Here is a 288,358-nt window from a genome sequence, read left to right as displayed (position 1 = left end):
ATACTTTTTACCAAAAAAAAAAAAAACTTATGTATTTAGGGCGGTTATCAAAAGGTATGCACCGACAAAAGTATGGATAGGATTAAAGTTAAAAAAAATTGTGGGCATATTGATAGATAAGGCTTTTTTATCACACTAGCCTGCGAAAAACATTATTTAGCTATATTCGGTAATATATTTGGTTCGAGCACTCCAGCCACTACATATGGTGCCATAGGGTATTTTTACAACTTTCGGGCTGTTTTCTCAAGAAGTATGGACTTGCCCCTGAAAAAACTTTTACTGCCGTAATTGAGGCAGCGACTGCAAATTGCTTCAACAAAAATCAAAGTGATTCGAGAGCAGGTCTTAAAGTGAATTTATCCAAAATTTTGTGTGGGAGGTACCCGAAGGAGTAGACAAATATAGTCCATATTCGAACCTGATGAAGCTTATACCGTTACATGGGGGGGGGGGGGGGGGTGCAGTGAATGCAAGTTGCTACAACAAAAATCAAAGCGGTTCGTGAACAGGTCCTAAACTGAACATTTCCGAAATTTTTTGTGGGAGGTACCCGAAGGAATTGACCGATTGAGTCCATATTGGAACCTCATCTAAGTCTGGTAGAAATTTCACGATGTGCAAAGTATGGACCAAATCGGTTACTTCCATCAAGAGTTATCGTGCGCACAAATTTTCCGAACATTTGTGGAGGAGGTACCGGAAGGAGTGGACCGATATAACCCATCTTCGAACTTAAACTAAGTTTGCGAAATATTGCGAAAGACAAATTTTGGACCAAATCGGTTAATTCGTTCGAGAGTTATCCTGCGCACCAGCCAGACAGACGGACATTACTAAATCGACTCCAAATTGTCTAAAACACATTTCGTCCAAACATACTTGGGGTCTAAAACCATTATTTCGATGAGGCACATTTTGCCCGTATGAAAGTGTATATGGCGAAAACCAAAAATGTTTTACAATCGATGAATCCGAGTTTCACCCATTCAGAATTCGCGAACTGTTAACATATTCTATATAGCATGATTGAAAAGAAGTGTTGAAGTGTTTTAGGAGGAATCCCATAAGGTCGACCATTAAAATTAATTTACGTGGAAGCTGTGTTGGCATCAATGTAGAAAAATAGGTAAAAATGGGTTGCAGCCAACAAGTTTTTTATGCTCCCTTCCGATTTCTGGCTTAACCTTACATTTTATAGACATATGCCGAAAGAAAGACTCAAAGAATACTTCATGGGTAATATGATACTGGTGTATCATTTTTCGATATATCCACTGCACCCACCTAAAATTGATGCTGACATTTTGAAGCCGGAATTTCGGGGTTTTTTGAATTGTTTTAATAATTCGGACGCGCAACAAGATAATATTCAAAACTCATAATAGGATTATAGAACTCGTGATTTTACGTCGTTTAATGCATATCTCATGAGTGTGCTCCTTACAGCATCCTAGTAATTGGAGTCCAAAGGCCAATATTTGATGCGTGCGATTTTTTTTTAAGAAACCTATTTTTTGCGTTTAAAATTTACAAGTGTCATTCAATTTCCTTTGTTCCCCGCGTGCATTTAGTTATTTTACGCGACGGATCTAATGAGCCCATCCTCGATCGAATCCATCCACTAAAACCGCGGATATAGGTACCCTGAAAATAGGAAAATCAGCAAAAATTTATTTTGACAAATCCGCGTACTAAACCGCGATTTTCTTTACAATTTTTTACGTAAATAGAATTCTTTATACGCGATTATAATATTTGCGAAAAAGCGAGTCATAAATTACAGATATTCGCGAGTAATATGGGTTTTTTACCAAAAATAGAATGTGGAGGCACATCCGCGGTTCTTGAAGAATCTGTTTGAAATTTGTGTATATAGACGTATTTTTGATGGGTGCTACTGAAACCGGATGCGCATCCAAATCGTATGCAATTTGCGCGATTTTTACCCACTTTAAGGTTTTTATCATTGTGCGATGCAACTGGCTGCACACTTTGACCGCTGAGTGAAACATCGAAATATGCATAGATATTGAAAGAGATTGATTCGCTGTATCTAAAAACGGATGCGCATCAACTGATTTTAACTAATTCGCGAATAATAGGCTTTTTAATTTCCACATTTTTTGAATGATTGTAATTTCAATATTACTCTTTATTTCCTATCCTTATAAGTTATCACAGTAAGCAAATAAACTATATTTCTTGATGAAGTTTTAGCAGTACACATTAATTACTGTATGGGATTTTAGCGAAATAGCTTGAGAACTCCCAAATATTTTTTCTAATTTTTCGAATCAAACCAAAAAATATATTTGCAACAATATTTTCCAACAATAAGTTTTTCTCTTTTGTTGTTGCTATAACATGCAATTTATGTATATAAATTTGGTATTATATTTTTCTACGCATTGTCTAGATTCCGCATATATTTTTTAATTTATTTTTTAAGAGTTTGTACGGACTCTGGGACAGGATAATTTGGATTTTCTTCAAATTCTTTGTATTAGATGTTGATTTTCCGCGAAAATAATAATAAAGTTAATAACTATTTAAACATCTACGAATATATATGGAATGCTGTTAACGATTTATACATACATTTTCTCATAACAACAAATAAGATATTTTTAAACATTTTTTCTCTATATGAGAATAAAAATCGCTATAACTTTTGCGAGCATCGTCAAATTTTGTGTACGAGATCAGATTTGAAATCAGATTTTTTTTCTTAGCCTCTAAGCCAAAAATTGTAGATGTGCTCGCAAAAAATTTTTTTAATTTTTTTCAAATGGAATTGCAATGGATTTTTGTTTTTCGCCATATATCCTCGTTAGCATAAATGCTGAGGGTATAATGAAAGTTTCGAAATATTAACTCCATCATCACCAGCGCATTTGGTATTGACTTAAAGCTCAGACGGTATATTATCCTCATCAGGTTCATCTTTTGGAATGTATTCAACAGAAGCGGAGATATTCGCCTGGGCAATGAAATTCCCCAAATTGGAAATTAGGATACCTAGGATACCACATTTTTCTGTATCTCTGGTTTTTGATAAAGCTTGCAAAAAATCGATGGATCTATCGATAATAACTATTATTTTTTTGAAAATTCAATATCGATCCATAGTTTTATGTCTATCGGTATTATCGGTTTAAAAACCCCTAACCTAAACTTCATTGAAATAAATAGAAATTTCGCGGTTATGTGGATGTGAGAAAGTGAAACGGCGCACATAGGTAGATATTAAGTAATTAGCCGGCCAAAAGTCCAAAATTCTAAATACTAGCTAGGCACAAAATTTTGAATTCTAGGTATAGTAAACACTTCCGCGAATTACCCCCCACCTTTTTTTTAAAAAAACTATACGTCACCGATTCCGTGCAGTTAGACACAATTTGATTGTTGACTTGATATGTATTTCTATTTGGGCGCCCAAATTATATCAAATTTTGCAATACGCATATATTTTTATTTTAAGTTGTGTAGTGAAGTGAAAGTGATAGTGATTCCTATAGCTCAAGTAAGCTTCTATTAAATAAATAATAGTTTTATCTTTAATTTTTAACTTTCGTTATATTTTTCGGTAGTTGAACATACCGTCTTTTTCACAGAAAAAAATTTAATTTTTTTTAATTTCAAAAGCAATTTTGTTATGGGTCAGGATTCGTCCGGGTCATATTTTTTTGTTTATTGAATACGTTACACATTCAGTTTTTCTATAAAGAAAACAATAGCCGCCGAATCCCGCCTATTTCTTAAATACAGCAGATCAGATTATTTTGTTAAAAAAATTAAAAAAACCATTTATATATGGTATATTTTTGAGTTCTTTTGTCCCACTTCAAATTATTTGTGGTAAAGAAAACAATAAAGTGTTGTGGCAAAACCCATCACCATCATCACCACGATTTTGCCGTCCCATCAGATTTCGGTATGTGAAAGAAACTACAGATGTAACAAAGGAGGAAATAAGTTATGTGCAAAATGAAATTAAGAACCTCACTCCTACAAAAGTAAATATTGATGGAAAGAATTTGATTTTAAAAATGACCATGGTTGATGGCAAAGTTTGCAATGCTGTAACCAACACGACCTCAACTAGCCGATGCTATATATGTGGCGCCACTTCCAAAGATTTCAATAATTTAAGCAAACGAGATAAGTCAAGATGCTCTTGAGTTTGGAATTTCGGTATTGCACGCAAACATACGTATTTTTGAAAGCATTCTGCATTTGGCATATAAATTGCCCGTGAAGAAATATGGAAAGAAAAGGACCCAGGAAGAGAAAACATTAGAAGAAGAAAGGAAAAAAGAAATCCAAGACAGATTCCGCTTAGAAACTGGGCTGTTGGTGGACATGCCTAAAGCCAATTTTGGTAATACCAATGATGGAAATACGAGTAGGAGATTTTTTGAAAACACAGAATTAGCGGCGGACATAACAGGCATTAACCACGAATTAATACATAGATTTAAAATCTTATTAGAGGCGATTTGTGGACACAAAATAAATACAACAAAATTCGAAGAATTTGCCTTCAACACCGCGCAAATGTATGTGGAATTATACGACTGGAATCCCATCACTCCAACTTAGCATAAATTACTATTACATGGGGCGACCATCATAAATAATGCACTGCTGCCAATCGGTCAATTGTCGGAGGAGGCTGCAGAAGCTCGAAATAAACATTTTCGGTCATACAGACAGAATTTTTCAAGAAAATTTTCAAGGGAAGAATGCAACCGTGATATTTATCAAAGATTGCTTCTTACTTCAGATCCACTCATAAGTAGTGAAAGATCGTTAAAGAAAACTTCACACAAGATGTTTTCCAGTGAAGTTATAGAACTATTAGAACCTGCCGAACTCCACACACAATCATGCACTGAGCACGAAGAAGTTCAGATAGAAAAATCTTTTAATAAGACAATTTAATTTATTTATAATTTTTATTTATTTATGATTTATGAAAATAAAATGTGTTTTTATTATAAAATATATGTTTTTCTTATTTATTTTGTTAAATAAATACATATTAAGCCATTAACGTCCAAAAATATTTTTGGCCGCCTAAATATTTCAAATCGACCACTGTGCGGCGTTTCCACTAGATTAACCTAGGTTAACCTTCCTTATGAGGATTTATTTGACGTTTGCACTATGGAATTGACATTTGAAACTCAGTGGGTTTGTCAAATCCGGTTAAGTGCAAACGTAAAATAAGTCCATATTCACACGTACAATTTTTTTGGAAAAGTAAACTGAATTTGTTTTATTTTTATTAAATAACTACTTGTACAAAATGTTAACAGAAGCATAGACATTTCCACCATTTTCATTTCCAAATTAATGGTGATAACAAATTAACCGTAATATCGATATCAATTGGTTTTTTGAAATGAAATATCGAAAATATCTAATGTTGGGAATGTCGATAGTTTGCCAGCTCTAGTATTTCACCACTTTTGGTAGCTAAATCGAGGTCACTTAAAAGCTTAGAATGACCTTTGTTGGTTTACTTCGGCTTTTAGGTCAGAAACTAAACGGTTTTGTATTTTACTTGTTTTTATTTTTCCAATATTTCGGACGTGAATTTCCAACTAAATTAGTTGTGACCAAGTGGTGATGTGTACCGATAGTCGGTAAAGAGGTATGGTATGTCCTTAAATCTTAAAAAATATAAAAATCTGTCACTATTAAGGACTCAACATATCTGCACTGAATACTATGTTGGTTCGTATAAATTAGAAAATATTTTGTCTTTCGTTTATCTTGGTGTAATCTTGGATAATAAACTAGGATTTTATCTTCATATTGAATCGTGTGTTAATAAAGCCAAGTCATTATTGGAATTTTTTAAGCGATGCTCCAAACAATTTCAGGATCCTTACGTGACCAATCGTCTATTCGTTAGCTTGGTTCGTCCGGTCTTAGGATATGGCTGTATTATATGGACTCCTTCATACAAGTATCAATCAGATAAAATTGAATCTGTTCAAATTCAATTCCCTTTGTTTGCTCTTCGTGGCTTACATTGGATACATCTGTACCGCTCCCCCTTATGAAAGTCGTCTTATGTTAATTGACCTGCCCACACTTGAGAGAAGACGAACTGACTAGTGGATTAATCGATTCTCCATTCTTATTAGGCGAAATAAATGCATGATGTGCACTGAAAGAAAATGATACGTAATATGTATGAAATCCTACATTGTATCAATGAAATTTTCTATTGATTTTGAGCCAACGTAGAGCTCCATTGAATAAAAGAAAAAAAATTCATTGAGTTTCATTGAAGTAAAATTAACGAAATCGTTCATTAATGCAATGAAACTCCTTCATTGATGCAATGAAATTTTTTCGTTAATGCAATTTAAATTGTTCATTAATGCAATGAAACATCTTCATTGATGCAATGAAACTTCTTCATTGATGCAATGAAACTTTTCCGTTAATGCAATGAAACTTTTTCATTAATGCAATGAAACTCCTTCATTGATGCAAAGAAACTTTTTCATTAATGCAATGAAGTACTTTCATTGTTGTAATGACACTCCTTTATTTATGCAATGAAGCCTTACGTTGGTTCAAAATCAATGACAAATTTCATTGATATAACGCAACGATGGGGCCAATAGCAGGTTTTCGAGGCAAAAAGTCAATTTTTGAAGTGAACAATTTGAAAAAAATAATAACGGATTTCGATTGCCAACTCTCTGAATCACTAAAAATAAAAAAATAAATCAATCTGGTAACATCACATAGCGACATACTGATCTGGCAATGGTGACATATTTTCTTATGCATCATTTTCCGATATTCATTATAAATAAGTAGTGAAAGCATTTTAGGCGCCAAAAAGAACATTTCAACATTTTTATATTTTTTAAACATGGAAAGCTCTTCAATGGGTATGTAAAATAAGATAGTGTTAACAAATAATAAAAATGTTATGTGTGGTAAATGTATTTTTGAGTTAAGATGTTATATCTTTTTTGGAGTATTTTGCTTTGTTATCCATGTGTTCTCTGGAGTATAACTTTTGAGATCTAGGATATTATATATGTGTGGTGAAAGGTATTAATGTGTACTATCATTTTGTGAAAAAATTAGCTGCGCCCAGTTGCGCATTCATAAAAATCTGATTTTAGATGTCGTACTACTTAAAAATATGGACATTTTTATACCCTACACCACTATGTGGGGAGGGTATTATATGTTGGTTTTGGCCGAAAAGTTTGTAACGCATCGAAATAATGGTCGTAGACCCATACTTATATATACCAAAATGAATGTCTCGACGAGCTGAGTCGATCTGGCTATGTGTGTCCGTCCGTCAGTCCGTCCGTCCGTCCGTCTGTCCATATAAACCTTGTAATCACGCTACAGGTCGCAATTTTGATCGGATCGTCACGAAATTTTGGATGTTGATGCGGGTCCCGGAGGGGAAGAAGCCTATTGATTTTGGTGATGGTCGGATAATATTTAGGGGTCGGAAAGGGCAAAAAACTTAGGCGGATAAAAAGACAACGTTTTTTTCCAAAGCCAATATCTCAGCTTCTATGTGGTGTATGCCAAAAGCAAAACCTGACAACGAAAGCAGAAAATATCACCTTTCTAATGTCTAATGTAGGTGTTCATAGACGATCAAACAACGCAGATATCACAATAGTAGCAAATAAAACCCCAATTTTAATTTTTGCGATTTTAATTATATTGAATAATATCACAGCTTTGGTTGAAAATTTTCCAAAAGCAAAGCCTGACTATGATAGTAGAAGATCTTGTCTTTACAATGATGTAAACTAGGTCGGCTTATGTAACCAAATAACGGAGATATCGCAATAGTCGGTAACACATTCCATTTTTCTATTTTTTTGGAAATCACGCTACAGGTCGCAATTTTGATCAGATCGTCACGAAATTTTGGGGGTCAATGGAGGTCCCACAGAGGAAGAAGCCTACTGATTTTAATGATGGTCGGATAATATTCAGGGGTCGGAATGGGCAAAAACTTATTTGGAGAAAAGGTCTACGTTTTATTTCAAAGCCAATATATCCGTTTCTTTAAGAGGTATATCAAAAGCAAAACCTGGCAAAGAAAGAAGAAAATATCACCTTTGAATTTTGATCGGATCGTCACGAATTTTTTGGGAGTGGATGCGGGTCCCACAGAGGAAGAAGCCTATTTAGTTTGGTGATGGTCGGATAATATTCAGGAGTCGGAATAAGCTACTGGTTGGAGTATTCCAAAAGGAATACCCGTGAGTGGAAGAAGAAAAGATCTCGTTTATATTGATGCAACGTATGTTGCAAACCGAGCAAACCGAGATATTGCAAAATTCAGTAATAAACCCAATTTTTCCATTTCTTGTAATCACGCTACAAGTTGGAATTTTGATCGGATAGTGACGAAATTTTGGGGATAGATGGGGGCCCCACAGAGGAAGAAGCCTATTGATTTTGGTGATAGTCGGATAATATTTCTTTGTGAATATATCGGCTTCTAGTAGGGGTATTTCAACGGCAAAGCCTTTGCAAAAGCCGGCTAATGTTAATGGAAGAAGAAAATATTACCTTTACATTGGTGAAAAGCAGGTTGGCGAAGGAGGTCAAACAAGAGAGATGCCACAATAGTCGGTAATGCATCCGATTCTTCAATTTTTTGCAATCAAGCTACAGGTCGTAATTTTGATCGGATGGTCACGAAATTTTGGTTGCTTATGGGGGTCCCAGAGAGAAAGAGGCATATTATTTTTGGTGGTAGTCGGATTATATTCCCTAAAAGAAATGTTTACCAGTGAAAAGTTTATGCACAGGGGTAGTGGTGTAGGGTATCACATGGTCGGCCCCATCCCGACTATAGCCTTTGCTCACTTGTTATGTTTTGGCTGGAGAATAATCGGAAACCCTTTAATGTTATTAATTGGATTTCGGAAAAATTTAATAGAAGTATATAATAATAATATATAATTTCCAAGATATCGCAGACAAACTTTGGCTTTTGTGGCGGAATCTTAGCCGATTTTTACTAAATTTGGAACCTTGTTTTATTAACTTATAACAAACCACAGACAAAACCATGAAATTTGAACATATGTATATAGGGGAGCTATTTCTATATCTGAACCGATTTCAATATAACTTGAAAAACTTATTTGTAGTCCGAATTCCGTAACATTTTCCAAATTTTATTGTAATTTGATGGAATTTGCATGCATATATAGGAGCTATATCCAATTCTGAACCGATTTCAATATTTGCCAAAAATGTTTCTAGACCAAAATCCGTCACACATTTCAAATTTCAACAAGATTGGACCAAATACCTAAAATCGGGCGAAAATATATATGGGAGCAATATCAAAATCTCAACTGATTTCAATATAACTTGGCCAACTTATTTGTAATCCTAATTCCGTGGTATTTCCCAAATCGCATAAAAATTGGGCAGAATTTGCGTGTTTGGTCCATCAATTGCTTGAAATCGGACGAACATATATACGTGAGCTATATGTATATACGAACCGATATGAACCAAATTTGGCATATTAGTTTCTAAGCCCATTATAAACATCTGTACAAAATTTGGAAGGTCTAGCTTGCCCCAGTGATTTGTTGCCTCGAAAACCTGCCATTGGCCCCATCGTGCAACGTAGGATTTTAATTCATGTTATGAAGTCATTTCATACTCACGTAATGAACAAAAATGAAGTCAATGCTAAATTTGTTTATTTCATTTTATTGTAATTAGTTTTGACCATTAATACAACAAGTCATATTTAATACCTCAGGTATTAAGCACATTAGTGATAGTATTGGGCGTTGTCATCTGTAAGTAAAATTGAAACCGCTGAGTCATCCCCTGTGTACGTTCACGATGTCAGTATACAGCATTTTTTCTTAAGGGAGTAGTGCTTCATTGGCCACGGACAGTCTCCGTAATTCCACTGATCATTGAATTTTCTTTTTTTATCTCCATTGCAATTATAAATGAAAATTAAACAAGTAAGAAAAGTCTATAGTCGGACGGAGCCGACCATGGGATACCCTATACCACTATCCCTGGACAATCGCTCTCCACGGAACTTCTTTTCAATGATTGTGAAAACTTAATTATCAAATATCAGAGATGTAATGTATAATACTTATGACTAGAGTTGGGCAATCTCATTCAATTAAATGATCCGGATCACTATTTCGTTCAATAGACACCGCTAATTTCACAAGTTGGTTTTTATGATGTTACTCATTCGTTTTTGAACGAGGACAGTGATCCGGATCGTTCAATTGAACGAGATTGCCCAACTCTACTTATGACCAAAACCAAAAAGTTATCTAACATGACAAAGACATTTTTGTAGCAGGAAAGGAAAATTTAGTTCACACAAACTAAAATGTAATGAAACCCACTTATTTAGTACTACTACTTCCGTTGTTTAACCGCTACAATATTGAAATTTTTACCAATTTCACACAAAAGTTTTAGTCCATTTAACCCGCTAAGTATTATCTGATCTTCACTTTGGTTTGTAAGCTTCTTTTTCATCATAAACTCAAACTTTGTTTAAAATGTTGCGGGTTATTATTTTGACCAAAGAGCCGCTACAAAATTGGTTAACATTTGGTTTTTTGTCCATTTCATTCCCTGAACATTTCACGATCATCAGCAAAAACTAATCATTTCTATTCTGGCCCGCACCCAATCTCCTTAAAAAATTTGTTACAATCGGTCCATAATTGCGGCCTTAAGCTTGTTTACAATTTTTAATGGACGGACACATCGCTAAATCGCTTTATCTCGTCGAGATATGAATTTTGGCATACCAAATAAGGGGTCTGGGACGAATATTTCGTGGTGTTACATAAACTTTTGGAGAGACAATATGTAGCATGGGATAAAAATGTGGTTCTCTACACAGAACCCATTATATATTAGGCAGTAGGCCCGTTATCTAGCAAACACTTTATTGTAATTTACATCAGAGGAAAGGTCAGTAGTTTTTTCCCATATGTAGGCTACTTTGCGAAATATATATGTCCTCAAGGAATTAAAATATCGACAAAAAATGAAATTTTTATATTTTTCATACAAAAGTTATGGTCCATTTCACCCGCTAAAGAATATCAGATCATCATTCAAAATTATAGGCATCTTTTCGACCTATACTCTTACCCGGTGCAAAATTTCGTGACTATTGATGTATAATTGCGACTTCTAGCGAATTTATTATTACACTACAAACAAATAACGGAATATATTAGGCTGTAACTCTGTTATCTGATCATACACACCAACATAATTGGCATCAATTGAAAGGTCAAGCGTTCCACTTTCAAGTATATCTCACTTGTCCGGAATGTCACTTCCAGGAATTAAGATATAAGCTGTATATTAAACATTTTCACAATTTTCACACAAAAGTTTTGGTCCATTTAACCCTCTAAATATTATCCGATCGCCCTCTCAAATTGCAAGCTTCTCCTTTGTGATATACTCTTACCTTATTTAAAATTACGCGTTGATCGGACTATTATTGATACCTACAGAGCCGCTAGAAAATTGGATAAATATTATGTTTTTGGTCCATTTCACCCGCTAAATATTTCAAGATCATCACCAAAAAGAATAGGGATCTATTCTGATCTGAACCCGACCTCCATACAAAATTTCGTGACGATCGGTGCGTAAATGCGGCCTGGAGCGTGTTTACAATTTATAATGGACAGACGGACGGACGGACGGACACACATCTCAAAATCGCTTTATCTCGTCGAGATATGAAGATTGATATACCACATTGGGGGTCTCCGATGAATATAACGCGATGTTACATGAATTTTTACCAAAACAAACTTATAATACCCTTTTCCACGTTGTGGTATAGAGTATAAAAAGTAAATAAACAAACACATAAAAACTACAAAAAATAATTTAACCAATATTTGAATTTTCATTTCACATTATTAAATACTTCATACTTACTTTCAGCGAAGTTAATTATTTTTTTAAGCGTTGTGATCTGTAAGCAAAATTGAAAACCATAAAACAATTTTTAGAAATTTATCTGGTTTTCTTTCTAAACATTAACTTACCTTTAACTTTAACAACAATACAATCTTTAGATTTTCTATTGAATGCTTCCATTACAAGAAAAATATAAATGAGAATTCACTTAAAAGAACAACTGAACACATAAAAAATAATGTTTACATTTTCTTTTCATGTTAAACACATCATAGTTTTTAAAGTTGAAAACACCACACACAACCACAAATGGAATTCAATGAACGACTATACAAACAATAACAAAGAACTGAAAAGAGCATTCTTTTTAATGTGGATGAATATTTATGTATACCAACGCCAATCGGTGACAGCAGCGAATTTTTGTACAGTTGATGACGTTTCTGTTAGTTTTGGCAAATATTCATGCATACATATTTTTGTATGTGATTCTATACATATGTATGTAGCCAATATATAAATGTGTTCTTTTTATGATTGTAAAAAATTTAATTTGCTTAATAATGTTTAATACTATTACTATCTGCCGGCTGATTTAATATGTAGCCGGTCATTCCATCATTCTACTAACCCTCCATAGTCCGGTCTATTGGGTGTACGCGTTCCCTACGATACAGAGAGGTGGCCCCCGCGGTCGGGTGGGGCGGGTGTGGGTGGCGTGGGACCGAACGAAAAAAAAATGAAATCTGTATTTGCATTGCAATATCAGTATCAATTTTGCGAAAAAACAACGAGACTAAAATACGGTGCCAAGTTTGCACCATTTCTACATTTAAGAAAATATTTTAATTAGGATTTCTTGGAATCCTTGCAATTTACAAGCAGCGGACTCTTTAAAAAAAATACAAGTATTTAGTGTACATTTATAAAATTTTTTTTCTATTGCCAGGTTTTTGAAATTGGCCACTGTGCACATCCTTAAATTTCTTCGAAATTACAGAAAGGTCTATATCGGAAGGGCTGTTCGAGGATCGATTAAACATTTTTACCGGATGTACTCCTTGTGGTCCTGTTTAAAGCGTTTCGTGTGCAAGTCCATGCTTCCGGACATAATGATCCAAAAGCTCTTAAAATCCTGCGGTGACCAACTGAAATGCCTGGTCATCACGATAATCGAAGGGAGTGATTACATTGATCCAAAATATGCACATTTTAATATTTCGCTCACACTTAATGATCCAAAAGCTCTTAAAATCCTGCGGTGACCAACTGAAATGCCTGGTCATCACGATAATCGAAGGGAGTGATTACATTGATCCAAAATATGCACATTTTAATATTTCGCTCACACTTAATATCTACTTCTTCCGGCACATTACACAAAAAATTCCAAAAATTTTCACAAAATTGTATATATTATGTAATATATAGGGTGTTTTTTTAAGCCCGATAGAACTTGAAATTGTAAGAAATAACACAAAAAATTAAATTTTGATGAAACTTTTTATATATATAGGATAATTTTTTATACATAGGATAATTGGACATATGTAGAATAATTTTTGAAATTTTTACAGTTGGTAGTCCTCGCGGCTCATATAACGGCAGTATAATTTTTGCGAAGGTAAGTCCATCCTGAAATAAGTACCGTAAAGGTACGGACGCCAACTAAAAAGTATCTTTAAGGGGTGCTCGATTTGGTCCAGTCTTTGCACATCGTAATTATTCTTCCAAACTTACACCAATTGGTTGGCCCGTTCAAGGGATATCGTGCATACCATTTTAAAAATCGGTCAAGGGTTATCATACCCAGAATTTTTCCGAACATTTTTGAATTCTTGAGGGGGAGGTACCTGAAGGAGTAGACTGATATGGCTTATCTTCGAACTTAAACTAAGTTTGGACAAACTATTACGAAAGCCAAATTTTGGACCGAATCGGCAGATCCGTTCAAAAGTTATCTTGCGCTCCAACCATTACACACGGGGGTTTTTCGTAACTTTCAGGCTATTTTCTCAGGAAGTATGGACTTGCCCTTGATGAAACTTGTACTGACGTATAGAGGACAGTGAGTAGAAGTTACTACAATAAAAATCAAAGCGATTCGTGAACAGGTCCTAAGCTGAACTTTTCCGAAATGTTGTGTAGGAAGTACCCGAAGGAATGCACCGATTGAGTCCATATTGGAACCTCATCTAAGTCTGATAGAAATTTCACGATGTGCTAAGTATGGACCAAATCGGTTACTTCCTTCAAGAGTTATCGTGCGCACAATTTTTCCGAACTTTTGTGGGGGAGGTACCGGAAGGAGTGGACCGATGTTGCTCATCTTCGAACTTAAACTAAGTTTGGGCAAAATATTACGAAAGCCAAAATTTGGACTGAATCGGTTCATCCGTTCGAGAGTTATCGTGCGCTCCAGCCAGCACGACAGACAGACAGACGGACATTGTTAAATCGTCTCCAAATTGTCTGAAACACATTTCGTCCAAACATACCATTATTTCGATGAGGCACATTTTCATCGTACCAAAGTGTATACGAGCCCTAACCACTATTAATTTGTACACAGAGCATATTTCAACAATGTGTTATTAAAGTATGTATATTAGGGCGACCCGTAAAAAACAAAATACTTTTATTTTGGAGCTCCTACCACCTAAATTTGTTTCGATTTGATCCAAAAACCTTATATGTGAAATTTTACGGGAATTGGTTAACGTTAACACGTATCTACCGAGCGAACTTTGTTTCCATAGTAATTTGTATGGGGTCAAAGGTGCATTTTCACGAAAATTCTCTAAAGGCCGTAATTATGGTCTAATCGATGAAAAAACTTTAGCAGTTCATTATTGTGGCTAAAAAATGATCTCTAGAAAAATTTATGACGATCGGTTAACGATAACCCGTGCTCTCTGGCCGCTCTTTATTTTTCATAGAACTTAGTATTGGGACCAAAAACGAAATCGCTCTACAGGCCACAATTATTTTCCAATCGATGGAAAAAAGTTTACCAGTTCATTATTGTGGCTGAAAAATGAATCCTACAAAAATTTATGAACATCTATTCTTTTTAGACATATATTTGATGTTAATTAAGTTTCATGTTAAACAGTGAAAAAATATCTGATGTACGAATTAATAGTGGTTAGGGCTCGTATACCCTCTTTAGCCTAAAGGCTGAGGGTATAAAAATGTGTTCAGCCATGTGAAAGGTAAAACCTACAGGGCTATTTCAAAGTCTCTACCCAACATTAAAATTTTTAGTGGAAAAGTGTTGTAACTCCAGATAACCTCAAAAGACAAATAACCGGTAGTTCCTTCAAACAATGTAGTTATAAGACCCTCAAAATACTGAAAATCGGGAGGTACCGTTAATGGGAGCAATACCAATACATGGACGTTTTGTTAAAAATGAAACTAAAATCCTCAAAAATCGAAAATCGGGAGGTACCATTATATGGTGGCTATACCAAAACGTGCACCTATATTGACGATTTTTGGTGGAGAAGTTTCGATGTCACAGAAAACGTCAATGTCAAATTACAGCTAGTTCGGTTAAAAATTATAACTAAGATCCTCAAAATAACGCAAATCGGAAGGTACCATTATATGGGAGTTATACCAAAACGTGGACCGATATAGCCCATCATCGAAACTACCTGTAAACAAAAGACCCATCTTCCCAAGATTTCAGCGTCCTATCTCCATTTTTTGTAGATGCTAGGGTGATTACCACAGACGTACGGACGGAAGGACATAGGGTCGCAAATGATTATTTCAATGCGTTACAAACGGAAAAAAATTGATATACCCTCCATACTATGGTGGAGGGTATAAAAACATAATTGTTGCAAGTTTTTAATCATTTATTTTCACTTTTGTCATTGTTTCAGTATTTTTGTTTTTCTCTAACACATAAAAATAAACAAAAACATCATAAAACAGTTTGTTGTTATGATGTCTTGGAAATTTATGCTGATCAAGAATATATACATAAACATACATATTTTATAAAGGATATCCGACGAAAGTTTCGATGTTCTACAAAGGGAATGGCATATATACATAATTCTACCATCCATCTCAAGGTCAACTGTCAGTGCGTTTTGTAATATAATCTATAATTTGTAATATAATTCTATTATAGAGTGTAATTATGAAGTTTAGCCAATGGGGAATACTCCGGACTTAAGCAATCATATGATTGAATCTTCAACCATAATTAAACAAACAAAAAACACAAAAAGCACGCGGAAAGGGAATTTTTAAAAAATTCCAACAACACACTCACAGGTAACAGTGTTGATAATTTTCTATTTACAGATATCGATGATTTCTTAGTTGAACCTTGCTGTCAGCTTGCAAATACTTTTTTTTTTTGGAAAAGCCGAAAAGTAGGCATCATTCTCATTAACATAAGAATACTCGATGCTTAAAGAGTTCAGGTTTTTACTAGAAAAATCACCATTTCAAAAACTGAAAAGCCTATTGCCGGGATGAAATCATGATATTGTTGGGCTAAATAATTTTTGCAGGTTGTCAGGGCGGTTTGTAAACATTACTCTCTAAAATATGGGGGAATACTCCAGACTTAAGCAATCATATGATTGAATTTTCAACCCTAACAAAACAAAAATTATTCATAATTATTATTTTATGTCATCTAAGCTAAGGTTTTGAGCTATGTGGATAATTTTTTGAATGAAAAGTTTCTACCACCTATGATGACAAAATATACAATTTCATCAGAATCGGCTTAAAAATTGGGGGTACCCTTATACCTATGTCGACTGTGTTTAGTAGAAAAGTTCTCTAGTAACTCAAAGTACAACCTGCAAATGATCAAGAAAATCGATTCAGAATTGTAACGCGTAAATATCAAATAATGTTGAATTTTATATACTTAAGTACGTTGAGAAAAAAGTATACTCCACAGAAGTTCAACACTTTTGCGCTTTAGTCTAATTTATTGGCAAAAAGTCTGCATTTATACGAAACGTAAACAATTGCTAAGATAAATAGTCCAAACGTTTCAATATTTTTCTAGACAAGTTCATACGTCCAAAAAAGCTACAAAATTCTGAAACCCCCCTAAATACATCAAGGGTATTTCTCCGAAATTCATTTATCTCCTTAAAAGTCAAGTGACATTTATATCCATTTAAGAATTTATTAAGACTTTATTTTTAAGAAAAGCTGACAATAAATATTTACCTTGTGCCGTCTGTTTAATATTTAACGGTAATAAATATATTTGAACGTGTCAATATGAAATAACAACCACACCTCTCAAAAAAAAAAAACATACACAGAAATATACATATGAACATAGCCGAAAATCCATAAAAATTGTTATTGCTTGTGTCAGAAAACTGATAACACCACAATAAAGGGATATGAAAGCCAATTGTATAGAATTTGATATAAATGATGAAAATGTTAAAGGGAAAAACACATTTCAACAAAATTGTAAAAGTATTTCCTTTTATTCCATGTGTATAAGTAAGCCTGCAGCTTAACCCCGCCAAAGACTTCAACGGTCGTATTTTCAATTCAATCATCTGATTGACAGCCCACATGGGAGCAAATGTCTAGGGAAAGAGTGATTGCTTTTATTTTCGTTTACACATAAATAAATGAAACATTGAGGAACGTACGAACGTTGCTTCCTCTTGATTGTTTATACGCATTTTTTAAAAATATTTACAGATTTTATTCTCTTTCTTGCTATTGTTGAACACCACTTCGACCTATTTGTGCATCCATAAATTCACCTGTATACGGACTATCCAAATATATTGTAAACATATTAAAACACTTAACAAATGACTCAAAAGAAAAATTGGCAAACGAGGACGAAATTTTATTAACTCTCGACGTAATATCTTTATTCCCCAGCGTCCCAATAAATTTAGAGTTAAATACTCTAAATGACAAATGGAATATTATTAAAGACGACACAAAAATACCGGGAGAGTTATTCATGGAAATCTTGAAATTATGCATTAAGGACTCCAGATATTTCGTTTTGATGACAAGGTGTACGAGCAAAGAAAATGACTTCCTATGAGATCGCCAGCGTCACCGATAATTGCAGATATAGTAATGGAGGAGATATTGGACACAACGATGGAAAAATTGACAACGAAACCAAACTTACCCACCAAGTACGTAGATGACATTTTCTGTATCGCAAAGAAAGTTGAGATCGAAGCTACTTTGAAAACATTAAACTCATTCGACAAATATTTACAGTACATTTATGAACTAGAGGATGATAATAAACTTTCATATTTAGACGCTGTGATAATTCGACCAGGCAACGCTATAACATTAGATTGGTATCAAAAACCAACTGCATCTGGGCGATTGATTAACTTTCATTCTAAACACCCTAGACGTATTAAAATAAACACTGTCACAAACTTTATTAATAGAGTTTTAAATATAAGTGATGAACAATTTCATGACGCAAATGAGATAAAAATACAACAAATATTGTCAAAAATGAGTTTTGAAAGAAGACGATTTATGACTTAATAAAACACGCAAAAATTAAAAACAAAAAAAAAGGAAAGGGAAAAGAAAAAATCATATAAGTCCGTAACGTACATACCTGGATTTTCTGAGAGGCTCTGTAACTCAAATATTTATAACAAAGACAACTACCAACTAGCTTTAAGGACAAACAACAATATCAACAGTATGTTTAGCAAAATAAAAACTAAGACTAAATAGGAAGATAGGTGCAATTTAGTATATAAAATAACTTGTAATGGAGACGACACCAACATATGCCAGAAGGTATACGTTGGTAGTGCCAATGTTGGGGTCAAAGTGCATTCTTCTTGGGAAACTGGCCCAAAATTAAAAAAAAACCATAGGGATGTTATAAGTATTGAGTTTATTTATTTTCGTTGTATCAGAGGCTGAGGGTATATCTCCGTCGGCACAGCTGACTGATACTTTCTAGCTTGTTTTAATAATATGTAGCGAAAAATCCCCGATTGTTCATTATAAAATACGGAAAATAATTCCTTACGTTTCCAGTAATGACGACGTATATATGTATGTATGTTCTATATCTCTGGCATGCTACCATGTACATCAACTTATGTACGTATGTCGCAATCATATAAAAGAAATTCCTTTGAAAATAGTGCCCAGGTGTAGTGGAGTAGGGTAAGTAGGTAGGGTAGGGTCCGCCCTTTTCGACTAAAACCATCTCTTACTTGTTATACACTACACCACTATGTGGGGAGGCACCGACATAACCAGAGGGGGCCCCAGAATATGGATTTTATCATTGATCACATGGGTTGCGGACCGACAAGGAATACCTTCAGAAAAAATTTCAAAGATCCTCGAACAGACCTTAAACTGCATTAAACAACTATTTTGAAGTTTTGTGAGGGATGTACCCAGTATGGTCTATTTTCGAGTTAAAACTTAGTTTGGACAAAATATTACTAAATCTAACGTTTGGACAAAATCTGTTGCTCCGTTCAATAAAAATCCAACATACCGCTTTAGCAAAATCTTGAAATTTGGGGGGAAAATACCAGAAGAAGTAGAATGAAAATCACCATCTTCGAACTTTATATTAGGCTCGCAGAAATATTGCGACAAACAAAGTTTGGACCAACGCAGTATCCGGTTCAAAAGTTGTCGTCCGCACCAGCCATTACACATTATGGCCGTAGGTATTCTTTACAGCTTTGGACTTGCCCCTGAAAAAATTTGTACTGTAGTAATAGCGGCCCCGAGAACACTTGTTGCAAAAAAGCAAAGCGTTTTATTTATTAATTTATTTATTTCATATTTTTATTTTACTTATAACTACGTTATTAGCATAAAGAAAGTGACTACTGAGGTCTAAAGCATATACAATTATCCAGAGAGGTCTTAAACTGCACTTCTCTGAAAACTTTTTGAAATACTCTGTGGATGGTTACCGAAAGAGTGGTCCATCTTCGAAGTTGATCAAAATTTGTACAAAATATCACGAAGGCCAAATTTTGGCCCAAATCGGTTGATCTGTTCGAGAATTATCGTGTCCCCAGACAGCCACCCAACGGACGAACATAGCTAAGTCGACTCCAAGTTTTCTGAAACAGATTTCTTCCAAAAACACTTTGGCCCTTAAACCATTATTTCGATGAGGCACATTTTGACTAAAGCTGAGAGTATAACAAATGTAGATTGGGACAAATATGTTTATGAATTTTTGCTAAACGAATGTAAACATGTATAGACCTTGGATTGGGCGCCAGAATTTCGTTTTAAAAGAATTCAAGAATGTTTGCCAGAGTTTTCCTAGTTCCTGATCAATTTATGAGAAGATCCACGATAGGAAACCAGAATTATAATAAGAGAAGTCCGACGATTGGACGCCAAAATTAGTCTATTGACAGATGCAATATTGGGCGACAGAATTTGTCATTTACATACCAGCGATTGGTTAGGTTTGCGCAGAAAACATTTGTCCATAACCCAAAAAATAATAGATTACCACCTTCCCTGACCGCCCAACAGAAACCCCAGGAGGACCAATTGATATAAATTTAACTCTCTGGCTCCTTCAAGACTGAGTGAAATTCCCGAACTTCGCACATCAAACTTAAGAGGCAGGTTGAATGTTGTGTTAACTGTGATTCCTATGAGAAGTCCTGCCCATTGCCGTATCAGAAAAGAAAAAATCTCTGGAAAAACTTTAGTGAGTAAGATCCCAATGAAATGATGGCACGAGTTCATTGTTGTAGGACTATCTGCAGAACTGTGTCCGCTTTGATTTTTCCTCAACAAACTCAGTAAGTTGTCAGGTATCGAAGTTAATCTAGCTGGCAATCTCAGCGTCCCTTCTCTCACTTCGAGAATCGAAATCGGTGAGGGGTTAATTATTGTGACATCAGATCTATGACAAGTGAGTGGAAGGACAAGCACATTGAGCACTGCAGGCTATGTGATTATGTGGAAGAGACTGAAACAAGCGAGCATCTCCTCTGTCTGTGTTCTAGATTTGCAGTCAAAAAACACAGACTGTTTGGAGTGCATGAGATAATATCGTTCTTTTATGTTTCGGGTAATTCTAGAATCAACAAGATCAATTAACAGCGCTTTTTTCCGTCTCCTCCTAAATCTTTACTATCCTTCTTTCATCCCTTCCTCCTCCTTTTTATCTCTTTTCAGGATAAGCACAATGATTTTCAACAATCAACGGCAGCCGCTCATCACATAACCAAACCTACCATCTCACGGTGGTCGAAAGCACTGATCTAGAAGCGCGAAATTAATAACTTGCAAACGAATTGAGATTCCGATTTTCGGTATTTTAAGGATTTAAGCCATAATTTCGTAGCAAATTAGTTGTAATTTGGTACTTAGGGTTCCTAGTGGTCATAAAATATTTCCACCAACAATTATGGACATAGGTGCACGTTTTGATATAGCCCCCATGTAACCGTACCTCCCAATGGAAGGTATTTTGAATATCATGCCCACTTTTTTAAACCAACTTGGCTGTCATTTTGCATTCCTTGTTCTCACTGCGTATAAAATCTTCTTACAAAATATTTTTAATACGGATTTATGTTTCGATGGTACCCCCAATTCGTTGAATTTTTACTTGCTATCCCATATTTAATAAAATATTTAGCTATAATATGGTATTATAGTTTCTCCGGGGGTAAAACTCCTCCTTGCAAACATTTCTCAAGATAGGTCCATATTTTGATTTAGCTCCAATACAAATGCAGCGTTAAATTTGTATGAATTTCATGCAAAATCCCTTAAATTAAAAGTGCAGTCATCAAAAGATTTGCAAATATTTGCAGCCCTAATGTGGTTATTCGGTAACTAGAGAGTCCAATTTCATTCCCCAAAAAATAATCGAACCCAAGTTCGGCCAAGTTTACAAGATGCACTCCATGGAACAAGCGCATAAAAACAATAAAAAATTTAATTTTTTGAAAATTTATGGCTATATAAGTAAGTACCTCCAGACCCCAAACTAATTTTTATAATTTAAATCATACCCTCTGCTATTAATTAAAAATAAATCTTGTCCAGTTTCATTACGAATTTATTTAACATTCAAACAATTTTTTAAAATCGTGTGCAACAAAAACTCTTTTGTTTGATAGTGAATAACTGAGTGAATATTTACAACAACAAAAATGAAAAAACAAAATCTTTGTCTGCAAAGTGTCTGTAATCGATACAGTGGAAAATATTTCGCAATTTTATAGTTCGATTTTTGACTTTCGCGCCGCTAGATCATTGGTTTCGACCAGTGCGCATCGGTTAGGATGTTATAATACACATATCTGATTAGCGCCGATATGCAACACCAACTTTCGATAAATTTTTCTCTCAAACACACTACTATGCGATTTTATGGCGACCGGTTAACGTTGACAATTGCCACCTGAGCGATCTTTGTTTGAATACTAGTTTGTATGGGACCAAAGGTGAATAAAGGCCGTAAATACAATACATTATTGTGGCTAAAATGCAGGCAACAAAACAACAAAAAATTCTCAATGGAATAAAAACAATATTACTTTTTCATTCGTCAAATTAAAGTGCGTCATTAATTTAATATTATTGTCGTCAGAAGAACCATTCATTGACATGTGCTTCATATGCCTGTTTGCATAAAATAGATATGAACAATGCATATTTTCAACTATGTACTCGTATGTATATCCAAATTCCAAGAAATGGTAGATACCTTTCAGCGTACAGTATTTGTGTCCTATACATTTATGTATGTATATATGTATGCATGTATGTATGTATGTATATGTAGCTTCGCAACCCTACTAAAATTAAATATACACGAACGAACTTTTATTACATTAAATTTTAATATTATATAGCAGAAATGAAGTCATCCCAACCACTTCAGTTGGTAGCTTAGGATGTTACTTTACCCCATAAAGACATATTGGCAATTACGTAGGAATTTAAAATACATTGTCGACCAAAACTAAAGCACCTTCTCAGCACATTTTTTTAAAACGATATTTTTTAAAAAATCAAGATTGTATTTTTTATATTTTTATTTTTATATATTTATATTTTTATTATTTAAAAAAAAAAAACACAAAAAAACACTAACTTAAGAAATTCTGAATTTATTACAAAAAGCTAAAATTCAAAAAAAACATTGTAAGTCGCAAGTATACTCTCCGGTTCATCTGAATAGAACCAACCAGTTTTTATTGAAAATTATATTTTTGTGGAAATGTGGAGTATATAGTAGCCGATATTTTCGATATCTGACATGTTTCACACATGCGTTATATCGGTACTTTTTACTTGCTTTATGAAAAATTTCAAAATATTAGCATGATTTAATGGGTCATCAGGAAAGAACCACCCTAAGTGTTGATTGCCAACAAATATTGGGCAAACAATTTGTACTAGGTCTTGGAATATGATGAAAATCGATGCATGGAGCTTCATAAAATATTCTTATGAAAAAATCGGAGAAGCAATTTATAAAGTCTAAAATGTATACTGAACTGTGTTCGAAATTTTCAACACCACAAAAAATTTCAAAGAAGTCACATTTTATAGGTTTATAAGTCCGAAACAGATGAAATATAGTAATCTTCGTAAGAATATTTTTTGGAGCTCAAAGCATCAATTTTCATCATATTCCAAGATCCAAATACAATTTTTGCCCAATGTTTGTTGGCAATCAACACTCACGGCCCTTATTTATAATTATAAGTAGTTTTTTTTGTAAAAGTTTACTACTACCGACAAAGAATTTGTGTAAATTCTTAGGATTGTTCTATTCTGATGAAGCATTCCATCTAATATTTTGATATATTTTCATAAAGCTAGTAAAAAGTACAGTTATAACGCATATGTGAAACATGTTAGGTATTGAAAATATCGGCTACTATATACACTACATTTCCACAAAAATGTAATTTACAATCCCGTTCCTATCGATAGATATAACGGTACATATTTGTAGGCAAATATTGGTTGGTTCTATTCAGAAGAACCGGAGTGTAAGTGGACAAACTAAAGCAAACAAAAAATCTAGTGAAATCAATATTCCGTTGCGTATACTTTATTCTGGAAGTCACATGTACGTCCTGTAGGCATCTTAACTCAAATCCTCACTATACTGAAAATCGTGAGGTATCATTATACATATGTATATGGGGGTTATACCCAAACGTGGACCAAGGTCCACAATTTTTGGTGGAAAAGTTTTGTCACACTAGCAACCCTAAGTACCAAATGACAGCTAATTTAGTAGGAAAATATGGCTTAAATCATCAAAATACCAAAGATCGGGAGGTACCGCTATAAGGGGGCTATACAAAAATCTTACCCTTCATTGTTCACATTCATCCAGAAATGGTGCTACAGCATCTTCTGGTCAAATACAAAGCAGCTTAGATTTAAAAATTAGCAAAAGAACGATTTACGAAGAGCAGTAGAGGTCGGCTTATTTTGTCAATGACCAGCAAAAAACCCATTTATATAAACAAAAAATGAAAACGCCTGACTTGAACTCGCCAAGATCCATCTTAACTGAAGTGTCTGAAAATGGAGTACTCTGATATTTTTTGATGAATCTAATTTTAATTTAAAGGATTCCGATGGCATAAGGCGCAGATCAAATGGCCAACGTTTAAATCCTAAAAATTTTAAAGGCACTGTAAAACATGAAGGCTGAACATAATGGTCTGGGATTTCTCGGGTCAAGGGATTGGACCAATTCATAAAATTTATGAAATTATGGATCTTTTTAAGTATCGTATCGTCTATAATAGTATACAATTTAATATGCATACAGATGTGCGTGTGTCGTCCAGAATAAAGGATACCCAACGACATATTGATTTTAATATATATATATTTTTGTTCCTCCAATTGGGAGTGCTTTAGTTTTGTCCTCTATTTGCGACTTAAAATGTTTTTTGAATTTTAACTTTTATTATTAAATTCAGAATTGTGTTTGTGTTTTTCAATAATAAAGATATGAATAAATAAAAAGAAAAATTTAAATAAAACAAAGAATTTTCGTTTTATTTTAATTATTTATTTCCGACATTTCGGCCGTCTCCGACGGTCATCATCAGGGATCTTTTGAAAAACAAACATAAAACATTGATTACATAAATGTTTTAACAAAAATACTTAACAATATCATACTTTTGGTATTATTTAACAAATATCAACTGTCAATCCTGCATCACTGCTGTTGTTAAACTAAAGTTTTTCTTAGTTTTTTGATGTTTCTGTACGACATTCCGATATATTTGCGCACAGTGTTCTGTATCGGTTTTGTAAATTATTCTTTTTTCTGTTGGCACATTTATTATGTGCAACATTTCCATCATATATCGGCGTTTGTAGTAATTTTCTTGAGTGAGTATTTTAACATCTTTAGATTCGGGGTATGACCAGTCGTAGAACAATGAGCAGCAAGAGCTGTTTTTTGTTCCAGTGGTTTGTGTTTGGCTTTTTAATCTGATTCTTGTGCACTAACCCTGGTTTTTAACCTAGTTTTTGTGGTGCCAACATACACTTTTTCGCATATGTTGGACTTATCCCCATTACACGCTATTTGATAGACTACATTTGACTTATCGTCGTTAGATATTTTTGTTTTTGTACGGCTGAAAAACTTGTAGTTTGTATTGGTAGTCTTTAGAGCGCTTTGGTATTGATCTTTATTGTACAAGTTACTGCCAGTAAACACTGTGCGCAAATATATATCGGAATGTCGTACAGGAAAAACCAAAAAACTAAGAAAAACTTCCGTTTAACAATAGCAGTGATGCAGGATTGACAGTTGATATTTGTTAAATAATACCAAAAGTATGATATTGTTAAGTATTTTTGTTAAAACATTTATGTAATCAATGTTTTATGTTTGTTTTTCAAAAGATCCCTGATGATGACCGTCGGAGACGGCCGAAATATCGGAAATAAATAATTAAAATAAAACGAAAATTCTTTGTTTTTTTTTTTAAACAAGACCTACAGCCGAACTAAATCACAAAAAAGAAAGAGGAAAATCAAAGGTCAGAATAAAAAGAAAAATAAAAAAATGTATTGCCTTGTTTTTTTTAAATCATTTTGAAAATAAGTACTAATGGGGTGCTTTAGTTTTGGCCGACACTGTAAATTGAAGCGCATGTTTGGGGTATTATAATGCCGGAACTGTTGTTTTTCAACATTAACATAAAGCACATTTCGATAAAATGAACCCTCAGCAAACCAAAATCGGAACAAACATCCGAATTCGGACTGAATTCGATCCGAAAGTCGGAAGAAACATCCGAGTTCTGACAGAATGTCATATGGCATGGTTGATGTGTTCTCTGACCGAAATTCGGATGAAAGTCGGAAGTTTTTGCAGACTTTCGGACAGAATTCGGAAGTAAAATCTTAGGAAATTCGGAAGTTTTGGACGTCTGATGAACTATCGTATAAATTTCTGATTTATTTACCAACATTCGAACAGAATTTGTTTTTTATTAAAAAATGTTAAAACTGCACAATTAATTCATGAAAAATTAAAATCCTTGCATTTAAATGTTTGTTCATCTACTCTAAACATATTAAAGGGTTTAATGTCATCTTAGGCTGCTAAATGTTCGTGCACAACTTCGTAGAAAAAACCAACAGTGATAACAACAAATTCATCAACAGTATCTGTGAAATATGTAAAACAATTGTTATTAATATATAAAATTATTAAGACGCTTAACTTTGGCAATATATATAAAACATATGACTTTCCACGGGTGTTGAAGTTTGACGAAGAAAATCTTTACTTTCATTAACTTCATAAAAATAAACAAATATGTATACAACAGTTCACTATTAATGATCTTTAAACACTATCGTGCATCAACACGCATAACAAAAATAAACCTGGGTCTCCGACAACTGAGTGTCAAGGTTGCCGGCGTCTTAGCGTTCTAAGCCACCATCAACTTGTCAAAACATTAGTAGACAATAATTGATGATCAAATCAAAAATAAAAAATCTTCTGATATAGAAGAGCAAGTACTAATGATGTAGGAATAAAACTTACCATAGTATTTGTGAACATTGAAAAATGAGATTACCAAGCAGGACTATAGGAAAAGTTTGGTGTTTCAATTAACTGACATAATTTCGCATATACATTTATCTAATTAAGTGCGATATATATACTAGTTTCCAAGCTTTGCCTTCGTCTGCCACAAAAACAACGGAACAAAGTTCGGACCGAAGTCGGTCAGACGTGTCGGAAAAAACTTCCGACTTTGAGCAGACGCGTCGGACGTCCGACGTTGTGTTTGCTGGGTAATTTAGCACGATTCACGGAGGGATTTTTTAAAATAATTATTTGCGCGGAAATTGTGCCCCACTGTGTTTGTAAATTTACTTCGTGGAAATCATGGATAGTGTACTGTTTTTTTTTTGCACCCTAATATGCAACAGATGCTGCTAATATGCAACAAATGCCGAATAGAATTTCACAAAGTGTATAACGAATAAAAGGACTTAATTCCCTGTTTTGGAAATTGGATGCGCATCATGTAATTTCCACTATTACGCGGTTTCTATGCGTTTCAAGTGTTGCAGTGTTTACATTAACTTTATTTTAATTTTATGCTACAATTGGAAGTCCTTGTGTTTTAATACAATGATAATGATTTTCGAGTATTTTATGGACAGACTAGGGTGTACTCTTCTTTTTAAATACCATAATGAGAAATAATAAGAAATTCGCAAAAAATAGGAGTAAATGGTGTGAACAAAATGCTTGAGGCGTGAAGTGGAAGGTGAAATGTGTCTCAGAATATACCCGAATATAATTTTTTTCCTAATATTTTCTTTGCATTTTTGCCACGACCTTCACGCCATAGGCTTCCTTTATAGTCCGGTCAAAATAGACATTGAAATAGCAAAAATTCCCACAAAGCTGAATTTTGGTGAAGAGCTAGAGTTTGCCATTAGAAGCAACGTCCTAAAAGTCCCCATCGATCCCATGTGTGCAAAAAAAATTATTCGGGGTCAAAGGTCAAATTTTAAGGGTTTTTTGGTTTTCGGATTTATTTTTTGATAACGGTTGATCTAATCAAAAAGTGACTAAAGTAAATATTGTAGACAGAAAAATTATCTACAAGTTTGGCCTTTATAATTTTTTTCCTAGAAGGAACCATTCGATTCCAACAAAATCGGAGCTTGTTTAGTAGAGTTATTCAATGTTAGAGTCATTTTATGCAAAAATAGCCCATTTAACCCACATGTGTAATCGAAAGCCCAAAGGGAACGACCCCAACGAAAACTCTCCGATTTTTTTTTTCAAGTTTTGTCCGAAGGTAAGGTTTGTTGCGCTGATTACGGAAATGTATAATTTTCAACGGTTGCGGATCCGGTTCGCCGGTTATTCGACCCGAAAGGCCAAATTTAAAAACCGGGTTAGACCCGGATCTACTGAACCGATTCCTGCAGTGGATATCGTCTGAAAGCTTACGGAAGTATCTACCACATAGTGTCGTTGGTTTAACCGGTTCGCCTCATAATGTACTTACGCGGCTAATTTTTTATTTGACCTTTAGATCGCGATATCTCGCAAATGGTAAGTATTGTTTAAGTACCATAAAGACCACTCTTGTAGACAATTATTGAATCTACAACTTTTACTTTAGTCGGCTTTTGCTAAGTCTTACCGTTTTTGAGAAAAATTAAAAAAAGTGAATAATGCCTCCAAAAATGACCTTTGACCACGAATAACTTGTTTTGCACACATGGGATCGATGGGGACTTTTAGGACATTGCTTCTAATGGCTAACCCTAGCTCTCCACCAAAATTCAGCTTTGTGGGAATTTTTGCTATTTCCCCCTTATACGCATGTCTATTTTGACCGGACTATTAACTTTTCAAAATGTATGGATGCCTCAGCCTTTAGGCTAAAGGGAGTATAACGGTACTTCTTAATGTTTCGGTATTTTGAATATTTTAGCTAAACTTATCAACCAAATTGGTTGAATTTTGAGATGCGGGGTTTTCACTTTACAAAAAACTTTTCTGATAAAAATGATGGACATAGGTCCTCGTTTTGATATAGACCCCATATTACGGTACCTCAAGATTTTCGAAATTTTGAAGATTTTACATATGTTTCACGCCCAAATACGCCGAAATTTTGCATTGAGGGTTCCCAATGGACAAAAAAACTTTTCTGATATAAATTATGTACATAGGTCCACGTTTTGATATAGCTCCAATAGAACAGTATCGCCCGATTTTCGGTATTTTCAAGGTTTTAGCCACATTAAACAACCAATGTAGCTGATATTTGGTATTTAGTCTTCGCCAGGTCTTGCAAAATATTTTTACAGAGAATTGTTGGTATTGGTTCACGTTTTGATATAACGCCGTGAAACGGTACCGCCCAATTTTCGGGTTTTTAAGGTTCTAGCCACATTATTCACCCAAAATTACAGAAATTTGGTGTTCAGTCTTCATATATTTTTGCGAGTTTATTGAATTCATCAAAATTTTGTCTTCAAATAAGAGAATTTTCCTTTTTGAAGCATTGTTGCGTTTTTTTATTGGGATAGCGTTTGCAATTTTTTTTTTTTTTTGACGGTGTATTCTTTTTCGGGGACAAGTCCATATTTTTTGAGATAATTGCAATGGAGCTCCAAAAAATCTGCCGGCACTAACTAAACTTGGTTGTGCCTAACATAACACTCGCGTACATACTTGGATTACGCCCAAATATGGAACGTACATCGTACCACTCCTTAGGGTACCTCCCACAAAAAATTTGGAACATGTAAAGTTTAAGGTTTTTTTATACCCTAAGCATTTATGCTAACGAGGGTATATACACTTCCTACGGCCAAAATGTGCCTCATCGAAATAATGGTTTTATACTCCAAGTATGTTTGGACGAAATGTGTTTCAGACAATTTGGAGTCGATTTAGCAATGACCGTCCGCACGATAACTCTCGAACGGATGAACCGATTTGGTCTAAAAGTTGGCTATCGCAATATTTTGTCCAAACTTAGTTTAAGTTCGAAGATGGGTTATATCGGTCCACTCCTTCCGGTACCTCCCCCACAAAAGTTCGAAAATGTTCCGAAAATTTGTGCGCACGATAACTCTTGAAGTAATCGACTTGGTCCATACTTTGCACATAGTGAAATTTCTACCAAACTTAGATGAGGTTCCAATATGGACTCCATCGGTCCATCGGTCGGGTACCTCCCACATAAAATTTCGGATAAGTTCACTTTAAGACCTGTTCTCGAATCACTTTGAGTTTTGTTGAAGCAACTTCCATTCACTGACCCACTTACGATGGTATAATTTTTTCAGGGGCAAGTAAATACTTTCTGAGGAAATAGCCCAAAAGTGGTCAACGAATTTGGTCCAAAATTTGGCTCACAGTTTCAATTCACATAGGCTGAGGGTACATCTCTGTCGGCAAAGCCGACTGATAGTTTTTTTACTTGTTTTTACATACTTTTTATAAGCGTAAGCGCTATTATTTCCAAAAATATATCCTTTAGACATTTCAGGAGTATTTTGGCATCATCGGAAAGGGTACAATTCAGTTAACGGCAATGACTTATAACAGCTTATTATATCAAGCCCCGATTTTTCTAGATTTTTTTTTTTTAAATATTAAAAGTAAAACTGTCATATACTCCGCGCGCATCGGTCAATGTTTGTTAAAAAATTGAAATGGCGATTTTTTCTTTATCTGTGTACCAAACATCATTGATGTAGCATCAAACAAATTTAGATAACTCCTACTTGGTATGATGATTTAGATATGTCATGTTAAAATGTGGACTATAAGGTCATAGTTTATTAAATCCGTCTAGTCTACTTAAATAACTTGTATACCCTATCATAGTGTAAACAACTCGTACAGTAGAATCTCTTTTATCCGGTTATATCGATTTTGAATTTGGACCTCTATTAACCGTGTTTTACTTCTGTTACACAACATAATTTTTTATAGTATATTTTTTAATAATTTAAAAAATAGGACGCAGGGTATAACCATCATCTCCGAAATTTAACAAAAACTATAGTATTTTTCCACCAAGGACCATCCCTGTACATCATCTGAAAATTACATGGAAATCGGTTTAGAAGTTTTGAACATATAACACACTTAAAAAAGTGGGCGTGGCCGGGTCTTATAGCCACAAATAAGTCCCTCGGGCGTGGTCGGGTCTTAAGGTCCCAAAATGAGTACCTAGGGTCGGAGAATCGAAGGGTCGATGTTCGGAGCAGGGTGGTTCGTTGCAGAGTGCTTCGATATGTAAAAGTTCGGAGCGGGGTGGATGGGAGGGTGTGGTTCGGTGGGTGGAAATTCCAAGCGGGGTGGATCGGAGGGTGGAAGTTTGGAGCGGGGTGGTTCGGAACGGGGTGGTTCAGAGGGTAATTGTTCGGAAGAATTAATTCAATCACTCGTTTCATTTTTGCTAAAATAGGGTTTTATTAAATCAGACATAGTGGAGGTACCAAACCCCTCCGAAATGCGACACAATGTATAGCCTATCTGAACCACGGGTCCTCTCTGTACATTCTCTGAAATTTTCAGGAAAATCGGTTCAGTAGTTTTGGGTATGTAACGTATTAAAAAAGTGGGCGTGATAAAATAGGTTTTTATAAAAATAGGACATAGAGGAGTTACCCCGCCCTCTCCGAAATTAAAAAAATATCTGTAGCCTATTTTCACCATAGATAGATCATTTTTAAATAAATAGGGTATAGGGGAAGTACCCCGCCCCTTCCGAAATTTAACAAAATTTTTAGCCTATTTTAACCGGGGACCATCCCTATACATTCCCTGGCAATTTCCGAAAAATAGGTTCAGTAGTTTTTGTAGAAATTACAAAAATTTAAAAAAGTGGGTTTGGTTAAAAACCCCCGCCCCTTCTGAAATTCAACAAAATTTGTAGCCTATTTTAACCGGGGCCCATCCCTGTGTATTCCCTGGCAATTTCAGGAAAATCGGTACAGTACTTTTTGTAGAAATGACAAAAATATAAAATTGAAAAAAGTGGGTGTGGTCAAAATTTCCTTGCATAGAAACCCAAGTTGGGTTATGGCGCACATTTTACAGAAAAAAATATCGAAATCCGTAGAGCCGTTCTCAACTGATGCCATTACCAACCAACGACATTTGATTTTTATTTTTATAGATATAGCATTTTAAAGAAATGCTGTATTGGGGAAGTACCCCGCCCCTACCGAAATTCAACAAAATTTGTAGCCTATTTTAACCGGGGGCCATCCCTGTACATTCCCTGGCAATTTCAAAAAAATGGCTTCAGTAGTTTTTGTAGAAATGACAAAAATTTTAAATTGAAAAATGGGCTTAAAAGTGGGCGTGGTCAAAATTTCGTTGCATAAAACCCCAAGTCGGGTTATGGGGTTACGGTTACGGTATAGGGGAAGTACACCGCCCCTTCTGAAATTCAACAAAATTTGTAGCCTATTTTAACCGGGCCCATCCCTTTGCATTCCCCGGCAGTTTCAGGAAAATCGGTACAGTAGTTTTTGTAGAAATGACAAAAATTGAAAATTGAAAAAAGTGGTCGCAAAGTGAGTTTGGTCAAAATTTCTTTGCACAAAAACTCAAGTCGGGTTATGGCGCACATTTTACAGAATATATAAAGTACGCGTCATTTTACTATTTTTTTAATGTATTAGTCCCATTTGACAGCAGAATCGGTTGTAACTTCGTATTTTGCATTTCCAGAGGCTAAAAAACCTTAAAAAAAAGGTTATATAGGTCCACGTTTTGATATAGCCCCCATAGGACGATATCTGCCGATTTTCGGTATTTTGAAGGTTTTGGCCTTATTATCACACCGAGATGGCTGAAATTTGGTATTTGGTCTTCGTTTGGGGTATAAAACTTTCCTCCAGAAATTCGTAGGTATAGGTCCGCGCCATCATATAGCCCCCATAGAACAGTACCTTCCGATTTTCGGTATTCTGAAGGTTGTGGCCACATTAATCCACTGAAATGACTGAAATTTGTGGTGGAGGGTATGAAAAGTTCGGCCCGACCGAACTTAACGCTTTAACTACTTGTTATTTATATAGATATAGCATTTTTAAAGAAATAGTGTATAGGGGAAGTACCCCGCTCCTTCTGAAGTTCAACAAAATTTGTAGCCTATTCTAACCGGGGCCCATCTCTGTGCATTCCCTGGAAGTTTCAGGAAAATCGGTACAGTCGTTTTTGTAGAAATGACAAAAATTTAAAATTGAAAAAAGTTGGCGTAAAAGTGGGTGTGGTCAAAATTTCTTTGCATAAAAACCCAAGTCGGGTTATGGCGCACATTTTACAGAAAGAATTATCGAAATCGGTCCAGCCGTTCTCAACTGATGCCATTACCAGCGAACGACATTTGATTTTTATTTATATAGATATTTAGAAATTGATCCGAAGTAAGATATTAAATGGTCTATAGTGGGTGCAAAACTAAGGAAGTACTGTAAAGAATTTTTAGTGACTTCAACATCGAAATATAAATTTTTAAGTGTTAATATTACCAGGGTATTTCTGAACCGGACCGACAAAAATGTCGAATAGGATTAATTTTCAAAAGTGTTTGGGAGGATGTACTTGAAGAAACTGATCGACGTAGTCCATTTTGGAAGAGAATCTTATTTTGGGAGTCATTTCTTTTCGATATATATCGCGTCCACTAGTCATTTCATTTGGATTAATATTACAAATATTAAAAAAATAAATAAGTAATTATTACGAAGGTCAAATGTTAAACCAAATCGGTTGATCAGTTCGAGAGTTATAGTGCACTGCAACCACTACATATGGTGCCATAGGGGCTGTTTTCTCAAGAAGTATGGATTTGCCCCTGGAAAAACTTTTACGGTCATAATGAGGCAGCGAATGAAAGTTGCTACAATAAAAATCAAAGAGATTCGAGAGCAGGTCTTAAAGTGAACTTATAAGAAATTTTGTGTGGGAAGTACCTGAAGGAATGGACAAATATATACTATATTTGAACCTGATCTATATCAGGTAGATACATTAGGATGTGTAAAGTATGGACCAAATCGGGCACTCCCTTCAAGAGTTATCGTGCGCACAATTTTTCCGAACATTTTTTAACTTTTGTACCTGAAGGTACCTGAAGGACTAGGCAGATAGGGCTTATCTTCGAACTGAAACAAAGTTTGAAAAAATTATTAGGAAGGCCAAATTTTGGACCGAATCGGCAGATCCGTTAGGGAGTTATCTTGCGCTCCAACTACTACACATGGTGCCATAAGGGATTTTTGCGTCTTTCAAGCTATTTTCGCAGGAAATATGGACTTCCCCGAGATCAAAATTGCACCGTCGTATGGGGCGCAGTATATCGAAGTTGCTCTGTTTTCTCAAGAAGTATGGATTTGCCCCTGGAAAAACTTTTACGGTCATAATGAGGCAGCGAATGAAAGTTTCTACAATAAAAATCAAAGTGATTCGAGGACAGGTCCTAAACTGAACTTATCCGAAATTTTGTGTGGGAGGTACCCAAAGCAGTGGTCCGATTAAGTTCATGTTGGAACCTCATCTAAGTCTGGTAGACATTTCACGATGTACAAAGTATGGGTGAAGTCGGTTACTCCCTTCAAAAGTTATCGTACGTACAAGTTTTCCGAACAATTTCAACTTTTGTGGGGGAGGTACCGGAACTTATCTTCGAACTTAAACTAAGTTTGGACAAAGTATTACGAAAGCCAAATTTTTGGACCGAATCGGTTAAACCAGCCAGACTGACAGACCGACGGACGGACATGGCTAAATCAACTCCAAATTGCCTGAAACGGATTTCGTCCAAACATACTTGGGGTCACATTTTGTCTGTATTTTGTATATACCCTCTTTAGCATAATTGCTGAAGGTATAAAAATGTATTATCTAAATTAGAATACTAATAGATTTATTCGAAATTGCAAAAGATTTCATCTATTGACAATATAAAAACGGCTACGTGACCAAAATCATTTTCGTGGATAATTATGTATTAGGGAGTTTTCAGATTTTATGGAACTTGGCGAAAAAGATATATATTTGGATTATAACTCAAGAGTATAGTCCATTTTGGAAGTGCATCCTATTTTGGAGTCATTTATTCATTTCAGTTGGCAACCGTATAATTTAAAGCTTTTGGACAACTATGTCAGGAAGCAGGGACTTTACCACGAAAATTATAATAACGCAGTAAACGGGACCACAAGGTAGAGCTGGTAAACTATCGATATTCCTAACATTAGATATTTTCGATATTTCCTTTTAAAAAAATCGATAACTATCGTTAATTTGTCATCACCATTAATTGAAAAATAAAAATGGCGGAAATGTTTACGCTTTTGTTGACATTTTGCACACGTACTTCATAGAAAAATAAAGGAGAAAAAGACAATTGCTTTTATTTAAAAAAACGACACACAAATACAGTTTATTTATCCGAAAAATTTGTACGTATATCGGGACGGACTTACTTTCTTACATCGACAAACCACAAAGCCGCGTTATTTCTATTTATTTCAATAGATTTTAGGATAGGAGTTTTTAATCTGATAATATCGATAGACAAAACTAACGACAGATTTAATTTTTAAACAATAATCGATAATATCGATAGTGCCATGGATTTTTTGCCAGCTCTATCACAAGGAGAAGCAAGCGGTCTTTGAGCAGAATGTTGAATTTTAGAGGGTGAGGTACCCTAAGGAGAAGACCTATGTCGAATAGTTAAAAGTTAAACTAAATTTGGGCAACATATTAGGAGATAAAAGTTTGGACCAAATCGACTAATTTTAAAGGGCAAAATTTGTTTTACCATTTCTACCAAACACAAGAAGAAAGTGTTACATGTTATTACAAATGGCAATGAAAACTCTCTTTTCGCTGAACATAGATAATAATAAATGAATTTTTGGTACATGTGGTTTTGTGGGGTAAATTACTAACATTTTTCGTGGAAATATGACCTTTTCATTCATTTAACATTCTATAACGAAACAAGTAAGTAGAGCCTTTATACTATACTCGTATATAGGTTTGCCATATTTTCAACATTTTATGTTTTCATAAAAATATACAATATTTGCGAACTTCTGTTGTTCCGGTGAAAGTTACACCAATTAAAAAAATATTTTATTTCAATTATTTTTCATACTCAAGGTCAAAATGAAAATATTGATTCTAACTCAGTTTTTTTTCCAAAAATGCTTATGCCTAGCTTCACAGAACATTTGTCCCGTAAGCGGAAATGATAATAAACTTCTTAGCCTTCCGATCCACTACCTTTATTTCCTATTATCGCTCTCATTGGGCACTTCTTTACTTATCCCTTCGCTTCTCCAATTCGGAGTATCTGTTTTGGCATATTTATTGTCACTTGGTTTTTCGCATGATTGTCTTTACTCTTTTTGTAAACCGTCAATAGACTCCTTTCGTCTTTCGTAGTAACTTAATACGTTTACCTATGCAGATAGATATCGGTGTATATGTATAACATTGTTAACTTAAATTTTCGAATCTTATTTATATTCAAGTTTCGCAGTCTGCTAAAAGTTAGTCAAAAGTTAGAAAAGAATTAATTTTTGCTGTTGTCTCTTTGTGAAACGCGTCAATTAAACTTTAACCTTATGTTTCTTCAGATGCCAACATGGCATATTATTCCTTTGAACTGCTACGAACGCTGTTGCCAAGAAATAAAACCTTGACACGCACAATTTTCCATTGTTTTTTCGAAAACAAAAAATATTAAAATCATAGAAACGGAAATTTATCTCAGACATAGTGAAGCCTTGTCACTTACATTTAAAAAGTCACTAATATTCACAAAATAGCACTGTACAACACAAAAAATAATTACAAGATAATTCGACCAGATTATGAAAGAGGACCGAAAGTTTACGTCGCGAGTAACCTAAATAGGCGTCTCTAGTTCCGTCCATTTCTACAGGTTTTGAAATATTTGACATCAGATTCCTTGGAATCCTTGCATTTAAGGTATAAAGTGTCTTTGGCAATATTACTGACAGTATCTTTTTATGAATCAAATTATCCCTCATGCGAGTCACTAAAGGGGTCTTTTTGGCCCGTTTTTTCAAATACGTTTAAAAACTCCTTTAAAATGTGATCGTATCAGATCAAAATATTCTACAAAATTATTTGTCAAAAATTTAACTGCCTTCAAGGGGAGGTTTAATTCAAGCTTCTTGGAATAATTATATTCAGCGATAAACGTTGAAAGAAAAATCACTACCATTTCCCCGTAAGTATCTGTCGGTTTTGTCGACATAGAGATACTCTCAGCCTGGGTCAATTGAAACCCGCATCTACTGACAATCTCGAATCGAATACCGGCTACACAATAAGTTCTTCAATAACTATGTATTAGGCGGTTTTCAGATTTTGAGGCCTTTTTTGGACGTATTAACTTGTCGATAAAGGTTGATCTTATTTTGGAAGTACTTTCTTTTCGATGATTTTTTGCACTTTTGAGGGGAAGTTACCGGAAGTTGTGGACAGATATTGCGAATCTTCGAACTTAAACTAAGTTTAGACAAAATATTACGACGGCTAACTTTTGGACCCAATCGGCTGGTCCATACAGAGTTATCGTTCATCTCAGCTTTCGGTCTTTTTTCTCAGGAAATATGATCTAAGTCTCGTAAAAATATTGCATTGCAAAATATGGACCAAATCGGTTACTGCCTTCTAGAGTTATCGTGTGCACCATCTTACCAAAAAGTTTGAAACTTTTGTGGTCCCCAAAGGAGGGGACCGATATGACCCATCTTCGAACTTAAACTAAGCTCAGACAAAATATTATGAAGGTCAAAGTTTGGATCCAATCGGTTAATCCGTTCAGCCAGCCAGATAGACAGACTCACAGACGAACGGACATGGCTAAATCGACTCCAAATTGTCTGATACTGATTTCATCCAAACATACATTTTGGCCGTATGAATGTGTATATATGTACATTCGTTAGTCTTAAGACTGAGTTTATAAAAACAATGGTTATGAGCCATAACAGACCTTGACATACACAAGACTTATTGGTTGTCGCCAAATTAAGTAACCGTAGATCGATCATGTTGTGAAAGTCCGAAGGTGCTCATCCGGTGTGTTTGACGTCTGATCGATCCAAGAAACTCATAATGATGCGGACAAACTTGAAGAGGTCATAGCGCAAAATGTATGATGATTTACCCAATAGCTACAAAGCGGCACACTTTGTTCTGATAATGTAAAAGGAAAATGGGGGAAAATAGACCACTCCCTATAAAATGACGCAAAATTTGTGTTTGGTTTCTAAAATCGCAGTTTAAAAATTCAGGATACCAACTGTATCAAAAAGAGATCCTCGTTGATACCTGAGCGCCTCTATGTAGTATAGACATAGTTGTCAAGTCCTTGGTTATGGCAATGTGGACCTCCATTCACCATTAATTTAAATTAAACTAAAAAAAAAATAAATATATAAAACCCCGAGAAGACCACAACGCAACACACACAGTAAATGATTCTAAAAAAACGCGACCCCGTCTACGGTTGACAGGATGGCAATTTCGGGAGGGGACGAACAAAAAGTACCCTGTATAGAAGTTGTCAACGAACAAACCAGACAATATCTAGCACTTGTGGAGCAGACGGTGGCTCTGAGTCTTAACCGGGGTAGTGATTCCGGAAGGACTGACCATCGACCAAAGCCGAACTGTCATCCCGTAGAAGAACGCTAGTGAGGATGGAACCATAGCCAAAACTTTGGCAAAAGACATTCCCACCGCTTCAACTACCTCTGCAAATCGGTATGCTTAAGATAAGAGGGCGTATCGTAGTTCGATACACTTCTTTAGGAAGAACATTGGCAGGGAACCCTCATCCATCTCGATAGGAGAGTGCAAAGTATTCAGGATTATTCACAAGGTGATGAACAAGTTAAAAAAAAACTTAATTTCACTTGCCCAAGAAAAATCCTTAACTATAAAGTTTTCTTCCATCTCGATGATCGAAGAGGCAAAATCGAGATCAGTGTCAAGATCGCCATGTTGACTTGCCCCAACGACCTATAAACGATTCACCTCTTTGGAACACAGCATCTAATACAAATGGCTGGCAAACTATCGATAGTACAACAATCGTTTTGATTGTTTTCGTAAAAAAAGCTTACAGTGTCCACCAAACATGTTTTTTTGGGATACTTGACGAGAATTATCCCGGTGCGCCTAACTTTTAATTGCCGGAGAGCTTTTTCAAGAAATCGCGATCAAATTTCACATTTTTAGGGGTTTTAGCTTTGCTTGGGAACCGCAAGTCCTATGGAAATGGGACTAAAGAAAATGTTGTAGCAGTAAAAATTCTCTACAACATTTTCCTCAGTCCCATTTCCATAGGACTTGGCGTTTCCAAGTAAAATCCTGAAAACCATAAAAAGGGGAACTTTGACCGCGATCTATTTAAAAAGCTCTCCGGCAATTTTTACGATATCTATTCCAAAATTTGTAAAAACTCTCCAAAGGCATGGGTAAGATCTTCAAAAAACTATTAAAATTTGACTGCTCCTGTGTATGGAGGTTACTCCAATGGGAGAATATATGGGGACAATATTTCGTAAAAATACTTTTAATTCCTTCAAAATGGACGATTTACAATTTAAGCAACTTTAGTTGCAATATATAGCTAAAATGTTAAAAAACCCCCAAATTTGACATTAACTAACGAAAAAATTGACCTATATTGAAAATTTTACCCACGAACTTTTATGTATTCATTTGCACACGATCCAATCTCTGACAAACTTTTGCCAATTCGAGCCAACAAGTCTGCTTCCCCTTGATCTGAAGTGGCTACAGCGAGAAGGGACTACCGCACTATAAAATATGGAAAAGATTATCTGTCTCCTTAACACCTACGCCCTTCAACATCTTTCTTAAAATTCTGCTATGTCATCCCTCTTATTTATTTCAGCACTCTTTTAGGATAACCACAATGGTCCACAAAGTCTGCGAGTGTAGTATCTTACGAAATGTGTATTCAAGTTGACTTAAACTTCGCATATCGTAACATTTCTTGCAAATGTACGCCAAACTCCCAGTGGGTCTATATCGAAAACATCTTCACGTATGTACCTCCCTCAAAAACTTCAACATTTCGCTGTTAAGGGCTGTCTAAAAATTCCTGACAATAGGTCAATAGCTCTAAATCATGCGGTGACCAACTAAAATGGCTGGTATGGATAAATTTGTTCACACAACTTTCTCGAAGGGACAAGGGCCGATTCATGTTGGCTCAGTGATATGGGACCTACTTTTTACTTTAAAATATATATTCCTGATCAGGGTAAAATTCTGAGTCGATCTATGCATGTCCGCCCGTCTGTTGTAATCACTCAAGCATCCACAAAAATGGAAATAGGAAGCTGATTTTGGGAAGATACGTATTTTGTTTGCAGGAAGGTCAAGTTCGATGATGGGCTATATCGGACCATGTTTTGGTGTAACCCCATATAACAGTACCGCCCGATTTCAGGTATTTAAACGTTTTTAGTCACATTTGTAGACCAAATTAGCTATAATTGAATACTTAGGGTTCCTAAAAAAAATTTATTCCAAAAATTATGGACATAGGTCCACGTTTTGGTATAGCTCCCATATAACGGTACCTCCCGATTTTCGGTATTTTGAGGATTTTAGCTACAATTTTTACCTGAATTAGATATAGTTTGGGTGTTAAGGTTCCTTACGTCACGAAACTTCTCGACTAAAACTCGTCAACATAGGTCCATGTTTTGGTATAGCCCCCGTATAACCTCTATATTTTTGGTATTTTGAGGATTTTAGCTACCGAACTAGCTGCAATGTGACATTTGAGGTTCTCAATGGTCACAAAACTTCACCACCAAAAATCATCAACATAGGTCCATGTTTTGGTATAGCCCTATAAAACGGTACTTCCCGATTTTCGGTATATTAAGCATTTTAATTAAAAATTTTAGCGGAACCAGCTGAATTTGACATTAGATGTTCCCAGTGGTTCTGAAACATCTCCACCAAAAATCGTCAATATAGGTCCCTGTTTTACAATTGTCCCCATAAAACGGTATCGCCTATTTTCGGTATTTTGAAAAAATACCGATGTTCGGTATTTTGATGATTTTAGCTACAATTTGTGACCGAATTAGCTAAAATTTTACATTTGAAGTTCTCAAAGGTCCCGAAACTTCTCCACCAAAAATCATCCACGTAAATTCATGTTTTTGTATAGCCCCCATAAAACGGTACCCCCGATCTTCGGTGTTTTTAAGATTTTAGCTACAATTTGTGACCGAATTAGCTGTAATATGACATTTGAGATTCCCGCAGTCAGGAAACTTATCCCATATGACGGTACCTTCCGATTTTTGGTATTTTGAGGCTTTTAGCTACATTGTTTGACGGAACTATCCGAGATTTGACATTTGAGATTCTGAGTGGTAACAAAACGTTTTTATTAACAATTTCCAATATAGTTCCACTTTTTGGTATAGGCCCCATCTAAGAGTACCTCCCGATTTTCGGCGTTTTGAGACTTTAAGCTGTATTTTTTGATCGAATTTGCTGTAATTTAACATTTGAATTTCCTATTGGTCTCAACATTTATCCACCAAAAGTTGTCAATATAGGTCCATGTGTTGGTATAGGCCCCATACATATGACTACCGGAAATTTGATGTTTAAAGTTGTCTGCAGTTACGAAACATTCCAACCAAAAATTGTAAACATTGGTTAATATTTTGATATAGCCCTCATATAACGGTTGGGGAGAAAATGCCTTGCGATTGGTGTTTTATCATTTTGTTAATTTTTTCGTTATATACACTCCACGTCAGTAGAATAGAACACCTAAATTTTTGTTAATGTTAGCTTATTTACCCCAAAACGAATGAATCTGCGTTTTTAATCTTATGGGGATTTAAAGTCAATGATGTTCCGTATCAAACACAGAAAAAGATAAATTTCTAGTTCTTCGCGAAATGATTTTCTGATCATTTTTCCGATAGTACTATGAAAAATAGGCATTTATTTTTGGTCATCAGGATAGAACTTTCATTTTATTTTCCCGAATTTTTGAGATATTAACGCCGAATTTCCTTTCAGTCGATAAAGCAAGGCTTTCTAACCATTTTTTATCAAAGAAAGCCTATAAATAATTCCGCGAACACCGAAATAACAGCGTTAAGGGGTTTAAATTGACAGATATTTGAAACATCTCGGAATACAATAAGAGTAGCGCAGTTATGTCATATTTCTTCACAATAAGAAATAATATGACATAGACAACCTCGACGGATACAATCGAGTGCTTCGGATGCTGATAAGATGGAACATTTTCAAAAAAATTATGAAAAACGTCAAAATTTCTTATAAAACCCATGGTGTTTTGTTCAATAAAATGGTTTTTCCGCGAACAAGTCTGCCGTTTAAAGGTTTGGAAATATGCTCCACATTTAGGAAAAATAATATGATATTAAAACAAACGCTATTTTAATACACTGAGGGAAATTTTAGCATATTTTCAAATTGAACACACCCTTTAGACTTTTAATTTTATATGTGTTCTTATTTCGGTGTCCGCGACTGTTCTCAACAGTGTTATGCTCCAATATAAATGGATCAGGTTATGCTCTCCATACCGGATTTTACGAATTAGTGGTTTTTTTTACCTGAACTTGCAAATGTAAAAGCCCCGTTTTCGCTGAAAAACACAGTCATAGAAATTGAGGTTTTAGGTTTCGTATGTTATTTTAAAAAGTACTAAAATTTCTCTCAGTGTATTAAAAAAACGGTTGTTTTCGTATCAGATTATCTTCCTCCAAATCTGGAGCATATTTCCAAACCGTTGAACGGCAGACTTGTTCGCGGAAAACCCGTTTTATTGAACAAGACATCAGGGTTTTTACAAGAAATTTTGACGTTTTTCATAATTATTTTGAAAATGTTCCTTCTTATCAGCATCCGAAGCACTCGAATGTATCCGTCGAGGTTGTCTGTGTCATATTCTATCTTATTGTGAAGAAATATTACATAGCTGCGCGACTCTTATTGATATTCCGAGATGTTTCTATTATCTGTCAATTTAAACCCCTTAACGCTGTTATTTCGGTGTTCGCGGAATTATTTATAGGCTTTCTTTGATAAAAAATGGTTAGAAAGCCTTGCTTAATCGACTGACATTAGATGTTCCCAGTGGTTCTGAAACTTCTCCACCAAAAATCGTCAATATAGGTCCCTGTTTTACAATTGTCCCCATAAAACGGTATCGCCTATTTTCGGTATTTTGAAAAAATACCGATGTTCGGTATTTTGATGATTTTAGCTACAATTTGTGACCGAATTAGCTAAAATTTTACATTTGAAGTTCTCAGTGGTTCTCCACCAAAAATCATCCACGTAAATTCATGTTTTGGTATAGCCCCCTATAAAACGGTACCCCCCGATCTTCGGTGTTTTTAAGATTTAAGCTACAATTTGTGACCGAATTAGCTGTAATATGACATTTGATATTTCCGCAGTCAGGAAACTTATCCCATATAACGGTACCTTCCGATTTTTGGTATTTTGAGGCTTTTAGCTACATTGTTTGACGGAACTATCCGAGATTTGACATTTGAGATTCTGTGTGGTAACAAAACGTTTTTATTAACCATTTCTAATATAGTTCCACTTTTTGGTATAGGCCCCATCTAAATCGGGAGGTACTCGATTTTCGGCATTTTGAGACTTTTAGCTGTATTTTTTGATCGAATTTGCTGTAATTTAACATTTGAATTTCCTATTGGTCACAACATTTCTCCACCAAAAGTTGTCAATATATGTAGGTCCATGTGTTGGTATAGGCCCTATACATATGACTACCGGAAATTTGATATTTAAAGTTGTCTGCAGTTACGAAACATTCCAACCAGAAATTTTAAACATTGGTTAATATTTTGATATAGCCCTCATATAACGGTTGGGGAGAAAATGCCTTGCGATTGGTGTTTTATCATTTTGTTAGTTTTTTCGTTATATATGTATTTTTTCACACTCTCCTTTTCAAATTATAATGCAATATTTATAGCAAAATATACACACAAATATGTCATATTAATGATAATGTTATCTGAACTAAATTTTGATGAATTTGTTCTCATAGATAAAATCACGTTCCAGTAAATGACAAAAAACTGAAGTTTAAATATTCCTTAAACATATTGTTGATACTTTATCATTGCCAAAGAAGAATTAGGGGGCAATTGCTATGTCATTTGCTTATGTGTACGTACAACAGCACAGTGTACTGGAGGGATAATAAATTACGCTCATAGTACAGCTAACAACAATAATAACTTAACATAAACATACATAAAATCATTCTTAAAAAGGTAAAATACTTTTCATTCCCGTCCATTGACATGTTCATGAAGATTGTCTTCCACTTAAAGGAATTTCTACACTTACAAAATGCTTTAAATGTACTGTTTAAATACAAAAACAAACAATAAGAACATATACACACACAATTAATTTTCTAACATCCTTGCTTCCTTTGTATTGAGTGTGAAATCCTTTTTATTGTAACAGATGTCTTCTTATGCTTTGTTTTGATAATGACCGGTCTCATGTTGTCTTGTTGGAGTAAAAATCGTATACTAAGAGAGTATTTATGTGTGAGATTTCTCTTCGGTGCTCCTGTTATCAAGTAATTTAGTAGGTCATGTGGTTTTAACGTTTTCGCAGTGTGGTTCGAAATTTAGTCACTTTGCTGGGCCAATTATATGACTTTGTAAGGGGTATCTGCTCTTCATATTCTTTATTCACAATTTGGCTTTTCATGTCTGCACTTTCATACCTTGGATTGAAAATGTGATATGTAGACATCGGATTTTTGCATGTTTTTTATTTCTCATCTGATTGGACTCAAATTTTGGATCTAGGCGTTTTAAGGGTCAATTTTTCGATATTTGGGGTCATATCAAAAACATGCAAAAAATATGCAAAAAATATGCAAAATATATGCAAAAAATATGCAAAAAATATGCCAAAAAATATGCAAAATATGCAAAAAATATGCAAAATATGCAAAAAATATGCAAAATATGCAAAAAATATGCAAAATATGCAAAAAATATGCAGAATATGCAAAAAATATGCAATATATGCAAACAGTTTTTGGCCGAAAATCGTCGTAAAAGTCGTAAAATTGTCAATTAATGTTAGAAAAATCGTCAAAAATCTTCAAAGTGTTCCAAATTAAGATAGTTGGCCGCTTAACGTCGATTTTTTAGCAGATTATTGTGTTATCGAGACCTCTTACGACAGTGTGGTGTAGGGTATAAAAGAATGGTATTGTAATACAATTTTTTTTATTATTAAACTATGCAAAAATATAAAATTTGATAAAATATCAAACGTTCTATGTAAAATTTAATATTTTCTTTGTTATAATTTGTAGCGTTGGGCTGGTTGTTGTTCAAATTGAACAAATCGATGTCGGATTTTTTAAGGCGGCAACCGCATCAATTTTTTAGTATGGTCAGATTTTAAGACTGTCAAAGTTTGAGCACAATTGGAATATGTTAACATGTGCCACTGGGGCCTCGACATTATGAAAATCTCAATTTTTTGGCTATTTAGCGATTTCGGCGACCCATTTCTCTGGAAAGGTTAAAGCTTTTTGTCCATATTAAGCATTACATTAAAGGTCATTCTGTTCTTAGCATTTCTTGCTGAACAACAAAATATAAGTATATATAATAAATCTAATACTAAATAGGTATTACAGAATTCGAGATAATAAAGCCAATGTCCCGAAAAACGTGACTAGGTACACCTTTGTGTGAAAATGGAGACAATTAAAAAAACATTATCGTCATTTTTGGAATGAAAACAAATGTCTTTTACATTTTGTTCTAAATTAAATTTATTCGAGAGTCAGACATCATGTGGTTTTGGAGTTATCTGGGTACTGCTGACTACTTGAAGAACGCTCTGCTATATAGTTCGCAACTTTCAAGTTGTTTACCATCCTTTGCGCCTCCTGGAAATTCGGAGTGAATGTTTAATCTCTTGAACAACAAGAATTATGCCAGAGCAGTTGCTCTTTTGGAAGTTTGGATCGAATATTTCTGAAGAAATTTTAATCTTTGCTTTGTTAAGATTTTTGTCGCCTTTTGACTCTTTACGGCGTTTTGCACCTTTGGATTAAACAGTGCCAGGTCAGCAAGTTCCGGACTAAGATACCACAAATTATTAATTATGTTGTTATTTCCTTTTTCGGAAATTTGTGTGTCAATGTTTTCATATTTCAATACATTTTCAATGAGGTCTTGTTTTGATGCTAAACATATCGTAGAATCTGAAGAACCATCTGTCCCGAATACAATCAAGCGTGGCTTCAAGAAAATCGTAACTATGCAGCTGTCATTGGTGCTGGGCCCCTGTAAGGTGTATATGAACGTTACTAGTATCATTTTGGCAACAGTAGAAGCTATCGGAGAGGATCCCTACAAATATAAGATCTCTAGAAGCTTTATCCGTGAACAGCGGAGAATAAACCGTGAAAAATAAACGCAACAACTTCAAGGAACGAGGCTATTTGTGTACACTGGCATGGAAAACTATTACCAGATATTCTCAAAACAGGGAAGAAAAAACGGATTGCTGTTCTGGTATCACATGGGGGTAAAGAACAACTCCTAGGTGTTCCTGAAACTGACAGTAGCTCATGGGTGAAACAAGAACTAGCAGTGTACAAATGCCTAGAAAAATGGGGTCTCACCAGCTCGAGCAGATATTAGGTCGAGAGCTTCTGTACCACTGTACAAACTTATTAGAAAAATTGTTGAGAGGCATTTTTGACTGCAAGTTTGGAAGCACATCCGGACATCAACCAAACATATTCAAGCGACTTCTATAAGAATAGTCTGCGATTGCCAAATCCAAGTTCGAAATAGGCGAGAGTGTTTTAAAACTACTGCCCAACCCACTTCCCAAGAACAAGAGGCCGTAGAAGCACCTTGCGTTTAAATCGTTCGAGACTGGACGCCCCCAGAATGTTTTTTCTATTTTATTTATTTGGTATCCCACACGACAACAAATGAGTGTTATAAGTGACAGTTTGGGTTATTGATTTTACAAAACGTATAATGAACATGTTAATGTTTATATAGATATAATATAGGATATATTGGGTAAACATTATCAATAAATTAAAAAGAAATAGCGACAATAGATTGAGTTTAATACAAAAAATAGTGAAAACGATATTCAGAAATATTTTTAGGTCCACAACAAGACTTAAACCGCATTAAAGATTTACCTAATACGAAACATTCACAAACAAATATCAGATAAATGAAATAACAAAATGAAAAATCATATGTGGTACCTTAGTCCTGAATTTATTGGTCTGGCATTGTTTGATCCGATTGTGCAAAACATTGTAAAGATCCAAAAGACGACAAAAATCTTAACAAAACAAAGATAGAAATTTCTCCAGAAATAATCGATCCAAACTTACAAAAATCAAATGCCGAAATTCCTAGAAAAAGGTTTACCAGGCATACATACAAGTGAGACTTAATTGTTGTTCAAGAGATTAAACTTTAACCCTGAATTTCTTGAAAAAATAATTCAACTTGACCACAGAACATCAATTACCAGGAGGGGTAAAGGATGGTATATAACTTGAAAATTGTGTGCGACATAGCAAGGAGTCGAGTTCATCACCAAGTTGTCATCTGTACACAGATGGCTCCAAAACTACATAATGTCAGTCCCTTAATGCCCGTAATTTCAAGACGTAGCTATCTATGAGTTCACAGATATCTCCCGTGTAAGCAACATTTTATAATTTCAACGCATAGGTAACGTTACCGAGTCAAAAACGGCGGTGTTACTTACACCAAGGATTTTACTGGTTAATCGTTGCCAATGTGTTAAAAGTTGTAAAACACTTCTATGTGGCAATGATTTTGCGAATGAATGAATGAAAATCATGAATGAAAATCACCAATATTACCACATGATTTCAAAATGTACACGCCTGGGTAAATGGCATGTAGAAATTACCAAACGCGTAGGTAAAGATAACTAATAGGTAGCTACCTACCCGTTTACCCAGCCGTTGAAATTACGGGCATAAGTAAATTAAAATATGTATGAACAAAATGTAAGCGTTTGTCATTGAAGCCATACAATGAATGTATTCCACGGCCGATATGTCTGATGAGCCTCTACAAAAGGCGAAACATGTCACATAATGGTGGTTGTGGGGGTTCGAATCTTCAGCTTTCCTTTTTCACTTGCAAACATCATGGGTCATTAAGCTCGAATCCAACGAGAAATGAATAGAAAAAATAGACCTTCGCCCTAATAGGCAACATTTTCAAATAAAGTAAAATATACATATTCGTTTTCATTCACAAAAATTTGATAATATAGGAAAAAAAAGTTTTTTTTTTTTTTAATAGACTCCATTTTTGCCCTAAGGCCTTTTTCGGGACATTGGGTTTATTATCTCGAATTCAGTAACACTTACGTAATTTTTTGTTCAGCAAGAAATGTTAAGAACAGAATAACTTTTAGTTAAATGCGTAATACGGACAAGTAGCTTTAACCGTTCTACATATATGGGCCGTCGAAGTCGCCAAATAGCAAAAAAATAGATTTTCATAACTTCGAGGCCCCAGTACCACGTTTTAACATATTCGAATTGTGCTCAAACGTTGGCAATCTTAAAATCTAACGATACTAAAAGGTTTAGGCGGCTCCCCGGCTAAAAAATCCGAGATCGATTTGGTTCTTTGAGTTACAACCAGTCCAATGCTACAAATTAAATTAAGACGCTACAAAAAAGAAAATATTGAATTTTACATAAAACGTTTGATTTTTTATCATATTTTATATTTTTCCATAGTTTAATAATAAAAAAATGGTATTACGATATCATATTTGTATACTCTACACCACACTGTCGCAAATGGTCTCAATAACATAATAATCTGCTGAAAAAATCGACGTTATACGGTCAATAGTCTTAGTTTGGAACACTGTTATGTATTTTTTGATGGTTTTTCCAACTTTAAACGACAATTTAACGACTTTTATAACGATTTTCGGCCAAAATCTGTTTGCATATTTTGCATATTTTTTGCATATTCTGCATATTTTTTGCATATTTTGCATATTTTTTGCATATTTTGCATATTTTTTGCATATTTTGCATATTTTTTGCATATTTTGCATATTTTTGGCATATTTTGCATATTTTTTGCATATTTTGTGCATATGCAAAATATGCAAATATGCAAAATAAATACGAAATATGACCCTGCCATTGAATTTAGATTTCTTTGAAACGAATTTTGGTCCAATCAGAATCTTCGTATCTTTAATATTAAAAAATATGCAAATATGCAAAATCCGATGTCTAGTGATATGTATGTAGATTTATAAGTAAACAGACCATCCGACTTCATAACCTCTGACCACCGCACAATGTTTTAGAATTGATTTTTCCTGGTCAAAATTATGTAACTTTTGAACGGATAGAGATATTTTCATAATGTTCGACAGCTTTAAGCTTTCCTTCAAATTTAATTTAATGAAAATGGCTACAGTGTTTCCCGAGGAATTAAGATTGGAAATCAAACTTTAGTTTTTTTATTTTATTTTTGTGGTGGTAATTAAACCATTTTTATGAAAAAAATACAAAACTAAAAAAATCTAATAAATTTTTTTTATAGAATATATTTTTGGTTTTTTACGTTTTAAGTTTAATTTTTTTATTTTCTTAAAGATTAAAAATATTGTTGAACACTGAAATAGAGCACGGTCAGCGAATTCAAAACCAGGTGCCTTTTGAATTTTGCTAAAATATAGTACTCTACGAAGAATACAACACCTAAAATACCACGCCCACACATTCCCATATTTTGACCCAATTATTTGATTTCCTTGTCCCATAAAAAAATGTAGGCTTTAGTCTCGTTTAGGGCACCTCTCGGATCGGGCTGAAATTCTTTCCATAGATTTCCAGGGGGAAGTCCATACTTCCCGAGATATGAGCATTTCTACATTGATGCCAACACAGCTTCAACGAATATTAATATTAATGGTCAATATTATGGGATCCCTTCTAAAACACTTCATTTTAAAGAATTTCACTCATATTGTATAGAATATGTTAACAGTTCGCGACAGGAACGTAGGCAGGGGGGCCCTAAGAAATATTTAAAATTTTTTTGTTTAAATACTGTTTTTGAGAAAAACTTCCAGTAAAATCTGAATTACTTCTTTATCTCATGTAATTTTATTATCAAATAATAAAGGGTCGAGAAATTCTATAATGAATATAAAGGTCTTGAGGCCTTTGCTTCTAGAAGGTCCCCAACCAAAGGTGTGATATCCGTCATTATTATTAAAATCGCAAAAATGAGAAGTTGGGTTTTATTAGCGACTATTGCGATAACTTCGTTGTTAGACCACCTACGACAACCTACGTTACATTGTTGTAAAGGTGATATTTTATATAGCGTGATTTCCAAAAAAATGGAAAAATAGGATGTATTATCGAATATTGCGATATGTCCGCTATTTGGTCACCTACGCCGACCTAGTTTGCATCATTGTAAAGGTGGAATCTTCTAATTTCATAGTCATGCTTTGCTTTTGGAAAGTCCCCAGCTAAAGCTGTGATAGTCGTCATTATAACTAAAATCGCAAACATGAAAATTTGGGGTTTATTTGCGACTATTGTGATATCTTCGTTGTTTGATCACCTACAGGAACCTACTTTACATCGTTAGAAAGGTGATATTTTCTGCTTTCATTGTCAGGTTTTGCTTTTGGTATACCCCTTATAGAAGCTGAGATATTAGCTTTGGAAAAAACGTTGACTTTTTATCCAAATAAGTTTTTTGCCCATTCCGACCCCTAAATATTGTTCGACGATCACCAAAATCAATAGGCTTCTTCCTCTTTGAGATCCCCATTAACTCTCAAAATTTCGTGACGATCCGATCAAAATTGCGGCCTGTAGCGTGATTTCCAAAAAAATGGAAAAATGGGATGAATTACCTACTATTGCGATATCTCCGCTATTTGGTCACCTACGCCGACCTAGTTTGCATCATTGTAAAGGTGGAATCTTCTACTTTCATAGTCAGGCTTTGCTTTTGGAAAGTCCCCAGCCAAAGCTGTGATATTCGTCATTATGACTAAAATCGCAAATATGAAAATTCGGGGTTTATTAGCGACTATTGTGATATTTTCGTTGTTTGATCACCTACAAGAACCTACATTACATCATTAGAAAGGTGATATTTTTACTTTCATTGTCAGGTTTTGCTTTTGGTATACCCCATATAGAAGCTGAGATACTCGCTTTGGAAAAAAACGTTGTCTTTTTATCCACATAAGTTTTTTGCCCATTCCGACCCCTAAATATTATCCGACCATCACCAAAATCAATAGGCTTCTTCCCCTCTGGGACCCCCATCAATACCCAAAATTTCGTGACGATCCGATCAAAATTTCGGCCTGTAGCGTGATTACAAGGTTTAGATGGACAGACGGACGGACGGACGGACTGATGGACGGACACACATAGTCAGATCGACTCAGCTCGTCGAGACATTCATTATACCCTATACCACAATGTGGAAAAGGGTATTATAAGTTTGTTTTGGTAAAAATTCATGTAACACCGCGAAATATTCGTCGGAGACCCCCAATGTGGTATACCAATCTTCATATCTCGACGAGATAAAGCGATTTTGAGATGTGTGTCCGTCCGTCAGTCCGTCCCTCCGTCCGTCCGTCCGTCCGTCTGTTCATTATAAATTGTAAACACGCTCCAGGCCGATCGTCACGAAATTTTGTATGGAGGTCGGGTTCAGATCAGAATAGATCCCTATTCTTATTGGTGATGATCGTGAAATATTTAGCGGGTGAAATGGACCAAAAACATAATATTTATCCAATTTTCTAGCGGCTCTGTAGGTCTCAATAATAGTCCGATCAACGCGTAATTTTAAATAAGGTAAGAGTATATCACAAAGGAGAAGCTTGCAATTTGTGATGGCGATCGGATAATATTTAGAATGTTAAATGGACCAAAACTTTTGTGTGAAAATTGTGAAAATTTTTAATATACAGCTTATATCTTAATTCCTGGAAGTGACATTCCGGACAAGTGAGATATACTTGAAAGTGGAACGCTTGACCTTTCAATTGATGCCAATTATGTTGGTGTGCATGATCAGATAACAGAGTTACAGCCTAATATATTCCGTTATTTGTTTGTAGTGTAATAATAAACTCGCTAGAAGTCGCAATTATACATCAATAGTCACGAAATTTTGCACCGGGTAAGAGTATAGGTCGAAAAAGATGCCTACAATTTTGAATGATGATCTGATATTCTTTAGCGGGTGAAATGGACCATTACTTTCGTATGAAAAATATAAAATTTTATTTATGGTCGATATTTTAATTCCTTGAGGACATATATATTTCGCAAAGTAGCCTACATATGGAAAAAAAAAACTACTGACCTTTCCTCTGATGTAAATTGCAATAAAGTGTTTGCTAGATAACGGGCCTACTGCCTAATATATAATGGGTTCCTTGTAGAGAACCACATTTTTATCCCATACTACATATTGTCTCTCCAAAAGTTTGTGTAACACCACGAAATATTTGTCCTAGACCTCTTATTTGGTAGGCCAAAATTCATATCTCGACGAGATAAAGCGATTTAGCGATGTGTGTCCGTCCATTAAAAATTGTAAACAAGCTTAAGGCCGCAATTATGGACCGATTTTAACGATTTTTTTAAGGAGGTTTGGTTTGGGCCAGAATAGAAATGATTAGTTTTGCTGATGATCGTGAAATGTTCAGGGAATGAAATGGACCAAAAACAAAATTTTAACCAATTTTGCAGCGGCTCTATAGGTCAAAATAATAACCCGCAAAATTTTAAACAAAGTATGAGTTTATGATGAAGAAGAAGCGTACAAACCAACGTGAAGATCAGATAATACTTAGCGGGTTAAATGGACTGAAACATTTTTTTGAAATTGGTAAAAACTTCAATAACGTAGCGGTTAAACAACGGAAGTAGTAGTACTACATAAGTGGGTTTCATTACATTTTAGTTTGTGTGAACTAAATTTTCCTTTCCTGCTACAAAAATGTCTTTGTCATGCTAGATAACTTTTTGGTTTTGGTCATAAGTATTATACAATTCATCTCTTATATTTGATAATTAAATTTTCACAATCATTGAAAAGAAGTTCTGTGGAGAGCGATTGTCCAGGGATAGTGGTATAGGGTATCCCATGGTCGGCTCCGTCCGACTATAGAATTTTCTTACTTGTTTTGATATATATAAGTATGGGTCTACGACCATTATTTCGATGCGTTACAAACTTGTTGGCCAAAACCAACTTATAATACCCTCCCCACATAGTGGTGTAGGGTATAATGACGAGTTTATTATTGTGCGGATTGGAAGTGCATGAAATGACATGTTTACTGGACAAAATGTACGATATATTAAGTGTTTTCCGTGGAGTATATCTCTAAAACCAATTAGAAAATTGTTTTACTACCTTAATTTTATTATTATTTATTTAATGGAGAAAAATTTATTGTTGTGCGTCATAAAGTGCTAATATCTGCTATTAGTAGCATACCCACCATTTCCTACCATTAACAAAGTTGTAGCTGAAAACAACCGTAAACGAAATTAATGCTCAAACATTGGTTAAATGGTATTAAAATCTGCTGTAATTTCGGCCTTTAGGCTAACGATAAAAATTTACCTCATCGAAATAATGACCTTTGACTTCCATATCTTTCGACAAAAGCCGCTTCAAATAATTTGGCGTCGATTTAGATCAGTTCGTTCTTCTGTCTGGCTCGAGCGCATAGAACTCTCGAACGGATAAATCGAACTTTAAGTCATATTGGTCCATTCCTTTTTCCCACAAGACTACAAAATATTTCGCTAAAATAACTCTCAAAGGTCCAAATCGATTTCTTCGAGACATAGATTAGGTTCGAATATGGATTATATCGGTTCAATATCCGATTTCACCGAAACTTTGAACATCCTAGAATTACTTTCGGAGGTACATATGTATATCAAGTACCAAGAGGGTCTATTTGCGACAACATCTTCGAATACCTCCCTCACAAAATTTCAAAATAAGTACAATTTATGGATTGGACATTTTGACCAATGCTACTGCTTGCGGTCTTGGTTACAGCGATATTATATTTTTCGTGGTAAGTCCATGCTTCCTGACATAACGGTTCAAAAGCTCTAAATATTAACATGACCAACTAAAATAACGGTTTAACACCATAACTACCAAAATGGACAATTCTTTCAGGTGTTTTCTCCACAAAAGTGCAAAACGTTTGCATTCTAATCGAAGTCAAACTTATGAGCTCGCAACGCCCACAATCTTGAAGTTTTATACCCAAATGTTTTGATATTTTTGTCGTAAAGTTTACACGTCCAAAAAAGCCACGAAATTCTGAAACTCCCTCATTACACAATTTATACACCCAGAGAAAAAATGACAACATCCGTGTATGAAATGACCACATCCGTGTATGAAAGTGTATCAACCACGTTTGGTGTCAAAATGAGCACGCCGTTGTCATTTTGACACCGAGATTTTGGCAACGGTTTCAACAACAGACGTGCATGAAATGAGCACATATAAATACATATTTGATTTGACAAAACAATTCGAATTACATATCTTCAATAATAATATTAATTATATCATATCTTTGCCCGTCACTTAATTTCTTATTAGCACTACTACATTCAAGCGCTAGTTTCTCCTTCGAGGTATGTGTTAACAATTCCTTTAGGTCCTATATTAAATAAAAAACTACATTAACTATGCTTACACAAATATTACTCTTACTTTACCTCTGACAGAATTCCTTTGGCATTTGAGCAGTTCGAACCTGAGGTGTCGGGAGTACCGGGAGTACCAGGAGTACTTGCAGGTGTCTCGTTGCGTTTTCACCATTCACCTATTTTAGATGGAACTGACATAGTTTCAATCCCGAGCTATTGTTATTACAATATTAATACTAAGTTCAACACTGTAATACAAATAATACGTACCTCTCGTTTTTTCCAAGCAAAGAGCTTTTCTCCGAATTCAACACGCAGTCCCAATGGTGGCACTGCTTCCTTTAAATCAAAAAAGAAAATTCTTTGTTAATTACACTGATTAACTGAAAACTTAATTTTTATTTACTTACCTTTTAAGTGTTCAAAAAGCGACTCCATATTTATTCCTTTTAAGAACTCCCTTAACATATAGTCGTCCTCATTGTATTCCGCATCTTGACTGCTGCAATGGCTTGTATCGCGAACCACAACAATATTGTCATCGATTTTTAGCAACTCACCAATGATATTTTGAGGCTCTTGCGAATTAATTTCTTGAATATTATTCATTTTCAATAAATTTTTTGCACAATGCGTCCTTTCTCTTTCAATAACACCAAAAAATGGTAAATATGCAGCCGATTGCACACGATTAAAAAAATGACAACGGTGGTGCATGATTCATACACGGTCGTTGCTAAAATGACAACGACCGTGTATGATTCATGCACGTCGGTGTACAAAGTAACAACGGTGGTGCATGATTTATGCAGGTGGTGGTGCATAATTCATACACGTCCGGTGTAAAATTGACAACGACCGTGTATGAATCATGCACCACCGTTGTCATTTTTTACTCGTGTGTAATCGGCTGCAATTACCAATATTAAAAACGCAACGTTGTCATTTTGAGAACATCGGTGGACAAATTAAGCTCGGCCGTTGTTGGTACCGAAAGTTGACCACGTCTCGGTGTCAATTTGGGCACGTTCGTGTACAATTCACCAACAGCCGTTGTTGATAAAAATAACAACGGGTCGTTGTGAAAATGACAACATACGTGCTTGATTTCGCAACGGGGTTTTTCCTTCAGTGTAGGACAAAGATTTTGGTTATGAAGCCCGTATTCGATCTGTCTATAGATAAAAGTCTCACCTTACACAGGCTGTCGGCAAATCCGACCGATACTTTTTTACTTGTTTTCGAGAAAACAAAAGTTATGAATTTTCATAAGGTTGCCTCCGCTGTGCCGACAGAAGTCATAGTCCTTGGAAAGTTTTAAATGTCATCGAGTTCATAAACATCTAATCGTACAATTCAGATAGAAATAAGGCGGAACAACAACCATTGGGATATCAGTAGAGCGATTCTCTAACTCAATTTTTGAGTTACCGACAATCGTCGGTAAAATTAAAATACTTAATACTTATTTCGGTAATTACCAATTTCTTCGGTAAATTAGCGACGAATAAAAAACAGTCGTAAAGTTATACCGATAGTAAGACTGTTGTCAATTTTTATTGAACTTTTCATATATAATTTTGCGTTTAAATTTTACCGATTTTTGTCGGTAACTCAAAAAATGTGTTAGGCAATCGCACTACTGATGGAGTTTTTCGACTTAACCTATTTTGTCAGGACTTAGCTAAAATTTTGTCGAGACAGAATGTGGATTTCGTAGTCTCAAACAGTACTGCGAGTAGAATTCAGAGCCTATGAGTCGTAGTTGGTATCGCCCGACTCCTGATAAAAATTGTTTTCTCTTTTTATACCCTACACCACTATGTGGGGAGGGTATTATAAGTTGGTTTTGGCCAAAAAGTTTGTAGCGCATCGAAATAATGGTCGTAGACCCATACTTATATATACCAAAATGAATGTCTCGACGAGCTGAGTCGATCTGGATATGTGTGTCCGTCCGTCAGTCTGTCCGTCCGTCTGTCCGTCTGTCCATCTAAACCTTGTAATCACGCTACAGGTCGCAATTTTGATCGGATCGTCCCGAAATTTTAGATGTTGATGGGGGTCCCGGAGGGGAAGAAGCCTATTGATTTTGGTGATGGTCGGATAATATTTAGGGGTCGGAAAGGGCAAAAAACTTAGGTGGATAAAAATACAACGTTTTTTCCTAAGCGAATATCTCAGCTTCTATACGGGGTATACCAAAAGCAAAACCTGACAATAAAAGTAGAAAATATCACCTTTCTAATGATGTAAATTAGGTTCTCGTAGGTGATCAAACAACGAAGATATTACAATAGTCGCAAATAAAACCCAAATTGTCATTTTTGTGATTTTAATTATAATGACGAATATCACATCTTTGGGGACTTTCCAAAAGCAAAGCCTGGATATGAAAGTAGAAGATCCCATCTTTACAATGATGTAAACTCTGTCGGCGCAGGTGACCAAATAACGGAGATATCGCAATAGTCGGTAATACATCCCATTTTTCCACTTTTTTGGAAACCACGCTACAGGTCGCAATTTTGATCGGATCGTCACGAAATTTTGAGGGTTAATGAGGGTCACACAGATGAAGAAGCCTATTGATTTTGGTGATGGTCGGATAATATTTAGGGGTCGTAATGGGCAAAAAACTTATTTGGAGAAAAATACAACGTTTTTTCCTAAGCGAATATCTCAGCTTCGATATGGGGTATACCAAAAGCAGAACCTGGCCATGAAAGTAGAAAATATCGCCTTTCTAATGATGTAAAGTAGGTTCTCGTAGGTGATCAAACAACGAATATATCGCAATAGCCGCTAATAGAACCCAACTTTTTATTTTTGCGATTTTAATAATAATGACGAATATCACAGCTTCGGTTGGAGATCTTCCAATAACAAAGTCTGATTATAAAAGTAGAAAATCCCATCTTTACAGTGATGCAAAGTAGGTTGGCGTCGGTGGCCACATAACGGAGATATCACAATAGTCGGTAATACATCCCATTTATCATTTTTTTTGGAAATCACGCTACAGGTCGCAATATTGATCGGATCGTCACGAAATTTTGGGGGCTAATGGGGATCCTACAGAGAAAAAGCCTATTGATTTTGGTGATGGTCGGATAATATTCAGGGGTCGGAATGGGCAAAAAACTTATTTGGAGAAAGAGTCAACGTTTTATTTCAAAGCGAATATCTCCGCTTCTAAAATGGGTATATCAAAAGCAAAACCTGCTAATGAAAGTAGAAAATATCACCTTTGCAACGATGTTACGTAGGTTGTCGTAGGTCAAACAACAAAGATATCGCAAAAGTCGCTAATAGAACACAACTTTTCTTTTTTGCGATTTTAATAATAATGACGAATATCACAGCTTTGGTTCGGGACCTGCCAAAAGCAAATTCTGACAATGAAAGTAAAAAATCCCATCATTACAATGATGTAAATAACGGAGATATCGCAATAGTCGGTAATACATCCCATTTTTCCACTTTTTTGGAAATCACGCTACATGTCGCAATTATAATTGGGTCGTTATTCAGGGGTCGGAATGTGAAAAAAAATATTTGGAAAAAAGACCAACGTTTTATTTCAAAGTTAATATCTCCCTTCTGAGGTATATCGAAAGCAAAACCTGGCAAGGAAAGTAGAAAATATCACCTTTACAACGATGTGAGGTTTTCATAGGTGGTCAAACAACAGAGATATCGCAATAGTCGGTAATGCATCCCTTTTTCCATTTTTGTGCAATCACACTACGAAATTTTGATCGGATCCTCACGAAATTTTGGGGGTTGATGGGGATCTAACAGAGAAAGAAGCCTATTGATGGTTGGCATACATCCCACTTTTCCATTTTTTATTTGGGTTGTACTGTCGATGCACTTAAATGCGTTTCAAAAAAATTGACCTGTGTTAATGAAGACATTCAGAGCAAAGGCGCTAAGCTATCCCAATTTTAATATTTTGAATTTTATTAGTCAGAAGCTTATGAACAGGGGTAGTGGTGTAGGGTATCACATAGTCGGCCCCGACCCGACTATAGCCTTGGCTCACTTGTTTTATTTGAGTTATTCTGACGATGCACTTAAACGCGTTTCAATAAAATTGACCTGTATTAATGAAGACATTCAGAGCAAAGGCGCTAAGCTATCCCAATTTTAATATTTTGAATTTTACCAGTCAAAAGCTTATGCACAGGGGAAGTGGTGTAGGGTATCACATAGTCGGCCCTGACCCGACTATAGCCTTGGCTCACTTGTTTCTAAATGCCTTATCCAGAACGTGCAAGAATCTACACATCTTTACTACTAAAAATGAGTAGATTCTTGCAGTACTGGAACAGACCATAAATGTAATTTTCTGAATTTTTAAGTTGGATTGCATGGACTCTATCACTTCTGGTAAAATAGTAAAGTTTTGGTTTTTTATGACATACAAGAATATTATTTTCTAACAATAGATCGGTACAAGCCCAATCTGCACTCGCGGATTCGATTTATTCTTTTTTGGAGTTATTGATTTCAATTATTTAATGGTATACAAATAACATTAATAGGTTTTTAGATAGATCTTCTTGTCAGAATCAGTCCTAGTGGTAAAAATGTGTTCAATTGATAACTTAATAAGGCAAAAATAAGACAAAGCTTTTTTAATGGGACTGAAGTTAATGTGGGATTTATGGATATGTACTTTAAAGAAGAAGAAATACTGAAAAACTTTGAAATATAAGCGTAAATGCCAAATAGGAGCTACTGTGGTTAAAAATTCTGGGATACATTAAAACGTAAACCTATATGGGTAATGTTCATTTGAAAGATTTTAGTTATTGCGTCAGTTGCGTTGGAGAATTTGGTTAAAATCTCCAAAATACCAGGCGGAATTTTTGTATAGGGACTATACTGAACATGTTCTGACATGGTTAATTTCAATTCTAAACATCCAAAGACTAATTAAAAATTAAAAAAAAAAATATATATATATATATATATATATATATATATACTTTGTATCAATATTTCATATAAAATCAACTAAAAACCCTTTAAAATAGATTTATGTAACGCTACACAACATTTTTTAATTTCATAATTTTTGGTCAAGTTGGGCCCCCCCGAAAAGAAATCCTGCGTACGTCCCTGGTTCGCGAATTCTGAAAGGGTGAAACTCGAATTCATCGATTGTAAAATATTTTTGGTTTTTACCATATACTTTGCAAGGTTCCTGTTGAATTTTTCGATGTGTTACAAACGGAATGACAAAGTTAATTATATCCTCCATATAATGTTGCCGTCAGTTTGAATTGAAACTTTCGTCGGTTGACAACATCGAATCGAATACCGAGTACGCAACTATAGTTCTTTTCCCCAATAATTATGTATATAGAAGGTTTTCAGATTTTATGGCCCTTTTTGAACTATGAATTTTCCGACAATATTACATACATTTTTATTTTGATTAAAGCTCAAACGCCACTCTCCAATTTTTTTGAAGAATGCTCGAAATAGTGTCATGTTTACAAAAAATTTGGTTCTAGCAGCATATACATATTTGCATTTCCGTGTGTGACATTAAAAATACTGACGATGCCTCTGGTCGTTTCAGTGAATATGCCGTATTACTGTATTCTCAGTTTCTTCTTCGTTTTGTGTTTTGATTGTTCGTTTTGTTTTTTTTTCGAAAACGATTTAGACATTTTTGTTTTGGGATCTATTTATGGGTGTATTTTTTACATTTGTATATTTTTGATATATGTACATATGTATGATGCTACATATAATATGAACAAGTAAAAAAGTATCAGTCAGCTTTGCCGACAGAGATATACCCTCAGCCTGTGTATATTGAAACAATTTTTTCCCAAAAAACGTATGTATTTAGGGGGTTTTTAAAAGTTTGATCGTTTGAACCGACAAAAATGTTGATTATGATAAAAGATCAAAATTTTGCGGAGGAGATGCTTAAATGAATGGATCTCCAGCCACTACATATGGTGCCATAGGGGGTTTTTACACCCTTCGGGCTTTTTGCTCAAGAAGTATGGACTTGCCCCTGAAAAAATTATTACCATCGTAATTGAATCAGCGAATGCAAGTTGCTTCAACAAAAATCAAAGTGATTCCATATCAGGTCTTAAAGTGAACTTATCCGAAATTTTCTGTGGGAGGTACTGGATGGAGTGGACACATATAGTCCATATTTGAAACTGATCAATATCTGGTAGACATATTAGGATGTGTAAAGTATGAACAACTTCGGCCACTCCCTTCAAGAGTTACCCTAGGAACAATTTGTCCGAACATTTTTGAACTTTTGTGGGGGAGGTACCTGAAGGAGTGGACCGATATTGCTTATCTTCGAACTAAAACTGTGTTTGGACAAAATATTACTAAGGCCAAATTTTGGATCGAATCGACAGAACCGTTCGAGAGATATCTTGCGCTCCAACCACCTCACACGGTGTCATAGGGGTTCTTTGCAACGTTCAGGCTATTTTCTCAGGAAGTATGGTTTTGCCCCTGATGAAACTTGTACCGTCGTATAGGGGCAGTGAATACAAGTTGCTAAAACAAAAATCAAAGCGATTCGAGAGATGACCCTAAACTGAACTTTTCCGAAATTTTGTGTGGGAGGTACCCGAAGGAGTGGACCGATTGAGTCCATATTGAAACCTTATCTAAGTCCGGTACACATTTCACGATGGGCCGAATCGGTTGCTCCCTTCAAGAGTTATCGTGCGCACAAATTTTCCGAACATTTTCGAACTTTTGTGGGGGAGGTACCAGAAGGAGTAGACCGGTATAGCCCATCTTCGATTTTAAACTAAGTTTGAGCAAAATATTACGAGAGCCAAAATTTTGACCGAATCGGTTTATCCGTTCGAGAGTTATCGTGTGCTCCAGCCAGACAGACAGACGGACGGACATTGCTCAATCGACTACAATTCGTCCAAACATACTTGGTGTCTAAAACCATTATTTCGATGAGGCACATTTTGCCCGTATGAAAGTGTATATGGTAATATTCAAAAAAGTTTTACAATCGTTGAAGTTGAGGTTCACCATTTAATAAGTTGCGAACTGTTAATATATTTTATAAAATATGAATATATTTATATTAATTGAAGTGTTTTAGCCACGATCTCATAATATGGACCATAACAAATAATTTTCGTGGAAGCTGCGTTGGTGGCAATATAAAAAAATGGGAAAAAATGTGTTGAAGTAAACAAGTTTTTTTGTGTTCTTTCTTGATTTCTGGCCAAACCACGCAAAACTCAAACCTGTGCTCAAAGAGAGAACTAAAGAATACCCCTTGGGCAACAGGGTTCTAGTGTATGACTTTTCGATATATACACTGCATCCCCCTAAAATCGATGCTGATATTTTGAAGTTTTGATTTCAGTGTTTTTCGAATTTTTCTTATAATTAGATGGTGCAACTAAAAAATAATCGAAACTAGTTTATAGGATTGTAAAACTCGCGATTCCACGTCGTTCGATGTATATCTCATGAGTGTGCTCCGTACAGCTTCCTAGTAATAGGAGTCAAAAGGCGAAAATTTGGTGCGTAAATTTTCTGAAAAAACCTATTTTTTGGCTTTAAAATTTACAACTGTCGTACAGGTACCCCTGAACCCCGCGTGATTTTAGTTTTTTTACGTGCCGGATCTAATAAGCCCTTCCGCGTACGAATCCATCCACTAAAACGCCGGATATAGATACCTTGAAAGTAGGAAAATCTGCAAAAATATATTTTGACAATTCCGCGAATTGAACCGCGATTTTCTTTGATTATTTTGCATAAATGTAATCCTTTATACGCGATTATAATATTTGCCAAAAAGGTGTGCCACAAATTACAAAGATTCGGGAGTAGTATCCCTATTTATCCCAAAATAGAATGCGGTGGCACATCCGCAGTTCTTGACGAATCTGTCTAAAATAATTTATATTGACGTATTTTTAATAGGCGGCCATTGAAATCGGATGCACATCGCGTAATTTTTGCCCACTTGAAAGTTTTTTGAATAGTAAGATGCAACTGATGGCACACTTTGGCCGCTGAATGAAACATGGGAAAATCCATGCATATTGACAGACATGGACCCCCTGTATCCGAAAAGCACATGCACCTCAACTGATTTAAACGGATTCGCGAATTACACGCTTTTTAACTTTTGTGTTTTTCTTTGGTTGTGATTTCAATATTGCTCTGTACTTCTTAACTCTATTGCTTATCATTCTAAGCAAATATACTTTCACGATGACAAACTATTTTCCTCGAACAAGTTTTAGCAAAATACTTCAGGTTTTGTATGGAAATTTAGCGAAATAGTAGAATAACTCCCAACATTTATTATTCAAATTTTTCGTATTTAACCAAAACTATATTTTTGAAATAATTTCCAACAATAAGTTTCCGTTCTTTGTTGTTGCTGTAATATGCAAGTTATAAACGCGATCTTTATAATTTTGGTCTCACATTTTTCTACGCGTTGTCTAGATTCTGTACGTATTTTTAAATTATTTTTTCAGAGATTTTTTGGACTCTGATTTAGAATAAATAAAATTTATTCCAAGATTTCTTCAATATTTTTTGATTTTCCGCGAAAATAAAAATAAATTTGGCAACTATTTTAGCATCCACGGATAGATATCAAATGCTGCTAACGATTCATATATACACATTCTTATTACAACACAATAGGAATTTTTAAATATTTTTTCTTTACAAGAGAGTAAACCCGCATATAACTTTTGAGTGCAGCATCCAATTTTGTGAACGCGAACAGATTTGAAACCACGATTTTTTTCGTAACCCATGTACCAAAAATGGCGGATGTGCTTGCCAAAAAAGTTTTTAATTTTTTTTGCTATGTAATTGTAAAGGAAATTTGAAATTTACCATATACCCTCGTTAGCATAAATGCTGAGGGTATAAAAACAAGTAAAAATATAAAGCTTGGTCGCACCAAACTTTATTATATCCCCTACCATGAAATATTCTGACCTCAAATGGAATAATTTGTTTCCTTTCCTGTCCACGATACCAGTCGAAGACATTTTTTGACAACTAAGAAATCCAAATAGCAAATTACAACCAATTGGAACCGAAAATATAGATAAAAACCTCAAAATAACTGAAATAGGGAGGTACCGTAATATGAGGGTTATAACGAAACCTGGAGCTAAGACCTCATTTTTGATGCAGAAGGTTTTTAAATGGTTTTATTAATATTTAGCTCACCCCGTTTGTTTTTTTTATTTATTATTTATTCTTGGGTCAAATTTAGTAATTCAAATTTCACCCTCTTCCTGTCCACCGATTAATTTGAAATTTTGTATACACTTTGGATTTTGGTGACAATACAATTATATTTATTCATTATCATTATAAATTCAAGATGGCGGCCGCTACAAAATGGCGGATAACGTAGGTTTTATCAATCCCATCAATATGGGTATCAAATGAAAGGGCTCAACAAGCTCAACAACAATATACTATAAAAAATTTAAATCCAAGATGGCGGCCGCTACAAAATGGCGGATAACGTAGGTTTTATCAATCCCATCAATATGGGTATCAAATGAAAGGGCTCAACAAGCAGAATACAGTATACTATAAAAATTTGAAATCCAAGATGGCGGATAACGTAGGTTTTATCAATCCCATCAATATGGGTATCAAATGAAAGGGCTCAACAAGCAGAACACAATATACTATAAAAAATTGAAATCCAAGATGGCGGATAACGTAGGTTTTATCAATCCCATCAATATGGGTATCAAATGAAAGGGCTCAACAAGCAGAATACAATATACTATAAAAAATTGAAATCCAAGATGGCGGCCGCTACAAAATGGCGGATAACGTAGGTTTTATCAATCCCATCAATATGGGTATCAAATGAAAGTGCTCAGCAAGAAGAATACAATATACTATAAAAAATTGAAAACCAAGATGGCGGCCGCTACAAAATGGCGGATAACGTAGGTTTTATCAATCCCATCAATATGGGTATCAAATGAAAGGGCTCAACAAGCAGAATACAATATACTATAAAAATTTGAAATCCAAGATGGCGGATAACGTAGGTTTTATCAATCCCATCAATATGGGTATCAAATGAAAGGGCTCAACAAGCACAATACAATATACTATAAAAAATTTAAATCCAAGATGGCGGCCGCTACAAAATGGCGGATAACGTAGGTTTTATCAATCCCATCAATATGGGTATCAAATGAAAGGGCTCAACAAGCAGAATACAATATACTATAAAACATTGAAATCCAAGATGGCGGATAACGTAGGTTTTATCAATCCCATCAATATGGGTATCAAATGAAAGGGCTCAACAAGCAGAACACAATATACTATAAAAAATTGAAATCCAAGATGGCGGATAACGTAGGTTTTATCAATCCCATCAATATGGGTATCAAATGAAAGGGCTCAACAAGCAGAATACAATATACTATAAAAAAATTGAAATCCAAGATGGCGGCCGCTACAAAATGGCGGATAACGTAGGTTTTATCAATCCCATCAATATGGGTATCAAATGAAAGGGCTCAACAAGCAGAATACAATATACTATAAAAAATTTAAATCCAAGATGGCGGCCAATACAAAAAGTCGGATAACGTAGGTTTTATCAATCCCATCAATATGGGTGTCAAATGAAAGTGCTCAACCAGTAGAATACAATGTACTATATAAAGTTAAAATCTAAGATGGCGGCCTCTACAAAATGGCGTATAACTTAGGTTTTATCAATCCCCTCAAAATGGGTATCAAATGAAAGGTCTCAACAAGTAGAATACAATTTACTATGCAAAATTGAAATCTAAGATGGCCGCCCTACCAAATGGCTGATAACAATTTTTTATCAATCCCACCAATATGGGTATCAAATAAAAGGGCTTGACAAGAAGAATACAGTGCACTATACAGTACATCTTATACACCCGAAAGCCATACAGTTTCCAGCTAAGTACAATTACGGGACGGCTGAAAGAAGAATGTTGCCTTTAATACTATCATGGGCTTCTACTATACATAAAATGCAGGGCAGCACTGTGGATCACGCAGTCGTATACTTAGGTGCGTAACTGTTTGAAGAAGGTCAAGCCTACGTGGCTCTTAGTAGAATAAGATCTTTGCAGGGACTACGCATAGAGGAGTTGGACTGCAATAAACTAACGGGCAAGAAACCTTGCAATAATGAAGCACTAAACGAATTAAACAGAATGCGAAATAAAAACTAAAAACTAGAAAATAAAAATAGGTAAAAAAACTGTTTAAGTTAAACGGTTTTATGTTAAACATACATTGCAATGTTTAAGATAAATGTACTAAAAACCAAAAAATAATAAAATAGATACAGTCGTGGGAATTATAAACATATGCATAGACTAGACTAAAATAAAACCGTGGGGCACGTCAATTGTCTACAAATTATCGACTTAATGTGCGATAGAATAATCGTTTAATTCGTCGTTAGGCAGTTGGCCCGAAGACGGTGAGGAAATTACTTACTATTTCTTGCTCATGGAAATTCCAATAGTTATACACTCCATGTAAATAAAAGAGATGTTTCAACTAGTTTATCGTTGGACATTCACACTGCTGCCTGGCGAGGAAGCGTTTCACTGCTCGTAGTTTGTCTTTAATCGACAAAGTACTACTCGCTCACCACTATGAAACCCTAAAACTCGCTTATAATCGAGCTTGCTAGCTTGTTTCCACATTCTAGCCCTACTTATCACACGTCCATCGTTGTCGGTTGAACAACTGCCTAATTATAGTGTAACATTACAAAACAAACATTTTAATCAACGATTGTAGACAATTGACGTGCCCCACGGTTTTATTTTAGTCTAGTCTATGCATATGTTTATAATTCCCACGACTGTATCTATTTTATTATTTTTTGGTTTTTAGTACATTTATCTTAAACATTGCAATGTATGTTTAACATAAAACCGTTTAACTTAAAAAGTTTTTTTACCTATTTTTATTAATCATTGAGAACTCCAAATGGCAAATTACAACCACTTCGGGCCGAAAATGTTGATAAAATCTTTAAAATACCTGAAATCGGGAGGTACCGTAATATGAGGGCTATACCGAAACCTGGACCTAAGACCACACTTTTGGCGCATACGGTTTTTGATCATTGAAAACTCCAAATGGCAAATTACAACCAATTCAGTCCGAAAATGTAGATAAAATCTTCAAAATACTTGAAATCGGGAGGTATCGTAATATGAGAGATATACCGAAACCTGGACCTAAGGCCACAATTTTTGGCGCAGAAGGTTTTTAAACATTGGAAATCCCAAATACCAAAGTACAGCTAATTAGGCCCGAAAATGTAGATATAAGCTTCAAAATACCTGAAATCGGGTGGTATCGCCACATGGGGCTATAGGGAAAACTGGACCCATATTGATGATTTTTTGGCTATAGTATTTTTACTTATTTTTATTTATTTATTTTCCAATCAAGAGATATCGCGCGTACCATTTTGGTGAAATTTGTTCAAATTTTGAGGGGGAAGTGCCGGAAGTAGTGGACCGATATGGCACTTATTCGAACCGATATGGTACTTTTTCGAACTTTTTCACCGAATCGGCTAATCCGTTTGAGAATTATCGTGAGCTCCAGCCACTACACATGGTGCCGTAAGGTTTTTTACAGCATAAAATAATTTTCTCAGGAGTGTGAACTTGCTCCTGAAAATCTTGTACCTTCGTAATGGTGGCAGCGAATACAAGCGTTTACAAGAAAATCAAAGCGATTCGGGAACAGGTCCTAAACTTCACTTCTCCGAAATTTTGTGTAAGAGGTACTCGAAGGAGTGGACCAATATGACCCATCTTCGAACTTAAACTAAGTTTGGACAAAATATTACGAAGGTGAAATTTTGGACTCTACCGATTGATCCGTTCGAGTGTTATCGTGCGCTCCAACCAGCCAGACTGGAACGGATTTCGTCCAAACATACTTGGGTTCTACAGGTAAGGTCACATTAGCCAAACATTTGCTCCAGCGACCGGAAGTGTGCGCTTACTGAGAGCAAGTGAGCGTAAGTAATGCATTGAAATGTATGCTCACTTGCGCTCAGAAGCGCCCACTTCCGGTCGCTGGGCAAATGTTTGGCTAATGTGACCTTAAATTGAAACAATTATTTTGAATCACAGTTTGCCGGTATGAAATTAGACTGGGGGTATACAAATGTATCTAAATATGTAAAAAATTGAGCGGTACCTTTATAGGGGGGCTGTATCAAAGTGTGGATCTATGTTGGCAAGTTTTTGTTTTGTGACCACAATCCCAAATGTCAAATTACAGGTAGCTCGTTCAACAAATTTAGCTAAAATCTTCACAATATTTAGAATCGGGAAATGCCTTTATATAGGACTTAAACCTGGAGAAATTTTATGAGCACTAGGAATCTCAAAAGTTAATTATAGCTACTTCAGTGAAAATTGCAGCTAAAAACATGAAAAAAACTGAAATCTGGCGTTACCTTTATATGGGATACTCCAAAACCTTGACTAATGTCCACAGATGTGCCACTATTTTAGTAAATGACCGAAATGCTTCACACTGGTATAAAGGAAAAATTGTATGACAAATTTTAAAAAATTAAGGAAAAGTGGTAATCATTTGAATCCCACTACCAAATAGGACTTAAAATTTTTGTAATTGATAGTATTTTAAAACAAAACAAAAAAATTCCAGAAAATCGAAGGGTTCAATCATTGTTAAAAATTGATTTTAAATATTAAATCGCGCATTTTTCATAAATAGCTGGCAAAGCATCAAAATATATAAAAAAATATTTTTTCAAATTGGACCAATATTAAAGAAGTTATGAGTATTTCTTTGCATATAGTTTTTACAGAATTCGACATTTTCAAGGCGCGATATCCCTGTTGTTGTTGGTCGAAAAAAATCACCACAGCAAAAAATAAAAGAAATCAAAAACCTCATTTTAAAAAAGTGTCCGATTTCACTCAGAAATCCCCATATACTTTATTGGGTCACAAATGATTATTTCAATTCTGTTACAAATGGAAAACAATTGTAATATACCCTCCATATATAAAATAAATCGACCCACACTTATCTACATTTACATAAATCCGTCTAACAGACAAATTGTTGCTGCTTGATTTATGTTACAGCTACACGGCTCCATTGAACTTCTTTACACATTTTCAAGTTAACAGTGCTCTCATTTCGCTTACTCTCTCATTTATAAAGAAACACATAACCAAAAGTAAGAGAATATTTTCCAGGATATACAGCATCCATCACTGTATGTGCTATGAATGAAAATTAAAGTCTCAGTTCTAACTTTGTCGTATCTGGGTAATCGTGTCACAAATGTTTTAACGGATTTTCTTTGTTTTCTTTCCAACGGAATAGAAAAAAGTAAAAGTGTTTACAATACTACAATAAACACTACTACAATAAAAATAAAATAAAAATGTTTGTCTTTGAAAATATTTAAAAATTTAAAAACAAAATATTTTTCATAAAAAAGTTTGAAGCCAAGTGAATTAATGAGTTAGTGAAGTAAAACAAAGACCAAAAAAGGGAAGTCCAATTAATGTTAATTTTGTCTTCAGGGTTTCCTCTTTTTTGTGGATATGGCGTGTTCATGCCTCCCAATATAAAGCAAAAATTATTGAGTTCATTAACGTTGTGGTAAAAGTTCGAAGTTTATTAAAATTAATCAAAAAGTAAAACGCCCCTACTGGATAATCAAATGTCAGTGAAGTCAGTGAAACATCAACCAAATTAAGTTTGATTTATTATTTCATTTTTGGTGAGAAAATCACTCAATTGAATAATTGAAACCAAGGAAAGATATTCGTTGACACCGTAGCGCAGTAGGGCTCCACATTTATTGTCCCAAAAATAGTACACACACATAAAGATTTGGTTTATTATATGGCCAGGCTTAACGAGCTATAACGCTGATACCACTATAACACACACCCATCTCACAAATAAAATCTACGGGCTTACAGCCGCACTTCAATTCTCTTGCGTTATATGGTCCCACAATAAACAATGTAACGAGACATCACGAAAATCCGTCGGAATTCCCTAGACAAGCCAACAGAGTTTTAGGTAAGTTTGCCAATATTGAAAAGTTTCTGCTGAGCATTTTTGTTATTGTTTATGTTTTTTGTAAGTATGAGGCGAGACTTTAGTTGATTTATAAGGAAGTGTTGGTGTTTGTAATTTTATTCGAGTAAAAGACATGTGCGGACGGAAAAGGGATTGGGGGGGCAATTTATGTGTACTTTTATGTTGTTGTTGTTTTTCTACAATTTATTTGCCTGACTTCACTCGTAACATTTGTCACAGATAGTAAATGGATGAACAGTCGATTCTGCACAATTGAAATGATTTAACAAGAAACATTCAAATAAGCAAAAACATATATGGTAGTTTTCTTTTAGACAGGGGAAACAATAACCGATCTTCGGCGAAGGATAGCTGAGTGCCATCGAAAGCTTGAACTAGATGAGGACATTAGAGTGCCCAGTAGATATTTTGTGTAGCCCCCAATTCTATAAACACGTTCCACGTCAACCTACATCTGAGAAGGCATTTTCAGTTGGTGGTCGGAATTCTGCTACAATCAACCATGACATTCAACTCAGTGTCCACCTCTGCAGTCCATGTGGTGAACAGATTGGCTGCAAATTTAGTGACGGATAGTGGCATATTCCTCGCATGTAAACAAGTGATAATATCAGTCTACTTAGAGCTCAGCCTTTCGCAAATGACATCAGAGAAGGTACCCGCGCCAAGATAGTAAAATCATCCTCATACGTTACCATCATAATGCCGTGCGGAAGGGGTGGAATACAGGAGAGGTAGAGGTTAAACAGTTCCGGAGATATAGCCTCACTTTGGGGCGAACGATTGGCGTCCACACATATAATTGATTATCCAACATTTCGAACTTGACAAGAGGGTTGTTTCTTCGATATCCTCAAACAGTGTGGCATGCTTGGCAGTATCAACTGATTGGTGATTGGCGCTGTTGTCGTGCTGTTCTGCTTATGGAAGCCATGCTGATGATCGGCAAATGGAGAGCTAGTTCTTGCCTAGCTTCAGTAGCGGGACCACCCTTCCAATTCTTCAGACATTTGGCTAGCGACAGGTTGAGAACTTTTATTAGATACCCGACTCCTAGCTCATCCAGCTGTTTCAGCATTATCATGGAGATTTCATCAGAGCTCAACGCTTTAGGTGATGATGTTACTGAAGGAATTCGCAACATCATTCATTGTAAATTGAAGTGGTTCCTCCTAGGCAGCTATTTATCTACCTGGGCAGTTCCACATCTGATTGCTACCCTCATACATTCTGAGCACAAACTGAGCACAAATAAATTGATCCTGGTTTTTCCTCTGTCCCGGCACGGGCCCAATGAATCCGGAGCAGGCATTACGCGATATGCTGTTCCAAACACAGAAAAAAGATGCAAACACAAACATGTGTACACTGTGTGGTTCCGGGTCAATCCGGTAGCGATGAACCCACCGCCGCGGGATTGATGAACTCATACTGACAATGTTTGGTGGACAAGTGTTAGGACCACTTAGAACCGCAAATTTCAGATTAAAACTAGTTCGTTAAAAAATGTAACTGCAATCCTCAAAATACCTAAAATCGAGAGGTACAGTCATATGGGGATAACACAAAAGCATGGATCAATGTCAAAAATGTGTGGTGCAGAAGGTTCGTGACGACAGGGAACCTAAGATACTTAATAACAGGCAGTTCGATCTAACATGTAGTTAAAATCCTAAAAATCGGGCGATACAGTTTAATGAGGGCTATATCAACACATGGACCTACTTTGAAAATTATTTGGACTCAAGCATCTCCTCTCAAAATTTAACCCCGGTGGATGAAAGTATACCGATAATCTGGATAAAATACAAATTTTCCTATATAAGTCTTATCTGTTCTAACCGAAGATAACGATAAATGACCAAAGATATATTTAAAATCCACACGGAAGGAAAATTAAGCTTCCACTGTGAAACATCCAAAACACCGAAATGTGACATTTACCATGATATATGTATGTACATAAGACCACATGCCACTGTGGTCGCAGTTTTGCAGATCATATATTAAATCACACCTTCACCTTATCTGAATTCCTCTAAAACGTCATTATACACCCCAATTTTTTGATGTTTTTCCACTAAAGTAAATTGCACTTACCAAGACTTGTCTGTACTTATGTATGTGTATGTGCGTAATATTATGTTTATTACAGAATTTTATGCTTACAGGAATATGTATTACAATCACAAAACCCATCACTTATCCTTTACGTTCAACACAAGACGGAAGGATATACAATTCTCTTCGCATGAACTTTTTTTATGTGTAGTTACATACATACATATGTACATGTTTAAGAATTTATATTCTCGTTAGACTTTTCTTGAATGGAAAGTAAATTGTCCATTATTTTATTTTGAATAAAGTTGATTTATTTATGGTTGTAATGTCATTCAGTTATAATGGTATTAGTATAACGCCATCAAATATCGTCATGCCAAAGTCTGTTTTTTATAATATTGGGGGAAAGTATTGAAAATTACATACACAAATTGTACATTTTAAAGACATAAAATCAGAAAAACAGCTCAATCCATTTAAGTGGTGACCTCCACTTGTAAATTTTGACAAAACATATTCAAAATTTTACGATGCAGCTACCTGGGTAATTGTGCCATGCATAGGATAGGTGAAAAAAATTTTCAAGTTGATCGGAACAATATTGCCTGAGATAGTTAGGGAGTTAAAAACTTAATGTGTTTGTATGTAGCATAGAAAATAAAAACGTGTTATTCTTGAAATGAAATTTTAAATTAATGCCAACTCTAGCTCGAAAACTAATAAACCGATTGTTATATATTTTTGTGGTCTTAAGGTCATCATAATATAATCCTTCATCGATCATTTTTGTTTAAAAATATTTTTGCGCGTTTAATGACCAAAAATCATCAGTTTTTTAAGCAAAAAAATTTTGTCTTTTACTGTCCGAAATTTCCGTAAAAGTTAATATTTAAAAAAAAAAAAAAAAACGCAAAACAAACAGGCTTTTGTAGACGGATATTTTCCACAATATTTTTCAGCAATGAAAATTCAAAAAGTAAATTAACATACGCTCTTTCCAACCAAAAAATTTACCAAAAAAGTTTCGTATTTTATTTGAGAAAAAAGTATTTTGCAAAAAGACATTAATTGCATTATAGTACTCGCGATTACGCATAATTTTATAGGTATATTGTGTATTGTAGCCCACACAGCATCACAGTATTCTGCTGCCAATGGCCAAAATTTCTTTTAATTGGTACAGTATTTACAATTTTCTGTAGATTGATATTTTAGATCTTTTACGGTCTATTACTATTATATATTAACACTTGGACTGTAAACACACTCGAGTTGTGCCAATCCAGTTCAATTACTCATACCTTTTAGAACTAAAACTTTGAACTAGAGACTAGATTTCCCAACTCTAATACAGACACCGTCTCACCATTGCCAATTTCATAATTTGTTACATTATGCTTCGTAGGGTCTTAATCACTAATAAGTTTGCACGGTGTGCCTTAACCAAATTTAAATGGAAGGTGCTTACACTTGGGAAGTTTTTGCAGATTCTGAAACTACAATGCTCATAGATGAGAAATATTGAGAAACAAAAAAATCGTCGGAGTGCGATCAAATAAATCGCGATTTAAGTTCACATTTTTAGGGGTTCTTTAGGTTTTCACGATTTTGCTTGGAAACCGCGAGTCTAATGTAAACGGGCCTTTATGATATTTTTGTAGGTTTTACCGTTTTTGAGATATAGAAGTTCAAATTGAGACAATGCACTGACTGTATCGCCTCCTTATAAAACAATGTCATTACTGCAATTTCCCAAATTAAACTTATATATCTTGAAAATGGTACAACCTAGGAAAAAATAAATAATCCAAAAAATAAATCATCTTGTAGAGAATTTTCACAGCTTCAACATTTTCTATATTCCCATGTTGATATGATTTGCGGTTTCCAAGCAAAATCTTGAAGATTTAAGATAAAAACCTAAAAATTTGAACTGAACCTCTACATCTCCAAAATGGGAAAACCTACGAAAAAACCTAAAGGACAGTCTTGCAGATAATTTTCACAGCTACAACATTTTCTTTAGACTTATTTCGGCACGACTTGCGGTTTCCAAGCAAAATAGTGAAAAGCTAAAAAACTCTAAAATTGTGAATTTTGATCGCGACTTATTTAAAAATCCCTCCGGCGATTTTTTTCTGTTTTTTTTTTTTATTTTTCTTATCTATGAACATTCATGCTTCAGAATCCGCGAAATCGTCCCATGTGTAAGCTGTTTTCATCAAAAGTTAGTTATTGTGCACCCAGCATGACATTGTTTTTTAAGGAGGCGATACACTCAGTGCATTGTCTCAATTTGAACTTATTTGAATATATCTCAAAAACGGTAAAACCTACGAAAATATCATTTAAATAGGACTCGCGGTTTCCTAGCAAAATCGTTAAAACCTAAAGAACCCTTAAAAATGTGAACTCAAATGGCGATTTATTTTAAAATCCCTCTTCCGTACGTTTATCGTACACATTTTCAACAGTAGCAACACTACAAAAGTTCAGATTCCCAGCTGTATTCCTAACCCAATACCAAATTTAGTATCACATGGTATTTTTTTCATGTCATATCTCAAAGCTACATACCAACCGCGACATTCAAAATTACAGCTACATCCCTACAACCGACACTAAATTTAGTACCATTTAGTACCTTTCATATACTTTCCAAGACCACCTCCATATCTTAATTCAGAAATCTACTAGCTCTATCAGTACACACAATACTAAATTCAGAACCATTTATTAACTTTCGTACTCTTATTATATGTATTTCACAATTTCTCAGCCCCACACACCAACAATGACCCTAATACTAAATTTAATATTCCACCTCTATGCCTACAACCAACACCAAATTTAGTACTTTTCTTACACATAAGTTGTGTTCCAGAACTGCAAAGTTTTGAAAATTCTTACAATACTTGCACAATTTTCCAAAAAAAAAAAAACATTCTCGTACGCCAAACTGTTTCAAAATTTTCAATTTCCTTTAAATAAAAATGGTTCTGAATAGCGTTCTCCTTAAAAACTGGTTATACGACAAATTTGGGCGAGGAAAAGGTGCAACATGTTTGCCGGCTTCTAATTGGTTGACACGCCGACTTTTACATTTGTTCCAGGCTTTTAGACGTTTCTGCTATTTTTGCGTTCCCATACATTTTGAAAATATTTGTATATGCTATTCATTTTTGATAGTTTGTTCTTTTGGATCTTTTACCATTAAAAGGTACGGCAACGAAGCTGTAAGTGCGAATATATAATACTATCTCCATACCAAAATCCTTCATTCCAGCATTAATTTTAATTCCAAATTTGAGGACTCCGGGGGCTCAATTCTTGTTTTATGAAAATTTGAAATTAAATCTTTTATAAAGGTAATAAACGTCAAATGAAAAATTTTATAAAGAAAATATTTTTCATTTCAAATTTTCATACAACAAGAATCCAGACCTAGCACTACCCATTCACCCAAATCCAAATAGTACCAAATTAAGTACCATTTAGTATACATACATATGTATGCACGAATTTCCAAAACATTCCCCACATCTCAATCCTACAACATTAATCTTAATTTCAGGATTCCATATCGATGCATTCCCATAAATTCGAATTGTACCAAATTTAGTACCATTTTGTGCACATTAGCGCGATCTTCTAGAACTACCTCCACATCTCAATCCTACTCTCCAACAGTAATCCTAATTCCGAATTTCAGGATTCCAGCACTATTCCTTCACCCAAAAGCACCAATTTTAGTACCATTTAGTAATTTTCGAACACATACGTTCGAATTTCCAAAACATACGTTCGAATTTTCAAACCTACACTCCAACATTAATTTCTATTCCAAATTTCAGCCCAGTTGTTCTAGAAATAGCAATTGTCTACTTTGGCATAGTTATGTAACTAGTTACTCATTGATCCTAGTTACTTTACTCCCAAAAGTGGCACACAAATTAGCCTATAGTCTGCTTTTGCCACTGAAAATGGGCTTTCCTGCCTATCATGTCAATTCACTAGTTACAGGTAATGCGGCGTGTAATATATGGGCTATTTTATAGACTACCGATGGATAGTGTAATCGACAATGTTTCTCTCTTTTAATCTCTCTTCGACACTATTTCTTTTTTTTTTAACAAAATATAAAAAAATGTTCTGTCATATTGTTTATTCATAATTAAAAAAGGTATTTTGATGCGTTTGTTGTACAATAATTTAAGATGCCAAAAAGAGAACGTGTTACGAGCCAAATCATAGAAAGCATGAACAATTTAAGAATATTTATAATATATCTGTGGTAAGTACTGATACCTATCTTGACGGAATACATTGTCGCGTCATTTCATTAAACTTGTATACATTTTATTTCAGGAACTTTTGAATGATCTGAAGGACACACGAGAAAAACATTCCAAGGACCAAATAAACATAAATCGCTGTATCAACTAGTAACGCTCTAGTTCCAGTATCAAGGATCAAGATGGACCTGTCATATCCATAAGTATACAAGATTACATTGTCATTTGTAAAATTTTTGCACACCATGTAATAAAATAAAGTGTGGCTAATGCATACATATATGCATTTACCCATTTATCTGACTTCAAATTACTAGTAATTTTGGCAATAATTTCTGACTACCGAATTGACTGGTTAATGGTAATGCAATGAAGGGACAAGTGGCTTTCCGAAGACTATCGAATTGACTGGTTACTGGTAATGCAATGAAGACACAATTGGCTTCACACTACTATCGAATTGGGTGGTTACTGGTAATGCAGTGAGGAGACAATAGACCCCTTCCTATGACATCCCCATGTTAAATTCAGCAGTCTATAACATTGCGAGTAGACTGGGTGGTAACTAGGGGTGTTTACCAGTAGCCAGCAAAATTGCTAGTTATTCCCTAGTTACCCGAACAACTGGGAGGATTTCAGCTCGATGCACTCACACAGATTCAAATTGTACCAAATTTAGTACCATGAGTACACATAAGTACGATTTTGCAAAACTACCTCCACATCTATCCTACTCTCCAACAGTAATCTTAACTCCGAATTTCGGGATTCCAGCTCTATCATTTCACCCAAAACAAATTGTTCCAAATTTATTACCATTTAGTACTTTTCGTACACATAAGTACGAATTTCCGAAATTACATTCATCCTACACTCCAACAGTAATTATAACTCCGAATTTCAGGATTCAAGCCCTATCAATTCGCCCAAAACAATATTGCACCAAATTTAGTACAATATCGTTCGAATTTCCGAAATTACATTCATTCATACCGGTTCATCCAAATCAAAATTGTACCATTTAGTATTTTCGCACACATTTCCAAAGCCACCTTCAAGCTTTTAGCTCTACCCTTTCACATAATACCTATTGGTAACAAATTTAGCACATTTTAGTACTTTTCGTAAACCTCTATTTAGTACCTTTTACTACTTTTTCGTACCGTTCTAGTTCGAATTTCCAAAAACCCAGCCTTATCTGATACCTTCGGGCCAAGACTGACCCTCACCCAAAATTTCAAGATGGGTCCTCCTCAGTTCTCATATACGAGTAGCATGTAGTAAACAAAATATTGACACTTTTGATCAATATAATAAGTAACGTTTTTTCTTATCAAAATTGAACCGAATAACTGCGATAATTTTTGCACGCAATAACCAAAGTAAGTATCTCGAACAGATTGGAGTATGAACGGATTACACGGTATTTGGTATGGGCCGAAAACACGGTACTATAAAAGTTGACCAAAAAATTATTCAAGGGCTCTGATCTAAAAATTCCGTATTATTGAGGTCCATGGTCAATGAAAATACCTTTGCTTTCTTCGGGTCACTTCGTTTTTATATCCTCTACCATAAAACATCGAATTATTCGTTCCAATAAAGTACATATATAGCATTTCCAAATTAAATGAAACCTTTTCCAAATTGAATGAAACTTTTTCCAAATTGAATGAAACCTTTTCCAAATTGAATGAAACCTTTTCCAAATTAAATGAAACCTTTTCCAAATCAAATGAAACCTTTTCCAAATCAAATGAAACCTTTTCCAAATCAAATGAAACCTTTTCCAAATTGAATGAAACCTTTATTTTTATTGAAAGAACAAAGTCAGAATATTTTGAAAAGAGAAAGAAATAAAAAATTATATGGGTTTTCAACGATTTTTTACTTAAATTCTAATCTTAAGTAATGATATAAAAGTGTAACTCCCTGCATGTTTTGCTTCCTTGAACTTAAACATTTCATAATTTTTGTGCATTAATTAAGGTAATAGCGAAATAATCCTATAGATAGAATTTATGTTTATAAAATTCCTAATAACACTGTGACACAAAATGGAGGTGAAAATCTGGGGCAGAGATAATTCCTTTTGGGTATGAAAGCCATTGGTGAATATATTAAGAATCCCGAAGGACAGATCCCCCGTGAGTCGAAGTTCCGAGTTATGGCTTGATTAAATTTCTGCTGAAGACCATGTAAGGCATCTGAAATTAACGTTATATCTTTGTTAACTGTTGTTTTAGCTTATTTATGAGATTACTTGTCTTCACTCAAATCGAATGAGGATTATTTTTTAGAACATTTCAGCATTCTAACTCGATTCCTTCAACGTCCTTTTCGTGCCTTATTTTAAGAACCGCTATAAAAGTACCACATGATGACGTTTTTTAGCTTCGAAAAGTTCTTCAAAAATGTCGCTCAGAACATTTTAGGTACGACCCTCATTGAAAACTAATCGATTTTGTCGCGTCTTCACCAAAAACTTAATCAGGCCATAACTCGGAAGTTCGACTCACGGCGGATCTGTCCTTCGGGATTCTTAATATACTCACCAAAGGCTTTCATCCCCAAAAAGGAATTATCTCTGCCCCAAAATTTCGGTTCACAGTGTAATAACAGAGGCTAATTGTGGTAATTTGAAATTTTGAATGCCATATTCGGCAATGTTGAACACAATAGTAAAGGTATTTTCAAAAATAGAATTGTGTACCAGAGTGGTCAGACAATAGATCGTAATATCGTCGACGTGATTGAGCATAGTAACCAACAGCTCAATAAACAGAACTGCTCCAATTATATAATGAGTGTGTCCATTGAAAATTCCACCAGCAGCAAATCGTGAACCACTTCATTAGGTAATACAATTAGCCCCTGTTATTATTAGCAATTTTTTAACCCTTAATTCTGTCTTTAGCATTATTTTGCTATAACTTTAATTGATGCCCAAAAATTATAAAATGTTTAAGTTCAAGGAAGCAAAATATGCAGCGAGTTACATTTTTATGTCATTACTATGGATTAGAATTTAAGTAAAAAATTGTTGAAAACCTATGTATATAATTTTTTATTTCTTTATCTTTTCAAAATATTCTGCCTTTTTTCTTTAAATAAAAATAAAGGTTTCATTCAATTTGGAAAAGGTTTCATTTGATTTGGAAAAGGTTTCATTTGATTTGGAAAAGGTTTCATTTAATTTGGAAAAGGTTTCATTTAATTTGGAAAAGGTTTCATTTAATTTGGAAAAGGTTTCATTCAATTTGGAAAAGGTTTCATTTAATTTGGAAAAGGTTTCATTTAATTTGGAAATGCTATATATCATTGAACAGCATAAAATTCCAAGTCGATATAACCATGTCCGTCTATCTGTCCGGCCGTCCTACTGTCTGTTGAAATCAAGATACAGCTCGCAATATTTAAGATGTTTGGTATTGAATAGTCCCCATAGAAGATACTTCCGGATTTGCAGTTATGGCTTTTGATGGTAAAGGCTTCAAAAACCCACCGAAAGGGCTGAAATGTTGTATTTAGTCTTCGATAGGGGTATAAAACTTTTCACTTGAAATTTGTTGGTATAGCTGCATGGGTTCATATATCCCCCATAGAACAACGGTACCTCCCAATTTTCGGTATTTTAAAGGTTGTGGCCTCAAGATAACACCAAAATGGCTGAACCAAAATGGCCAGAAATTTGTCGGTATAGATCCACGTTATATAGAACCCAAGGAACGATACCTCCCGATTCTCAATATTTTGGAGCTTGAAGTGGTACAAACTATCACCAGAAATTCGTCGGTACAGAATGGTGCATCCCGATTTTCAGTATTTTGAACGTTTTAGCCGCGTTATACTAAGGTAATGGGTAATATAGTCTTCGTTGGGTAACACGTTTTCATATAGCCCCATAGAAAGGTATCTACCGATTTTCAATGTTTTAGCTATAAACAGAAATGGGTAAAATTCGGTATACCGTCATCATTGGAAATACAGAACATCCCTCAGAGAATTGTCGGTACAGGTGCAGGTTTGATATATCACCTCCCGATATTTGGTATTTTGAAGAATTTACCCACTCTTTCCTAGCGAAATGACTGAAATTTCGATATGGTTAAAAGACCTGCCTGTAGATAATTATGGATATACATGCGGATTCTGAATGTTTAGAAAGCATCGATGTCTCATTGGAATTAAACCTTGTTTAAAAGAAAGCGATATTCCTTAGTTAGCGTGGTGGGAGAGCTTAGTATTTTCATAAACAAAAGGAAATTAATTGTTCCCTTTTACTTCAAGGCAACTCGTGGTGGAGGGTATAAAAAGTTGGGCACGGCCAAACTTATCGCCGTTCTTACATGTTTTACATTCATAGGATGACGATATTAACTGTTTGTTTGAATTGTTTTTTGGTCGAACAAAATTTCTTAAGCTACTGTAACAAATTACTAAATTTTTCTTTCTTATAATTTTTTTATGTTTAGAGATTTCAAATGAAAATGCACATCATTAACAAGTTTTGTATGAAATATTTTAAAATTTTTTGAAAGTCTGAATTATTTCATCATGTCATATCATTCCACTACCAAATACGAATTTCGTAATGAATATACTCCATCTTTGTTATGCCATATTTGAGGTCACGAGGTTTTACGCTCATCCTGTATCAACAAAAAATACGAGTAGGGAGGGCTGTTCGTGGTTTATATCTTGAAAGCCAAGTAGAAATTTGTTTCACTGTTATTGAAAAATAACTTCGGTGGAGAATATCCACAAACAAAAAACAAGGGAACTGATGAGATCCTGTGACGAGGATCGAAACTAGTCTTCCCTGCCTTACCCCATGGCGAACAATACCAAACCTTCTCCACTAATTAATTAGTTGTATTAAATATTAAAGCAACAACAATGGGATTAAGCCAGACTATTTTGAAAAATCAAGATATTTTTATTTTATGTATTTGTTGCACCAATTACGCTATATATGTAAAATTTTTATTAAAATTGGAAAGTGTGACGGAATTTAGTCTAGAAAACAGTTTGCCAAAATTAATGTTACTTTAGGTATTAAAATGAAGTGGTTTTCTTAAATTTTAGTTCAGACAGGGTCACTAGACCTTTGTTGGGTAGCTAGATGCTATACTTAAATTTATTTAGGCAGTCCCTTTCTGTATGCGAGATATTACTTTAAAGAATAATGTGAACTTGCACATGTTTTTATCTACGTTATTTTAAGAAAAAATTAGTTAAAAAAATTCCACATTTTTTGCCGTAATAGTCCTTCACAAAGCTTCATCTTCATGGTCCTTAAAATATTACTAAAAAATTCAATTTGCTGACGATGATATTCCTTGAAAAAGATCATCAGATAAGTTACTCTTCTAGCTATGATACTAATTAAAAAAATTTTGTTAAAGGAACCACTACTTTCGATGTAATAGATTGTTTCTTAAGAATTCCTATATGATACCTACGAAATGATATACACATATAGTCATACATATAGCCATACATGCTGTTCTATATAACAAGAATATAAGAAACGGAAACTTGTGAACATACGTATGTAAGTTTTTTGGTACATATTTGTGATTGATAGGTACTTCAACGTTTATTTAATTAGAGCTCCTGTGTGTAACGCATCAATGGTAATTTCTTGTTTGTTTGTATTTTGTGAAAAGGACACATTTTCTATGTAGGTATGTATGTATTTTGTTTCATTTATGAATTCCATTATTTACATTTTGCCACTTGTTCTGTAAAACAAGCTCTTATTCTATGACATAAAAAAAAATTTACTTTTCACGCAGTAACAACAATGTCGAGAAAAATAGAACAAAAGAAACATGGTCTGTTCCAGTACTGCAAGAATCTACTAATTTTTAATACATTTTCCGATAACATAAAGGGAAAATTGTTATCGTAGTAAAAAGTAGTAGCTTCTTGTATAGAGATGGACAGTGGGTAAATACCCAATGGGTAAATACCCGGTAAATTGGGTAAATTGGGTAAATACCGGGTAAATACCCATTTGTGGGTATTTATTTGGGTATTTACTATATTGAATCGCTAATACAACATCTTAGACCCTATTTCTGGGTTTAGGCTATGAAATCGATTCAAAATGGATAGTTTTACAATACTTTAAACAAGTGGGTAAATACTTGGGTAAATACCCGAGTATTTACCCAAGTGTTGGGTAAAAACTCATTAACTGCCGAACCACTTGACGTAGGCTGACAAAATTTTGCTCAAATCTTACTTATGTCAAGAGAATATCTAGCATTGAAAATGGGGTCTCTGGGTCCATGTTTTGATATAGCCCCCATATAACCGTACCTCCCGATTTAAGGTATTTTTTGTCTATTTGCCTCATTGTACAATCATAGTGGCTGAAATTTGGCATAGTGAGTTCTCAATATGTAGCAAATACCCTTGCAAAAACTTGTCAACATAGGTCCACGTTTTCTAATAGCCCCCATATAAGTGTACCCAGATTTCGAGTATTTACCCAAATTTTGGGTAAAAACTCTTTAACTGCCGAACCACTTGACGTACGCTGACGAAATTTGGCTCAAATCTTACTTATATCAAGAGAATATTTAGTATTGAAAATGGGGTCTCTAGGTCCATGTTTTAATATAGCCCCCATATAGCCGTACCTCCCGATTTAAGGTATTTTTTACCTATTAGCCTCATTGTACAATCATAGTGGCTGAAATTTGGCATAGTGAGTTCTCAATATGTAGAAAATACCCTTGCAAAAACTTGTCAACAAAGGTCCACGTTTTCTAATAGCCCCATATAAGGGTACCCCGATTTCGAGTATTTACCCAAATTTTGGGTAAAAACTCATTAACTGCCGAACCACTTGACGTAGGCTGACAAAATTTGACTCAAATCTTACTTATGTCAAAAGAACTTCTGGTACTGAACATGGGGTCTCTAGGTTCATGTTTTAATATAGCTCCCATATAGCCGTACCTCCCGATTTAAGGTATTTTTCATCTATTAGCCACATTTTACAACCAAATTGGCTGTAATTTGGCACAGTGAGTCCTCAATGAGCATTAAATATCCTTGCTAATATTTGTCAACGTAGGTCCACGCTTTCTTATAGCACCTAATAATAATGGCTAATAGTTAAAAATACCTTAAATCGGGAGGTACGGCTATATGGGGCCTATATCAAAACATGGACCCAGGGACTCCATTTTCAATACCCTTATTACTATTGATATAAGAAAGTTTTGAGCCAAATTTTGTCAGCCAACGTCAACTGGTTCGACAGTTAATGAGTTTTTACCCAATTTTGGGTAAATACTCGAAATCGGGGTACCCTTATATGGGGGCTGCAGGAAAACGTGGACCTACGTTGACAAATATGTGCAAGGATATATTATACTCTTTGAGGACTTACTGTGCCAAATTACAGCCAATTTGGTTGTAAAATGTGGCTAATAGATGAAAAATACCTTAAATCGGGAGGTACAGCTATATGGGGGCTATATCGAAACATGGACCCAGAGACCCCATGTTCAGTACCAGAAGTTCTTTTGACATTAGTAAAATTTATGCCAAGTTTTGTCAGCCTACGTCAAGTGGTTCGGCAGTTAAAGAGTTTTTACCCAAAATTTGGGTAAATACTCGAAATCGGGGTAACCTTATATGGGGGCTATTAGAAAACGTGGACCTATGTTGACAAGTTTTTGCAAGGGTATTTTCTACATATTGAGATCTCACTATGCCAAATTTCAGCCACTATGATTGTGCAATGAGGCAAATAGACAAAAAATACCTTAAATCGGGAGGTACGGTTATATGGGGGCTATATCAAAACATGGACCCAGAGACCCCATTTTCAATGCTAGATATTTTCTTGACAAAAGTAAGATTTAAGCTAAATTTCGTCAGCCTACGTCAAGTGGTTCGGCAGTTAAGGAGTTTTTACCCAAAATTTGGGTAAATACTCGAAATTGGGGTACCCTTATATGGGGGCTATTAGAAAACGTGGACCTATATTGACAATTTTTTGCAAGGATATTTGCTGCTCCTTGAGGACTCACTGTGCCAAATTACAGCCAATTTGGTTGTAAAATGTGGCTAATAGATGAAAAATACCTTAAATCGGGAGGTACGGCTATATGGGGGCTATATCAAAACATGGACCCAGAGACCCCATGTTCAGTACCAGAAGTTCTGTTGCCATAAGAAAGACGTAAGCCAAATTTTGTCAGCCTACGTCAAGTAGTTCGGCAGTTAATGAGTTTTTACCCAACACTAGGGTAAATACTCGGGTATTTACCCAAGTATTTACCCACTAGTCTAAAGTATTGTAAAACTATCTATTTGAAACGAATTTACAACCTAAACCCAGGAATAGGGTGTAAAATGTTGTATTTGCCATTCAATATAGTAAATACCCAAATAAATACCCACAAATGGGTATTTACCCGGTATTTACCCACCGTGTGGGTATTTACCGGGTAAATACCCGGTAAAAACCATCTCTATTCTTGTAGGTTCTGGAACAGAACAACAGTAAACTCAAAATGGTCATCGTTGCCAAATACCATAGACAAACAAAACATTCACACTAGGGGCTCACAAACTCATCGTCGTTAAAATTAAACGAAAACATTTCAAAATTTCAATCTTGGGATAATTCGTAACACGAGCAGAGATTAAAATTTTATGTTTTGTTTTTTAAGCGTTTATTGGGGGACATATTGACATTAGAAACTTTAAAAGAAACAAAGTACAAAGACATTGATAGAGAAATGGACATTTTGATACTAAAAATAAATATAACGTTACTTATGTTTAAGTTGTGACCAATAAAATACACAATACTTTAAGAGAACAACAAGTAAAAAGTATCAGTTGACTTTGCAGAATTAGATATACGCTCAGTAGTGTGGGGCGATTTGTATGGAAGGAAATAATCTTAATCGGTCATTTGAGTTTCTGATTCTTGGGATTGTACTAAGCAAAAAAGTCCCCTAGACCATATGTCTGCGGTGAATTAAACATCTAGATCTCTTTTCGTCGACCAAAATACAATATTACTATATACGGATTTGATATGTCCTTTATAGGTTTTCCAAATTTACAGAATCAAGATTACAATGGTCTTTGGATGAATGAAATCGATAATATGGTTATGATAATAAAATTACAAATAAAGGATAAACAATGTTCAAAATGATTTTGCAATGTACTAAATAGCTTTTGATTATTGTCCTGGATCCGTTTTTATATTAGTTTTGGATCGAAAATCTCAGTGCTGTTATATGCCAAAATATCCAAAAAAGGTGACAAAAGTCTGATAAAAAAACTTCAAGTCAAAATCGAGAGGTTCGATTTTTACCATAGACGTATGGTCTAGTGGACCTTTTTGCTCAGACCCTGGAATCAAAAACGCTAAGCGCCCCTTAAAATGTACGAATCGCCCACCATAACTCTCAGTCTGTGTCATAATTAAAATAAGAAAACACAGTACAGTATAGTCTCGATAATCCGGTCACTCGTTAACCCGGACAACGCGGTAATCCGGGCACTAAAAATATTTACACTTTAGACTCGGTAATTCGGACACGGCAATGTTTATACCATCCACCATAATATGGAGGGTATAATTAAATTTGTCATTCCGTTTGTAACACATCGCAATATTCATCGGAGACCCCATGAAGTATATATATTATTGATCAGGGTGAAATTCTAACCATGTCCGTCGGTCAGTCCGTCCGTAAGTCTGTTGAAACCAAGATACAATCGCAATTTTAAGATAGAGCTTTTTAATTTGGTATAGAAGTTTCTATTACTCCTAAGATGTTTGATATTACAAGCGGGCTATATCGGTCCACGTTTTGATATAGCCCCCATAGAACGGTACCACCCGAGTTTCGATATGTTGAAGATTTTAGCTTAATTATCACACCGAAATGGCTGAAATTTGGTACTTAGTTTTCGTTGGGTGTATAAAACTTTCCTCCAGAGTTTTTTTCGGTATAGGTACACGCCTTCATATAGCCCCCATAGAACGGTACCTCCCGATTTGCAGTATTTTGAAGGTTGTAGCCTTAATATTCCCCCGAAATGGCTGAAAGTTGGTAGTTAGTGTTAATTTTGGGTATTAAACATTCCATATGAAATTTGTCGGTAAAGTGGTACGTACGCCTTCTTATAGCCCCCTATAGAACGTAGTGAAGGTAGTGGCCTCAGTATTCCACCGAAATGGCTGAAAGTTAGTATTTAGTCTTCATTTTGGGTATTAAACATTCCATATGATATTTGTCGGTCCACGCCGAACGGTACCTCCCGATTTTCGGTATTTTTAGGGTTATGGCCTCAATATTGCTCCGAAATGGCAGAAATTTGTTATTTAGTCTTCCCCGGGGGTACAAAGCTTTCCACCTGAAATTTGTAGTTATAGGACCACGCCTTCATATCGCTTCTATAGAACGGTACCTCCCGATTTTTGATATTTTGAGGGTTGTGGGTTCAGTATTCCACCAAAATGACGGACATTTCGTATTTAGTCTTCGTTGGTGGTATCAAATTTTCCACCTAAAATTTGTCCGTACAGGTCGACGCATTCATATAGCCCCTATAGAACGTTACGTCACGATTTTCGGCATTTTTAAGCTTGTGTCCACAACAACCCACCGAAATGACTGAAATTTGGTATTTAGTCAACGTTGGAGGTAAAAACCTTTCCGACTGAAATTCGTCGGTATAGGTCCACGATTCGAAACAGCTTTCATAGAACGGTACCTGCCGATTTTCTTAATTCTGATGGTTGTGATGTCAATATTTAGTCTACCATGTGGTTATAAAATATTCCAGAAGAGAAATAGGTCCGCGTCTTTCTATATCCCCCATAGAAGCATACCTCTTAATTTTCGGTATGTTTTAGATTTCAGTCACATTATATAGGTGTTACCGCAGAATCCTTTTACATTTAAAATACATATACACAATTTTGTTTGTATGTGCGTTTGTTTTGATTGAAATTATTTATGAATGTACTTTTTGTTTGTTTTTGTTTTTTTCTTCCTGTTGTAATTCATTTTTGTAGCAAGTGGCTATAATAATCCATGAGAACACTAAAATCTACACTTGAGTACCGTTCACGGTTGTAAGTGTCCTGTGTATTAAAAAACCACTAGAATAAATAGAAAATATGAGCGCCTGCAGCAAGTTGCTAGGCTACGGCCCATGATGTCAGACAAACGTTTTTTCCTGCTTTCATTTGTGTAATGTAGTAGTTTAAAGTACAAGCAAAAATGTAGTGGTCACTATGAATATTAAGTGCTGTTCGCTTCTATACATGACCGCGTTACGTATAAACGAATGTACTTATAATTATGTATGTATATACATATGTATGCATGTGTACAACATGAGAATAAACATAATCCTAGATGTAGGCGAAAACAGATTTTTAGAATATAGCATTATAATTTAGTATAGAAGTTTTTATTACTCCTAGTAGTATATCAGTCGTTCTGATATAGCCCACATAGAACGGTACTTTCCGATTTTCGGTATATTGAATCTTTTAGTCACATTGTCTTACAAAATGGCTGAAAATTGGTATTTAGTCTTCTTTGGGGCTACAAAACTTCCCCATGAATTTAGCAGTACAGGTCCACGGTGGTGCAATGGTATGCACACGAGTCTTGTACACCGAATGCTCTGGTTCGGTTTCCAGGCCAGGCAACATCAAATTTTCAACGGTGGCAAAATATCGCTCAATAATGTTGCCGACATTTTCTGAATATTTCAGACATGTAAAACTTCTTTACCATTGTGTCTTAAGACACGTCTTTCGGACTCGGCGATAAGCAGTAGGTCCCATATAAATGAGCTAAAATGAATCTGGATGCACTCATTGATATGATAAAAGTCTCCCTCATCTCTTCTGAGAAGTTTGTGGAACAATTATTATATTATAGGTTCACGGTTCTGGAACTTCATTTGGTACTGAACTGTTCGGAGAGGTTATTGTCTATTTTATCTTAGAACCGTGCATTAGTTAATGTCATATTTGCGGGAATACCAAAATCAGCAAAGACAGAGTTGGTACTATTCACCAGGAAAAGAAATATTGCTTAGTTTGTGCTGCCAATTAAATCTCATTACGGAAGTGAAATACATGGGAGTGGTTCTTGGGCATCGGCTAAGATGGAAGAGGAACACTGAAGAAAGCACCATGAGAGACATAATTCCATTCTATTCCTGTAAGGATTCCATACGTAAAAGCTGGGGTTGGCTTGTCTTAGGGTCTGCCACCAAGTAATACTTCGTTAGCTACTGGGCAGACCCCTTCCTGTTAGCATATTCATCTTCAGCTATGGGTCGAAAATGTAATATGGCACGAGAGTTTTGAAGACCTGAACATCTGGCGCACGTACAAACTGAAGGACAACTGCAGTGTTTTTCAGTCAGAAGTTTTAACAGTGCTGAAAGTCTTAGAACTATTAGTTGAAATGACAGACTTTGCATATAACATAGTGACGGTATACGTGGATAGCCAGGCTGTTCAAAAGGCGCTAGGCTCCTTCAATATTAAATCTAAGACTGTTCACAACTTAAAAGATTCTTAAAAAGCCATTAAGTCTTTCTAGGTACCAGAGCTTTACAATGTTCAGAGAAATAAATTAGTTGATGAAATGGTAAGACAAGACATCCACTCATTAGACATTCGGGATTAAGACTGTGTCAAGCCACCGCTTTGTTTCTTTCTCAGCAAACTCAGTAAGCTCTACGCAGAGAAAGCCGTAAGATTTGGCGGTTGTAAGGTATCGAAGTAATTCTGGCTGGCAATTTCAGGGCGTAGAACTGCTTCCCTTCTCTCACTATGTAAATAAGAGATCAGAATCGCTATATGGGCCAGTACTGGTCATTTTAGCATTAGATCATGTAATGAAAGAACAACAACATTGAATACTGCTGGCTATATGATGATGTGGTAGAAATTGAAACAATCTGTCGGTGTCGTAGACTGGCAGTCAAAAGACACAGGCTGCTTGAGTGCACGAGATAGTACCGCTCTCCTATTTTTCATCCATAGACCCCGCAGACCGAATTTGATGTAATTTTGTTTGTTTTTTTTTTTGAGTTTTTAGGCCTGAGAATAGGTTTTTAGCTATTTTTTATACTGGTCAGTAGTGAGCAGGGTACCTCACCCACAATTTTTTTAAAGAAAACGCAACTTTTTACAAAAATGTATAATTACAGATAATATCCTTAATGTTAGGAAACACTATCTTCAATAAGTTAGATATCGCGATCTACTTCACAATTTGGTATATAGTAAAATCCCAATAATTCGACCAAAATGCCAAAAAATCGATTGGGAAATCAGCCAAAGTTCTCCAAAATATCTGAAGTAGCAGCATTCAATGCAAAATTTCATAGATTATTAGACATAGATATGGTAAAAACCAAATTTCCTTTACAATTCCATTTGAAAAAAATTATTTTTTTTTTTGCGAGCACAGCTACGATTTTTGATATAGAGGTTAAGGAAAAAATTCTGGTTTCAAATATGTTTGCGTTCGCAAAATTGACCGATGCGCGCAAAAGTTATAGCGGTTTTTATTCTCTTATATAGAAAAAATATTTTAAATTTTCTTATTTGTTGTATCGAGAAAATGTATACATATATAATTTTTAAAACTTGTTTTTATTTTCGCGGAAAATCAAAAAAATTAAAAAGAACTGGGAGCAAATCCAAATTAGACTACCTCAGAGTCCGTATAAACTTCTAAAAAATAAACAAGTAAGCAAAGGCTATAGTCGGACGGGACCGACTAGGTGATACCCTACACCACAACTTGTAGGAATTAGCTATATGCAACCACTTTGCACGCTGAATGTCCGGGTATGATTCCCACGCCTGGCCACATCAAATTGTCAACGATGTCAATATACCCCTTTGTAATGCTGCCGATATTTCCTGAGTATTTCAGCCATGAAAAACTTCTCTACAAGTGGCAACTTAGGACATGCCTTTCGGATTCGGCGATAAAAAATACGTCACATATCAATGGCATAACATGAAACCATTGGTATAAGATAAACCTCCCGTATCCCAACTGGGATATTTGTGGAACAATTATATAAATTATACATTTCTAAACAATATGCTAAAATTGGAAAATTCACATTGATTGTGGGTTTATTGAAGATCTACCGTCCTCACATATGCTTGGTAATGCACGCAGTTTTGTGATTTTCAGTTCATTGTTGTTATATAAATATTTTATACCGATAGAAATAACTTATAATGAACAGAAATTCAAATAATTTGCATGCAAACAAATTTATAAATACCAAAATTATTCATATTCAATCACACACCAAGTAAGATAGTATAAGTCAGCTCCGCTAACGGTGATATACCCTCAGCATCTGACAAAAAAGAAACAAACTAGTCCGGTCAAAATAGACATTGAAATAGCAAAAATTCCCACAAAGCTGAATTTTGGTGGAGAGCTAGGGTTTGCCATTAGAAGCAACGTCCTAAAAGTCCCCATCGATCCCATGTGTGCAAAAAAAATTATTCGGGGTCAAAGGTCAAGATTTAAGGGTTTTTAGGTTTTCGGATTTATTTTTTGAAAACGGTTGATCTAATCAAAAAGTGACTAAAGTAAATATTGTAGACAGAAAAATTATCTACAATTTGACCTTTATAATTTTTTTCTTAGAAGGAACCATTCTTGAGATATAGCTGTTCTTAAAAACACATGATTTTTATGCACTTATAAGGGAAATATGCACATATTCAGACGAACCGGCTAAAATAAGCGAAGTAATCGGGTCTGTCCCCCAAAAAATATATATTTTCTTGAAGAGCGATATTATAGCTATCTTCTAAAAAAATTCCAACAAAATCGGAGTGTGTTTAGTAGAATTATTCAATGTTAGAGTCATTTTATGCAAAAATAGCCCATTTAACCCACATGTATAATCGAAAGCCCAAGGGGAAAGACCCCAACGAAAACTCTCCGATTTTTTTCAAGTTTTGTCCGAAGGTAGGGTTTGTTGCGCTGATTACGGAAATGTATAATTTTCAACGGTTGCGGATCCGGTTCGCCGGTTATTAGACCCGAAAGGCCAAATTTAAAAACCGGGTTAGCCCCGGTTCTACTGAACCGATTACTGCAAAGTGGATATCGTTTGAAAGCTTATGGAAGTATCTAACACATAGTGTCGTTACTTTAACCGGTTCGCCTCATAATGTACTTACGCCGCTAATTTTTTATTTGACCTTTAGATCGAGATATCTCGAAAATGGTAAGTGTTTTTTGAGAATCATAAAGAGCAATCTTGTAGACAATTATTGAATCTACAACTTTTACTTTAGCTGGCTTTTGCTAAGTATTACCGCTTTTGAGAAAAATTAAAAAAACTGAATAATGCCTCCAAAAATGACCTTTGACCCCGAATAACTTGTTTTGCACACATGGGATTGATGGGGACTTTAAGGACATTGCTTCTAATGGCCAACCCTAGCTCTCCCCCAAAATTCAGCTTTGTGGGAATTTTTGCTATTTCCCCCTTATATGCATGTCTATTTTGACCGAACTAAACACAATAATTATGCCGTATAAAAAATTTATATATTTTGTATTTTGTAGGTATCGGAATGTAAGGCTATAGCAACTCAATTGTAGTAAGCTAACTTCTATTTTTGAAAAAGTTTGAGAATTATTTTTTTGGAAATGTTGGACTATTGTCTCAGGAAGTATGGACTTACTCCGGAAAAATTGTACCGTTGCAATAGGTACCGTGAAAAGAACCTTCTACAAAAAATTCAAACAGATCCAAGACTGGTCCTCAAACTGCACTTTTCCCAAATCTTGTGTAGGAGGTACTCGAAGGACGGGACCGGGATGAACTAATAGAATGTGCAAAGTTTGGACCAATCAGAAAATCCCCTTGAAAGTTATCTTGCGGATTTGCCATTTTAGTTAGTTTTCTTGTTTGTTTTTTAGGGTTTCTTAGACCTTTTTGGCCATAATCTCTTGAGATATGGACTTGCCATTGCAATTGTACAATTGTAAAGAGGGCCGCAAGGACAATCTGCTGATAAAATGAAAACGATTCGATAGGACTCTTAAATTAAACTTTTCCAAATTTTGTGTGGAAGGTACTCGAAGGTGTGGACCGATATAGTCTTACCCGATCTATATCTGGAAGGAATAATAATACATGGAAAGTTTGGACCGATTTCGCGCTTCGAGAGTTCACACAATTTTTTCAGAAAAATTTTGAACTTTTGTGGGGAGATGACCGAAGGATTGAACCGATATAGCCCATATTCGAAATTAAACTAAGTTCGGGCAAAAAATTACGAAGTGCAAAATTTGGTTCGAATCGGTAGATCCGTTCGGGAGTTATCGTGCGCACCAGCCAGCTAGACAGTAAGAGAGACAGTTGAACGGACAGGGCTAAATCGACTCCTAACTGTTTGAAACGAATTTTGTGCAAACATACTTGGGGTCTAAAACCATTTTTTCGATGAGCACATCTTTGGTCGTATTTTGTATATTTTGTATTAACCTAAATATAAAATAGGTGGCGAAACGACCCCATGCTGCAATATTTATATAAAAGTCCAATTGGACTAGAGTTGTGTAGTTCCGGAACGAACTAGTTCCAAGGAACTATTCCGGACAATGAAACTATATCCGACTCTTGCATTTATATAGTTCATATAGTTCCAGCCGTGCATTAATTCCTTTCATTTGTATAATTAATTTTCTTCATTTAATTCCACTCTCACTTCGATCTTTCACGTTCGTTTCCTTAATCATTCAGACGCGGCCACATTGTTAAATAAACGTAAATTACACCTCGGTACATCGCTTCAATTTATTTATTTTTATGTCAATTCATCCACTAAAAGATGAAAAAAAAAGAGATTCGTTCAACTACTTCACTCTCGGAACTATTTGGAACGAAGGAAATAAAAAGAACGACGAAAGAGAAAGATTCATTGAACTATATCGGTCTGGGAACTATTTGGAACGAAATAGGAAATGGAAAGAACGATAAAAGGGAAAGATTCATTGAACTTTATCACTCTCGGAAATATTTGGAACTATGGAACTATATTAAGGAACTAGTTCCTTTTGGGAAAAGGAACTAGAAAGATCGATCCGCTCCAGGAACTAGATTGCCCAACTCTAAATTGGACAACTGAACTGAAAATTTCTCTGTCATGATTGGAACAATTTGTAGTATGAGGGGAAATTGTGGTTTTCTACACAAAACCCATTATCATCCATCTTCTTCGACCTAAACCTTTACCTTGTGCAAAATTTCGTGACTATTGAGCTATAATTGCGACCTCTAGTGTGCTTATGATTACACTTCAAGCAAAAAGCTGGATATATTAGGCTGTAACTCTGTTATCTGACAGCGTAAATCAATATAATTGGCATCAATGGAAAGGACAAGAGGTGGTCTTCCAAATATTATTTGCGTGGGCGGAATGTGTCTTCCAGGAACAAAGACATCACAGGTATATAAAAAATTTTCACAATTTTCACACAAAATAATGGTCAATTTAACCCTCTAAACATCATCCGATCACCATCTCAAATTGCAAGCATCTTCTTTGTCATATACTTTTACCTTGTTCGAATTTTCGAGCCCGTCGGGCTATTATTGCGACCTACAGAGCAGCTACAAAATCGGATAAAAATTATGCTTTTGGTCCATTTCACCCGCTAAATATTTCACTATCATCACCAATTAAAATAGCGATCTATTCTGATATGAAACCGACCTCCCTACCAAATTTCGTGACGATCGGTCCATAATTGCGGCCTGGAGTTTGATTACAATTTATAACGGACAGACGGACACACGGACGGACGGACACACATCTAAAAATCGCTTTATCTCGCCGAGATATGAAGATTGGTATACCACATTGGGGTCTCCGGCGAATATTTCGCGGTGTTACATGATTTTTTCCAAAACCAACTTATAATACCCTTTCCACATAGTGGTGTAGGGTATAACAATCAGAGCATTTACAAAATCGGATAAAAATTATGTTTTTGGTCCATTTAACCCGCTAAATATTTCACGATCATCACCAATTCAAATAGCGATCTATTCTGGTGTGAAACCGACCTCCATACCAAATTTCGTGACGATCGGTCTATAATTTCGGCCTGGAGTTTGATTACAATTTATAATGGACAGACGGACACACGGACGGACGGACACACATCTCAAAATCGATTTATCTTGCCGAGATATGAAGATTGGTATACCACATTGGGGGTCTCCGACGAATATTTCGCGGTGTTACATGATTTTTTACCAAAACAAACTTATAATACCCTTTTCACATAGTGATGTAGGGTATAATTAAAAATAAGTACAGAATCTAGACTAACCACCGTCACACATTCCAAATTTCATTAAAATCGGACAAATATAGCGTGTTTCGTGCATCAAATAACTCAAATCTGCCTAATATATATGGGAGATATATACAAATGGGTGACGTAGGGGATGGAAGATACCAAGGAACGATCCTGACCGGTTTTAACATGGCAAAGCCCAGGATTTATCTTGGTCCCTCTTTCATCTCAAGTGGACACTGACCTCCCCGTGGTGTCACCTGGGGAACTGCCTTTAACACCCGTTAAAGGTAGTGAGCTAACATGTGCCGCGCGTTCACCCATAAGAACGTTAAAAACTTGGGTTTGGGCGTCGGGTTAGTAACACTCCCCTAGAAAAAACAGCCTACTATGAAAAAACGAAAGAACAGAAAAACAAACCCCTCTAAAGTTGACGAACCCCGCAAACGTTTTAAGGACCATGATCTGCGAATCTGGAATGTTCGCACTCTTTATAGAGAAGGTGCAGTCTTCGCATTGGCAGACGTACTTGAAAAGTACAAGGCCGATATTACTGCCATACAGGAAATACGATGGATTGGGAAAGGCGTCACAACAACACCTAAAGGTGAGGCACTGTATTATAGCTGCCATGACGTAAAGCATGAGTTTGGTTGCGGATTCGTAGTTAGTCGGAGACTAAAATATCTGGTATCCAGCTTCACCCCAGTGAATGAAAGACTTGCTGCAATTCGAATAAAAGCTAAATTCTTCAACATCAGCTTTATTTGCGCTCATGCTCCCACTGAAGAAAAGGACGAACAGACCAAAGATATATTTTACGAGCGCTTAGAAGAAACATATGACCGTTGCCCTGCCCATGACATTAAAATCATTCTAGGCGATTTTAATGCCAAAATTGGAAAGGAGAATATCTTTGGCCCAACAGTCGGAAAATTCAGTCTCCACAGTGAAACATCTGACAATGGTATGAGGCTGATAGACTTTGCAGCTGCAAAAAACATGGTAGTTAGCAGTACCAGATTTAATCATCTCGATATTCATAAGGGCACCTGGCTGTCCCCAGATCAAAGAACCAGTAATCAAATTGATCATGTTGTGATAGATGGAAGACATTCATCCAGCGTGTTGGATGTACGATCGTTCCGAGGCGCAAACATTGATTCGGACCACTATCTTGTTGCAGCAAAGGTACGTACCCGTCTAAACGTTGCAAATAAAGCACGAACAGACACAACGCGGAAGTTGGACATCGATAGGCTGCAAACACAGCAGATAGCCACAGCATATTCCACTCAACTAGCCCAATTGCTTAACGCGAGCACTCCTTGTCCCGATAACATAACAACACAATGGCAAAATATTGCCCACTCCATGCAAACAGCCGCAAAATCCATACTTGGATTCCAGAGACCTCCACAAAGGAATTCATGGTATGACCAGGAGTGCCGTGCTGCTACCGAAGATAAAAATGCGGCATATAGAGCTACTTTACAATCAGTAGCAACGCGTAGCGCACGAGAGAGATATCGGGAGAAAAGGAGAGAAGAGAAACGTCTTTTCCGCAAGAAAAAGAGAGAAATGGAAAAGCGGGAGTGTGAAAAAATCGAGATGTACAGGAGCCAGAATGAAGTCCGAAAATTCTACCAAAGAGTGAAACATCAAACAGATGGCTTTGGTACAGGCACATCCTCCTGTAGAGACCAGCAAGGTAATCTGGTAACAGATACAGATAGCGTGCTCAGGATATGGAAGGAACATTTCTCCAATCTGCTGGTATCCAATAGTGGCGAAGACGATGATACCGCAGATCCAATCCCAGAAGATGGTATAGAATGTATACCACCCGGCCAAGATGAGGTAAAAACAGCAATCAACCGGCTGAAGAATAATAAAGCAGCAGGAGCCGATGGCTTACCAGCCGAGCTGTTTAAAACCGGAGGCGACGCGCTGATAAGGTGTATGCATCAGCTAGTTAGCACCATCTGGCAGGAAGAACGCGTACCCGACGATTGGAACCTGAGCATCCTATGTCCCGTCCACAAAAAAGGAGATAAGACTGTATGCTCCAACTATAGGGACATAAGTCTACTCCCTATTGCCTATAAGATAGTGTCAGGGATACTGTGCGAACGAATAAAGCCTATGGTCAACGAGATAATTGGACCATACCACAGTTGTTCCAATTCAAATTTTTTTGGCCAAAATTATTTAATACAACATAATGTATACTTTTCGTTTATAAATAGATTAATATTTATTATAATAATATTAATATTTATTGCAAATCCGTTAAAACGCGTTTCTGCAATCATAAGGTACAATATAGTACTATTTATTAGGTTTTTAGATATGCAAAGGCATACAAAATGTTAGGGTACAAAATGTGATGTTTTAGTACAAACAAGAGTTGTAAAACAAAATAAAATGCGGTAAACATAATTCAAAATTTACTCTTTTTATAAAAGTATGACTTAAAACAGGCTTAAGAAGGTTGTTTTATAAATATTATAAAATTACTTACCTTCAGCTTCCCGAATCATAATATTTTTCGTTTCACTTTTATATATTCATTCAATCACAACACGCAACAAAAAATGTATATTTTACAGTAAACAGTCTGATTTATTTTTATACAAAAAAGTGACAACTTTGACACTGCGCCTACTAAAGGCAATTAACGCTTTTTAGCAAAACCAATTATTTTCAAAAAAATAATGTTGGCCAAAAATCGGGGCTAGGTTAATCAAATGTCCCAAAATATCAATTGAAATGTATTTTCGCCAAAAACAGCGAAAATTAATTAAATAGTGAGGCGCCGTTGTGGGAGGTCTTAACCAAAATATTTGGTACAAACAGTTTATACTTTCCATGAAGTCAAAATGCAAAGTTAGAGCCGAATCGGTTAAATAATATCGCTAAAATCTTTAAAATATCTTAAATCGGACGGTACGGCTATGTCACAGTGTGGGCCAATTTTCAAAAAATGTTGCAGAAATGTTTTTTATACTATTAAAACCTTAAATATCAATTTTAAGAAAAATCGGATGAAACTTTGTCTTTATCCCACATTTTCAGTTCAATACTATATACAATAAAAACATCAATTTATAAAAAATTTCACTCAACTTAAAGTAGAAAAATACATTTTTTCTAAAAAAGGCAAAATAAGGCAAAATATTTCATCTGAATATGATAGTACATACCCCTGCCAGCTTCCAAAAATTTTTTGGAGGAGACGATATTTTTACATTTTTTCTAAAGTTTAAGAAGATTTCAAAAATATTTGTAAAAAATAATTTTCAATATACACACAAACTTTTATCTCCCTACCCAGATATTACAACTTTCTTCGTTCTTTCTTTATATATTATGAAAGCACTTATTATCAGCTTCCAGATTCATAATAACTTTGGTCTGAATTTCGTATACCCATTCGACCACACAGCACACCAAAAAGTATATATTTTACAGCACACAGTCTGTTCTATTTTTTATACAAAAAATTTTCAACTTTAGCATTACACCAACGAGCGGCTATTAATGGTATTTAGAAAAACCAATTATTTTCGGATGGTTTGAAGTGTTTTTTATTATTCCGCGCAAAAAAATTATAAAAATATTAAACTTCAAAAAAATAATTTTGGCCAGAAATTTTGTGATTGCGACAACTGTGCATACCAATGTGGCTTTAGACCTGGCAAGTCCACCATTGACCAGATATTTACCCTGCGGCAAATCCTAGAGAAGACCCAAGAGATGCAGATCGACACATTTCATCTTTTTGTCGATTATAAAGCTGCATTCGACAGTCCCCTCCGATCAAAGGTATTCCATGCAATGTCTGAATTTGGTATTCCCGCAAAGCTCATCCGGCTTTGTAAGATGACTCTAAGTGATACTAGGTCCTCAGTTAAAATTGGAAAGAACCTCTCCGAAGAATTTTGTACCAAAAGAGGTTTCAGACAAGGAGACAGCCTTTCGTGTGACCTATTCAACATTTTGCTGGAAAAGGTAAGACGAGATGCAAATGTCAAAAGAAATGACACAATTTACACCAATAGCCACATGTTACTTGCCTATGCTGATGACATAGACATCATGGGACGATCAGTAAAGGAAGTAACTGATACCTTTAGGAAGGTCGAAGCAGAATCTACGAAAGTGGGTCTGGCGGTAAACGGCGAAAAGACCAAATTGATGGTGTCGACGCGCAAAGCGTCCATAGAGCTCGGACCAACCGTAGAAGTTGGTACCTAGAATTTTGAGGTAGTTAAAGACTTCGTCTACCTCGGCACTGCCATAAACACAACAAACAACATCAGTTGTGAAATAAGAAGAAGAATTGTATTGGCCAACAGATGCTACTATGGATTAAGTAAGCAATTTAAAAACAAAGCCACATCTCGTCAAACAAAAATAACACTATACAAAACGCTGATACTACCCGTGCTAATGTATGGCTCCGAAGCATGGGTACTTGCGCAAGCAGATAAGGCAGTGCTGTGTTTGAGAGGAAAATTCTTCGAAAGATCTACGGGCCGATTTGCGTTGACGGTGAATATCGACGTCGTATGAACCACGAGCTATATAAGCTATACAAAGACATGCATATAGTTAAACGTATCGAGATGCAACGATTGCGTTGGGTAGGCCATATCATGAAAATGAGCGATGATGAACCCGCTAAAAAGGCGTATGAATACATGCCACATGGCGGTGCACGCAGAATCGGCAGGCCTAGGCTTCGATGGAGCACACAAGTGGATGAAGAAATGGAAAGGCGCGGTATTCCAAAAAGTCAAGCGAAAAACAGAGAGGAATGGAGATCTTTTCTTAGTTCGGTCTATGGAACAAATGTTCTGTAATGGGCCAACTAAGTAAGTAAGTAAGTAATATATACAAATCTGAACCGATTTATATATAATTTGGCACACTTATTTCTAGACCGAATCCTGGCACACATTTCAAATTTTATTGAAATCGGGCATATATAGCGCGTTTCGCCCATCAAATACCTAAAATCGGCCGAGAATATATATGGGAGCTATATCCAAATCTGAACCGATTTCTATATAATTTGGTATACTTATTTCTAGGCTTAATTCCGTCGCACATTCCAAATTTAATTGCAATCAGACATATATAGCGTCTTTCGTGCACCAAATGCCTTAAATCGGGCGAAGATATATAAGAAGCCTATATCCAAATCTAGCGTTTGTCCTTTGGCCAAAAAAAAACTATCTTCCCCAGTTTTCATGCGAATCAGACAATAAATGCGACCTGTACTTTGTTTACAAAAATACATCGACTCAGAAAGTGATTCTTTGTATATCCCTAAAAGGAACTATGAGTATATCACGTTTCCTTTTGCATGTTACAAACTAACTAAGGCACAAAGACATAATACCCCTTAACACAAGGTGGTGTAGGGTATAAAGAGCGATAAATATGTAGATAGGTTTATAAATACAGTTCTACTTTGGAACTCGCTACATAATACAATTCAAACCACAGACAACGCAATAGCATTCAAACACGTTATTTTCAATTATTTTAAAATTACGCAAAAATTTTATTTGCCTTTCTTCGTTTTTATATTAAATCATTGTAGTTCATAAATAATTGTGATATATTGTTAAATATTCAATTAAATTTGTAGCTATTTTTTGTGTCCGCCAAGAATATTGTCAATACAATATCACATACCTAATTTTAGATTTTTACATCTTGTGGTGTGTGAATACAACTTCAATAAAAATAAAAAATGTAAATTTTGTTAATATTACTTTTTGTAGGGCTTTCCTTGGAAAAAATTTGCGCGGATATCATTAGATATGCCTTTTTTACCATACTAGCCTCCGAAAAACATAATATTGCTGTAAACAGGACCACTAGGTAAACCTTCGGTAAAAACGTCCAAAGGATCCTCGAACAGACCCTTAACTACACAAAAATGTTGAATATTTTTGTGGGTGGTACCCCAAATATTGGACGGATAGGGCCCACATTTAAACAAGAATTAACTTTCGACAATATTTAGATGCAAAGTTTGGACCAAATCGTCTGCTACGTCAATTTGATATCGCGCGTACCATTTCAGCGAATATTTTCGAACTTTTGTGGGGTAGGTACCGGAAGGAGTGGAGCTATAAGCACCACCTTCGAATTTCATCTAATATTCGAAGAAATATTACGATATCCAAAGTATGGACGAACGCAGTATTCGGTTCGAGCTCTCCAGCCACTACATATGGTGCCATAGGGGTTTTTTACAACTTTCGGGCTGTTTTCTCAAGAAGTATGGACTTGACCCTGGAAAAAACTTTTACTCTCGTAATTGAAGCGGCGAATGCTTCAACAAAAATCAAAGTGATTCGAGAGCAGGTCTTAAAGTGAATTTATCCAACATTTTGTGTGGAAGGTACCCGAAGGAGTGGACAAATATAGCCCACATTCGAACCTGATCTATATCTGGTAGATATATTAGGATGTGTAAAGTATGGACCAATTCGGTCACGCCCATCAAGAGTTATCGTGAGCACAATTTTTCCGAAAATTTTTGAACATGAATAACAAGATGCGAAACCGAGATATTAAGATTGCATAAAGTCGTAAACACGTGCTATGAAAGACCTACATAATGAAGAGGTTTTTTGAAGCTACGTCGATTCTGTAATGGGGTGTTTTTGTAAAAACGCCACTTTCCATAAATTTCAATCCGATCAATGCTTGCCTGAAATGATTTTCATTGTTGTATGTAGAACAAATCCGAGCAAGAATGGCATTAAGTTCGGCCGGCCGATAATTTATACACTCGACCACGAGCTGTATTGAAGTAAAAAGGAGCAATTAGTTTTCTTTCGTTTATAAAAGTACTAAGCTCCTCCGCCACGTCAAGTTTTATTCCTAGGAGAAGTTGAATGTGATAACTGAAGAATATCACTTTCTAATAAACATATACCTCAAACTCTATGAGGGTTGTAATGAAACGTACATAAATGTATACCCACATTTCTCTGTAGGCATGTTTTATTATTATTATTTTTTTTTATTTTATAACACTATGCGACACGAAAATTATTAACCTTATTCTGACACAGCAGAATAAGATACCAAAAATAAGAAGACACGCGTTCCGGCGTTTTTCCCTATCACTTCAACTTTGGCGGTTATGGGCCCCCCAAGACCTGATGGTTTGATGTCAAAAAGGATCATTTTGTCAGACACATATCTTCTAAACCGCTACGTATTTGGATTTACTCGTGGAAATAAAGTTGTAGCACTAGTTTTTATTTTTAAAGTAAGCCCGCTTAATCACATATTTGTTGTTTTCAAATTTTAAAAACAACAAGTTTTTAAAGTGGGTGTAGTTAAAATTGATTTACTTTAGGGAAGGGCAGAGAATACTAGTTTCTTCCAACGCCACTTGGACTCATCAGTTCTCTTAGTTCTTTGCATTAAAGCAAAGAACTCTTCCCCAATTTTATAACGACAATAAATGTGACCGACGAATTCGTTTGAAAGCGAATTCAACAGAAACATTCAAAAACTCTCGTCGCCGCATATGCAAACTAGTCTTGAAGAATAATAATTGTGAAGACGTAAAATCCATTCAACCTCATCTTCAAGGTAAAATTTCCATTATAATTTTTTCTCGGATTTTAGTCTGCAGATATCAAACCCATCAAAATTGAAGCAAACAACCAACTAGAACAATGTTCCTTAGATCTCAATAAACAACTTTCTTGAACATACGAACTCTGTAGAAACGGTTCTTAATGACCAAAATAGCAAACGAAATGCGATGTTTATCCTCTTTTCTCGGTTTCCGCTCGATAGATACTAAACCGTTCAAAATTCAAGAAAATATTCTGGTCCACAGATACCAACCGCTAAAATATTAGGAATACAGTCAACTACAAAATTGTACATAATAAACAACTTTCTAGAACGTACCGTACCAACATCAAGTACATCAAGAAATTTCTCCCGAATGTTATATACAACAACAAAATTTATGTGTCTCTTGAATTAAATTAATTCAATTCTTCTCGCAATAGCCATGACAATTAAATAAATCGCAAGGCAAATAATCAATTCCAACCTTAAACGAGTGCGAGACGAAGGTCGTCGGGTCCACTACTAAATAAATAAATAAAGGTTGTAAGAGCACGGTGCTCTGTGGTCCCACTTGTATGGAAAATAGTGCCAAAAATAGTTCTAATCCAGCTACCGCCTCCAAATTTTAAACGTAGGTTAATAACAAGCCAAAAAGATAGAAAACCATTTTTAGTGGATGTAGGTCCATATTTGAGTATAGCTCCCATAGAAAGGTACCGACCGATTTGTGGTATTTTGACGATTTTGGCCAAATTAACCAACCGATTTGGATGTTATTTTGCATTTTGAGTTCTGAGTGAATAAACTACCTCCTTGCAAAAAATATTCAATATAGGTCTACGTTTAGGTATAGCCGCCATATAAATGTACCCTCAGATTTTCGGTATTTTGACAATTTTAGCGAAATTTTTCAACTGATTTGGCTATAATTTGACATTTTGAGTTCTGAGTGAACCAAATACCTCCACGCTAAAAATGGTCAATATCATTCTAAGTTTAGGTATAGCCCCATATAAACGTACCTCCCGATTTTCGAAATGTTGACGATTTTACCCACATTTTGAAACCGATTTGGCTGCAGTTTTGCCTTTTGAGTTCTGAATGAGCAAAATACCTCCTTGCCAAAAATGTTCAGTATAGGTCCATGTTTAGGTATAGCTCCCATATAAACGTACCACCCGATTTTCGGAATTTTGATGATTTTACGGGCGTGGTGTAAGAGGAATAACTTAGCGGGTGGCAGATGGGGTCAGCTGGACTTTTTTTAGTCGTAAAGTAGAGGCTTTCCCCTGCTCACAACATTAGTAAAACTCAACGTAAATTAATAGTAATTACATTAAAAATAGCAGATAATGTCACTTATTAGAAATGTATTTTTAAAGAAGTTAGAAAACGAATTGTAAATTTGTTTTTTTTTTCGTAAAATATTGCCAATGCCACCAGCTATAAGTTTAATTTTGAAAATCGCACATTTACCTCTCCAATTTTTTATAATTTTACTCATAACATACGAATGCTTCGCGGATGTTTTTCGTTTTTAAGGCCTCACATACAAATCACAACTTCTTGGAGTAAACTCTGCGTATAACCGCTGTAAATTTACAAAATTAATGCTGGATGCTAAAAATTTTCTATGTTTAGAGAATATTTATTTCAATCGCAATACAATTTGTCACCATCAATTTTTGATTTTTGTCACTGTGCGGTGGGGTCAATGTACACTTAAGTGGAAAGACAGACCAAGATATTTCCTGAACGTTGCCATGTTAAAGCCGTTCACAACCAGTTGTTTACATATATTATTCACACCCTACCTCAGATGTAATATGTATGGAAAATGAGAATTGTTGGTAAAATAAATTAAATCATGGAATGGAGATCTATTGGGAAAGTATACCTGACGTCGACATGAACATTTCTTACAAGTACATTTTTCATCGTATATTGACGGGCTATTACTAGATGTATTAGAGTTGGGCAATCTCGTTCAATTGAACGATCCGGATCACTATCTCGTTCAATGGACAAAACTCGTTCATTGACAAAACTGCGTATACTTAATTTCACACGTTGGTTTTAATGATGTTACTCATTCGTCATTGAACGAGATCAGTGATCCGGATCATTCAATTGAACGAGATTGCCCAACTGTAAGATGTATCAGTGTGGTGCTAGTTCGTCTAGAGATAAACGATAATTGTTCATCCCATTGTCATTTACAATGTAAAACAATAAAATTTGTATTTAACACAACTCTTCCTTAATATTAGAGATTTGAATAAATTCAGTTAAACATTTATTCATATACCAAAATTCATGAATAACCCTTAAATAAGAAATAACATCGAAATAATAAATTATTATTGTGTAAAACAAACCATTCCCGTTTTTTCCATATCCTCCCCATATGGAAAAACTAAATGTATATACATATGTGCAATGCCAGCATATACATATTCTGTGACCCCATTCGTACTTCCATCATAATGTGATGTTGTCATAATAATAACACACAAAAGACAATAAGAAAACAAATAATAAAGAATAACAGAAAACCACTACCAGCAATAAGAAGGAGGAGGGAAACAATAAAAATATAAAGATTTATATTTTTGTAGGTGGTGGTTGGGAGTGAATAAGTGGGTCACAACCAGTCAAAAGGAACTTACAGACTAATAGTTAACATTACTTCAGTAACGACTATTGAGGTCAAATGTTTATTTTCTTTTCTTTTTGACGCATCATTAAGGAGTTGAATACAATTTAAATTTGTCTTTTGTTTCAAAAAGGAATAATAACTTGATATGACAGCAGAATTAAAGTAAAATAAATACCACATACATATTTACGTTGGGAAAATTAACAACAACAACAAAAATTTTTAAAGATTGTTCTTGTTAACGTATATGCTAGTCAAGTATTTAAATTATATTACAAGTTTATATAGAAACTACATCCTGTTTAGGGTTCACTGATGCAGGAAATCCATTACGATTTCCAAGATTTCTATTGCATCTTTTAAAGGTTGCAGAACGACGAGTGTCTTGAAAAGATAAGTGAAGGTAAATATTTGCTGCACTAAGGCAAAAGTAGATACTTTGTAAATAAGAATGTGGAAAAATATAGTGAAACAAACTTTTAAGAATGAACTTTGAATCTGTTTTTTATGAGTGTGTAGCTGCAAAATTTCAGAGTTACGGTGCATTGCAATTTTTTTCTACTAAATACAAAACAAGAACCAAAGCATTATCTTAACATTGCAAGGAAGTACTACACGTGATATGCCATACCTTAACCGCTGTGCAAAACTGATTCGCAAACAATGTTTTCCAAAAGCGAACAACTGTCATGAAACTTTAATGGCAGTATACATGACCTGAAATTGTCACGGCTAATAATGAAACAACAAAACAAGTAGGAACAGGAAGATATGTACATGATTTCTAGTTTTGGGAAACATAAATAATGCTGTGGAAGATATACACATACAGACGAGAAAATGTGAATTATAGGCCAAAACTTCTCTACAAGTGACAGTAGGTCCCGTATCATTGAACTAATATGATACGAGAGAAGTCCCCCTTGTCCCGTATGGGATGTTTGTGGAACAGTTATATTATAGGCCACCTCCCTAGTTGTCTGCCAGATGTGTTACAAGGTTTTTAACTATATTCCATAAAAAATACAAGACTTCCTAAAGATAAATAAATGAATCATAAATATTTGGTCAATATTTATGGTACAAACACCTCAAATCAGGTGATATCGGTATATGGAGGCTGTATCTATGTCCACAAATTTTAATTGAGAAGTTTGTTGAATACTCCTCAGCGAAAACAAAATACAAAATAATGGGTTTTTATAGTATTTTTTGGTAGTAGTAACTACTTACAAAACACCATACAAATCCATTATTTTAACAAGGGCATGTCACATAGAATAACAAGTTATTCTATAACAACTATTCTATGGCCACTAGAAGTGGAAGAGAAATATTGGTCGAGATAAAGCGATTTTGAGGTTTGATGGTGATCTTGAAATATTCTGGTGCTGAAATGGACCAAAAACTAACTGTTTATGGTGAAAACCAGTATACGGCAGACATGACCGCAGTTATGGGCGGGGACGACCTGCACGGGACCCTCTGAACTATCAACGACAGTCTAGAGAGGCAGTTCGTAGGGAGAGATGCGAACATGCATTCGGCGAGGGAGTTCCACCTCATCAGGGGTAAGCTTAAATTCATAAGGAAGTTCGAGAGAATTTACCCACGTGAATTTAATCGCGAGCTCCAGGTAGAAAGGATCTTCCTCCCGAATGAAGTAGTAGAGCCGGCTAAGCCCACTGCCTTTATTCTTCGATGTCTTTTTTGACGGAGGTCGGCAAACTCCGAGAAGAACAAACTGGGATAAATACACGGAACTAACGAGTTCTCAACTGACTCTTAAAATTAATATAGAAACAGCTGAGGACCTTAATGGGGCTGTGAATAATCTTACAGACGTTCTTCTCCGTTACCATAAGGAATCCTATCCACTAACCTATCCTTGGAAGAAATCTCAGCTGGTGTGGTGGAACAAGGAACTTGGCGAGCTTAGAAAAACCACCAGACGATTGTATAACAAGGCGCATGAGACTAAACTCGACATTGATTGGGACTCCTACAAGGTGAGTTTCAATAAATACAAGAGTTAAACCTGAAATCAAGCGAGCAAAGAAAAAGTCTTGGGCTAATCTCTGTGAGTTAGGAGAAGGAGTCAACGACGCAGCTAGATTTCCAAGATTACTCTCCAAGGACCCTAAATCCATCGGAAGTATCAAGAAACAAGATGGTGCGTGGACAGACTCTGATACAGAGACTCTTAACCTCTTGGCAGGGACCCACTTCCCAGGCTGTAAGGATGCGGACACTGCCACCAGTGAGTGTGACGACTTTCAAATTCAAGAGCCTATGGATTTGGATCTCATTGGCAAGGTGGTTAGCAGAAATAAGATTAAATGGGCAGTCAACACTTTCAAGCCATATAAGTCACCGGATGGTATAACGCCGGCGATGTTTCAATTTGCATCGCCACGTTTATATCAAATCCTGGAGGAGATCTATAGGGCGTGTTTGACTCTCTCTTATGTACCGGGTCTGTAGAAAGGTAAAAGTTACTTACATTCCCAAAGCGGGAAAACTTAGTCACTCTGCACCAAAGGGCTACAGGCCCATCAGCTAATCATCCTTTCTCCTTAAGACTCTCGAACGACTGATCAATATGGAGATAAGGAGTCATGTGGACACCGCCTCTATAAGCAACTCGCAGCACGCATATATCAAAGGCAAATCTGTGGAGTCTGTTTTGCATGAGGTGGTAGGTTTCATTGAGAGGAACATGGAAAATTCAAACTTTACCTTGGCTGCCTTTCTAGACATAGAAGGAGCTTTCAGCAATGTAGAACATGAATCCATAAAACTCTCGCTTAAAAAAGTTAACACACCCGAAACCCTAACTTGTTAGATAAATAATATGCTAGAAAGCAGAATTATAAACTCCAATATTGGGGAGACAAAAATTAGGAAAACAGTAACTATGTAGATGAAACAGCTCAAGGTATTGTGATCAAAAAAAAAAAAATGCAGCACTGTGAACCAATACAATATTGTATAAGTAGCACTTGTTTGGACACGGACGAGTAATGTGATTATGCCAAGATTCCATATTATTTTTCTTGAAACCATTAACCATGTTTTGACGATGATTTGTTTCAGCAAGTAAATCAATATTTGTATCTCTCACTAGCACAATGAAAGCACACGGTGCTCTTCAATCAAATTTAAATGGAAGGTGCTTATACCTGGGAAGTTTTTGCAGATTCTGAAACTACAATGTTCATAGATGAGAAAAATCAAAAAACAAAACAAATCGCCGGAGCGCTTTTTAAATAAATCGCGATTCAAGTCCACATTTTTAGGGGTTGTTTAGGTTTTCACGATTTTGCTTAGAAATAGGGATACGTAAAATCGATTTCGGTTAATCGATTAATCGATTATTAGCCGTAAAATTGCTAAAAATCGTAGTCGACTATTCACTGTGCGAAAACCGTATAATCGATTATTCTTAATCGACTTTCAGAAAACGGAGTGAACTATTATTCGTAGTCAACCATTAGTCGTAGTCTATCATTATTCGTAGTCGACAATTAATCGTGATCGACTACACTGTGCAACAAGGTTTCTGTGCGGTGGAAAATTCCTTTTGGAGATGAAAGCCCTTAGTGAGTATATTAAGAACCCAAAAGGAAATTTTCCTCATAGGTCAAGTTTCTGAGATATCGCGCGATGAATTTTTTGAATTTTCGCCTATGATGCTTGAGAAAATAGCTTTATATGTCTGTTTGCCGTTATTGTAGCTTCGTTTTGAGATTACATTTCTTCAGTCAAATCGAATGGCGAATCTTTTTGTAGAACATTTCATGCTTCTAACTCAATTCCTTTCATGTCCTTTTCCTCCTTTCTTTCTTGAACCGTAGTAAAAGTACCACAAGATGAGATTTTACAGCATCCAAATATTCCACAAAAATGTTGCTCAGAGAATTTTAGGTACGGTTCTCATTGACAACTAATCGATATTGTCACGTATTCATTGTCTTTTTTGACATTTACCCGGTTTTTGTTCAGAAAAAACCTATGTGTTGTTTTTGTGTATATTCGTTATTTGCTATGTATTGGTAGGTAGACATACCCATTGGTTATCGCTTATACCGACATTTGGGATGTATCTGAAATATTTACCATATATAGCTCCAGGGACGTACGCAGGATTTCAATTTGGGGGGGGGGGGGGGGGGCACAACTTGACCAAAAATCATGAAAAATTCAAATGTTGTTTAGCGTTACGTAAAGCTATTTTAAGGGGTTATGGCCACTTTTAAGCATGAGAAAAGCCATTTTCATGCATTTCTTATAAAAAATCTATTAAACCTTAAGTTACATTCTATTTTTTTTTTTTTTTTTTTTTTGAAATATCTTACATTAAAATGCCCGCTTATAAACCACTGTTTTTACTAAAGCAGTTTGCGGTACCCACTGTAGTTTGAAAAAGAATAAACCGATCAGCATATATTTTTGTGGGATCATTACGAACCTAATAATCTTGTCCATTATCGAAAAGGAATTAAAAAAATCAATTTTTAAAAATTTTGAACAGTTAAAATCAAAATTTCGATTTTAACAAAAACAAAACACCGTACAAAATTGATATTTTTTCTGACTCCGTCAGCAGTTTTTTTAAGACTCTCTCGGTTAAGCACATGATTTATGTGCACAATAGTCCCACAAAAACATTTAAAGACGTTTTTAGTTTTTATGCTACATACAAAACACAATAAATGTTTCCCTTCGAAAGCTCATATCTCGGTAAATTTTTGTCCGACTGGAAATTTTGGCACATATTCTATTCTATATTTTATATGAAATAATGGTACAAAGTATATAAATTCAATAGAAAGAATTCATAATATTTAGTCCCAATTTACATTAGGCGAGTTTACTTGCGGTAAGTCTCAGTTTGTAGGAGAGAAACGTAAGGGGTATGGAAGTGGAAAAAAATTGCTCGTACCGGCAATTTTCAGGCAATTCCTTTTATATTTTTCGTTTTTGACATTATTTTCATTGTTTTGAAAACAAAACTTGCAGAAACAGAATTGCCTGTATAAACGCAAGAGGCAAGTTTAAAAGAGAACGAGAAAAATTGCCGCAAGAAAAATCGTTTAATGTAAATTGGGACTAAGGATACAATTTTAAATATTTACAGAGTAGGATATTTAGAATTGAAATTAGACAATATCGGGCCACGTTCGGTAATGTCGCCATGTAAAATTTATTGAAGTATATTGAAGTTTTTAATCATACAGGTCCACGTTATGGTTTATCGCAGAATTTAACAACAACAAAGAATTGCCGTTGTCTTTGCTATAGCAAGATTTTCACTATTTCGATGATCTTAGCCTAATTTTTAAAAATATCGGCTGTCGTTGTCGTTGATATGTTTCCAAATGAAAACATTAAGAAAAATTTAACAGTTTTGGAGATATGGTGCGAAATGTATACAAATTATGGAATTTTTAGATATATTATAAAATTAATTTTTTTTTTTCATTTCTCCAAATATTTTATTTTGGCCCTTCTCTACAAATTTGCTGCAAAGGTCAGAAGAAGATTTGCATTGGTTTCAGAGATATAGCCCCGAGTTGTTTAAAAAGTCGATATTTAATAATGTTTAGATGGGGCCATAAAATCCAAGCTGTATCTGACTCAACAAAACGGAACTAGGGCTTTTGTACTTTGGGTCTGTACTTTCAAAAAATCCTCACTTCAAATTATTTGCACAAGATTACCTTAAACATGTTGCACAGTGTTATTTACCGAAAGAGATAGATTCTGATACCAGGATTATTTTCACTTTTAATATTATGTTACAAAAGAAGCGTTATAATTTGTTTTCTTAATTGTACGGTTAGAAGTTTTTGGACTCGATGACAAACACTTTGATGGACTTAGTTCTATATAGTTTTGACAAATAACAATCGATCCTTATTGAACCCCACATAACTATTCACTAACAATTATTTGAGAGACACTCCTCTCGATAGTTACCGCGCCCATAAGCTTTTTAGTTGGCCACCGTAGTGTTTAGAGCTTTGTAAGGAAGCATAAACTTGTCCACGAAAAATAGGATATCGCTGTAAACAAGACTACAAAATGTCCAAGGGATCCTCAAACAGTCTTTAAACTGCAGTTATGTTAGACTTGTATAAGAGACCTGAAGATGTTGTCCAAACATATTCTCTTGTACTGATGTACTTTTGGAAGTAATATTGCGAACCATATTAGGTTCGATTTTAGACCGAATCGGTTAGTCCTTTCGACCATTTATGGCGGAGGTACCGATATGACTTAAATTTAATTTAGACAAAACATTACGAGATCCATAACATGGACCGAGAGTTATCATGAGTTCCAACCTGCCAGACAAACAGAGGTACAGACGGACGGACGGTGGTAAGTACTTCCATCTTGGCTGAAACGAATATCGTCTAAACATATGTGAAGTCTTAAATCATTATTTTGATGAAATCTATGCAATCCTAGTGTATATAATCTCGTAATCTAAAGTCTGAGGTTACAATTATACCTCGGTAATGATAAGTAAAAATCAAGTGACGCACAAAAATTCATTTGTCTTCATTATTTTCTCATACTGTTTAGCAGCAAATTTGTCTAAAACAGAATAACAAAATTTTGGCGATGGCAGTAAAAGAAATTTCTAATTGGCTTTCAATATGTAGTCCACGAAGGACCGACCCTTCATACATTTTATTCAATAGATTTTTATACCCTTCATCATCGGTACCTCCCGATTTTCGGTATTTTTAACGTTGTGGACTCAATATTCCACCGTAATGGCTGAAATTTGGTATTTAGACTTCGTTGGGGGTACTCAAACTTCCCCTTTACATTTGTCGGTATAGGTCATATTGCCCCATTTCTAACTGAAATTCGTCTGTATAGGTCCACGTTTCGATATAGCCCCCATAGAACGGTACCTCCCGATTTTCGTAATACTGAAGATTGTGACGTCAATATTCAACCGAAATGGCTGAAATTGGTTATTTCGTCTTCCAAGAGCTATAAAATATTCCAGAAGTGTATTATCAGTATAGGTCCACGTCTTCCTATGTCCCCATAGAAGCGTACTTCTTGATTTTCGGTATTTTTTAAGTTTTAGCCACATTCTCTTACCGAAATATAGGGAATTTGGTATTTAGTCTTCTTCGAGCCTAAAAACTTTCCGTCAGAAATTTTTCGATATAGATCGACGTTTTGAAATAGCCCCCATAGAATGGTGCCTCACATTGGTTTACCGAAATTGCTGAAATTTAGTATTAAGTCTTCTTCATACACGAAAGGAAACTAATTATTCCATTTTACTTCAATACAACTTGTGGTGGAGGGTATAACAAGTTCGGCCCGGCCGAACTTAAAGCCGTTCTTACTTGTTTTTTATATACATACATATTTCCATTCCCATAATACTGAACTCGTTATTTTAGTTATAACCGGATTAGTTTTAAGCCTCGAGAGCTGTATACAGTTCGAATAAATAATAGACATGGGGTATATTCATTAAGGAATTAGCTTTTGATAGTGGTATGATATAACATGAAGAAGTAATTCAGATTTTATTGGAAGTTTCTCTCAAAAACAGCTTACAAACAAAAATTTTTAAAATATTTTCTTACAAAACTTGTTAATGATGTACATTTTCTGTTCAGAAACTTAAGAAAATATAAGTTTTAATTTGAAATCCTCATATATACAAACATTTTTATGAGAAAAAAATGCAATAACTAGTTACAGTAGCTTAAAAAATTTTGTTCGACCAAACCATTTCGGAGGGGGCCCGGGCCCCCCGTACCCCCCCCCCCCCCCCTGCGTACGTCCCTGTATAGCTCCCGATATGCTGAACACGTTAATGACAAATTTTCTTGGAAAATAGATCCGGCTATCTAATATTTTGAACCGGATATAGCGATATAAAACCCGGATTTTGTACCGATTTTAAGTAACCGTTTAAGCTTATATGTATACCATTAGAAAGCTAATGAAATTTTCCAAGAAAATTTGTCATTAACGTGTTCAGCATATCGGGAGCTATATATGGTAAATATTTCAGATACATCCCAAATGTCGGTATAAGCGATAACCAATGGGTATGTCTACCTACCAATACATAGCAAATAACGAATATACACAAAAACAAAACATAGGTTTTTTCTGAACAAAAACCTGGTAAATGTCAAAAAAGACAATGAATACGTGACAATATCGATTAGTTGTCAATGAGAACCGTACCTAAAATTCTCTGAGCAACATTTTTGTGGAATATTTGGATGCTGTAAAATCTCATCTTGTGGTACTTTTACTACGGATCAAGAAAGAAAGGACGAAAAGGACATGAAAGGAATTGAGTTAGAAGAATGAAATGTTCTACAAAAAGATTCGCCATTTGATTTGACTGAAGACATGTAATCTCAAAACGAAGCTACAGCAACGGCAAACATAGATATAAAGCTATTTTCTCAAGCATCATAGGCGAAAATTAAAACAATTCATCGCGCGATATCTCAGAAACTTGACCTATGGGGAAAATTTCCTTTTGGGTTCTTAATATACTCACTAAGGGCTTTCATCTCCAAAAGGAATTTTCCACCGCACAGAACTTGAGTTCCAATTTGTGGCAGCAAAAATTTGCATCCGCGGATGCAGTTGAATCACTGCAAGTGTACAGTACATTTGCTGGTGGAGTACATCTTTTCTTATAAATTCACTTATGAATTTTACAAGAGAGCGCGCAGCTAGGATGCACTCTATTTTGCTTCCACTGCACACAGCTAGGATGCACTCCGTTTTCGATCCAAATCACAACTTTTTATGTAGTATTTTGGATTGAATTTAAAGGCACTCTTCGGATTGTGTTTTTAATCAATCCAAAGATGTAGTAAAAATGCAAGCTATTGCGAAATATCCCAGAATAAATAAAATGCATTTATTATTTGTGTAAAACAAGAATACAAAGAACTTTATTAAACACAAATTAAAAATGTTTCCATTAAATTCAATCACATTTGAGTTTACTTTCCCCGTTCTCCAATTAATCCAAGCGCATACTGAAGGTTTTTTATGTTGACTTCCCATCACTAGTTCAGCTTTCGACATGGACTCCAACTGCACTTCACTCCATTAACAATTTCCGTCTCGTGAATTCCAGCAAAAATGTTCGCAACTTCAGTTTTTATTTCTTTATTTTATAACACTTGAAAATACTCTCCAAAATGTATACACTAGGCCGGGGCGATTTGAAAACCTTAATGAGCCCTTCGCGTTTCTGATTCCTGGGATTGAACTGAGCAAAAAAGTCCACTGGACCATATATCTACCGTGAAAATCGAGCCTCCCGATTTTGACTTTAAGTTTTTTATTGACGTTTTTTGGATATTTTGGCATATAACAGCCAAACCAGTGAGATTTTCGATTCAACACAAAGACAATAATTGTAGCCAAGACAGTAGTTGAAAACTCTCTAATACATCGCAAAAGCTTTGGAACGCTGCTTCAGGCAGTTTTGGCCTTGAGAACGTGCAAACTTTTCGAAAAATGTCGATAAATGACACTGTGCTACAAAAGTTGACCAGAAAAATATTCAAGTGTTCTGATGCAAAATTATCACGTGTTGGGATCCATTGAAAACGACAATGCCTTTAGTTCGTTCGGGTCGCTTCGTTTTATTTTTTATAACGGTAAAAGTAGTGAAAATCTGGGTTTCTTACATTTTCAAATTTAAACGGACATAACTTCTATTTTTCACAACGGATTTCTAGTGATCCTTCTTCCTTTTAAAGGGGTGAATAATATCTTTAGAACAAGTTATTATTTGTTTAAATCGGTCAACAAATGGCTAAGTTATAGCGATTTAAGACTGAAAACCCTCTCAAAAAAACTATAACTGAATTTCTCATAATTTTGAAAATAATTATTGAACAAAACAAAAAAACATTATATTTTTGAAAATTATAAGAAATTCCTTTATAGGTTTTTTGTGGGGGTTTTCAGACTTAAATCACTATAATTTAGCCATTTGTTAACCGATTTAAACAAATAATAACATTTTTCTAAAGATATTATTCACCCGTTTAAAAGGAAGAAGGATCACTAGAAATCCGTTGTGAAAAATAGAAGTTATGTCCGTTTAAATTTGAAAATGTAAGAAACCCAGATTTTCTCTACTTTTACCGTTATAAAAAAATAAAACGAAGTGACCTCAACGAACTAAAGGCATTGTCGTTTTCCATGGATCCCAACACGTGATAATTTTGCATCAGAACACTTGAATATTTTTCTGGTCAACTTTTGTAGCACATTGTCATTTATCGACATTTTTCGAAAAGTCTGCACCTTCTCAAGGCCAAAACTGCCTGAAGCAGCGTTCCAATGCTTTTGCGATGTATTAGAGAGTTTTCAACTACTGTCTTGGCTACAATTTTTGTCTTTGTGTTGAATCGAAAATGTCAATGGTTTGGCTGTTATATGCCAAAATATCCAAAAACGTCAATAAAAAACTTTAAGTCAAAATCGGGAGGCTCGATTTTCACGGTAGATATATGGTCCAGTGGACTTTTTTGCTCAGTTCAATCCCAGGAATCAGAAACGCGAAGGGCTCATTAAAGTTTTTTTCCTTCCACACAAATCGCCCCACCCTAGTATACACTCTTGTTTGTCTTTTGAAGAAATGTGTAGGGATCAACCAACTGTTATTTTCTGTAGGGATCTCTACAGCAACTGCTTATAAAATTTATGTTACGGAGTGCATTTTTCATAACTCTGTTGGAATACATCGAAAGATGTTGTGAAATCATAACTCCAATTGCACAACTTCCAAAAATTTTTGTTGGGTGACTATTGGGTGTGCTAAAACCGCGTAATTAACGATACTTTTTTGTATACATATAACAATCACGGATCACATCAACGAAAATGGTCGATTATATTCGATTATAATCGGTTTTCGGCGGTTAACGATTAATCGAAAGTCGACTTTTAGGACACTCTCAAATAATCGACTAACCGAAAATCGAGTTTTAAGTTTTTCACGAAAACCGAATAATCGAAAAACCGATTATTGCATTCCACTGCGTATCCCTACTTAGAAACCGCAAGTACTATCAAAATGAGACTGAAGAAAATGTTATATACAGCGATGTTACAATTAACTTTGAATTATTTACCGAGACATTCAGCAGTTCAAGAGCAACAATCTTTATATATAAAACTCAATTGTCGTTTGTTGGCAATTGAATCAGTTGAAAATGGCTAGAACGATTTGGATAACTTTTGTGGAAATGTTAGTCGTAGTCCAGTTTAGGTTTTTATGCAAAGAAAAATTGGCCACGCCCACTTTTATAAATATGTTATATCTACGGAACTACTCAATAGATTTTCCTGAAATTTGCAGGGAAAGTAGAGTGATGGCTCCGATAGGCTACATATTTGGTTGAATTTCGGATCGGGCGGGGTACCTCCCCTATGCCCTACTTTTGCAAAAATGCAATATTTGCAACAATTACAAATGTATCGCTTTGAAAATTAATTTCCGAGTCAATGGCGATTGTGTCTCCAACCTTACGTACTTATTTTGTGACTTAAGATCCGACCACGCTCACTTTCTAATTAGGTTATATCTACAGGGGATTTTCAAGAAAATTGCGATTTGTCTAAGCTTTTGTCTAAATTTGACCATGCCCACTTTTACGCTCACTTTTTCCAATTTTCTATTTTTATCATTTCTACAAAACTACTGAACCGATTTTCCTGAAATTGCCAGGGAATGTACAGAGATGGTCCCCGCTTAAAATAGGCTGCAAATTCAGTTGAATTTCGGAAAGGGCGGGGAACTTCCCCTATACCCTACTTTTTTAAAAATGTTATATTTACAATAATTACAAATGTATCTATTTGGAAGTTAATTTGCGAGACAATTGTGGTTGTGTCTCCGAGATTACCTACTTTTTTAGGAACCAAAGACTTGACCATACCCACTTTTTAAAATATGTTACATCTACAAAACTACTGAACCGATATTCGTGAAAATGTCGGGGAATGTACAGGCATATTTTCTTGAATTTTGAAGAGGGCATATTTAAAAAAAAAACGCCTTACCTTTATGAATAAAAATCAAATGCTGTCATAACCCAACTTAGGTTTTTTGGAAAGAAAAGTTTACCACGCCCCCGAAAACAGGTTACATATTTTATTGAATTCCAGAGGGGGCGGGGTACATCCTCTATGCGATATTTAAAAAAAAACGTTATATTTGCGGATTAATCTACAATCTAGGTACTTCTTTGGAGCCTATAGGGCCGACCAAGCCTGTTTTTTAAGTATGTCATAACTCCAATACTACTGAAGGGATTTCCATAAAATTTGCAGCAAAAGCTCAATGTTTGCCGTTGTTATGTGGGGTACCTTCCCCATGCCTTTCTGTTAAACGCTATATGTATAAGCCAAACTTATGATTATATCGGTTTCAGCATACATTTTGGTAGGCAATGAAGTTGTGTGCACCCTAGGACCAGACCAGGCCCACTTTTTTTAATATGTTATATCTTGAAAACTGATGACCACGCCCACTCTTTTAAAAACATTATTTTTCCAAAACTACTGAACCTAATTTTCAGAAAATATTCAGGAATGTCCCGTGGTCCAAAATGCTATATATTTGTAGACGAATTTCGGGGCCTATTATTTTATAATCGGTGTATTTGTTAAACTTATGAGTGCATCAGGTTGCAAATTAGTTTTCGAGCCAACGGTGGTTGTTCCCCGATCAAGAAAAACAATATACAAATTTATATCTCAAGAACGATTTCACGAAAATCGTCGTTCCACCATATCCATCCAACAATTAATGGCATTATAGTCATCCATATGATAAAGATCAAAATATTGACTGCGGACGCAGTTTCCATAACGGCAATAACATCAGATAACTTTTGAAACATTGATATTTTATGCCTGAAGTTGTTAAATTTGTCTAATTTTACTAATTTAAATTATTTACATTAAAATTATAGTTTCGTCTTGACAATTTAATTATTAAATTGAGTTACATTACAAAAAACTTATAATCAATAACAGGCAAAAAATTGTCTTTAAATTCATAACTCTACAATAAAACAAGTAAAAAAGCATTAAGTTCGGCCGGGCCGAACTTTTCATACCCTCCACCATAAAATATTCATTCCCGTCCCCAACTTTAAGTGAGTACGTTAAAATGTCAGATAATGTACATAAAATGCTTCATTCGGGAGGCCCTTTTTATGGTGCCTATATCTAACTGTTGACAATTTTTGGTGGGCTAGAAATTAGGAGATACTGTTATATAGGGGTTATAATAAAACATGGGCCTATGTTGACAGTTTTTGATGGGAGTCCCTAATAACTCCTAATTCGGTTAAAAAATTTAGCTAGAATCCTCAAAATATCGAAAATCGGTACATAACGTGGGAACTTCAAATGTCATTAACAGCTAGTTCGGAGGTATCTGGGCTATATGAGAATATGAACTTAAATGAACAATTTTTGTTGCAGAATTTTTGTTGACTTTTAAATTTCAAAGTACAGAAAATTCGTCCAAAAAATAAAGCTAAGGCACGGAAAATCGGGAGGTTTGTTGTGGGGCTATACAAAAACATGGACATACGTTCGGTAAAACATTTTAAGTAAAATCCTCAAAGTACCGAAAATCGGGAAGTATCGTTATAATGGGGCTATGTTGAAAATTGTTGATGCAGATGTGTGGTGTCCACTACAACCTTCAAATGTCAAATTACAGTTAGTTCTGTTAAAAATTGTAGCTAAAATTGCCAAATTACTGAAAATTGGGAGGTACCGTTACATGGGAGCTATATCCGAACATGGACCTATGTTGACAATTTTTGATGGAGAGGTGTTGTGACCACTAAGAACTTCAAATGTCAAATTACTGCTAGTTCGGTTTAATATTGTAGCTAAAATCATCAAATTACTGAAAATCGAGGGTACCGTTATATGGGGGCTATACCAAAACGTGGACCTAGTTCCACAACTTTTGTCACATAAGTTTATTGACATTTAAGAACTTCAAATGTCAAATTATAGCTTCATCGGTCTGAAAATGTAGCTAAAAACGTCAAAATACCGTAAATCGGGGGGTACCGCTATATGGGGCTATACCAAAACGTGGACCTATGTCCACAACTTTTGTTATATAAATTTATTGATACTTAAGAACCTAAATGTCAAATTATAGCTTAATCGGTCTGAAAATGTAGCTAAAACCGTCAAAATACCGTAAATCGGGGGTACCGTTATATGGGGGCTATACCAAAACCTGGACCTATGTCCACAACTTTTGTTATATAAGTTTATTGACATTTAAGAACCCTAAATGTCAAATTATAGCTACATCGGTCTGATAATGTAGCTAAAAACGTCAAAATACCGTATATCGGGGGGTACCGTTATATGGGGGCTATACCAAAACGTGGACCTATGTCCACAACTTTTGTTATATATGTTTATTGATACTTAAGAACCCTAAATGTCTAATTATAGCCAAATCGGTCTGAAAATGTAGCTAAAATCGTCAAAATACCGCAAATCGGGGGGTACCGTTATATGGGGGCTATACCAAAACGTGGACCTATGTCCACAAGTTTTGTTATATATGTTTATTGACACTTAAGAACCCTAAATGTCAAATTATAGCCAAATCGGTCTGAAAATGTAGCTGAAAACGTCAAAATACCGTAAATCGGGGGGTACCGTTATATGGGGGCTATACTAAAACGTGGACCGATATATCCCATCTTCGAACTTGATCTTCCGATGGTTAAAAAAATGGTATTCCCCAATTTTCAGCGAAATCGGTCAACAAATGCGACCTGTATGTTGCGAACGGACGGACGGACGGACGGACGGACATGCATAAATCGACTCAGAAAGTGATTCTATGTATATCCCTAGAAGGAATTATGGGTCTATCTCGCTTCCTTTTGTATGTTACATACAAATGCACTAACACATAATACCCCTTACCACATAGTGGTGTAGGGTATAAAAAAATAATAAATTATTTTTTAACAATAACCATGAAAAGTTATTTATTTTGATGTAATATAAACCATAAACATTTTCCCCTTTCCTCTTATTTGGCCAACATTTCTCGTCCATTATTATGTGAAGTTGTTACAATAATTACAGACAAGAGAATAAAAAAACATAAAACCTCATCTATGAATGTGGGAAACATAAAAATACATAAAGTACATTTTGTATGTGGCTGTGTGTTTGTGTCACAACATGTGGTACTGTTTCGAAAGGATTCACAGACAAATAAGTGGTTTATATTATTCTTGTAATGTGCTATAAAAAGTAATATACATACATATTATTTCTGTTAGAATCATTGTAATTCTATATCTAAAAATAGAAACAAATTTGCACGTTTCTTTGTTTGAATTTGTAGAATATAAAACCGCTTAGCAGATCTTCCTGAAATTTCCAGAGTATATTACAGCATCGCACAGTAGTTCCAGCCATTGACCAAAAAAAGAAAGAATGTAAAATGTTTGGTACAACATCTGGAAGCCCTGACAGCTATGATATGAACAATTCTAAAAGTGTATTTGTTTTTGTTTCATATAGACGGTAGTTTGAAATAGCCTTAAAAGTCAGAACAAGTGACTTTAAATTTATTGTATTGAGTACAACTTTTAATTTAAGCGCACATAATAATCGTCAAAATATCTCGAAATTACTTCGTATTGATTTTGTAAGAGAAGGTCATAGCTTAACTTTTATAAAATATATTGTTTTTAGTGAGCTTTAAAATGTCATTTCGACCATATACCTTAATTTGTTCTTAAGTTTTAGTCATGATTCCCACCGGTTCCTACTTAGGGAATAATTTCCAATGGTCTAGAAATACAGCGCTGCTCAAAACATTTGCAACTCAGACACCTATTTCACATTTAATTTATTTCTAGGGACATTTTCAGTTTTGAACAAGTAAGCAAATGCTACAGTTGGACGCGGCCGACCATGTGATACCCTACACCTCTACCCCTCGGAATTAGCTTTCAGCAAATCAAAATTCCTTAATGGAAGTTATAAACTTATTGTAAGAAATAACTTAATGTCACCTTATCACATCAGGCGTACAGAAATATGGCCCCAGGAAATAACACCCCAAATTGAAAATGAAAATAGGCCCCAAACAGGTATATAAAAAACAACAACAAAACTTTTGGGGTCTAATTTCGTCTTTTTGGGACCTTTTTTCATTTAACTGTTGGGGCCAAATTGTCTTCACAACAAGTAAATCGAAAATTTGAAAATCAAATTGGGGTCTAAATAATATTGGGACCTAATTGAATTTTTCATTAGGGCCTTTTTGCACATGTTTGGGGTCTAAATATATTTTAGTGTTTAACAAAAACAAGAAATTGGGGTGCATTTTCTAAAGTTTTTATAAAGATATGATCAAAAATGAGGTGCAATTTCGAAAACTTTGTTAAGAAAAAAAGCGAAAAAAATTAAAGGACTCAAAATAACAATAATTTTTAGTAATAATAAGCAAAAGTAAACACTTATTTCATAGGACTCAAAAAATTATATGATAAGTAATAATAACACTGTGCGACAACAAAAAAAATGACAAGGAAAACTAAGCAGATTATGAAAGTAGACCTAAAAATATGAGACACGTGTATCGGCGTTTTTAACGTTTACATCGAAAAGTAACCAAAGTAGGTGGGGCAAGTTCCGCCCATTTCTAGCTTTTTCGAAATATTCGAGTTGAAATATCATGGAATCTATGCATTTTAGGTGTATAGTGTCTTTGGCAATATTACAGAGGAGGATATGGGAAATATATCTGTTAAAAAACTTAACCCTCATACGGTTCATGAAAGGGGTCTTTTTGGTCCTTTTTTCAAAAATTGTTCAAAAACTCCCTTAAAATGTGGTCATATCAAATCCAAATGTTCTACAAAATTCTTTGCCATAAAGTTTTACTATAGGTAGTAGAATACGTCAAAACCGTAAAACTTACCTAAATGCCAGGAATAAGCAAAAAATAAAAACACGTTTTAGGGTTAAACTCGTACTTCATCTGAGTTTTTGCATAATTCTCCCACATGACATAATTTTAGAGCAAAATCGTCAAAGGCAAAAATATTCTCCATAAAATTTTACTGTAAGTCTCCAAAGAAATGAAACTTATATTTACATTATTTATCATTAAAATATATGCATCAATTTTGACGAAAAAACACGAAAATATCTCATCATTTTTTTGATGAATTTTGTCTTGGACTTTTTTCGAGTTAATGCATGAAAGTACCATGAAACTTAGTTTTAGACAAAAATTGTCAAAAGAAGAAATATTTTACACAAAATTTCACTATGAGTCTCAGAATAAACTAGGTATCTATGTATAATACTTTTTAAAAGAATTGCATTACAAAATTATGTATTATAGGTGTAAATTTTTTGTTTAAATTCCAATCTGTTAATGTCGTATATTTCCAAACTGACGCAAAATCTTCCAAAATACTTCACTTTACGCAGATAGTGTCAAAAGAAAAAATGTTTATCATCGAATTTTATTATGAGATTGTGAACAAAAGACATCTGTAACAATAACATAGAACCATAAAAATTAGGCAGCAATTTTGGTATATAAAACTGTTTTTTATTTTCGTCGAATTTGGCATTTTTTCCCTATTTCGCTGCATTCTGTTTTAAAATTATGCACTTTAGAAGCATGTTATCAATGAAAGAAATGTTCTACATAAAATTTCACCATAATTTTTTTAATAAAATATACATCAAAATATTACATATAAGGATAAAAGACGCTAACAATTAAAACTAAATCCATTGGGTAACAATACCAATTTACAGTACACGTGATTATTGCTATTCATTAATTTTGTTTTGTTCTTCAGCTTCTTCATTACATTTTTATTTGTGGAGTTGCTAGTCATATGTCAGTTGATACTCTCTTCGTTTGTTTTGACGTGATACAGTAGACTCCGCTCAACTGTAAAATTAAATTGAATTCCAAAACCAAATAATTTGTGGTTAGATTTTATACAAATTACTACGCATAAATGAAGTTATACTCAACTTTAAATATGCGGCAACTCCCCCAATTTACAATTTATTTAAAACATAAAGTAACTCAAACAAATGTGGTAATTTTTTCGTTTCAGTAAGGCAGAGTCGACTGTAATGCACTTAATTATTACATTTGTCATCAGTCGAGCGATCTGTTTTTTGTAATTGGAAAGTGAGTTACAGTGTTACATTCTTGAATTGAATCACCTTTACTCCAATCTAATAAACCATTGTAACATATTTTACAACAAAATTTTGGTGTCCAAGCTTGATTAGAAATGACATCCATTTCAAAATATGTGTTATAAATGTCTTCCACTTTACTGTTAAAAAATTTAATTCTATACTCTTTAAGAGTGAATTTTCCGCAAATATAGCAGAAAAAATCATATTTTTTGAAGCAATTTGACATTTTTTAACCAAAGAATATAACACTGTAACTCACTTTCCAATTACAAAAAACAGATCGCTCGACTGATGACAAATGTAATAATTAAGTGCATTACAGTCGACTCTGCCTTACTGAAACGAAAAAATTACCACATTTGTTTGAGTTACTTTATGTTTTAAATAAATTGTAAATTGGGGGAGTTGCCGCATATTTAAAGTTGAGTATAACTTCATTTATGCGTAGTAATTTGAATAAAATCTAACCACAAATTATTTGGTTTTGGAATTCAATTTAATTTTACAGTTGAGCGGAGTCTACTGTATCACGTCAAAACAAACGAAGAGAGTATCAACTGACATATGACTAGCAACTCCACAAATAAAAATGTAATGAAGAAGCTGAAGAACAAAACAAAATTAATGAATAGCAATAATCACGTGTACTGTAAATTGGTATTGTTACCCAATGGATTTAGTTTTAATTGTTAGCGTCTTTTATCCTTATATGTAACATTTTGAGGTATATTTTATTAAAAAAATTATGGTGAAATTTTATGTAAAACATTTCTTTCATTGATAACATGCTTCTAAAGTGCATAATTTTAAAACAGAATGCAGCGAAATAGGGAAAAAATACCAAATTCGACGAAAATAAAAAACAGTTTTATATACCAAAATTGATGCCTAATTTTTATGGTTCTATGTTATTGTTACAGATGTCTTTTGTTCACAATCTCATAATAAAATTCGATGATAAACATTTTTTCTTTCGACACTATCTGCGTAAAGTGAAGTATTTTGGAAGATTTTGCGTCAGTTTGGAAATATACGACATTAACAGATTGGAATTTAAACAAAAAATTTACACCTATAATACATAATTTTGTAATGCAATTCTTTTAAAAAGTATTATACATAGATACCTAGTTTATTCTGAGACTCATAGTGAAATTTTGTGTAAAATATTTCTTCTTTTGACAATTTTTGCCTAAAACTAAGTTTCATGGTACTTTCATGCATTAACTCGAAAAAAGTCCAAGACAAAATTCATCAAAAAAATGATGAGATATTTTCGTGTTTTTTCGTCAAAATTGATGCATATATTTTAATGATAAATAATGTAAATATAAGTTTCATTTCTTTGGAGACTTACAGTAAAATTTTATGGAGAATATTTTTGCCTTTGACGATTTTGCTCTAAAATTATGTTATGTGGTAGAATTATGCAAAAACTCAGATGAAGTACGAGTTTAACCCTAAAACGTGTTTTTATTTTTTGCTTATTCCTGGCATTTAGGTAAGTTTTACGGTTTTGACGTATTCTACTACCTATAGTAAAACTTTATGGCAAAGAATTTTGTAGAACATTTGGATTTGATATGACCACATTTTAAGGGAGTTTTTGAACAATTTTTGAAAAAAGGACCAAAAAGACCCCTTTCATGAACCGTATGAGGGTTAAGTTTTTTAACAGATATATTTCCCATATCCTCCTCTGTAATATTGCCAAAGACACTATACACCTAAAATGCATAGATTCCATGATATTTCAACTCGAATATTTCGAAAAAGCTAGAAATGGGCGGAACTTGCCCCACCTACTTTGGTTACTTTTCGATGTAAACGTTAAAAACGCCGATACACGTGTCTCATATTTTTAGGTCTACTTTCATAATCTATTCAGTTTTTCCCATCATTTTGAAAAAAATTTAAATTTGTTGCACAGTGTAATTGGTAATAATTATTACTAATGTTGCAGATTTTGACAGTTGTGTAAAGGAAAAGCTGCTGAAAAAATGTTTCAGCAACATTAAGAAAGTAAAAAAGATACACCTATTAACAATGTTTAATTTATATACCTCATCTTTCATTGGGAGCATATTTGTGCATATAGCGTTTTCTTCAAACACTATCCTATTTAAAAATGCTAAGGCATTTAGTTTTCCTTTTTTACAGAGGAAGGAAGGAAAATATATTTAAAAAAATCGCGCGATTTTTTAAATATATTTTTCTTCAGCTACTCTCCTAATTCTGTTTGACATGACTTGAAGAGAAAAAATATACTAAAAAAAATCGCGCGATTTTTTTAATATATTTTTTCTCTCCATTTCTTTCAAATTCTGTTTGACTTGATTTGGAGATTTGGAGAGAAAAAATATATTTAAAAAATTGCGCGATTTTTTAGATATATTTTTTCTCTCCAAATCAAGTCAAAAAGAAATAGAAAGAAATGGAGAGTAGCTGAAAAAACATATATTTAAAAAATCAAACAGATTTAGAAAAGAAGGGTGAGTAGCTGAAGAAAAATATATTTAAAAAATCGCGCGATTTTTTTAAATATATTTTTCTTCAGCTACTCACCCTTCTTTTCTAAATTTGTTTGAATGGATTTGGAATAAAAAAATATATTAAAAAATCGCGCGATTTTTTTTGTACATTTTTTCTCTCCAAATCAAGTCAAACAGAATTAGGAGAGTAGCTGAAGAAAAATATATTTAAAAAATCGCGCGATTTTTTACATATATTTTTCTCTCCAAATCAATTCAAACAGAATTAAAAAAAAATGGAGAGTAGCTGAAGAAAAATATATTTAAAAAATCGCGTTATTTTTTTTAAATATATTTTTCTTCAGCTACTCTAAACTTTTTCTAATTCTGTTTGATTTTTTAAATTATTTTTTTAAAATATTTTTCTTCAGCTACTTTCCATTTCTTTCCAATTCTGTGTTTCTTAATTTGGAGATATGGAGTAGTTAAAGTCTGTCTCGGGTTTGTTTGGTTTTTGGTCAGACCGAAATTTGTCCACACCTTTTCGAGCATGAATGCTTCAACTATTTGATGGGGAGTTTTTGGAGCCGGCACAAATTTTTTGCTAACGATGTGATGCAAACTTCTTTGTATTTTGTTAAAATATATACTTTGTGATTCTTGCTGAAAACTATAAAAATATATGCATACATATATGTATATAGAAATTGGTACAGAAATACTCACTTATCACAATGTTTCTGAAAAACATTACGAATGGTACTTCATACCGACGATCCACTTCCCAAAGATTTTGCGATTCCTACGCAATCGTCTTTAATTTTACTTAAATTTTTAATTTTTATCACATTCAGAGACGCCTGCTAGTACACTTGAAAATAAGAGCTTGTTTCTAGGTGGCTTTAACATGTTACAATCATAAAAAGTACAGTCATCAATTAGTTACATATTACAAACTATTGAATGAATATCTTTAAAAATCTTTTTCGAAATTACACCCCAAATTTAGGGCTTCATTTACACCCCAAATTTAAGTGAATAAATATTTTGGGGCGTAAATGCATACTTTGGGGCCTAATTGCATTTTCGTTGTTTGGGGTGATAATGCATTTTGCAAATGCACCCCAATTTTTGTAATTTGAAAATAAGTTTTTGAAACCAATATTCCACTGACAGGTCCTATCAATACAATCTAAAATTGAATTAAAGCGATTGGAATATAATTGCGGCCTTTAGAGATTTTTTTGTGAAAATGCACCTTTGGCCCGATGCAAATTACTACGGAAAGGAAGATCTCGGTTGGCACGTTTATATGTATATATATATATATATATATATATATATATATATATATATATATATATATATATATATATATATATATATGGTTTTTGGATCAAGTGGGAACAACTTTGAGTACTAAAAAATTTTTTTAGGTTAAATGGAAAAAATTTTGAGAACCAAAAAAATTTTTTGTCGCCCTAAAAATGTTCTGCTAAATCGGATACCCAATTCGTAAATTATCGTGTACATTTGTGATTTTAGTTGGTGTTAAGTATCAACCCTGATTAGAGACTTTAAAAAGAGCCGTAAACTAACATTTCTCCATATTTTTATACCCGAAACTTATGTGCAAGAGTTGTTCGGTGTTACACGGTCAGCTCCATCCGACTATTTCACATTCTTACTTGGTTTCTTATTTTGTACTTTCTTTGCAGAGTTCTTTATAGAAAAGTTTTAATGACTTGTGCATACTCAATGTTTTTGAAAGTTATACGCAACTCGATCTCCTCTTTCTTCGATACAACAAAAAACAGTCAAAAAGTTTTAATAAATATTCGGTTACGGGCAATGTATGCTATGAGTAAATAACTATGAGTGAATTCAAATTAAGTTTTTGATAATTGTTTTCAATAAATATTGCAATGACATGACCATATTCAACCAATTACTATAGTTGTTGCAATTTGAAACAAAATACATACAGTGAAAATGCTATGGGCAAGTACACAATATTCAAATATATAATGTTAAATGATTCATTTAAGCGGTTAAAATTTAATTCCAACAGATACTAAATTAATTGCACTTACGAATGTGGGACATCATCATGTAATATTAGTTAGTTCGTACTTTATTGAAGGTAGTAATCCGAGTCGATGTTTTCTCCACTAATCAACCTTGCATTTAACACACTCGATGAATGCGAGGATTAAAAAATATTCAAGGACCAAATGATCACAAAACGTGCATTTTTACATTCTTTTTTTTCAAGGATCCAAGAGTACAAAACGTGGATTTTAAAAATTATTTTTTTCAAGCTCTCAATGAACACAAAACGTGGATTTAAAAATTATTTTTTTTCAAGCTCTCAATGAACACAAAACGTGGATTTATAAGTTAATTTTTTTCAAGGACCCAATTACCACAAAACGTTAATTTTTGTATCACCATTTTCTTTTTCAAGGATTAAACGACCGCAAAACCTAGATTTTTAAATTAATTTTTTCAAGGAACCAATGACCACAAAACGTGGATTTTTAAATATTTCTTTCAAGGAGCAAAGGACCACAAAGCTTGGTTTTTAGAAATTAATTTTTTCAAGGACTTAACGATCACAAAGCGTGGATTTTAGAAATTTATTTTTTCAAGGACTCAATGACCACAAGGCGTGGATTTAATTTTTTTTTAATTATCACTATTTTTTGATAATCTATGTTTTTGTCCGATTCATGTCAAATTTTGGTATTGGGCATATTTTTGACTTCTGATTAAATTGCAATCGAAACAAATGACACATGCAAAATTATGCAAAATGCATAATTTTTGCATATGCAAAAAATAATATTAACATACGACACATGCATTTTACATAGTTTCTTATGCAAACAAATATATCAATAATAGGCACAAAAATGTTTGTGTGTAAAATTTTTCTGTTTAAAATTCTCTTCAGACAAGTCAAGAGAAATGTATAGCCACAGCCACAGCCTTGAAGCGATCGAAAATCGAAAGGTGTCGTTCTATGGGGGCTATTTGAAAGCCTGAACCTATACCGACAAATTTCAGGTGGAATGTTTTATACCCCCAAGGATGACTTAATACCAAATTTCAACCATTGCGGAGGGGTAGTGAGGCCACAACCTTAAAGATACCGGAAATCGGGGGTACCGTTCTATGGGGGCTTTATGAAGATGTGGACCTATACCGACAAATTTCAGGTCGAGAGTTTTATGCCCCCAGTGAATTCTAAATACCAAATTTCAGTCATTTATATGGGATATTGAGGCCACAACCTTCAAAATATAGAAAATCGGGAGGTACCGTTCTACGGGGGCTTTATGAAGACGTGGACCTATACTAAATACTAAATACCAAATTTCAGTCATTTCGGTGTGATTTTGACACCACAAGCTTTAAAACACCGAAAATTGGGAGGTGCCGTTCTATTGAGGCTATACTATGGCGTGGACCTATACCGACAAATTTCATATGGAACGCTTAATACCCCAAATGAAGAACAAGTAGCAAAATTCAGCCATGTCGGTGGAATATTGAGGCCACAACCATCAAAATACCGGAAATAGTGAGGTACCGTTCTATGGGGGGCTATATGAAAACGTGGACACATACCGACAAATTTCAGTTGGAAAGTTTGAAACCCCAACGAAGACTTAATATTTTAGCCATTTCAGTGTGACATTGAATCCACCACCTTCAAAATATCGGAAATCGGGAGGTACTATTCTATGGGAGCTATATGGAGACGTGGATCTATGCGGACAAATTTCAGGTGTAAAGTTTCATACGTCCAACGAAGACTTAATACAAAATTTCAGTCATTTCGGTAGGATATTCGGCCCACAAATCCTTGTATATGGTTTTGCATATGATCGTTTTATGCAAATATGTAAAAATATGCAAAAATTTCTGGGCATAATTCGTTTTATTTTGTAATAAAACTAGTTTCTGTCTAATCAGATTTTCTCTACGTCATCCTAGTCATATGCATAGGATTCCGCTAGCGATCAAGTTTCTTGTGAGTTAATTTGGTAATGGCATGTGGACTTATGTATATCAATGTGGTTAAATTTGTTGCCTATAACTAATGCTTCAGACTTTCCATGCGCTCGTAAAATATTTGTATCTTTCGTCTACTCATCATTGCCTTCGATGACGTTTAAGAATTTAGTTTTTATCGGACTTGCCACTAATATTTCGTTCACCGGGGTTAACAAGAAGAAAATATACTTAACCTCCGGCTAACTTCAAATCCATAGCAAAACAAAGATATGGTAATTACAGTACGTCACCTATGGGTACTGTTGTACCGTACCGCCTCTCCCGTTCCAAAATTATTATCGGAGATTAGTGCCGACTACTGTTAACAGCGGATTTCATCGAATCCAAACAATAAAAAAGAATGTGCATTTTCAATATGTAATATTTATTTTTCATACAAATTTTTACACTACACTAAATATACAAATTAATGCATACATTTCGAACATAAATAAATACTCATCAAAGTATATAAAAGAAATATTATGATTGTTATTATTTAAAAATAAATTAAACACAATAACATAAATTATTTTAGCAAAAAGAAATGATTGTGTTCAGAAATTTCGTACAACAGAAAACTTTAAATATCTAATAGCTTGCAATTATTTGGAAGCTATATACAAACACACGTTACTCAAATTTTTTTAATTATTTTTTCTCTGAACCTTTCAAACGAAGACACATGGATACTCATGACACAACACATCGATGAATACCATCAAAACTTTGCCGTGAACTCAAATCAAATCGAACTTCTCTGTTATGAATGACTGTATTTCCAATAAATATTCAACTGCATTTAGTGGACATTTTTTACTAATTGCTATATTTATTATCAAGTTGAATTGATATTGATTGGAAACTTAGATTTCGGATGAACATAAAATTATTATAAATATCATGGCCAATAGTTCTTTAATTGCCTGTTAGTGTTTCGGATAGCTGAGTTTTTTTTTTGTAAAACACAGAATATATATAAGTACATACATACATACAGTTTGTCAAGGAAATCTTTTAAACAGGGTTGCGGAGTCGAACCATTATTGGTTCGTCCCATTCTTTTTTCTATTTTATTGAGTCATCTGGATACATAAAGTATCAGGAGACAGGTGAGTTAACTGGACAGCTAAACAAATGCACCCTGTCGTTCGGTCCCAATCCACATGCAGAGCATGTGTTGGGTATCATACCATCAATACGGGTCCAATATGAATTGAGAGGGCTGCATCGTCCGGATCATGACTGCTGGCGTTCTTCGGTTGCGATGGATGGGAAGTGATCTCCAAGTACGGCGTTCGCACTATACGAGTACCTTTTGTACTGCCTGGGCACCTGCATCAGAATGATTGCTATCAAGGTTGCCTAATAGACTCGCTGATCTAGAGGTTCTCCCTTGTATTTACCTTTGGACGTCTCTCTCGAGATCATGAAGATCTCTCCTCACGTTCCTGGGTGGGGGAAGTCTGCCAACTAAAAATAATTCTTTAATTACACTCTAAATATGAGCCTCAAAATATGTCTCAAAAATTTTTGATAATATTGGCAGTAAGGATATTGGTCTATATGATGTTAACTCATTTGGATTTTTAGCAGATTTCGGATTTTCAGCTACTTTCCATTGAAGCGGGACATATGTATCTTAGTCTAACGCTTGCATTGATAATGTACATCAGTTTCCGCATTGCCTTTTCTGTTAACTTTTTGATTATTTTTGCTGTAATTAGGTCATGACCTGGTGATTTTTTGTTGATAAATCATTCTTGCTGAATAGGTTCAGAGTCAATTATATTTAACATATCTATGTTTTCATCTATTGTTTGCCTAGGAAGGGGGCTGAATATGTTTTCGTAATGATTAGCGAATAACACTGCTTTATCAGAGCTGACCTCTGACCCTGATCGTTTTTTATTGGTTTTACCTGGCTCATGTTTTTTGTTGACTTAAGTTTCTAAGGTTACGATCCATATTCTTGTTTTCCACATCATTTATTAAAAGTTTGAGCTCAGCTGTTAATTGGTTTAGACGCCTCTTGTTTTCTGGAGTTCTATTTTTCTGCCAAGACTTTCTGGCTTTGCATTTGGTACATCCCAAATCTTTAACAATCTTTGGATAAAATTTTGTATGACAGTGTTGATATTTATGTACTGGAGTGCCTTTCCAGCACGTTTGCTGAATAGCCATGATAAATTGTTCCAGTTCTTGATATATTTCATGTGTATATTTCAAAGAAACATTTAAGTTAAGTTTTTGATCTAGTAAACATCTGAAGAAATACCAGTTTGTGATATGTGATGTTAATCTAGCTAGTGTAGGTTTATCAATTAAATTACAACCAACTGTCCGTATAACAGGAGAGTCTGAGGACAACCCAACATATTTTTCTATGTTTGTGTATGATTCTGGAATGTTTTTAACGATAAAAAAATCAATTAAATCTGGTGATATTTGGTATATGTTGGCAAATACGTAGGTTCATTTCCTGATATTACCATCCTTGTATTCCTTTTGATGGCCTTATACAACTCATATCCCTTCGGTTTAGTAAATTTTAAAGCAATGGACCCCTCATAGTAATGCTCAGCCATGTTAAACTTCTTTACAGTTGTGATGCCATTCACATTCGGCACTAAGGGTCCCAAGCACTAAGCTAAAAAGTCTGTCCTTGTCCGTTTTGTGGCGTTAGTGGAAAATATTTTTTTAATTAAAAAATTTATTAAGTGAAATTGTTTAAAGTGAATTGAAATGTTTAAAACTATTTTGTTGTGACCTTTAACTTTTTCCCTCTTGCAATGTCATTAAAAACTACACTATTTATTTTTATGGCTAAATCTACAGTATAGATTCTACACACGTTAAATTAACAAGCAGAAAAATGAAACATAAACCAAAAATTTAGCTAAATCATAACATAACCAGACAAATCGGTAAATATTTCATGCGTATGTTTTTGTGCAAACAATATTTAGGATTTATGAGCATGTCAGTTATAATCTTAATTTATGGAATAATCATATATGGACATTGTATGGGAGTTATAAAAAAGTTTGATACGAGCGTTGGAAACAAAAGTTGTTACTTTATTTGGAGTTATGTGCTAAAGGTTGGATAAAGCATATCCTTTGGATGATATAACTATGTCAGCTTTTTGTTTGAAAAGAAACATAAATATGTATTTTTATAATCTCTGTCTTCATAAAGTAAAGAAGAAAAAATCAGAGACATAACCATCTAAACGTGACTGACACAATCTTTAATACAATTTAATAATAGCCCATATCCTCATTTTATTTTGGCAAATTGCTCTACTAGCTTATAACCCAAAACCTTTGCCTTAATTAGAACAAATTTACGGTAATATTTTGATACTTAAATAGGCGTTAAATATATATTTACTTTTGTCCTTGGAAAGTATTTTTATATTTTCATATGTCTCACAAGAGAGGTCGTATGTACATATTTATAAGTCTTTTGGGATAATTAAAAAACATTCCAGCGCTTTCTGTGTTAAATATTTTATTTTGGTTGGAAATAGTCTCCGCGTCTATACTCGTAATTTCTTTGATCAAATTTTTATGCATCCTTTGACCTTTTCCTTGTATGGCTTTTGTATTTTTGTGGGGACTTACGACCTTTTACTTCAATTGGAATTTTATAAATTAATGGCCTACACCACAATATTGAACGGGTATTATAAATTTGTTTTACCCAATATTCATGTAACATCACGAAATATTAGTCGTAGGCCGCCCTTGTGGTATACCATTTTTTATATCTCGACGAGAAAATGTGATATATGTATTTATGTGTGTTATAATAAAACTCCTGGGCTCAGTTATGAACCGATATTTCTGCCCTAGGCAGTTTGACATTTTTAGCATAAACGTATTAAATACCCTGAAAAATCAATTTGCCTGTACAAATCTATGTAGCTGGCTTAGTTGGATCGTAGCGGTATTGATTGCAGTGGTGGCAAACTTCTTCCTTATTGTAACGTTAAAATAAAAATGAATTTTATTGAAATAGGTTTAGAAGTATGTATTTTTTAATGGTGGATAGTAAAATCTGATGCGTATGCACTTTGTGCAAATTATAAGTATTATACGAGGGAAACTAGAAAATTTTCCTGCCTAATAATGAAAATGTGAATATTTACTATAAAAAATAGTTTTATTGTAAAATCTGATGCGGATAAAAAGTGTATGCACTTTGTGCAAATTATAAGTATTATACGAGGGAAAGTAGAAAATTTTCCGGCCTAATAATGAAAATGTGAATATTTACTATAAAAAAATAGTTTTATTGTTTTCTTAAATAGTCTACAGCATGATTTTTACCCCTTTTTTGTTCTCAAACCAATTATTACAGCAGTTTTTCCACTCCGATTGAGACACCTCCAAAACATGGTTTTTGAACGCATTTACAACATCTTCTGGCGATTGCTTGTGCGAACATTTCTTATTTAACAATGATGTATCCTTGTTCAGACTGATTAAATAATTTTAATTAGTATTTTTCATTAAAATGACGTAAAACTTCTTGACGAATTTCCAATAGTTTTATGAAAAATAAACCGGAGTTAATATACACTCCGTTTCATTTCAATGGCACATTTCAAATTTTTATTTGTTACTTCATTTTAGTTGACATTAGTTAAATATCCTGGGATATGTTTGTATATCTTGTTTCGTACACTTATGAAGTATCTTTCCACAAAAGTGTTGCTTCGATAAAGCAATTTTATAATGTTTTTTATAATTTTATTTTTTCCAAAAGCCCAAAATTAGTACAGGTTTTTTTTACGTTACGATTCTTTAAAATTGGAACGAATAAAAGCCAAACGCTCAAATTTTAAACGCTAAAATTGGTCAAACGATGTCTTTAATACTGGGGAAATAAAACGTTTTGAAGGCTGTGACCTTTAATTGTCTATAGTACGTCAAAAATTTGGCATACGCTGACAGTTTCTTGTTAGTTTTATAAATAACTAATGAAAAACGGATGATAGAAGAGGGATAGTGCAAAATAAAATTGAACTTCTACTGAAATTTGGGTACAGTTCTACGTGAAACGTCAAATTCCTATGACTCCTATTCCATAATGGGGTCCAATGTTGGCATTAAGATAAATTGATCGTTAAAATATCAGGTGATTTTCATTGCTTTGGGCCTGAACCAACATACTATAAAGAAAAAAACAAATCCTTCCTATACACAGAAAGAAAACAGTTTGCGTTTATGGAGCAGAGATAAACTGGAAATATTCGTACATTTAGTACAGCAATATTTTTTACTTTTCAATTCCATTAGACGATCAACTCGGCAATTTGATGGTCAAGATATACAAACATATCCCAAGATATTCGACTAATGTCAACTAAAATGAAGTAACAAATAAAAATTAAATGTGCTATTGAAATGGAAGGGAGTGTATGTTTGAAAACAATTTATCTATAAATAATTGCAAATATTTTAGGGGGTTTTATTGTTCAATTGGATACCCTCATCAGAATACTGCAGAAGTTAGCTATAACACACAACTAGAGTATATACATACGTATAATTCAATTCAGTGATTTCATTTCGGTAACTCCAACGTAGTTTTTAAGACAATGTGAAACCCTTAGAAATATTTAGAATGGACATTTGAAATCCAAACCCACTGGGACAAGAGCTGCAAATTTGGCTCTGAGATAAAGTCAAAATTCCGAACGGTTTGGAAGATATAATCCTGACTAAATGACCCCTTTTTATATCAAAGCCTCAAACCTTTGGAGGCCTATAACCGCGAAGGTTGTTGAGATAGGGAAAACCGGTGAGACACGTGTCTTCTCTTTTTTGGTCTTCTATCACACTGTGAAGTCAGAATATGGTTAATAAAACAAGATTAAAAAAATTACACACAGTGTGAATGGCAAATTTTTGATGTCCTTTTAAGCCTACAAAATTATATGACAATTGGTTTATTAGTTTTTGAGCTAGGGTTGGCACCGTTTTAAAAATGTCATTTCGCGGAAACACGTTTTCAATTTCTATTCTACATACAAAACAATGAATTTTTCCCTTCCAACACTCATATCTCAGTAAATTTTGTTCCGATCGACTCAAAAGTTTTACCACATATTCTATGCTACTTATACTTTAAAACAGGCCTATAAAATTGTCCTCGATTTTCTGAAATATACAAGTGGGGTCACCCCTTAAGTACGGTCCGCCCCAAAACGAACTGTATTGAATTAAATAGGAACAATGGTTTCCTTTCTTTCATGAAAATTATTACCTTTGAAAGAGCTCATATCGACACCTCCAAATCAGGGCTTCGGAGTCGAGCCATTTTTGGTCAGACTCCGACTCCGACTCCAGTCCAATTATTACAGCAGTTTTTCCACTCCGATTGAGACACCTCCAAAACATGGTTTTTGAACGCATTTACAACATCTTCTGGCGATTGCTTGTGCGAACATTTCTTATTTAACAATGATGTATCCTTGTTCAGACTGATTAAATAATTTTAATTAGTATTTTTCATTAAAATGACGTAAAACTTCTTGACGAATTTCCAATAGTTTTATGAAAAATAAACCGGAGTTAATATACACTCCGTTTCATTTCAATGGCACATTTCAAATTTTTATTTGTTACTTCATTTTAGTTGACATTAGTTAAATATCCTGGGATATGTTTGTATATCTTGTTTCGTACACTTATGAAGTATCTTTCCACAAAAGTGTTGCTTCGATAAAGCAATTTTATAATGTTTTTTATAATTTTATTTTTTCCAAAAGCCCAAAATTAGTACAGGTTTTTTTTACGTTACGATTCTTTAAAATTGGAACGAATAAAAGCCAAACGCTCAAATTTTAAACGCTAAAATTGGTCAAACGATGTCTTTAATACTGGGGAAATAAAACGTTTTGAAGGCTGTGACCTTTAATTGTCTATAGTACGTCAAAAATTTGGCATACGCTGACAGTTTCTTGTTAGTTTTATAAATAACTAATGAAAAACGGATGATAGAAGAGGGATAGTGCAAAATAAAATTGAACTTCTACTGAAATTTGGGTACAGTTCTACGTGAAACGTCAAATTCCTATGACTCCTATTCCATAATGGGGTCCAATGTTGGCATTAAGATAAATTGATCGTTAAAATATCAGGTGATTTTCATTGCTTTGGGCCTGAACCAACATACTATAAAGAAAAAAACAAATCCTTCCTATACACAGAAAGAAAACAGTTTGCGTTTATGGAGCAGAGATAAACTGGAAATATTCGTACATTTAGTACAGCAATATTTTTTACTTTTCAATTCCATTAGACGATCAACTCGGCAATTTGATGGTCAAGATATACAAACATATCCCAAGATATTCGACTAATGTCAACTAAAATGAAGTAACAAATAAAAATTAAATGTGCTATTGAAATGGAAGGGAGTGTATGTTTGAAAACAATTTATCTATAAATAATTGCAAATATTTTAGGGGGTTTTATTGTTCAATTGGATACCCTCATCAGAATACTGCAGAAGTTAGCTATAACACACAACTAGAGTATATACATACGTATAATTCAATTCAGTGATTTCATTTCGGTAACTCCAACGTAGTTTTTAAGACAATGTGAAACCCTTAGAAATATTTAGAATGGACATTTGAAATCCAAACCCACTGGGACAAGAGCTGCAAATTTGGCTCTGAGATAAAGTCAAAATTCCGAACGGTTTGGAAGATATAATCCTGACTAAATGACCCCTTTTTATATCAAAGCCTCAAACCTTTGGAGGCCTATAACCGCGAAGGTTGTTGAGATAGGGAAAACCGGTGAGACACGTGTCTTCTCTTTTTTGGTCTTCTATCACACTGTGAAGTCAGAATATGGTTAATAAAACAAGATTAAAAAAATTACACACAGTGTGAATGGCAAATTTTTGATGTCCTTTTAAGCCTACAAAATTATATGACAATTGGTTTATTAGTTTTTGAGCTAGGGTTGGCACCGTTTTAAAAATGTCATTTCGCGGAAACACGTTTTCAATTTCTATTCTACATACAAAACAATGAATTTTTCCCTTCCAACACTCATATCTCAGTAAATTTTGTTCCGATCGACTCAAAAGTTTTACCACATATTCTATGCTACTTATACTTTAAAACAGGCCTATAAAATTGTCCTCGATTTTCTGAAATATACAAGTGGGGTCACCCCTTAAGTACGGTCCGCCCCAAAACGAACTGTATTGAATTAAATAGGAACAATGGTTTCCTTTCTTTCATGAAAATTATTACCTTTGAAAGAGCTCATATCGACACCTCCAAATCAGGGCTTCGGAGTCGAGCCATTTTTGGTCAGACTCCGACTCCAGTCCATTTTTTTTCTCGACTCCGACTCCAACTCCGGAGTCGACTCCGAAAATAGATAAAATAGAATTCACAACTTAAATTACAGTCATCTCACTTTGAACTTTCAAGATACATTACATTGGGAGGATACCAATTTTTTCTCGTTGACAATAGGAACACAAAGTAACAAGCACTTCAGCATACTTCACACTTCAGAACATGTAGCAAAACCCTTCAAAAGACCGAATATGTCGTTTAACAAGTAAAAAAGTGTCAGTCGGCTTTGCCGACAGATATATACCCTAAGCCAATGTGAAGTGAAACTTTCACCCACCGACAGATCGGATGTATTTAAGGTCTTTTCAGAATTTTGTGGCCCTTTTTGGACATTTGAACTTGCCGACAAAAATGTGGATAAGGAATTAACTCTTAGTGCAAATGTTGATCCGTGCGGAGTTGTTTTTTTTTCCACTTTTTTTTTCTCCCATCGGACGCCTCCCCAGGTGGTGGATAGGGGAACGCTCGTCAGATATGGAGGGTACCGCAAAAGTGCGGGGCGAACCAAACAAACAAAAAATGGAGAAGGCAGCGTCTGACCAAAAATTGGCGGCTACAAACAGCGTCTGTACTTCATAGGAGCGGCTGAATGGAAGAAGGAAAACTACAAACCCTTTAGAAGGCAACGGGAAACCACTAAAGTAAAAACCCTAGAAAATCATACAAAAGCAATGAATACAACAAATAACACACGGCCCTCAGTCTCCGGCCAATCGAGGGTGCTAAGAATCCCCGGAGGTAAAACCAAACTCAATATCGGAACCTGGAATGTAAGAAGTCTCTATGAAGCTGGAAAATTAGCTAATACGGTATCCGAGATGGACAGACTTAACATAGATATTCTTGGAGTATGTGAAACCTGGTGGCCAGACAGCGGCGATATATGTACTCGAAATGCTAAAATGTACTACTCAGGAAATCTCACAAACAATCACAGAAATGGTGTTGGAGTAATATTGAGACAAAATATAGCAAAATATGTTAAAGGGGGGTTCATCCCAAAATCTGACAGAGCTATGCTTATAAAGCTGGAAACCAAACCAATTAATATAAATATCATACAGGTATATGCTCCAACTGCCGACAAAAGCAAAGAAGAAATAGAAACCTTTTATAAAGACATTGATGATTTGATGAAATTAACAAAGCCCCATGAAATTACTATTGTACAAGGTGATTTTAATTCAAAAATTGGCCAAGGAAATGTTCCCGGTATAACAGGGCCATATGGATTAGGAGAACGAAATGAAAGAGGGGACCGTTTGATTCAGTTCTGCCAAGAATTCAACCTCAAAGTGACAAACACGATGTTCAGCCTTCCAGCGAGAAGATTATACACCTGGAAATCGCCGCAGGATAGACCAGGAAACATCGTACGTAATCAAATAGACTACATACTAATAAATCGGCGCTTTAGCTCGTCAGTAGTAAAAACCTCAACATATCCTGGGGCAGATGTCCCATCAGACCATATTCTTCTAATAATGAAGCTCAAGATAAAACTATCTGCTGTTCCCAAGAAAAATACTCGGAAAAGGCTAAATACAGAACTACTAGGAGATCCCAGAATTAAAGCGAGTGTAAAAGAGAAGATAAACGAGGAACTATCTATTGTTGATAGAAATGATGTGGAAAACATATGGGAAAGAGCAAAAAATACAATGAAATCAATCTCTGAAAAAAGCCTTGGCAAAAGCAAGAAGTCCAATAAAAATGATTGGATGACAAACGAAATACTGAAATTAATAGATGAGCGACGCAAACATAAAAATCAAAATTACGAATTGTATTACAATATCAATAAAGAAATTAAAGCGGAAATCAGAATTGCCAAAAACAAACAACTGAATTTGCAATGCCAAGAAATCGAAAAGCTCCAGAGTCTACACGACGATTTCAATCTGCATAAAAAATTAAAAGAAGCAGCGGGAGTATTTAAAAAAAGAAACCCAACTGTCTTATACAATAATGACAACAAACCAATAGTATCAATAGAGGACAAGATGAAAGTATGGAAAGAATATATTCACCAACTGTTCACAGATAATAGTCGATCAGACAACAGTGAACAAATACAATTGCCACTTTCAAGAACCCGTATAACAAGAGGTGAAATAGAGTCCGCTATAACATCACTTAAAGACAATAAATCGCCGGGTCCTGATGAGATTCCATCAGAAATATTAAAACGTATAGACTCCAACAATGTCGACTTACTAACAATACTTTTTAACGAGATTTATGAGACAGGAATATATCCTCAAGATTGGTTAAAATCATCTTTCGTAACCATACCCAAGAAAAGCTACGTCAAATCATGTAATGATTACAGGCTAATAAGTCTTATGAGCCACGCTTTAAAAATATTCCTCAGGATAATACACAAGAGAATTTACGAAAAATGCGAAAAATATATGGGAAGCTTTGCTCTCCCTACAAATTATTATTCAAAAATGCCGAGAAGTACAGAAAGATGTTTTCTTATGTTTTGTCGACTATGAAAAAGCGTTTGACAAAGTACAACACGACAAACTAATTGATATCCTTATCTCAATTGGTATCGACAGGAAAGAAATCAGATGTATCAAAAATCTATATTGGTATCAATCCGCATAAATTGAAATTGATGGAGATATAACAGAACCTATTCTAATATCAAGAGGCGTAAGACAAGGATGTATATTGTCTCCATTGTTATTCAATATCTACTCCGAAAAAATTTTTGAAGAATCCATCAACAAAATGTCCAAAGGCATATTCATTGGTGGTAGATACATTAATAACATACGATATGCTGATGATACTACAATATTAGCTGACAGTATCTCACACCTACAAGAATTAATGGACAAATTGGTAACATGCAGTAACAGGTATGGACTAAATATAAATACAAAGAAAACAAAATATATGATTGTGAGCAGGAGAAATAGCCATAACAATATTTCCCTAAAAATACAAAACTATTCAATTGAAAGAGTGAAAAACATTAAATATCTTGGAATAGACATAAATGACGAATGGGATTGCTCCAAAGAAATAAGAAGGCGTATTGAAATTGCACGAGACACATTTTTTAAATACAAGAAAGTTCTGACCAGTCATGATATTAACCTGGAAACGAAATGTAGATTTGTAAAAGCATATATATGGTCAACATTATTATATGCTATGGAAACGTGGACAATAAAAGCAGTAGATGTGAAAACATTAGAATCCTTCGAAATGTGGGTCTACCGCCGAATTTTAAAAATTCCATGGACGGCCTTGGTTACAAACAATGAAGTGATGCGAAAAATGAATCGAAGTAGAGAGAGCATGACAAATATCAAGAGACGAAAAACAGCCTACCTTGGTCATATCATGAGAAATTCAAAATACAAAACACTGCAAGATATCTTAAAATCAAAAATTGAAGGAAAAAATCCTAAAGGTCGAAAAGAATTATGTTGGATTGCGAATATTCAAGAATGGACTGGATTACGAGATGTTGGATACCTACTAAGTGCTGCCAGAAATAGAGACATATTTGCTGATATTGTGAAAAATTTATGAATTTGTCTAATATTTTTATTTAAAATCGAATTTTTATTGTAATTGTATTGATCGCCAAAATTCGTACGACGAATAGGCAAATAAAGAAGAAGCAAATGTTGAACCTTTGTGGGGGAGGTACCTTTAGGGAGGAACGATATGGGCAATTTTAGAAGATAAACTAAATTTTGACAAAATATTTGGAAATCCAAAGTTTGGACCAAATTGGTTGCCCCATTCAAGTGATATCGTCCTAGCATTTTAGAGACATTTTTTAAATATTGGGGAGAAGTACCTGAAGTTGTGGACCGGTATTGCCCCATGAAACTAAGTTTGGATATAATATGACGAAGGCCAAATGTTGGACCCAATCGGTTGAACAGTTCGAGAGGTATCGTGCTCTCCGACAGCCACATATGGTGACATAGTGGTTTTTTTAAACCTTGCCCATGAAGTGAAGGTAGTGAACGCAAATCGCTTCAACAAAAATCAAAGTGATTCGAGAGCAGGTCTTATAGTGAACTTATACGAAATTTTGTGTGAGTGGTACCAGAAGGAGTAGACAAATATATATATATATATATATATATATATATATATATATATATATATATATATATATATATATATATATATATATATATAGTAGATGTATTAGGATGTGCAAAGTATGGATACATCGGTCACCCCCTTCAAGAGTTATCGTGCGCACAATTTTTCCGAACATTTTTGAACTTTTGTGGAGAGGTACCTGAAGGAGTGGATCGATATGGCATATCTTCGAATTTAAACTATGTTTGGACAAAATATTACGAAGGCCAAATATTGGACCGAATGGACAGATCCGTTCGAGAGTTATCTTGCGCTCCAACCATTACACACGGTGTCAAAGGGATTTTTTGCACTTTCATGTTATTTTCTCAGGAAGTATGGACTTGCCCGTGATGAAACTTGTACCGTCGGATGGGGGACAGTGAATACAAGTTGTTACAACAAAAATCAAAGCGATTCGAGAACAGGCCCTAAACTGAACTTATGTGAAATTTTGTGTGGGAGGTACCCGAAGGAGTGGACAGATATAATCCTTATTCGAACTTTATGTATGCCTAGAGGTAGTATTACCATATGCAAAGTTTGGTTCAATTCGGTTACTCCCTTCGAGAGTTATCGTGCGCACAAGTTAAGCGACAATTTTTTAACATTTGTGGGGGTGGTACCTGAAGGTTTGGACCTATATGGCCCATCTTCGAACCTAAATCAAATCTGGACAAAATATTTTGATACACAAAATTTGCACCGAATCGATTGATCCGTTCGAGAGTTATCGTGCGCACCAGCCAGCCAGACAGACAGACAGACGCACGGACATTGCTAGATCTACTCAAAATTGTCTGAAAAGGATATCGTACAAACATACTTGGGGTCTAAAACCATTATTTCGATGAGGCACATTTTTGGTCGTATCAAAGTGTAAATACCCTCTTTAACCTAAAGGCTGAGGGTATAAGAAATAGCAGGAACATCGTCTTTAAGAAGATTCAAACTTTTCTCATACAAATTCAACAAGAAGTCTATTAGGTCTTTCGTATGATTTCCCTTAAAGTACTACAAGGTCTTTCTTAGAAGTCCAACAGGTTCTTTCACAGCATACCTAAATGACTTCTAATAAAAGACAACAAGAGAAGACCAGTGAGTCTTCTATAAAATGGCCTGTAAATCTTCTAAAAGATCTTCCCTAAGTACATTTGGAACATGCAAACATTATTCCAATCAATTGACCCAAAAAAGTTTGCGATATGCATTTTGTAGTCAAAATGGAGATTAAGAGTTTTTTTAAATTATGATCATTAAATTATTTAAATTGATTTGACCGGAGTCGGAGTCGAGCTTTTTTTCACGACTCCGGCTCCGACTCCGAATCCAGCAAAATTTGCTAGACTCCGACTCCGAAGCCCTGCTCCAAATAATAGTATGCTAAGTCTAAAAAGTGAGTTTTGCAGGAGAAGCTCTCAAAGTTTGGAAATTTTTTTGAACTTCAGTACTATGCTAAGTCAATATTTGTTTATAACTTCTGTTCGGATTGACCGATCATTACCAAAATTAGACAGAATTTAAGTTAAAGGACGTTCTACACCTCCAAATAATAGTTTGCTAATTCTGAAAAGCGAGTTTTGCAGGACAAGCTCTAAAAGTTTGGAAATTTCTTTGACCTTCAGTACTATGCTAAGTAAATATTTGTTTATAACTTCTGTTCGGATTGTCCGATCATTACCAAAATTTGACAGAATTTAAGTTAAAGGGCGTTAAATATAAAAATTTAAAGAATTTGAAAACATGCTAAGTCGACTTACCATACTATTGTTTGGAGGCGTCGATATGAGGCGTCATCGTTGTTCTTTTCAAAATATGGAACAATATTTACAATTTTCCGAATAAACTTTTGTACCCTGTGGCAACACACACAATATTAAATTACAGCAATCTCGGTTCGAAATTTTCGAAATTAGGCAATATCGGCCCGACTTAAACATACATATATCCAGGGTTTCGGAGTCGAGTCATTTTTAGTTCGAATCCGACTCTGGAGTCGACTTTTTCCAAGATTATCGGATGTTTGATCCGATATTCGGAAAAAAATCGGAAGATTATCGGATGTTTGATCCGATATTCGGTAAAAAATCGGAAGATTATCGGATGTTTGATCCGATATTCGAAAAAAAATCGGAAGATTATCGGATGTTTGATCCGATATTCGAAAAAAAATCTGAATATTTTTATTTTTTTATTCTTTATTTCATCAACTTCACAAGTTGGATTTAATAGTATTCATTGCTGCTGCCCGCTGATATTGTATGTTTGCAAAATTATAAAACACAACTTTTCCTAATAAAGTTTCCATGTCCAACACGATGTTGTTCTTTATTTGGCGTATCTAAAATAGAATTAACAATATTTGTTATTATAAACAGCTTTTAACAAAATGTGTATGCAAACTTCCAATTTTAATTTGTTTTAAAACACACAATAATTTGTTCCGCAACGTCTTACTCACTTAACTGCTGCGAAATAACTAAAAAACAAGGTACAGCATGCAAACAAAGCAAAGAAATTTCCCTTGCCGCTGGCGTTGTTTATAAACAATCAACTCTCAACCAGAGTTCGGGATTTTTGCTCGCGAGAAAAATACACAGATCAAAATTTCTTTCAGATTATGTGCAGAGTACTCGGAAACTAATCGGAAAGAAAACAAATTAAAATTTCCCTTCCGAGATTGTGCAGAGCACTCGGAAAATAATCGGAAAGAAAGGTTACGAAATCTCGGAAAAAAATCTGATATCAGAGCCATCGGCAAAAATTGTTGGCTGGGAATTGACCTATATATGAAACTGTATGTGTGTTAAAGTATATAACTTAAAACTCTGTACTAAATTCAACAAACATACTGAACAGCCATAATAGACATAGAAATTGATTATGGTGGAGCTCAAAAGATAGTTAATACCCTCTGCCACATTATGTAACCGAGTATAATATAGTTTTTGTCTGTACGTTTTCATAGTTTGCTTATAAAATGATTAAACGGGTCAACAACATTTTTTGCTCAAATTAATTTTCATATAAGAATAAAATAATCCATGTGTTAATAAATGAAGGAAAAAATTTTGCCCTGAGTCGAGTTATTTTTCTCGACGCAGACTCCGCATATACCTATGTGCATGGATATTAAGACGTGGTCGTGACAAATTTTTGAGGAAAAGTTTTCTACACAAACGAAGACTAAATACCAAATTTCAGCCATTTCGGTGGGATATTGGGGCCACAGCCGCCAAAATACCGAAAATCGGGAGATACCGCTCTATGGGGCTATATCAAAACGTAGACCGATATAGACCATTTTCAATACCAAACATCCTAAAGCTATTTCTTAAAAATTGCGAGTTATATATTGATTTCAACAGACAGACGGGCGGACGGACGGATGCACGAAGTAATATCGACTTAGAATTGTATGCTGATCAAGAATATATACACGTTTTTGGGTCTGCGACGAACATTTCGATGTGTTACAAACCGAATGACAAATTTAATTATACCCTCCATATTATGGTGGAGGGTATAATTATTCATCCTTGAAGCGAACCCAAAATTTATTTGAATGTCCTTCATATCTTCGGCAAGAAATTAGGGTGTATTAAAGAAATTAGGTGATTAAATCTATATATTTACGTTTTTGCGAGACACTTAACGAATTTTGCTATAATATGCGATCTGTTAAACAGATTTGTATGGTTCCATTGAATCTCCATTTCCATTTGAATCTCCGTGAGGTTGAGATTAAATTTGTAAACAATACATAACGTGTTGCAATCATATAATATAAATTCCATGGAAAACTACATAGTGCCCAGATGAACTAATGTAAGGTATCCCATGGTCGTGCCCGTCCGACTACTCTCTTACTTATTTTATTGTCATATATTTATGAACTTCTGATTTATAAAATTATTTTATTTGTGGTATGGTAGTTATAGTGTATAACTATAAATAATTCAGCTTATTTCAGAAGTACTTTCAATGATTTATTTCTAACTTTTATATTTTTTTCATAGATTTCATTCATCCGAAGACCATTGTAATCTTGACTTCGTAAACTTGGAAAAACTATTAAGGAAGTATCAAATACGTACATACCCAGCAAAAATAGTCCTCCCAAAATCATGGGTTTTGTAAGGGATTTTTGGCAGCCGTAACTACTCGTAAACCCCCTTTCTTCCCCATTATTTTTACAAGCGCATGGCGCACTCAGTTTTTAGTTATTTTATGACCACTTGAATAACTAGTTATTCTGTCGCCACTAGAAGTTGAAATGTAAGTTGAAAAAAAAATCTATTTTTAGAACAGTTAATGTAGAGATTTTTTTTAATTTCATCACACTTCTTACTTTTATTTTACTTTAATCTATTTCGCTCGCTGTGCAAGTTGAACACACGAACCCTCTGATTTCTAGCCAAAGACACTACCCAATAAACAATTTTTACCGAGGGCTCTGATATTAGATTCTTTTAAGAGGTTTTCCAAAGTTTGTTCAGAAAATGTACGGAATTCTCAAAATTTCCCTCAGAAATTGAAGTGATCTTCAGCAAGATTTCGTTTCAGAATTTCTGCACACTTTCGTGCGCTTGTTTTCGAAAATGTTGCGAGTAATCTGCACATACTCTAATGGGAAATTTTAATTCGTTTCTCTCTCTCTCTCTCGGGAACAAAATTGCCGAACATTCGTCGAGAGTTGATTTAAAGGCAAGGGAGAGATTTTTTGTGTCTTCACGATATTGCTTGTTTTTTAGTTATTTTGCAGCTGTTCAGTGAATAAGACGTAACGGAACAAGTTCTTTTGTGATGAAATTGGCACATGTTTTACAATAAATGAAAGTGTAAGATTGTATACACATTTTCTAAAATGTTGTTTATAATATTGTTATTTCTATTTTAGATAAATCAAATGGAAAATTTGTTCGCAAGGACTGTGCTTTATGATTTTATAAATGTGCAATTCAGTGGGCAGCAGCGACGAGTACTATTTCATCAACATTGTAATAATAAAAAGTTCAACAAATATTTTAAATAAAGTTCCAATTTAATCAATGAGACATTCGAATCGTTTCCTAATAAACATTGAGAATTTTGGGAGAAAATATTCAGAATATCTAATAAAACATCAGAATAGTTTCCGATTTACGGATAAAATATCTAGAATTTTTTTAGAATTTGTTCCGAAAATTTTCGGAATCTCGAAACAAATCTCCGAAAAGAATTCTTTTTTTCTTCAGATTTTCGAATATTTCTTCAGAGTGTTATTAATTCTAAAAAGAATTCGTGTAGAAAGTAGAATGTTCTTTCCGAATTTCCCTCGACAAAACGTTCCGAATTCTGCGAACCGCTTCACACAAATTCGGACCTGTTTTGCATGCGATTACGGCATCAGAAATGGAAACTTGTGCAGAAAATACATCCGAATTCGGTACGATCTCGGCAAAAATTGTTGGCTGGGTACATACTATGCCACGCACACGAACATTAAGGGTTGCTTAAGAACTTAAATGTGCAGTGCACATGTGCACCACGAACTGTTGTTTTTTTAATTAAAAAAAAACTCGCGTGCCGACAGTGAGCGTTGAACACACAACCCTAGGATTTATAGTCGGACACACACTCACTGTGCCACCGTCCTCATTACTTAGTGAGGAGCAAAGTAAGTAGGTTTGCCTTGTAATTTTTTTAAGAAGTATCCCATTACTTTTCAGATTACTTGTAATGGGAAAAGAAGCTTGTTTACATTACTTTGTAATGGGTTACGTAATGACTAATGGATCCGAATTTTTGCTAGGTGCGATTTAACTCTGTCCGTCCGTCCATCCGTCTGTCTGTGTGTTGAAATCAAGATACAACTCGCAATTTTAAAGATAGAGAGTCAATATTTGGCACAGAAGTATTTATTTATCGTTGGGTGTATAGAACTTTCCACCTGAAATTTGTTGGTATAGGTTCACGCCTTCATATAGGCCCCATAGAACCGTACCTCCCGACATTCTGTATTTTGAAGGTTTTAGCTTCTGTATCCCACCAAAATGGTTGAAATTTGGTTATTCGTCTTTGTTGAGGATTTAAAAAATCGTTCCACCATCGAACGGTACCTCCCGATATTCGGTATTTTGAAGGTTTTAAATTCATCCTACCAAAATGGTTGAAATTTGGTAATTAGGCGCAGCTAAGTACTTTCGTAGATGAAAGGAAACTAATTATTCCATTCTCTTTCAATTTAATTTTGGTGGAGGGTATACAAAGTTCGGTCCGGCCGAACTTAACGTTTTTTATACCCTCCACCATAGTATGGAGGGTATATTAAGTATGTTTTTCCGTTTGTAACGCATTGAAATACTCATTTGCGACCCTATAAAGTATATATGTATATTCTTGATCAGGGTAAAATTCTAAGTCGATCTGAGCACGTCCGTCCGTCCGTCCGTCCGTCTGTGGTAATCACTCTAGCATCCACAAAAATGGAGATAGGACGCTGAAATTTTGGGAAAATGCGTATTTTGTTTGCAGGCAGGTCAAGTTCGATGATGGGCTATATCGGTCCACGTTTTGGTATAGCCCCCATATAACGGTACCCCCCGATTTACGGTATTTTTACGTTTTTAGCTACATTTTCAGACCGATTTGGCTATAATTTGACATTTAGGGTTCTTAAGTGTCAGTAAACATTTATAACAAAACTTGTGGACATAGGTCCACGTTTTGGTATAGCCCCCATATAACGGTACCCCCCGATTTGCGGTATTTTGACGTTTTTAGCTACATTTTTAGACCGATTTAGCTATAATTCGACATTTAGGGTTCTTAAGTATCAATAAACATATATAACAAAAGTTGTGGACATAGGTCCACGTTTTGGAATAGTCCCCATATAACGGTACCCCCGATATACGGTATTTTGACGTTTTTAGCTACATTATCAGACCGATGTAGCTATAATTTGACACTTAGGGTTCTTAAGTGTTAATAAACTTATATATTAGAAGTTGTGGACATAGGTCCACGTTTTGGTATAGCCCCCATATAACGGTACCCCCCGATTTGCGGTAATTTGACGTTTTGAGCTACATTTTCAGACCGACTTAGCTATATTTTGACATTTAGGGTTCTTAAGTGTCATTTAACTTATTTAACAAAACTTGTGGACATACGTCCACGTTTTGGTATAGCCCCCATATAACGGTACCCCCCGATTTACGGTATTTTGACGTTTTTAGCTACATTTTCAGACCGATGTAGCTATAATTTGACATTTAGAGTTCTTAAATGTCAATTAACTTATATAACGAAAGTTGTGGACATAGGTCCACGTTTTGGTTTAGCCCCCATATAACGGTACCCCCCGATTTACGGTATTTTGACGGTTTTAGCTACATTTTCAGACCGATTTAGCTATAATTTGACATTTAGGGTTCTTAAGTATCAATAAACTTATATAACAAATGTTGTGGACATAGGTCCACGTTTTGGTATAGCCCCCATATAACGTTACCGCCCGATTTCAGGTATTTTGAGAATTTTACCAACAAGTTTTAACAGAATTATCTGTAATTTGAACATTTGACATTTGAAATTCTTAGTGGTCACCACACCTCTCCACCAAAAATTGTCAAGAAAGCCCCCATATTACGGTACCTCTCGATTTTTAGTAATTTGATGATTTTAGCTACAATATTAAACCGAACTAGCAGTAATTTGACATTTGAAGTTCTTAGTGGTCACAACACCTCTCCATCAAAAATTGTCAACATTGGTCCATGTTCGGATATAGCTCCCATATAACGGTACTTCCCAATTTCAGTAATTTGGCAATTTTAGCTAACTGTAATTTGACATTTGAAGGTTGTAGTGGCCACCACACATCCGCATCAAAAATTTTCAACATAGCCCCAATATTTTACTTAAAATTTTTAACCGAACGTAGGTCTATGTTTTGGTATAGCCCCAAAACAAACCTCCCGATTTTCCGTACCTTAGCTTTATTTTTGGACGAACTTACCATATTTTGAAATTTAAAAGCCAACAAAAATTCTGCAACAAAAATTGTTCATTTAAGTTCATATTTTCGTATAGCCAAGATACCTCCGAAGTAGCTGTTAATGACATTTGAAGTTCCCACGTTATGTACCGATTTTCGATATTTTGAGGATTCTAGATAAATTTTTTAACCGAATTAGGAGTTTTTTGACATTAAAGGCTCCCATCAAAAACTGTCAACATAGGCCCATGTTTTATTATAATCCCTATATAACAGTACCTCCCAATTTCTAGCCCACCAAAAATTGTCAACAGTTAGATATAGGCACCATAAAAAAGGGCCTCCCGAATGAAGCATTTTATGTACATTATCTGACATTTTAACGAACTCACTTAAAGTTGAATATTTTATGGTGGAGGGTATGAAAAGTTCGGCCCGGCCGAACTTAATGCTTTTTTACTTGTTTTACTTGTTCTTCCATACAAATAGTCCCACCCTAAGGAACACGTTTTCATATGCCCGGCTTAAAATAAATTTCGGCGTGCGTGCGCAAAAAATACATGTATTTCAAATTGAAATGCATGTATTTTGTTTTTGTATATATGACATTTGTGTAATAAGTGCGGATATTCATAAATTCTTTTTTTAAAAATGCTTTATAACTTTTATATTGCAATAAACATTCTTCTATATTTTTGCAAATATGTTATGTATACTATTATTTTAATTCAAGTGCGAATATACATATTTTCTTTAGTCAGCTCCACACATATGCGACGCAAAACATTAAAATGCGATTATCTCAAAACGGGAAAATGGCGTATGGAACACTTAAGCATAACGCCGACGATATGTGAGCAAAAATACACATGATACCTCAAATATGTATTGAGTTTTCCCAATTTCTTTTGTGATAGATGTATCCTAAATGTGTGTATATGTGTATCGTAGCAATAAATGTTGCAATTTATGCATTAATCTTAAACACGTCATAACGTTTAGTTGTATTTATGAGTGAGGGTTTGCGAGCATGTAAAACAATATTATGTAAATTGCTTTACTGATTGCAAACCGATTGCATGGATTTATTCATGTATGTATGTACATATGTATGTGAAAACGTTAGGTAGAAATACATGTTATGTTCTTTTGATTCAGAAGTTTGCAGAGTTGGGCTACATAGAGAAAAATATGTGTATGTATATATTAATTTACTGATTGACTTGATTGAAGCCTTTTCGGGATGTTTAGAAACAATTTTAGAATTCTATACTTCCGTTAAAATTTTAATATTTAATAAATAGAGGGCTGAAAATAAGATGACACGTGACGCGGCGTCTTTTTTTCAATCACTTGCACTTTTTTTTGGTCATGGGCCCCACATAAATCAGGTCATGATGTCAAAAAGGATCATTTTTTAGGCTAAAAAAAAACAAATGTCGTTCGTTAGTAATGGCATCAAATGAGAACGGCTAGACCGATTTGGATAATTTTTTGTTTGTTTTTAAAACGTTCGCGATAACCAATCTTAGGTTTTTCTGCAAAGAAAATTTAACCACGACCACTTTTATGCGGACTTGGACGTCGATTTCTTTCACCCTAAATGAGCACGGGAAATTAATATACCTACAATATTCTATGACCATACAATTTAGTTCGGACAATGTTGCTTAAATCGTGAATATCCCTAAATCGGTAGTTACCGTATTATGGAGGCTATATCAAAACGTGGTCCAATACCAACAATTTTTTGTTTGAATATTTTATACCCTCAACGAAGACCAATAACCAAATGCTAGTCATGTCGTGGGATAATGGGGAAAAACTTTCAAAATAACGAAATTCTTGAGATATCGTTCTATGGTGGTTATATGAAAACGTGGACCGATATAGACCATTTTCAATACAAATATCCTAGAAACTTCTGTACCGAATTATAAAGCTCTGTCTTAAATATTTCAAACTGTATTTTGATTTCAACAGACGGACGGACATCGTTACATATACTTAGATTTTCATTTTTTGAAATTTTGCCTGTAAGGGCGAAGATCATTTTTAATGATTTTTATTAATTTTCTCGTTTAGAGTTAAGCTTGATTTTAATGTTGATCAAGAATATATTTTGTAGAATATTCGACGAATATTCCCATGTGTTACAAACGGAACGACAATCTCAATATATTCTCCATCTTATAGTGGAGGGTATAATTAATACACACCCCAGTTCATGTTTCGTTATCCCTTAACAACAGCATTAAAAGTTAAATTTAATACATTGTTGTTAAACAAGTTCTCGTAATCGTGTTTAGAAGTTGATATCGTAAATAAGTGTTAGTGGATGTTCATTAAAGCCATGTGGATTTAAGTATGGAAATTCTGAAAATAATTGGAAAAATCATTTTATTTTGAAAATGCGCGTTGTAAAGATTTGGCAAAATGCAAATACATGCAGTTTATTTCAGCTATTAAACCGCAGGACGTCTTTGTGTATGACAGAGACAAAATACAATTATTACACATAAATTATATTGTGATATCGCTACCAAGAAGAAAATTACAAATAAAAGTATACAGAATATAAAAGATGTCTTTGAAATAGGGTTTTCAAACATGCATTGTTATGAAGCCTGCAACGAAATGTATGTTATAATCAATTTGGAAAAATTAATTAGCAATGCCTCCTAAAATCTTCATATGTACAATCTGTCGCAAAATGTATTAGGGATAAAAGCACTATAACCTGTTGAAAACAACAACCAATTAGTTTTATTTGATAGACACGAATGTAATTTTCGGTGATAAGTTACGACTTAGAACAATGAAAAATGTGTAATATTTGCATACATAACAAAATGTACGGTTCAAATCCCAAAAAGCCCAAAATTAATATCGCAAAAGTAAGTATGCAGCGGAAAATCGTTATGCAACTGTGTAAAAAATTCTTAATTATTTTGAACGAAATATATATTATACACGTATTAATGAAAACAACAAACAATTAGTTGTATTTAATAGATACGACGGTAATCTTCGGTGATAGCAATGAAAAATGTGTAGCATTTGCATACATAAGGAAATGTGTAAAAAATTCTTGATATTTTTGAACAAAATATAACTTGATCTGTATTTTATTTCCTCTAGTGGATACTAATTAGTTTTAATGGAAAAGTCCACCTTACACTGGTTCGTAAAACCCAGAATAATTAGTCATTTGTCGCTACAGTGACAAAAAAAAAATTGGTGTTATATCCTTTTACGATTACTGAAGCCATGAAATGCTCAGAAAAGCTCTAAACTTTTAACATTGGGTGATCTTGATCGAGTTTCAACTTGTGCTGTTTGATAAAATGGAAATTTCTTGAAGGATTCCCAATGGTACAATAATTATCAGGAAAATTCTTGATATTTTTTAACAAAATGAAACTAAATCTGTACATAAGATCAAAAAGAGTATATTAATTGGTTTTAATGGCAGTTTTAGTACTTATGGTGACAAGTCCAACGTACACTGGATCGAAAAATCCACAAAAATTGTTCATCTACAAATACAACAACTGTAGCGACAAAATTCCGGGTGTTATGTCCTGTTTAGGAATTTTAAAGGCATGAAATGCTCACAAAAGCTCTAAAGTTTCAATATGGGTGATATTGATCGAGTTTCGACTTGTCCTTTTTTAAAAAATGGGAATTTCTTGAAGGAAACCCATACTTTTGAGGCCGTTGTCCTTTTGAAACATGTAATAATCCTTAATCCTTTCACATAAGGACTTTCCTTTTCAGTTATTTTTCAAATTCCCACCAAAAATAAATAGTAGGAGAACCTCAAGTTCTGGTGTAAGCCCGTATATAATGGTTTTTGTGTAGAGAACCACATTTTCCTCCATTTTTTTCCTGTTAAAAATCACAATTACAATATATATACGTTATTCCAGGAGCAGAGTACAAATTTGCCGCTTAGTTTTCGACTGGATCTCTGAGTTTCTCAATTCCCTCTAAATATAATAAAGTTTTGGTTAATATGTGTTAAATTCGCTAATAACAAGTAAAAAAGTATCAGTCGGCTTTGCCTATAGAGATATACCCTCAGCCTATTTGAATTAAAACTTTCATCTACGGACAGATCGACACAATCGATATCGGACAAAATAGTAGGAGATCCAACGTTTGGATAAATTTGATTGTCCCGTTCAAGGGATATCGTGCATACCATTTTAACGACATTTCTTAAATATTAGAGGGAAGTACAGGAAGTATTTTTAATTTTTCGTTTTCTCATCGTTTTAGAGGTCAAACAAATTTCAAAGGTCAACATTTTTCAAAAAAATATTTTAAATACTTGTAATAGTCGTACGATGCTGGTATTGGTGTCATATTAAAGAGGAGTATCGGCTTTATATAATAAATATAAATTATTGCATTCCAGGATAAAAAGGACATCAAAAATATAAAAATATCCTTGAAAAATTAAGTCAAAAGTGAGCATTTTGGCAGGCGCATATCTCCTAAACCGCGAAGTATTTTAATTTGCTCGTGGAGGCAAAGTTGTAGCTCTTGTCGTAAAGAATTAAAATTCTGGACACATGAAATCCACCAAACCTTATCTTCATCATCTTGTATAACTTTTTCTAGGGGTTTGACCTTGGCGATTTTGACTTTGAAAATGAGGTTTGGTGGATTTCATTTGTCCAGAATTGATGTTCTTTATGACAAGAGCTACAACGAAAAATTAAAAATGCGATTTTACTCCATTTTGCCTATATTTTCAAACGTATATAGTCCGGTTCGAGTGTAATTTTGGCTGTCGGACAGTGAAATCGATGTCAAATGCATAATACTCAAGTTTTCTAAACAAAAGTCATCCTATGGAATGTTGTTGGAATTGGTATACAAAAAGGGGGTCTAGGAGGATTATTGCGTAGTGTTACATGGATTTTGGTCAAAACAAATTTGTAGTACACTTTCCACATTATAGTGAAGTTGAAAATAAGTGGGATCTAAAACCAGTGTTTCAAAGTGTATATAAGTTTTGCCATAAATGTGGCGGTATGTTAAGAAATCGATTCAGCTTGAACACTTACGCAAAAGGTTCAATTCGAATTATATTTTCATTGAACTTTACATTTTGATGCAAAAATTAAGTGGATCATTTGGACCAATAAATAATTATAATAAAGCCTTTGCTTACACGTTTCCTCATAGCTTTCATATAAAATTAATAAACGATTCCCAAAATTTGTTAGTGTTCATCTCTCTACCATATAAAAATAAAATAAAAATTCTTTGGTTTTCACGACTCCGACTCCAGCAAAATTGGCTAGACTCCGACACCGACTTTTGAAGGGGCTACACAATGTGAATTTACGAATTTTAGAATATTTATTAAAAATGTATGATATATATAATTGTTGCACAAACATTTCCTGGGCAGGCAAAATACATTTTTCAACATTTTCTGAGTATTTCACTCTACGAGTGGTATCTTATGACACGCCAGTCGTACTCGGCGATAAACTTTAGGTCCCATATTATTGAACCAATATGAGAGAAGAGAATTTGTTCCATAAAGGAATTTTGATTTGTTGAAAGCTATTTCCCAGGGGTAGTGGTGTAGGGTATCACATGGTCGGCCACGTCCGACTATAAACTTTGCTTACTTGTTTTAAGCAAACTCATGATACAAAATAATTATATACGACATAATTATTATGTTGACTTCTTTTTTGTCAAAGCCTAAGGCTTTTTTAGTTGTTTCTTGTTTTATTTTGTAGTTGTTAAAGCAACCAAATATATTTTAACAACTTTTCAATAGATAGATAGAAGTTATTGACATCGCCCACAGGACTTAAGGCAAAGTTCTTTTAGAAAAAAAAACATTTTATAACTATATCAATATTTTAAGTTTAAATTATAATTTAAATAAATATTAGTACTATAAAATGTTCTGTGTTCACTATTTCCATATCAAATATTGTTTATTTATCTTTCACTCCCTTTCCGCATCCGAAGTAGAGGGTATAATATTGTTACGGAATTAGATTTAACTAATCTCCGTGTAGACGTTGTTTTATTCCCCAGTACGATTTGTACCAAATAAAACAGGTTTCGTTTTAGATTACGTTTCTACAATGCTTTATTTACTTTATTACACTTATTCGGAACCGACTTTAATTACTAAGCACACAGCAAGTCTCTAGTTAGCACGCAGCTATTCTTTAACCGATCTGTTCAGTTCAATGCTTAAAACACAACTACTCCGTCATTGCCATTTCCCCGGTATTTATACCCCAAAGTCTTCCTGTTCTAGAGTCCTCCAGAACACATATGGCAACATCTCGAATCTGTGCAGCGAACACACCGACGCACATTCGCACTAAGCGAACAACCATACTCACATACATACATGGGGGAATACAATTGGACGACAAGCACAGTAATGACGTAACTACAACAACAAACAAGTGCAATAAAGAAGTAACAAACTAAACAATAATTACATGATTGTGGCAAAACAAAACAAAAGCTCATTAATGAAAGGTAAAGAACATCTAGAATAATGAAGATAATTCTACATGATAATTGTTGTTGCTTAAATAAAGTAACTGCGTAATAAAACTTTACGTTACAATTCAAATTTTTAAATTAACGGAAATTAAACTAAATTAACTTAAACCTATCAGTTACATTCGTAACATTGCCTCCCGCTTAAGCCTGTTCGTCCCGAATAGGCACAGTTCCCTCTCTGTGGTATGGGCATTGGTAACACTGCCTCCCGCTTAAGCCTGTTCCTCTTGACTAGACGCAGTTCTCGTTCCGTAGTGGTGGCAACTGATTTAGATGTACCCTCTACTGCGTCAGCTTTGGACTCTTGCTCTTCTGGACGACGTTGCTTTCTCTCCAGGAATCGCGACGCTATACCTTCTTGCTTCGTGGTCACCTTCCTAAGTGCCACCTGGTCTTCCTCGGACTTGTCCTTCCTTGCTGGATGGACCTTTCCTCGACGTACATCTTCGCTTTTTCGCCCTCGTGGCTGGATTTTTCCGCTTCCCTACGGGCCAATTGTCGGCGGCTTCCACCTTCAGCGTACGGACATCGACAGCGATCTCGCCGGATTCTGCCTTTGGGCGATGTTTGCTTTTCTCGTTGTAGCCCACACTTATCGGTATTTCCACATTGGACCAAGTCATCACACGGTGCTTTATGTCCAGGTTGATATCGAAGGCAATCATGAAGTCTACACCAAGTATGACTTCGTCCACAATATCGGCCACTACAAAATCGAAATTTACAGATTTTCTACCCATGCTCAGCCTTTGGTAGGCCTTTCCATGCACCGTTGTAGTCTCGCCTGTGGCCGTCCGCAATTTGACTCCATTTAACGGCAATACCTTCCTTTTTACCAAATCCGGTCTAATAATGGACTTTGTTGCACCGGTGTCCAATGTCAACGTACGCAATACACCATTGACGAAGCCTTTAACCGTTAGGTTGTGATTCTCCTGCTGGACTATGGCTATAGAAATTGTGGGACCATCGTTTTCATCCTCTGCCAGCGGCGCCTCGTGATTGACGGAATTCATTTTATTTGATTCACCTGATGTCTCTCTTTCCAGATTCTTGGCCACCGGTTGGTCGTCGCTTTTTGAAGGCGGTGAGGTGGATCTGGGCCTTGCTTGTCTCACTCTGCATTCTCTGGCCAAGTGTCCAGTTTTCCGACAGTTATAGCACGTCTTTTTCGTTCTGCCAGCACCTCGTTTCACACGCATTAGTGCATCCTTTAGCGGATGGTCTGGGAATTGTTGTCCTCAACTTGCAGCCTCCTCACGTTATAAGCTTTAGGTTTCACCAGCATCCTCGCGGTTTCTTGGGCCAGGGCAAATGACACGGTTTCTGCAAATGTTCCTATCGGTGCCGCATACGTCGCAAATTTTATCTCTGGATCACGAATACCACTTGCAAATGTCTCAATCTTTATGCGGTCCACCAATGGATGTGTCTCTCCTGGATATGCCAACTGCGCCAACCGCTCTATATCAGCCGCAAAGTCTTGTAAGGTCTCATTTGGCTTCTGGACTCTTCCCCTCAGTTCCATTCGGTAGATCTCTTGCTTGTGTTCACTACCGTACTTACGTTCAAGAGCAGCCATTATATCTCCATAGTTGTTCCTAGAAGCGGCGGGAATACTCTGTAATACGTCAGCAGCATCACCCTTCAATGCCATCAGGAGTGATACCGCCTTGTCGTTGTCGTTCCAAGAATCTCTAGCAGCCACTGTCTCGAACTGTAATTTGAACACATTGAAAGGGGTAGAGCCGTCGAACACTGGAGGCTTAATTTTTAACGTGTTATGAATAGCTCTCACTGGACCGCCTTTGATTTCCAGTTCCGACATTTTCTTCTCCAGGTTCACAAATTTCTCGTCATGGGCCAGAAATTTCTCGTCAACAGACAGAATCTTTTTATCCAACTCTTTAATTTGTATCTCCACGTTCTCTACTCTCTTTTCAATCACCATCGTGATGTTCTTGAGTTTCTCGTTAATTGTTCTAGAATTTACTTCTAATTTCTCTTCCATGCCCTTAGCGATTTTTCTAGAGTTCTCCTCTAATTTTCCTCTATTTTTCTGGAATTTTCTTCGCTCATTCGACAATTTTCTGCTTTCATTTCCATCACAAGTCTGGAAGTTTCTTCGCTCATTCGACAGTTTTCTGCTTTCATTTCCATCATAAGTCTGGAAGTTTCTTCGCTCTTTCTGGAATTTTCTTCCATTTTAGCATCTAATTTCTCCATCATCATAGCCAGCATTGATTTCAAATCGTCACCCCTGGCAGCTACCGACGAAACTTCCTCAACGCTGGATTCGCCCTTTGCCGATAACTCGGCTTCCTCTTTACTGTCGAACTCATATGCATCGATGTTCATTCCACGGCGCTCGAACTCTTCCAACAAGCGTTTTTGTAGTTCGGCCTTGTTGCCAGTAGAACACAACTCCAACTTACTTAGCTCCTTCTTCAAGTCTTCCACTCGTAGATCCTTAAACTTCATTGTAGGATGATCGTAATCTCACTGCTGACACCAATTGTTACGGAATTAGATTTAACTAATCTCCGTGTAGACGTTGTTTTATTCCCCAGTACGATTTGTACCAAATCGTACTGGGGAATAAAACAACGTCTACACGGAGATTAGTTAAATCTAATTCCGTAACAATTCAAATTTTTAAATTAACGGAAATTAAACTAAATTAACTTAAACCTATCAGTTACATTCGTAACAATATATTCTATGAACATTCATTCATAAATGCCCCAAAATTTCTCACCACATAGTTTGGTACAAAAGTACGCCAAATAATGATAACTTACGAGTATTACACCAAACATTCATACTATGGCTTATTTGCCAAACCACTAATTTGAGCACATATATATGTATCTCTATTTGGTAGACGTTATCAACTCCTTTCCACCAAATGCTGCTCCAATAATACTGTCGTATATACTTGCTAGCATTTTTATCTGATTTTCTCTACCTCTGTCCTTCTGCTATACAATTAATTAGTGAATTATTTAACGTGATTTGGGAAATTGCGGCAGTATTGTGGCCTTAGGGCCATATGGTGTTAAAAAGCACAACAAGTTTTTTGCCGATTTGACTGTATGTGAGAATGTTTACACTTCGTATCTTTCTAACATTACTTTTTCTTCTTCTTTGTTTTCAGCAGTATAAATAAAGCAGCAGGTAGTCTTCAATGAGTGCTTTTAATTTCAATGTAGGTATTTTTTTATTTCTCATGGGAAATATTTCTTTTGTCGAACTATGTATAGATGAACAAAATAAAAACTTATGCAAATACATATTATTTGGAACCTCCAAAAACATACATATCTGATAAAGGAAATAAAATAATAAATAAAATAATTCAAAACAAGTAAAAAAGTATCAGTCCGCTTTGCCGACTAAGATATACCCTCAGCCTGTGACTGTACAAAAGAAAAACAACAACAGGAGTCTAAATGTGGTAAGAACAGATCTTTAATTATACCCTCAGCTTTTAGGCTAACGAGGGTATATATGGGGATTTCTGATTGAATTCGGACACTCTTTAAAAAGTGGTTTTTGATTTCTTTTCTTTTTTGCTATGGTGATGCTGCTGACGATATCTCTGGAACCGTTAGTCCTAAAAAAAGTCTGAAAATATACTGAAATGTTTCGCTGATGAGCAGCATCACAACAGCAAAAAATAAATCAAAGACAACCTTTTGAAAAAGTATCCGATTTCACTCAGAAATCCCCATATACACTTCAATAGAACAAAAATATGTCTCATCGAAAAAATGATATTTGGACGAAATTTGTTTCAAACAATTTGGAGTCGTTTTAGCAGGGTACGTTCGTCTATCTGGTGCACACGATAACTCTCGAACGGATCAACCGCAGATGGACCACATAGGCCCACTCCTTCGTTTACCTCCCCCATAAAAGTTAATTTTTTCTGCAAAATGGTGTGAACGATAACTCTCGATTTGGTTAAAATTTTGCACATCCTATTATTTCTTTCAGATATAGATCGGGTTCGGAAAAAATGAAGTTTAAAAGCGCCTCTCGGGTCGTTTGAATATTTTTTCAGCAGGTTGCAATTGCGGTCCCCATTACGATGGTACATTTTGTCGGGGCAAGTCCTTACTTCCTAAAATAATGGCTTAAAAGCTCCAAGAAACCCTGACGACACCAACTAAAATGACAAATTCCCAATATTACTCTTGCAGGGACTTTTTGATTGGTCCAAACTTGGACTATATCGGTGCCGTCCTTCGGGTAACTCCAACACAAAATTTGGGAAATGTGCAATTTTAGGGCTATTCCCGGATCAATTTGAAATTTTTCACAGAAGGCTGTCTCGATTACAACGGTACAAATTTTCCAGAGTAAGTCCATACTTCATGAGATAATGGTGCAAACGCTCCAAATATCCTGCCTGATAAAATGGCTAGTGTGCAAGATAACTTTCAATCTTTTTAAAAATTCCTTCCAAACTCATTTTAACGTAATCAATTATTTCAATTTCCCTATGAATCAGAAGTACCGATGCTTACTAAAAATGTTTGATACATGTCAATGATATGGTATAGCCCCCATTAGGTACCTGCAGATTCCACGTTTGTTTTGGGAAAAATTTATGTAACACCGCGAAATATCGGTCCTAGACCCCCAATGTGGTATACCAATCTTCATATCTCGACGAGATAAAGCGAATTTGAGATGTGTGTCCGTCCGTCTGTCCATTGTAATCAAACTCCAGGCCGCAATTATGGACCGATCTTCAAGAAATTTTGCATGCAGGTCGGGTTCAGACCAGAATAGACACCTATTGTTATTGGTGATGATCGTGAAATATTTAGCGGATGAAAAAACATAATTTTTATCCGATTTTGTAGCTGCTCTGTAGGTCGCAATAATAATCCGATCGCCTCGAAATTTTAACAAGGTAAGAGTATATGACAAAGAAGAAGCTTGTAATTTGATACAGTGATCAGATAATATTTAGAGGATTAAATGGACCACAACTTTTGTGTGCAAATTTAAAAAAAAAATAATATATAGCTTATATATGTATGTATTTCTGGAAGATACATTCCACCCACGTAAATAACATTTGGAAGGCCATTTCTTCACCTTTCCATTGATGCCAATTATGTTGATTTACGTGCTCAGATAACAGAGTTACAACCTAATATATCCAGTTATTTGTTTGTTGTGTAATCGGAAACACGCTAGAGGTCGCAATTGTAGATTTTGCACAATGTCAGAGTTTAGGTCGACGAACATGCCTATAATTTTGGATGATGGGTTAAATGGACCATTACTTTTGAATAAAAAGTATACACATTTAAAACATGGTCCATATTTTACTTCCTGGAGGGCAAATGCCAGCAAAGTAGCTTACATATGAAAAAAGAATTACTGAGCTTTCCCTTGATGCAAATTGCAATAATGTGTCTCCTGGGTAGCTAACAGGCCTACTGCCTAATATATAATAAGTTCTGCGTAGAATACAACATTTTCCTCCCATGCTACAATTTGTCTCTATCATGATAGAGAAATTCCCAGCATTATTGCAAATTACGCGGAGCCCTAACATATTAATTGTCCAATTGAATTTTTTATACATAAGTAAAATGCAGCATGGGTTCGCTTCGCCATTTTTTTTTCAAAATGCACTGGGTGTAGCTACCGTTAAAGGTTTTCTGAAATATTAATTTTGGTGAAGGCACTCACCCCCTCCTGGCGTATAATTAAATATGAAAATTTTTGGGAGTCATAGGTTTGTTTGCATGCAAATTATTTGAATGTCTACTCATTATTAGTTGTTTTTTACCGGTTAAAATATACCCTAAGAAGCACAAAATCGCGTGCTTTTCCAAGCATATGTATGGTACAAATGCACTTTTATTGGACTATAGATCTTCAATAAACTCACAATGTTCCCTTTGAAAATTTGTATATAGCATTTGTAGTATTCAATAAAATTGGAGTAGTGTCCCTCTGTTGAAAATTTCACGGTCAGATATGGCAAATTGCATTGCAATTGGGTATATTTGAAGCGGCTTATATATTTATTTATATTAGGTGTTCTTCAAAAAGGAACCTGATAATCAAAGAAAATTTATAGATGTATCAGAAGTGGCTACCAATGTCAATTTTCCAATTTTTCCAAACTTTTATTAGAAATGTATAATGATATACATAATTGTTCCACAAAAATCCCAGTTGGGACAAGGAAGGCTTCTCTCATTTGAAAGAGTGCACTCCGATTCATACTAACTCAGTGATAAGGGACCTACTCTTTATCGCCGAGTCCGAACGATGTGTCCTAAGATACAGCATGGAGAGAAGTTTTTCATGGCTGAAATACTCAGAATATATCACCATCATTACTGAGGGGTATTTTGCCACCGTTGAAAATTTCATGAACCGAACCCAAGCATTCAGCGTGAAAGGCGGGTTGCACCACGGTGGCAACCTACTAGATATGTCAAAACATGGAAATTTTACATTTTTTGATTTTTGAAGAATATACATCGGAGACATTTAATATGTTCAAAGCAAAAAGATCATTACGTACTTTCGTTTCTAATATTATTCCATTGAATGGAGCTATATTTCAACTTCACATCCGCCATGTACAAGAATGTCGTGGGTTCGATTCCCCGGAGAGGTAACATAAAACTTTCAACGGTGGCAAAATACACCTCAGTAATGTTTGCGACATTTTCTGAGTATTTCAGCCTTTCTCTAAAAATGGTGTCTTAGAACACGCCGTTCGGACTCGGCGATAAACTGTCGGTCGCAAGCTTAATGTGATAAGGTGGCAGTATCGACAAAGTTATTTTTTACAGTAAGCTTATTTGTTCCATAAAGGAATTTTGATTTGCTGAAACCTAATTCCCAGGGGCAGTGGAGTAGGGTATTACATGGTCGGCCCCGTCCGACTATAAACTTAGCTTACTTGTTTTAAGCAAACTCATGATACAAAATCATTATATACGACATAATTATTATGGTAACTTCTTTTTTGTCAAAGCCTAAGGTTTTTTTGTTGATCCCGGCATGGTTTTTAGATCATTCTGGCCATTATCTCAGAAAGTATCAACTATCCCCAAAACAAATTTTTTTATCGTATTTTTGGGATAGATACAGCACCAATATAGCTCATATTCGAATTTGATCTACATAAGTTTGGCAAAATTTCGTCCAAACATACTTAAAACAACGACTATGGGATTAAGCCAGCATTACCGACTATTGTGGTATCTCCCTTGTTTGACCACCTTCGCCAACATACTTTACACCAATGTAAAGGTAATATCTTTTTCTTCCATTGACAGTCTTTGCCGTTGGAATACTCCTACTAGAGGCCGATATATTCACAAAGAATAAAACTTTGAATTTGTCTCTACATGAGTTTTTACCCATTCCGACCCCTAAATATTATCCGACTATCACCAAAATAGGCTTCCCTCTCTGTGGGGCCCCATCTACCCCCAAAATTTCGTGACTATCAGATCAAAATTCCAACCTGTAGGGTGATTACAAAAAATGGAAAAATTAGATATATATTTGTGACTTTTGCGATATCTCGGTTGTTTGCCCACTTACGCCAACATACTTTGCATCAATATAAAGGAGATCTTTTCTTCTTCCATTTACATTTGGAATACTCCTACCAGAAGCGGAGATATTCGCATATGAAAAAAACGTTGACCTTTTCTCCAAATAAGTTTTTGCCCATTCCGACCCCTGAATATTATCCGACCATAATCAAAACCAACAGGCTTCTTCCTCTGTGGGACCCCCATTAACCCCCAACATTTCGTAACGACCCGATTAAGATTGCGACCTGTAGCGCGATTTCGAAAAAATTTAAAAATAGGATGTACCGACTATTGCTATATCTCCGTTATTTGGCCACCTACGCCTGCATACTTTGCATCATTGTAAAGATGGGATATTCTACTTTCATAGTCAGGATTTGCTTTTGAAAGCTCCCCATCCAAAGCTGTGATATTCGTCATTATTATTAAAATCGCAAAAATGAAAATGGGTTGTTTCAGCGACTATTGTGATATCTTCGTTGTTTGACCACTTACGGCCTTTACATCGTTGTAAAGGTGATCTACTTTAATCAGCAGGTTTTGCTTTTGATATACCCTTATAGATGCGGAGTTATGCGCTTTGAAATAAAACGTTGACTTTTCTCCAAATAAGTTTTTTGCCCGTTCCGAACCCTTAATATTAACCGACCATCACCAAAATCAATAGGCTTCTTCCCCTCCGGGACCCTCATAAACACCCAAAATTTGGTGACGATCCGATCAAAATTGCGACCTGTAGCGTGATTACAAGGTTTAGATGGACAGACGGACAAACATAGCCAGATCGATGCAGCTTGTCGAGACATTCATTTTGGTATATATAAGTATGGGTCTACGACCATTATTTCGATGCGTTACAAACTTTTTGGCCAAAACCAACTTATAATACCCTCCCCATATAGTGGTGTAGGGTATAAAGAGAGTTATAGAAAATGTGGTGTAAAACTATTATTAAAAGTAAGTAAAAATGTCTCTATATTTTCCATATTTTCGAAAAGTGCATTGAGTTATAAAAAAATTATATCTCAGAGGTGTTAAAAACTTTAATTTTGTATTTTAGTGTTGAGTGTTTTATTTCAAAATCAACTCATAACTCGTGCCGTTTCTATTTTTATATCCTATACCACCTTGTGGTAAGGGGTATTATGTCTTTGTGCATTAGTTTGTAACATGCAAAAGGAAACGAGATACACCCATAGTTCCTTTTAGGGATATACATAGAATCACTTTCTGAGTCGATTTACGCATGTCCGTCAGTCTGTCCGTCTGTCCATGTATTTTTGTAAAAAAAGTATAGATCGCATTTATTGTCCGATTCGCATGAAAATTGGGGAAGATGTTTTTTTGGCCAAAGGACAAACGCTATTTATTTTGGTAAAAATCGGTTCAGATACATATATCTTCGCCCGTTTTAAGGCATTTGGTGCACGAAACACGATATATATGTCCGATTTCAATTAAATTTGGATTGTGCGACGGTATTTAGTCTAGAAATAAGTGTGCCAAATTATATAGAAATCGGTTCAAATTTGGATATTGCTCTCATATATATTCTCGGCCGATTTTAGGTATTTGATGCACGAAACGCGCTATATATGTCCGATTTCAATAAAATTTTGAATGCTTGTCGGGATTTGGCCTAGAAATAACTGTGCCAAATCATATTTAAATCGGTTCAGATTTAGATATAGCTCCCATATATATTTTCGACCGATTTGAGGTATTTGATGCACGAAACACGCTATATATGTCCAATTTTGATGAAATTTGGACTATGTGACGGAATGTGGTCTACAAATAAATGTGAAAAATTATATCGAAATCTGTTCTGATTTGGATTTAGCTCCCATATATATTTTACATATTCACAGTGATGTAGGGTATTACATAGTCGGCCCCGCCCGACTTTGATCCTTTCCTTGCTGGTTTTTCCTTGCAGAAATGGTGAAAATAGGCATTTATTACAAAACTGGTAATTATGGACATTTGAACATTTTTTCCTCGTTATTGGACTTATGCTTGTTATTATACCCTACACCGCTATGTGGAAAGGGTATTATAAGTTTGTTTTGGGAAAAATTCATGTAACACAGCGAAATATTCGTCGGAGACCCCCAATGTGGTATACCAATCTTCATATCTCGGCGAGATAAAGCGATTTTGAGATGTGTGTCCGTCCGTCCGTGTGTCCGTCTGTCCATTATAAATTGTAATCAAAATCCAGGCCGTAATTATGGACCGATCGTCACGAAATTTGGTATGGAGTTCGGTTTCACATCAGAATAGATCGCTATTTTAATTGGTGATGATCGTGAAATATTTAGCGGGTGAAATGGACCAAAAACATAATTTTTATCCGATTTTGTAGCTGCTCTGTAGGTCGCAATAATAGTCCGATCGCCTCGAAATTTTAAATAAGGTAAGGGTATATGACAAAGAAGAAGTTTGCAATTTGAGATGGCGATCAGATAATATTTAGAGGGTTAAATGGATCACATCTTTTGTGTGAAAATTTTTAATAAACAGCTGATATGTTTGTTCCTGAAATTTTAAATAAGGTTAGGGTATATGACAAAGAAGAAGTTTGCAATTTGAGATGGCGATCATATATCTTTGGCGATTATATCTTTGTTCCTGAAAACACATTCCCCACTCGTGAGTTATATTTGGAAGACGATCTCTTGACCTTTCAATTGATGTCAATTATGTTGATGTACGTGATCAGATAACAGAGTTACAGTCTAATATATCCAGTTTTTTGTTTGTAGTGTAATCATAAATCCGCTAGAGGTCGCAATTATAGCTCAATAGTCACGAAATTTTGCACGAGGTAAGAGTTTAGGTAGAAGAAAATGCCTATAATTTTGCATCATGTTCTGATATTATTTAGCGGGTGACATAGACCATTAATTTTGTATGAAAAATATACAAATTTTATTTTTGGTTCATATTTTAATTCCTGGAGGACATATACCGGCAAAGTAGCCTACATATGGAATAATAACTACTGACCTTTCCCCTGATGCAAATTGCAATAATGTGTCTGCTAGATAACGGGCCTACTGCCTAATATATAATGGGTTTTGTGTAGAGAACCACAATTTCCTCCCATGCTACAAATTGTCTCTATCATGACAGAGAAATTTTCAGTTCAGTTGTCAAATTGGGGTTTTTATACTAAATATTGCAACATGGGGTCGCCTCGCCACCTATTTTATATATCAGGATTTTGGGTAAAGGGGATACCAAAAAAATACGACCAAAGATGTGTCTCATCGAAATATTGGTTTTAGACCCCAAGTATGTTTGAACGAAATTCGTTTCAGACAATTTGGAGTCTATTTAGCCCTGTCCGTTCATCTGTCTCCCTTAATGTATAGTTGGTTGGTGCGCACGATAACTCTCGAACGGATCTACCGATTAGAACCAAATTTTATACTTCGTAATATTTTGCCAAAACATTATTTAACTTCGAATGTAAGCTAGGTCGGTCCACACCTCCCCCAAAAAAATTCAAAATTGTTTTCGAAAAATTGTGTGAACGATAACTGGCGAAGTGAGCAATCGATTTGCTCCGAACATTCCATATATTATTATTCCTTCCAGATATAGATCGGATAAGACTAGATCGGTCCACACCTCAGGGTACCTCCCACACAAAATTTGGATAAGAGAAATTTAAGAGTTCTCTCGAATCGTTTTGATTTTTTTTCAGCGGATCGTGTTTGCGCCGCAACTCCGCTATATAGCTCTCAAGGAGATTTTCTGATTGGTCGAAACCTTACACATCGTATTATTTCATCCAGTCATGTGTGAGGTCGGAATATGGACTATATTGGTCCGTCCTTCGAGTACCTCCCACACAAAATTTGGGAAAGTGCAGTTTGAGGACCCGTATCGGATCTATTTGATTATTATTATTATTATTATTTTTGGAAGACTATTATCTCATACTTCCTGAGATAATAGTCTAGAAGTTCCAAATTACAAATTACAAATCTGAAAAAATAATTCTCAAATTGTTCCAAAACTCAGAAGTTAGCTTACTAAAATTGATAGCCCCATAATACGATACCTACAGATTCCACGTATTTTGAAGCAAACTTGTGTTACAAAATAAATATATTTTTAGATGCTGAAGGTATATCACCGTTAGCGCAGCTGACTTATACTATCTTCTCTGGTGTGTAATTGAATATGAATAATTTTGGGATTTATAAATTTGTTTGCATGCAAAATTTTTGAATTTCTATTCATTGTTAGTTATTTCTAGCGGTATAAAATATATTTTTGATATCACAATATATGGCCACAATGAACTATTTTCGAAGCATATCTGAGGTACAAGTGCACAATTTTGGACGATAGATCTTCAATAAACTCGCAATTTCCCCAGTTATCAAATATACTAAATTGCATGGTATATATATATTTACAGGAGGGGCTAATCAATGTGAATTTTCCAATATTATTATTATTATTATTTAGAAATGTATAATTTATATATTTTTCCACAAACATCCCTGTAAGGGGGGCTTCTCTTATATCAAGGGATTCATATTAAGTTATTGATATGTGACCTAGTTTTTATGGCCGAGTCCGAACGGCGTGTCCTAAGTTGCCACTTGTAGAGACGTTTTTCATGGATGAAATACTCAGGAAATATCGCCAACATTACTAAGGGGTATTTTGCCACCGTAGACAATTTGATGGGAATCGAACCCGGACATTCAGCGTGCAAGGTGGTTGCACATAGCTAATTCCTACAGGTTGTGGTGTAGGGTATCACATGGTCGGCCCCGTCCGACTATAGCCTTTGTTTACTTGTTTTTTTTATAGTATTTGTTCTTCAGCACTGAGTATTTTATTTTTAATCTACGTACGACAAAATTTTGGTTCGTGAGGGCGATATTGCTGTTCGAAAAGTTAGTATAATTTCTTTTTAGAAAATGTAACAATTCATGAACATAGAAAAAATGTTTTGAGTGTATAGTTATAAGGGCACCAGTATAACAAAATGTTTAACCGTAATTTTTACGATATCTTAACCACAATTTTTAAAAATGCTACGAAATGCATGGGTAAGATCTTCAAAATGTGTCAAATTTGACTGATCTTATATATGGAGGTTATACCAAAACGAGAATATATGGGACGATGTTTAGTAAAAATATTTTTATTCGCTTCAAAATGCACAATTCACAATTTAATCAACTTTAGTTGCAATATGTGCCTAAAATCTTCGAAAACCCTTTAATTTGACTGCACCTATATAAGGGGGCTATTCCAAAACATTATGGACAATTTTTTGCAAGATGAATTCATAGGCACTTAGAACAATAAACAGAAAAATGTGCTAAAGAACCCTCAAAATACATAAAATCGGGAGATACCCTCATATGGGAGCCACATTAAAGTATTGATATAACTTTAAAATTTTCACAATATATTAGTTTAATCAATAATTGAACGCATTGAAAAATTTTAGATTATCTAAATAAGAAATGCACATAAAACCGTGAAAATACTTCATATTTTTTATAGTACCAATTTTGAGAGCTTTGACAACCCCTCTTCTAGCCTCTGATATGCAACCAAACTGTGTTCCGCTATATTGATTAAGGCGCAAAAAATCGAAAAATATTAACATTAGACCAACCAAATACTCTGAATTAATCTGCCTCTTTTGGGATCTCACTCCACCGCGAGTTGCATTGAAGTAAAATGCAACAATTAATTTCCGTTCGTTTATGAAGATGACTAAATACCAAATTTCAGCAAGTTCGGTAAAACCATGTGGCTAACATTGAAAATACTGAAATTCGGGAGGTACCGTTCCATGGGGGCTATATCAAAACGTCGATATATACCTACAAATTTCTGGCGGATAGTTTTTAGACTCAAGAAAGACTAAACACGAAATTTCCGATATTTCGGTAAAACCTTCAAAATACCGAAAATCAAGACGTACGCTTCTATGGGGGATATAGGAACCCTACACTAATAATTCTCTTCTGGAATATTTTATAACCCCATGGAAGGCAAAATAACAACGAAGACTAAGTACCAAATACCGAAAATCCGGAGGTACCGTTTTATGGGGGCTATATGAAGACTTGGACCTATACTGACAAATTTCACATGAAACGTTAAATACCCCCAACGAAGACTAAATACCAAATTTCGAACATCTGAAGGTACCGTTCTATGGGGACTATATGAAGGGGTGTACCTATACCAAGAAATGTCTGAGGGAAAATTTTATACCCCCAACGATGACTAAGTACCAAATATATCAACACGCGGAACGATATAGCCCATTTGCAATAATGCAAGGAGTAATAGAAACTTTTATACCAAATTACAAAGCTCTATCTTAGAAATTGCGAGCTGTATCTTGATTTCAATAGACGGACGGGCAGACGGACATGGTTATAACGATTTAAAATGTTACCCTGATCAAGAATATATATACTTTATAGGGTCTTCGATGAATATTTCGATGTGCTACAAACGGAATGACAAATTTAATTATACCCTCCATATTATGGCCTCCATAGTAAGGGTATAAAAATGTACATCAAAATAAACATGAAAACAAAGAACTTGAACGAATGAGGAAATCCTACAAGTAATTGTTGTTGTAAAATAATAGAGTAAAGGCGTAATAAAAGTCTACGTTACAACTCAAATGTTTGAATTATCGGAAATTTAACTAAATTAATTGTTGTTGTAAAATAATAGAGTAAAGGCGTAATAAAAATCTGCGTTACCATTCAAATGTTTGAATTAACGGAAATTTAACTAAATTAACTTAAATATTTTTGTGGAGACCGCGCATAAAATTCATAAAATAATATATATAAATTACGTCGATCATCTCAAATTCATCAAAAATAATTTTGTTGATGTTAACAGAATTCAAACTGATTATAACTTTTTACTACGCATTATTCGCGCGTAACTCCGCTAGAATTCATAAATTATGTAAATCTTGATGTTATTCTCGGTTCTCAATTTAAAGCGTAAAGTTGTTGATTCGTGTGGTAAGGGTAATACGTTTTTTGTTTGTTTTTGGTTTCTTGGGGATTAGATTTAACACGTGTGGCTGTGTGTATCTGTGTGAGTGTAAAATACGTGTTGCAAAAATCCCTACCATAAGTTTTTGTTTGCACAAAAGACTAAGTTAGGAGGATTATTTTTGTAGGCATTAAAACTTTAGGAAACAAGTTGAACCCCAGGTTAAAAGGAAATCATACAAGCAGAAAGTATGAAAATTAAAAAAGCGTCTGTCTTACAGCCAGTTTTTGTAAAAAAAATATTTTTCAAACGTATCGTTCGTACTCAAACGAATCCGTTTAAAATTTGGTTTTTATCCTGACACAATTACCCAGGTAGTGGTATCATAAAATGTTGAATATGTTATGTCAAAATTTTCTTTATGTTGTTACAACAAATATAATTTTTTTATAATGGGATTTGACTTTTTATATTCGAACAGTTTAAACACATTTGTTTGATTACGAAAAGCTTTGTATATCAGTGTTTCAATTATTTTAATTTTACAGTCAGGTTCTGTATGTCGAAAGAAGAATGTGTGCGAATGAAACACGTCCAAACTCTTGTGTGTTTTTCATTTTTTTTTTGTTTTGAAGCAAAAGCAAAGTTAAAATTATTTCGAAAACTAAAGTTTGGGCGTGTTTCATTCGCACACATTGTTCTTTCGACATACAGAAACAGGCTGTTAGACTTTTTTGAATTGTTCTCTTTGAAAAACATGTTTCTTGTGGCAATTCCAAAAAATATTCGATATGTCAAAATACATTTTGGAAGAATGATATATGGCGGATTTTTACGTATATGATTATCTAAAAATTTCTCTACATCAATTTCCCATCATATGTATGCGTGTTCAGCGAAATTCTCTAATAAACAACAAAATTTCAGCTCAAAACGTTGGGTCTCTTTCTATCGTCTTTTTCAGACGTTTTCGTTTGTATTTTTTTGTTATGAAAACCAAATATATTCACACACATTCAAAGAGCATTGGATACAAAAACCAAAATGTGTTTTTGTGTGTGACAAAACCGAACGAATCGGAAAACTTGAGTTACAAAAACTGGCTGTTAAAATAAATTAAATACCATGGACGCCACCTTAATGGAATGGTATACATTCCGGAATTGCACACAGAAAAAAAAAATGGTATACATTCCGGAATTGCACACAGAAAAAAAAACAGTAAGGAAAGTGCGAAAGTCGGGCGGTCCAACTATATGATGCCCTACGCCACTGTTAATGTTAATGATATTTTTATAAAACGGGTAAAAAGTACCCTTATAAGGCATATGACAAATATGTTAGTTATTGAAAATATGGGCTACTATATACTCGACATGTCTACAAAAATAAAATTTACAATTCCTCTCCTATCGTTAGATATAACGGTATTAGTGGGCAAAATTGGTGTATGTTCCGTTGAAGAGCGCTATTATTCCTAAATTAAAAAAAAAAAAATCCAACAAAATCGGAGAGTGTTTGGTGGGGTTATTCCATGTTACAGTAATTTTAGGCAAAATTAGCTAATTTAAGCCACATGTGAAATCGAAAGCCCAACGGGAACGACTACAACAAAAATTCCCCTATTTTTTTTTGTTTTTTTTTTCTTTGAATTTTTTTCCAAACGTAGCGTTTATTGGACTGTTACGGAAATGTGTAATTTCATGGCGGGGGATCCGTTTCGCCGGTTATTTGACCCGAAAGGCCTGATTTAAAACCGGGTTAAAGCCGGTTCTACAGAATCGGGAAATACCTAACACACGACGTGGTTATTTTAACCGGTAAGCCTCATGATCTTCTTAGGCAGCTTATTTCTCCATATCGCTAGCCGATTTTTGGTAAGTATAGCCGTTTTTAAGAAAAATGCAAAAACCTGATTAAGGCCTCCAAAAAATTACATTTGACCCTGAATAGCTTCTTTTCCACATATGGGATCGATAGGGGACTTTTAAGACATTACTTCTAATGGCAAACCTTAATTCTCTAACAAAATTCAGCTTTGTGGGGATTTTTGTTATTTCCTCCTTACACGCATGTCTATTCTGACTGAACTAATAGATGGTACATTAAGATTTACCGTTTGTAACGGATTGACCGGGGTAAAATTCTTAGTCGATCTATGCATGTCCGTCCTTTCGTCCGTCTGTGGTAATCATTCTACCATCCAGAAAAATTTATGCAGGACCTTGAAATTTTGAAACGATGTGTCTTTTGTCTGCAGCAGTTCAAGAAAAGTTGTGGGCATTGGTACTACATAACGAAAAGAAAACTAATTATTCCATATAAATTAAAAGTATTTTATTGTAGAGGGTATAAAAAGATCGGCCCGGGTCATATCGCTCCACTTCTACCCAGAAAAAAAGTTCGACAACATAAGAACGTTCATTCCGGTCTTTTTCTCTTTAGTACTGTGTATTTAATAAATTATTATATTTTAACCAAAACCTCGCACATCATCCCAAATATCATCAGTACTCGCACTTTTACTTAAGAATCTTCTGTTAAATTGTCCACGATTGCTTATTTAATTCGCAGATACCCAATATATTAACTGGAAGTTGCACTATACGCTACCTGTGGACATTTCCATTTACGGTTGAATAATTTTTATTTCTAATGAAATGAAAAGAATTCCCATAAAGTGACATTTAAAATGTGTTCTATACAATGAATAAACGTACATATATACCCATAAAATGTCAAATTTTTTGCCCAAAATATGCCAAATGGTCCCATAAAAGCATTAAACCAACATTTGTTAGTTAACAGAACAACCAGAAAAAGGTCAAACAATTAATCCCATTAAATGTAAAACATCTGACCACCATCTGGTTTGTTTTGGAGATTTCTTTTAAGTTGGCAGGACAAATGGCTTGTGTTCCAACACAACATACATACATACATTTTGAATGTTAAACTTTTCTACCTAAACATTAGCCTTCCAAAGAACAGGAAATATTCAAGAAAAGAAAAAAATCTCCAAGATTCATTAGCTGTGAGTTGTTAAATTTTAATGAAAAATAAATATCCTTACATATCAATTCAAGCTTTTCACAGACAATAACAATTCTATATTAATTGTAGAAAATACTCTAAATAACAAATCTATACTAATTAAAAAAAATATATATATTTTTTGGAGGTCTTAATTTACAATTCAAGGGCATTCCTTTTTAATAGCAAAAACCTTGATTGACCGTTTGTTTTTACAGATTTGCGTTATTTCCAAATAACTGACAACATCATTAAGCAATGGTAACTTAAAAAGAAATTAATTTTCCTGGAAATTTGGGAGAAAAAAACGTTCATTGTTGTGTTTTTCTCGTAGACTTTTTTACAAGTATAACAAAAGGTATCGATATCCAATAAAATTATGTTATCAAGTATTTTCATTCGAAAATGGTATCATGACAGAACAAATGAATGCTGAATGAAATGCTGGGAAGGTAAATAAAATTCAATAGAAAATATATGTATTTGCATTGTTGGTTTGAAATGTAACTTTTAAATGCATATAATGAAACAAATGCATATATAAATAAACATTCAACGAAATTCAAAGTAATCTTATTATACCCTCCACCATAATATGGAGGGTATAATTAAATTTGTCACTCCGTTTGTAACACATCTAAATATTCATCAGGGTAAAAAAGTCGATATAACTATGTCTGTTGAAATCAAGATACAGCTTGCAATTTTTAGGATAGAACTTTGTAATTCGTAGGATATTGCTTTAATATTCCCCTGAAATGGCTGAAATTTGGTATTTAGTCTTCATTGGGGGTATAACAAGTTCGGCTAGGCCGAACTTAACACCGTTCTTAATTGTGCGTTAACTACAATAACATTTTGATTACACATGAAAGCCTAAAGGGAATTTAACACAACTATTATATTTGTAAATAATATTTAAATTAAATAATAAAAATGTCAATACAGTCCAAAGGTCAACAATATTTCCCACAAAATTAAATAATAAAGATAAATCTGTGGGTAGCCTACTATACGTAGATGGCGAATGCTGCCAATTCTTTCATATTACATTTAAAAAAGAAATAATTTTTACTTTTTGCGCTACATCAACGATTTTTGGTACATAGGTTAAGAAAAAATTTCCCAGTACAAATCCCCTCGCCAGCAAATTTTTGGTTGTTGCGGACAAAAGTAATCGTGGGTTTTTTCATGCTGTTAAAAAAATATTATAAAACGCTAATTATTTTAATTATTTAACTTATTAATGTTACTCAGTTTTCCTGGAATTTACAATAAATTACAAAAAATTTTAAATGTAATCTATAAGAGTACTTCTTTTATTTTTCTTGGAACTTCCAAGAAAATGTGCGGATTTTGTTTTATTAACATTGAGAAAAATTATCGGGTTGTTGAAATAAATCATTAGACTTTTTAAACGGAAATAGAGTTCAAAGAAACTATTTTAATTTATGCACATTTTAAATAACGTGTAAATCGCGTAATTATCCACATCACTTTATCACCATGTGATAAAGTTTGCTCAATTTGCATACAGTTTTTGTCCGCATCCATTTTCAGTGTCGCCATGAAAATCTATATCGATATATCGCTCATTTACTCAAAGAGTGACACATTTCTAAAAATTCAGTTTCGTGAAAAACGCATTTTAAGTTGGCGATTAAAAAGATTATTGCACAAAAACTAAAAGAAGTACTTGGACAATACTTTGCAAGCAGCTAGCCAGATATCACAACTAAATTTCTGTGCAAGATCAAAATATGGTCGAAGTAGTTATATTATTTTTTCTGTAATAACCTTTTTAAGTTGGGAAGTCTTTCCATCTCCAACTTAAAACGCGTTTTTCTCGAAACTTGATTTTTGGAGATGTGTCACTCTTTGAGTAAATGAGCAATATGTTGATAAACATGGTAACATACAAAAGATCTCGAACAAACATACATATTGCGCTGTCATTACTGGAAACGTAAGGTATTATTTTCCGTATTTTATAATGATCAATCGGGGATTTTCGCTACATATTATTAAAACAAGTTAAAAATATCAGTCTGCTGTGCCGACGGAGATATACTCTCAACCTCGGACAAAAAGAAAATAAGTAAACTCAATATCTATAATTTTAAATTTTGGGCCAATTTCCCAAGAAGTTTGAACTTTGACCCCCAAAAAATTTGTAACGTCGTAACAAGGGCAAAAAAAGACAAAAAATGCCAAAAAATTGAAACAATCCGAGACGAGTCCTTAAACGGCACTCTTTCCAAAATATGTGTGGGAGGCACCCGAAGGAGTGTTCCGATGTAGTCCAAGTCTCTAAGAAATAATACGATGTACAAAATTAAGACCAAACCGGTTTCTTCCTTCGAGGGTTATCTTATGCATTAGTCAGTTTAGTTGGCGTCGTCTCAGGAAGTATGGACTTGCCCCAAAAAAACTGCACAGTCGTAAAAAGGGCCGCAAGGCGAACATGTTTCAAACACATTCACAACGGTTCGAGAAGTGCTGTTAAACTATACTTTTCCCAAGGGAGGATATATGCATGGAAGTACTATTTCCACATTCCTAGATTGGAACAATTCGGTTAGTATTTTCTAGCACTATCGTGCTAATAATCTTAGGGACAAACTTTTGTGGGGGTAATTAACGGAAAGGGTAGACCAATATGGTCCATCTTCGAACTCAAACTAAGTTTAGGAAAAATTTACGAGATCTAAAATTTTAACCAAATAGGAGAGTTATCGTGCGCAGACGCAGCTAGACAGACGGACTTACCTGGGTAAATCGACTCCAAATTGTCTGAAAGATCTAAAATCATTATTTCATTAATCTCGTTGGCCTCAATGTTGAGGAATTTTAGAAAAATCTTTCGGTGAAAAGACCAATATTTATTTCGAGGTATTATCACATTACTTTTTACCAAAGGTATCACAAAAACTGGGAATCGTTCTTTCATGATTTGAAAACTTTTCTATCACGATTGCGACATTTTGTAGCATGGAATATAAATGTAGTTCTAAGCAAGAATATCACAAAAATTCACCCGCTAAGAACTATCCGCTCATTATCCAAAAATTGTTGGCATCTTCCTTGACCAAAACTCTTACCTCATGTAAAAATTTGTCAGTATTAAACAATAACGGCGAACTCTAGCGCGGTTATGGTTACTTTACACACAATTAAAACTGTGGAATTTCTGTATATACTAGGCTGTAACTCTGTTATCTGAGCACGTATCAACATAATTGGCATCTATGGAAAGTCGAGAGATCGTCTTTCAAAAATAACTTGTGTGGGCATGTGTGGGAATGTTTTTACCAGAAATAAAGATATAAGATATATATTAAATTTGTTTCCTATTTTCACACAAAAGTTTCGGTCCATTTCACCCACTATCTGATCAACATGTAAAATTGAAAGCTTCTTTTCCGCTCACACCACATTTAAAATTTCGCGCTGATCGGACTATGATTGCGACCTGCGACCATTTCAACGCCTAAATATTTCACGATCATCACCAATAACAAAAGCGATATATTCCGATGTTAAACCGACTTTCACACCAAATTTCGTGACGGTCGGTCCATAATTGCGGCCTGGAGTTTGATTAGAATTTGTAATGAACAGACGGACCCACGGACGGACGGACACACATCGCTATATCGCTTTATCTCGTCGAGATATGACAAATGGTATATAACATTGGGGGTCTACGATGAATATTTCCCGGTGTTTCGTGGAATTTTTAGCAAAACAAACTTATAGTACTGAAAATGCCAGATGTGGGTGTTTCTGGAGGAAAGAAAATTCTGGATTTACTGCTGTTTTGGATAGAACAATATTTCTAGGAATTCGAAATACTTTCCTCTCGTTCAGTTTTGGCAGGAGTGGAAAGAAAAAGAAATAAGTGGTTTGGAAAGAACAGTAGTGGTTTTTTATTTAGTTATTCAAATTTGGATATTTGAATAAAGCGCTTCCGAAATGAACAACAATAATGGTTGACGATTTGGTAACAAGCGTTTTATTGAAACAAGAAAATGATTAAGGTAAATGCAGTAAGAAATCTCAGAGAGAATAAATGAGATGATGCACGGCACAGTTTTGTGTAGAATTAGAGATGCCTAATGCAAACATATATGAATGTAGGGAAATGGAAACTAGGGTTGCCGGTTGGAAAAATCCGGCGTGGAGTAGGGTATAAAAACAACGTTGGATTCAACCCATTTTTACCCTGTAATTTTTTGCAAGTCTAAAACATTTCAATTAATTCTCTTTCGAGTTGAGCTGTTATGACCTAAGAAATACATTGACAATTTAGGAATCCACCGAAGTCCCACACATTCAACCATTATGCTACATTTCATTTTATCCAAAATCATTTAATTTGTATAATATACAACCACAATTCGCGAGTTATAAAAAAAGGGTAAACCTTAGCTTCAACTATGTTAAATTTTCAAAATATTGTCCATATATCGTATATGTAACTTATGTATACTCATCCGAATTGTAACTTAAGTTTCACTCACCTGTGGTTTCGTTATAAAGGAGTTCGCATATCATAGAGCTAAATATGGAACCGGGATGGACTAATTGATATGAGAGATGTTTCCCCTTGTCCCTTCAGAGATGTTTGCAGGAAATAGTTTTCTTTACTATTTTTGTGCAAGACAGCAGTTCTCTATAAACAATTTTTTAAAGAAATATATGTTTAAACTAGGAGCGCATCTTAAATTCTTTACCAAAAATTGCATAATATTTTATCATAAATTCACTGCAAAAATTGCAACGTTGCCGTTTTTTTTCATAGAATATATTCTGGTGCATCTTTGTTCACTTTACTTTAGCAAGAATATTTGTTAACTATTCACTTGAATATTTGACTGCTCTTCACTTTGTCAAATACTTTTCTTTTTTATTCATCCACGCACACACACACATACACACACTTAAAATTTGCTGTGACATTTGGAAAATATTTATGCACTGTCAGAGGCCAGAGTGCCACTACTACGACAATACCCTGAAATGTCAATGTCGTACGAACACAACGACCAAAAACGTTTTAATATTGAATGAAATTTAATTAGAAAATAAGCTTAAGCTGAACTATGACGCGTGGAAAGAAAACAAATTTTCTTTTAGTTGGTCTCAGTTATACTACAAATCCTTTTCAAGAAATATCTCCGAAGGGACAATGGAGATTACTCAATGAGTACACCCCGACCGGTATTAGCTCAATAATATGGGACCTACTTTTATAGCCGAGTCCGAACGGCGAGCCTTACCACACCATTTATAGAATAGTTGTATATGGCTGAAATTCTTAGGAAATGTCGCAAACATTACGCTGAGGTGTATTTTCGTCACCGTTGAAAATGTGAATTTGCGTGTCCCGAGCTTGGGCAAACATAGTGCAAGGCGGGTGTGCCCACCATGGCATGACGGTGACACCCAAGTCAGGGATGATTACACGTTACTGATGACATTCGCGTCATCATTGTAAATGATGGTGGTTCCTATTCAGATGACGTCGACTCACTGGGGGACTGTGTTCACGTAGCATTCAGAAACTTAGTCCCTGTCATAATCCCTCACATAGAAGAGTCCACAGCAACTCCTGAGATGCACCCACTCCCGGCATATACAGATGTAAAAGACCGAGCACATCCATATTTGTCCTGGCTTTTCCTCCGAAGCTAGCATTCCGGGATATATAAACGTTTGTACACTGAGGCTGAGCAGCTTGCCGAAACACGGGTTTTGCGTCCTACGACTATACAAAATTATTTTCATGTAGATCTCAGGAAATCTTTAGTAGTTGTAAAAATTAGGACAACGACATAATAGGCTGAAAATATGAATTTTAAGCAGTGGAATGTCATTCAATGTTTAGCTGCTCGCCGGCAATTTTCAAACGGAAAACGTATTGGATATGTAATTTACATTCCTTTTTATATACAATGGTAAGACTATGCAAAAAGAAATAATACAGTAGGACATGTTTAAAATAAATTTTTGGAGATAATATCACCCACATGCAATTCAACGTATCCGAATATTCTAAAGGTGTTAACTTGGCTACAATTCGATGTCCCGCTGTCTTCGTGCTTGAATAAGATTTTGGCATGTTCAGAAAGGTTTTCAGTTACTGCTGAAATTGCATATACAGGATGCCATGTAATTTGAATATTGGCTTCCGAGACATGTCACATTTGTTGGCAAGGCAATTGTAACTAAACAATGTTTGCTTTTGTCTATGCAAATATTTAGAGAACTTTCCTTTTTCGAAAACTGTAACTAAAGGATGCAGGATGCATGAAATTGAATGACACTATTATTTAACAACAATTTAAAACAGCATCTGTAAGTCAACTAAAATTGACCATTGTTGGAATAACGTATTTCTAAAAAATGTAATTGTTTTAAATAATTGGTCTGTGCCTTTACTTTTAAAAATAGTGAAAGTGGCAAAGGTAGAAAAAGTTACGAACTGCCCTCATATCAATTGTATGGTTACATCAAATAAAGGAACACTTTTCTAGTAAAAAGTGGTAAAACTTCAAGATTCTTGAACGTAAAGGAACATAGCTAATATTTATGTGCCAGAAGATGCAAGATAATAGTTATGTTCCAGATGATTCCAATTTTATGCTAAAAGACGAAAACTGAACTGAGCCTGGACTTCGAAAACTGCACTTCTTATGAAACAAACAATATGGAAAGAAGCCAAATCGGGCGGAACTGACTATAAGATATTTTACACCACTGTGAATATGTACAAAAAATGAAAAATTAGTTTCCTTTCAGTAATGAAAGTAAATCGCTCCATCATCACGTCAAGGCTTATTCCTCGTAGGAGTAAAACTCTGGAATTGTATTATTCTACTAACCTAGGTAGTCTATTTGAACCATAAAAAAAACACAAGTAAGAAAGGCGTGAACTTCGTCCCGACCGAATTTATTATACCCTCCAACACGAGTTGTATTGAAGTAAAACTGAACAATTAACTTCCTTTCATTTATGAAGAAGATTAAATACCAAATTCCAGCCATTTCGGTAAAACAATGTGGTTTACTTTCAAAATACCGAAATTCGAGGGTAACTTTCTATGGGCGCAATATGAAAGCGTGGACCTGTACGGACAATTTTCGGGGAGAAAGTTTTTTTACTACCAATGAAGACTACACACCAAATTTCAGCCATATCGGTGGAATATTGAAGCCACAAACTTTAAAATAACGAAAATCGGAAGGTACAGTTCTATGGGGGCAATATGAAGGCGTAAAATTCTGCACCCCAACGAAGATTAAATACCAAATTTCAGCCATTTCGGTGGAATATTGAGGCCACAACCTTCAAAATACCGAAAACTTGGATGTGCCGTTTTATGGGGGCTATATGAAGACGTGGACCTATACCGACAAATTTCATATGGAATGTTTTATACCCCCAACGAAGTCTTAATATCAAATTTCAGCCATTTTGGTGGAATATTAAGGCCACAACCAGAAATCAGGAGGTACCGTTCTATGGGGGCTATATGAAGACGTGGACTTATACCGACAACATTCTGGGGGAAGTTGTATACCCCCAAGGGAGACTAAGTTCCAAATTTCAGCCATTTCGTTGTGATAATGAGGCTAAAACTTTCAATATAACGAAAATCGGTAGGTACCGTTCTATGGGGGCTGTATCAAAACGTGAACCTATATAGCCCATTTGCAATATTAAACATCCTAGGAGTAACAGAAACTCCTACACCAAACTACAAAACTCTATCTGTATGTTGATTTCAAAAGACGGACGGAAGGCGGACACGGTTATATCTACTTAGACTTTTACTCTGATCAAGAATATGTATACTTGACGATGAATATTTCGATGTGTTACAAACGGAATGACAAATATAATTATACCCTCCGTATTATGGTGGAGGGTATAAAAACTTGGATGGGGCACCCTACAAAGAAAAAGAAAAACAAACCCTTCTAAAGTTGGAAACCCTCGCAAACGTTTTAATGTCCATGATCTGCTAATTTTTACGCATTGACAGCTGTAATTGAAAAGTACAAGGGCGATATTACTGCCACACAAGAAACACGATGGATTGGGAAAGGCGTCACAGCAACTCCTTAATATGACGCACTGTGTTATAACTGCCATGATATAAAGATGAGTTTGGTCGGAGGTTAAACCGTCTGTCCTCTAGCTTCAGCCCGGTGTATGAAAGACTTGCTACAATTCGGATAAAAGCAACATTTTCAAAATCAGTTTTATTTGCGCTCATGATCCCACTGAAAACCAGGACGAGCAGACCAAAGATATATTTTACGAGCACTTAGCAGAAACATATGACCGTTGTCCTGCTCATGACTGTAAAATTATTGTAATAGGTTTTAATGCCAAAGTTGAAAAAGGAGAATATCTCTCGCCCAACAGTTCGTAAATTTAGTCTCCGCAGTGAAACATCGATAGACTTCGCAGCTACAAAAGCCATGGTATTAGCAGTACCAGATTTAAGCATCTCAAAAATTGTAAGAAAACAAGAAATCAAATGGATCACGTTGTGATAGATAGAAGACATTCATCGTGTTCGATATACGATTGGTCCGAGGAGGATAAAGTACGAACAGACACGACACGGAAGTTGGACATCGGTAAGCAAAAATCACAACAGCTAGCCACAGCATATTCCGTTCAACTGGCCCAATTTCTTAATCAAATCACTCCTCGTTCCGATAACATATCAGCACAGTGGCAAATTATTGCCCACTCCATGCAAACAGCCGCAAAATCAGTACTTGGATACCAGAGACCTCTACCAAGGAATCCATGGTATGACCAGGAGTGTCGTGCCGAACGTGTGGTAATGCTTAAACAACTGGATGAACATGGAGTTTAGTAGTCAACAAGTCTCCTCAACCTATCGTTAGCTACCCATATTATACCAGAAGCCTAGAAAGTTGACATGGTGGTCCTGCTACTGAAGCCCGGTAAGGATGCCAGCAGAGGTGAATCGTACAGGCTGATTTCCGTCCTGTCGCCAGTAGCAAAGATTCTAGAGCAACTAATCTTCCCCACCATCCAGACGACATAGATATCGTATTGTATACGGATGATTGAATGTACGATCCTTGCGTCAGGTGCTATCGTCGATGACATATGTATGTGATAGGTTAAACATTTACATAACTTACTTAGTGCAGTTCTTCTGTCCGAGGAATATGAATATCATTACACCAGTGGACCATCTTCATGCGAAGACGAAGATATTCAGGTGCATTAACACAACAAGATATTGTCGATATCTGCTTGGGGTGTTGTCGTAGTGAACATTCACGTCACGATTTAGTGGAAAGGCTTCCATTACCCAGGCACGTTAGGTGAGATCTTAATAATCTGTAGAGAGAGGTCCAAAGGTATAAGCGAGAACTTCTAGATCAACGAGCCTATCAGGCAGATTTGGGTAGTATTCACACTGGAGAAATTGCGCAGGCAGTACAAATATACAGCGTGAATGCCGTACTAGGAGATCACTCCCATCCACCACAGCTGAAGAACGCCAGTTACCAAGGCAAACAAAAGTGGTTTTAACCCAATTGGATTTCGGACAATTAGTATTAGGACCGAATATCGAATGATAGCACTATACCCAACACATGCCCTGCCAGACACGCACGACACGCTGAATTTGTTTAACTGCCCAGCTAAATCCACTCACCTGACTCATAATTCTAATCATAGAGGAAACAAAACCAGATAACGTATGAACATATTTGCGTTGCTGCAACACAATTAATTTTAGTTGGTGCTGGAAGGGTATTTGTTGCGTTAGAGCTGGCCGACCTTGTAAAGACCTTAGCTAAAAACAACGGAATTTTTATACCCTCCGCTATAGTTAGGTAGTACATTAGTTTTGTTCTCTGTTTGTAACGCTTTGAAATAATCATTTATGACCATATAAAGTATATATTCCTGATCAGGAAAAAATTCTGAGTCGATATAGCCATTCCCGCCTGTCTGTCCGTCTGTTGTAATGATTCTAGCGTCCGCAATAATTGAGCTAAAACGGAAGTCAAGTTCGAAGATGGGCTATATGGACCCACGTTTTGGTATAAACCCTATATAACGGTACCTCAATATTTTTGGTATTTTGAGGGATTTCGCTACATTTTTGTAATTTAACATTTGAGGTTCCCAGCGGCCACAAAACATCTCCACCAAAAAATCGTTAGCATAGTTTCATGTTTCTGTATCCCCCCATACATACATACATATAACGGTACCTCCCAATTTTCGGTATCTTCGGGGTTTTAGCAAAAATTTGACGTTTGAGCTTCCCAAAGATCACAAAATATCTCCACCAAAAACTGTTAACATATGTCCATGTTTTGGTATATATAACGGAACCTCCCAATTTTTGGTATTTTGAGGAGTTAGCTACCTTTTTTGACAAGAGTACGTGAAATTTGACTTTTGAGGCTCCCAGTTATCACGAAACTACTTTACCAAATATTTTTAACATAGGTCCATATTTCGGTACAGCCCCGATTTTCGGTATTTTTAGGGTTTTATTTTTCACCGAACCTATAATTTAACATCTGAGGTTCCCAGAGCTCGTAAAATATCTCCAACAAAAATTCTCAACATAGTCAATATTTTGTTTAGCCCCCGATTTAAGTTTTTTGTCTTTTTTGGAATATTATCTAAAATTTTTAACCGAACTATCTGTAATTTGCCATTTCAGGTTCTTCGAAGGTAAAAAACGTATCCACCAGTAACCTGTTATTTGGTTCCCAGTGTTCAAAAAACTACTCCACCAAAAAGTGTCAACACAATCCATGTTTTAGTGAAGCCCCCATACCTGTAATTTGTCGTTTGAGGTTCCCAGAGGTCACAAATTATCTTCACCAAAAATTGTCAACATAGGTCTATGTTTTTATAAAACGGTACCTCCCGATTTTCATTATTTTAAGGGTTTTAGCTATAATTTTTAACCAAACTTGCGGTAATTTGCCATTTTAGGTTCCTAGCGGTCACCATATAACGGTACATCCCGATTTTGACATTAGACGTTCAAAGTGGTCACAAATCTTCTCCAAAACTTCTTGAACGTGCTATCTGTAATTTGAAATTTGAGGTTCCCAGTGGTCACAAAATGTCTCCACCAAAACTTGTCAACATAGTTCCACATGGTGGCGCCCAATTGAAGAAATGTTTCGATACATTTTCTTACGCAACATAGGCATTTGGGTTTCCGTGGTCACAAAATATCTCTATTTAAAATTGTGGCTAGGAAGGAAAATTAACTAATATGTATTTCATGGTGGAGGGTATAAAACGTTCGGCCAGAACGTAACGCTTTTTACTTGTTCTCTCTTAGCTTGCCTTTTTCATTCACTTCAAGAAAAATTGTTGGGATTTGTTTTTTTAGTAAATATTGAATTTGGCCACACTACGCAAATGTAAGTTACTATCTCGGTACCTGATATTTTGGTTGAATATATCGCGCGCCACATGTTAACTTTACAACTTTTATGGGGGTTACAGTTAAATGTAATAATTACAATAATAATAATTAGCAATGTTGAACCTTTTCCATGTTAAACCCAATTAAAACCGTGTATTAAAAGCTACCTAATAAAATACATTTTACGACTTTCTTTGAATGTAATTAATTTATAACATAAAATATATACATAACATTACAAAATTTTCTTTTCATAGAATTTCCATACAAATTATATTATCTCCTGTGTCTGTGTCATTAATTTCTTATCTCAAAATGGATTCTTTCATTCTTTTATGACACTTAAACAATTTGAAATATGCTCTTCATAATATATTCTGTATTACTGGCGGGCAAAAATGTTTTATATTAAAATCAAGGACACGCTAAATGAAAAAGTGTGTTGAATAATTGCAGTGAATAATATATTTTACTGCAAAGGCAACAAATGGATAAGAGTAAAGCAAAACATAACCAATTGTTTTTTACCCTCCACCATAATATGGAGGGTATAATTAAATTTGTCATTTCATTTGTAACACATCGAAATATTCGTCGAAGACCCTATAAAGGATAAAATTCTACGTCGATTTAACCATGGCCGTCTAACCGTCTGTCTGTTGAATTCAAGATACAGTTGGTACTTTTTAAGATAAAGTTTTGTAATTTGTTATAGAAGTTTCTATTACTACTAGGATGGTTTGGTATTGAAAATGAGCTTTATGATATTGAAAATGAGGTTTGATGGTGGAGGTCTCAATATCCCACCGAAATTGTTGAAAGTTGGTATTTACATAGTCTTCGTTGGGAGTATACAACTTGTCATCTGAAGTATGTTGGTATGGGTTCACGTCTTCGTATAACCTCCATTCAACGGTAATTCACGATTTTTCGGTATTTTGAAGGTTGTGGCCATAAGTCTTCGTTGGGGGTATAAAATATTCATATATAGTTTCTATTATTCCTAGGATGTTTGGTATTGAAAATGATATAGCCCCATATAGCGGTACCTCCCGATTTTCGGTATTTTGAAGGTGAAGGTCTTAATATCGCACCAAAATTGCTGAAATTTGGTATTCAGGCTTCGTTGGATGTTTAGAACTTTGCACCTGAAATTCGTCGGTAGGCATGGGCCTGTCTTCATATAGCCCCCAAAGAACCGTACCTCCCGATTTTGAAGGTTATGACCCCAATATCACACAGATATGCCTGAAATTTGGTATTCTGGCTTCGTTGGGAGTATAAAGCTTTCCACTTGAAATTTGTCGGTATAGGTCAACGTTTTAATATAGCCTTCATAGAACAAATGGCTTAAATTTGATATTTAGTCATTGCAGGGGGTATACAATTTTCCACCTGACTTTTGTGGGTATAAATCCACTCCTTCATATAGCCCTCATAGGTCAGTACTTCCCGATTTTCGTCATTTTTGAGGTTGTGTCCTCAATATACCACCGAAATGGCCGAAAGTAGGTATTTAGTCTTCGTTGAAGGTATAAAACTTTCCACCTGACATTTGTCCGTATAGGTCGACGCCTTCATATAACCCAAAAGTGCGGTACCTCCCGATGTTCCGTATTTTGAAAGTTGTGACATCAATATCTCACCGATATGGCTAAAATTTGGTATTCAGGCTTCGTTTGTGTATAAAACTTTTCTAGCCTTCGTAGAACGGTCCCTCTCAATTTCGGTATTTTGAAGATTTTGGCTCCAATATCCCACCGAAATGGCTGAAATTTGGAATTTGGTTTTCGTTGAGGGTATAAAAAATTTGGCGCGGCCGAACTTAACGCCGTTCTTACTTGTTGTTCTTTAGGAGTTGCTAAATACAGTCCAACTTCTTGATAATGTACCTGCTGGGTACGAAGAATTACTACGCTATAGAGAAATTGTTTGAAAGAAACTATTTTGTATGATAACTCATAGTTGTACATTAAAAACAATTCTTTGCAGAAAATTTTTCGTTATAGAGTAGTTAGGCTGTAAATGGTATAAAGTTTGAGGAAAATAATTTTAAGAATATTAACATTAACTTTTTAAATATGACATCTCCAACTTCTTTTTAATGGACGCGAATAAAATCACGGGACACACCAAATAATTTCCCATATTCGATTTTGAAATTAAAGACATATATTTTTTGATCTGAGTATTAACTCCATCCTTTTGAAATAAAAACCCATAGTTGATGTGTTGTTTTGTAAGTCCCTTTTTTAGTATTTGTAATTGTGTTCGAATTATCACAACATCATCTAGCGTCGTCAACCATCAGACATTCAGTAATTCCGTAATCCTTTTCATTGTTGCTTTGTTGTCGCTAAAACTGTTATACGCAGAAGATTTTCTTTGCAGGACACGCGCCCACAGAAGATGCCCTCCTTCTACTTTATGTGTCCATGACACGGCAAATGTTCTTCGTTTGCGTTTTTTAAGTTGAAAGGAAATTATGCACGAATAATGATGTTGTTTTCATTGCCTGTCTAATTTTACAGCTAAAGGAGTCTTCTCAGTTGTGAAGTGGAAATGTTTTTGCAGTAAACAGTAATAAATGTATATAAATATACTCTACTCGTAGTGTAATTAAGTTCTCTAACGATGTAATTAAAATTCTTGTAGAATTTATTATTGCTTTATTAAAGCAAGTTGGTTAAAATACACACTAAACATGTAGATGTATGGAGAAAACAGTGTAGAACAGTTAATTTACCTAACTAAAAATGCTGCAAATCGCGAAAGCATAATTAATCCTTGGCTAATGCAAATCTACAGTAGATGTCTGTCCTTTAACTACGCAGCAATGACCTGGAGACAGGTACAGTGGAGCGATTCTCTAACTCATTTTTTGAGTTTCCGACAAAAGTCGGTAATATTAAAACGCAAAATTATGAATGAACAATTTAAATAAAAGTTGGCAACACTCTTGCTATCGGCAGAACTTTACGACCACTTTTTATGCGTCGCTAACTTACCGACAAACATCGTTAATTACCGAAATTATAAGAATTATAATTTTACTGATTTTTGTCGGTAGATCAAAAAAAAAAAATGAATTAGAGAATCGCACTACAGGTTATCTTTATACCCAAAGCCAAGAAAATGTTAGATTTTTGCCCCATAAGCCTTTCATAATTTCTGCTTAAACGCTCGAAAGATTCACCGGCGTGAATATATAAGAAATTGTGCATAATTCTGACAATACAAATTTCAGTTAACAAACAAAACCTTAAGGGAGCTTGGCAGACACAGTGTTACAAGAAGTGTTGAGAAGTCTTTAGAGCGCACCGTAGACGCATTCTTGGATACAGAAGGCCCGTTAGTACCTCAACAATAGAGCAAGCTCAATATAAATTCGCCCTAGAACCATTCATCACTAACTGGATAACAACCATTTCGGAGAGTAGAGTCATTAATGCCACTTTGGAAAATATCCTGCACATAAATCGAGGAACTCAACAAGGTGTGGTGATTTAGCCACTGCACAGTGACCAATTTCCCAAGCAAATTTGACCAAAAATCGAAAAAATAATATAAATTTACAAATGCTTTTTTATTATACCCTATACCACAATGTGGAAAAGGGTATTATAAGTTTGTTTTGGTAAAAATTCATGTAACACCGCGAAATATTCGTCGGAGACCCCCAATGTGGTATACCAATCTTCATATCTCGACGAGATAAAGCGATTTTGAGATGTGTGTCCGTCCGTCAGTCCGTCCGTCCGTCTGTCCATTATAAATTGTAAACACGATCCAGGCCGCAATTATGGACCGATCGTCACGAAATTTTCTATGGAGGTCGGGTTCAGATCAGAATAGATCCCTATTCTTATTGGTGATGATCGTGAAATATTTAGCGGGTGAAATGGACCAAAAACATAATATTTATCCAATTTTCTAGCGGCTCTGTAAGTCTCAATAATAGTCCGATCAACGCGTAATTTTAAATAAGGTAAGAGTATATCACAAAGGAGAAAATTGCAATTTGAGATGGCGATCGGATAATATTTAGAGGGTTAAATGGACCAAAACTTTTGTGTGAAAATTGTGAAAATTTTTAATATACAGCTTATATCTTAATTCCTGGAAGTGACATTCCGGACAAGTGAGATATACTTGAAAGTTGAACGCTTGACCTTTCAATTGATGCCGATTATGTTGGTGTGCATGATCAGATAACAGAGTTACAGCCTAATATATTCCGTTATTTGTTTGTAGTGTAATAATAAACTCGCTAGAAGTCGCAATTATACATCAATAGTCACGAAATTTTGCACCGGGTAAGAGTATAGGTCGAAAAAGATGCCTACAATTTCGAATGATGATCTGATATTCTTTAGCGGGTGAAATGGACCATTACTTTTGTATGAAAAATATAAAAATTTTATTTTTGGTCGATATTTTAATTCCTTGAAGACATATATATTTCGCAAAGTAGCCTACATATGGGAAAAACTACTGAGCTTTCCTCTGATGTAAATTGCAATAAAGTGTTTGCTAGATAACGGGCCTACTGCCTAAATATAATTGGTTCTGTGTAGAGAACCACATTTTTATCCCATGCTACATATTGTCTCTCCAAAAGTGTATGTAACACCACGAAATATTCGTCCTAGACCCCTTATTTGGTATGCCAAAATTCATATCTCGACGAGATAAAGCGATTAAGCGATGTGTGTCCGTCCATTAAAAATTGTAAACAAGCTTAAGGCCGCAATTATGGACCGATTGTAACGAATTTTTTAAGGAGGTTGGGTTCGGGCCAGAATAGAAATGATTAGTTTTTGGTGATGATCGTGAAATGTTCTGGGGATGAAATGGACCAAAAACAAAATTTTAACCAATTTTGTAGCGGCTCTGTAGGTCAAAATAATAACCCGCAAAATTTTAAACAAAGTTTGAGTTTATGATGAAGAAGAAGCGTACAAACCAACGTGAAGATCAGATAATACTTAGCGGGTTAAATGGACTGAAACTTTTGTTTGAAATTGGTAAAAATTTCTATAACGTAGCGGTTAAACAACGGAAGTAGTAGTACTACATAAGTGGGTTTCATTACATTTTAGTTTGTGTGCACTAAATTTTCCTTTCCTGCTACAAAAATGTCTTTGTCATGCTAGATAACTTTTTGGTATTGGTCATAAGTATTATACATTACATCTCTGATATTTGATAATTACATTTTCACAATCATTGAAAAGAAGTTCCGTGGAGAGCGATTGTCCAGGGATAGTGGTATAGGGTATCCCATGGTCGGCTCCGTCCGACTATAGACTGTTCTTACTTGTTTTTTGTATGTAATTTGATTAAATAGTTGGAAATTTACTGACAACGTAATAAAAGGTTATTAAACGTGTTTACAATTTTCAGTGTCGCCAATGAAGGATGCGTTTTTTACAGAATTTTATTAACAATTTATGTTAAGTATACACCTTCGGTAGGTCCAAACTTTTTATAACTTCCACCACGAACTGTATTGAGGTAAATAGGAGCAATTAGTTTCCTTTCATTTATGATAGTACTTAACTCTTCAACAACGTTAATACTTATTCCCTGGAGGAGCAGAATATCTTAATTGATGATAATCAATATATATTGATAAGTTTCTGCGTTAAGGTTTTCCACTTCAGAAGTATAATGTAGCAAATCCCTTTAAAAGAGCATACTATTTTCTCTTTCCAAAACATCGACCATTATTTACAATTTTCCGAAATGAGCTTTTGCATCTTCCGACAACACACAATACCAAATTTCAGCAATTTCACCGAAATTGCTAAAATCAGTTCATGAGGGCTAGACAAATACACGGATCTACATGAATAATTGTTTGCGAATACGTTATCTATCTTCTGGGAACAGAAGATTGCAATAAACAACCAAAGTAGAAAAGTTTGAATAAAATCTTTAATTTTAAATCTTAAATTGGGTGGCACACTTATGTGGGGTCTATAACAAAAAGTGGACTTATACTGTCTCATATTTTGTTTTATACCTGCTATAATATTTTGCACCCCTAACACCAAATACGAAATTTTAGTTATTCCGATTAAATACTGTGGTCAAACTTATAAATTGCCAAATATCGGGGGTACCATTCTATAAGATCATTTATGACGACGTTCACATTTATCATTTATGACGACGACGCCACAGCCTTCAAAATACCAAAAATCGGAAGGTTCTATGCAGGGTTTCGGAGTCGGAGTCTACGAGTCGGAGTCGAGCAATTTTGCTGGAGTCGGAGTCTGAGTCGAAAAAAATAACTCGACTCCGACTCCGGGCAAATTTTCTTTTACATTATAGAAATATAACATTAAATTCGGGACACCAAAATCTTTTTCAAAAATCATTATTTATTTTATAAAAGAAAGCTATAAGAAAAAATACAAGCAAACGGTATATTATACTAAGTTAGAGGAAGATTTACAGCATATATACTATCCTTTGAAGTCTAGTATTTTCATCTCTATTTTGATCACAAAATTGATTTAGGTTAGGTTAGGTTGAAAAGAGGGGTGATGCGGGATCACCACATGTCCGTGTGGACATACACTTAAGCCATAAGGTAGGCCTGTTGTGCGCTCTAATTTCGGGTTCGGATTGAGGTTGTAAACTTGTGTTGAAATTAGTTATAATTCCTGATTATTGTTTTGACGTTAGTCTAGGATTTCTGTTCTGTTGACATAGTCTCTTAAAGTTTTGAGCTCGATTGTCCTGATGTAATCGAGTCCTTGTATAATGTCGCTCCCTAGTAGCTGTTTTCTCTGGTTCGTGAAAGCCTGGCAATGACAGAGGTAGTGTTCCAACGTTTCGTCGTCCTCTCTGCATGCTCGGCATTCACTGCTTCCAGCACAACCGATTTTGTGCAGGTGCGCTTGTAGACCCAGGTGTCCTGTAAGGATGCCCGTCAGTCTGCTAATGTCCTTTTTACTTAGTAGAAGTAATCCCTTTGTTTTATCCTCGTCTGGGTTACCCCATAGGATTTTTGTGATTTTTCCCTTGTCTTCTCTGTTCCAGAGGGATATATGTGCATCTTTTGCCCATGCCTTTAGCTCAAAGCGCGTCGCCTTCAAGGGCTTGGCGTTATCTAAGCTAACTGTAGGTTGCTCCCTTGCCTGTTTTGCTAAAGAGTTTGCTATTTCATTACCCCTAATCCCAATGTGCCCTGGTACCCATATAATGTTTACCGTACCATGTTGGGAGTAGTTGTTGATAGACTGTATGCATTCTAAGACAGTTCTAGATTTTACCGTATTGGCCGCTATAGCCGTGATGGCTGCTTTGCTGTCCGTAAGGATGTTCGCAGTGGTAGGCTTTGTGTGAGTGTCAAACCAGCTCAGACATTCTGTTATCGCTCGGACTTCCGCCTGAAGAATCGTATTATGGTTCGGCAGTCGGAGGGAGACTTTCGTTTCCGGTTCCATTATATATAGACCCAGTCCGGTTCTCCCCTCTAGCACGGCCCCATCCGTAAACCCGCAGCTTCCAGCGGGAATCTGTGCTAGAGTTCCATCGATCCATATGTCTCTGTCTGGTATTGAAACTTCACACAGAGCTACTGCATTTGTTTCAGGAATGCGGTCTGATACTATTTGGTTAATAGATTCACCCGTTGTGACCTTTAGTATGTTTTGGTGGTATGTTTGGTGTTCACTACTGATCCACTCGCTCATCGACTTTAGCCTTGTAGCTGCGATAGCTGCTTCATACCTTACCTGAATTTCTATTGGGTGTATAAACAAAATTGTTTCTAGAGCCCTAGTCGGTGTAGTCCTCATTGCTCCGCTAATGCTTAAGCAACATGTTCTTTGGACTTTTTGCAATATCTTCACGTTGCATTTTTTATCCATAGCTGTCCACCACACAACAGACGCGTATGTTAAGATTGGTCTAATTACGCCCCTGTATAGCCAGTGTATCATCTTAGGATTGAAACCCCATTTTGAGCCTATTGCTCTTCTACATATTGACCAACATCTTTGTGCCTTGTTGGCCCTTTCTTGAATATGATCTTTCCAATTTAGTTTCCTATCCAGAATTACTCCTAGATATTTAACTGAGCGCGAAATATTTATTGTTCTATTTAGGAAAACTGGTTCCTCGAGGTTCCCCACTTTCGTTTTCCTCGTAAATAGACATATTTCCGTTTTTTCCGGGTTAACGTTCAGACCTCTCGGTCTGGCCCAGTTGTATGCAATATTGAGTGCCGTTTCTGCTTTTCTGCAGAGAATATTCGGATTCTTTCCCCTTAGAAGTATTATAACGTCGTCTGCATAGCAGACTGCGTCAAATCCTTCTTCGGTTAAGGTCCTTAAGAGACTGTTTATGGTAGTAACCCACAGAAGAGGTGATAGTATCCCTCCCTGCGGGGTTCCTCGTCCGACTTTGTCTCTTAATTTAACGTCATGTAGCCCGCAGCTTATCCATCTGTTCCTTAGCATATGGTTGATCCAGTTCCTTAAGGCCCTGTCCACCTGAAACTCGTCTAAAGAGTGGATCAGCGTTTCGGTGCTGACGTTGTTAAAGGCGCCTTCGATGTCAATGCATACAGCAAGTGTTCAATTTCAAAGGTCCTCTCTATATGGTGTACTACCTCGTGCAAAGCGGTTTCCACTGACCTACCTTTAACGTATGCGTGTTGTTTAAATTTGAGCATATCGTTCGGAATTCTACTCTTTATCATGGTGTCGATCGTCCGTTCCATTGTCTTGAGTAAGAATGAAGTTAAACTTATCGGGCGATAAGATTTTGGTATTGCGTAGCTTGCCTTGCCAGGTTTAGGGATAAAAACTACCCTCGCCTCTTGCCAGGCTAGCGGGGTGTAAGCAAATTTTAAACAAGCGTTGAAGATCCCGACCAGTTTGGACGCAATAAGGTCCACTTCCCGCTGTAGTAGGGCTGGGAAGATCTGGTCTGGTCCTGCTGCTTTGTATGGTGAAAAGCTCGTGATGGCTTGTTTGATCATCGAGCTGTCAATTTTTGGTGCATCTCCTGATGAGTAACCAGATTCGATCGATTCCTCGGTGTTGGCCGCGGTATTCGATGGAAAGTGAGTTTTCATCAGAAGGCCTAGGATTTCTTTAGTTGTATCTGTCCTTTTCCCATTTTCATCGACCATTTGTTCGGTCTGTGTATGAGTTTTGGACATGAACTTCTTAATTTTTGAAACGTCGTTAACGCTGTCCACCTGTTCGCAGAATAGCTTCCAGGAGTTACGTTTAGCGTTCCTTGTAATTTTGTTGTATTCCTTCAATTTTGCCTGGTAGTTGATTTAGTTTTCAAATGTTGTTTGTCCGGTTTATGTATGACCACAAACTTCAGTTTTTTAAGCCAAAAATAGATTTTTTGCTTTTTTTCTGACTACCATTTCCGTAAAATCTAATATTTTTACAAAATCGATCGATAAAGGACCAGGTTTTGATGTTTATTAGTTTTCGATCTTGAGTTGACGCCGCAAAAGGCTTTAATAACAAGTAAGAACTGCCGTTAACGGAATTCGGTTCAAAACTTAAACAAAAACCCGTGAAAAGCATAATATTGGGCAATACCGGTTCGTGGAGGCTAGGCCTAAGCCTAGATATACATATATGGATAGTTTTTTGTGAGTAAGTTTTCCATCTTCTGGGAACGCAAAGTTCAAATTAACAGCCAATTCGATATACACTTTTGACTTAAAATTTCATGAAAAACAGAAATGGGGGCTACCAATATATGGGGGCTATACCGAAACGTGGACCTATACTGTCTGATTTTTTGCAAAGTTCTGTAACCTTAGCGAAAAATAATTTCAACATTACGAAAATAGGGAGTACCGTTCTACGAAGGCTTCTAGCGAAAAATTTGTGGAGGAAAGTTTTTGCAACTACAACGAAGACTAAATACCAAACAATGCGTTTATACTTTCAAAATACCGAAAGTCGTGGAGCAATACCGACAAATTTTAGGTGGAAAGTTGTAAAACCCTAAACGAAGGCTAAATACCAAATTTCAGCAGTTTCGATTATAGAGAGCGCAATCTTAAAAATACCAAAAATCTAGAGGTACGCTTTTATGGCGGCTATATGACGACATGAAAATATATTTATAATTCTCTTTTAGAATATTTAATATCCCCATGAAAGACTAAATACCAAATTTCATCCATTTTAGGCCACAGCCTTGAAAATACCGAAAATCGGGATGTACCATTCTATGGAGGCTATATGAAGACATGGACCTATACCAACAAATCTCAGAAGGAAAGTTGTATACCCACAGCCATTTCGGTTGGATAATTAGGCTAAAACCAAAATGCCGAAAATTTGGAGGTACGGTTCTATGGTTCTACATCAAAACATGGACCGATATTGCTCATTTTCAATACCAACCATCTTAGAAGTAATAGAAACTTCTGTACTAAATTATAGATCTCTATCTTAAAATTTGCTATCTGTTTCTTGATTTCAACAGACGGACATTGTTAAATCGAATTAGAATTTTATGCTGATCAAGAATATATATACTTTATAGGGTGTTACTATATTTCGATGTGTTACAAACGGAATGACAAAGTTAATTATACCCTCTATAGTATGGTGGAGGGTATACAAACAGGGTTTCATAGACGGCCATTTACCACAAAACTTCTTAATATTTTTCAACAAAAATCCTCATTCTGATGAAGAAAACATCTGTAACAAAAGTTTTCTTGGACAAAAATCATGAAAATGGGTTTTATTGGACTTTCTACTGGATGTCACCCCTTAAGGCTCTTGAAGCACTCTAAAACGTTGGCTTACTTCCATTTTAAAACCTCGTCGTGAATTGCTTATAAGTTTTATTGCATGTAGTCCTTATGTTTTGTATTGCCCCTTTATTTTCACATACTTTAAAAACCTAAAATTTTTTCACTGATTTTTTTTCAATATGTTAGGAAAACCCAACAGATTAGCCTATATGGGCCCAAATATAGGAAAAAGTTAAAATTATTACATTATTAAATTACACTCGGAGTCGACCCGGAGTCGTGAAAAATATTGGTCTGGAGTCGGAGTCGACCCAAAAATACCTCGACTCCGAAACCCTGGTTCTATGGAGGCTATACGAAAACGTGGGCCCATACCATAAAATTACTGGGGGATAGTCCTATACCCTCAACAAAGACCAAATACCAAATTTCAGGGATTCGGTGGGATATTGGAGCCAAAATGCCAAACTTCAGTCATTTCTGTGGGATATTCAGGCCACAATCTTCTATGAGACGTGGACGTATACCGAAAATGGAAAATCGTATAACGCCAACGATGACTAAATGCCAAATTGAAGCCACAACCTTCAAAACACCAAAAATTAGAATGTACAGTTCCATGTGGACTATACAAAGACGTGGACCTATACAAACAAGATTCAGGCGGAGAGTTGTATACACCCAACGAAGACCTAGTACCAATTTTCAACAATTTCGGTTATATATTAAAGCAGCGCCGTTCAGAGAAATACAAACAAACAAATGCATGTGTGAATGTATGAGTGAAAAAAGCAACACGCTTCAGTGTACATGAGGGAGAAAAGCAAATGCAAAGACAACTTAGTTGGATTACTGAGTATACTGTCTTTGCAAAGAAGTGCAGCCCTGTATTAAAGCCACAACCTTCTAAATACCGAAAATTGGGAGGTACCGTTCTATGGGGACTGTATGAAAACGGAGACATATACCGATCAATTTCTGGTGCAAAGTTTCAGCCAATTCCTTAGGATATTGAGTCCACAACCTTCAATATACCGAAAATCGGGAGGTACTCAAATGTTTGGTGGAATGATTTATAGCCCCAAATAAGACTAAATACCAAATTTCAGACATTTCGGTGTGATAATGAGGCTAAAACCTTGAATATATGGAAAATCGGGACCAATTTCTGAGCGAATGTTTTGTAGCATCAAAGAAAAATTAATGCTAAATTTTAGCATTTTCGGTAATATATTGTGGATAAATCATTGAAAATGCCGAAAATCTGGAGGTATCGTTGTACCGTTTGTGAACATGTTTTCTTACCTCTGCAAACACAAACTTCCGAGCTACAACCAATTCAGTGGTCAAATGGAAATAATATCTTCAAAATTCATAAAATTGATGTCTCGCGTTTTATGGGGCTATACCAAAACGTGCACCTATATAAACACATTTTAGTAGAAATATTTTTTATCCTCTTAAAAATACATTAACCTCTGGAAAAATACATTAATCAAATTACAACCATTTCGGTGGTCAAATTAGGCTAATACCTCCAAAATTCCATTAAGCGTGACGCGCCAAATTGTGCATACACGCAGAGAAAAAATATTTTTCGCTTTTGTTGGAACAAAAATATATGTTTTGGTTCCAAAAATGTATTTGTTTTGTTCAAACATTGTAATCTAAATCCAAAAATACCATCTTTTGTTCCAAACATAGAAAACAAAAACAACTTTCGAATTTCCGCAATATTGTTAAAATCTTTAACAATACCGATTGTAGGAACTATCATAATCTAATTTTGTTTACAAAAAGTATTGTCAATACAGAAAACCAGCCCAGAAATTTTTGATTTGAGTGCATATACTTCTCATATACACTTTTCGCATAACTTGGATATAAATGTCGCGTATAATATTGCAATCATTGATGAACACAATACATAGTTTGCTGCATTGGCTGGCAACAAAGACAAACAAAAAGCCACAAGAACCCACCACAACATAAGGAATAATTAAACACCATAACAAACATGAAAAGGAAAGAAGAATGAAACAAAACAGAATCAAATAAAACCAGTAAAGAAAGGATCAAAGTCGGGCGGGGCCGACTATATGATACCCTACACCACTGTGAATATGTAAAATATAAATCGGAGCTATATCCATATCTTAACCGATTTTGATATAATTTGGCACATTTATTTCCAGACCGAATTCAATCACACATTCCAAATATCATTGAAATCGGACTTGTTTGGAGCAGCAAATACGCGAAATCGGCCGTAAATATATATGGGTGCTATATCCAAATCTGAACCGATTTCTATATAATTTGACACACTTATTTCTAGACCGAATTCAGTCAAACATTCCAAATTTCATCAAAATCGGACGTATATAGCGTGTTTGGTGCAGCAAATTCGTGAAATCGGGCGAACATATATATGGGAGTTATATCCAAATCTGAACCGATTTCGATATAATTCAGCACATTTATTTCTAGACTGAATTCAGTCACACATTCCAAATTTCATCGAAATCGGGAATATGTAGCGTGTTTGGTACAGCAAATACGTGAAATCGGCCGAATATATATATGGGAGCTATATCCAAATCTGAACCGATTTCAATATAAATTAGCACACTTATTTCTAGACGGAATTCAGTCACACATTTCAAATTTCATCGAAATCGGAAATATATAGCGTGTTTGGCACAGAAAATACGTGAAATCGGCCGAAAATATATATGGGAGCTATATCCAAATCTGAACCGATTTCTATATAATTTGGCACACTTATTTCTAGACGGAATTCAGTCACACATTTAAAATTTCATCAAAATTGGACGTATATAGCGTGTTTGGTGCAGCAAATACGTGAAATCGGGCGAAAATATATATGGGAGCTATATCCAAATCTGAACCGATTTTCACCAAAAGCAATAGCGTTCTTCCTATGGTTAAAAAAGTTGTAGTCCCCAATTTTCAGCTGAATCGGACAAAAAATGCGACCTGTACGTTGCGAACAAAAATACATGGACAGACGGACAGACAGACAGACAGACAGACAGACGGACGGACATGCATAAATCGACTCAGAAAGTGATTTTATGTATATCCCCAAAAGGAACTATGGGTCTATTTCGTTTCCTTTTGTATGTTACATACAAATGCACAAAGACATAATACCCCTTACCACATAGTGGTGTAGGGTATAACAAGAGTCTCACAAGTACATACACACAAAAACAAAGGTAAAGGCAGCATGTCATACAAACACACCACAACTCACCAAAATTGTTTTTTCAACACGGCATCGAATAGCGAGAGAAGAGAAACAAATTTTCGAAGAAAAGAGAGAAATATTGTTCAGTTGACACAAACTATTTTTGGATTTACAATACTACATGAGGAATCCATCAATATGTTAACAATACATATTTTGCTCTTGGAATATTGTTGGATCAAACATATTTTTTTCTCTGCGTGTACCCTGCGTACCAATACGTCGATCTATATAGCCTATTATCAATGCCAAAAGGGTTATGACCTGCAATATATTTAACCGAATTCGGAACGAAACTCTTCGCAAATTTTTGAGTCTAATGGCGAAATCGTTCCGATACGAGAACAAAATTGTTTGCAGCTGCCCACGAATTCGGAAAACTTTGTCGAAAAAAATAGGAAAGAACATTTGAAACATGGAAAATTCTCAAGGAACTTTCGATTTTCTGCAAAATAGGAATTTTCGAACACTTTTGCAAGTATATTTTTCAAACTATAAATAGCAATATTTCTCAGAATTGGTTAACCCATTTTTTCTAAAACGAAACCAACAATGACGTCTTCTATCTACTTTTCAAAAATATAGATATATGAATATTCCAATGACTTTCTGATCTCTGAAAATGTGCGATTAATTCTGCAACTCACGACAATACATTTAAAACCTCCAAAGATTATAAAAAAAATAGTAGACTTTTAAAAAGGGGGAACGCGTAGCAACCAAACTAAATTAGATATTACAACTCTATAAACGCCAAATAATTAAAAAATTGTCAAGAATTATAACAGCGATAAAAACTACCATTTGTTTGTATCACTCTATTACTTAAGCAAAGCTAGAAAAAATTTTTAAGGAAAATAAATATGATAATAATAAATATTAAGTACATTTCTAGTTGTCATAGGATATTTAGCAATGAAATTCAACAGAATCTCATAACTTCTATGTGCTTTAATTTTTTAGTAAAGTTTCACTAAAGTTTCCACATTTCGTGAGGGTGTAATCGAAATAAATGATTATTGTCGATTTTGTCGTTTTCAACATTTTCTTGATTACAAATTCCCTTAATGGTCTTTCTCTCCTTTCAAATCAATGGCTTTAAGGTTGTTTTTGTATTCCATTTTTTTCCTGCGCGTTCGTTTGCCAACAAATAACTTTCATTTGTTTGGGGTTTTCATGTGAAATATTTTCGTCGTATCTTATGAAAAGTTTCAGCGGTCCTATTTATCATATGTACGTATGTAGTTATTCTTTCTATTTGATTACTTTGTCCTATTCGCTTAAAGTAAAATAGAGACTTTTTATTTAACCAAGTTTGTTTAGTGAGAATTTGGGGATTTTTTGGGACAATGTGCGTCGTTAAATCATTACTCATGTTGACACTTTATATCGATTTTTTTGTGAAAACACATTCGGCCTTTGAAAGCTAAAGGCTTTAGATGAATAAACTTTAATTACAGCAATATTAATGATATTAACATTTCGATAGAATATCATCAATAACAATAATAGATTCTTTTATGACCAACACGTATATCCCATTATCTACCGCAAGATAATTGTATTACCAATTTTAATCTCATTTCAATGTGTCTGACAAAGCCATAAATACAATATTAACATGTCCATTACGGCTAAAACAAAAAAAATTTCACGCCAGTACCATGTGCGGAATATTGTCGTAATAACGATAATGCGTTTTATACTGCGATTTGGAGAAAAAAAGTTCCGGCACCGACAAGGTTTTGCATAAACTTTTCTTTGTAAAAATGTTGATTTTAATTTTTTTTAAACTTATTTAAATTCTGTATTAGACTTATGGAGAATGATCCGATATTGAAGATTTTATTCAGTTTTAAAAAGAAATATCTTATGACGATTACGATTTTTTATCGCAATGAGAGAAATAACAGCAAAGGAAAACTGGTACGCAATCGGTGCGGGAATTTTTTCACGGGCAGGAGAAAAGTGATGACGCATTTCTTAATATTTTCCAAACTCTACGTGGTTGTGTGGTGGTATTTTTTGCATTTTTAAAAATGCAAAAATATTATAACCCCAATGTCCATGTCATCGTTGGCACGATGATCTTGAACCAAATTTAAATTGAAGGTGCTTACACCTGGGAAGTTTTTGCGGATTCTGAAACTACAATATTCATAGATGAGAGAAATCAAAAAACAAAACAAAAATCACCGGAGCGCTTTTTAAATAAATCGCTATTCAAGTTGACATTTTGAAGGGATTTTTATTTTACTTGGAAACCTAAAGTCCTATTCAAATTAGGACAATGTCCTATTGAAAATAAAACAACGTCATGACTGCAGTTTCCCACCTTAAACTTATATATGTATGTATCTAGAAAATGGTACATTCTAGGAAAAAACTACGAAAACGTACAGAATTTTCGTAGCTACAACATATTATTTAGTCCCATTTCGTAAGGATTTGCAGTTTTCACGCAAAATCCTGAAGACCTAAGAACAACACCTGAAAGTTTGATCTGAACCTGTATACCTCAAAAATGGCAAAACCTAGGAAAATATCAATCAGTTAATCTTGTACAGAATTTTCACTGCTACAACATTTTCTTTAGTCCCATTTCGATAGAATTTGCGGTTTCGAAGCAAAATAGTGAAAACCTAAAAAAACTTAAAAATGTGAACTTTGATCGCGATTTATTAAAAAGTCCATCCAGAGGTTTTTTCTTGTTTTTGGATTTTTCTCATCGCGATTTATTTAAATAGGGCTCCGGCGAATTTTTTTGTTTTTTTTTTTTTATTTTTCATTTATGAACATTGTAGTTTCAGAATCCGCAAAAACTTCCCAGGTGTAAGTAACTTCCATTTAAATTTGGTTCAAGAGCACTGTGTTGAAGAATAAGTTGAGCTGTGCCAAATGAACTTTATGGAACTATCTAGTTCGTTTCTAGTTCATTTGTATATACAAACTGTGATTGTGATTGTGTCATCCAGAATAGAGGATAAGCAACGAAATATTGATTTCAATAGTTTTTGCTGTACCTCAAATGGGGGGTGCTTTAGTTTTGTCCGCTTATACGAGCCCTAACCACTAATAATTCGTACACCAGGTATTTTTTCACTATTCAACTTGAAATTTAATTGACATCAAATGTATGTCTAAAGAGAATAGATTTTCATAAATTTTTGTGGGATTAGTTTTTTAGACACAGTAATGAACGGGTAAATTTTGTTTATCGATTGGAAAATAATTGTGGCCTTTAGCTCGATTTTCAGAAAATTAGTTTTTGGCCTCCATACGAAATACTGTGAAAAATAAAGAGTGACCAGTGGGCACGGGTTACAGTTAACCGATCTTCATAAATTTCTGTAGAAATCGTGTTTTAGCCACAACAATGAACTGGTAGGGTTTTTCTGGCGATTGGACCACAATTGCGGCCTTTAGAGAATTTTCGTGAAAGTGCACCTTGGCCCCATACAAATTACTATAGAAACAAAGATCGCTCGGTTGGCACGGGTTAACGTTAACCGATCGCCATAACATTTCATATATAAGGTTTTTGGATCAAATGGAAACAAATTTAGAGGGTAGGAATTCCAAAATAAAATTAAAATTGTTTTTTTGGGCCGCCCTAATATACATACTTTAATAACACTTTGTTGAAATAGGCTCTGTGTACGAATTAATTGTGGTTAGGGCTCGTATTTGCGACCTAAAATGTTTTTTGAATTTTAACTTTTATTTATTAAATTCTGATCTCCTTATTTTTGTATTTTTCAATTATAAAGATATAAATAAATAAAAAATAAATTTATAATTTAGTTTTCATAAAAAAATTATCATTTCAAAAAAAATTACTGAGGGGTTGCTTTAGTTTTGGCCGATACTGTATATTACCCAACTATAAGAATCACTTTCCCACTTCACTGGGAAAATGTAACAAAGCCTTTCAAAATAACTCACATCCCACGACGGCTCGTTATACCTTGTCACCTCCTCGGAGAATTTATCTTTATTTTGGCTTGATAATCACTTTGCCTAGGCGATTTACTAGGAGACCGCACCGCCGTCCGTATACCTCGACTTTTCTCTTATGTTGTTTTCGGGGTACTTTCAACTCCAGCGAATTTGCCTTTCCAAATCCTGTGGCAAGCGAAATGAAAAGGGGAATGAACGGGCTGAGTGCTATCATCGTCCAGGGTGAATGCCGACTTGTTCCGATCATGTTGCTGTCCTCGTCCTCTATCCCCGCCAATTAAGTCGGGACTGACGTGCAGAACAATCCACTGAATCTTCATCGATGATTATGAGGGTGGGCGCGGTATTGGTTAATTAAAAGCAATCCATCCAAACACGAAATCGTGGCCGCTTCTTCGTCAGAAATCTCTTACCTCAGCGTCAACTGTGGTAATTGCGGCATGCACTGGCTGATGACCTATACCGATTTCTTCTTGGGCTTCAGGAACAACCTCTAGAGCTTAACATTTAAAGGGGATATAACTATAGGCTCCATCACAAGGATCTTATATGAGTACCGATCGTTTCTTATGAATGTGTTTCCTCGAGTCACGGACGCTTCATAACGGCTCGATAGTTGGCGTTCTTTTAATCTACTTTTGCAGTAGATAGCAGCGTGTAGCTGGGTTCGGTTTAATGGTCTTTCGAAGAGGTTAATGGTTTTTTCATGCTCTCATACCCATACCAAGTTCCCTATGGATGGTTTTCATTGCCATGGTCATTGATTGTAATACCTTCTTCGATTCTCGCCTGCGCTGGCCATGTGAAGACGGACCAAAGGATTCCCAAGCACTCTCAAAGCACTCCTTCTCTGTTGCGAAGTAATTCTTCTCGGACGCGTACAGCGCGCGGCTGGTCGAGGTAATGGCAAGTTCGCCTTTGCCGAGTTCTTGCGTAAGCACAACGCGGACTTATCAAAGTTGCGGACCCGAGAACAAACAAGTGGCACCACCGATAAATCGCCGTAATTTTATATCAAACAAGTAAGTGAATTGGAACTTTCATCCACGGACAGATCGAATGTATTTAGGGTCTTTTCAGAATTTTGTGACACTTTTTGACATTTGAACTTGCCGACAAAAATGTGGATTAGGATTAAAGTTCAAAAGTTTTGCGAAGGAGGGAATGGACCGACATAGTGCATTACGGAAGTGGATCTTATTTTGAGAGTCATATCTTTTCGATAGATATCGCGCCCACTAGTCATTTTAGTGGCTTGCCAGTATGCCAGGAAGCATGGACTTGTCCACGAAAAATATAATATGGCTGTAAACAGGACCCCAAAGAACATCATCGGTATAAATTTCCAAAGCATATCCGAACAGACCCTAAACTGCACTTGGACACAAATGTTCAACTTTTGTGGGGGAAGTATCCTAAGGAGAGGACAGATATGGGCCATTTTAGAAGTTAAACTAAGTTTGTACAAAATATGAAGAAGGCCAAATTTTGGACCAACTCGGCCAAATTTTGAACCAGCTACTACATATGGTGCCATAGTGGTTTTCTACAACTTTCGGGCTGTTTTCCCAAGAAGTATGGACTTGCCACTGAAAAGCTTTTACCGCCGTAATTGAGACAGCGATTGCAAGTTGCTTCAACAGAAATCAAAGTTAGTCAAGAGCAGGTCTTAAGTGAACTTATCCGAAATTTTGTATGGGAGGTACCCGAAGGAATGGACAAATATAGTCCATATTCAAACCTGATCTATATCTGGTAGATATATTAGGATGCGTAAAGTATGGACCAAACCGGTCCTTCCCTTCAAGAGTTATCGTGCGCACAATTTTTCCGAACATTTTTTAATTTTTGTGCGGTATGTACCTAAAGGAGTGAACCGATATGGCTTATCTTCGAACTTAAACTAAGTTTGGACAAAATATTAGGTAGGACAAATTTTGGATCGAATCGGTAGATCCATTCGAGAGTTATCTTGCGCTCCAACCACTACTCACGGTGACATAAGTATGATGAAACTTGTACCGCCGTATGAGGGGCCGTGAATACAAGTTGTTACAACAAAAATCAAAACGATTCGAGAGCAGGTCCTAAACTGAACGTTTCCGAAATGTTGTGTGGGAGGTACCCGAAGGCGTGGACCGATTGAGTCCATATTGGAAGCTCATCTAAGTCTGGTAGAAATTTTACTATGCGCAAAGTATGGACCAAATCGGTAACTCCCTTCAAGAGTTATCGTGCGCACAACCCGTCGATATAACCCATCTTCGAACTTAAACTAAGTTTGGACAAAATATTACGAAAGCCAAATTTTGGACCAAATCGGTTTATACGTTCGAGAGTTATCGTGCGCACCTGCCAGCCAGACAGACGGACGGACATTGCTACATCGACTTCAAATTGTCTGAAACACATTTCGTCCAAACATACTTGGGGTCTAAAACCATTATTTCAATGAGGCACATTTTGGCCGTATGAAAGTGTATATACCCTCTTTAGCATAAATGCTGAGGGTATAAAAAAGCATTATTATCGTCTGGCTATCCTCGCCACACACCACCTGCCCTAAGTACTTTGTCTACTTCTGGAAGAATTGGCACTTCTCTGGGTTAGTACGAAGGTTCGTTTTTCGTAGCCTCCGGAATGCCTCTTGCAAATTGGTCAGGTGTTCGTGCAAAGTTTTGCGATTACAATGATATCTTCCAGATACCCGAAGGCGAATGGCTCCAATGCCGGACCTATAACTCTGGAGCGGAGTGTATACCAAAGGGCATGTCACGCCACTGGAATTGTCCTCGAATAGAAACTGTGCAAATCGTGTAATTTCTACTCCCTTCCAAGGGTCTGTCTGCCACTTCCACCGTCACAGTATCCACTAAGACCCACAATACGAAATTATTGCACTTTCGATCGTTTTGAATTTTTTACTGCTGTTGATGGCGGGAGTGGGTGCATCCCAGGTGTTGTTCTGGACTCGTACATGCACGGGACTACGACACGGCATGCTGCTTGAACACAGACCCAGTGAGTCGTCGTCATCAGAATACGATATGACCCCTAACAGCAGCCTCTCACGCAGCATTGAACACCAGCCGTGCTATCGGCAAGCATGTCAGCAAAGGTAAATCGAACAGACCGATTTCGCTTTTGTCGACCGTAGTAAATACCCTTGAGGCTTTAGTCCTCCCCAGCGTTAGAATAAGCTATGCAGTTGCCGATCATTACCATGAGTTGCGTAAGCAGCACATCACGACATCAGCGCCGCACGCCATCTCCCCATATACGAGTATTAGTCGAGGACTTAACAAGAGCGCGCCGTGTGATAGAACAGTGATGGTAACGCTTGAGTTATCAAAAACCTTTAATACTGTCATCCACTGCACGCTATTTAAGGACATCGGACAGACAAACCTCCGGCCAAATTTGAAAAGTTGAATAATCAATTATGTATATGTAAAACTGGGAGTTCCCCAAGGTGGGGTGATTTCTACTGAACGGCCACTCTGCGCACCACATGGACGGCAGAAGTGAGAACAGAGTTGAATGTCATTTTCGATGGTAAAAGACTTCCGACCAGAAACTCCCCCAAGACTACCACAGCTATCTTCGGCTAGCTTGACCTTGTCCTTGCCGGCAGCACTTGGTATGCAGAAAAGGAAACCTCGTTGACCACATATAACGCGATAGGTGGGTCTGTGGCAAGATATGCGGCGCCAGTTTGGTCAGCGAATATAATGACAATTTAGTTTTCATAAAAAAATTATCATTTCAAAAAAAATTACTGAGGGGTTGCTTTAGTTTTGGCCGATACTGTATATTACCCAACTATAAGAATCACTTTCCCACTTCACTGGGAAAATGTAACAAAGCCTTTCAAAATAACTCACATCCCACGACGGCTCGTTATACCTTGTCACCTCCTCGGAGAATTTATCTTTATTTTGGCTTGATAATCACTTTGCCTAGGCGATTTACTAGGAGACCGCACCGCCGTCCGTATACCTCGACTTTTCTCTTATGTTGTTTTCGGGGTACTTTCAACTCCAGCGAATTTGCCTTTCCAAATCCTGTGGCAAGCGAAATGAAAAGGGGAATGAACGGGCTGAGTGCTATCATCGTCCAGGGTGAATGCCGACTTGTTCCGATCATGTTGCTGTCCTCGTCCTCTATCCCCGCCAATTAAGTCGGGACTGACGTGCAGAACAATCCACTGAATCTTCATCGATGATTATGAGGGTGGGCGCGGTATTGGTTAATTAAAAGCAATCCATCCAAACACGAAATCGTGGCCGCTTCTTCGTCAGAAATCTCTTACCTCAGCGTCAACTGTGGTAATTGCGGCATGCACTGGCTGATGACCTATACCGATTTCTTCTTGGGCTTCAGGAACAACCTCTAGAGCTTAACATTTAAAGGGGATATAACTATAGGCTCCATCACAAGGATCTTATATGAGTACCGATCGTTTCTTATGAATGTGTTTCCTCGAGTCACGGACGCTTCATAACGGCTCGATAGTTGGCGTTCTTTTAATCTACTTTTGCAGTAGATAGCAGCGTGTAGCTGGGTTCGGTTTAATGGTCTTTCGAAGAGGTTAATGGTTTTTTCATGCTCTCATACCCATACCAAGTTCCCTATGGATGGTTTTCATTGCCATGGTCATTGATTGTAATACCTTCTTCGATTCTCGCCTGCGCTGGCCATGTGAAGACGGACCAAAGGATTCCCAAGCACTCTCAAAGCACTCCTTCTCTGTTGCGAAGTAATTCTTCTCGGACGCGTACAGCGCGCGGCTGGTCGAGGTAATGGCAAGTTCGCCTTTGCCGAGTTCTTGCGTAAGCACAACGCGGACTTATCAAAGTTGCGGACCCGAGAACAAACAAGTGGCACCACCGATAAATCGCCGTAATTTTATATCAAACAAGTAAGTGAATTGGAACTTTCATCCACGGACAGATCGAATGTATTTAGGGTCTTTTCAGAATTTTGTGACACTTTTTGACATTTGAACTTGCCGACAAAAATGTGGATTAGGATTAAAGTTCAAAAGTTTTGCGAAGGAGGGAATGGACCGACATAGTGCATTACGGAAGTGGATCTTATTTTGAGAGTCATATCTTTTCGATAGATATCGCGCCCACTAGTCATTTTAGTGGCTTGCCAGTATGCCAGGAAGCATGGACTTGTCCACGAAAAATATAATATGGCTGTAAACAGGACCCCAAAGAACATCATCGGTATAAATTTCCAAAGCATATCCGAACAGACCCTAAACTGCACTTGGACACAAATGTTCAACTTTTGTGGGGGAAGTATCCTAAGGAGAGGACAGATATGGGCCATTTTAGAAGTTAAACTAAGTTTGTACAAAATATGAAGAAGGCCAAATTTTGGACCAACTCGGCCAAATTTTGAACCAGCTACTACATATGGTGCCATAGTGGTTTTCTACAACTTTCGGGCTGTTTTCCCAAGAAGTATGGACTTGCCACTGAAAAGCTTTTACCGCCGTAATTGAGACAGCGATTGCAAGTTGCTTCAACAGAAATCAAAGTTAGTCAAGAGCAGGTCTTAAGTGAACTTATCCGAAATTTTGTATGGGAGGTACCCGAAGGAATGGACAAATATAGTCCATATTCAAACCTGATCTATATCTGGTAGATATATTAGGATGCGTAAAGTATGGACCAAACCGGTCCTTCCCTTCAAGAGTTATCGTGCGCACAATTTTTCCGAACATTTTTTAACTTTTGTGCGGTATGTACCTAAAGGAGTGAACCGATATGGCTTATCTTCGAACTTAAACTAAGTTTGGACAAAATATTAGGTAGGACAAATTTTGGATCGAATCGGTAGATCCATTCGAGAGTTATCTTGCGCTCCAACCACTACTCACGGTGACATAAGTATGATGAAACTTGTACCGCCGTATGAGGGGCCGTGAATACAAGTTGTTACAACAAAAATCAAAACGATTCGAGAGCAGGTCCTAAACTGAACATTTCCGAAATGTTGTGTGGGAGGTACCCGAAGGCGTGGACCGATTGAGTCCATATTGGAAGCTCATCTAAGTCTGGTAGAAATTTTACTATGCGCAAAGTATGGACCAAATCGGTAACTCCCTTCAAGAGTTATCGTGCGCACAACCCGTCGATATAACCCATCTTCGAACTTAAACTAAGTTTGGACAAAATATTACGAAAGCCAAATTTTGGACCAAATCGGTTTATACGTTCGAGAGTTATCGTGCGCACCTGCCAGCCAGACAGACGGACGGACATTGCTACATCGACTTCAAATTGTCTGAAACACATTTCGTCCAAACATACTTGGGGTCTAAAACCATTATTTCAATGAGGCACATTTTGGCCGTATGAAAGTGTATATACCCTCTTTAGCATAAATGCTGAGGGTATAAAAAAGCATTATTATCGTCTGGCTATCCTCGCCACACACCACCTGCCCTAAGTACTTTGTCTACTTCTGGAAGAATTGGCACTTCTCTGGGTTAGTACGAAGGTTCGTTTTTCGTAGCCTCCGGAATGCCTCTTGCAAATTGGTCAGGTGTTCGTGCAAAGTTTTGCGATTACAATGATATCTTCCAGATACCCGAAGGCGAATGGCTCCAATGCCGGACCTATAACTCTGGAGCGGAGTGTATACCAAAGGGCATGTCACGCCACTGGAATTGTCCTCGAATAGAAACTGTGCAAATCGTGTAATTTCTACTCCCTTCCAAGGGTCTGTCTGCCACTTCCACCGTCACAGTATCCACTAAGACCCACAATACGAAATTATTGCACTTTCGATCGTTTTGAATTTTTTACTGCTGTTGATGGCGGGAGTGGGTGCATCCCAGGTGTTGTTCTGGACTCGTACATGCACGGGACTACGACACGGCATGCTGCTTGAACACAGACCCAGTGAGTCGTCGTCATCAGAATACGATATGACCCCTAACAGCAGCCTCTCACGCAGCATTGAACACCAGCCGTGCTATCGGCAAGCATGTCAGCAAAGGTAAATCGAACAGACCGATTTCGCTTTTGTCGACCGTAGTAAATACCCTTGAGGCTTTAGTCCTCCCCAGCGTTAGAATAAGCTATGCAGTTGCCGATCATTACCATGAGTTGCGTAAGCAGCACATCACGACATCAGCGCCGCACGCCATCTCCCCATATACGAGTATTAGTCGAGGACTTAACAAGAGCGCGCCGTGTGATAGAACAGTGATGGTAACGCTTGAGTTATCAAAAACCTTTAATACTGTCATCCACTGCACGCTATTTAAGGACATCGGACAGACAAACCTCCGGCCAAATTTGAAAAGTTGAATAATCAATTATGTATATGTAAAACTGGGAGTTCCCCAAGGTGGGGTGATTTCTACTGAACGGCCACTCTGCGCACCACATGGACGGCAGAAGTGAGAACAGAGTTGAATGTCATTTTCGATGGTAAAAGACTTCCGACCAGAAACTCCCCCAAGACTACCACAGCTATCTTCGGCTAGCTTGACCTTGTCCTTGCCGGCAGCACTTGGTATGCAGAAAAGGAAACCTCGTTGACCACATATAACGCGATAGGTGGGTCTGTGGCAAGATATGCGGCGCCAGTTTGGTCAGCGAATATAATGACAACACGATGGAAAAATATTCAAACCTGTCAGAATGCCGCCCTGAGAACTGCAACAGGGTACTTCCTCATGACTTCAGTGTGCCATCTACATGTGGAGACAACTATTCTTCCAGTACAGAAACACAATGGCATGCCATCGCTGCCAGTACTTGCTCGTTTAGTTCAACTACGCTCGGGGTGGTGCAGCGGTCTGAATTTCTATAGGGAAAGGCATAGGCACGCCCGCACACCTTTTCAACTTCCCTGCCAAACCTACTCAGCTAACTCCAATAGATCGGCCAAATTCCTAGAACTGGAGATTACCCAGAGCCAGATTAAGCAGAAAAACGAATATGCATACATGTATATTAAATGCTGTTACAACAACAAATTGTTTGTTAAAAAAAAAACTAGGGAATCGCGAATTTAATTCGCCTATACGAAGTTTTTTAATTTCTTCTGGTAAGTTTTATTGTTCATTCTTTATGACAATATTGTTGAGTCCCCATAAAACATCAGCTGATTTATGAAATTTTGTCGGTATTAACTGCATTTTCCCAGCAAAATGCTGATTATTCCTACAAGGAAAAACTATAATTCTAAATTACACTTAATAAATTGCAGGGTCAAATAGGGCGCCCCTTCCAAAATTAGCGGAGGGTTTTTATATCTTCCTATATATCAAAAATGGTCAAAACAAGTAACTAAACTACAAAAATACAAAAAAAAAACTAAAAGAATTTATTCGAAAAAAAAATATTTAAAAAAAAAATTTCAAAACATTTAAATTTTTCAAAAATTAAAAAAATACTCCTTGGGTTTTCGTAAAAGTCATATAAAACTAATATACTCAAAAAATTTCCATTTTTGTAAAAAATTGTAATTAATATGGGATACGGTATGGAAAAAACAAAGAGGAAAGTGATGAAGTTAAGCCAATGGGGGAAACTCCAGACTTGAACAATCATATGATTGAACTTCAACTAAAACAAAACAAACAAAAAACAGCGAAGGCACGCGCAAAACGGAATTTTGTAAATAAAATTCCAACGACATACTCACAGGTAACTGTGTTGATGTTATTTCAACTTAACAGAAATCGATGATTTCTTAGTTGAATCGTGCTGTCAGCTTGCAAATATTTTGTTCTGATGTTTTTTTGGGAAAGCCGAAAAGTGAGCATCATTCTCATTAACATGAGAATACTCGATACTTAAAGAGTTCAGGTTTTCACTAAAAAATCATCATTTCAAAAACTGAAAAGCCAACTGATAATTCCCTTCGCCGGGATGAAATCATGATATTGGTAGCGATCAGTAAATTTTGCAAGCTGTCAGTGCGTTTTGTAAATATTTTTCTCTGCAAAGAGGAAAGTGATGAAGTTAAGCCAATGGGGGAAACTCCAGACTTGAACAATCATATGATTGAACTTCAACTAAAACAAAACAAACAAAAAACAAAAATGTTTAACCACGGAATTTCAATCAATTTAAAAAAGTGTTAAACGGACGGAGCATGACGGATGCGCTGAAAGAGGGCACTCTCGGGCATCATTCTACGAAAACGAAACTTTGCTCTATGCTTTTCCCTAAAAGTCCCACTCCACTAAATTTGAAATAACACTAAAATTTAGTACCTGAGGAAAAATAAAATAGCTCACTTCGTGTAAACGCTACGGTAATATATTCAAATCGTCGATTTATGTACTGTGTTATTGATTTTCCCTAACACACTTCAATTACTCCATCGCGTTGCCTTTTCATTAAATTTCATTCAACAACTTGAAATGACATTCAAAAAGGAGTGCTTTTTAATGTGTCTTAAGGAGTCGACCATGATTAAAAGGTATTGCGGTCCGCTCAGGCATTTTGTCTATTGTTCAAATAGAACACACAATTTTGAATATACACACATAGAAAGACTCAGGCACACAGCGTCAATCAGCCGAGCCGCAATGAACAAAGATAACAATTTAAAAAGCTTTCCACGTAATTGTTTGCTTAAATCCTTCTGTCGTTCGTTGGTTTCAATATTTTATGGGATAGAGTTTTCTGTAGCTTTAGGTGAAAAATAAACAATTGTTGTCGATTCTAAGAATAGCAAACAAATGGGAAATGGAAAAATTTATAAAAAAACAGTATCGTATATCAACTCTTCTTCTGTCGTTCTGTAATAAACTTTTATTTGATATATGTTTTTTTTTATAAACTTTTATTTCGGGAAATTTTTCGTTCGTCTCAATCCTTGATATATTACTTGGGACAAGTAAACGATAGAGGCCAAAAAAACTTTTTTTGGTCGAAATGGATTTTTTTGTGTAGAAGTTTTTTTTTTTCAATAAAACCTAGTAAACTACTTCGCGGTGACAGCGAAAGTTTTAAGATTTTAATTCTGTGGGTAGAAACAAACACTATGACAAAAGACAACTTCGCCCGTCTTCAACATTGTGGAGCGTTGGACTATTTCATTGAAAAAATAAATTCCGAACACAATTCACTCAACTTCGACAATGAAAAGTTGTTGAAGGAGCTTTTTATTTACCTTCAACGGTGTTATGTTCAACCTAAAAAGATTCTTTCCACCATAAGGAATTGTTAAAGAAAATATTCAAATCCGTTTTTCCTCCCTCGCTTTTTTGCGACCTTCTGGTCAAGCTGTTCGTTTTTCGTGTTTAGTACGTTGTCTTTACACGAATTTGTTTCAATTCCGGTGGTTAAATATTTCAGTTTTCTTTTTTTTTTAAAAAAAGCATCACACACGTCCGAAAAATTGTTCAGCACGATACGGGTTTTTTCGAGAAGACACCACAACGCACAAGTAAGAAAGGCATTAAGTTCGAACTTTTTATACCATCCATCATGAGTTGTATTGACGTAAAATGGAACAATTACTTTTCGTTTAGGAAGTACTAAGTTCATCCGCCAAGTCAAGGCTTATACCTAGGAGAATATGCTAACTGAAGAATATCTTTTTCTTGTCGACAAGGTCTAATACCAATGAGACCTTGACATTCTCTACTCATTCAGAATCCGAAATACCATCCCAGCAAACGAATCGTACCGACATCTTAACGAAATCGGAACAAAATTCGGACGATACGTCCGATGTCTGATCCGAAATCGTAACGATATCTTAACGAAAGTTGTATGAAGTGGTTGACATAATTTCGGAACGAAATGTCGGAGCGACATCGTATCGATTTCGATCCGATTTCGTAACGAAATCTGAAGAAAATCCGAGGGAAATTCGGAAAGGAAATTTCTTTCTGACATTCGTTCCGAAATCGGAACGAAATCGGTACAAAATCTGAACTATTTCCGCTCCGAAAAATCGTTTAGAAATCGGAACGAAATTTGAACGACGTTGCTTCCGAAATTGTTCAGACGTGTCGGACATCAGACATTTGGTTTGCTGGGATGTTACAGTCATTTCATCTGGAAGATGCATGTGCAAGTACCTTCATTTGGGGTATATACTAAAATATTAACCTACATTGTGTCGAGGTTTTCTACCCAATGAGAATCCGAAATACCAAGTTACAGTCACTTCAGTAGACAATTCCTGTAAAAGAATTCACATCGATAGGTATCGTTGTTAATTCCAATTTGAGAACCTGCAATACCAATACTGCAATTTCCGTAGTTATATGAGTTCTTAAAGTAGATAAAATTGTGAGGTACCGTATAGAGGTTATAACAAAATGTAGAACATTAGGGTTATGACTTTTTGCATTTTTTTCTGAAAAATGATTTCCTGCAGCAGACAGGGGTCCCGGTAATTTATTAGACATTTTTTTATATTTTACTCACAAAACATCAATTTTTTCCACTGGACCCCCACCGAACTGATGTCGAGACGCATTTCTGACTACGTCCCTGCATTTAAGTATTAAATTATATTTTTATGAAAAAAAATATGAAAAAAAACAAAATTTCTCAAAAAATTATTCCCTGTTGTACGAGTGAATGCATTTTGCCTATTAATGACTAAAATAATATTTATTCTATTTAAATATTGAATAAGGTCACGCACAAATACTCCAATTTCACATGTGATTCGAAGAATTTCGGTTGTAATTTGATTATATTATTTGCAATTCGAAACATTTTACTTGTAATTTGAGAATTCCAATTGAATTCGAATTAATTTTAATTTAATTTGCGTTTTATTTTGTATTAAAAAGCCTTGTGGCCAAAAAAATCTAATACAATATGCTTGTATTATAAAATGTTTTAAAACATTATTAAGCTTAAAAAATAAATAAAGATAAAGCACTATGTACATTTCATATTACTTCTTGGAAGAGAAGTACTCCAAAAATACACATAAGTAGGATTCAATAAAAATCATTTCAATAGAATTATTTCATTTGTAATTTGAGAATTCCAACTGAAATTCGTATCTTTTCATTTGTAATTCGAAATATTTAATTTGTAATTCAAATATTTCCATTTGTAATTTAAATTTATCCATTTGTAATTAAATTTTTTTTATTTGTAATTCAATTTTTTTTATTTTCTCAAATTACAAATGAAATAATTCGGAAGTAATTCGAATCATTTTAATTGTAATTCGAGAATTACATTTGTAATTCGAATTATTTCAATTGTAATTAAAAAATTTTATTTGTAATTCGTAACATCTCAATTGTGATTCGTAAATTCCATTTGTAATTTGAATCATTTTAATGGTTATTCCAAAATTCCATTTGTAATTCGAATTACTCCATTTTTCGTTACATGCCATTTGAAATTCGAATTATTTCATTTGTAATTTGAATTTGTCTATTTGTAATTCGTATTTTTCCATTTGTAATTCGAGATATTATATTTGAAATTCGAATTATTTCATTTGAAATTCGAAATAAAAATTACTAGATTTTAGCTGCATTGGTTGTACATTTGGGTTTTCCAATTAAAAATAAAATGTCTCGAATTGCAAAAGAAATAATTCGAAATTTCCAATGGAAAGATACGAATTTCAAATGGAGTAATTCGAATCGCAAATGGAATAATTCGAATTTCAAATTGATAAATTCCAATTACAAATTATACATATCGTCTGCTCCGTCGGAAAAGGTCGTAAGTCCACTTTTTTTGGAAATCGCGTTTTTGTTACAGGATGATAGTACAGGTCAAAACACGTCGTATGATACAAAGAAAATGGTAGTATGTCGCGTTTTTCTATATGTTTTGCCCTTGTCGGAAAAGGTCGTAAGTCCACAAAACGTACAAATTTGAGTACGAAAAGGTCGTAAGTCCACAGGAAAATGTATACTTTAAAAGAATACTACAGCTAATGTAGTTATGATACAATGTTTAACGTCATCTATGGTTGGGGTACAATGTAAAGAACTAGCCTACACCTTTGGATGATAATCGGATGATATTTGGCGGAGCCTTTGGACCAAACTTTTGAACAAAAATGTGATAATTTCTATATTGCAACGAAAATTTACATTTGAAATCTATTTTCTCCTATAAGCGAATTGATTATGAAAGATGGACTTCTGGCCTTTTCATTGATACAAATTGAGATGCTGTATGTGTTCAAATACTTCATATATTGAAAAAATTGTAAAAAACCAAGATTTTTACTGTTTTACTGTCGTATATCTTACTTAACTTTATTAACTGTTAATTTGTGGTTACTCTAGGGACATTTATTCACATAACGAGATTAGTTTGTATTCTGAACTGAATAAAGTAATACCTTCTAACGGACGGGTAAGTGCAATGTTTATATTATTAAATGATTCTAAAATAATAATTGATTGAAATGTTATTAAACTAAGAAGACGTCATGGTTTTTGCTAACAAAGATCAGTATGAATTTTGAATGGATTTAGACGATGGTGTCATGGGTCTAGTTCCCTATGGTTTTCACAGTGATTCTGAAAGCTCTGATGATAAACTTCCTAAACGCAGGAAAACATTACATGCTGAAGATTCCACATGGTTTGCAGACAAAAACAAAAAACCCCAAACGAAGAATAAATACCAAATTTCAGCCATTTCTGAGGAATATTGAGGCCACACCTTCAAAATACCGGAAATCGGGAGGTACCGTTCTATGGGGGCTATATGAAGGCGTCAATACCAAATATCTTAGAAGTAATAGAAACTTCTATACCAAATCACGAAGATCTATCTTTAAAATTGCGAGCTGTATCTTAATCTGAATGACAAATTTAATTATACCCTCCATATTATGGTGGAGGGTATAAAAATCTTCAGAAATGTTGGTGTCGATATGCAATTTTAACATACCGCCAAATAACTGATGACTTGAGGAATGCCGACTGTGTCCACCTTCCTAAAATGTATCTTATATACCTGATGAAACTATAGCTATCGATATGTTGCCTTCTAATCTAAACAATTGCTTTCCAATAAGACCAAAGCTTCGTTATGCATAACATCTGGTATTTCCATTGATTTGTAGCATATTTAACCTTTAACTGTGGAGGTGGGGGTAAATTTTACCCCTTCGATCATATTTTGTTAATTACTTTCATATGATTTGAGCGATCGGTCTAATGTATCTTCATATTTCCTTAACGTAAGTAGGCAGTAATGTTTTGGTTGTCATATGACTAGCAAGTGAGGAGATATGCTTACGATGGTGTAAAAATTACCCCACGTCCAAGTTCTTGTCACTGTGGCATAGAAAATATTTTACCACCACCTCCAAACTAACGTAAGTAACCTGTGTAAAAAAATGACCCCACGTCCAATAAGACGTATGAATTTCATGGAAAAATTTTGACCACACGTCAAACTCGGCATATGAATTATATATTCTGCATTTTCAATTAATCGATTTTCACAGCAAATCAGTGTTCCTATAATAAGGCAATTGCTAGAAGAGGACGATAAGTTCAGCAACGTTGACGGTGATGGTCGATCCCGAATTCAACATAACCAAAGGCTACTTACTTTAAATTATTACTAGGATCTTGGGCAAGGACTCAATAGCCCCATCCAAAATATATCCCAGAGACTCGAAAATTTGTTATATAACAAAAAACTACACATACCTGTTTCCAATCGAATAAAGGAATGTAAATGGGTTGCAGCATACCCATATTAGGCCGGGGCGATTTGAAAACCTTAATGAGCCCTTCGCGTTTCTGATTCCTGGGATTGAACTGAGCAAAAAAGTCCACTGGACCATATATCTACCGTGAAAATCGAGCCTCCCGATTTTGACTTTAAGTTTTTTATTGACGTTTTTTGGATATTTTGGCATATAACAGCCAAACCATTAAGATTTTCGATCCAACACGAATACAAAAATTGTAGCCAAGACAGTAATTAAGAACTCTCTAATACATCGCGAAAGCATTGGAAAGCTCCTTCAGGCAGTTTTGGCCTTGAGAAGGTGAAAACTTTTCGAAAAATTTCGATAAATGACACTGTGCTACAAAAGTTGACCAGAAAATTATTCAAGCGTTCTGATGCAAAATTCTATCGTGTTGGGATCCATGGACAACGACAATGCCTTTAGTTCGTTGAGGTCACTTCGTTTTATTTTTTTATAACACTAAAAGCAGTGAAAATCTGGGTTTCTTACATTTTCAAATTTAAACGGACATATCTTCTTTTTTCACAAAGGATTTCTAGTGAGCCTTCTTCCTTTTAAAGGGGTGAATAATATATTTAGAACAAGTTATTATTTGTTTAAATTGGTTATCAAATGGCTAAGTTATAGTGGTTTAAGTCTGAAAACCCCCTCAAAAAAAACTATAATTGAATTTCTCATAATTTTGAAAATAATTTATTGAACAAAACAAAAAAACATTATATTTTTGAAAATTATGAGAAATTCAGTTATACTTTTTTGAAGAGTGTTTTCAGACTTAAACCACTATAACTTAGCCATTTGTTAACCGACTTAAACAAATAATAACTTGTTCTAAAGATATTATTCACCCCTTTAAAAGGAAGAAGGCTCACTAGAGTTCCGTTGTGAAAAAAGAAGATATGTCCGTTTAAATTTGAAAATGTAAGAAACCCATATTTTCACTACTTTTAGTGTTATAAAAAAATAAAACGGAGTAACCCAATCGAAATAAAGGCATTTTCGTTGTCCATGGATCCCAACACGATAGAATTTTGCATCAGAACGCTTGAATAATTTTCTGGTCAAATTTTGTAGCACAATGTCATTTATCGACATTTTCCGAAAAGTTTGCACATTCTTAAGGCCGAAACTGCCTGAAAAAGCGTTCCAATGCTTTTGCGATGTATTAGAGAGTTTTCAATTACTGTCTTGGCTACAATTTTTGTCTTTGTATTGAATCGAAAATCTCAATGGTTTGGCTGTTATATGCCAAAATATCCAAAAAACTTCAATAAAAAACTTAAAGTCAAAATCGGGAGGCTCGATTTTCACGGTAGATATATAGTCCAGTGGACTTTTTTGCTCAGTTCAATCCCAGGAATCAGAAACGCGAAGGGCTCATTAAGGTTTTTTTCCTTCCACACAAATCGCCCCCCTACCCATATGTATGACCGATATTTTCATAACTTTTGCAAAAAAGCGTTTTTTTTTTTTTTAAATAGGGCCTGTCCCCGCCCCTTCATAATTCAAAAAAATATAGAGCCTATTTTCACTCCAGTTGTTCCTTGTATATTCTCTGAAATGTTCAAAAAAATCGGTTCAGCCGTTTTTGAGTCTATGCGGAACATACAAACATACACACATTGTCTTTTATATATAAGACTTCACCCAAAAGTTTGGTCCATTAAACCCGCTAATAATTATCTCATCACCATGTTAAATTGCTTTGTCTTAAACTCAAATCATTTTTAAAATTTCGCTCCGATCGGAATATTACTGCGATCTACAGGACAGCTACAAAGTCGGGTAAAAATTGTGTGTTTGATCCATATCACACCTTTCGATCATAACCACCATCTAATGGGGTCACTTCTGGTCGGAACCCGACCTCTCCACAAAATTTCGTGACGATCTGTCCAAAATTGAGGCCTGGAGTTTTATTACAATTGTTAATGGATGGACGGACACACATATCTTGATCGCTTTATCTCATCAAGATATGAAAAAATGGCAAGGGGAGGGGCTCTACGACGAATACTTCGAGATGTTACACGAATATTGGACAAAACAAACTTATAATACCCTTTCCACATTGTTTTGTAAAGTATAAATATTTTATTTTAAAAACGTCCGTAAATTGTAGGAAAAGGTCGTAAGTCCCTACAAAAATACAAAACTGTACAAGGAAAAGGTCGTAAGTCCAAAGACATCCAATTATCTCCCAAACGCGATGGAACTTTATCAAACAAAGTACAGGTACTGAAGCGGAATAAATAAAAGAAGAATACTGCCTTTACCACCATAATAAAATCTTTAATACAGAAAGAGCTGGAATGTTTTTTCTTCCTCCTGAAAAATTTATTGAGAGGGACTTACGACCTTTTCCGACGGAGCAGACGATATAGAATAATACGAACAAATGGAACGAACAAATAGAATAATTCGAATTACAAATGGAATAATTTCAAATGAATAAATTTCAATTACAAATGATACAAATAGAATAATTCCAATTACGAATAGAATTTTCGGCTTAAAATTTAAATGGTTCTAATTACAAAACTTTAAAATCATTTTGTGAGGAATGTTTTTCATCGAATCACTTCAAAATTAACATTTTATCTGATCTTTGGTAAAATATCAAAATGTGATACAGGGATATGAGGTTGTAAAAAAGTCATAACCCTAGTGTCCGTTTAGCCGTCCATACTATACTTACACTCCGGTTCATCTGAATAGAACCAACCAATATTTGTCTACAAATACCGTTATATCTGACGATAGGAGAAAAATTGTAAATTATATTTTTGTGGATATGTAGATTATATAGTAGCCGATATTTCCAATACGTAACATGATTCACATATGCGTTATACCTGTACTTTTAACTCGCTTTATGAAAATGTGTCAATATGTCAACATGTTAGCATGTTTTAATGGTTCATCAGGATAGAACCACCCTAAGAATTTACAGAAATACTTTGTCAGATATGACAAACTTTTACACAAAAACAATTTATAATTATAAATAAGGGCTGTGAGTGTTGATTGCCAACAAATACTGTGCAAAAAATTGTATTAGGGTCTTGGAATTTGATGAAAATCGATGCTTAGAGCTCCAAAAATATTCTTATGAAGAAATCGGTAGAAACAATTTACAAAGTAAAAATTTTATACTGAATTATGTTCAAAATTTTGTAGACTACATTAAATTGCAAAAAAGTCACATTTGATAGGTTAATGAGTCCGAAAGAGAGGAAATATGGATTTTCTTTATTTTTGGACCTGTAGATATCCACAGCCAACGAAAATGGGTGGAACCCATCGGTTTGCGTTCACTTTCCTGAGATAAAATATCAATTTTTGATTGGAAAGGTAGAAAATTGAGTTATCTTTACTATGTATATTTTCTCTGTTTCGGACTCATAAAACCTATCAAATGACTTTTTTGTAATTTTATTGTAGTCTTAAAAATTTTGAACATAATTCAGTATAAAATTTTGACTTTGTAAATCGTTTATACCGATTTGTTCATAAAAATATTTTTGGAGCTCTAAGCATAGATTTTCATCAAATTCAAAGATATATACAAATTTTTTGCACAATATTTGTTGGCAATCAACACTCACGGCCTTTATTTATAATTATCAATAGTTTTTTTTTATTAAAGTTTACCACTCTTACAAAGGATTTGTGTAAATTCTTAGGGAGGTTCTATCCTGGTGAACCATTAAAATATGCTAATATGTTGACATTTTTTCATAAAGCGAGTAAAAAGTACAGTTATAACGCATATGTGAAACATGTTAGGTATTGAAAATATCGGCTACTATATACTCTACAAGTCCACAAAAATATAATTTACAATTCCTCTCCTATCGTCAGATACAACGGCATTTGTAGGCAAATATTGGTTGGTTCTATTCAGATGAACCGGAGTGTATGTACATTAGGGCTATAACCAAAAAAAATACCACCACATATCCGTGTAGAGCATGGAAAACTATTATGAAATACGGCGTCAATTTTTCTCTATCGCGAAAAAAGGTTCCGCACCAAAGGCATTGAAGTTCAGTAATGCATTTTTTAATTTTAGCTGTTATGACAACATATTTGCTTTTAACTAAAATTTTTATTTTTTTGTAATCTAATTTAAAATCATTATCAAAGCGTTATGGACCAATTTGTTCTCAAATCGCGCCATTTCGGAGCATATTAGGAACTTTTGATACAATTTTTGCTTTTTCTTTATAAACTCGTGAATTTTATGTTTATATTTTTTGTACCTACCGGACAAAAGAATTTGGGGTCATTTGCAACGAAGTCGCGAAAGTTACAGGCTGTTTTTGTTGACTTTGCCTGTGAGAATCGTATATGTTTTTTACAAAAATACAACACCAGTACCACGTGGGGAATTTTGTCCTAATAAGAAAACGCGTTTCTAAGATCGATTCAGTGAAAAACGTTTCCGCGCCGACTGTAATTACTAAAACCCTTTTGATATTTTTTCTACTTATAACTTTAAATTTGCTTTGTTTGAATAAATATTCATAGAAAACAAGTAAGAAAGTATCAGTCAGCTGAGCCGACAGAGATATACCCTCAGCCACGTACCCGAAGAAAAAAAGTCAACACAATACATCTGTAGGTGTTATAGCTGTTGGGAAAATTTTCCAGGATGGAAAGGGCCGCAAAAAACTACATGTTGCAACAAAATTCAGAATGATCCAAGGCGAGTGCATTTTTTCCAAACTTTGGGTAGGGTGTACCCACAGGAGTGATCCGATGTAGTACATATTCGGACCTAATAAAATCTGTAGGAAATATTTTTTCTTTATTAGTCTACGGATATTTTCCTTACAGACTATATAAATAAATATGATGTACTTAATTTTCTGAATTTAAATATATTACAATTTTACTTTTCAATTTACAAAGTTTGAGCTAAATCGATTTCTCTCTTAAAGGGTTATTTTACCCATTAGCCAGTTTAGGTGGTACCGGTAGGATTTTCTGGACCTTTTTGGGTCATTATCTCAGGAAGTATGGACATTCCGACGAAAAAAAAAACGTAGTAACAGGGGCCGCAAGTGCAACCTGCTGCGTCACAAATTAATAAGATCAGAGAAGAGTTGTTAAACTATACTTTTTCCAAATTTTGTGTGGGAGGTAATCAAATGAGTGGACCGATATAGCCCATATTAGAACTCATCTATGCCTGAAAGTAATATTACCAATAGCAAAGTTTGGCTCAATTCGGTTATTCCCTCTTGGAGTTATCATGCGCACAATCTTGGCGAAAAATTTTGAACCTTTGTGGGGGAGGTTCCGGAAGGAGTGGACCGATATGGTCTATCTTCGAATTTAAACTAAGTATGGACCAAATATTGAAAGACCCAAAATTTTAACCGAATATGTTGATCCGTTCGAGAGTTATCTTGCACTCCAACTACGACACATGGTATTATATGGGTTGTTTGCAGTTTTCGTGCTGATTTCTGAGGATATATGGACTTGCTCCTGAAAAAAATTATATTGTCGTAATGGGGATAGTGAATACAAGTGGCTGCAACAAAAATCAAAGCGATTCGAGAGCAGGCCTTAAACTGCACTTAAGCAAAATTTTGTGTGGGAGGTACCCGAAAGAGTGAACCAATAGGGTCCATATTGGAACCTCATCTATGTCTGGTAGAAATGTCTCGATGTGCAAAGCATGGACTAATTCGGTTACTCCCTTCAAGAGTTATCGTGCGGACAATTTTTCCGAACATTATTGAACTTTTATGGGGGAGGTACCTGAAGGAGTGGACCGATATGGCCCATCTTCGAACTTAAATCAAATCTGAGCAAAATATTTCGATACCCAAAATTTTAACCGAATCGATTGATCCGTTCGAGAGTTATCGTGCGCACCAGCCAGCCAGACAGACGGACAGACAGACAGACAGACAGACGGACATTGCTAGATCGACTCAAAATTGTCTGAAACGGATATCGTACAAACATACTTGGGGTCTAAAACCATTATTTCGATGAGGCACATTTTTGGCCGTATCAAAGTGTAAATACCCTCTTTAGCCTAAAGGCTGAGGGTATAAAAATACAATTCTCACAGATAAAGTCGTTAAAAACTGTCTGTAACTTTCGCGAATTTGTTGCAAATGACACCATATTATCTTGTCCAATAGGTACAATAAATATAAACATAAAATTCACGAGTTTATAAAGAAAAAACAAAAATTGCAATAGTGTCAAAAATTCCTAAAATGCTCCGAAATGGCGCGATTTTAGAACAAATTGGTCCAGAACGCTTTGATAATGATTTTAAATTAGATTAAAAAATTTAATTAAAAGCAAATATGTTGTCATAACAGCTAAAATTAAAAATGCATTACTGAACTTCAATGCATTTGGTGCGGAAACTTTTTTCGCAATAGACAAAAATGTACACCGTATTTCATAATAGTTTTCCACGCTCTACACGGCTATGTGGTGGTATTTTTGATATTTGCAAAAAAGTGCAAAAAGTTATAACCCTAATGTACATATATATGGCGAAAACCACAAATCCTTTGCAATTCCATTCTACAATTTTTGGCATAGAGGTTAAGAAAAAAATTCTGGTTTCAAATCTGTTCGCGTTCACAAAATTGGACCATGCGCGCAAAAGTTATAGTGGTTTTTATTCTCATATAAAGAAAAAATATTTAAACATACAGTCAGGGACAAAAGTTTACTTACACCCCATAAATCTCGGGTTTTAGGACAAGTAATGACTTTTACGAAATTCCAAGTATGCAATTTTATTTCTTCTCACTAATAAACAATATTTGAAACAACAAAAGTATAATCCATAATACAAATAACGCTAAATTTTACAAAAACCAAAAAATGGTGGGGACAAAAGTTTACATACACCCCAAGGAAATTGTGTATTACCGTAGAATTTATGGAATTAGCGGCAAATTTTATACATTTTATTGTTTCAGGGAACGTCTCTGGGTGTCCAAGATATATTTTAGAGAAACAAAAATAATTTTTGGGGCTTAAATGCCGTTATTTAAGGTCAGAATTCTTGTATTCCTCATCAATGCTGACCCTTGCTTAATTCTTTGCGTTTTAAGATATTGTACTTTATAAAAAGCATAAAATTAGTGTCAGATGGCAAATTTTGAGACTCTAGAAAGCTTTGAAGTTGTTCTTGCTCATAATATACCTTCCTGGACGTCGATAAGGCACGTTTTCCCTGAGATTTCGCTGGAAGTTAATAGATTCCGCCGAATTCTTTGCGCAAATTGCACACCCAAGGCCTTGAATTGCCTTATAATATGGTCTGATACAATCCTTGGACATCAGTTGAACCAGAAATGTGAAATATTCTGTTACAAACCTGCTCCCAAAGCTTCCATAGCCTCAAAATATAAACACTACCAAAAAAGCATGAAATTTGTACCGTGAACAATGTCGTTTTTGTATTATGATAATTACCGTCACTATAGGGGCGAAAAGTTTCGGATAATTGTACATTTCTGAGTCAATTGATGTCCAAGGATTGTATCAGACCCTATTACAAGGCACTTCAAAGCCTTCTGGATGTAATTTGTGCAAAGAATTCTTCAGAATCTATTAACTTCAAGCAAAATCTGAGAAAAAACGTGCATTATCGACTTCCAGGAAGGTATATTATGAACAGGAACAACTTCAAAGCTTTCTAGGGTCTCATGATTTGCCATCTGACACCAATTTTATGCTTTTTATAAAGTACAATACCTTAAAACGCTAAGAATTAAGCAATGGTCAGCTTTGATGAGAAATACAAGAATTCTGACCTTTAATTACGGCATTTAACCCCCAAAAATTATTTTTGTTTCTCTAAAATTTTGCCGCTAATTCCATAAATTCTACGGCAATACACAATTTTCTTGGGGTGTATGTAAACTTTTGTCCCCACCATTTTTTGGTTTTTGTAAAATTTACCGTTATTTGTATTATGGATTATACTTTTGTTGTTTCAAATATTGTTTATTAGTGAGAAGAAATAAAACTGCATACTTGGAATTTCGTAAAAATCATCACTTGTCCTAAAACCTGAGATTTATGGGGTGTATGTAAACTTTTGTCCCTGACTGTATATTATTTGTTGTTATGAGCAAATGTATGCATAAATCGTTAACAGCATTCAATATCTATTCGTAGATGTTTAAATAGTTATTAAATTTATTATCATTTTCGCGAAAAATCAACAAATAATACAACAAAATTTGAAGAAAATCCAAATTATCCTGTCCCAGAGTCCGTACAAACCCTCAAACAATAAATTAGAAAATATATGCGGAATCTAGACAATGCGTAGAAAAATATGATACCAAATTTATAGAGATTGGGTATATAAATTGCATATTACAGCAACAACAAAAGAGAAAAACTTATTGTTGGAAAATATTGTTGCAAATATATTTTTTGGTTTGATTCGAAAAATAAGAAAAAATATTTGGGAGTTCTCCAACTATTTCGCTAAAATCCCATACAATAACACTGGTCAACACGACTTTTGTTTCAACCGAAGTTGTTGTTGTTTCTAAATGAAATCGGCGAGCTATTTTCAAATCTGGTCACGGTTTTTCTCTATCAGCTCTTGTTCTTGAGATATAGCTCAAAATCGGTTTTTTCGAGTTTTACCCAGAATTTCGTTATTTTCGAATACAAACAAATATTTTTTTGTGGGTTTTTCGCACTAATATATTAAAAAAATGTTTTATGCTCGATAAAAAATGTTTTTTGAAATAATTATGGCGAATATATATCAAAAAACATAGAAAACATACGATGAATCTTGTAAAAATTGCATATTTTGAGTACTTTAAGCTGTAATTACGTCATCGGGGGAAGTCATAGGAGCTTCATATGGCATTCCGGATATGCTCAGGGTGTCTACTATATAGTCCTGTATTCAAATATATAATATAAAGTTCATAGCGCCCACGATTCACCAATAACCTAAAAATCGGTATAGCCCCCATATAACGCCCCGTCCCATTTGACCACAGAATCGGTTGTAACTTTGTATTTTGTATTTCCAGAGGCTAAGAAACATTTATACCATAAAATGTTTATATAGGTCCACGTTTTGATATAACCCCCATAGGACGATATCTCCCGATTTTCGGTATTTTGAAGGTTTTAGCGTCATTATCACACCGAAATGGCTGAAATTTGGTATTTTGTGTTCGTTGGGGGTATAAAACTTTCACCCAGAAATGTGTAGGTATATGTCCACGCCATTATATAGGACCCATAGAACGCTACCTTCCGATTTTCCATATTTTGAAGGTTTTGTCCACATTAATCCACCGAAATGGCTGAAATTTGTGGTGGAGGGTATAAAAAGTTCGGCCTGATCGAACTTAACGCTTTTCTTACTTCTTATTATTAAACTATGCAAAAATATAAAATTTGATAAAATATCAAACATTTTATGTAATGTTAAATATATTTTTGTCTTAATTTGTAGCATTAGGATGGTTTTAGCTCAAAGGGTACAAATCGATGTCGGATTTTTTAGGCGGATGCCGCCTAAACTGTTAAGATTTGATAGATTGTCATCAATTGAGCACAATTGGAATACGGTAATACGTGCTACTGGGGCCTCAAAGTTTTTTGCTATATGGCGATTTGGGCGACCCATATCTGTGGAACGGTTAAAGCTATTTGCCTGTATTATGTGTAAAATTAAAGACCATTCTGTTTATTTTATGTTCAAAAACAAAATACGTAAGTATTACTGAATTCGAGAAAAAAGTAACTAGGTACACCTTAGGGCGAAAATGGAGTCTATTGTAAAAAGCCCCATTTTCTTCCTTTTTATCAATTTTTGGAACAAATGTATTTTACATTTTATTCTTATTTACATTTATTGCGCCTCCTGGAAATTTTGGAGTTAATGTTGAATCTCTTGAACAACAAGACATTTAATTATGTCAGGTAGACCTTTTTCTAGGAGTTGCGGCAGTTGCTCTTTTATAAGTTTGGTCCGAATGTTTCTGGAGAAATTTCCACCTTTGCTTTGTTAAGTTTTTGCGGATTCAGAAACAGCAACAATTATAGATGAGAAAAATCCAAAAACAAGAAAAAATCGCTGGATGGATTTATTAATAAATTGCGATAAAAGTTCACATTTTTAGGTTTTTTTTTAGGTTTCCATGATTTTGCTTGGAAACCGCATGTCCGACCGAAATGGGACTGAAGAAAATGTTGTAGCAGTGAAAATTCTGTACAAGATTGGCTAGGTTTTACCATTTTTTAGATATAGAGGTTCAGATCAAACTTTCAGATTTTTTATTAGGTCTTCAATATAGGCTTTCGCAATTTTGTCCTAGGTTGTACCATTTTTGAGATATATAGGTTTAAGTTTAAAAGAAATGGAGACAATAGGTAGACTTTTATACAAAAAAAAAAAAAGTGAAAACGATATTCAGAAATATTTTTTAGGCAGTCACAAACAAATCAGATAAAGGAAATAACAAAATGATAAATCATCTGTGTATCTTAGTCTTGAAAAAGATACTGCAACTTGGTCACAGAACATCAATTACCTGGAGGGGTAAAGGATGGTAAACAACTTGAAAGTTGTGAACGACATAGCAGAGCAAGGAGTCGAGTTCATCACCAATTAGTCATCTGTACCGAAATGGTTCCAAAACCACATTATGCAGTCCATTGAATAAATTTAAATAAGAACAAAATGTAAAAGACATTTGTTTCCATTCCAAAAACTGATGACATAGGAAGCAAAATGGGGTATTTTCATAATAGACTCCATTTTCGCTTAAGGGCTTTTTTTGGGGCATTGGCTTTATTATCTCGAAATCAGTAATACTTACGTATTTTGTTGTTCAGCAAGAAATGTTAAGAAACAGGCCTTTAATTTAATGCATAATACGGGTTTTAACCATTCCAGAGATATGGGTCGCACGGGCACGGGTTAACATATTCCAATTGTTCTCAAACTTTGACAGTATTAAAATCTGACAAAACTAAACATTCTGGCACACCACCTACAAAAATCCCACATAGATTTTTCCCTCTCAGTTAAAATCAGCCTAATGCAACAAATTAGGAAAAAGGAAATATTGAATTTTACATAAAATATTTGACAATTTAACAAATTGTATATGTTTGCATAATTTAATAATAAAAATGGAGTTAAAATATAGATATAACCATATTTTTATAGCCTACACCACACTGTGGTAAGGGGTCGCAATTACATAATAATCTGTTAAAAAATCGACGTTAATCGGAAAACAAACTTAATTTAGAACTTTGATGATTTTTCCAAATTTAATTGACAATTGTACGACTTTTATAACGATTTGCGCCTTAAATTTTTTGCATATTTTTTGCATATTATCTATATTTTTTGCATATTTTGTATATTTTTGCATATTTTGTGCATATGCAAAATATGCAAATATGCAACAAAACTTCAAAATATGACCCTGTTATTGAATTCTGTTTTCTTTGGAACGAAGTTTGATCCAATCAGAATTTTCGTATCTTAATTATTTAAAAATATGCAAATATGCAAAATCCGATGTCTAGTTATAACTTTTGCGCGCATCGGCCAATTTTGTGAACGCGAACGGATTTGAAACCAAAATGTTTTCCTTAATCTCTATACCAAAAATCGTAGAAGAGCACGCAATTTTTTTTTTCAAATGGAGTATTTGATTTTGGTTTTTGTGAACACCCAAGAAGTATTTATTTTTAATTTTTGAACAAATTTAATTTTTTTTGAAAAATAATTAAAAAAAATACAATTGTTTTTTTTTATTTTTTGTAGTTTTATGGTTTGTCTATTGACGTTAGACCTTTTTTAATAGGCTGGAATATGTGAAAAACACAAAAACACTCATATTTTGGTGCAAAATATGAAAAAACTCAATATTTTAACTTTGACCTGGAATTACTCTACAACTACTAGATAGAATTTAAGGGCTTTTAATGCATCGAAAAGCTGATTTTGTTATCTGTCGAACAAACAAGTATGAAAATATCTCTATCCGTTTAAAAGTGACATAGTTTAGACCAGGAGAAAACGATTTTGAACCGTTCTTACTTGTTACGCCTTAAGGTTGCCAAGATACACGTTGTTGACTTGCATTGATAGTATTTCGTGATAGTTTCCGTAGCTGTGATAGTTACCGTTAGGCATGGGATAGATTTAATAGAACAGCATATACAAATTTAAGGGTTTTAACATTAATGTTAAAATTTATGGTCCCTTAATACAAAAATTATCACCCACTAACCTATGCAAAATTTCATGGCTATACCTGACCTCTAAAGTGAAAATGTTTTATCAAAGTTTCCACCATTTAACAGAGTGTTAGAAATGTTGTCTGTCGTTTAGTGGGTAGTAACAATTACAAAATATTACACTTTGAAACACACACCACGCGCCTCAAGCACAAACTCAATACCAAATGACATTCAAATTTGAAAAAACGTAGAACAAAATGAACATGAATCTGTATGAATTATGATTTTTAACTTGTCCTCCACATTACAAGCAGTTGAATAACAAAGAGTAAAAGCGTAAAATTATTATACCATAACTGTTTGCCATTTCCCATCGCCTACAAAGTGCCATAATTAATCATTGTTAATGTCTTCATGGGGGAGATTTTTCGTTTACTAAAACATTAAGGCAATTTGCATTCATTAGATGTTTTAACTACTTAACAGTTTTTTGTCTTTAGGCTAAAGAGAATATACTTGTATACACTTTTACACAATAAAAATGTGCCTCAAAGAAATAGAGGTTTTAGAAAATTCGAATTTCGATTCAAACAATTTATGGTCGAGCAAACCAATACTTCCGCAGATAAATGGAGATAAAGGAGACGTCGATTTGAAAAGGTTGCTTCGTAAGACCCTTTTGAAAGGAAAGGGTGCTTCGTAAGACCCTTTCCAAAAGTAAGGGTGCTTAGTAAGACCTTTTCCAAAGGAAAGACTGCTTCGTAAGACTCTTTCCAAAGAAACTGGAAACTGGTGCTTCGTAAGACTCTTTCCAAAGAAACTGGTGCTTCGTAAGACTCTTTTCAAAGGAAAGGGTGCTTCGTAAGACCCTTTACAAAGGAAAGGATGCTTTCCAAAGGAAAGGTAGCTTTCCAAAGGAAAGGGTGCTTCGTTAGACCCTTTCCAAAGGAAAGGATGCTTCGTAAGACTCTTTCCAAAGGAAAGGATGCTTCGTAAGACCCTTTACAAAGGAAAGGATGCTTTCCAAAGGAAAGGTAGCTTTCCAAAGGAAAGGGTGCTTCGTAAGATCCTTTCAAAGGAAAAGGTGCTTCGTAAGACCCTTTCCAATGGAAAAGGTGCTTCGTAAGACCCTTTCCAAAGAAAAGGGTGCTTCGTAAGACCCTTTCCAAAGGAAAGGGTGCTTCGTAAAACCCTTTCCAAAGGAAAGGGTGCTTCGTAAAACCCTTTCCAAAGGAAAGGCTGCTTTCCAAAGGAGATGCTGCTTTCCTATTAAAAGGGAGCTTCGTAAGACCCTTTCCAAAGGAAAGGATGCTCCGATAGACCCGTTCCAAAGGAAAGGGTGCTTCGTAAGACCACTTCCAAAAGGAAGGGTTCTTCGTAAGACCATCTCCAAGTATAGGGTTCTTCGTAAGACCCTTTCCAAAGGAAAGGAAGCTTCGTTAGACTCTTTCCAAAGGAAAGGATGCTTCGATAGAGCCGTTCCAAAGAATAGGGTGCTTCGTAAGACCATCTCCAAGCTTTCCGAAGGAAAGGGTGCTTCGTAAGACCCTTTCCAAAGGAAAGGCTTCTTTCCAAAGGAAATGCTGCTTTTCAATTGAAAGGGTGCTTCGTAAGACCCTTTCCAAAGGAAAGGCTGCTTTCCAAAGGAGATGCTGCTTTCCTATTAAAAGGGAGCTTCGTAAGACCCTTTCCAAAGGAAAGGATGCTTCGATAGACCCGTTCCATAGGGAAGGGTGCTTCGTAAGACCACTTCCAAAAGGAAGGGTTCTTCGTAAGACCACTTCCAAAAGGAAGGGTTCTTCGTAAGACCACTTCCAAAAAGGAAGGGTTCTTCGTAAGACCATCTCCAAATATAGGGTGCTACGTAAGACCATCTCCAAGTATACGGTGCTTCGTAAGACCATCTCCAAGTATACGGTGCTTCGTAAGACCATTTCCAAAGGAAAGGAAGCTTCGTTAGACTCTTTCCAAAGGAAAGGATGCTTCGATAGAGCCGTTCCAAAGGAAAGGGTGCTTCGTAAGACCACTTCCAAAGGAAAGGCTGCTTTCCAAAGGAGATGCTGCTTTCCTCTTAAAAGGGAGCTTCGTAAGACACTTCCCAAAGGAAAGGATGCTTCGATAGACCCGTTCCAAAGGAAAGGGTGCTTCGTAAGACCACTTCCAAAAGGAAGGGTTCTTCGTAAGACCATCTCCAAGTATAGGGTGCTTCGTAAAGGAAGCTTCGTTAGACTCTTTCCAAAGAAAAGGATGCTCCGATAGAGCCGTTTCAAAGAATAGGGTGCTTCGTAAGACCATCTCCAAGTATAGGGTGTTTCGTAAGACCCTTTCCAAAGGAAAGGAAGCTTCGTTAGACTCTTTCCAAAGGAAAGGATGCTTCGATAGAGCCGTTCCAAAGAATAGGGTGCTTCGTAAGACCATCTCCAAGCTTTCCGAAGGAAAGGGTGCTTCCTAAGACCCTTTCCAAGGGAAAGGGTGCTTCGTAAGACCCTTTCCAAAGGAAAGGTTTCCTTCCAAAGGAAATGCTGCTTTCCAATTGAAAGGGTGCTTTGTAAGACCCTTTCAAAAAGAAAGGAAGCTTCGTGAGACCTTTTCCAAAGGAAAGGGTTCTTCGTAAGACCCGTTCCAAAGGAAAGGCTGCTTCGTAAGACCCGTTTCAAAGGAAAGGGTGTTAACCACCTTGCTAATGAGATCCAAATCCACAACCCCTTGGATTTGGAAGTCGTCACTCAGTGTTGACGCGTCCTTGCAGCCTGGGAAGTGGGTTTCTGCCAGCAGGTTAATAGTCTCTATGCCAGAGTCCGTCCACGAACCATCTTGTTTCTTGATACTTCCAAAAGATTAATGGTCCTTGATGAGTAATCTTCGGAACCTAGCTGCGTCGTTGACCCCTTCTATCGACTCACAGAAGAGATTTACATTTTCATGGCTCGCTTGATTTCACTCTTGTATTTATTGATACTCGCTTTATAGAAGTCCCAATCAATTTCGAGTTCAGTCTCATGCGTCCCATTCTACAGTCGTCTAGAGATTTTTCTAAGTTCGCCTTCCTCAGTTCCTTGCTCCACCACACCGGTTGAGATTTCTTCCCAGGGTAAGTTAGTGGACAGGATTCCATATGGCAGCTGAGAAGAACGTCTGTAAGATTATTTACGGTCCCATTAAACTCTTCGATAGTTCCGGTCCAAGGATCAAGACAATGTCCACTTTAGAGTTCGTTAGAGATAAGAGTAGTTGTGCGGCAGCAGCTTTGCAGTGATGCAGATGATCTGCATCTACTGAGTTACTCTTACTGAGTTTACATTAACCCATTTCGTACAGTAAAATCACTTTTTTCAAAAAATATTTATGGATGAAAAAGGTTGAATTTTAACAAGTTTTGGTATATGTATCAAGTCTACTCTATCAACAAATAAAAAAAAAAATGTTCCCTTGAAAACCCCCTCCCCCTCGATGTTAAAGGTAGATTTTTGAAACCTATATTTTTGGATACATTTTAAATTAATTTTAAAAAATTATAAAAAAATTAAATTAAAAAAGTAATCATGGGGAATTATTGCCAACACATGTAGCCGTTTCACAAAATATAGAGAACACGATTTACATGCGCAAGCGCGACTTTACAGATGTGCAAAATTGACTGTTCGAAATTTCGAACGCTGGTACTTAACTTACATATCGATGGATATATCAAAACGTCCAAATTTACTGACAAATTGCAGGGAAAAGTTATTATATCACCATATAAGACTAAATACTAAATTTCAGTCATTATCCTTTAGCAAGTGCGACTAATATCCTGAAATACCCTTATATCGTTAGGTACAATTGGTACAAATGCTGACACATTTCTGGAGGAAAGTTAAGTAGCCGCAAAAAAGACTAAATATTAATTATTTTATATCCATTTCTGTAGGATAATGCAGCAAAATCCTTTAAATCTCCTGAAAATCGGGCGGTACCGTTCTATGGGGGGGCAATCCAAAACGTGGACCAGTGCTGGTACATTTCGTGGAAAAGTTTTGTAGGTCGAAAGAAGTCTCAATACCAATCTTCAACCATTTTTTCATACAAAAATATTGAAATAAATCAATAAAACGCCAAATAAATAAATTTTATTTTACTTCTATACATATCCTTATACATACATAGCTTAAGCGCCAGTGTTCGAAATTTCGAACACCACTTTCCGGGAAACGAAAAATATGAAAAATTTGTTGAGTTGATTTTTGAAAACAGTGGGTCCTAATTACCCTAAAAAGTGCTTTGTTTTTGTTTGGGGCACGGGGGACTCGCCCCCCCCCCCCCAGATATGGTTTGGTCCGACAAAATTTTTTGAGCTACTTTAACAAATTATTACGATTTTTTCTCTAAAATAATTTTTGTATTTGAAATTTCAAATGAAATCTGATATTGTTCTGAAGGTTCTGTACTGAAAATGTACTTTATCAACAAGTTGTCTGAAGAAATATTGATTTTTTTTTTGTTTGAAAACTCTCTTTGAAAGAAACTTCCAGTAAAACTGAATTCCTCCCTTATGCCATGGCTGTGTTTTGGAATTCGTATTCAAAAGATTACAAATTCATTATTGTGCGGATTAGAAGTACATAAAATGAAGTGCCTATTGGACAATATGTACGACATATCAAGGGGATTCCGTGGAGTATATCTCGAAAACCAATTAGCAAATTAATATACTGCCTGTATCAAAATTTTGTATTCCTATTTAATATTAACTTATTGCTAAATAGTGGGAGAAAATAATGGAGAAAAATGTATTGTTTTGCATCACAAAGTGATGATATCTGCTATAAATAGCATGCCCATCTGAATTTTTTCCTATCAGTAACAAATTCGTAGCTGAAAGCAACCGTAAACGAAATTAATGCTCAAACTTTGGTTATTTGGTATTGTATTAAAATCTGCTGTTATTTGTATTGTATATAACGGTGCTCTTGAATCAACTTTAAACGAATGAAGCTTACACCTGGGTTTATAGATGAAAAAAATAAAAAAACGAATTTTTAGGGTTTTTCAGGTTTTGGCCATTTTGCTGGAAAATCACAAGCCCTGTCGAAATGGAAATAAAGAAAATTTTGTAGCAGTGAAAATTCTTGTTCTTTTATGATATTTTCCAACGTTTTACTATTTTTGAGATATAGAAATTCAAGTTGGGACAATTCACTGACTGTATCGTCTCCTTATAAAACAATGTCATGACAGCATTTTCCCAACTTAAACTTATATATCTCAAAAATGGTACAACCGAGGAGTCAATTTTCAAAGCTACACCATTTTCCTTAGCCCCATTTCGATAGCAAAGTCGCGAAAACCTAAAAATGTGAACTTTGACCGCGATTTATTTAAAAATCCCTCCAGCGATTTTTTTGTTTTTGGATTTTTCTCGTCTATGAATATTGCTGTTTCAGAATCCGCAAGAACTTCCTGGTTTAACGTTGGTTCAAGAGCACCGTGATATTGTACCCTCAGCTGTTAGGCTAATGATAAAAATGTAACCCGCGTTACAATTTGGGGTCGATTTATCGCAGTTCGTCCGTCCGTCAGTCTGTATGGCTCGAGCGCATTATAACTCTCGAACAGATCAAAAGATTTTGTCCAAAATTTGGATCTCGCAATATTTTGTTCAAACTTCCTTTGGACACTTCCCCAGCCAGACTTCAAAATGTTTCCCTAAAATCGCGAGCAAAGCCCAATTCGATTTTTTCGAGACCTATAGTACTTTCGAATATGGATCGATTCACTTGAGGGCTTGTTTACAGCGATATTGTATTTTTTGTGGGTGAGTCAATGGTTATATCAGTATTGGTCCAAAAGCTGTAAATCTTACTCCGACCAAATTAAAATTAGGCCCACTTCCAAAATGGACGGTACCAGTCGATTCTTTCAGGTATCGTCTGTACAAAAATTCAAAACTTTTGCGCTTTCATCGAAGTCACATTTTTGATTAGAACGCCAACAATCGAGAAGTTGTACACCGCAAATATTTCGAAGTTATTATCGGAAAGTGTATACGTCCAAGAAAGGAGACGAAATTCTGAAACTTCCTTGGTATACAATTTACAGAACAAAAATTTGCTATGTATCCCGTATTCGATCTGTCTATATATACTCGTAAAAGTCTCAACTCACATATGCTGAGGGTATATCTCTGTAGACAAAAATCAAAAGTTATGAATTTTTATAAGTTTGCCTCCGCTGTGCTGACAGAAGTGATTGGTTGTTGGAAACCATTGATGTATCAGATGGAGTTTTTCGACTCAACCTTTTTTCAGGATTTAGCTAAAATGTTTTTGCAAAGTTTCAAACAGTACTACGAGTTGGATTCGGAGTCAATGAGTCGTAGATTGCATAGCCCAGCTCCTGATATTTATACCCTATACCACAATGTGGAAAAGGGTATTATAAGTTTGTTTTGGTAAAAATTCATGTAACACCGCGAAATATTCGTCGGAGACCCCCAATGTGGTATACCAATCTTCATATCTCGACGAGATAAAGCGATTTTGAGATGTGTGTCTGTCCGTCCGTCCGTCCGTCTGTCCATTATAAATTGTAAACACGCTCCAGGCCGCAATTATGAACCGATCGTCACGAAATTTTGTATGGAGGTTGGTTTCACATCAGAATAGATCCCTATTCTTATTGGTGATGATCGTAAAATATTTAGCGTGTGAAATGGACCAAAAACATAATTTTTATCCGATTTTGTAGCTGCTCTGTAGGTCGCAATAATAGTCCGATCGCCTCGAAATTTTAAATAAGGTAAGAGTATATGACAAAGAAGAAGTTTGCAATTTAAGATGGCGATCAGATAATATTTAGAGGGCTAAATGGACCACAACTTTTGTGTGAAAATTGTGAAAATTTTTAATAAACAGCTTATATCTTTGTTCCTGAAAGACACATTCCCCACTCGTGAGTTATATCTGGAAGACGATCTTTTGACCTTTCAATTGATGTCAATTATGTTGATGTACGTGATCAGATAACAGAGTTACAGCCTAATATACCCAGTTTTTTGTTTGCAGTGTAATCAGAAACATGCTAGAGGTCGCAATTATAGCTCAATAGTCACGAAATTTTGCACGAGGTAAGAGTTTAGGTTGAAGAAAATGCCTATAATTTTGCATGATTATCTGATATTATTTAGCGGTTGACATACACCATTACTTTTGTATGAAAAATATACAAATTTTATTTTTGGTTTATATTTTGATTCCTGGAGGGCATATACCGGCAAAGTAGCCTACATATGGAATAATAACTACTGACCTTTCCCCTGATGCAAATTGCAATAATGTGTCTGCTAAATAACGCACCTACTGCCTGATATATAATGTGTTTTGTGCAGAGAACCACAATTTCCTCCCATGCTACAAATTGTCTCTTTCATGACAGAGAAATTTTCAGTTCAGTTGTTAAATTGGATTTTTATACAAATATTGCAACATGGGGTCGCCTCGCCACCTATTTTATACCTCAGGATTTAGGGTAAAGGGGATACAAACAAAATACGACCAAATATGTGTCTCATCGAAATATTGGTTTTAGACCCAATAATATTTGGACGAAATTAGTTTCAGACAATTTAGAGTCTATTTAGCGCAGTCCGTTCATCTGTCTCTCTTAATGTCTAACTGACTGGTGCGCACGATAACTCTCGAACATATCTACCGATTAGAACCAAATTTTATACAGCGTAATATTTTGCCCAAACTTTGTTTAAGTTCGAATGTAGGCTATGTCGATCCACACCTCCCCCAAATAAGTTCAAAATTCTTTTCGAAAAATTGTGTGAACGATAACTGGCGAACTGAGTAATCGATTTGCTCCAAACTTTCCATATATTATTATTCCTACCAGATATAGATCGGATAAGACTATATTGGTCCTTAGGGTACCTCCCACACAAAATTCGGAAAAGGGAAATTTAAGAGTCCTCTCGAATTGTTTTGAATTTTCTTCAGCAGATTGTACTTGCGCCGAAAATCCGCAAGTTAACTCTCAAGAGGATTTTCTGATTGGTCGAGACTTTGCACATCGTATTATTTCCTCCAGTCATGTGTCAGGTCAGAATATGGACTATATCGGTCCGTCCTTCGAGGATCTCCCACACAAAATTTGGGAAAAGTGCAGTTTGAGGACCCGTACCGGATCTATTTGATCAATATTTTCTTTTTTTTTTAAGAAGAATGTTCTTTTTACTGTCCCTATTCTGGTCCCTTTCCCGGGGTAAGTCATACTTCTTGAGATTATAGTCCAGAAGTTCCAAAATCCCCTGCCGGCTCCAACTAAAATTACAAATCTGAAAAAATAATTCTCAAACTTCGACTATAGCCTTTGCCTATAGCCTTTGCCTACTTGTTTTTTAATGTAACTTTCTGAATGTTTAGTTGGATTTCATTGACTCTACCACTTCTGGTAAAATAGTAAAGCTTTGGTGTTTTTATGCACTTAAAGAATGTTATTTTCTTACAATGATACAAAACGTTTTTAATGGCACTGAAATTAGTGTGTTATATATGGTAATATTCAAAAATGTTTTACAATCGTTGAAGTTGAGGTTCACCATTTAATAAGTCGCGAACTGTCAATATATTTTATACAATAGGAATATATTTATATTAATTGAAGTGTTTTAGCTGGGGTCGCATAAAATGAACCATAACAAATAATTTATGTGGAAGCAGTGTTGGTGTTAACTCGTATTAAAAAATGGGTAAAAATGTGTTGAAGTTTACAAGTTTTTTTGTGTTCTTTCTTGATTTCTGATCAAACCACGGAAAATTCAGACCTGAGATCAAAGAAAGAATTGAAGAATACCCCTTGGGCAACATGGTTCTAATGTATGACTTTTCGATATATACACTGCATCCCCCTAAAATCGATGCTGACATTTTGAAGTTTTGAAATATGGGTTTTTTTAATATTTCTTATAATTGGAAGGCGCAAATGGATAAATACCCAAACAATTTATTGGATTGCAGAACTCGTGATTCCACGTCGTTTGATGTATATCTCATGAGTGTGCTTCATACTGTTCCCTAGTAATAGGATCCAAAAGTCGAAATTTTGGTGCCTAAATTTTTTTTAAAAACCTATTTTTTGGCTACAACTGTGACACAGGTACCCTCGAATTCCGCGTGATTTTAGTTTTTTTTACGCGCAAGATCTAACGAACCCTCCCGCTTTCAAATCCATCCACTAAAACGGCGGTTATAGACAACTTGAAAGTAGGAAATTCTGCAAAATTATATTTTCATGATTCCGCATTGAACCTCGATTTTCTTTGGTTATTTTTACATAAATGTAATCCTTTATACGCGATTATATTATTTTCCAAAACCGTGTGGCATAAATTACCGAGATTCTGGAGTAATATTCGTATTTCGTATAAAATAGAATTTGATAGCACATCCGCGGTTCTTGACGAATTTGTTTAAAATTTGTTATAATGACGTATTTTTATAGGCGGTCACTGAAATCGGATGCGCCTTATAATTTTATGTACATCACGCAATTTTTACCCACATTAAGGTTTTTTGAACAGTAAGATGCAGCTGACGGCACACTTTTGCCGCTGAATGACTTTTGATAGAGATGCACTGGCTGTATCTGAAAAGCGCATGCTCCTTAACTAATTTTAACGAATTCGCGAATTATACGTTTTTTAACTTTATTGTTCTTCTTTGGTTGTAATTTCAACATTACTTTCTGTTTCATTATCATATTGTTTATCAAAGTAAGCAAATACACTTTCGGGTTTGTCATCGCATTTAGCCTGAAGAAGTTTCAGCGAAGTCCGTCAGTCCTTGCATCGAAATTTAGCGAAATAGTAGAATAACTCCCAAAAATTTTTTTCTATTTTTCGTATTAAACAAAAAATATATTTTTGAAATAATATTCCAACAATAAGTTTTCGTCTTTTGTTGTTGCTGTAATATAGCAATTATAAATCCTATCGTTAAAATTTTGGTCTCATATTTTTCTCCGCGTTGTCTAGAATTTATACGTATTTTCAATTTATTTCTTCTAGTTTTATTTGGACTCTAAATTAGAATAAATTAAATTTACTCCAAGATTTTTTCAGTATTTCTTGATTCTCCGCGAAAATAGAAATAAATTTAGTAAATATTTAGGCATCTACGGATAGATATTAAATGCTGTTAACGCTTTATATATACATTTTCTTATTACAGCAAAAATTGAATTTTTAAATATATGTTCTTTATAAGGGAATAAAACACCCCATAACTTTGGAGCGCAGCATCCAATTTTGTGAAAGCGAAAAGGTTTGAAACCACAACTTCTATTCTTAATCTACGTTCGGAAAATTGCGGATGCGCTCGCAAAAAATTTTTTAAAATTTCTTCCAATAGAATTGCAAAAGAAATTTGAAATTTACCATATGTACTTTAAAGGGGGGGTGGGGTTGTTCATAAAGGTGCACCTTGGTGCGGAAAGCTCTCTACATGCTATCCATCTTGGAATAGTAAGAAGTGATTCCTTTATCGGACAATCCAAGCAGCTCACTACGTCCGGCTTTTGTAGTCACGTACCCCCTGGAAATGTCGCTCAAACAACTGTTTGGAGGCAGCTAATGTGAGAAGGCGGTCCTTTGAGTAACCTGATGGCTTTAATGGAGCGTCTCAGGTAAGTAGGCTCGCAGCTGAAACTCAATTGACATTCTATATGCATGCCTAGATGCTGTTGGCACTACCATCACTAGGATCGGATTCTGTGGCCTAATCAGCCACAAATCTTAAAGCAAATGATTAACGAAACAACTACACAAATAACAAGAGAAACGAATCATACGGCACAACCAATACGCTATCGAATAAGGACAAGAATCGGAACATGGAATGTAAGGACTCTGGCAGAAACTTCTCGACTACCACAAGTATGCCGGGTAATGGAAACTCACCGTCTGGACATTTTAGGTCTCGCTGAAGTGAGATGGAAAGGTCATGGAGAATATGTCACAGATACGGGATACAAATTTCTTTTTTGTGGCAACGATGAAAGTCATACACGGGGGGTTGGAATTCTTATGTCACCAACTATCAAAAAGTCTTTGCTAGAACATAAATATATATCTGACAGGCTGATTGTAGCAAGATTTAAAACGAAATACCGTAACATCGTCATCTTTCAATGTTATGCCCCCACTGAAAACGAAGACGAAGAAGCAAAGCAGATATTTTACGAGCAATTAAATTCAGAAATATCAAAATCAAGAAAGAGTGATATAAAAATTGTTTTAGGTGACATGAACGCCAAAGTTGGTAATGATAACACCAACCTGAGATTCGTCATGGGCAACCAAGGACTTGGATCTGTCCGCAACAACAATGGCGAACGACTTATTGATTTATGTGCTACTCAGCAACTTTTCATCGGAGGCACAAAATTCCCACATCGCGACATACACAAATACACATGGCAATCGCCTGACAATATTACCCGTAACCAAATAGACCACTTTATGATTAGCAGGCGTTTTCTAGGCTGCCTAATGGATGTGAGAACCTTCCGGGGAGCTGACATTTACACAGACCACAAGCTCCTGATCGGTGACTTAAAGCTTCGACCAAAAGCTTCGTATCATAAGAAAGTTACTGAAGAAAGATACAATATACACCGCCTCCAGGATCCTGAAACAGCTAACACATTTTCTGAGGACATATGCAGACAGCTAAATCAAAACTCACCAAATAACTGGGAAAATATCGTGGAATCTTGTCGAAAAAGTGCAAAAAATATCCTAGGTTGCAGTCAACACCATATTAAACCGTGGATTAGTGACGCCTCGTGGGCGGCAATTGAAGAAAGGAGGAGATTAAATAATATTTTACATTCGGCTCAGACGCCCGCAGAATTCAACTCTGCTAAAACTAATTATAACAATGCCGAAAAAATGGTGAAAAATTTAGTCCGAAGAGACAGACGGCAATGGGTGAATGACATCGCAGCCGAGGCTGAAGACGCTGCGAGACGAGGGAACACACGGGCTGTTTACAAGGCAATCAGACAGCTCAGCGGGGAGAAACTACGGTCCATCCCCAATATAAAAGACAATAATGGTATCACTTTAAATGGAATCAAGGAGCAGCTTCAAAGATGGAAACAGTTCTTTGAATCTCCATCAACAGAAACAAACAATACCCATGATGAGACTTTGGAAAGAAGATATCCAAGAAGGGACATAACAACTTCACCTCCTACTCTCAATGAAGTCAGAGATGCAATCACGAAACTGAAGAACCACAAAGCTTCTGGAATAGACAACATCCCATCAGAAATATTTAAATATACCCCAGCTCTGGACCGATTTATATGGCCTATAATCCGTGAAGCTTGGATTTCAGAGAACATACCCCTATCCTGGAAGGAAGGGGTGATCGTCACAATACCGAAGAAAGGAGACCTTAGTGAATGTAAAAACTGGAGGGGAATAACACTCCTCAACTCGATACAAAAAATTATGTCTTTCATCATCCTCGACCGCATATCGCCAATTATCGAAACATGCGTAAGGAAGGAACAAGCCGGTTTTAGACGTAACCGATCTTGCGTGGACCACATAAACACGTTGAGAATAATAGTTGAGCAATCTGTAGAATGGAACTCCCCTTTGTTCCTAATATTTGTGGATTTTGAGCGCGCCTTCGATAATATACTCAGAGATTCAATATGGAAGTGTTTGCACAATACTGGAATACCCCAAAAACTTATTAATATTATTCAACTGCTTTATCACGATGCACCATGTAGAGCTAGATTCAAAGGCATTGACAGTGAAGAGTTCTACATAAACAACGGAGTTAGACAAGGATGTGTACTGTCACCCACTCTCTTCCTGTTGGTGTTAGATATGGTGATGTCAAAAACAAACGCCGAAGCACCTGCAGGTATACAATGGAAATTGTACGAACGATTGCATGACCTTGATTACGCGGACGACTTATGCCTAATGTCGCATACGCTAGCTGGAGCGCAAGAAAAAATCAACAGATTATACGAGAATGGCCTAAGCGTTGGTTTAAAAATCAACTTCCTCAAAACTAAAGTGATGAGAATATGTACTAACAACTACACTCCAATAATTGTTAACAACCATCCATTAGCAGAAGTCACAGAGTTTACCTATCTGGGCAGTGTCATAAGCACAGATGGTGGAGCAGACGCTGATGTGACAAGCAGAATAAATAAGGCCCGTCATGCATTTGCGTCTCTCGGAAGAGTCTGGCAATCGTCACAAATATCTACACAAACCAAAATCCGTGTATTCAATACGAGTGTCAAATCCGTTCTGCTATACGGATGCGAAACTTGAAAAAAAACTCGCACAATCACCAATAAACTGCAGGTCTTTGTAAATAAATGCCTGAGAAAAGTCAACAAAATCTTCTGGCCAATGCGCATCAGCAACCAAGACCTCATACAAAGGTGCAACATGCTTCCCATAGATATTGAAATAAGACGAAAGAAATGGAAATGGATAGGCCATATTCTCAGACAAGATGACACGAACATCGCCAAAGTCAGCTTTCAATGGAACCCACAGGGAAATAGAAACAGGGGACGACCAAAAACTACCTGGCGGAGATCAGTTGAAGAAGAATTTAGAAGTAAAGGACTCACATGGCAACAGCTCAGACACCTAGCACAAGACAGGAGAAGTTTCAGAAGTTTTGTCGAAAATTTGTAAATAAATTGTTATTGTAGTGATGTTGCTAGAAGCTCCAATCGGAGTGATTGACTTATATATGTTTATCATGTATGTATGTAAGTAAATCAACTAAAATAAAAAAAAAAAAAAAAAACTTTAAAGAATAAACGGCGTTATGTTCGGGTCGAACTGTTTATATCCTCCAAACACTGTATATATCTATTCCACATATTCGCACTTTTTGCATGGAAGTTCTTCCACCAAAAGGATTTCCAAAATCCAAATTTTTAAAAATTATGCTAATAACCTTAACAACACAACACATGGTCGTATGTCAAACTGTCCTGAGTATGCTTATGTCAAATGACGTCTGGCGACACCGCGTGTTGCCTAGGCCAGAAGGTTTTTAGTGCCGTAACGATACATAACATTTTAAATTTTCATGATTTTTGGTGAAGTTGGGGCTCCCCCCCCCCCTTCGTACGTCCCTGCAAGGTTCCATAGGGGTTTTTATAGCTTTGGGGCTATTTTCTCAGGAAAAATGGATTTGGGCCCTTAAAAACTTATACCGTCGTCTTGACTTAGCAATGTCCGTCCGTCTGTCTGGCTGGTGCGCATGATAACTTTCGAACGGATGAGCCGATTTGTTCCAAAATTTGGCTTTCTCTTCCGTCAGGTACCTCCCCCACAAAAGTTCAAAAATGTTCGGATAATTCGTACGCACGATAACTCTTGAATGGTATAACCGATTTGGTCCATACTTTGTAAATCGTTAAATTTCTACCAGACATAGATCAGGTTCCAAAATGGACTCTATCGGTCCACTCCTTCGGGTACCTCCCACACAAAATGTCGGAAAAGTTCAGTTTAGGACCTGTTCTCGGATCGTTTTGATTGTCGTTGTCGCAACTTGTATTCGCTGCCCACATTACGAAGGTACAAGTTTTATCTGGGGCAAGTCCATACTTCCTGAAAAAATTTGCCAGAAATTTGTAAAAACACCCTACGGCACAAGTGTAGTGGTTGGAGCGCACGATAACGCTCGAATGGATCAGCCCATTTTATCCAAAATTTGGCTTACGTTATATTTTGTGCGAACTTAGTTCATGTTCGAAGGTGGGCCATATTGGTCCATTCCTTTAATTACCTCTCCCACAAAAGTTCGAAAATATTCGGATTTGGACCATACTTTGCACATCGTAATATTTATACGCGACATAGATCCAGCTTGAATATGGACTTATATGTCAACTCTTTCAGGTACTTCCCACACAAAATTTCGGAAAAATGAAGTGTAAGTTTAAGCCCTGCTTTCGAAACTGTAAAAATACCGAAAGCAGTAAAAATCCCTATGGCACTATGCCCTACGGTTCGGAACAAAATTTGGTCTTCGTAGTATTTAGTCCAAACTATGTTTAAGTTGAAACAAGTGAGCAAAGACTATAGTCGGGACGGGGCCGACCATGTGATACCCTACACCACTACCCCTGTGCATAAGCTTTTCACTGGTAAACATTTCTTTTAGGGAATTTAACCCGTTACCACCAAAAATAATATGCCCCTTTCTCTCTGGGACCCCCAGAAGCAACCAAAATTTCGTGACCATCCGATCAAAATTACGACCTCTAGCTTGATTGTAAAAAATTGAAGAATTGGATGCATTACTGACTATTGTGGTATCTCCCTTGTTTGACCACCTCCGCCAATGTAAAGGTGATATTTTCTTCTTCCATTGAAAGGCTTTGTCGTTGGAATACCCCTACTAGAAGCCAATATATTCACAAAGAATAAAACTTTGAATTTGTCTCCAAATGAGTTTTTTCCCCATTCCGACCCCTTAATATTATCCGACTATCACCAAAATCAATAGGCTTCTTCCTCTGTGGGACCCGCATCAACTCCCAAAATCGTGACGATCCGATCAATATTGCGACCTCTGTCTCTGTTGTTTGAGCAGCTACGACAACCTACTTTACATCGTTGTAAAAGTGATATTTTCTACTTTCCTTGCCAGGTTTTGCTTTTGATATACCTCTTAAAGAAACAGAGGTATTGGCTTTGACCTTTTCTCCAAATAAGTTTTTGCCCATTCCGACCACTGAATATTATCCGACCATCATCAAAATCAATAGGCTTCTTTCTCTTTGGGACCCCCATTAACCCCCAAAATTTCGTGACGATCCGATCAAAATTGCGACCTGTAGCGTGATTACAAAAAAATCGGAAAATGGGATGCATTATCGACTAGTGCCATATCTCCGTTATTTGCTTACCTACTCCGACCTAGTTTGCATCATTGCAAAGGCGGGATCTTCTACTTTCATAGTCAGGCTTTGCTTTTGGAAAGTTTCCAACCAAAGCTGTGATATTCGTCATTATAATTAAAATCGCAAAAATGAAAATTGGGGTTTTATTTGCTACTATTGTGATATCTTCGTTGTTTGATCACCTACGAGCACTTACTTTACATCATTAGAAAGGTGATATTTTCTACTTTCATTGTCGGGTTTTGCTTTTGGTATACTCCATATAGAAGCTAAAATATTTGCTTTGGAAAAAACGTTGTCTTTTTATCCACCTAAGTTTTTTGCCCTTTCCGACCCCTAAATATTATCCGACCATCACCAATATCAATAGGCTTCTTCCCCTCCGGGACCCTCATCAACACCCAAAATTTGGCGACGATCCGATCAAAATTGCGACCTGTAGCGTGATTACAAGGTTTAGATGGACAGACGGACGGACTGTGTGTCAGATAAACTCAGCTCGTCGAGACATTCATTTTGATATATATAAGTATGGGTCTACGACCATTATTTCGATGCGTTACAAACTTTTTGGGCAAAATCTACTTATAATACCCTCCCCACATAGTGGTGTAGGGTATAAAAACGGCAAAATCGGTGCGCACCTTCCGGTACCTCCCCCACCCCCAAAAGTTAAAAAATTTCAATAAAATAGTACGCGCTATATCTGCTGAACGGAGCAACCGTCCAAACCTTGGATCTTCTAATATTTTGTCCAAATGTAGTTTTACTTCAGAAAAATTCAACATTTTTGTTAAACCACAGTTTGGGATCAGTTCGAAGAACCTTTGGACAATTATACCGATGCTTCTTGTGGTGATCCCGTTTAAGGGATTTTATGTTTTTCGTGGCAAGTCCATGCTTTCCGACATCGTGACCCAAAACCTCTAAGTTATACGGTGACCAACTAAAATGAGTGGTGGGCACAAAATATATCAAAAGGAATGAATCTCAAAATAAGATCCATTCCAAAATGGACTATGTCGGTCCATTCCTTAAAGTACATCCTCCGCAACACTTTTTAGCTTCAAAGCTAATATATTTTTTGTTGGCAAATTTCAAAAAAGGCTACAAAATCCTTAATCCGTAGATTCGATATTGTCAATAGATGGACGTTCCAATTCACACAGGCAAAGCCGATTGACACTTTTTTACTTGTTTTAGTTAAAATCGAAATTTTGACTTTGACAGTTCACATTTTTAATGTTTCGCTTAAGGGCAAGATTATCAGGTTCTTAATGATCCCACTAAAACATATGCAAAACAAAAAAATTTTTAGTAAAAACAGTGGTTCATAGGCGACCCTTGGCCAGAACAATGTGCAATATTATTAAAAAAAAATAAATAAATAAAAATACCATCCGAAAGTAGCTCAATATGTCACCTTTCAGATGAAAACAAAAACTTCTAAAGCTTTTTGTAAGATTTCTTGTAATACATTCATGAAAAATGTGTCTACGAAATGCCAATTCCATAGAATTAACTCTTCTAAATAATTTGTCTGGTCTACTTGTGCTAAATATTATGTACGTTGTGATTGTATGCTGCTCGAGAATTCACAATAAATCAGTGTTATCTTCAATACACTTGAGAAAAATTGAAAGAACTAATCAGATTAAGAGCTTTAGATGATAATGGATATTTATTATTTGTTAACAATTTGGTAATTTGTAACTTTTTTTTGGTTTTCAAACACTTAATGGTATTTTATTTAATTTTTACTATTTTTTATATAATAATTATCGAAATTTTCAACAAAAGTTGCCTTTAAAATATTACGTCTTAAATTACCTTTTGACTGTCATAACTATTTAGAAACCAACCAACTTGGGGGGCACAATGAGGTCAACTTTAGTTGTCTAATGTTAATGTTTTTGCAGTTGAAACGGTGCAGTGTAGCGTGCGGGCCTGTACCGCATGCTGGCCAGATGTTTTGCACGATGTCATCCTTGCCACACACACACATCTATCGCGTTATATCTGGTCAACAAGGTTTCTTTATCTGCTCCCCAAGTGCTGCCAGCTAGGGACTTGAGGACCTTGTTCCTAAAACTCAGATTGTCGCAGATAGTTTTGGCATAGCCGGACGACGTCAAACGTGACCCCTAAAACCTTGGATTACGAACAATTCCGCTAACGTCGACTATGACATTAAATTCAGTGGAAAATGTGGTAAGATCAGTCAAATAGGAGTTCAGCCTTTCACAAATGAAATCAAGGAAGGTACCCGACGCCAAAATCGTACAACCATACGTTACGGTCTCAATGCCGTCTGGAGGAGGTGGAATATAGGAGAGTTTAGAGTTTAAACAGTTCCGGAGATATCGCCCCTGCCTTGAGGAACTCCCTTTTTTAGTCTACGGAACTTGGACTTGCTGTTCCTGAATTTCACGCACAACTAGTGTCCACAATTATAATTGATTATCCAACATTTCAAACTTGGCCGGAGGATAGTCTGCTCAATGTCCTCAAACAGCGTGGAATGCTTGACGGTATCAAAGGTTTTCGATAAGTCAAGCGCATCCATCACCGTTCATTGAGTTCTCGAATAATATGTGTGAAGATGGCGTAAAGCGCTGTTGTTGTGCTGTGCCGCTTTCGGAACACATGTTGACGGTCGGCAACTTGATACTTATTTCTGACGCTGCAGTAAAGTCTGAAGAGGCTTTGCTATCGGCTACAAAAGCGAAATCTGTAGTTTTCACCTTTTCTAGCATGCTAGCTTGCCTGGCTTTAAAAGCGGGACCACCCTGAAAATTGTCCAGACTTTCGGAACGTTGTGGATGGCTAGCGCCACTTTGAGAACTTTGGAGACATACTCAACTCCTTGCTGTTTCTACATTATCGTGGAGATTCCGTCGAGGCCCATGGTTTGCGTTATTTAGTGTTCCTGATGAGATTCGCAACATCACCCATTGTAAGAAGAGGAACCACCATCCTTGGCAGTTTGAGATCTAATGCAACTTAGTACTTACTTAGTAAAATAACTCCTTATTTTTTCCTTATTTTATTTATTTATTTTATTTTATGTTTTCTACACAACAAGATAATATCTTATAATTACAGTGTAGAATTATTAATTGACATGAGATATCCATCTTAACTAAGGGAAAGATCTTTGAGAAAGGTTTTGTAGTAAAAAATCATTACATATAGAAAAATATTAAAGTGGGTTTAGGTGAAATGATCAGTTATTCAAGAAGAAATGTAAAATTCGTTTTTTAAAGGTAAAAACGTTGCTGATGCTTGGGATTTCGTGGGGTAATGTGTTCTAGAGACGTATGGTACAAATGAAAAATTGCCATTCAGAAACGAGGCTTCTCCTTCTAAAAGGTTTTAATCTTTTTCCTCTAAGGGAACGCGAGAAAATTAATTGGTCATATAAGCATTTTGGTTTTTGATTCACAATGATTTTATGCAAAAGAAATAAAGCTCTGGTATTGAGGAGGGTATTAAAAGTAAAACCGTAAAGGGATAACACATGGTGTGTGACACTCTGCATTTTATTTAAGCCGTATACATAACGGTTGATGTTATTAAAGGCAACATTTAACTTTCGCATACTTAAGGAGTCGCAGTTAGCAAATAGTTCGCAGCCATATATCAAGCCAGGCACAAGGCAAGTTTTCGCTAACATGATGCGGATGTTAATAGGTGTGTAGGAGTGCGAAATCCATAAGACTCGAAGTTTACCATAAGTTTGACCAACAACAGAGTTTACATGATCAGTCCAGCGAAGAGAGCTATTAAAGATAACTCCAAGGTTCTTTGCCTTAGGTACTACTTCAATTTTCTGATTATTAATATAAATATTGGCATTTTGTAGTTTAAAATTTTTGTTTTTGTGAATGATTAAACTATTAGATTTTTTAGGGTTTAGCAGCAAACGGTTTGCGGTAGCCCAGTTGAAAACACGCGAGAGATCCGCATTGAGTTCATTAGCATTTTTAACGGGTCCACTTAGAAATAGTTGCACATCATCTGCATACATTTTTATTTGGCTATGCAATAATTGTTGAGGTAGATCGTTTGCATAAAGAGAGAACAATAAAGGACCAATAACTGAACCCTGGGGAACACCTTTGGAAACAGATAGTGGTTTTGATAGCTTCGTGCCTGTACACACCGATTGTGACCTTTTGCTGAGATATGACTGAATTAAGTTCACAGCAGTTATTGAGAAATTAAAGAAACGCTGTAGTTTCATGCATAAATTGGTGTGATCGACAGAGTCGAAGGCTTTAGAATGGTCTAAAAAAACAAGGAAAGCAATCTTATTTTCATCAATATCCTTACGTATCGATTCTGAAACCTCTACTAACGCAGTAATACAACTGTGATTAGGTCGAAACCCTGACTGATTTTCTGTGAGTAGTGACTCTCGGTGAAGATATTCAGACATTTGTGAGTGAAGAATTTTTTCAAATACTTTTGACGTGTAACAAAGAATTGAGATTGGCCGAAAATCTTGATTGGACTTTGGAACTAGAATGATTTTTGCGTATTTCCATATGGTGGGATATACACTCGTGGTCAAAATAGTATTAAATAAATGTGTAAAGTAAGGCAGAAGTTTTGGAAGTATTATCCTTAAAAATTTTGGATCAATACCATCCAGTCCAATAGCATTCGACTTCACTTGTAGAAAACTTTTGAGAACCTCATCTATGGTTACACATCGAAATTCAAAAGAGGAGCTAGTATTAGTATTCTCCAGTGTCCCACTGTTATTACCATAAAATGATGTATTTATTGGTATGGTAGGAATGTCCACAAAGTTTTTATTGAGATCTTCAATATCTCCGGGGTATTGATGAAAGGTTTTTGATTTTCCAATGCCAATATCACGTACGACTTTCCAAGTGCTTTTAGTACCCATAGCATAGTAAAATTTATCGGCATAATATGCAGTTTTAGCAGCTTTTATGAGGTTGTTCACACTATTTCTTGCTAAGCGATATTCTTCGTGGAGTTCGGGTGTTTTAAACCTTTTCCATCTGGAATATGCCAATTCTCTGTCATTTATGTTCTGCTTAATCGTGAAATTAAACCATGGTTTGATACAAGATGTGCTTTTTTTATTTTTGATGGGGATAGATTGGTTGTAAATGCGAACAATATTTTGTTGAAGAAATTCGAGTTTCTGGTCCACAGAGGTAAGGTTGAAAATCATACTCCAGTCGACGTCGCAGATCTTTTCATTTAGCTCTGAATAATTCAGATTTTTGTAGTCGCGATAAGTGTATGTGTCAGGCTCTACATTATCATGTATGGAGAAGTTGTAGGCCAGAAATATAAGGTCGTGCTTCGAAAAAGCTGGAAAAGAAATTTGATCATACAGAAGAATATTACGTAGGTTATTAACAAAAAACAGGTCCAAAAGAGTATTGGCATATGGCGAGAAATGTGTTGGATACGTACTATTAGTGTTGAAAAGGCTTAGGGTCGACATTTTGTCTAATAAGGAGGTATCAACAAGAACGTTGGAATTAAAGTCTCCAGAAATAACTACATCATGATATCCCACGCAATGTTCGGATGATTTAATCACTTGTTCCGGAATGCTCACTGACCAACCTATTAACTTGCCGTGTCAGGTCCTTGACTTTTGGGTCCCTGGGGTCATCACACTCATTTGTTAATCGCTTCACCCCTTGTCTCACTTCGGTTATTCAACCATGTGACCGAATGCCACAACTCATGACCTGCTCCACTGTGTAAACTATTATTTTAAACCACCAGTGCTCTGAATTTACCTCAATCCATTCTCCTGGGATTTCTACGGGTATACTTAAATTCAAGTATGTATACAGATTTGAAACGTTATAATCCTGTAGTCTGATCAGGAACAGAGATATCCCTATTTCTTTATTATACCCTCCACCATAATACGGAGGGTATAAATAAATTTGTCATTCCGTTTGTAACACATCGAAATATTCGTCAAGTATACACTTCACGTCAGTAGAACAGGGCACCTAAATTTTTGTTAATGTTAGCTTATTTGTCCCAAAACTAATAAATCTACTTTTCAATATTGTAGGTATTTAAAGTCTATGATGTTCCGTATCAAACACAGAAAAAAATATGTAGCACTTCGAGAAATGATTTTCTGATAATTTTTCCGATAGTGCTATGAAACATGGACATTTATTGTTGTTCATCAGGATAGAACAATCATTTTATTTTCGCAAAATTTTTGAGATATTAACGCGGAATATTCTTTCAGTCGATTAAGCAGGGCTTTCTAATCACTTTTCACCAATGAAAACCTATAAATAATTCTGTAGACACCGAAATAACAGCGTAAAAGGGTTTAAGTTGATAGATAATTCAAACATCTCGGAATATCAGTAGGTGTCGCGCAGTAATGTCATATTTCTTCACATTAAGGTAGAATATGACACAGACAACCTCGACGAATACAATCGAGTGCTTCGGATGCTGATAAGATAGAACATTTTCCAAAAATTTATAAACAAGTCAAAATTTCTTATAAAATCCTGGATATTTTGTTCAATAAAATGATTTTTCCGCTAACATGTCTGCCCTTACGAAGTTTGAACATATTTTTGCTATTTGAATACACCGCATATATTCTTGATCGGCATGAAATTCTAAGTCGAAGTAGCCCTGTCCGTCCTTTGAAATCAAAATATAGATCTCAATTTTTAATATAGTTTATATTACTCCTAGGATGTTTGGTAATACAAATGGGGTATATGGGTCCACGTTTTGATATAATCCTCATAGAACGGTACCTCCAGATTTTCGGTATTTTGAAGGTTGTGGTCTCAATATCCCACCAAAATGGCTGAACTTAGGTATTTAGTCTTCATTGGGGGTATAAAAAGTTACACTTGAAATTTGCTGGTATTGGACCACGCCTTTACATAGCTCCATAGAGCGGTATCTCCCGTTTTTCGGGATTTCGAAGATGTGAAATGGCCGAAATTTGGTTTTCAGGTTTCGTTAGGTGTATGAAACTTTCCACCTGAAACTGGTCGGAATATGCCCACGTCTTCATCTAGCTCCCATAGAACGTTTTTTCCCGGTTTTCGGTATTTTCAGAGTTGAAGCCTCAATATCCCACCAAAATTGCTGAAATTTTGTATTTTGTTTTCGTTGTTGGTATAAAATATTGTACCTTAAATTTGTCGATCTTCATATAACCCTCAATATTCCACCGAAACGAATGACATTTCGTATTTAGTCTTCGTTGGGTGTATACAACTTTTCACTTGAAAATTTTTGGTATTGCTCCACGTCCTCATATATCTCACATATAACGGCCCTCCTAATTTTCGGTATTTTGAAGATTTTGGCTCCAATATCCCACCGAAATGGCTGCAATTTGGGACGTGGTCTTTGTTAAGGGTATCAACTTTCCACCAGAAATTTGTCTGTATTGGCCCATATCTATATACATATAGCCCCAATAGAAGGGTACCCCCGATTTTGGGTATTTTGAAAGTCTTAGCTACATTATTCAACCGGAATAACTGAAATTTGGTATTTAGTCTTCGCTAAGGGTACAAACCATTTTTAAAGGTACAAAAAATCTCTTGCAGAAATCAGACAGTATAGGTCCATGTTTTGATATTGCCCTTATACAAGATTGCCTCCATTTAAGATTTTTTGAAGATTTAAGTCACATTTTCTACCGAATTTATTGTTATTGGTATTTTGTATTCCCATAAGATAGAAAACTCCAAAAAAAAAAAACTATGCATGTATAACCGGGTTTTAGTCTAGACGGTTTTGTATTTTGAGAAGAGGATACAAAAGCTCCATTCGGAAAATTGTAAATATTTGTCTATTGTTTGGAAAGAACAACAATGACGCCCCACATGAGCTCTTTAAAGGGAGTATTTTCAGTTAAGATATTCTGCTCCTGCAAGGAATAAGAGGAAGAGCTTAGTACTTTCACAAACAAAAGGATACAGATTGTTCCTATTATATTCAATACAGTTCGTGGTGGAGTGTATACAAATTTCGGCCAGGCCGTTCTTGCTTGTTAATTAATATATTTATATTTATACCCCAAACCACACAGTGTATTATATCTTTGTGCATTTGTATGTAGCATACAAAAGGAAACGAGATATACCCATAGTAACTTCTAGGCATATACATAGAATCACTTTTTGTGTCGATTTATGCATGTCCGTCCGTCAGTCCGTTCGCAACGCACAGTGTGGCCAAATTCAATATTTTGTGCCAAAAATGCAAAAAAATGTCAAAAATTCCCAAAAATTTTACATGAAGGAATAGAAAACATGCTAGCTAGCTAAGAGGGAAAAAACAAAAATTTTGTTGGCTGTACCGTTATAATTGAAGTAACGGTACATACAACGTGACCTTAGTTTCGGGTGTTTTAAACCTTTTCCATCTGGAATATGCCAATTCTCTGTCATTTATGTTCTGCTTAATCGTGAAATTAAACCATGGTTTGATACAAGATGTGCTTTTTTTATTTTTGATGGGGATAGATTGGTTGTAAATGCGAACAATATTTTGTTGAAGAAATTCGAGTTTCTGGTCCACAGAGGTAAGGTTGAAAATCATACTCCAGTCGACGTCGCAGATCTTTTCATTTAGCTCTGAATAATTCAGATTTTTGTAGTCGCGATAAGTGTATGTGTCAGGCTCTACATTATCATGTATGGAGAAGTTGTAGGCCAGAAATATAAGGTCGTGCTTCGAAAAAGCTGGAAAAGAAATTTGATCATACAGAAGAATATTACGTAGGTTATTAACAAAAAACAGGTCCAAAAGAGTATTGGCATATGGCGAGAAATGTGTTGGATACGTACTATTAGTGTTGAAAAGGCTTAGGGTCGACATTTTGTCTAATAAGGAGGTATCAACAAGAACGTTGGAATTAAAGTCTCCAGAAATAACTACATCATGATATCCCACGCAATGTTCGGATGATTTAATCACTTGTTCCGGAATGCTCACTGACCAACCTATTAACTTGCCGTGTCAGGTCCTTGACTTTTGGGTCCCTGGGGTCATCACACTCATTTGTTAATCGCTTCACCCCTTGTCTCACTTCGGTTATTCAACCATGTGACCGAATGCCACAACTCATGACCTGCTCCACTGTGTAAACTATTATTTTAAACCACCAGTGCTCTGAATTTACCTCAATCCATTCTCCTGGGATTTCTACGGGTATACTTAAATTCAAGTATGTATACAGATTTGAAACGTTATAATCCTGTAGTCTGATCAGGAACAGAGATATCCCTATTTCTTTATTATACCCTCCACCATAATACGGAGGGTATAAATAAATTTGTCATTCCGTTTGTAACACATCGAAATATTCGTCAAGTATACACTTCACGTCAGTAGAACAGGGCACCTAAATTTTTGTTAATGTTAGCTTATTTGTCCCAAAACTAATAAATCTACTTTTCAATATTGTAGGTATTTAAAGTCTATGATGTTCCGTATCAAACACAGAAAAAAATATGTAGCACTTCGAGAAATGATTTTCTGATAATTTTTCCGATAGTGCTATGAAACATGGACATTTATTGTTGTTCATCAGGATAGAACAATCATTTTATTTTCGCAAAATTTTTGAGATATTAACGCGGAATATTCTTTCAGTCGATTAAGCAGGGCTTTCTAATCACTTTTCACCAATGAAAACCTATAAATAATTCTGTAGACACCGAAATAACAGCGTAAAAGGGTTTAAGTTGATAGATAATTCAAACATCTCGGAATATCAGTAGGTGTCGCGCAGTAATGTCATATTTCTTCACATTAAGGTAGAATATGACACAGACAACCTCGACGAATACAATCGAGTGCTTCGGATGCTGATAAGATAGAACATTTTCCAAAAATTTATAAACAAGTCAAAATTTCTTATAAAATCCTGGATATTTTGTTCAATAAAATGATTTTTCCGCTAACATGTCTGCCCTTACGAAGTTTGAACATATTTTTGCTATTTGAATACACCGCATATATTCTTGATCGGCATGAAATTCTAAGTCGAAGTAGCCCTGTCCGTCCTTTGAAATCAAAATATAGATCTCAATTTTTAATATAGTTTATATTACTCCTAGGATGTTTGGTAATACAAATGGGGTATATGGGTCCACGTTTTGATATAATCCTCATAGAACGGTACCTCCAGATTTTCGGTATTTTGAAGGTTGTGGTCTCAATATCCCACCAAAATGGCTGAACTTAGGTATTTAGTCTTCATTGGGGGTATAAAAAGTTACACTTGAAATTTGCTGGTATTGGACCACGCCTTTACATAGCTCCATAGAGCGGTATCTCCCGTTTTTCGGGATTTCGAAGATGTGAAATGGCCGAAATTTGGTTTTCAGGTTTCGTTAGGTGTATGAAACTTTCCACCTGAAACTGGTCGGAATATGCCCACGTCTTCATCTAGCTCCCATAGAACGTTTTTTCCCGGTTTTCGGTATTTTCAGAGTTGAAGCCTCAATATCCCACCAAAATTGCTGAAATTTTGTATTTTGTTTTCGTTGTTGGTATAAAATATTGTACCTTAAATTTGTCGATCTTCATATAACCCTCAATATTCCACCGAAACGAATGACATTTCGTATTTAGTCTTCGTTGGGTGTATACAACTTTTCACTTGAAAATTTTTGGTATTGCTCCACGTCCTCATATATCTCACATATAACGGCCCTCCTAATTTTCGGTATTTTGAAGATTTTGGCTCCAATATCCCACCGAAATGGCTGCAATTTGGGACGTGGTCTTTGTTAAGGGTATCAACTTTCCACCAGAAATTTGTCTGTATTGGCCCATATCTATATACATATAGCCCCAATAGAAGGGTACCCCCGATTTTGGGTATTTTGAAAGTCTTAGCTACATTATTCAACCGGAATAACTGAAATTTGGTATTTAGTCTTCGCTAAGGGTACAAACCATTTTTAAAGGTACAAAAAATCTCTTGCAGAAATCAGACAGTATAGGTCCATGTTTTGATATTGCCCTTATACAAGATTGCCTCCATTTAAGATTTTTTGAAGATTTAAGTCACATTTTCTACCGAATTTATTGTTATTGGTATTTTGTATTCCCATAAGATAGAAAACTCCAAAAAAAAAAAACTATGCATGTATAACCGGGTTTTAGTCTAGACGGTTTTGTATTTTGAGAAGAGGATACAAAAGCTCCATTCGGAAAATTGTAAATATTTGTCTATTGTTTGGAAAGAACAACAATGACGCCCCACATGAGCTCTTTAAAGGGAGTATTTTCAGTTAAGATATTCTGCTCCTGCAAGGAATAAGAGGAAGAGCTTAGTACTTTCACAAACAAAAGGATACAGATTGTTCCTATTATATTCAATACAGTTCGTGGTGGAGTGTATACAAATTTCGGCCAGGCCGTTCTTGCTTGTTAATTAATATATTTATATTTATACCCCAAACCACACAGTGTATTATATCTTTGTGCATTTGTATGTAGCATACAAAAGGAAACGAGATATACCCATAGTAACTTCTAGGCATATACATAGAATCACTTTTTGTGTCGATTTATGCATGTCCGTCCGTCAGTCCGTTCGCAACGCACAGTGTGGCCAAATTCAATATTTTGTGCCAAAAATGCAAAAAAATGTCAAAAATTCCCAAAAATTTTACATGAAGGAATAGAAAACATGCTAGCTAGCTAAGAGGGAAAAAACAAAAATTTTGTTGGCTGTACCGTTATAATTGAAGTAACGGTACATACAACGTGACCTTAGTTTCGTTAAGACAAATACTCAAAATCGCAAGAAAATTTGTCGATTTTGTGTGGACCATATTATAACGAGTCATTGGAATTTTTTAATCGTTCTTTTTTCTATCGGATAGTATGAAGAGTAACGTCCCAGCAAACCAAATGTCGGATGTCCGACATATCGGAACAATTTCGGAAGCAAAATCGTTCAGATTTCGTATCGATTTCTATACGATTTTTCGTAGGGGAATTCGTTCAGATTTCGTTTCGATTTCGGAGAAAATGCCGGAAGTAAATTTCCCTTCGAATATGCTAATGTTTTTCTTCCGATTTCGTTACGAATTCGGATCGATATGTCGGAAACAAATTTCCCTTCGCACAACAACCACCTTTTGTATATATCTAACAAGCAACATTTTAGTTCGTTGTCGTAAAACAAAATGGTTGGTTATAAAATTCGCATATACATTTTTTAAATATTTTAAATATAAATGCAACATAAAATAATTCAAGCTAGTGCTGATAGACTCAACATATTCGTACACAGAGTTTGCATTGTTCTACTATAACTACAAAATGATAACAACAGGGAAAATCATTAGATATCTTTGAAATTATAATCTTCCTGTTTGTTTTGTTTATTGTTGAAGTTCAATCTCATTTTCGATTGTTTGAGTGGAGTATTCCCCCATTGGCTCAACTTCATTTATTACCCTCTATTACAGAGAGTAATGTTTTTCAAAACGAACTGACAGTGTTGCAAAATTTTACTGATCGCTACCAATATCATGATTTCATCCCGGCGAAGGGAATTATCAATTGGCTTCTCAGTTTTTGAAATGATGCCTTTTTTTAGCGAAAAACCGAACTCTTTAAGTGTCTAGTATTCTCATATGAATGAGAATCACACTCACTTTTCGGCTTTTCAAAAGAAACACCAAAATCAAAATATTTTGCAACATGTCAGCACGTATCAACTAAGAATTCTTCGAATTCTGTGAGTTGAAAAGAACACCAACACAGTTGCCTGTGAGGTTGTTTATTGGAATTTTGTTTTTTTTTTTTTTTTTTTTTTGTTTTTAACAAAGCTCCAATTCGCCCGTGCCTCGGCTGTTTTTTGTTTGTTTTGTTTATTGTTGAAGTTCAATCTCATTTTCGATTGTTTGAGTGGAGTATTCCCCCATTGGCTCAACTTCATTTATTACCCTCTATTACAGAGAGTAATGTTTTTCAAAACGAACTGACAGTGTTGCAAAATTTTACTGATCGCTACCAATATCATGATTTCATCCCGGCGAAGGGAATTATCAATTGGCTTCTCAGTTTTTGAAATGATGCCTTTTTTTAGCGAAAAACCGAACTCTTTAAGTGTCTAGTATTCTCATATAAATGAGAATCACACTCACTTTTCGGCTTTTCAAAAGAAACACCAAAATCAAAATATTTTGCAACATGTCAGCACGTATCAACTAAGAATTCTTCGAATTCTGTGAGTTGAAAAGAACACCAACACAGTTGCCTGTGAGGTTGTTTATTGGAATTTTGTTTTTTTTTTTTTTTTTTTTTTTTTAACGAAGCTCCAAAATTTTGCAACACTGTCAGTTCGTTTACTGTAATAGAGGGTAATAAATGAAGTTGAGCCAATGGGGGAATACTCCACTCAAACAAACAAAAAAAAAAAAAAAAAAAAAAAAAAAATTATAATCTTCCAATAAAAAACATAACAAAAAAATTTACCAATAAAAAAGAGGCATTACAGAAAAATTTTTTCCTTCGATAATCATACGAAATTATTCCAAAATCGTTCAGAAATCTTTACGAAAGTTCGGAAGGTACCTCCGATTTTCATACGACATTATTCCGAAATCGTTCAGAAATCTGTACGAAAATTCGGAGGAAAAAATTCGAATTCCGAATTTCCCAAGGATTTTCTTCCGATTTCGTTGCGAATTCTGATCGAAATCGATCCGATTTCGCTCCGACATTTCGTTCCGAAATTATGTCAACCACTTCATACAACTTTCGTTAAGATATCGTTACGATTTCGAATCAGATATCGGACGTAACGTCCGAAGTTTGTTCCGATTTCGTTACGATATCGGTACGATTGGTTTGCTGGTGTATTAAAATGTGTTTAGAAGTAATTGTATTTGTGTTACAGTTCTAAAGATTAGCCTGATTTGCTTTCGAACCTTTTTAAATGTATATTTACAATTACTCCTTTTTAATAGGATATAACTAAAAAGTTCTACGAGGTCCCACTGTTCTAATGGTAAACAAATTTAGAGGAGTTCTCAAACTCTCAATTTCTCAAAAGATTGATTGCGACCACGTGCGACTCCGGGGTATAGACCCCCTTTAATGGCACCATCCAATTTTATTTATTTTCATGACTTTACCTACAATAATCAACAGATTTTGCTTAAAATTGAAATATAAGATTTTCTTCAAGTAAAAAATAATTTTGAAACTTATTAATTAATATAGAGCTTATCATTTGCTATTTATTATCCATTTCCATTTTTCCGCACAATATTTTATTTGATATATGGATAACATGTATATTGTAAAATTAATAGGCCTTAGGGCTTTGTTTACAAAATGTTTCAATAAAAAAAAAAAAAACAAGAAGCATCAAAGAGGACATTACATTCCACAGAAATACCGCGAGAATTTTACGCAATACATTTCCAGAAAAGCCACGAAGCAGGACTTGTTTCATAGACTTTTTATATCATCCGATCCATTTATTTGTATTTAAAGAAAGAATTCAAAAATTACAAAACATAATTTAAATATGGAAATATTACCATTATTATGATAAGTAAATAGCCTTACATGAATTTAATATTTTTGTGATATTATACTTATTGATTGAATTATTTTAAGTCGCTAAAACACAAGTTTGTATTTGAGAAAATTAGATTTTAAGTTTTAATATCTCCAATCTTTATTTTAAGTTACTCTGCGAAATTATAAATTCTGATTTAAAAGTGTATATATTACACAATCTTAAAGGATTTTTAAATACATTTTTCTATATATATAAAGTAGAAAAATGTTTGTACGTTTGTTTGTTTGTTTATTTGTTTGTTTGAAGTTTATGGATTCAAAAACCGCTAAACCGATCTTCCTCAAATTTTCAGAGTATATCACTACATGACCTGAAAGTAACATAGGCTATAAAATGTTTTGAAATTCCGCGTTGATCCGGAGATATAGCATCAGAATCGGAGGTACCTCAAAAAATTTAGATGTTGTATGCAAATATCTATAGAATGGTATCTTTTACCATCTCCAAATTTTAGATGTGTAAATGAATTTGGTCTAGAAATACATTTGCCAAGTTATATTGAAATCGATTCAGATTTGGATATAGCTCCCATATATATTTTCGTCCGATTTCATGTATTTGATGCACCAAACACGCTATGTATACACGATTTTAATGAAATTTGAAAGAAAATTGGCCTACAAACAAATGTGTCAAACTATATTATTGGTCTGTTCCTTTACTTTTAAAAATGGTAACAGTGGCAGAAAATGGTAAAAGTGGTAAACTATATAATAATTGTTCCACAACATCCCATAGGGACAAGGGAGACTTCTCTCATATCAATGAGTGCACCCCGATTCATATTAGCTCAATGATATGGGACCTACAGTTTATCGCCGAGTCCGAACGGCGTATCTAAGACACCACTTTTGTAGAGAAGTTTTACATGGCTGAAATACTCAGGAAATGTCGCCAACATTACTGAGGGGTATTTTGCCACCGTTGAAAAGTGTTTTGATGTTGCCTGGCCGGGGAATCGAACCCACGACCTTATGTGTGCAAGGCGGGTGTGCATACCATTGCACCACGGTGGCAAAAGTGGTAAACTGCTATCATATAAATTGTATGCTATTAAAAGTAAGGGAACACTTTACAGGTTAAAAATGGTAAGAATTGGTAACCTCAGGCACGTAAAGGAACAGAGCATATACCTTAGTCGGGGTAGCGAAGCGCACTGGGTTCAGCTAGTATTCAATAAAATTCTATAGAAGACGTTGACCAAATATCATATAACTACATGGAATACAAGATCTATTTCTGATAAACATCTCCTCCAAATTTCTCTACCTTTATCCGTCTAGAAAATATAGATTTTAGACACAAAAAAATCATTTTGGCCACACTATGCAACGTACAGGTCGCATTTATTGCCCGATTCAGCTGAAAATTGGGGTATATAATTTTTTTAGCCATAGGAGGAACGATATTGCTTTTGGTGAAAATCGGTTCAGATTTGGATATAGCTCCCATATATATTTTCGGCCGATTTCACGTATTTGCTGCACCAACACATGCTACACTCATAAATTACAGTTGGGATGATAGAAGCCTTGAACAGACACGCTCCCTATGAGAACAAGAACGGGCCCAAAGCCAAAGTGTATTCTTTTTCATTGATGTATTTGGCTGCAATCAAATAGCAAAATTGCAATGTAAAGAAACCTTACACATATTGCCAAAAATCACTTTTCCCGTGAGTATTTTTCCACCAGCCTGAACATATGAAACGTTGCAACAGTTCGGCTATAACATAAAACAGGAGAATGGTGCTGATGCTGTTAATGAAACATTCCTACTGAGAAATAAGAAATTCTGGTGGCTTTTGTGGGATCATTTGACAACGCATCCCTACAAATCGCTGGCATTTTATACGGATTTTGTATTGGATCGGGTAAACGTAGCTATGTATGTGGCCTGCCTAAAGTTACGGTGGATGAGGGCTGTGAAGCAGCCCAACACATGCTACACTCATAAATTACAGTTGGGATGATAGAAGCCTTGAACAGACACGCTCCCTATGAGAACAAGAACGGGCCCAAAGCCAAAGTGTATTCTTTTTCATTGATGTATTTGGCTGCAATCAAATAGCAAAATTGCAATGTAAAGAAACCTTACACATATTGCCAAAAATCACTTTTCCCGTGAGTATTTTTCCACCAGCCTGAACATATGAAACGTTGCAACAGTTCGGCTATAACATAAAACAGGAGAATGGTGCTGATGCTGTTAATGAAACATTCCTACTGAGAAATAAGAAATTCTGGTGGCTTTTGTGGGATCATTTGACAACGCATCCCTACAAATCGCTGGCATTTTATACGGATTTTGTATTGGATCGGGTAAACGTAGCTATGTATGTGGCCTGCCTAAAGTTACGGTGGATGAGGGCTGTGAAGCAGAAGCAGCTACCGCTGCTGTCGAAGGAGAGTCGGAGGGATTTTTCAATTTATCCCGACAGTCGCTGCAACCATCTGTACCATTGCATGAATTGGCCACACGACACTATGATGATGCTTTCAATGACCCACAGATTTTAAACTTCCCGGTGGCGGTTTGGTGTTTGCCTATGCATACAAACTCAACCCCCAAGATGGTGAATTTGATTGCATTCTACGTTTTTGTACCAGCAATATTGCCCGTGATTGATATTTGTTTTTGGGCGATTACTATGACATAGTGAGTTTGAAGCGGGGGCGTTGTTATGTGTCACCGTATAAGCCCAACTACAATGCGCTATTGAGTGGGCTATTGAAATGTCAGCAAATACCAAAAGATATGGTTTTTCCAGATTTCCAGGCCAACGGTTGGCGTGTTCGTTACTATGTTGTGGAATTTGATGGTAGCATACAAGTCAAAGATATTGGTGTACTTTATCGTAAAACTCCCGAAGCAAAGTATACCGCCTATTTGGGTGCAGTTTATTTGAATGAATTCAATGTAAATCATCATGATTTCCCAGTTGATAGTAATACAAGTCTATTGGAGGATTGGAGGTGATTTGCTTAACTGACAAGACAACATGGTGGCCATGAACGATGACGACAGGAAAAAAGAAACAAAAAGAAAAATTAAAAAACTTTATTGCTAGGTATAAGAGAGCGAAGGGAGAATAGAATGCTGGTCAGGGAAAATTTTGAAAAGTATAAAATATATAAAAGCATTTTTTAAAGTAAATTATTCATATAGCGCCCCTAAATATTTATGAGAATGTGTGGTATTATAGTTTTAACATCGCCCTCAAATTTCATTACATTGCAGACTAGCATTCCTATACTTTAACTTTTAACAACTATCGATATGGTTTAATTTTCCTTTATTGCTGTTGTCGCCACAAAAGCTAAAAACAAACAAATGAAATTGTATATTAATAAAAAATTGGCAAAGTTGTTAAAAATATATCGAATAGGCAAATAGGTCATCGTAAAATTCTTCTTTTTTAAATTAAATTGAGAAAACAAAAAAACAAATTTATTATAAAAATTATTGATACTTGCTCAATCTACTGCCAAGTAAAAGCGTTTATCCACAGGCATTTTAACAAATCAGCTTTATTGAGTTTGCACAAACATACGAATAATTGAAACGATTGAAATTATACTACACCACAATATTCTTTTTTGCTGTCCTATTTCTACAATTCTACTTCTTTTTGCTATACAAAAAACACAAATTTTATGAACAAAGTTTTTCTTTAAATTTAATAAATTTAACAAATAACCTCAAAATTAAAAAAAAAGTAGAAAATAAAAAAAATATTAGTTAATATCTCGTTGGAGTTGAGGTTAATAACCGCTGATTTCTGCAAATAAAAAACAAAAGCCGAAGAGTCACACCCACAGAACCCCCACTATGTGACATGTTCGCCTTTGGTAGAGCCTCATCAGACATATGGGCTGTGGAGCGGCTTCGCTATCATCTATTTGCTGACATTTCAATAGCCCACTCAATAGCTCATTGTATTTGGGCTTAAACCGTGACACATAACAGCGCCCTGCTTCAAACTCACTATGTCATAGTAATCGCGCTAAAATAAATAACAATCGCGGGCAATATTGCTGGTACAAAAACGTAGAATACAATCAAATTCACCATCTTGGGGGTTGAGTTTGTATTCATAGGCAAACACCAAAAATAAATTGAAAAATCGCTCCGACACCAACGGCAGCTGCTACTGCTTCACTGCCCTTATCCACAGTAACTTTAGGCAGGCCACATACATAGCTACCCGATCCAATACAAACATCCGTATAAAATGCCAGCGATTTGTAGGGATGCGTTGTCAAATGATCCCACAAAAGCCACCAGAATTTCTTATTTCTCAGTAGCAATCATTAACGTTTCATATGTCCAGGCTGGTGGAAAAATACCCACGTATTTTTTACCCAAATTTGATTTTTGGCAATACGTGTAAGGTTTGTTTACTTTGAAATTTTGCTATTTGATTGCATCCAAATACATCAATGAAAAAGAATACACTTTGACTTTGGGCCCGTTCTTGTTCTCATAGATGCTACCTATCTGTCTGTTCAAGGTTTCTATCATTCCAACTGTAATTTATAAGTATAACATGTGTTGACCGAAATAAATGCAAATTCTTGGAATTCAGTTCATTTTGCCATGACAACTGACCAGTTTCGAAAAAGTAAAAAGTAACTGAAAGGAAGGCAAGACAAAAGAAGATAAATTTATTAATATCGTTTGTGGAATGTAATAAACTTGTTTTGAAAAGAGAAAAACACATACATTTCTCAGTGTTTGTCGTGTAACTGTTTTGGCAAGTTTGCACGCTTAACCCAGTTAAAAATTAACAAGTAAAAAAGCGTTAAGTTCGGCCGGGCCGAACTTTTCATACCCTCCACCATAGAATATTCTGAACAAAAATGGAATAATTAGTTTTCATTCCTGTCCCCAACTTTAAGTGGGTACGTTAAAATGTCAGATAATGTACATAAAATGTTTCATTCGGTAGGCCCTTTTTTATGGTGCCTATATCTATGTATGTTGACAAATTTTGGTGGACTAGAAAATGGGAGGTACCGTTATATAGGGGTTATAATAAAACATGGACCTATGTTGACAGTTTTCGATGGGAGCCTTTAATGTCAAATAACTCCTAATTCGGTTAAAAATTTTAGCTAGAATCCTCAAAATACCGAAAATCGGTACATAACGTCGGAACTTCAAATGTCATTAACAGTTAGTTCGTAGGTATGTGGGCTATACTACAATATGAACTTAAATGAACAATTTTTGTTGGCTTTTAAATTTCAAATTACAGAAAGTTCTTCCAAAAAATAAAGCTAAGTTACGGAAAATCGGGAGGTTTGTTTTGGGGCTATACTAAAAGATGGACCTACGTTCGGTTAAACATTTTAAGTAAAATCCTCAAAGTACCGAAAATCGGGAAGTATCGTTATATTGGGGCTATGTTGAAAATTGTTGATGCAGATGTGTGGTGAACACTACAACCTTCAAATGTCAAATTACAGTTAGTTCGGTTAAAAATTGTAGCTAAAATGGCCAATTACTGAAAATTGGGAGGTACCGTTATATGAGAGCTATATCCGAACATGGACCTATGTTGACAATTTTTTAGGGAGAGGTGTTGTGACCACTAAGAACTTCAAATGTCGGTTTAATATTGTAGTTAAAATCAACAAATTACTGGAAATCGGGAGGTACTTTTATATGGGAGCTTTATCAATACATCGACGTTTCTTCACAATTTTTGGTGCAGAGGTGTGGTGACCACTAAGAATTTCAAATGTCAAATGTTCAAATTACATTCTCAAAATACCGAAAATCCGTTATATGGGGATACCGAAATCCGTTATACCGAGGTGCCGTTATATGGTGCTATACCAAAACATGGACCTACGTTCATAATTATTTCGAATATAAGTTTTTTGGTCACTAAGAACCCTAAATATCAAGTTATAGCTAATTCGGTCTAGAAATGTGAATTTAAACGTCAAAATACCTGAAATCGGGCGCTAACGTTATATGGGGGCTATATATAAGTTTATTGACATTTAAGAACTCTAAATGTCAAATTATAGCTACATCGGTCTGAAAACGTAGCTAAAAAAGGTCAAAATACCGTAAATCGGGGGTACCGTTATATGGGGGCTATACCAAAACGTGGACCGATATAGCCCATCATCGAACTTGACCTGCCTGTAAACAAAAGACGCATTTCCCAAAATGTCAGACAATTCTGGTGGAGAGGTGTGGTGACCACTAAGAACTTCAAATGTCAAATGTTCAAATTAATCTCAAAATAGCGAAAATCAGGTGGTACCGTTATATGGGGCTATACCAAAACATGTACCTATGTTCATAATTTTATCGAATATAAATTTTTTGGTCACTAAGAACCCTAAATATCCAATTATAGCTAATTCGGTCTAGAAATGCGACTTAAATCGTCAAAATACCTGAAATCGGGCGGTAACGTTATATGGGGGCTATTCCAAAACATTGATCTATGTCCACTAGTTTTGTTATATAAGTTTATTGACACTTAACCCTAAATGTCAAATTATAGCTAAATCGGTTTGAAAATTTAGCTAAAAACGGCAAAATACCGTAAATCGGGGGTACCGTTATATGGGGGCTATACCAAAACGTGGACCTATGTCCACGACTTTTGTTATATAAGTTTACTGACACTTAAGAACCCTAAATGTCAAATTATAGCTAAATCGGTCTGAAAATGTAGCTAAAAACGGCAAAATACCGTAAACCGGGGGGTACCGTTATATGGGGGCTATACCAAAACGTGGACCTAGGTCCACAAGTTTTGTTGTATAAGTTTATTGCCACTTAAGAACCCTAAATGTCAAATTATAGCTAAATCGGTCTAAAAATGTAGCTAAAAACGTCAAAATACCGTAAATCGGGGGGTACCGTTATATGGGGGCTATACCAAAGCGTGGACCGATATAGCGCATCATCGAACTTGACCTGCCTGCAAACAAAAGACGCATTTTCCCAAAATTTCAGCGTCCTATCTCCATTTTTGTGGATGCTAGAGTGATTACCACAGACGGACGGACGGACGTGCACAGATCGACTCAGAATTTTACCCTGAACAAGAATATATATACTTTATAGGGTCGCAAATGAGTATTTCAATGCGTTACAAACGGAAAAACAAACTTAGTATACCCTCCATACTATGGTGGAGGGTATAAAAAAAGAATCTTTCCATATGAATTCGGACCTTTTTTTACGATACTGACCGACATATTACTAGCTAATAATATACATGCTATAAATTTCATGGAAGAAAACTTGATAGCCAAAGCAAATTAAAACACAACAAGAATGGTCCTAAACTACAATACTAGAAGGTATGTACCGATATATTCCATTTTCGATCTTAGGAAGTCGTGCAGCCAAAAAAATCTCGTTTTTCATGATTTTTTTCCAAGAAAACTGCCAATCTTTTAGTATTTTTTTCATCTGAAGGGCCACATCTTGAGCTACATTCGGCAATGTGTTTTAGAAAATATTACATAGTTTTTTTAAATGACCGCCTACGAAACACTATTTATACCATACACAACACTGTACTTGGGCATTTGTGTGTATCATGCAAAAAGAAGCGAGATAAACACATAGTTCCTTTTAGGGATTTATGTATGTACATAGAATCATTTTCTCATTCGATTTATGCATTTCAGTCGTCCGTTCGCAACGTACCGATTCAAATGAAAATTGGGGAATATCATTTTTTAACCATAGGAAGAACGCAATTGCTTTTGGTGAAAATCGCATTTGGCTCCTTTTTATATCAAATATTAAAACAACAACAATGGAATTAAGCCAGACTATATAGAAAAATCAAAATTGCAACAGCAATCCCAATAAAAACGCCACAAATGTTGTAATTTTTGCCCAATTTGAAGCATTTGGTGCACCAATCATTCTTTGTATGTCCTATTTTGAAAAAATGTGGAGTTTGTAAGAGAATTGGTATAAAAAATTATATTGAAATCGGTTCAGATTTGACTACATCTCCCATATAGGTTCTCGCCCGATTTTAGGTATTTGGTGCACCAAACACCCAAAAACCTGCCCAATTTTGATGAAATTCGGAAAATATCACCATATTCGAACTAGAAATAAGTTTGCCAAATTATTCTAAAATCGGTTAATATTAGGATATAGCTCCCATATATATTAACCCCTGATTTTAGGTAGTTGGTGCACCAAACACCCAAATTCTGCCCAATTCTGATAAAATTCCGAAATTATCACCGAATTCAAACAGATTGCCGAATTATAGTAAAATCTGTTCAAATGTTGATAAATTTGGATTTTCGAAAGTTTAACGTAGCTGAAGCCAATGTTTACCCTTTTGTAAACTGCGAATTGTGATTGTATATTATACAAATTAAGTGTTTAGAAACGTACTCAATGGAAGTGGAAAAAGTGCTCGTTTTCATTTTAAGACCAGACATTTATTGTACAACTGTCGTAGCTTGAAAAAGAAAATTTGTATATGTATTTAAATATATTTATATTTATTTAAAAGAAAATATTTATTTAAAACAAGTAAAAAAGCGTTACGTTCGACCGGCCCTGCACCATAAAATACATATTAGTTAATTTTTACTTCCTGTCCACAATTTTCGATAGAGATATTTTGTGACCAAGGAGACCTAAATGCCTACATAAGGTCAGAAAATCTATCAAACATTTTAATAGGGCGTCACTTTTTTGTAGGGAAATGTTGTAGTTCGGTTAAAAGTATTTAAAATACTTAATCGGGAAGGACCGTAATATGTGCCTATACCAGAACATGGACCTATATCGAAAAATTTCAATGGAAAGGTGTTGGGACCACTGGGATACTCAAATGGCAAATTACATCTAGTTCGGTTAAAAAATCCCTAAAAACAACGAAAGTCGGGAGTTACAGTTATATGGGGGCTCTACCAAAAAATGGACTGGATTTCTATTTTTGTTGGAGAAGTTTTGTGATCACTGGGAACCTAAAATGTCAAATAAAGTAAAAATCTCCAAATACCGATAAGCGGGAAGTACGGAAAAAATCGATGTCGGATTTTTGTATGCGGCACCCCCCTTAAGTGTTTAGTTTGGTTAGATTTTAAGATTGTCAAAGTTTAAGCACAATCGGAATATGCTAACACGTGCCACGAGGGGCCTCCAAGTTTCCATAGTAATTTGTATGGAAATTGCTCTAAAAGCTACTTTTATTGTCCAATCGAAGAGAAAATTTTACCAGTTAATTTCTGTGGCTAAAATTTAAATCAAAAAAATTAACTAAAATCTTCAAAATACCGAAAATCGGGAGGTATATGGGGGCTATACCAAAGCATGGACCTATGTTAAAAAATTTGTGGGGAAATATTTTGTGAGCTTTGGGAAGGTCAAACGTTAAGGTAGTTCGAGCAAAAAATGTAGCTATAACACTAAAAATACAGAAAATCGGGAGGTACCGTTATATGGCGGCTGTACCGTGACACGGACGTATGTTGAAAATTTTTGGTGGAAACTTCAAACGTTAAATTAGAGGTAGTTCGGGCAAAGAATGTATCTAAAGCCCTCAAAATACCGAAAATCGGGAGGTACCGTTATATGGGGCTACACCAAAACTTAGACCTGTACCCACGAATTTCTGGGGGAATTTTTTGTAGCCTCTGTAAACACAAAATACCAAGTTACAACCAATTCGATATTCATATGGGACTAATACGTTCAAAATAATTGAAAGTGACAGGTATTTTTGAATGGGGCGTTATATGGAGGCTATGCCAAAACGTGGACCTATATAAACAATTTTTGGTAGAAATGTTTTTAGCCTCTGCAAACTCAATACACCAAATTCCAACAAATTTGGTGGTCTAATGGAACAAATATCGTCAAAATTCCTTAAAACGTCGACGCGTCACGTTGTATGGGGGCTATACCAAAACATGGACATATGTAGCCTATTTTCAATACCTATTTCTACGTACCAACAATAGATTTGACCAAAATTTCATCCAACTATATTCCTACTGTGAATTGAATTGAATTAGCATAGACCCACGTTCACTGTTGTCACTACACCTCTAATAGGTTAATTACAAAAATTAATTTAGCTTATTCCTAAACAAGTAAATTTCTCTTTCAATTCGACCCAAATTTGCCCTTTTTGTTTCCTTGTAAGCAAATATAATTGTATTTACTTGTATTGTATTTGGGCTTTTCCCACAAAATTGAATTACTTCGGTTTCTTATTTACTAAATACCCAAAATATTTATTTTACCTAATTCAATAATAGAAAACACGACTTATCACCTAGCAAAAAAGTCCTAACAAAATAACGGGTTTTTATAGTACTTTTTGGTAGTCGTAACTACTTAGAAAACCCCCTACAAACCCATTATTTTAACAAGGGCATGTCGCATTGAATAACTGGTTATTCCATGACCAATATAACCACTAGAATAACTAGTTATTTTAATGCCACTGGAAGTTGAAAAATAATCTATAAGTTAAAAAATTATATTTTCTATTTTAAGAACAATTGAGGTGAAATTAGTTTTCAATTTCAACCCACTTCAAATTTTTTATTTTATTATACCCAAATTTTTTATTTTATTATACCCTATACCACAATGTGGAAAAGGGTATTATAAGTTTGTTTTGGTAAAAATTCATGTAACACCGCGAAATATTCGTCGGAGACCCCCAATGTGGTATACCAATCTTCATATCTCGACGAGATAAAGCGATTTTGAGATATGTGTCCGTCCGTCCGTCTGTCCATTATAAATTGTAACCACGCTCCAGGCCGCAATTATGGACCGATCGTCACGAAATTTTGTATAGAGGTCGGGTTCAGATCAGAATAGATCCCTATTCTTATTGATGATGATCGTGAAATATTTAGCGGGTTAAATGGATCAAAAACATAATATTTATCCAATTTTCTAGCGGCTCTGTAGGTATCAATAATAGTCCGATCAACTTGTAATTTTAAATAAGGTAAGAGTATATCACAAAGGAGAAGCTTGCAATTTGAGATGGCGATTGGATAATATTTAGAGGGTTAAATGGACCAAAACTTTTGTGTGAAAATTGTGAAAATTTTTAATATACAGCTTATATCTTAATTCCTGGAAGTGACATTCCGGACAAGTGAGATATACTTGAAAGTGGAACGCTTGACCTTTCAATTGATGCCAGTTATGTTGGTGTGCATGATCAGATAACAGAGTTACAGCCCAATATATTCCGTTATTTGTTTGTAGTGTAATAATAAACTCGCTAGAAGTCGCAATTATACATCAATAGTCACGAAATTTTGCACCGGGTAAGAGTATATGTCGAAAAAGATGCCTACAATTTTGAATGATGATCTGATATTCTTTAGCGGGTGAAATGAACCATTACTTTTGTATGAAAAATATAAAAATTTTATTTTTGGTCGATATTTTAATTCCTTGAGGAAAAAAGCTGACCTTTGCTCTGATGTAAATTGCAATAAAGTGTTTGCTAGGTAACGGGCCTACTGCCTAATATATAATGGGTTCTGTGTAGAGAACCACATTTTTATCCCATGCTACATATTGTCTCTCCAAAAGTTTATATAACACCACAAAATATTCACCTAGACGCCTTCTTTGTTATGCCAAAATTCATATCTAGAGGAGATAAAGCGATTTAGCGATGTGTGTCCGTCCATTAAAAATTGTAAACAAGCTTAAGGCCGCAATTATGGACCGATTGTTACGAATTTTTTAAGGAGGTTGGGTTCGGGCCAGAATAGAAATGATTAGTTTTTGGTGATGATCGTGAAATGTTCAGGGGATGAAATGGACAAAAAACAAAATTTTAACCAATTTTGTAGCGGCTCTGTAGGTCAAAATAATAACCCCCAAAATTTTAAAGAAAGTTTGAGTTTATGATGAAGAAGAGGCGTACAAACCAACGTGAAGATCAGATAATACTTAGCGGGTTAAATGTACTAAAACTTTTGTGTGAAATTGGTAAAAATTCCAATAACGTAGCGGTTAAACAACGGAAGTAGTAGTACTACATAAGTGGGTTTCATTACATTTTAGTTTGTGTGAACTAAATTTTCCTTTCCTGCTACAAAATTGTCTTTGTCATGCTAGATAACTTTTTGGTTTTGGTCATAAGTATTATACATTACATCTCTGATATTTGATAATTAAATTTTCACAATCATTGAAAAGAAGTTCCGTGGAGAGCGATTGTCCAGGAATAGTGGTATAGGGTATTCCATGGTCGGCTCCGTCCGACTATAGACTTTTCTTACTTGTTTTTTATTTCGTCTTCTGCTGGATTTGAACACACGAACTTCTGCTTTGTAGCCTAACACACTACACATTCGGCCACGCGTACCAACATTAAGGGTTGTTTGAATGCGTACATGTGTTTACATGTTTCTTTGTTTTTTTTTAAGTATCCGGCCGACAGTGAGCGTTGAACACACAACCCTTGGATTTGTAGTCGGACACACAAGCTCTGTGCAACCGTACTCATTACTTAGTAAGGGTAGTTAGTTTTTTGATAAGCAGTTATTTTTGTATACATTACTATGTAATGGGTTACATAATGACCAACGGATCCGAATTTTTGCTGGGCATAGAATGAATGCGAAGTGCGAGCAAATAATGTCATTTTTGTACATTTTTACAGACAAAGGAAAGAACGGATCTATTTTTATTAACACACAATATATATAAATACGTAGATGGTTATAGATGGGATTCTACCCGGTATTTAACCAAAACATGGGTAAATACCAGGTAAGTACCCGATAAATTTCTTTTTTTGGTGTTTATTTGGGTAAGTAAAATTTTATTTTGAAATCAAAATTTTACTTTTCTGTCAAACAGAAAATAAAAAGGAGTACCATATAAACGGTTTAACCACTTGGACTAAACTTTTTATATGTCAAGTCGGTCGTTGGAGTTGCTTGTGCGAAAAATTTACCGATGAATGCAAAAATTTTAGCATTGTCGAGGAGGACTTATAACCCAAGATTATCCGCTGAAATCGTTGGTTAATCCATCTGATAAACTGTAAAATTTGGATCTCGATCCATCATTTATGTTTTTCTGCATGGAGAACTACAACAACCTGCTGTCACAATATACATATAAGAGATTTACCAAAATATGGATCAAAATTGGTCATATTTTAACTTGCCTTGTATCCAAAATAAGGTAATTTTATTCATAGTCAGTTAAAATTTGCTAAAACACTGCGCTTTCGCATCTAATTGTATGCTTTTAGTTTCTGTAGTTTATACCCACATATTGGGTAAATACCTGGGTATTTACCCATTTGTACCCAATTTACCCATTTTAATGGGTATTTACCATTTCGGTATTCACCCATTTCCCATCTCTATAGATGATAGCTACATTGCACAAAGAGGGAAAAAGGCCATTCAAAATCAATAAAATTAACTATCAGTAAATTTATTGAGTGCGTTTTTTTATTTCTTTAATCTAATGATTATTCTTCTTTTACTTCTTGTTACTCTTTCAGGTTCTGGGCTTTCACACAAGTGAGGACTTCCGCATGCAGCCAAATTTTCCCTTTTGATAGGTACATATGTCGTTGTATCTGTATTGCCAGATAATATAAATATTCCGAATTTTTGATCAATTAAAAAATGGTATCTTTCCTTTTTCTTGTTTAGTTTTAGAAAAAGGCTAAACAATACGGATGAATGCTTCGCATTCACAAAGCGAACCTATGATTCAAAGACGGTTCCAAACCTTGGCTTGAGCTCAACGCTGTACTAACCGAACATTTAATAAAAAAGGTAAGTGTAAAATTACGATAAGTACCATTTGTTTTGCCCTTTTTAATTCAATATTTATTTCTCTCTTCCCTTGTAAAACTGGCGGATGAAGTTATTGGCAGCTGTCGTCCGTCTGTCTGCCTAAGTATAGGTGAATATGTCAATTGGGATTATAGCGGGGCATGCCGGACTGGCAAAGAATAACTGTGCCTATCTCGTCTGTCCGATGGTGTAGCTTCCAATTGGACTTCGTTTTAATTAGATTATTTTCAGCAACTTTTGATATATTTGATTGTAGTTTTAAGCCTTGTTTAGTGTTAAATCTTGTATAGTATTATGACTCGCTTACCTTTAGGATTTAATTTTCTTTAAAGCGTAAATTTCATTCTATGATTAATTTAATTTTAAAAAATTGTCATAATAGCTCAATTAATTCAATTAATTTAAACTTTTACAAATAAATGACGTTCGTTCTAATAAGACAACAATAAAAATATTTGTATTTTGTTTTGCTTATTTTCCCCCTTTAACAAGGTAAATTAAAATGAGTTTTTCATTTGTTTAATAAAGTTCAGCAATGGTGAACAAAAAAACTGTTATTTTCTTCTTGCTTGTTGTTTGGAGACATACATCCAATCTTCTTCTCAGGTAAATTGAGAAGGGAAAGATCTTCGTTTTTTTATAAGGAAAGAAATTCATGTCGTCTTCCTTTTCTCTTCGTTGCTCTTTATTTTCCCCTTATATGAGAATTACCAATAGCTGTTTTTGGTTGAATGCTTAATGTCATCAATTGTTCTTCTTCTTTTTTTAAGTTAATTAACCTTAAAGAGGCGCATCCCACACATCGTTTGTAATAGTATCTAGCAGGGCATCGGAGCCTAACCATTTTTGGTCAGACTCCGACACCACTCAAATTTTTTCACGACTCCAACTCCAACAGCTTCGAACATAAATTCCACTACTCAAAATTTATTAAATATTTACTAAACAGTGATAATATATATGTAATACCCAGTGTTCACGTAAGAACATATTGATTTTATAATAAAGATAGTGAATGTCTTGGTGAGGGTTGTGTGTAGAAGAGATATTTTGTTAATCGGGGATCTATGTTTAATATACCGTCTACTTAAGGATATAAGTGTGTGGTAGGGGTCTTCTCTCCAAGAATAGAATTCTGCGAGATAAGACTTTCCATTGTTATATGTGGCATATCAGAGATAGATTACTAAATGTAGCCTATGCTGCAGAGTTTGCTTGCCACACATGTACGATAAGAAAATGTGTCTATGAGCGCTCCATAAGATTGTATTGCAGATGCGTTCGTACATACATATATGTGTACTCTTTCTTTCTTTTTTCTACACACTAGTTTAAGTTAGGTTAAGTCTTATTTTACTTTTTAGTTCTTAAGAATATTTTTACATTAAATAAAACAGTACATGGTAAGCATTCGAAATAGAGAAACGTTTTTTTTTTTAGAAATAGAAATAGAAATAGAAATAGAAATATAGATCCCGGTTTACACCCAGTGATAATACAAGTTCAAAATACAGTCATTCCAGTGTGAAACCTTCAAAGATACGTTACATTGAGAGGTATTCCAAAACGGGAGGTATACCGTTGAGAAGCCGGAATACAAAGTAATACCCACTTCAGTATGAACATGTAGCAAACCCCTTCAAAATAACTAAAATCAGACGGTTTCGTTATAAGGCTTCTCTGCCAAAACAAAGACCTACGAGTATATTTACAATTTTCCGAATTTGACTATACAAAACTAATGAGACCCGAAATACCAAATTACGGTAATTGCTGTCCGATAACACTGTTTGCAATTGTTTGTGTCATGGAAAATTGACAAAATTTTAACACCGCGGACTGATAGAAGACCAAAAAGAAGACACGTGTCCCCATATTTCCCCAACACATGCATTTTCGCGGTTATGGGCCCAAAAAGACTTGAGATGTCAAAAGGAATCATTTTGTCCAAAACCCTTAACAATGTTGATTTTCTCTTAGAAGCAAAGTTGTAGCCCTTCATCTTCAAGGTACACATTGCCTTTAAAAATTTTTCTGAAGTTCTGGTCTATAGAAACGGTTCTTAATGATCAAGATAGCAAGAAAACCTTAACAAATACTATTTTGTATCCTTTTTCTCCGTTTCTGCTCCGTCCATAGAAACTAAACCGTTCAAAACACAAGAAAGCAATCAACTACTAAAATGTCCGAACTTGTTATACCCTCCTTTACGAATTGTATCTAAATAACATGGAACTAAATACCAAATTTCAGCAATTTCGGTAAAACCATGTGGCTAACATTCAAAGTACCGAAATTCGGGAGGTACAGTTCTATGGGGGCTTTATCAAAACGTCGATCTACACCTACAAATTTCTGGCGGAAAGTTTTAAGATTCAAAGAAGACTAAATAACAAATTTCCAATATTTCGGTAAGATAATGTGGCTAAAACCTTCAAAATGCCGAAAATCAAGAGGGGATATAGAAAGACGTGGACCTATAATGATAATTCCCTTCTGGAATATTTTATAACACCATGGAAGACTAAATAACAGATTTCAATCTTTCGGTGGGATATTGACGTCACAACTTTCAGAATTGCGAAAATCGGGAGGAACTGTTCTATGGGAGCTACATCGAAACGTTTACCTATACCGACAAATTTCAGCAATTTCGGTGTGTTGTAGTGGTCATAACCTTCAAAATACCGAAAATGGGAGGTACCGTTCTATGGTGGCTATATGAAGGCGTGGACCTGTAACGACAAATTTCTGGAGGAAAGTTTTGTACTCCCAACGAAGACTAAGTAACACATTTCAGCCATTTCGGTGTGATAATGAGGCTAAAACATTCACAATACCGAAAATGGGGTGGTACCGTTATAAGGGGGCCTGGACCTATACCGACAAAATTTCTTAGTGAAAATTGTATATCCCCAACGAAGACTAAAAATATCAAATTTCACCAATTTCGGTGGAATATTAACGCCACAACCATCAAATAACCGAAAATCGGGAGGTACCGTTCTATGGGGGTTATATGAAGGCGTGGACCTATACCTGAAAATTCCACGTGGAAAGTTTTTTACCCTAAATGAAGACTAAATACAACATTTCAACCACTTCGATGGATTATTGTGGCCACCACCTTCAAAATACCGAAAATCTGAATGTATCGTTCTATGGGGGCTATATGAAGGCGTAGACCTATACTGACAAATTTCTAAGGGGAAAGTTTTATTCCCCCCAACGAAGACTTAGTACAAAACTTCAGCCATTTCGGTGTGTTAATGAGGCTAAAACATTCAGAATACCGAAAATCGGGTGGTACCGCCCTATGAGGGCTATATCAAAACATGGATCGATATAGGCCATTTGCAATACTAAACATCCTATGAGTAATAGAAACTTCCATACCAAATTACAAAGCTCTATTTAAAAAATTGCGAGCTGTATCCTGATTTCAACAGACGGGCGGACGGACATGGTTTTATCGACTTAGAATCAAGAATATATATACTTTATAGGGTCTCTGATGAATATTTCGATGCGTTACAAACGGAATGACAAATTTAATTATACCCTCCATATTATGGTGGAGGGTATAAAAATATGTTCAAGCAGGTGGTACCTTTATGTCTGGTATTTATTCAAGTGTGGAATTCACTTAACCTCTAACAATGTAGCTAAGACCCTCAAAAAATTAGGTTGTACCTCTATATGGGGGCTATATCAAAACATGGACCTATTTTGACTATTTTTGGTGGGAGAACTTTCATGACTCCAGATAACCACAAATGCCAGATTACAAATAGTTCGATTGAAAATTTTATCAAAAAACCCCCAAAATACCGACAATCGGAAGGTATCGTTAAATGGGGGATATGCCAAAACATGGATATATCGTCGGTGTAATACTTAAGTTCTACATAAGTCATTTGTGACTTTTTGAGATATAGGTGATATTTATGGCGTTTTCGTATGCTCTTTCGAAGATTTTGGTCGGCCTGGACCGGGATATCTCGGAAACTAGAACATATCGAAACCCTAGTTTCCGAGATATCTACCTTTCGTCGCAAATATAAGTTTTTCTCAGGTATGGAATTATATTTTTTTAATAACAAACAAGTTTCATACCACTTTTTAAAAATCACAACATTCATTTTCAGTATAGAAATTTTGAATTTATTAAGGCAAAGATGGGAAAAGTTTTTCTCAGGTATGGAATTATATTTTTTTAATAACAAACAAGTTTCATACCACTTTTTAAAAATCACAACATTCATTTTCAGTATAGAAATTTTGAATTTATTAAGGCAAAGATGGGAAAATTGTTAATCCCTTTGTTCCATGTGATTTACAAAATTTTATATTTGTGTCATAAGTGTGGAGATATGGAACAAATCGACAAATATTCCACTTTTTAAAAATTCTCTCCACCATAATATGAAGGGTATATTACTTCTAACTTCTTCTTTATTGGCAAACCCGCCATCCGGATATAACAGATCATACAATAAGTTATAAATGTGTTGAAGTAGCACCCTCGTTTGGCCGGAGACTGAAGGCGGTGTATTTTGTCCGTTGTTAATTTTGAATGATATCCAGGCGAGAGTTTCTTCACTGGTTTCCCAAGGCCTTTTGAAAGGATTATAGTTTTGAGTCTAGTTTCAGCCGCTCCTCCTGGAGTTCAGACTCTTTTTGCTGCCGTTTTACTTTAAGACTGACGCAGCTACCTGTTGGTCCGTCTTAGCACCCATATCTGGCAAGTATTACCCTATCCGCCAACTGGGGGCGGGTACAATAGGGTTTACAGGTTCCCCGAAGGAATGTTCTATATACTATTATTAATAATTCATTTCAAAAATATAAATATTGTATTCAGTCAGCTCCACGAGGTTATGAAGCAAAAATTAAAATGCGAATATCTCAAAACGGGATAGTGGCATATGAAACTCCTAACCGGAGTCATGGATGATATCTGGATGATTTTTAGTGCAGAATTTCCGTGCCCACTGAAAACCTCAACCTCGGTTCAAAATTGTAGCCAAAATCCTTAAAATTTAGAGGTACCGTTATATGGGGGCTATATCAAAACATGGACCTATGTTGACGATTTTTGGTGGAGAAGTTTCCGGACCACAGAGAACCACAAATGTCTAATTACAGCTAGTTTGGTTATTGTAATATAAATTTTTGACTAAACTCTTAAAATACAGGAAATCAGGAGGTACGGTTATATGGGGCCTATTCCATAACATGGACCTATATAAACAATTTTTTGCTGAGAACCTCAAATGTGAAATTACAGCTAGTTCGGTGAAAAAATTTAGCTATAATCATCACAATACTGAAAGTCGGGGGGGCTATATAAAAAATGTTCACGATTTTTGGTGGAGAAATTTCGTGACCGGTTGAAAATTTTAGCTTAAACTCTATATGGGGACTATACCAAACAATTTTTTGTGGAGAAGTTCTGTAACCACATGGAACCTCAAGTGTCAAATTATAGCAAGTTTGGTTAACAATTGTAGCAAAAATCCTCAAAATATCAAAAATTGGGGGATGTACCAAAACGTGGGCCGATATTGCCCATCTTCGAACTTGAACTGCTTATGGAGAAAAAGATACACTGTTGGAAAAATATAGCGTTCTAGCTCAATTGCTGTGGACGCTAGAGTGATTATAACAGACGGACATGGCTATATCGACTCAGAATTTTATCCTGATCAAGAATATATATGTATATTAGGGATATAACTTTTTGCACTTTTTTGCAAATATCAAAAATACCACCACATAGCCGTGTAGAGCATGAAAAACTATTATGAAATACGGTGTCAATTTTTCTCTACCGCGAAAAAAGTTTCCGCACCAAATGCATTGAAGTTCTGTAATGCATTTTTTAATTTTATCTGTCATAACAACATATTTGCTTTTCATTAAAATTTTTATTTTTTTGTAATCTAATTTAAAATCATTATCAAAGCGTTCGGGACCAATTTGTTCTAAAATCGCGCCATTTCGGACCATATTAGGACTTTTTGACACTATTGCAATTTTTGGTTTTTCTTTATAAACTCGTGAATTTTATGTTTATATTTTTTTAACCTATCGGACAAGAGAATATGGAGTCATTTGCAACTAATTCGCGAAAGTTACAGGCTGTTTTTGTTGACTTTGCCTGTGAGAATTTTATTTTTTTCTACAAATATTTATTCAAACAAAGCAAATTTAAAATTTTTAGTAGAAAAAATATCAAAAGGGTTTTAGTAATCACGGCCGGTGCGGGAACTTTTTTCACAGAATCGGTCTTAGAAACGCGTTTTCATTATTAGGACAAAATTCCCCACATGGTACTGGTGTTGTATTTTTGTAAAAAACAAATACGATTCTCACAAGCAAAGTCAACAAAAACAGCCTGTAGCTTTCGCGAATTCGTTTCAAATGACCCCATATTCCCTGGTCCGATAGGTTAAAAAAATACAAACATAAAATTCACGAGTTTATAAAGAAAAACCAAAAATTGCAATAGTGTCAAAAATTCTTAATATGCTCCGCAATGGCGCGAGTTGAGATCAAATTGGTCCAGAACGCTTTGATAATGATTTTAAATTAGATTACAAAAAAATAAAAATTTTAATGAAAAGCAAATATGTTGTTATGACATATAAAATTAAAAAATGCATTGCAGAACTTCAATGCATTTGGTGCGGAAACTTTTTCGCGGTAGAGAAAAATTGACACCGTATTTCATAATAGTTTTCCGTGCTCTACACGGCTATGTGGTGGTATTTTTTTGGTTATAGCCCTAATGTATATATATATGTTTTATAGGGTCGCAAATTGTTACTTCAATGCGTTAAAAACGGAAAAACAAACTTAATATAAAAAAGTCAAACACCAATGAAAAAACTATAGAAATCAAACGCATTATTTTTTAATTAACCCACTTAGCGCCGAGAATTTTTTTGCGAAAAAACTTAAAATTTTGTATGAACATTATTTTTTGAGACTTTTTAAGCATTTTTTAACAAAAAACTTCTTTCTCTAAAACGAATAGTTTTCCAGCAACCGGAGCTTCTTTTAAAAGTGCCGAAAACTTTGAAGGGTAATATAGGTGTATTCTTACATGACAATCCCCTGGTTTTTGATTGAGAAAATACTCTTACTACATTCCTAACAAATCCCTGAAGTTATATGAATGTAAAATTTTTTATTAAATTTTGATGGCATATTTAAATTTTTTTAATAGCTTGCGTTTAGTCCGAATGCGTGGAAATACGTAGGACAAATTAAAGTTTGTAGGAGTGAAATGACAGATAACAGACTGTACTGTAACATAATGCAAAAAACCCTACAAAAATATGCGAAAATACCCGAGTTTTACGTCAATTTTGTAACCATTTTTGGTGGCGTTTAAACGGCCAGTGGCTTTAAGAGGGTTAAAAAAGTCCACAAAATCTCAAATTTGTTTAAAAAGTAAAAAAAAAACTATTCCTGCAAAATAGATCATTTTTGTTAACTCTACGGTAATTTATAAAAAAGGTTTCTTAGACGCAAAAATCCTACTTACTTACAAAAACAAGATTGAACACAATGTACATATGTTACAGTTTCCGAGAATAGAAATTTACCTAATTTTTTGGTTTCCTTAGTTCCAGTAAGATTACTTTCGAATCTCATATAGAAATTAAGAATAGGTGACTCCAAAAAATATTGGGGGTTTGGCAAGGAAAATCGATTACTGAACCATTGTGCACCGTATCTTGGTTGGTTCACTCTATGCAAAAGTGTTACTGATATTTTATTTAAAAAAATATTTTAATATTAGCAAATATTTAATTGCTGGTATTAATATTGCAATAAGACGAAACATACCAAAACGAAAAACATTTGTCAATAACAGATTTATTTGTTTTAAAATATTTGCACAATAGTTTTTTCCAATATCTGGGTCTGGATTTTCGTTCTATGAAAATTTGAAATGAAAAATATTTCCTTTATAATTTTTTTCATTTGACATTTATTTCCTTTATACAATTTTTCATTTCACATTTTCATAGAAACAGAATTGAGCCCCTGGTTTTGTCTTTATGTCTACTTTAATGGATATCGAGGCAGGTGATGTGGTTTCCATACCCATAAAAACACTTGGAACCATTGCATATGAGAATTGTAAATTGCTTCGATAAATAATACTCTAATGTTGATGGCATTGTTTTTAATCAATAACTTAAGGTAATGGAGTAAAAAACGGAAGTGATTGCAATTTCAACATTGAAGACAATTACAAAACATGGTATTCAAAGGAAAAATATGTTTTCATATTGAGGTGATATACATACATATGGTAAATTTCAAATTTTCTTTACAATTACATAGAAAAAAAATTAAAAACATCCGCCATTTTTGGTACATGGTTTACGAAAAAAACTGTGGTTTCAAATCTGTTCGCGTTCACAAAATTGGATGCTGCACTCAAAAGTTATATGGGGTTTTACTCTCTTATAAAGAAAAAATATTTAAAAATTCCTATTGTGTTGTAATAAGAACATGTATATATGAATCGTTAACAGCATTTGATATCTATCCGTAGATGCTAAAATAGTTGCTAAAATTATTTTTATTTTCGCGGAAAATCAAACAATATTGAAGAAATCTTGGATTAAATTTTATTTATTCTAACTCAGAGTCCAAAAAATCTCTATAAAAAATAATTTAAAAATACGTACAGAATCTAGACAACGCGTAGAAAAATGTGAGACCAAATTATAAAGATCGCGTTTATAACTTGCATATTACAGCAACAAAAAACAACGGAAACTTATTGTTGGAAATTATTTCAAAAATATATTTTTGGTTAAATGCGAAAAATTTGAAAAATAAATGTTGGGAGTTATTCTATTATTTCGCTAAATTTCCATCCAAATCCTGAAGTATTTTGCTTAAACTTCTATGAGAAAAGTAATTAGTCATCGTGAAAGTATATTTGCTTTCTGTGATAAGCAATAGAAATAAGAAGTAGAGAGTTATATTGAAATTACAATCAAAGAAAAAACATATAAGTTAAAAACCGTTTAATTCGCGAATCCGTTTAAATCAGTTGAGGTGCATGTGCTTTTCGGATACACGGAGTCCATGTCTATCAATATGCATGGATTTTCCCATGTTTCATTCAGCGGCCAAAGTGTGCCATCAGTTGCATCTTACTATTCGAAAAACATTCAAGTGGGCAAAAATTACGCGATGTGCATATGATTATAAGGTGCATCCGATTTCAATGGCCGCCTATTAAAAATACGTCAATATAAATTATTTTAGACAGATTCGTCAAGAACTGCGGATGTGCCACCACATTCTATTTTGGGATAAATAGGGATATTACTCCCGAATCTTTGTAATTTGTGGCACATTTTTTTGGCAAATATTATAATCGCGTATAAAGGATTACATTTTTGTAAAAATAATCAAAGAAAATCGCGGTTAAATTCGCGGAATTGTCAAAATATATTTTTGCAGATTTTCCTACTTTCAATGTATCTATATCCGGCGTTATAGTGGATGGATTCAAACGCGGAAGGGCTTATTATATCCGGCACGTAAAAAAAAACTAAAATCACGCGGGGTACAGGGGTACCTGTACTACAGTTGTAAATTTTAAAGCCAAAAAATGGGTTTTTTTCAGAAAATTTACGCACCAAATTTTCGCCTTTGGACTCCTATTACTAGGAAGCTGTATGGAGCACACTCATGAGATATACATCGAACGACGTGAAATCGCGAGTTCTACAATCCTATAAAGTAGTTTCGATTATTATCTAGTTACATCATCTAATTATAAGAAAAATTCGAAAAACACTGAAATCAAAACTTCAAAATGTCAACATCGATTTTAGGGGGATGCAGTGTATATATCGAAAAGTCATACACTAGAACCATATTGCCTAAGAGGTATTCTTTAATTCTTTCTTTGAGCACAGGTTTAAATTTTCCGTGGTTTGGCCAGAAATCAAGAAAGAACACAAAAAAACTTGTAAACTTCAACACATTTTTCCCATTTTTTTATATTACCACCAGCGCAACTTCCACGAAAATTATTTGTTATGGTCCATATTATGAGATCGTAGCTAAAACACTTCAATATATGTATAAATGTATTCATATTTTATAAAATATATTAACAGTTCGCGACTTATTAAATGGTGAACCTCAACTTCAACGATTGTAAAACTTTTTTGAATATTACCATATGTATGTATGTGTTGTTTATTTGGGTAAGCAATCATAACATACTCATTGGGTATTATAACCTGTGATAAATGTATTGTTAAAGAATTGTTCATATAAAAACCTCAAGTTTCGTGCCTGTCAATGGCTGGAATTAAACATTTTTAAGATAATTTAACCAAAACTAATTTATGTTTTTGAAAATTATTTAAGTTTTCAAAAGGATCAGAACATCCATAGTGACTAATATTCACCCCATATATTCGGACAAAAGTCTCAAATTTCGGGATTTATGTTATGCGTGCATAACTCTTCAAATTATTTTCGACTTGCATTACGTTCCTTCTATTAAATTACGAAAACAAAACTTCTAGAAGCCAATTTCCAAATTTCCTTCATGGATATTCTTTTATAAGAGAAATTTGTCAAATGGACAAATTTTAACAAACTAAACTAATGCAACTTTTCTAGTTAGTATTTTGTTTGGATAAATGTAAATCTTTGCTTCATGCCACAAATATAACCAAATTGAACTTAACAACAAGGAAAACTTAGCTACTACCAACAGCAACCATGACAACGACCAAAGTATTAACATGACTTATAGTTTGGGCAAATCTTTTTGACTGGCAGCTATAAAAACTACACAGTTGAATCTGAATTTTAGTTGTTGGTAGAGAATAGATTGATGTGACATTTTTTGTTTGTTATTTTGTTATTATTTTTTTTTTTGCTTTGAACACTATGGTATTTTAGAGTGTTATGAGCCAATGGGGACGTAGCCAAGTGGGGATACCGAAAAGTAGTCATATGAAATTATGTATATTTTTAGAAATTTTATATAAAACGGTCATACATATTTTGGGCAAACTTAAAGAAAAAGAAGTAAGAAGTGGTTAAGTTCGACCGGGCCAAACTTTTTACAGCCTCACCATAAAATATTCTTAACTAAAACGGAATAATTAGTTTCCTTTCCTGTCCACAATTTTAGGTGTAAACATTTTTGACCACGGATAACCCAAATGCCAAAATTATTTAATCCAATTTAAAAGCGTGGACCTATATCAAAGTGTGGACCTATGTTGACAATTTTTGGTGGAAATGTTGTGTGACTTCAGGGAAACTAAAATTTTGAATTACGGGCAGTTCCGTCAAACAATGTTGCTAAACCCTCAAAGTACCGAAAATTGGGAGGCACTGTTATATGGGTTCAATACCACAGAGAACCGTCGCCACTGAGAACCTCTAATGACAAATTACAGCTAGTTCGTTTAAAAATTGTAGGTTAAATCCTAAAAATACCAAAAATCAGAAGGTACCTTTATATGGGGGCTATACCAAAACATGGACCTACGTTAACGATGTTTGATGGAGAATTTTCGTGACCACTGAGAACCTCAAATGTCAAATTACAGCTAGTTCGGTTACAATTTTTAGGTGAAATCCTAAAAATACCAAAAATCGGGAGGTGCCGATATATGGGTGCCATACCAAACCATGGAATTATGTCGACAATTTTCGCTGGAAAACGTTCTTAACTTAACTAATGGGTCACAACACATAAGAACCTCAAATGTCAAATTACAGTTAGTTCGGTTTAAAATTGTAGCTAAAATCCCAAAAATACTGGAAATACATGGGAGCTAATCAAGACATGGACCGTTTTATGGGAGCTATTCCAAAACAGTGACCTATCTTGATAATTTTTGGTGAAGAAGTTTCGTGACTGCAGGGAATCTCGAATGTCATGTTACGGGTAGTTCAGTCAAAAAAATATAGCTAAAATCCCAAATACCGAAAATCGGGAGGTACCGTTATATGGGGGCTATACCTAAATATGGGCCTGTGTAGACAGTTTTTGGTAGAGTGGTGTTGTGACACCTAAGAACCTTAAATGTCAAATTACAGCTAGTGCCTCTAAAAATTGCAGCCAAAACCCTAAAAATACCTAAAATCAGGAGGTACCGTTATAAGTGGGCTATAAATAAGCATGGACCCATGTTGACAGTTTTTGGTGGAGTACTGTTGTGATACCTAAAAACCTTAAATGTTAAATTACAGCTAGCTCGGCTAAAATTTGTAGTTACAATCCTCCAACTACTGAAAATCAGGAGGTATCTTTACATGGAGGCTATACCTAAATATGGACTTATGTAGACAGTTTTTGGTGGAGTGGTGTTGTGACACCTAGGAACCTTAAATGTCAAATTACAGCTAGTTCCTCTAAAAATTTTAGCTAAAACCCTAAAAATACGAAATTCGGGAGGTACCGTTATATGGGGGCTATCACAAAACATGGGCCGATATAGCCCATCTTCGAACTTGACCTGCCTATGGAAAAAAGATAAAAAAGATACACATTTGAATTTGCGACAAATATGTGGATTATGATTAAGGTTCAAAAGTGTTGCGGAGGAGATACTTGAAGGAATGGACCCACATAATTCATTATGGAAGTGGATCTTATTTTGGGAGTCATATCTTTTCGATAGATATCGCTTTTCAGTGGGTCATCGTATAACTTTTAGATCAGAATTCAAGTTGCTTCAATACAAATCAAAGTGATTTGATAGCAGGTCTTAAAGTTAACTTATCCGAAATTTTGTGTGAAATTTAGAAATTCGAACCTGACCTATATCTGGTGGATATAT

The 288,358-nt window shown here is 35.3% G+C and overlaps 1 long non-coding RNA gene and 1 pseudogene across 1 annotated transcript; both read left to right on the top strand.

Annotated features, from left to right (window-relative positions):
* Positions 1-69,414: 69,414 nt before the first annotated feature.
* Positions 69,415-275,461, top strand: LOC141398725 (uncharacterized). Its single transcript, XR_012411701.1, has 4 exons — positions 69,415-70,088; positions 174,898-174,940; positions 275,198-275,257; positions 275,352-275,461. It is a non-coding gene; the product is annotated as an uncharacterized lncRNA (long non-coding RNA).
* LOC141396703 (uncharacterized) lies at positions 263,193-264,664 on the top strand (annotated as a pseudogene).
* Positions 275,462-288,358: the final 12,897 nt, after the last annotated feature.

The sequence above is a fragment of the Musca autumnalis genome, unplaced genomic scaffold, assembly GCF_047663935.1.
Source record: "Musca autumnalis isolate F117 unplaced genomic scaffold, ASM4766393v1 scaffold_3, whole genome shotgun sequence".
NCBI lineage: Eukaryota > Metazoa > Arthropoda > Insecta > Diptera > Muscidae > Musca > Musca autumnalis.
Note: the sequence above shows the minus strand (reverse complement) of the source record. Positions and strands in the feature narration are given on the sequence as shown.